Here is a 288,358-nt window from a genome sequence, read left to right on the forward strand (position 1 = left end):
ATAAAAAAAGAAAGCCTGAATCTTGTCAGACTTCTCAGCAAGGACATTAGTTTGGAGGAAATGATCTAATTAGGTTGCCACCACTTTTTCAGCCTCTCATGTCCAGAAAGATCAGCTGTCAATGTTGCTGAGGACACAATAATGTCTGTGAATGCTAAAATTACCCAGGATTAGTTAACTAAATCTAGCGAGATAACATTTTTTGCTAGATCAGGGTGAGCAAACTACGACCCATGGGCCAGCTCCGCCCATGAGCTGTTTTAAGCTGGCCCTCCCACTGGGCAGTGGGGTCTGGGGCTTGCCCCACTCCGGCGCTCCAGTTGGGGGACTGCACCACGCGGCTCGGCCCCGCTCTGGCGTTTGATTTGGGACGCCAGCTGTACTACGTGGCTCAGCAGCTCTCCTGCCGGGATGCAGGGTTGGGGGCCACACCATGCGGCTCCCAGGAGCTGCAGCATGGCCCCATTCAGGCTCCTATGTGCTCCAATGCCCCCTCTTCCCGCCGGCGCTCCAATGGAGGCTGCAGGGGTCGTGCCTGCAGTAGGGTAGCATGCAGAGCCGTGTGTCCGCGCCTCTGCTTAGGAGCCAGAGGAGGGATATGCCACTGCTTTTGGGAGCTGCTTGAGGTAAGTGCTGCTTGAAGCCTGCACCCCTGAGCCTCTCCCCATGCCCCTGCCCCAGCCCTGATCCCCCTCCCACTCTCCAAACTCCTCAATCCCAGCCCGGAGCACCCTCCTGCACTCCACCTCTCATCCCCAGCCCCACCCCAGAGCCTGCACCCCCAACCAGAGCCCTCACCCACTCCTGCACCCCAACCTCAATTTTGTGAGCATTCATGGCCCACCATACAATTTCTATTCCCACATGTGGCCCTCAGGCCAAAAAGTTTGCCCACCCTTGAGCTAGATGATACACGTTGAAAGTTTTGGTGGCATTAATGTTCAAGTCAGTTATTCAAAGGATTTAGTCATTTGCATACATAGATTCATAGATACTAAGGTCAGAAGGGACCACTCTGATCATCTAGTCCGACCTCCTGCACAGCGCAGGCCACAGAATGTCACCCACCCACTCCTATGAAAAACCTCACCCAGGTCTGAGCTATTGAAGTCCTCAAATCATGGTTCAAAACTTCAAGGAGCAGAGAAGCCTCCCTCCAGTCAACCATGCCCCATGCTACAGAGGAAGGCAAAAAAACCTCCAGGGCCTCTCCAATCTGCCCTGGAGGAAAACTCCCTCCCGACCCCAAACATGGCAATCAGCCAAACCCTGAGCACATGGGCAAGATTCACCAGCCAGATACCCAGGAAAGAGTTTTCTATAGTAAATCAGATCCCATCCATCTAATATCCCATCTCAGGGGATTTGGCCTATTTACCCTGAATATTTAAAGATCAATTACTTACCAAAATCCCATTATCCCATCATACCATCTCCTCCATAAACTTATCGAGTAGAATCTTAAAACCAGATAGATCTTTTGCCCCCACTGCTTCCCTTGGAAGGTTATTCCAAAACTTCACTCCTCTGATGGTTAAAAACCTTCGTCTGATTTCAAGTCTAAAATTTTTCAAGTCTACATAGGCTACTCTGATGTTTTCTGAGAACTTCTACTGGAGTACATAACAAAGAGAATGTGGCCCTTTGTAGACTCCGTTGCTGTACACGGCTATGCAAGGGACAGAGGGATTTTGCCTCATTCCTGTTCCGACACTAGATGACATACCCTTAATGGTATTCCCCCTATATGCTGTCAGCCTCAAACCACAGGACACATCTATGTCATCTTGACCAGAAGGCTGCTGGTTGTTAGAGCCTCTTCATAGCAAGGACATGCATGTTAGGTAGTGTAGGCAGAGTTTCTGGGTGTGCATTAGTCCTATTGTCTGTCAGAACAGGTAACGATGTGTGGGTACACAATAAATACTTTTTATTGCAGTAGTGTCAGTTGGACCAAATCCCGATTGGGGCCCTATTGTGCTATGCACTGTACAAACACACAGTTAGACATGGACTCTGCTCTGAAGAGTTTACAGTCTAAATTCAGACAAGATGTATGTGAGTTCAGTAAGCAACAAGGGAGAGCAGGGCAAGGGAAGCAATAAAACATGCAGTTCCATAGGTTGGTTATTTGCGTAACTTGATTTCAAATCATTTAAATTATTTATATATAAGCAAAATGATGATCCTGTGAGTTCAATAACCAAATAGCGATTCATGTACCCTATCAAAGCAGTCCAGGCTAAACTGAGAAGTAACAGCGATAATTACTTGCCTCTTGATAAAAGACTATCACAAGTGATTGTAATAAAGCCAGTCTAGGGAGAGCTTTAAATAGCAAGTCAGAGACTTGGACATCGAGACATGGAGTCTATATTCACAGGGGAGCCAGTGCAGAGACTGGATGCTGGGCTGATGTGTTACAAGGGCTCACTGGGCACAGGCTGCTGTGCTTTGTACCAGTTGGAATATTTTCCAGGGTGTGTGACTTCATTCCTACACATGAGTTGCAATATTCAAGTCTAGAGGTCCCACATGGATCACAGTGGCCAGGTGTGTTTGATAAGATGTGATGCAATCTTCTGGCCAGATGGAAGTAGAGTCTGGACATGTGTCAGAGTGTTTGTGCAGCCCGTCTAAACTTTCAATTCCCATTTGTAAATCTGTAAGATTAGCTTCTAACACAAAAGTTCCAGCCATTCATATAGTTGCTTTGGTGGCTTCCCATCTTTGCTGGCCACTGTGGGTATGGCTACACTGCAGTTAACAACCTGTGGCTGGCCTGTGCCAGCTGATGCAGGTTAAGGGGCAGTTTAGTCACAGTATAGATGTTCAGGCAGCCCAGGTTCTAGGACCCTGAGCATGGGCCAGCTGCAGGTGTCTAATTGCAGTGTAGACATACCCTGAGGGTGAGGTAAAATAGGTCAGTTTATTTATTAAGAGCATCCTGGACAAACTCCTCACCTGTAAACCAGTCCCCAATTACACTCATGCACTTTGACTTGAAAAATTCCATCACAAAAGCCATGAAACCTGAAGAATCTGATGTCACGACAGCAGAGGTGTTGAAAAATGGTTTCTCATGCAAACTTGCCCCACTGCCGTTGTATTCTCTATGGCTTGAGCTAACAATCAGATACCAAATCTAAGGAGATGATCAAATTGCTAAAGAATAATGGCTTTTTGTCTAGGGACATTACCCAATAACAAAACATGCTGACTCTTCAGAACTAGCTGTGTAGAACGTGAACAATAAGATTGGAATAAGGTTGATAATTATTGTATTTCAGAGTGTAATTAAAAATGTACTTTGTGCTTGGCAACTAACTTTTAAATGTACATTTCTTGGCTAAGATTTTTCAGACGTGACTAGTGATTTTGGGTGCCTCAGTTTCCAGTCCCAACTTGAGACACCTTAAAGGGAGCTGATTTGCAATGGGCTGGTGATCACTAACACTGGAAAAATCTTGTCCCCTGGCTATTTCATTGGTATTTTCTATTTCAAAATATCACAAGTTTACAAAATAGCTAAGTGTGGGGGACGAGGGGAGTCTTGGGCCCAATTTCTCTGACATAGGGTTGGGTGTCCAGGATGAACTTCAGAACTGCCTCAACAGATTCCATTTCTTTTACAGTTCTGCATCCTAAATGTTTGCAGCTTGCTGAAGTTTGAAAGAACTACCCTTAATGCTGGGGATACAATGGAAAAGTCACAGATCACCAATGTACAATGGGACTACTGGAAGTGGAAAATATCCACGGATGATTTGAAACGAGCTTTTTCTAACGTTAGTGTCTTTGCTGCTTTTGAGATGCATGTAAATCTTCATCAGTGTCAAGATCTCAAAGAAAAGGATTATTACTCCCAGAGGATAGATCATGCAGATCAATTTAACAGTTCTCAAGCTAGCCCTGAATTGCAAGGATTGTCTTTAGCCCTGTTTTATAATTACTGATGCAAGAGCATAAGTAATTGTTGCAAACATTGATGAAACCTGTGTGCATGCAAAGCCTAGGTGGCTCTTTATTCTATACCAGCTACCAAAAGAACTGACTTGTGTAACAATGAACTAGAAGGCATCACTGTTTGTTTACTGCTAGCAATCACGTTTCTGTACATTTAATCCTGTGCTGTGTATTTTGTATTAGGTAATTTATACTATTTGGACCATTGAAATGAACAAGGTGTTAAATCAGAAACATACAGTATGTATCCTCTAGGGACTATATTCTGCATTGTCAGAGGATGAACTAGACAACCAAATAGGTCTTTTATATCACTATTGTCTATGTTTAATGTACTAAATACAGATCCATCTTCCATTACACTAATTTCTGCATCTGAGAAATGTCATACACACAGTGGCGATGTTTTCCAAACTAAACAGTGAATGTTTAACATCATACGAAGCTACTGGTTATTCATATTTTTATTTGTAGTTTGAGCTATAATTTATTTATCTAAAAGTAGCAGCTGGAAATTCCCTATAATCTTTATAAAAGTTCATAGTTCTCCAAAGTACGCCACCCCTTATTTCTCTGTATGTCACTTCATTATAATAATTATTTAGGCAATATTTTGCAGATGTTTCCTATCTGAAGTTATCAGTAAGTTTGGAACTGTAAATCCAGGTGTTTATTACCAGAAGATAGGTTACTACCACTGTATTGTTATACTGGCATGTGACACTCAACAGGTTGTTATACTGACAAATCAGATTACACTAATGTAAACAAGAAGTGGTAGCATCAACATTTGTTATGATTATATGGAACGGTAAGTTCTAGGGAGAACAGCTAATCAATATGCAGCAATCTGCATATTATTTTATTATTTTTACAGCACCTAAGATTGTGCTAGTTGCTTTCCAAACAACTAGAACTCAAGATCCCAGCCCCAAAGAATTTACAAACTAATTTCAGGTGACCCACAGTGAATGAGGATGGGCAAGCAAACAGAAGTGGAGAAGTGATATGGAAAGTCAAAGGTTACAATAATAGGATCATGTGATTACACATTTAAGGCATGAACGCATCTTAATGGTTCAGACAGACACACACAGAGAATGTTGAACGAATTCACTCTTTGTATATGACTGAGCCTGCAAAAAAACCAGGCTTTTAGGAAGGATTTGAATGGGGGGATCGAGGTGGTTTGGTGAGCTCTGGAAGGGTGTTCTATCCATAGGAGTGGTGGTAAACCGACACAACTGGAAGTGGGAAAAGGAAACAAAGGGGATGTTTTCCAAAATAAGTGTGTTCATGCATGGAGTTAATCAGGAAATGCTGTATGTGTAGACAAGCCCTAAGCGTTGAAGGCCTTAAAAGAAAGGACAAGAGATTTGAATTGAATATGCAGTGCAATGGGAAGCCAATGGTGGAGTTCAAAGAGGCTTAATATGGTCTGAACTATAAATACTGTATGGTTACTGAAAGCAACTGGGACAACCACACAAGTCAGGTATCCCCATCCTCTGGCTTGCTCAGAGCATTTCATTTTGGCTTGTAATTGATACTATGTGGTTTCATAATGTAACCTGTTAGGGGGCTTATTTCTTCACCCACTTACTTCCCTGGTCCTTCTCGCATGAACAGAGAGCAACAATACCCAAAGTCCAAAGGTGCAAACAATTCGATGTTTATTGGGGTGAACTTCCAGCAAGCATGATTCCAATTTCCTTCCTTAGTGTCCCCCTTCCCAGCTCTGACACCACAGAGCCTTACACCTGTGTCCCTGTTCCCATTCCCCCTCTTAGCCAAACATGATTCCAATTTCCCCACCCCCAGTCCCTGTTCCCATTTCACTCCCTACCCCCGACACTTCCTGATTGACGGCAGACTATATAGTAAAACTTGAGTTGAGCTTAGCTATACCTTAACCAATCATTTTCCTGAAATTTAACTAACCAATCCTAACATGTTGTAATGTGATTATGTAACCAATTATACCCAGTGGTGAGCTGGAGCCGGTTCGCTAGAACCGGTTGTTAAATTTAGAAGCTCTTTTAGAACCGGTTGTTCCGCGAGGGACAATTGGTTCTAAAAGGGCTTCTAAATTTAACCGGCCAAAAATGGCACCTTAGGCGCCGACTCCACAGGTGGTCCAGCCCTGGAGCACCCAAGGGGAAAATTTGGTGGGTGCAAAGCACCCACCGGCAGCTCTCCGGCCCACCCCTGGCCCCAGCTTATCTCCGCCCCACCTCCACCTCTTCCCCCTCTCCTGAACAGGCCGTCCCGCTCTGCTTCTCCGCCCTGCCAGCTTCCCGCAAATCAGCAGTTCGCGCGGGAAGCAGGGGCAGGCTGAGAAGCAAGCGGTTGCCCAGGGAGGCAGAACAGAGGTGAGCTGGGGGGGTGCGAGGAGGGCTGCCCTCGCCAGCAGGTAACTGGGGGTTGCGCGCTCAGGAGAACCGCTCCCCGCCCCAGCTCACCTCCGCCTGAGCGGGAAGCTGCTGCCTGCTTCTCAGCCCTCCCCGGCTTCCCGCCAAACAGCTGATTCGCGGGAAGCTGGGGGCGTGGAGAAGCAGAGGGGGCGGTGGGTTCAGGGGAGGAGGCGGAGTGGAGGTGAGCTGGGGCAAGGCGCAGAGCTGCCGGTGGGGGCTCTGCACCAACCAATTTTCCCCATGGGTGCTCCAGCCCCAGAGCACCCAGGGAAACAGCACCTAAGGAGCCACTTTTGATGTGATCAGTGGGGGGGCGGCCACTCCCCCTGATCCCCCCCTAGTTATGTTCTCCCACCCCAGGAGCCAGAGTTGAGCCAGATGCTTCCTGGGAGCTGCCCCAAGTAAGCCCCGCTGGGACTCCCCACCTCGCCCCCCGGCAGGTCCCTCCGGCTCTTAGGGGTGGGGTGGGCACCCACTACGGTGGCCCACGAGACCCTCCTGCCTGGTTCTGGGGGCAATCGGGACAGGGGAGGGGGGCGGATGGGGCAGGGATCCTGGGGGGCATGGGTGGGCAACGACCCCCTAGTGGGGTGAGGAGGGAACCCGTTAAGATTTTGGCAGCTCATTACTGATTATATCCCACCACCTTAATTAGTTTACACCCAGCAAAATTAATTATACAGCAGACAGGAACAATCACAGAACCAGACAGAGATTATACAGACAAACAATAGCAAAGTGGGAACTATAATGACAAAACAATACAGAAGTGAGGATTTCACATCCCAGCTATTGATAAGTGAGTTCTTGCCAGATAGGATGCTATCAAACTATGAAGTGATGAAGCGAGCTGTAGCTCACGAAAGCTTATGCTCAAATAAATTTGTTAGTCTAAGGTGCCACAAGTCCTCCTTTTCTTTTTGCGAATAAAGACTAACATGGCTGCTACTCTGAAACCTATCAAACTAAGTTTCCTTTTACATTCTCTAGGCTCTTCCCTTTCTCTGGAGGCGATCGGCATTATCAGGACAGGATTGTATCCTAACCGCTCAATAGCACCTTATTTCAATATGACTAGTTTGGAATGTGAGGAGGTGACCGGTCGCTTCCCAGCTTATGGCTGCCTCTGCTGCTTAGCCAAAGGCCTTAGCCTAAGCACAGGGCCTCAGGCTGTCACAGTGAGAGAAGGCCCTTACACCGGCAGACAGCGATTTTGATTCTTTCTTTTATACCTCTAGAACTAGCCAAGTGATAAGAATACACCTAAATTCTTAAAGTATAGGCCTTTATAGACAGGCCTAAATATCTATATCCTAACATAAACCACCAAACTTTGATTACACAAGTACCCACTATAACTCCATTTTACTGCAGGAATAGAGAGTGTGTTCAGTTTGTTTTGACAGCAGAGTTCCCACTTGTGGATAACACACACAATAAATATGCAAATTTGGACAGTCGGGTTGCCCGTGCCCTGAGTTGCTCCTGTTTGGAATAAAAACATCCCAATGTAGTAAAACTGCTCAGACTAAAAAAACAAACAAAAAAACCAACTTTCAGTTTATAAGAAAACAAATTGAGGATTAACTGAGACTCCTCATGAATCTAATCACAATCTTATCATTACAGCAATACAGCAAATACTATGCAAACAAAAATACTAGTATCAAACATACAGATTTCTTCAGTACAAAAGGTCACAGGCCACGAATCCTATGCATTTAAAACATGCACTGCTGATTTGCCATTTATACCACCACTTTGTCCTGAACTGAACAAACAGCAAGTGCCCAGCTCTTTGAATAGGCTGTTAACCACAAAGAGAAGGCTATCTTCTTGCTGCAATAAGTAAAAGTAGGCCTGTGAGCATCAGCCTTCAGGACAGAGATCTTCACCTTCTAGCTGGTACTGCCATCTCCCTTGGAGTCCAACCCGCCCTTTTTTTTTTAAAACTTGGGAGTGGAATTGTTTCCCATCCTTGGAGATGCATGAGCATGCTCTATGGGTTTGTGAACGTTTTTCCCCCCGCTAGTCCCAGACTAGTTGGAGTCAGTGAATACCTGCTCCACTCTTCTGGCAAAAAAATGCCCCCAACTACTGCTCTTTAAAGGAAGCATGGGTTACAATAACACACTTGGAAAATGCTTGTCTGTGATCATTTATCACACCCTTCTCCTAACTCTGAACATATCTCCCGCTCTTACTGAATCTCTCTCTCTCTCTCTCTCTCTTAGTGGGCTTCTCCTTTTCCTTCTGCATTAGTGTGTGCTTATGGTAAGAAAAATGGCTATGCAAAATGGCACTTTCTTACTCAACAGATCTGCTCCCTGTGTATTCCTGTTTCCTGAGGCCTACTTGCTTGCTTTGATGACAAAATAAGGCTTAACTGTGTTTGTTCCTGTTAGTACTACTATCCCTAACACCCTAAGGCAGAGAGCTGGATTTTACTCCTTTTGCACATCATCGTCAGCAATCTATGGGATAAGAGAACAAACCACATGTAAGTCCTGTCTCTTAGTGCACTACTAGCGTGCAGATGCTATAGTGAGGAGCAAGGCATATGACCCTACATAAAATAGAAATAGAAGGTGTATAGCTCCCTTACTCATTAGCTATGTTGAAAAACTGCCTTTGAATAAAGGAGGGCTACAAAGTCTGCCTGCATCTGTTGATGTGCAGCTATGCTTTTCTACCTTTTAAAGTCTTCAGCCTCTTCTGTGAGACTGTTTCTTCTAACTAACAGAAATAAAAGGACAATAGGTAAGGTCACGGTTTTATAAAGGAAAAAACCTGAGACATTTCACTAAGAGCAAGTAACTGAAGTTGTACTGTTTTGTTCAATGTAGCTGCAGACATTATTTATAAGGAGAACTGGGGTTTTCTGTAAATATAGAATTTGTATTAATTAAGTATCTAAAAGACCATATTTGTCCAGGTATTGAAGGGAAGGTTTATGCACCTGCTGCATGGATTGGGCCCTAGTTGTTTCCCTGAAAATAATTTTAAATAAACTATCACCCCACAGTATAGCCAATAGCTCTTAGCTGTCTTTCATTATCCTCTTTCCTGAAAATAATGACCTTAAAATTAAATCAGTAAAAGGCACCAGCATGCACTACAAACTACACAATGCATGAGGTTTATATGCCTATCTGATATGGTAGCAGTGGGGTCAGAGTTTATATACCTGACTAGTTATGGTGAGTATATGTGTGTTATGTACCTGACTTGTATGGTAGTGTGGCTTATACCTAAGTGCTGGGTGGGTCGGTGGGTGTTATACCTGACTAGTACAGTAGCAGTGGAGGAGAGGGGTAATATACCTCACTGGTATCAGTGGGATATTTACGTTAGTACTCCATAAAAACCTGTGATAGGGATTAAGGCCTAATCCTTCAAAGAGATCAGTGTGGGAACAGCCTGGCTCCCACAGTGTCCCATTGGGTAAAGGGAGTGGGTCCTTTCCTGTCTTTGATTGCAAGGTATCAATAATGCACCTCCCACTGTTTGTTGGGGACTGTAGGAGGACTCACTCAGGGATCAGGTTTGCCAGGAGACATGGCATAGATCTCAGAACAGTGTCTCTGCTCAGGCATGTTCAGATGACTAATGCACAGACACTGGATTTGGTCACGCCTCTCCTAGTCACATGATACCTACTCCAATAGGGCATTTCTCCTGGTCTTGACCTTATTGTCTATATATATTTTAACATGACAGTCATCATAGTATCTAGGTGCCAAAATAACAATACTTACGTAGTACTTTAAATGTTCAAAGCTCTCTACAAACATTAATGAAGCCTCATAACATGCTGGGAGATAGGAATACATTTCCCCCATTTTATAGGTAGGAAAACTGTGGCAGAGAGGTGTGGTGAAGTGACATGGCCAAGCCACGTGGTGAGTCATTGGCAGAGTAGGGTTTAGCATCCTGGCTCCCCACCTGTTAGTCCTTTCTCCACATCACAATCGTACTGTGAGGTAGGAACAGCAGTCACCTCTGCACTGGCTAGAGGGAATTGTTGTTGAGCAACACCAGGACCTCCCTGCATCCCGGGGTTCAGCACTAACAACTGGTAATGACAGTCTCTAATGAGATTGCTGAGCAGCCCATTTGACACAAGTGCACTGGCTACTGTGAATCCCATGCCAGATGCTGGTTTGTGTAGGCCTCTAAAGCATCCTCTTGGCTCTAATGTTGTGGACCCTGGGGATTTTCCCTGCCTTGCACAGACTGAGGCTCAGCAACAAAACATTAGCATATTGTGTATTTCTGATGAGTTGCTAAGCCATTTAGAAACCCAAACTTTCTTAGGAAACATCAATGCCTTTTTGCTTGAAAGGACAGTAGAAGTCTTACAGGGATAAGACTTCCCTTTCTAATGGCACCTTCCATCCCAGCATAACAAAATATTTTGCAAATATTAATAAATATCCACAACAATTCTGTGAGAAGTATCCCAATTATTGTTCTTTTGCAGATGACAAAGCTGAGATTCAAAAAAGTTAAGGCCAACATTTTCAAATGTATGCGTTTAAGGTTGGACTCCTAAATCCAAGGTTTGGGCCCCCATTTGCTGAGGTACAGAGTGTCCTCCACTACTACTGAAGGCAACGCAAGTGTTGAGTGCTCAGGACCTTTGCAATTAAGGCCAGTTACAGAGGTTTCTTGAGCCTGATTTAGGCTCCTAGTTTTAGGGGCTCAAGTGGCCTGATTTGTAGGTGGTTGAGCACCCACAACTCTTATGAAAGTCAGTGGAATCTAATGGTGCTCAGCCCGTCTGAAAATCAAGCCACCAAGTTTCTGAAGCCTAGCCTAAGTGACTTACTCAAGGTCTCACAGGAAGTCAGCAGCAATGCTGGGTGTCGAAGTCAACTCTCCTGTCTCTCAGTAACTCTACCTTAGTCATAGGACCATGCTTTCAATACAGTCCAGCACAATGGATAGACTCTTTCATAAGTTGTCCAAAACCACTTTGTGGAGATAAACTATAGGGCCAACGGTTTCAGACTTTGGTATCATAACCCGAGCATCTAAACCCATAGTTAGGCACCTAAATAACTCACTTGATTTTCAAAAGTGCTGAGCAACCCTTAGCTCCCATTGACTTAAATATGGAGGTAGGAGCGTAAACCACAGAGCCTCAGGTTTAGGCATGTGAGTTTGAAAATGCTGGTGAGGAATGTTTGCAGAGGGGTAAAGAAAGGATGAGACCAAGACCCGAATGTTCAGAGCTGAATGTTTACAGTTGGGAGGCCACATCTAAATGGCCTGACTTTCAAAGGTGCAGCTCCCCTTCATTTCAGTGATGTTTGTGGGTGTCCAGCCGTTCTGCAGAGCAGGGTCTTTTATACCTGGGGGCGTTACTTTAGGTAGCCTAGTTACTCTAGCCCCTAGAGCGAAAGAGGCCTTTTCAGCTGAGAGGTGTGCAAGTAGATGCCGAGACACACGCAGGTGTTTACAGATGGCAAGAGTTTTACTGGGGCATCAGAGAACATTAAAGACTAGCCTGGTGTCAGGCCAGGAAAGCAAAGGAAGCTGCTCGGGGAGGCTGCCAGCCAGTGGGAGTGTTTGTGGCAGGAGGCTGCTGGGTGGAGTTTCTTACTCACCTTTCTGAGCTACCTCCAGCTTCGGTGAAACCTGCAGGGCGGGGTGGGCTGGGGGGGGGGGGGAAAGGCGCCTCTGGGAACAGGTTTGTCTTTTCCCTGCTGACGTGTTGCTGCCCCAGATGAGCATTTGAAACAAAACCACCCTGTCCGCGCAACGGCAGCCTGGAAAAACTGGTCGCGTCAGGGGCGAGGGCTGCATTCCTGGCGGCGGCGGCGGCGGCGGCAGGGAGCTGGGCAGGTATATAAGGGGCAGCTCAGCCAGCCTGAGCCCAGAACGGAGCCTGGGGAGTGCGATGGGCGGCGGGGGCAGAGCCCAGGCAGCCCGAGGAGCGGAGGCAAGAGGCGGCGGCACAGGCACAGGCGAGGGGCTGCCCGGCTCCCCGCAGGCAGCTTGGAGCGTGGGGAGAGCTGGGATCCCCGCGCCGCCTCCGGCACCCGCTCTACGGGCCCAGCTGGCTGCCGCCAAGCTGGGAAAGCCCGGTGCAAGGGGGGGGGGAGGAGGGATCCTCCCTGGACCGTGGCACCCGTAAGTGGCCAGCGGCGTGGGGCAGGCCGGGGCGGCGCGGGCGTGTCTCTCTCGTGTTTGTTTTGTCTCGCACGCAGGGTGTGTGCGGCGGAGGCAGCGCAAGCCGCGGCGGGCGGCCCCCTGGGTGCAGTGGTTCTTAACAGTTCAACAGTTCTCTAGCGTAATTGTGAAATGTTTAGGACCACTTGACCCGGGCGGCCCGGGCATCCGGCGAGGAGGCGACAGAGCAGCGGACGGCGGAGCCCTCGGCGGCCCAGGTGGGAGGGCGGCCGCGCCCGGCCAGGGGTTACGCGGCGCCCGGGCTGGGGGGCCCTGGCGCGCAGGACCAGGGATCGCGGCTCCAACGGGGTCGCTGAGAAAGGGCTGCCCATGCCCCGGGCTGGCTCGGAAAGGAGCCGGAGTCGGAGCCCGAGAAGCTGGGCCGGACGCTGACCGGAGCCGGGGCACTGCAGGGTGCGAGTGGGGAAAATCCGGCCCACGCCATCCCGGATCCCAACTGGGAGCCTCTCGAGTCCCCTCCGGCCCCTGGGCCGCTCCAGCCCCGGAGCGGGGAGGGAGGCAGCCCCCCGGCTGAGCAGAGGCGCCCGCTGGCGGCGGTGGGCGTCCGCCCGTTCCCCCCGCCGCGGCGCTGCAGCGGGCGGGTTGGTGCTGCCCAGGGACCCCGGTTGGCTCGGCGGTTCTTTCGCAGCTCGCCTGGACCGTTTCCCAGCGGCGCTATGCACGTTGCTGACAGGTGCTGGGAGGAGGATGCCTGGCACATGCGGAGTGAAACTGTAGGCAGGGGACTAGCTTTGATTGCAGAAAGAAGAGCGCGCCCGCAAAATAGGCTGCGAGACCAGCTTAGCTGCCTATAGCGTCCCCTCTGTACATGCCAGATAGTCCTATATTCTAATGTATAGTTATGGATAATGCCCAGTGCAAATGAGACTGACAAAGAGTAATACCAATGGAAATATTTTGAAAGCGGTGTTGTGCCGGGTGTTGTAAGAACTGAAATGTGGCTAATTGATAAGGAACAATGGGGGTACATGCGGAAACGAAAGGGGTTCTGTTGTCTTTCTGTTCTCTCTTAATTCATATCCATGTTCTGTTTCACAACTGTTGCGTGATTTTTTTTTTTTTTTTTTTAAGTTACATGAATGTACTGCCTGTGGAGGGTCTGTCTTCAGACGTCTGATCTTTACATGCATGTTGGTGTTGGAGATCTGCCAGTCCACCGGTTGGTTCTTTAGCAATCTTTATGTTTTGGACTCTAGCGTCACCTTTATACTGCTGTACTTCATGTGGTCTTATTTTCAATATGTACTGTTTTAGAAATTTAGGGCCCAATCCAACTTTAGTCACAAGTCCGGCAAATGACTTCAGTGGGAGGTTTTTCTTGAATTAAGACTGCAGCGCTGGGGACCTGATCCAAAGCCCATTGAAAACAATGTGTTTCCTTGACCTTGTCTGCCTTTAGATCAGGCCCTGTATCCTTAGAATTTAGCTGCAGAATTGTCTGAGTGGAAAATCTGGCAAAGTTTCAGTTTCTAAGACATCATCATTTTAATTTCAAGACAATTATTTCTGTCATAATTAAATTCTAAGGTCACTCCTCCATATCTCCCACCACCCTCCTTTGTTCATATACATCTAAACAAAACAAAAAGAGGAGGCTTTTATTTAAAATGCAATGTTACCCTTTCTAAATCTTTAATGGGAAAGGATATCTGCCTTTTTAAAACCAAACCAAACCAAACACACACCTACATCTGTGGCACTCTGCTTGCTTAAAAAGTTGCTGCTGTTTTATAGCAAGCGCACTAGGTGTACATGTGCTATTGCTGGGGGTGAAATCCTGGCCCCATTGAAGTCAATTTTCAGAGTAGCAGCCGTGTTAGTCTGTATTCGCAAAAAGAAAAGGAGTACTTGTGGCACCTTAGAGACTAACAAATTTATTAGAGCATAAGCTTTCGTGAGCTACAGCTCACTTCATCGGATGCATTTGACATTGATTTCAATGGGGACAGGATTTCACCCCTGTGTTTCGGTGGGACAACATCCAGGGGAAACCAAAGATATCTGAATGTGGATAGGCAAAAGTGCCACGAATGTGCTGCTCCAGGACAGTTTAGAGCAGTAGGTAAAAATTATACCATCTCTTACTCAGAACAGGTTGGGCAGGGTTAATTATGACATAATGGGGTTTAATATAGCTGGAAGTCAGGGAACGGTGGCTCTCTAGCAGTGTTTCTCAAACTGTGGGGCTGGCCTCCTTAGGCAGGCTTAAACAAGCCCAGGTAAAATGGAAAAACAAATTTTGTACAGGACTTGGCAAAGATTGAGTCCCATGTTCATTAATCAGGATGATTCCTCGTTCACACAGACAAAAATTGAAATGATCTAGCAAGGAAAAGATTAGCAGCCTATCCCATTTAAAGGTCTGATGATTCAATGCTATTCTATCTAGGTTCTAATATATGGCACCCATCATCACAGTCTCCAAGCACCTGCCACATATTGAAAAAGAAACAATAGTATGATTCTGTGCACTCAGTTCTCTTTAACTTCAGTGGGTGTTGTGAATGTTTAAATAGTACAGGGCTGAGCCTTGAAGTGGTGAAATTATACTTGCAAAACATTGTGGGCCAGGTTCCCTGGTTGGTGGAAGTCAGTGTAATTCTGTTCATTTCAGTGGAGCTACACTGATTTACATCAGCTGGGAAATCTGGCCTAGTCTGTTTTCCTCACCACCACAAACAATGGAACTGATTCTGTCATCCTTCTACATCAAACCTGCCCACTGAAGTCAATAGGAGTATTGGGTGCACAAAAATGTGGGATGAGACTGCTTGATATCAATGAAAATGCTTCCCTCTTTTAATATCATTTTAAAAATATTACCATACAGGTCCAGATGAGTATATTTTTTGTGCCTGGGCGCAGAATGCTCTGAGACAGCTTGAAAACCCCCCCTGCTGCCTGGTAGAAAAGTGGGTGTTTTGTTTTAAAAAAAAATCTCTGTAACAATGGCAGAGTGAACCTGGGGGAGTTTGTACACACAGAAAGAAAGAGAAAACGTAATGTCCTGTTTTGCTTTGTCAAACTAATGTCAAGACAAAGCTTTCCTGATTACTCATGGGAACTGATGCTTTATTCTAACCCTTTCAGTGGAATCAGGGAGGGTCACTGCTTTATTGGAATGTCTTTTCCATGCATGTTTTACCATGCATGACATTTTAAATGTTCTGAATTGGATTGATGCTAACCATTGTTCTTCTTTTGTCAGACTCATTGAGCTCCTGATGACAGGCTTGTAGTTTTCATAAACTGGGCAACAAGCCATCTGGATAAACAAACAAACAAAGCTATGCAATGAAATATTAAAATATGCTGGCAACTAGCTCTTCCTTATGATACATTATCTGAGCTAAGTGAAAACTTGAGGGGCATAAGTGAGGGAAATCAGACAGCTACTGCTCTCTTTTGCTAAACTAGTAAAATGTTGCTGCACAGCATGTCTTCGGCTCTAGCCATTAACATCTAATGTTTGAGACTTTAGGGCAAAACATAAGCTCACCCTGCTCTGTAGCCATCATTTTGGCTTCGTATAATGACATCTGATACTAAGCACCTGGCTAAAATGAATAGTGAAGATATTAAAAGGCTGGTTATGGCCAGGATAGAAGTGGTGGCAGAGTAAACCTTTGTGCTACCCTGGGCTCGGACTAAAGATGCATTTCTCCTAGTCTGCTGTGCCAAAGAGCAGGAAGTAAAAAACATTCCTCCTTTCCTCCTCCCCCTTTCAGTGTGCCTTTTGCTACTGGCACCTAATATTTTCAGTATGCACAATAATGCATTGGACAAGGTAGCTAAGCGGTCAGAGATCTAGCTGGCAGCCCATAGCAAAGATCACCAAGCCAAATAAAAATAGAATGCCTGAATGAAGAAATCTATGTATTTTCTTTCTCTCTCTCTCTCTTTCAATTTCTGGATGCTACCCCATGTACGTGGATGACCTAGGCCTTGTCCCACTCTGCTCATTGATTAACATTTTGCTGAATGCAAGGCATCCTTGATAGCATCACACTTAAGTTCTTAACTAAGACATAGTCACACCTCTTCAAGCCCTTGAAGTAATCGCATAAAACCATTTTGTTGTTAAAGCTAATAAAAATATTTTTACTTCAAAGCATTTATGAGCAAAATTTTCAAAGGGGACTCAGCGTGGCTGCTAACTCACACCTGCGGTTTTGTGTATGCAGTCATTTGCAGGAATAGAAAATAAAACTTTCATCGTTTTACTGCCTGTTAGTGGCATGAATTGTTAGGCCCAATCCAGTTCCTGTTTTCTCACTGGCTGCAAGAAGAGCAGGATTTGACCCATGGATGCAAAGTCAGTATGTAGTTATTGATGGCCAGAGGCTCAGCTGGTATAACTTGGCCTGTCTCCTTAGACTTCAGTGTAGCTACATTGATGTACACCAGCTGAGGATCTTGCCCTGAAATTCTTTCTCTATACAAATTATTATGAACACAAAATTATAGATGCAAATGTTCCAAGTGTATTCCATTTAAAATACATGAGAGTGGATGCTGATAAATGAGAACAATGAGGGAACCAAGGCCTGTCAGCATGACGATAATGAGAGAATGCACAGTCAATCTGTGGAACTCTTTGCCAGGGGATGTTGTGAAGGTCAAAACTATAATGAGGTTCAAAAAAGAACTAGATAAATTCATGGAGAATAGGTCCATCAGTGGCTATTAGCCAGGATGGGCAGGGATGCAACACCATGCTCTGAGTGTTCCTAGCATCTGTTCGCCAAATGCTGGGAGTGGACGACGGGATGGATCGCTTGATGATTATCTATTCTGTTCATTCTCTCTGAAGCATCTGGCATAGGCCATTGTTGGAAGACTAGATACTGGTCTGACACAGTATGGCCGTTCTTATGAATGATGTGCTGATGAAGTGGGCTGTAGCCCACAAAAGCTTATGTTCTAATAAATTTGTTCATCTCTAAGGTGCCACAAGTACTCCTGTTCTTTTTGCTGATACAAACAAACACGGCTGCTACTCTGAAACCTGAGGGTTAATATGTTTAGTCAGGAATGTGGCAATTCCCTGCATTGGCATCAAGTCATACAAAAATCCCGCCATTTCAGAATTCATATGAGTCTCATTTCAAATGTGCTTATGATTTTTAGACACTATTAATGGCAGCCAATGTGGTAGTGCCCACATTAAGCATGTCCCCCAATGCTATCTGGCCTGCCTCCCTCCATTCCTGCCTGGCAGTTAGACACCCCTTAGTCACTTCTATCTTCCTGCCATTCTGGTTTCCCTTCATCTGTATAGTCCCACAGGTTGCGGCTTGCTCTTTGATGGTGGGTATCAGAATCTGTGTTGGACAGTTGAGAGCGCCAATAGCTGGTATGTATGCAGCTTAATCCCAAATAATTTGATTCTTCCTTACTCCAGTTTTCAATCTGATTTCTTTTCCCTGTTCTTTAATGTCAGAATAGTGACTCCATCTTTCTGCAAGGTACAGAAAGCTGGAATGGAAATGTTCTGCACACTGTATAGTATGATGTATTTTATTAGACAGCTGGTTAGAGTCCCCATGTGATGACTCTTAACCTGAGATGAGCATATCTGGCCAGAGCTGTAGCTCTTTAGTCTCCTTTATGGTAAACATCACTTGTTCCTCGTGTGCTGGAGTTACTTGAATTACCTTTGTCTTTCTTCCTGGAGTGCAACAGGAAGCAATTTTAAGAACATGGGGCACTAAAATTAGAAATAATTCAATGACATTTTTATGGTAGCCACATGCAGGGAATTCATTTTCCTACCTCGTTTAACCTTCACAATATCATAAAGTAGCTCTAAAGTCTTTCTGATGTCAAGATGAAATATATTTAAAATAATTTTTAGTTCCTGCACTTCATTAATCATGCAGCAAGCTACATTTCCTGTACTTTTATTTCTGAATTCATAAGGAAGCTGAGGGGAAGGAAAAAATGAACCAATACATAGCCCATATACTGTGAGACTTTCAGGAAACGCTGCAGGTAAATGATCTAAGATATCTACTGATACACAGCACTCTACTGTCTCTTATTTCATTCTTTTCCTTTATGCTACTCTGGCAAATGTTTCAACTTTTCCCACTGTGATAGAACAGTAGTTAGAATTACTTCATCAAGCTGGTTAGTGTCCATGGTACATTGTGCTGCCAATTCTTGCAAGTTTATGGTGAGTCTTGTGATAGCAGGTGTTTTTCCTAAAGCCCTGGTTCTTGGATTCCTGTGAATAGTGGAGAATTTCTGCTGTCTTTTTGTCTTAAGTGCACCCTAAAATCTCAGTAACCAGAAGGTAAATAGGAAGAATTCAAATTGCGTTTTATTTTTTTAATCTAATTATTTTTAAATCAATCTCATGATTTGGGGAGGGGTCCTGCCTCATGAATTTTGAATGTTTGGATTTGGCAATACCAAATTATAAAAAATCTGGTAAGATGTAGCTCATTAATGTTAGGAAATCAAGACATTAGGCCAGTTCTTTTCTCATTTACACAGGTGTAATTCCAGAATGATTCTAACGGCTTGTGTGCACTGGTGCGACAGAACCAGAATAGAAAGACATTGACTTTGTAGCAGTGATCCATGTCTTTGTCATCTTCAGACTAGACTATTGCAATGTGCTGTGGGGACATAGCTTAACTCGTTTTAGAAATCTCAAGCTAGTGGAAAATACTGCTGTCCATTTATTAGGTGCTGTTTCATGCAGACAGCATGTCATGCTGGTACTTTGGAGTGTGTACTGGATTCCAGTTTAGTTTCCAAACTGAGTTGATTCATAGATTTTAAGGTCAGATAGGACCATTATGATAATCTAGTCTGACCTCTTTCACGACATAGACAGGCTATAAATTTTCACCCAGTGGTTCCTGCACTGAACCTAATAACTTGTGTTTGAGCTGGAGCATCTCTTTTAGAATGACCGGCAGTCTTGATTGAAAGACTCCAAGTGAGGGGGTTACAAACATTAGGTTTACCATGGAAGTTCCAAATGGTTTGGGATCCAGTTGCCTTAGAGACTCTCTCACTACCAGCCCCAAGTGAGATCAGCAGGAGTAATGGAGCTAACAGAGAACAGGTTTAAAAGAAAGGGAGCTCTTGGTGGGGGTTTTCTCTAAAGAATCTTTCGTCTGGAATTCATGCCCTATGTGGTCCACCAGTGTCAGACTTTGTTGATCTTCAGGTCAAGGTGCCGGGCATATCCATTTGCCCATGCTTTCTGAGTAGGCTTGGTAAGTAGGGGAGGTTACTCCTTTCTGTAGGTTGATTAGAGAGGCAATTTGTATTGACAGGGATGGCTAGGTCTTCTGTGTTGGATATTTAACCTTTTGGTTCCATGTTTTGAATATGTATGAGTACCTACAACTCTGGCTAAACTTACATTGCCTCATCTCTGTAGTAACGGAGCATCTCCCACATATTGATGCATTTATTCACACAACAACCCTGTGAGGAAGGAAATTACGACCTCTCTTTCACAGATGGGGAATAAAGGTAGTGAGAAGATAATACCCAGCATCACACACACAATCTGTGGCAGAGCTGGGAATTGAATCCAGGTGTTCTGAGATCCAGTCCAGTACATTAGCGATATGAGCATTCTTCCTGACTTTTAAACATATATGAGAAATACTGAGAATAGTAGGTTCCTCTAAAATGCTTTAATGAGTTTAATCTTTCTACTAGCCAGAATAATATTAATTATAGATTAGGGATCTGATTCCATGGTCCTTACCAGGTAAAACTCCCATTAATTTTAGTAATGTAACAGGCTAGAATAGAAAAACATTGACCATGAGCCAAATTTAAATGGTTAAATAATTATTATAATTAAAACAATACAGGCTGTCTGATGAGGTCTTTACTATCAATATGTTCTTTTCAGTATCAGTGTGACCCATCTGCATACTCTGTGCTGACAATTCTAGGAGACAATTGGCCACATTCCCCTCTGTCACAGCTTTGCAACACACGTTGAGTTCAGTGGAGTTGTGCAGATGTGACTGAGAGCAGAGGTGACTTGAGTGCACTGAAAATTCACATCCTAGCTTGCTGTGCACTAACTCACCATGTAGACAATCCCTTAGAAACTCTCCAAAATCCCACCCATTGAAACCAAGCTTTTCAAATCTGAGTGCTTAAAATTAGGTTCCTAAACCCATATTTGGATGCCTAAATATAAGTGGCCTGATTTTTTAGAATTACTGAGTACCAAAAATCCAACTGAAGTCAATGAGGTGTTCTTAGAAATATCAGATCATATGAGTGCTGAAATATGGATTTAGGAGCCTCACATTAGGGACACAGATTTAGAAAGTTTTGGCTTGGTCCAGTAGAATCTTCAGGTAAAACTTCAAACTCTACTTTGCATCCTTCCAGACTTACAGGCCAAAACTCTTTCACGCATTCTTTGGAATAACATATTCCTTATATGTTCTGTCTAATCTTGTACACGCTTCTATGTCTCCAGTGTGTGACTGAACCCGTGAATTCTTAACAAATAAAGTCAACATATGAGACCATTAAATAAACGAAAGAATTATATAAGTTCATGGAGGATAAGTCCAATCAATGACTATTAGCCAAGATGGTCAGGGATACAACCCCGTGCTCTCAGTGTTCCTCAACCTCTGATTGCCAGAAGTTGGGACTGGGTGACAGGGGATGGTTCACTCAATAATTGTCCTGTTCTATTCATGCCTTCTGAAACATCTGGCACCCACCGCTTTTAGAAGACAGGATACTAGGCTAGATGAACCATTGGTCTGACCCAAATGGCCATTCTTATGTTTTTACCATATTTTAAAGAGTGTCAGCATTCACTCATATGGCACCTTTATTCACCTTTTGTTCAATAAACAGCACACATCTGGTGTGAGCTTGAGCACTAACACATGACTGTAATTAAATATTGTAGTGCTTAATAAATTTTGTTTTCTATTATGCCAAGTTTATCCTATGAATGTCATTCCAAGACGCCGTAAAGAATTATTCTTCATTACTTGTTGATCCATAAACGTACCACAGAAAGAGTTTGTATCACAGCATATATCTATGGCAAGATATTTCACAGAGAAAATAAGTAATTTGATGAGTTGCTTAACACTCTGCAGTTGAGTAAATTAATAATCTATAGGAGTTCGTTTACATATTAATCCCAGAGATTACATGTAGTAATATGACAATTACAGAGTCTAAATAGTGTCTTCTGAGACACACTTTAAAGCTAAATTTAAAAAAAGTTGTAATCTACATTCCTGTATGAGGTGACTTTGCAGAAATTTTAGATGCTGCATAAAATATGTCCCCATCAGATAGACAGCACAGTGAGAGCCAAACATCCCAAGGCAGAAAGGCCAACATTTTCAGGTATCAGAGTAGCAGCTGTGTTAGTCTGTATTCACAAAAAGAAAAGGAGTACTTGTGGCACCTTAGAGACTAACACTGAATGCATCCGATGAAGTGAGCTGTAGCTCACGAAAGCTTATGCGCAAATAAATTTGTTAGTCTCTTATGGGTATTTGGGTGATAAGTAAAAACCAGGCCATTTATTTATGGCCTATGGAACCTACCAGTAAAGTTCAGTAGGTAATTGTTACTCTCTGTGTCCAGGCCACAGAGGATGTGCGTCATTACACCCCAGGTATGGAGGGTGGCTCTTGAGCTCAGTTTGTGCACACTCATGTCTTTGGTTCCCTGGTTCAATCTCTGGTGTTGGACAAGTCAGTGGCCATCACACCTATGTGTGGATATAAGCGCTTAACTTTAGAAACGCAAATTTGAACAACTGGACTTAGCCTTTTCTACAGTCACCAGTCCTGCCTGGGCCTTAAAGCCAGAGCTCCGTGGACCTTAATCTGGGTGTAAATTTAACCTCTGCACCCTCTGTGTTGCCTGACAACCCATGGCCCTGCAGGAGCTGATGTTGCCTCTCCCTTCCTCGGCTTGTGTAGTGGGGACTAGGTGAAAAAATATCAAGGAGCACAAGTGGTTAAAGCACAAAACACAAGACTAGAGGGGGCAGGGAAAGCTGCCATACACCCACCCCCAGATCAGATCAACTCCCACTGTGCCATGGATTAGGGAAAGTGATGGGTGGTTCCTTTTGCTCCCCTCAGCAGCCAGGGCAATTTCTGGAGTAGCTTGCTGTAGGATCAGCAGAGGATGGGGAGATAACTAACACCCTACCTAGGGACATAGCATATGGTAACAGCAGACTGTTTGGCCCACAACTAGCAGAGGGGTAAATGGGAAGGACCACTGGATATGAGTCTGAGGAGAGGGACTGAACCAAAATTAATGGGTAGTTTGGTTAAGAGGGACATGTTAGGGAATGGGAAGTGGCATAAAGCCCTTATGTGGTGACAGTGTTAAGCTATCATTAATTTAGGGTATGATTCATAAAGGCATTTAAGTGCCTAAGTCCCATTGTTAGGCACTATTGTGATCCACAAAACTCATGCTCAGCTGCCACCTAACCTTGTAGGTGCCTATGTTTCTGCCTCTAGTGCCTAGCTCTGGCCTAAACCCCAGAGTGATTCACAAACTGGTGAAGTCAGGCCTAAGTCATGTGTTGGGGCCCATTCATGGGTGGGCTCAGAGGGTGCCTACTGGATCAGGCCTCTCAGGCAAGTTCATGCAAAGCAGCTGGTGAGGTGAAGCAGGAATAGGGCATTCTTTATAAGCTTTAGCCTAATGGACAGGGTATTCAACCCAGAGGTGAGAGGCCCTCAGTTCAACCCCCATCCTCCTCCTGAGAGGGAGAAGAGATTTGAAGGAGCGCTGACCTCCTCTCAGGTGAGTGATCTAACCATTGGACCATAGGACAGCCTGATATAGGGTTCCCTCAATCCCTTCTGTTGATATTATTCCACTTTAATTAGATGATGGTGTAAATGAATATTAATCAGGCCAGAGAGTGAACTCTATAGACCAATGCTACATCACTCACCTAAGAAGTACCCAAGTACTGTTCAGATCACTTCTTCCTCTCAGGCAGTGTGAGTGTAGGGGGAATGGGGACCTGAGGCTCTATGTGCTGGGTGAGTACCCTATGCACTAGGCTGAAGGTTACAAGGGAAGGTTTTTTTCGCCCTCTGCCCAGCTACTTTGTTTTGGGAACCGCAAGTGACTTAGGTGGCTGAACACCTATCTTCCCTTGAGCTCAGGTACAAATAGGTACCTCCCTGCAGCCTAGACTTAGACATCTCTTATCAGTGGCTCCCATTGGCTAGCTAATGTCCTGGTTTTGTGGTTTGCCATCTACAGTGCCCAGCTCTCCCCATTCATTACTTAGGTGCCTAACTGATACCATCCACTCAGAGTTTGTGGATTGTAGTGTTGTGCTGATGATTGTCTTGGTGCCACAATGCCTTAGTGCCTTGTTGTCATATACAGAGGGGAATCCATTCCCTTCTAGGAACACTGCTGTTTCTGTCCTTTGTTGTTATTTCCTTGTATCCCTTTCTCTATTTCTCTCCCTCTTCCTGTCATTGTCTCTCTCCTTTCTTTCGTATGCATCTTCTTTCCAGCTACAATTTGTAAATCTCACCTGTGAGCTTCACTCCCACCTCTTACTCAAGCCTATCTGGAGCATTAATGAAATAGTTAATGTTGACATTAAAAAAGTAATTGTGAGGCTTTAGAGTTAAAACCTTGCTAAAATGAATAGGGTAGAATTAGGGGGAGCTCACCTCTCTGAGACATGGTTTCAGTCTGTGAGCAGACTTAGGTAGCCATCATTGTATCAGTTCATACTCATTTCCTGTTAAGAAGACTTTTCTTCACAGCCACAGGGGTTTACTTTTATTTTGAATAAAAATTGAAATTCTGATGAATGTGTCATGTATGCCACAAAAATACACCACATGGGTTAGATCTGAAAAGCAAGTAGGTGTTTGACACATCTAGGCTAAAATGTTTTAACTCTCTGCAATAGATGCTAGATGCCCACCAGATTATGTGAATGTCCAGAGGCAGAGGTGCAAGAACATAGGAAGCCATGCTGTTTTCAAGTGCACATGTCTGTAAGCATTGACACAAATAAGCATTTGCAGCCTGAAAATATCTGTGCAAAAGTGGGTGCAGAGCGAGTGGATCTTCCAGTTTAATTGACCATTTGTATGTTTCAATGGCAATATTATGCAAGAAACTCTAATTTATGCTTGTTCATGTCATAGATTCTCTTTATGTGTTTTACCATGCTCCAATGATACCATCATAGAATCATAGAATATCAGGGTTGGAAGGGACCCCAGAAGGTCATCTAGTCCAACCCCCTGCTCAAAGCAGGACCAAGTCCCAGTTAAATCATCCTAGCCAGGGCTTTGTCAAGCCTGACCTTAAAAACCTCTAAGGAAGGAGATTCTACCACCTCCCTAGGTAACGTATTCCAGTGTTTCACCACCCTCTTAGTGAAAAAGTTTTTCCTAATATCCAATCTAAACCTCCCCCATTGCAACTTGAGACCATTACTCCTCGTTCTGTCATCTGCTACCATTGAGAACAGTCTAGAGCCATCCTCTTTGAAACCCCCTTTCAGGTAGTTGAAAGCAGCTATCAAATCCCCCCTCATTCTTCTCTTCTGCAGACTAAACAATCCCAGCTCCCTCAGCCTCTCCTCGTAAGTCATGTGCTCTAGACCCCTAATCATTTTTGTTGCCCTTCGCTGTACTCTTTCCAATTTATCCACATCCTTCTTGTAGTGTGGGGCCCAAAACTGGACACAGTACTCCAGATGAGGCCTCACCAGTGTCGAATAGAGGGGAACGATCACGTCCCTCGATCTGCTCGCTATGCCCCTACTTATACATCCCAAAATGCCATTGGCCTTCTTGGCAACAAGGGCACACTGCTGACTCATATCCAGCTTCTCGTCCACTGTCACCCCTAGGTCCTTTTCCGCAGAACTGCTGCCGAGCCATTCGGTCCCTAGTCTGTAGCGGTGCATTGGATTCTTCCATCCTAAGTGCAGGACCCTGCACTTATCCTTATTGAACCTCATTAGATTTCTTTTGGCCCAATCTTCCAATTTGTCTAGGTCCTTCTGTATCCTATCCCTCCCCTCCAGCGTATCTACCACTCCTCCCAGTTTAGTATCATCCGCAAATTTGCTGAGAGTGCAATCCACACCATCCTCCAGATCATTTATGAAGATATTGAACAAAACGGGCCCCAGGACCGACCCCTGGGGCACTCCACTTGACACCGGCTGCCAACTAGACATGGAGCCATTGATCACTACCCGTTGAGCCCGACAATCTAGCCAGCTTTCTACCCACCTTATAGTGCATTCATCCAGCCCATACTTCCTTAACTTGCTGACAAGAATGCTGTGGGAGACCGTGTCAAAAGCTTTGCTAAAGTCAAGAAACAATACATCCACTGCTTTCCCTTCATCCACAGAACCAGTAATCTCATCATAAAAGGCGATTAGATTAGTCAGGCATGACCTTCCCTTGGTGAATCCATGCTGACTGTTCCTGATCACTTTCCTCTCCTCTAAGTGCTTCAGGATTGATTCTTTGAGGACCTGCTCCATGATTTTTCCAGGGACTGAGGTGAGGCTGACCGGCCTGTAGTTCCCAGGATCCTCCTTCTTCCCTTTTTTAAAGATGGGCACTACATTAGCCTTTTTCCAGTCATCCGGGACTTCCCCCGTTCGCCACGAGTTTTCAAAGATAATGGCCAAGGGCTCTGCAATCACAGCCGCCAATTCCCTCAGCACTCTCGGATGCAATTTGTCCGGCCCCATGGACTTGTGCACGTCCAGCTTTTCTAAATAGTCCCTAACCACCTCTATCTCTACAGAGGGCTGGCCATCTCTTCCCCATTTTGTGATGCCCAGCACAGCAGTCTGGGAGCTGACCTTGTTAGTGAAAACAGAGGCAAAAAAAGCATTGAGTACATTAGCTTTTTCCACATCCTCTGTCACTAGCTTGCCTCCCTCATTCAGTAAGGGGCCCACACTTTCCTTGGCTTTCTTCTTGTTGCCAACATACCTGAAGAAACCCTTCTTGTTACTCTTGACATCTCTTGCTAGCTGCAGCTCCAGGTGCGATTTGGCCCTCCTGATATCTTTCCTACATGCCCGAGCAATATTTTTATACTCTTCCCTGGTCATATGTCCAACCTTCCACTTCTTGTAAGCTTCTTTTTATGTTTAAGATCCGCTAAGATTTCACCATTAAGCCAAGCTGGTCGCCTGCCATATTTACTATTCTTTCGACTCATCGGGATGGTTTGTCCCTGTAACCTCAACAGGGATTCCTTGAAATACAGCCAGCTCTCCTGGACTCCCTTCCCTTTCATGTTAGTCCCCCAGGGGATCCTGGCCATCTGTTCCCTGAGGGAGTCAAAGTCTGCTTTCCTGAAGTCCAGGGTCCGTATCCTGCTGCTTACCTTTCTTCCCTGCGTCAGGATCCTGAACTCAACCAACTCATGGTCACTGCCTCCCAGATTCCCATCCACTTTTGCTTCCCCCACTAATTCTACCCGGTTTGTGAGCAGCAGGTCAAGAAAAGCGCTCCCCCTAGTTGGCTCCCCTAGCACTTGCACCAGGAAATTGTCCCCTACGCTTTCCAAAAACTTCCTGGATTGTCTATGCACCGCTGTATTGCTCTCCCAGCAGATATCAGGAAAATTAAAGTCACCCATGAGAATCAGGGCATGCGATCTAGTAGCTTCCGTGAGTTGCCGGAAGAAAGCCTCATCCACCTCATCCCCCTGGTCCGGTGGTCTATAGCAGACTCCCACCATGACATCACTCTTGTTGCACACACTTCTAAACTTAATCCAGAGACACTCAGGTTTTTCCACAGTTTCGTACCGGAGCTCTGAGCAGTCATACTGCTCCCTTACATATAGTGCTACTCCCCCACCTTTTCTGCCCTGCCTGTCCTTCCTGAACAGTTTATAACCATCCATGACTGTACTCCAGTCATGTGAGTTATCCCACCAAGTCTCTGTTATTCCAATCACGTCATAATTCCTTGACATCACCAGGACCTCCAGTTCTCCCTGCTTGTTTCCAAGGCTTTGTGCATTTGTATATAAGCACTTGAGATAACCTGTTGATCGCCCCTCATTCCCAGTATGAGGCAGGAGCCCTCCCCTCACAGACATTCCTGCCTGTGCTTCCTCCCGGTATCCCGCTTTCCCACTTACCTCAGGGCTTTGGTCTCCTTCCCCCGGTGAACCTAGTTTAAAGCCCTCCTCACTAGGTTAGCCAGCCTGCTGGCAAAGATGTTCTTCCCTCTCTTCGTAAGATGGAGCCCGTCTCTGCCCAGCACTCCTCCTTCATGGAACACCATCCCATGGTCAAAGAATCCAAAGCCTTCTCTCCGACACCACCTGCGTAGCCATTCATTGACCTCCACGATTCGACGGTCCCTACCCAGGCCTTTTCCTTCCACGGGGAGGATGGACGAGAACACCACTTGCGCCTCCAACTCCTTTATCCTTCTTCCCAGAGCCACGTAGTCCGCAGTGATCCGCTCAAGGTCATTCTTGGCAGTATCATTGGTGCCCACGTGGAGAAGCAGGAAGGGGTAGCGATCCGAGGGCTTGATGAGTCTCGGCAGTCTCTCCGTCACATCACGAATCTTAGCCCCTGGCAAGCAGCAGACTTCTCGGTTTTCCCGGTCAGGGCGGCAGATAGATGACTCAGTCCCCCGGAGGAGAGAGTCCCCGACCACCACCACCCGCCTTCTCCTCTTGGGAGTGGTGGTCGTGGAACCCCCAACCTCAGGACATCGCATCTCATGCCTCCCAACCAGCGGAGTCTCCTTCTGCTTTCTCCCCCCAGACATATCATCTGGTCCACTCTCCGCATTGGTACCTGTGGAGAGAACATGAAAGCGGTTAGTTACCTGTGTCTGTGTTACTGGAACCCGGACATTCCGCTTACCTCTTCTGGAGGTCACATGTTGCCAAGCTTCTTCACTGGCCTCTTGGCCCCTCTGTGCAACCTGCTCTAAATCTTTAGAGCTTTGTGCCCCTAGAAGGCTATCCTGAATTTGGTCCAGAAAATCCTCAGTCTCTCGTATACAAGGCAGGGTCGTTACCTGTTGCTCCAGACCTTCAATCTTTTCTTCCAATATGGAGACCAGCTTGCACTTTGTACAGACAAAGTCGCTTCTGTCCTGTGGAAGAAAGACAAACATGGCACATCCAGTGCAGGTCACAACAGCTGAACCCCCCCCCTTCCATATCACCTACCTACTATGAGCTTCCTCAGAGACGTTGGCAAGATGTAAGCCTCACTGGGCTCACTCCAGGCGAACTCCCAGGCAAACTCCTGCTGTGAGCTGCTCTGCTGTCCCCGCTGCTCCGCTGCCGCTCAGCTGGTTCGCGAGGCTCTGGCTATTTTTAAACAGCCAGGCTTCCCTGACGCAAACACACAGACACCCTAATGCCCGCCCCCTGCAGGCTAGCAGCCAATCAGACACTCACTCAGGCTCTCTCCCTGCCCTCCCAGCAAACACATGCTCGGATACTTCCATCACTCCATGAAGAAAAGGAATACTTGTGGTACCTTAGAGACTAACAAATTTATTTGAGCATAAGCTTTCGTGAGCTACTGCTCACTTCATCGGATGCATTCAGTGGAAAATACAGTGGGGAGATTTATATACACACACAGAGAACATGAAACAATGAGTGTTGTCATACACACTGTAAGGAGAGTAATCACTTAAGATGAGCCATCACCAGCGGGGGGGGGGGGGGAAGGGGGAAAACCTTTCATGGTGGCAAGCAAGGTGGGCCATTTCCAGCAGTTAACAAGAACATCTGAGGAACGGTGGGGGGTGGGGTGGGGGGAGAAATAACATGGGGAAATAGTTTTACTTTGTGTAATGACTCATCCACTCTGTCTCTATTCAAGCTTAAGTTAATTGTATCCAGTTTGCAAATTAATTCCAATTCAGCAGTCTCTCGCTGGAGTCTGTTTTTGTTTTTGTCACCATGAAAGGTTTTCCTCCTTTCCCCCCCTCCTGCTGGTGATGGCTCATCTTAAGTGATCACTCTCCTTACAGTGTGTATGATAAAACCCATTGTTTCATGTTCTCTGTGTTTGTATATAAATCTCCCCACTGTATTTTCCACTGAATGCATCCGATGAAGTGAGCTGTAGCTCATGAAAGCTTATGCTCAAATCAATTTGTTAGTCTCTACGGTGCCACAAGTACTCCTTTTCTTTTTGGGGATACAGATTAACACGGCTGCTACTCTGAAACCTATTCTCAGATATTATTTTTAAAAGCTTTTTGCAGCCCTATAGTCTAAATCGTTAATAGTTCCCGTGACAGTAATTGACGTGCAGCGCCATCTGCTGATAAATGCGAAGTGTAAATAGTAACTCAATACAATAGCACCTCAGATTAGCAACTCATGGAGAAACTGAGATTGTTAGCAACTCTGAAATGTTTGTAACTCTGAACAAAACACTATGGTTGTTCTTTTAAAAGTTTACAACTGAACACTGACTTAATACAGCTTTGAAACTTTACCATACAGAAGAAAAAATGCTGCTTTTACCCATCTTCATTTAAATGAAACAAACACAGTTTCCTTACCTTGTCAAATTTTTTTTAACTTTCCCTTTATTTTTTAGTAGTAGTACCTTTAACACAGCACTGTACTGTATTAGTTTCTCTCTCTCTCTCTGAAGCTGCTGCCTAACTGTGTACTTCTGGTTCCAAATGAGGTGAGTGGTTGACCAGTCAGTTGGTAACTCTGGTGTTCCTAAGGCTGAGTTTCTACTGTATATACATTAAACAGAGAGCTGTCATAAAACTATGGTGATTGGATGTTGATCAATAACCTTAGTTCTAAATTGAGATTCAAGGTTCTCTTTCAAAATTAACAACATTGCTGTGATAAAAAGACCAGTCAAAAATCCCTGACCCTTGCTGGGAGTCAAAGCCACTTGTCTCATATAACTGATAGGTTCTTTTCAGAGGGATAATTTGCTGTTAAAAAGTAAGAACCTGCTCTATTCTTTACCTCTTTATGACAAAGCAACATAATTTTAGTGGAATTATACACTTTTCTCATTCCAATCAAGTATGTTTTAAATATTGAATTAAGAAAATGGAATAGTTCTGTTTGTTCAAGGGATTAACAACGTACACAGATATGGACAGAACAGCAAATAATACACGTTCATGTTCAGATGCAGTAAAAAGAATTGGCCAGTCCCTCAAGGGGGACAATGCATCGGTTAAGCAAGACAGACATTTCTTGAGAGGACCGTCTGGGAGATCTTTCTGGGAGGCGTTTGATGACTTAGTCCCGTACAATACAATCTTGATTGTAAAAAGTATGTGGACAAAGTTGTCTGTCTCTCTGAGCCTTCCCAGGATCTCATATTCTGTGTTACGAGGTCACGAAGAATAGGAAATGTTTTCTTTATCGGTGACTGGCAAATCTGCCTCCTTCTGTTGTAACTTTTTAGAGCATCTCATTTGATAAAGACTTTTTTGTGAGATATCTGTAGTAATCGTTTAATAACAGACCCCAGGGAACGCCCTCCGATCTGACCGGTGTTATAGGGAAAAGGGAACTATTTGATTAAGCCCGAGTAAATAACATCATGTCTCATCCCTATGAATACAGTCTACGCTTACCCCATCTGCTACATGTGCAATGCTTTCCTAGTGAGAGGGTCTCATTCAGCTCTCAGTTAAAAAACGGGATCATCCTAGGGCTGTGAATAGGAGTTACTCCTGATTTACACCTTTGTAACTGAAAGCAGAATTTGGCCTCGGTGACATCTGACATCACAGCCCCCCTTTTAGCTCTACCGTTTTAAACAGCAGGCTTCACAAGGCTGTAGGGACCATTCAGAAAGGAAGCAGATTGCAAATCAATTTGCATTTGCCACATCCAATTCCGGACCAAATTGTCCTCTAGTTTAAACTTGGACTCGTTGGCAGAGCAAGAACATCAACACCGCGATCGCCGCCGCACACAGAGGAGAGTTGTGGTTTGGTTCTACTGGCAAAAGAGCTGTTTTAAAATGCCGCATGACCTAAAGCCTCCTGCCAGGCTAGTTAGCAACATCTTAACATTCATTGTGTAATATAGAAGTGATTTTGACGTCAACCATTTTTGTCGTGGATACAGTTATTAAAAAATGAAGGGGGAAGAGCAAAAGCTTCCCCCAAGCTCAATAAGAAGCTGGGTTTATTACCACGTCAAATTAGGAGGAGGTCTCTCTTTGGCCGTTGCTGACTGGATGCATGGGGAACGAAAAGTCCCTCTTTCATAATTATTGTATTATTGGGGCTACGTTGTGCCCTCGGTTACAATCAGACTTGGGTACAGGCATTGTTCACTTCTACAGGCATTGTTCACTGTTCATGGTCACAACTACCCCTCAGAGAAAGTCACCTGGAGAATATTAGAACTGCCAAAATCTCCTCAGCTCGTGAAAGAGGCTCTTTACTGAATAAATCCCACTGAAGTAGGAGGGTGCATTGTCCTGAGCTAATGCTTTTCTACAGGGCATGAAAAAGGGCTACGGAATATCCCAAGAGGGAGACGCCACTTTGCCTAGAATGCAGCTCACTTCATCGGATGCATTTGGTGGAAAAAACAGAGGAGAGATTTATATACACACACAGAGAACATGAAACAATGGGTTTATCATACACACTGTAAGGAGAGTGATCACTTAAGATAAGCCATCACCAGCAGCAGGGGGGGGAAAGGAGGAAAACCTTTCATGGTGACAAGCAAGGTAGGCTAATTCCAGCAGTTAACAAGAATATCAGAGGAACAGTGGGGGGTGGGGTGGGAGGGAGAAATACCATGGGGAAATAGTTTTACTTTGTGTAATGACTCATCCATTCCCAGTCTCTATTCAAGCCTAAGTTAATTGTATCCAGTTTGCAAATTAATTCCAATTCAGCAGTCTCTCGTTGGAGTCTGTTTTTGAAGCTTTTTTGTTGAAGTATAGCCACTCTAAGATCTGTGATCGAGTGACCACACTCGAGAGAGATTGAAGTGTTCTCCAACTGGTTTTTGAATGTTATAATTCTTTACGTCTGATTTATGTCCATTCATTCTTTTACGTAGAGACTGTCCAGTTTGGCCAATGTACATGGCAGAGGGGCATTGCTGGCACATGATGGCATATATCACATTGGTAGATGCGCAGGTGAACGAGCCTCTGATAGTGTGGCTGATGTGATTAGGCCCTATGATGGTATCCCCTGAATAGATATGTGGACAGAGTTGGCAACGGGCTTTGTTGCAAGGATAGGTTCCTGGGTTAGTGGTTCTGTTGTGTGGTGTGTGGTTGCTGGTGAGTATTTGCTTCAGATTGGGGGGCTGTCTGTTAGCAAGGACTGGTCTGTCTCCCAAGATCTGTGAGAGTGATGGGTCGTCCTTCAGGATAGGTTGTAGATCCTTGATGATGCGTTGGAGAGGTTTTAGTTGGGGGCTGAAGGTGATGGCTAGTGGCGTTCTGTTGTTTTCTTTGTTGGGCCTGTCCTGTAGTAGGTGACTTCTGGGTACTCTTCTGGCTCTGTCAATCTGTTTCTTCACTTCAGCAGGTGGGTATTGTAGTTGTAGGAATGCATGATAAACTATTTCCCCATGGTATTTCTCCCTCCCACCCCACCCCCCACTGTTCCTCTGATATTCTTGTTAACTGCTGGAATTAGCCTACCTTGCTTGTCACCATGAAAGGTTTTCCTCCTTTCCCCCCCCCTGCTGCTGGTGATGGCTTATCTTAAGTGATCACTCTCCTTACAGTGTGTATGATAAACCCATTGTTTCATGTTCTCTGTGTGTGTGTATATAAATCTCTCCTCTGTTTTTTCCACCAAATGCATCCGATGAAGTGAGCTGTAGCTCACGAAAGCTTATGCTCTAATAAATTTGTTAGTCTCTAAGGTGCCACCGGTACTCCTTTTCTTTTTGCGAATACAGACTAACACGGCTGCTACTCTGAAACCTTTGCCTAGAATGTATTACATGATCTCTCTCCCTAAGAGGCAGATAAGTACCTGGGATCAAATTAATAGCGTGATTTCCTTTTCTGCCCCGAGGTTAGCTGCCCGTCTATAGCAATACGGAGATAAAAGGCAGATGTTTCTTGCGCCAGGGGACACCTGTTTCCATCCCGGCAACAAGAAAAGGCAACTTCCGGCGGGGCTGTAGGTGCTCTGATGAATTCTCGCCTGGCCAGTCCTGTAAACGCCCATACATGGGAGGTGGGAAGCAGTAATTGATTGTTCGTAATAATTCTGATCTGGTCGGATCGTTCCGGGTTACAGAGCCGAACACAGGGTCATTAAATGCTCCAGCTGACTCAGGGCAGCGGGAATTCCCCCGGGTCCTACAACCAACCGGGACACAGCAGCTGTGGCAGCAGCACTGGGACCTGTGGCGCTGGCCCAGGTGCTGAAAGATCAGCGGGGTTGCTCCCAGCTCCAATTAGAGTAACTCTCTGCCCCCCCGCCCCCGCTCACACGTACGCTCTGGCTCTCTCTTCCACAACAGGCACACGCTCCCACTTCTTTACTCTCCCTTCCTCCCTGAGAAAATGAGATCAGATTAACAGGAACCCTTCCTGGAGATAAATATGAGAATCCTGCCCCATGCTCCTATTTTACATGCTACTTAAATCCTGCAATGATCTGAGCTGCGGATAATCTTTGCTGTTGGAAACTCTTGAGACGTGCGGAACCCAGCCCCAGTACAGACAGCAAGGCAGAGGGCGTATCCAGATGTTTAAGGCACCGCAATAGTTCTGATTAGTGCAGCGTTTAGGTAAACTTATAGAAGTAACACAACTGAAATGAATGGACCTTCGGACAACGCTGGAGAAACCCGCAGGATATTTACCTCTTTTATTCCCCTCCCCGCCTTTTCTATGGGCTGCTGCTCAAAAGCCATTTGGTCAGAGGTCATTTAACTGTTAATAAAACTCAGCCTCTTTAATGGTGGTCGCGGTGAGAGAGAGACTAATACCATTTGAGTAAGTAGCATTTAGCTGCCCAAGCGTGAGAGACATCCAGGCAAGCAAGTGAGGGTTAAACTGGCATGATTAGGGTGACAAGAAATTGAATGGAAGAGCCTGGATTACAAACTGTCTCTCTTTATGACTTGCAAATTAGAATGAAAATTAAAAAGCTCGAACACAGCCATCCCCACGCCTCCCAGACACGGCCAACTGAGCAAAGGATGGCCCGCAACTGTCTTACATTAGGAGATGTCAGTCTTTCCTAACCCTGACCTTCGCCAGTTGTTTACAGTAGGAATTTTAATCGCTTTCCTAGTAGATCAGGGCTGGCGACAACATGGACTGAAGCGAGGACTTGCTTAGGAATCTACTTTGGCAAAACAAGATGTGGTGAGACTGGGGTTCGGGATCAATGCTGGATGCCAGCTTTAAAAAGAGCCCCTTGAAACTGATCATTGAATCAGACTCTCTTTGAAGTCATATGTACTGAAACCCTGAGAGGACGGATGGTCCAGGGGTTAGGGCACTAAAGTGGGATTTGGGCAACCGGGCCACACATTCCCTCTGCGCCCTTGGAAAAATCACCTAGTTTCTCCGTTCCCCATCTGCAAACTGGGGATAACAACACTGCTCTACCTCAAAGGAGGGGGTGTGAGGTGCTCAGAAGGGGTCATAAAGGTATCTAAGATATTCAGAGGGACCAGCTTTCATGATGGGTGTAAACTCTAACACGAGAATTGAATCCCTTTCACAGCCGTGAACGACTGGCTTGCAAACACTAAGATAAGGAGGGGAGCGGGAAAGTGAGGTAACAGCCATATTTCCAAGTGGAAAGGGGAAGTGGGGAGGTTAACAGGCTAACCCCAGAATTAAATGAAAGGATAGAGCAGAATAACAGCATGCTTCTCTCCAGACTCGCTGACGGATAGTGGTGGTGGGTAGTTTACTGTTAATATAATCCCTCACATTTATGTTTATTTTTACATATTTTGTCAGTGCTAGAGATCCTTGGGTGACACCAGAAGAGATTTTTTCCCCTCCTGGGAGGCAGTTACAGAGAACTTCTTCAGGAGCCCCCCCACCCACCCCCAGGAGCTCCGTCCGCCCCTATTGGAGTCAGGGAGAGCTTTGCCTCTAATTTCAACTGGCGCAGAACCCTGAGCCATGTGATTAAATCACCTCTCAGCCGTTTTTGCCCTCACAGACTATCCTCTTACATACAGTCCAGTCATTATCCTTTAACGTCTTATTGCCAAAAAAGTCTGCAGCTTGCAGCTTCAGAGCGTGCATTATTGAAAATTAAAGGCTAGCTAGTTCATCCTCTTACCCGCCTGTCTGCTACTATACAGTAGGCTATTTTAGGTATCTATGTGGAGTGGAGTTTTGGTGCGCTAGGTTCAAACATACCCGGAACAGTTAGGTTTTTGAAGCCCCCAGGAGGAGGAAGATGATATGGCAGGAAGGTTATAGTTGTGTACATACATCTTAATGACTGATACTAACTACAGATCACACTGTTTACCTGCTGCTCTTGAGTGATTTCTGACATAAGGGGTGGCACAAAAGCGCCAAATACCTTCACAATCTTGTAACTTGCTCTGAGAGGAATCCAAGCAACACGTGGTGTGGGAATTTCTAGCTCTAGAAGTTGTGCATTGTCGTCTCAGATATGGTGAGCTTCCCCCGTCCCTTCAGTTTCCCTGCGGGAACTTTATTTCCCTCAGGGCCTAACAATCGCTGAAGGCTTACTTTTTTGTCTCAGCAGTTGTAGAATTACAGGTCAATGTTTTTTTTAAAAAAATCGAGCATAGGCTCGAGGACATGCTAAAAAACGCTGATAGATTGTGTGATTCAGACTGTAAATGCTCTTTTCTTACACTCTAGGAAAGCTGTAGTCCTTCATTATTAAACAAAACTTTTATAAACAGTGGAAACAAACAATGACAACTGGCCCGTTCTAGAGTCCAGCCACTAGGAAAAAAACCCAGCAAACCAGTAGTTTACTGATGAGGAGACATCTGAGACATTACATCCTGGATCAATAGCTCTTGCTCCATTACACGGCGTCTGTGTACTATATAGATGTTTGTGGTGGTGCGTGCATGTTTGGGCTATATTTGATTTTAGAGAGAGAGAGATTAAAATACTGGCGGATAATCTGCTCTAGGAATATATGTTAAATGTTCTGGTTCTGTTGTAGTCCTTAGTAATATTGCCATATGTCACTGATAAATTGAAGCCTATGATTGCTATAGAATTCTATTCGACCACTGAATTTTGGGAACATATTGGTATGCTTAGAAAGAAGAGTTGCCTGCATCCTAAGGCATTGCTTCCAACCTGCTCCACTTTCTGTAATTTCCATTTCAGTATCTATTTTTGCATTTTTCACTCCGTGCATCTGATGAAGTGGGTTCTAGCCCACGAAAGCTTATGCCCAAATAAATCTGTTAGTCTCTAAGGTGCCACAAGGACTCCTCGTTATTTTTAAGGGATTTGTTGAGTTGTTTTCCTAATAGTGCTTTATTTAACTATGCAGGAGCTATAAGTGTCTAGGACTAGTCTTGTTTTGCTTTCCTTTCTTTCCACTTGCTCTGATGTGCTTTTGAATAGCATGCGAACAAGATCAAAGGATACTTTTAGCACCTCCAACCGCCTCATGCAGCATTTACTACAGGGAAAAGGATGATTCATTTTAAAAACTCTGACAGAGAGAGAGAGAGAGAGAGAGAGAGAGAGAGAACATTCCCTCTGATTGAAAAACAAAACAAAACAAAACAAAAAAACCCGCAAACACCCTACGTGAACTTTAAAGTGAGCCCTATTATCACGTTATTTAAAGGTCTGATCGTGTCAGGTATCATACCGGAGAAAAATGTTATGTCTGACAAAATGCTTATATTTTCCTGTGGTATTAATGAGAAGCTTGCCCTGGGCTATTTCCCCATCTCAGAGGGCAGCAGATGCGGAAAGTCCTTAGGGATCAGATCTTTGAAATTTCATCAGCATTCATGGGTGACCTAGCCTTTTGAAGCACAATGATAGACATGATAAATCATCTTTACAACGAATTCTAATTATCCTTTATGTGGCTTGGGTGCCTCTTGAAAAGCAGAAATCTAACACTTTTCCTTCATTGCTTCCAGATTTCTATGTGGGTGTCAAATGTGGTTTGTTCTCCTCCTTTCCCTTTGTGGATTGCATGAGTCCCAAACCGGTAAGTGTGCAGGAGGCAAACTACTCTATTAAGTTACACGATTGCCTGTATTGAACTAAATTTAATTCTCTCCCCACTCCCAATGAAATTACGTGGCGCGGTGTAAAATAAGATTAGAAGTATACCATTATAGCAATTAATACTATAATGCCTCCATGATTAGTGTGCTACATTGAATTTCATGGATTTTTGCTCACTGTTGGCTAGATTTCCCTTGGGTCCTCTAGGCCAAACCATTGTATTCTTAGTAAATTAAATGTGAAATCACAGCGATATACTTTAAAAAATCCACTATAACCTGTATATCATATTAATAAATAAATCCAATATAATCTGTATGGCATAACATTATAGCCCTATATAATCGGGGGGGGGGTGCCTTTTCTATAAGGACCACTGTTAGGGTATGGAAGTCCTGGGTGTCATGGGCCATAAATGGCTTGCTGGGTTTATAAGGAAAGCATGTGCTCTGTCAATGGACCTTACAGCCATTTAGCGAGCGACAGCACTTTTCAAGGCCAGCCTTTCAGAGTCGCCGGTGGTGCAGAGCTGGTGGGGGCTGGCAGGCGCTGCCCGGCTGGGATGGGGGCTGTCTGTGCCCCGAGATTCCGGCGCTGCCCACCCATGTGTGTCGAGCAGAGGAGACCCCAAGGGGGCTGCCCTGACAGGAGCGCGGCTGGATGGGGACGCACAGTGCGGAGAACAGTCAAAGCGCCACGTGCCCAGCGCAGCATTTTGTATCCAGGGGCTGATCCAGATTCTTTCTACCGACCGGCTCTGGCTCCAGCGGGCCTTGGATCGGGCCACGGCTGCCTTGTGTTTTGCCAGAGCTCTCTGGCTCCCCAGTTCTCATAGCAGGGACACGTTGCTGGGGGGTCTTTTTGCACGCGCCCTTCCGGACGGCGCCTCACCGGGCCCAGCAGCGCAGCCCCCGCCTCCCGGGGATGGAGCTGGATTGCAGCCCAGCTACCTAGCCTAGGGGCCGGGGCGGGGGAGCAGAGCCCCAGCCAGCAGCCTTGCCCGCCGAAGCATTACGGGGCCACACAGCGGAGGGAATGGCAAGGATGGGCCAGGCCTGTTCCGGCTCCACACCGGAGTCACGGACTGGGGGCGTGGGGGTCCCGCACATAGGGCCCCATGCTGCTCTCTCCTACTGATCCGGCCACCTCTTAGGTGTCACCTGTGGAACGCGGGCCCCCGCCGCTGGCCCGTGCATCCGCGCGAAGGTGCCGGGGAATGTCACGCCCCCCCCCCCGCCCCCAGCTGGGCGAGTGCTGGGCTTCCCTCGCCGTCCGGACTCTCTTGCGCGTCCCCCGCCGCGCGGCCTTCGATCCAGGACTATTCACAATGCGGGGCCCGCGCACCTGTGGGAAAGGGGGGCTGGGCTTCCGGCCCTATAAACCACACCGTGCTAACTGGGGTCACGTGGGGGTGCGCCCACTCCTCCGTTCCACCGGGACCAGGGGCTTCCCGGGCTCCGGCGCTCTCGCTGACGGAGCGGAGTTTACCCGAGGCTGCAAAACTTGAAAGGCGCCAGCGCGGTGGCAAGGAGCTAATCGGTGGCAAGCAGCGTCTGCGGGGCTCTGCTTTGGCTACAGAGCTGGAGGGGGGAATTCCTCTGTTCTGTTCCCTTCTAACACTTGCCAGCCCGCAGATTCTCCCCCCCCCAGTGCCTTTAAAGAGGAGCCTGCTTGAAGTGGCCCGGCCCCTGATGGAAATGGGGTTATTGCCGAGGTACGGTAATGGCTGTCTGGTTATCTGCAGCCAGGACTCTGTGGCGAGGAGATAAGATGGTTATTAAGAGACCCGTTTTAATGCTCGGGGATCGCTTTCAGAGCGCCCAAGAAAAATGGACTTTATCTAGTCTATTATTATATACAATCGCGCCGCTGATGTTTCACTTCAGTTTACAGCCCATGAATAAAAGCTAATAACTTTCCCTTCTGCCTGTTTATCGCCTGGACACCTGGGGGATTTTTCACTTTGTCAGAGCTTATTAAAGGGAGACTTTTAGGGGTTAGAGCTGGGGGTATTGGGGCTCTCGCCTCCTCGGGGCTCATTTAATACCTGCCATTAATTACTGATGTCGCACACAGGACTTTCGGAGAGCGGCTGGCTAAGCCAAGCCCGGGAGAAGGGCTCGTGGTTACTGCGGGTGTAGAGATGGGGGTGGAATTAATTCCTGCTGGGGCTGAGGTTTTCGCTGGCAAAGGGGGTGAGGCTGAACCCCGGTAGGATTGAAGACATGGGGGACTGGGCAGTGGGAAAGAAGCGCATTGCAGGTGGGACTCAGGACATGGAGGGTGAGTCTACACTGCACTGTTAGCCCATAACTGGAATTTAGGTTCAAGCCTAACCGCCCCGCCCCTTTCTGTCTACACACAGGACCTCACAGGGTGGAGGGTCTGAGCCTGGGTCCCAGGGCTCAAACCCTATCGCTTTGCACTATCTATACTTTGCAGCCCCGCTGGACTCATGTTCTGGGAGTCCCCCAAAAGCATTTCACAATCCCACAGGATGACTTTCTTTGTCCTATGAACAGACAAGTTTTCCCACACTGCACCATGAACAAAGGGCTAGAAGGCCACATTTTGGAAGGGCACTAGGAAGTCTGGGGTACGGGTGGTTGGACTTGGGCCTGAAGAATGCAATATAGATGCTGGAGCTAGATGGTTGTGACCTAGGTTTCAACAATGGCTTGCAAATGAGTGTAGCCTACCTTAACAAACCCAGGCCCTGCTAACTTCAGTTCTAGTAACTCTGGGCTTACATTGCGGTGTAGACATACCTGGAGAGGCTGATGGAAGGAGACCTAGGGTGAAATCCTAGCCCTTTTGAAGTCAACAGCATAACTCCCATTGACTTCAATAGGGCTGGAAATTCATCTCCATTTCCCTGTGGCAGTGAGGACATGGGGATTGTGGTTATGGCAGTAGCCAAGGTACAGGGGCATGACTCTGGATGGAGGGTATGGGGCACTGGAGCAGTAGAACTTTGGAAAATTCACTACCCTGCCCCTGTCCAGCAACATTTGTTACCCTTTCAGGTGGTTTAAACTCCCTCCTTCTGCTCAATTTACTTAGATTGTAAGATCTTTGGGAGCAGGGACTGTCTCTTTATTTGTGTGTACAGTACCTAATACAGTTGGGGCTGGGACCTCTAGGTGCTAAGCAATACCAACAATTATAATGTTTATTTATTTATTTCACTGTTCTGATGAAATTGCTTCTCTCTCTTCCCCCATGGAAAACTAGCAATATTGCCCATGCTCATGTTCCCAACAGGAACCTCATCTTCCTTGGGGAATGGGTCCATGTGTTCCTTCCAGACATTTCCCACCAAAATGGGTCCCTGAAAGCATTTGTAAGGAGAGCCAAGGAACCTTGATTGGTGAGAAGTTTGGAATTTCAGGAGTATTTCACAGGGAGAAGGGACCTGAGGCTGGTGGGACTGAGGACCTGGGGGGATGGGATGGGCTTGGCAGGGGGCTGATTCTGGGTGAGACTGTGGTAGTTGAGAGAGACAGGCTAGACTTGGCCTAAGGGCAAGGGATTGATTCTGGGTGGGAGGACTGAGGATGTGTTCTGGGATGGGGGGGGGCTTGGAATTAATAGTTTCGGAGCCCATTGAACCACCTCGGTGCAACTCTGGACTCAAACGCCATGGTGGGTTTTTCCTTTCCCCAGACACGTTTGACTATTTTGTCCGCGTTCAAATTTCCATCCAGCGCCTGCCTCTGGATCCCAGATTCCATAGCCATTATACAAGCTGCTGCATTCATTGGCTGCTGCTGTCTAAAACAGTGATTTTCAAGCTATGATCTGTGGAGGTCCGCAGACTGTGTCTAAGATTCCCAAAGGCGCCCCCCCCATTCGAAATATTTTAGGGTTCCTCAAATGGAAAAAAAGTTTGAAAACCATTGGTCTAAAATATACGCTTTTTAATCAGCTGGAAGCCTGAAATGGGAGACCCCGTTTATTTTGGGGGTAACCAAGAGCCAGGATGCTTTTTAGTGCCATTTCCTTTGGCAAAACTTTTCTTTATACTAGCAATTGATTAAACCCGGCAGGACGCAAGGTAGATCCGGTGTCCTATGGCTTGGCAGATGTGTGAGCTCTTACACAAGGAATCACTTTAGGCAGGCGCAGCTCAGTGTAAACTGGGCATCACTGGACTGGAGACTGGCTTCTAGCATTCATAGGAAGGTGTCAAGAGTGTAATTTTTCGGGGGGGGGGGAGAGAAAAGCACAGTGGTGACAGTTTGGATCCCTTACTGAACCTCGCCTCTGCAAAGGCGTGAATCTCTTGACTGCGGGGCTGCTCCTAAGCAGTAGAAATTAAGGGCGCGCAGAAAAGGAGGAGCTCGGCGACGGGGCTCCCCCTACAGAGCCGGGCTGCATAGCTTGTTCTGCTCACTGGCGCTGGAGTCACGCCGAAGCGGGGACAGCGCTTTGGCAGTTTGCTTAGGAGGAGAAGTACAGGGAAGGGGATTAATGCGCGGCCCAGCGCCCCTGCCCCCGCTCGCCGCCGCGCGTCGGGGCGCTGTCTGTCCGCCCGTCACCGCAGGCTGATGTCACCGTGGCTGCGAGCCCCGGCGGGATTGGCTCGGGCAAGGCGCGCAGGGGGCGCGGGGCTCCTGCAGCCCCAGGCAGCGGCGGCGGTAGGCAGGGCACCCAGGCAGCGGTGCCAAGGCAGCGCTAGGCCTGCCTCCCTCCCTCCCCTCCCGGCAGGCGACTTTTCAGGAGGAAGCCACCCAATGCAAAAGCTCTGCCTCCAACTTTCCTCCTTAGCAGCAAAGCCGGGGGGTGGCGGTGCGGGGAGCTGCGGGGAGTACAGCCCGGGAGTCTGATTTAGGAGGTGGGGGGGGGGGGAAGCCTGCAGGGTTTCCACGTGTCCTCTGGGTCTGCTGGACGGCGCTTCTGGGAGCCAGAGAGGCCGAGGGGGGATGCATCTGCCACCGCTTGCCACTGAAGTCGCTCTGAAGGCAGCAGGCACGCGTCTGTGGCGGAGGAGAGGCGCTCGCCCCTTCAGCCCAGCCATTAGAGACCCGTTCCTCGCCCCCGATGAGGAGCGGAGCCAGCTGCTTGTGTGTCTCGGGCTCTCTGGTTAATAACAAGCTTTTAGGGGAGCGGTAGCCCCGGCTGGAAAGTATTTCCTCAGGCGTTTCCCTTCATCCCTTGCTAACTGTCATCACAGACTTCCCGGGCAGCCCTGCCTTCCTGGCACTCCCCCGGAGAAATCACCAGTGCATGGGGGAGGCAGGAGAGAGGCGCTCCGGGTCAACGGCAAGGGCATCCTCAGACGAGCCCGATGCGGGCTGGGCGCTGATGGCCGGCAGGAGCGGAGCAGGGGACAGAGGGGAAGAGGCTGCGGCTCTGATGGGACGCTGAGCGGAGCTGCTGCTGCTCGCCCGCGGGAGGAGCCCAGCAGACCAGGTGCGCTAGAGGGGGAAATAAAAAGGAGCGAGAGAAATTGGTGGATTTGCTGCCTGGCTTCTGGCTTCCCTAACCCCCAGCCCTGCGCAGCCTGCCAGTATGAAGGAGTAACTCGCACCCAGCGTGGTTCTTGGCCATCGCTCAGGGAGCCGGATATTTCAGACCAAACGATGGCTTTCCAAAAATCACCCGATCCCTCCAGCGCCGCCAGGAAAAACCCCAGCCTGCTGGAGATAGGCGCTCTCTGCCTGGACTCCGACATCATCTTCGGCTTCACCAGCCACCTGCTGCGGAGGAAAGGCAAGGTAAGAGAGACCACCGCGGCTGGGGGTTGTTGGGACAGGAAAGCGCTCGGGGCCAGGGGCAGCAGTGGGCGAGTTGGGTTTGGCTGAAAGCACCGATTTCCGACCAGTTGTAGACCGAAGCTAAAAGAAAACTTGCTAGGGTTTAAGTGTCTCCTAGTTCCTACGTATAAAGTAAATTCCGAAACGTGCAACGAGCCCACGTGCAGTTTCAGCACCACGAACAGTCCAGGCTGCACAATAAAAGCCCAGCAATTAAATCCGGGAAAGACACCGCTGCTTAGAAACACCCTTCCCAGGGCTCCTCTATATCGGTCTCAATGGTAAACGCGCGGAATACAGCAAAGCCACTTAATTATCCCTTCTGAAAGGGATCCGGGCGGCTCCCGCGGATCACCTTGCGTAAAGCGTGGAGCGGTTGGCTTCAATCTACAGGAAACCTTCGAAATGGGGGTGTCTTAGAAATACTTGTGTCTATCCAAGGTGTTTTTAAAAAAGCGCCTGATTAGTTCTAGCAGCATGACTCGCAGCACAGAACCGGAGCTGGAACCCAGGGCCCACCCACTCTTTCCCGCTGCAATTCAGCCCGACTCTGTGAGTCGAAGGAGGCTTTTGCAGCCATTACTCAGACGCATGAAATATTTAAGCAAGTTACTAAAGACCTGCAGAGCGCATTGAGTAGACACGATAACGAGAGCGGGCACATGACTCAGAATCATGCTTATGTCTCTGTCTCCTCTGCCCCCAGGTTAATGCCAGGGACAAGGTACTAATGCAGCGTTCCCAGCTGGGCACAGTGCAGCGCCCCTGCAGCAGGGCAGCTAAAGGTTCGCAAGGGCGGGCTGCTTGCGGGCCAAACGCATTGAAGTTTGCCATGGGCATCCCTGAGGCGGTGAGTGGCCAGGTGGGCTAGTTACAGTGGAGGGTCTCCGGCCAGGATCTTTAACAGCTGGTGTAAATTAGGCCTGGAGTGTCACATTTTCCGATTTTACCAGCCTCTCCTGATGGCTGCATTGTTTGGCTTGTGCGCGCTTGTGATTTGCGCGCATAAACTCCGCGGGGGACCTCGCCTGCAGCAGCAGGTGATGGGGAATGGCGGTCATCGGAGGCACTTGGAGGGATGCTGGGCTCCCACCGGGAACAAGAGCTTTGCAGAGCTGCCTCGTGCATGCGTGAGCCAGCTGGGGCGCCGGAGCTCGCAGGGGAACCGCTGTCGCCCGAGAGAGTCTGGGGAGGTGGCGCATGAAGCAGAGCGTAAGGGAGCTAGCACGCAGTTGACAGAGTTCAGAGCCAGTAAGTGTGCATTTAATAGCTTTCATTACGGATTAAGCGTCTGGGATAAGTCTGCCTGGCAAAGGCAGTCTCCCTGATGAGGCGACACGCATTATAGCGCACCCTGATCATTGCTTGAGCGCCTAAAAATCCAGGTGCAAATCTTCGGGAGCTAGAGAGCGATTAAAGTTATGCGGCCAAAGAGACTTTCCATTTAAAGACCTTTTATCGACAGCCCGCATTTCGGGCTGTGGATCTTCACTTCACCTGTGTCCAAAGGTGAGCTGCAAGAGGCGCAGCGCGTTATTATTATAACCCATTATGAGTCAAACACAAATCGCGCGAGTGCAATGCTGGTACATATCGTTGTCCCGTATTTAATGGGGATTATGTGTTCGCAGAGGGGAACCAAAACTTTCCAACCTGCCTGCCCAAAGTCAAATGCACGCATGCGAGGCAGTCTAGCGGCTCTGCAATGAGGCATAATAAAGAAACCACTTGTGGCTGTGTGTTTCCGGAGTGAACCCCCTCCGCCCCTTCTAAGTGGTTCTGGGGATCACAGAGTGAGAGCGTGTAGATTGAATTCGCGGGGGACCTGTGCAAGCCCATGGCCAAGTCTCTGCCACCAAAGTGCGGAGTGGCACGGGGCCAGCAGATGGCGCTCCAATCACAGGGACCGCTCTTAGCCTGCGACCAGAGACCAGAGTATATGGCCTCAGCTCTCGTGCTTGCTTCATTCAGGTACTTATGCATTGGCAGGGCTCAGACTACCCGGTGCGAGAGCAGTAGCTGGACAGGGCAAGCAGGTCTCAGATACATACGTAGCAAAGACCCAAGCCACGCAACTACCCTGCCTGCGAGAGTGAAGCGTGAAGCCACTGCCCCTCACGCTCTTGCAGGTGTAAAACGCATCCAGAGCCTCTCCGCGGGTCAGAACCGAACCGAAGGGACCTTTGTTGTCCGGGGGGGGGGGGGGGAAGCGTAGCAATCAGGGGCAAGGAATGGTTTCACCCATCTGTCTGCCCGCAACAGAAGTGCTAAGGACAGGAGGCGGAACGGCAGCCAGAGAGACAATTAGCTGAGGAACGGGGATTTCTCCACCTGTCGGGTCAATTGTCACATGCACATTCCTGAAGAGCTGATGGGAATGGGGGGAGCAGTACACAGAGTCCAGCGTGTGTGTGTGTGTGTGTGGGGGGGGGGGCGAGTCACCTGTGCAAGGTGCGCGAGCCTCTCAAACGCCACCCGAGCACACGTGGCTGCGGCCAGGCACCGAGCTGCATCGGGAGAGATGCCTCGAGCGAGCGAGCTCTCCACGCACAATGTCATAAAACAAACGGCGAGAGTAACTCAAAGGACGAGCTGTGCCTCCTTTCTTGCTAGTTTGAAGTGCAGAGCCCAGGGTTCAACCCCATTTCCTTCGCAGGCACCCTTCCCCCCCTCCCATGATGTAGCAGTTTAAAGGCCTGATCCTGAGCGTTGTTTGGAAAGTTTGGCTCGGGCTGCCCCACGCACACTCCCAACAAGCAACCCCCTTGTCACTGCTCGGGAAGTTTTTATCTGAAGGGCTTCGCCTGGCAGGCAGCCCACTAACGCTCCGGAGAGTTTGGAGCCGAACGGAGCCTGCAGGGTCAATGTGGCAAAGAAATGCTCAGACTCTAGCGGCTCCCACCCCGTTCACCCCACCCCACGCGGAGCCCCTCCTCCCCTCGGAGCAGTTTTTCCTAACGCGCTCCAGTGCGCTCGGTCCCTTTCTGCCCCGAGGTGGGGAGCTCACTCCTCCTCCGCCTTCTCCTCTCGCCTGCTCCGCCCGCTGGCTCAGTCCGGGGCTTCTCTCGCGAACTTGCAACCCAAACTTTACTCCTTTGAGTTCCAACAGCATGGGAGGAAATATTACGTAGCTCCAGGCCGCCGCCCGCCGCAGCAGCCGCCCTTGCAAGTGGAAACCAAGGAGCCGGACTTTGCAGCCCCCGGTCCCGGCAATGGGCAGGAAGGTCTTTCAGGACAGCTCGGGACTGCGCAGCCCAGTGTAGCTGCAAAGAGCTGGGATCTGGGCGCGCGGGTGGGTCAGGGTCCAGGTGACAAAAACCTGCCTGGTCCGGAACCATGATCCGGGCTGCAGAGAACCCAGGTGGGAGAAGGTGTCTGGGCTCTGAACACGGGGCTGCGGGGGTAAGTTGGGGCGGAACTTTTCACGGAAGGTTAATGGAGCCTGGTGCAGAGCGCGAGAGGTTTCCTCCCTGCCCTGCGCGCGCGGATCCCCCGGGTGCTCGGAGTTTGTTGCTCCTGTAGTTGGCCGCGCGCTTGGGAGGCACGAGGGAACTTTGCACCGGAGGCTGTGCGAGCAGCGTGCGCGGGAGCCGGTCAGTGCACCGGGCCGAGGGTTGCAGAGTTGACTTTTTGCACCGGTCCGGCCCGGGGGCTGCTCTTTGCAGGGGCCCCTCTTTGCAGGCTGCCCCAGTTAACGGGAGCTGCTGGCTCCTTGCACCGTCCTGAGTCGTTCTCTCTTTGCAGGTCGCGGAGGGAAGCTCTGGGCGAGAGCCGGCCCCGCTGTCTCTGGAGCTCGCCCCTAGGAAGAGGCTGCCGCCTGCCGCCGATGAGGACCGTTGCGGCAGCCGCCCCGCTCCGGAGGGAGCTGGGGCCGTCTCGCTGGCCGAGCTGGGGCACTTCGAGAGAACCGGGAAAGGAGGATGGTGCAAGAACTGCCAGGTCAAACTGGCCGAACTCAAGAAGCAAGCCGTGAAACTGGCCGCCAGCAGCAGCCCAGCTAACTCCCTGCCGGTAAGCCAGGCCCTTGCCCCCTGCCCGGGCACAGACTCACGCGGAATGGGGTTGCGCAATCACACCTGGAGCACACACAGCTGGAGAGCTGTGGAGCCCTTACCTAGAGCTCTACACTGTGGCCACCCAGTACTTGGCTACAGCTAAATCTTTGCATACTACACAAATCTGGGTGAAGAGGGCTGTCTAACACATAGCGTGTGTAGAGCTGTGCACCCAAGGTTCCTGGTACCTGTCTAGAGCTCAGCATCTGGAACTCAGTGCTACTGCTATCTCGTTTTCTGCATAGTACTTTTCTGGGTCTCTGCGCTGTTTTAGAGTAATAGATCTAGTTGCTATGCTGCAGAACTAGATCTCTGCATAGTAAATAGCTGTGCTTATACATAGTGCAAGTCTAGATCTTTGCATAGTGCTGATCCAGAGGGGAGTAGAGGGGGCAAAAAAAAACTAACTAGTTTTAAGACTGAGCTTGGTAAGTGTATGGAAGGGATGGTATGGTAGGATTGCTTTACATTGGCACATGGCCCATCTGTGACTGCTAGTGGCAAATATCCCTAACAGCTGGAGATGAGACACTAGATGGAGAAGGCTCTGAGTTACTACAATGAATTCTTTCCCAGCTGTCAGGCTGGTGGGTCTAATATATTTGGGGTCAGGAAGGAATTTCCCCTCAGGTCAGATTGGCAGAGACCCTGCAGGTTTTCATCTTCCTCTGCAATGTGGGGCACTGGTCACTTGCTGATTTAAACTAGAGTAATTGGTGGATTCTCTGTAACTTGAAGTCTGTAAATCATGATTTGAGGACTTCAGTAACTCAGCTGGAGATTATGGGTCTATTACAGGAGTGTGTGTGCTGGGGAGGAGGTTCTGTGGTCTGCAATGTGCAGGAGGTCAGACTAGATGATCACGACGTTCCCTACTGGCCTCAAAGTCTATAAGTCTATAAGTACAGATCTAGGGCTCTGTATAGTATACATCTAGATCACTCTGTCTATACTATTTTGCATGTGACTTGATTCTAACATGGGTGATTTCAGTACTAAAAATGGTTAAAAACATTTCAAAGACTTCAGATTTCAGACTCTTCTGTAGTAAAATGAAATTGCAGCCATTGCAAACTCACTCAGTATATACAAATAACTGATTGCCAACATTACTTTTTGCTGACAGTGTGAGCTGGAAAGTAGATTAAACGTTGTGTGGAGTGCAGTCAGGAACACACACTGTGTCAGAGATCAAAGTCAATCCAGACTGTGCAGTCTTTCCTCACACTAAGAACATGAAGTGCCAAAAGTGCCCTTTGTCAAACTTGGTAGAAGTTGGTATAAGTGGCCTGTGTCTCAGAGCCCCAGTCACATAGTTCTGGAGATAGTCTGAGCTGAAACGACAACTGTGCTTTACAGGACGTTAATTTGTTCTATTGCAAGATCACTAACAATTGGCAGTAGCACTAAAGTGGCACTAACAATTGCTCATTTCATGTAGGCCATAAAATGCTACTGAACGTTAAACTGTGATGTTCCCGATGTGCCTACATATTTCAATCACATAATTTGGAAAGAAAATTTATGAAGGACGGTTTTGCTGGGCCCTAAATGTCTGGATGCTTGAATACACATCTCTGCTTGGTGGGTTGACTCCTGTTCTTAATCTCACAAGGGCAAATCTTGGTCACATCATATTCTCTTGCATTTATGCCTTCTACTCGACATTGATGAATATCTGATAATGAATGAGTGTATAATGCATGAGTGTTCTGGGGCTTTCGTTTGCCATAGGCATTGCTTTACCTATAGGTAGTGTGTTTACCTGCACAGTCGTCTTCTTCCTCTGTGTATATGATATGCATTTGTTAGTTGCATTATATTATTAATGTGTTCTCCTAGCACAAGTATGTGAAACATTACTCTTAAAAGCCATTATAGGTAAAAAGTATATTCACAAACATTAGGTAGTGGGACAACATAGAACAGAAAGCCCTAGTAGTTCATTTATAAGGCAGACAAAATGTGTATTACATTTTTGATAGCATTGGAAGTAACATTGTTTTCCAAACAATGCTTATCTGGATGTTTGCAAGAAAGGGGGGGGGAGGTCTGTAGAGGAAGCCAAACCCTCTTGACCTTCATTTTCATTCAAAGAGTTCCTGTATGATCTACAGAATTCCCATTGAATCTAAATATAGTTTTGTTTGGAGGTGCATTGTACTGTAGTGTCAGTATGCAAAGCTCAGATTATAGTACCTTAGGGCTTGATCCAAAGCCCTGTGAAATCAATAGGAGTCTTTCCATTGACTTCAGTGGGCTTTGGATCAAGTCCTTATTTCTTCAGTGTAAAATGTCATGTGCTTTATCTCAGCTGAAGGCAGAACTATTGGACCTCCTGTTGTCTGGATCCCCATGAATGGTGAATAGAAGTTTAATTTTCTATTGTTAAGTGTATGTGATATACTGGCTTTAAACGAAGCATACAATGCCTGAATCCTTATTATTCTTATAGGAGTTTCTGCCTTTATTGGAAAGTAACGGGGTCCTATATTTAGATGGAAAAGTAAATGGATCTTTGTCATGGGAAAAAAATACATATGCTGGAAAGTCAATGGGTCTTGTCCAGGTGTTCAGGTGAAGAGACCTGTCTCCAAAGGCCTGTTTGTGTGGTCTCATTTGTGTAAGTCTCCAGGGAACCTCCCTGATAAGTACTTGATGATGGGTAAATTAATCCCTCTTTTCTTCAGGGTTCAAAGCATGCACAGAAAAGTAATAATTTAATAGCTGTCGCAGTGTTAAAACCTTGACAAACTTGTTCTTAGAGTAATAGATACAAAGAGTGGTTAGTTTATTGAGTAGTGTATGATAATCTCAAAGTGCTGAAGCTGTACAGTTACAGGATATTTAATGGTTGAAACTGTATTTTCAAATGCCCACAATACATTTAGTTCAGCAAATAAATTACTTAGTACAGAGGAAGACAACATATTCAACAGCAAGAGTCCCTATTAACTTACTGTACACCAGTGCACTTTGAAGGCAACAGGAGATAATGGTCAACGGTCCCGATCCTCAGCTGGTGTAATCTGGCATTATTCTGAAGTCGGTGGAGCTATGTTGATTTACAACAGTTGAGGATCTGAACCAGTGTGTTGGCAGGTTGAGCATTTTATAATGTTTGTGCTAGAAAGGCAGCTTTTATTTTGCTTTCTTGTTTAATTACATAACAACATTTGAAAAAGCAGCTTCTCTTCCAGACAGTGGCAAGTCCATACATTGAAAATAAAGATAGAACTAATGACAAGGAACTAACATACTATGGGATGAGTAAACACAAGAAGGCTACTTCTTTGAACTTGCTATGTGCTCAAAGGATTTGTGGCCTTTGCCATGATAATTAAGGAATCTTTCAGCACAGATTCAGAAAGGTCTCTATACCTGGTACAGAGGCTCTTTGGGAAGGTGGGTGGGTGGTTTATAGATGAAAGAAGGACATAATTATTGATGAAAGAGGGAAGTTGCATTCTCATACATGGTGCAGCTGATAAGGGATTGAATTCAAATTAGTGTAAAAAGTCAAAATATTGTTTGCTGTCCAAAGGATGAGTTTCTGTAACCTGCCTTAAAAGATAATAATTGCTTGAGAATAGTCTGATTAATTTAACTTTTGTGCTGCTGCCTTTTGAGTAAAAGATAACTTAAAATGAGGTTTCATTGCTAGAGTGATGTGCAGTGTCTACTGGTACACATTTGTTGTGTTATCTTTTTAAAGTCCTGAAAGTCCACTGACCATATATGGACAACTGATAAGAAAGATATTAATCTTAGCCTAGGTTAAAACTCCACAACAAAGTTCTTAAACAAGAAATTTACTACATTCTTCACTATCAATTCCCTTCTTTCTGTGTTGTCTTTACTATTTACTGTCACAATGATACCTGAAAGTGAACTAAGATGTAGTTTCAATCAAGCATGTGTAGAAGCAAGCAAAGTTTAATGTGGAAGTAACATAGATTAACATTAAATATTGCAGTATCAGTGTCAGTTTACTGGGCCATGTACTGATTCTGTGTAAAAAAATAAAATAAAAAAGAAAGAGTCTTGGTTTATCTCTAATAAAAAGTTTTGTATTTGTCTGGCAGACTGGATGCCTCAGGGGATTGGTAATGGGATACAGTCTTTTACTAATGGCGTTCTGGTTTGAATTCAGACCCGGTTGGTAGTGACTGAAAGTTGTTATAATTTGACAGCTGTTTGGTGACGTATAGGAAAATACTTGGTGGTCACAGTCTCATTCCCATTTGGCAGATATCCTCATCACAAAACCACAGCACAACAATTAGCACTAATTGGCATAGTTGTTGGCAGTCACACAAGAGAGGCCAAAGATTGAATATGCTGTAGATTTAAATAATAATAATAATAATAATAATGCTTAGTGTTTAAGATCTTCACAGTACTTGACAAATGTTAATTAATTAATCCATTCAATGCCTCTGTGAGATGTCAAAGCAGTGTATGGACCTCAGAAAGGAGGGAAACAGGCAGAGAGGTTAGTGTTGGCCTACACACAAAAGTTATACCTCTTTACTTATACTGGTATAGTTAGAGCAGTACAGTCCCCAAGTGTGGATTCAGATATATAGATGTAAATATATATATAGTATAAAGCACCTTTACATCTATATATAGCCATTCCTGTATGGGAAGAGGGATAAGCTATACTGGGTTAAGACACCATAATGCCAGTATAACTATGTTCACAATAGGCACGTAGTTATATTGTTATAGTTAACTCTTCCAGTAAAAAATAACTTCCCTAGCCCAAATAGTTATATTGGTACAAACTATGTGTTTAGACCAAGCTTAAATGAGGCCAAGAGCACAGGAAGTGCCAGTTTCAGAGCTGGCATTGAAACTGAGGCATTCTTAGCTCCTTTAATGGTAAGAGTGAGTCACTGGAGAGAGCTGAGTACCAGCTTCTTGTATTCAGCCTCTTGTATTCTCAAGAGGTATATGTTGCACAAGTTACAGTCTCTGAGTGGCCATGATGTTCTCTCTAGAGGAGGGAAATATCGTAGTCTAGTATTGAGTTGATGAACATTTGTATTGTGGTTGGTAGGTCCTTGTCTGAAAAGAAAGGCTATAGTCTCCTGACCGGCAGGAGGTGAAGCACATTGTCCTGATTACTGTTGATATCTAGTTATCAAGGAACGGTGATGAAACTAAAAATACTCCAAGGCCTCACACTAATTCAGCAAACAGAAGGAGATCCTTTCCACAGAGAGTGTTGTCAGGGTCTTGGCTAGTCCTCAAAGTTTGTTTTACTCTTCCTACTAGTAACTTTTGCTCTTGCCTGAACTGAGCTCCAGCCAGCTGATTTTCATCCAAGTGATTATTTTGTGCAGATATTGTGACACCTTTGTGATAGCATTAGTCATAGAGATGAAGAATACAGTGTCATCAGCATATTGGTGACACTAGATCCTGGGGCATCACATGCCCTTTCCCAGGGGTTTCACATATATGCTAAAAAAATAGAGAGGGTACAGGTTTGAAGCTTGGGGGCTTAGTATGTGAGGGCGCTTGATGACCAGTTGCCCATCATCACTTTGGGTGCTATCAGAGTCTGGTCACAACCACTTATTCAGTCAGTTTGCCAGGGACAGGAAGCTTGGAGATGGGGTAGTCGTTTGTGAGATCTCTGGCTTCTAGTGTTAGTTTCTGAAATATTGGTTGGACTATTGCATGCTTCAGGGATGTAGATTAATAGTCTTCTCTGAAGAAGGTTTAAAGGACGTCATCAGTAGTGGATCCAGTTGAGCTTCCTTGGATTTCACTCATACAGTTGTGCTTACCTGGCTAAGCAAGGATCCAATTCACATGTGAATAACCCTCACAACTTCTAGTGCCTCTGAGTGTGTAAGAGATCTGAACTTCTTAAGGAGGGTGAGGTAGTCCTTGTTCTCTGTTGTGGGTTGGCTTTCTTTCTCTCCATATTCAGTTAATCTTTTGAGCTCTTTAGAATGTGGGGCAGTTGGGTCTGGAATTTGGTGAAGTCAGCTGATTGTTTGGAAAGATTTACCAGGCCTTGTCTAACCTGTGATTCATCTTTATTTTGCTGTGGGACTATTTTAACCCTGCAAACTGTCCCTGCTGTAATAGCGTTACCACACATTGGAAGAATGGTATGGGGGAAGCTTGTGCTAACCCTCTGTACTTATCCGGTGGAGAACAGGGAACTCCAGTTTTGATGTTCCAGTTTTCAGTGCCTTTTGTGAGCACTAAATTCCCTTTAAAATGTTTCATATTTAATTTTTCAAAAGATGCCTCAGTGTAGAAGGTGCATCTTTGTTAGTAAATATGAGCTACAGGGCATTTTTTGGATGCATCTTTAATATTTAATTTCTGCAACATGGAATCTTGCATAGACTCGGCTTTCGAGTGCTTCAGGCTATGAGATCAGATGTGGTTTTCAGGTACATGTGGAGCCTAATAAAGGGGATAGTGACAATGTCAGATCAAATGTACTGAAATGAGCAACCAGGTAAGCTAGTGTGTCCTCATCCCTGCAATAGTCCCCATGCTGTATAAAAGGCTATGAAAGCTCATGTGACTGAAGCAGGGTTGTAATCAGCTTGCCTAAAACATTTTGGATTGTCAGGCATGCCCTTCTAAAACACAGGTGAGCAGGATTATCATGCAGTGCTGATGCCTGAGGCAATTGGTCTTCTCACAGGGGGATCTGAAATGGGGGAAATTATGATTCCACAATTAGCTCCTGAGACTGCAGCCTCCTGGGCTGGTGGAGAGTCATTAGTATTGCTCTTGCTCTTTCTTGAGCTAATTTCTTCAACACCCTGGCCTAGTAGACAGAAAGGGAGGAAACACATAAACCAGTTAAAAATTGCAGGGGGTGTGAAAGAGCATCTGCTTCTAACATCTGAGGTTACTTTGAACCTGTTGAAATATGTAGTATTGTTTTATTGTTTTTGCCAAGAGTTCCACCTACGTGATCCCAACCAACTTCTGACATGTTAATACCAAGACTGTGGGAGGCAGTGCTCATCTCTCCTGCTGCTGCAGATTGTGAGTGATTCTCTTGTCTTGACAGTTCAAGACTCGTGGAATGTGGGCTGATAAAATCACCAACAGATTTTTCTCTACCCAGAGCAGGATCCTCCTCACTTCTTTCTCCATACCCTTGATACATGGATCTCCAACCCCATGGAAATGGCATTGTCTGAGTCCAAATTGCTCTACCTACTGAGAAAACACTGAAACCGGGGAGGGCAAGCTTAAACTGGCCTGTTCTTGAACAGATTTTTTTCTGTGAAGAGACCACTATTTTACACCATCCTTTCTAGAAGGAAGAAACTTTCTACCTGGATTTGTATACATTTCCTGCATGGAATAGTATGTTAGAAAGGCTCTGTTTTCCTTCTTTGAACTGAATTACCTTCATGAGCTAGATCTAGTTGGATGTTACTTAGGTTAAGAGTGAGGGAGATCTGTGTAATTAAAGTTACCAGGCTCTCTTTTTTTAGTATAGGTGAAAATCTGTGGAACCCAACTTATCATACATACTATCCCCATCCTCTGACCTGGAACCCCTAATTCTAGAAGGAGTATTCTCTACTTATATTGCCAATGTAGTCGAGTAAAGAATGTACTGATCAAGAAACTTGAGTTCTGTTCCTGCCTCTGCCACACTCTGTCATCTTTGAGAAGTCACTTAGGTCAGAGTTTTTGTATGTGTCTGCTAATTTTGTGTGTCTGTATTTGTGTGCCCAATGTGAGAAAACTAGGACTTTATTTTCAGAGCTTCTAAGCATCCACAGCTCCCATTGAGTTCAAATGAAGGAAGAATGGTCTATGGTTAAGGCACTGGACTGTGACTCAAGAGATCTGGCCTCAATTCTCAGCTCTGCCACAGACTTCCTGTGTGAACTTGGGCAAGTCATTTAATCTTTCTGTGCTTCCATTTCCCATCTGTAAAATGGGGACAATAGTCTCTTTTCCTTCCCTTTGTCTGTATTGTCTTTGGGGCAGAAACTGTCTCTTACTGTTTTTTGTTTTCAGTGCTTAGCAAAGTGGGTCTGATATTAGTTGGGTATCTAGGTGTATCGTAATACAAATACTAAATAGTAATTAATAATAAAAACTGGGCACTGATGCTGAGAATCGGATGCTGCAATAGGGAATTTCTCACTTGCAACTGGGTTGCCAAGTCTGGTAGTTTTAAACTGGGGGTGAGGGTGGGGGCTGTCTAGTTGGGGTCACTGGTTGCAAGTGGGTCAATATCATTTGAAGAGAAAAAATGCTTTAGGAACCGGAAACAAACCCAGGAACCTTAGGAAATAATCCATTAGAATTGTAAAAATGAGTCTGACCTAAAATAGCTCTGAAACTTGACAGCTAACAAGCAGGGACACAGTGAATCTGTGGAACAGGAAGTATGGGGTGGTGCAGAGTGTGTCAGGGCCAAGTGGAGCGTGTTTAGGGAACAGATAAGAGCTCAGAAGAATGAGAATGGATTAGAGGTTTAATGACGACATGGTAGTACCTAGAAGATGCTTATCTGCATATTGCAGTGGGCTCTTACTGTTGTATCGTTAGACTACTGTATTGATGAACTATGGTGGATCCTTGCCAGATCACAGAAACTATTGTATTGTTGTACTCATCCAGTAGCAAAGTGATGCTGTTATGGAAATGTACTAAAAATGGGTTACCTTGTTTTTTCTTAATAAAAATGTATTATTAAAAACATGAAAAGAGGAAAATGTTTGTAGAGATGTACAAGATATTGTTTTCAAATGAATATTACCAGCAAGGGGTATATGTAACTTTGCATAATAACTGATTTTTCTTCTAAGTAAATTAAAATGAATATAAACCGTTGGTGTAAATGTTATTTTAAAAGATGCTCTGGGTTATGCAGTAGCATAAGTGGCATATTCTGTATTGCAGGGGGTTGTGTTTGAAGGTATAATGCATGCTTTTATTGAACAGCACACACATCAAACTTGTGTAACTTTATGGCTCATACTTAATTATTGTTGACCCAAGACTATAAAACTTTGGATACCATCCTTTCTTTAAAACACATCTATATCTACACACACATACAGACAAGTAGTCCATTTTGACTGACTTTTCCCTAATGTTGAAGTTGCACAAGCTTTAAGGCAGGGGTAGTCAATTATTTTTTGTCAAGATCCAAATTTCTTGGTCAAGGTATACTCAAGGTCCACATTCTAGAGAAAGTAATTAAAACATTACAATAATGATAATAAGTAAATAAAAAGATTTCAGGGTCGGTTTAAAAGCATCTGGTGGTCTGGATTTGGCCCGCAGTCTGCTTATTGACTACCCCTGCTTTAATGTATATAATTAAGAGATGTTCATTTACATGTAGGAAAATATGTTTAAATGATATAAACAAAACCATTCATTTTAAACAGAAACATTTCATGTTCATTTTTGCGTGTTTACTTTTAGCACTTAGAATCAGGCTTTGTTGCTTACATATTGTGCTAATGCAAATTGCATTAATGCTAATGGCAGGATCTGAAGATGTGCCAACACTAAAAGTTAAATATACTGAAATATTCCTCTTCCCATGAATCATGCCTTAAATTCAGGCTTTATTCAGTATTCTTGGAATTTAGTAAACTGATCTGAATTTCTCATTGAAATGGAGGCCAGTATTACCATATGTCAGTACTTGTACAAAATTGATTAGAACACCAGACGGGAGTGGGAAAATGATCAATTTTCATTTAGCTCTTAGCAAATCTTCTGCTAACGTTGTTGGGGGATTTTACACTACTCAGTGACTATGACATGAAAGCATTCTGAACAAAACTGAAACTTGATACCTCTATTTAGGGTGAACATTGAAAGGCTCTCAGCATAAACTGTGGAAGCAAAGCATTAGTTCTAGTTTTCACAGCATTCAAAGGATTATCTTTAAAGTGTATCCTATTTTACCAAAACATACAAATGTTGAAATGTATTTTTTTGCTATCATTAAGGCAGGTAGAAGACTTGTAGAGTTAATATATTGATCAATACTGATCTCACTGATAATGGGCAGATTTTGCTGGAGTGTTTTAATAGGCATATTCAGTTTTTTGCCCTCTCTTTTTAAGCATAGAATCATAGAATTATAGCAATGGAAGAGATCTCTAGAAGTCATCTAGTCCAGACCCTTGTGCTGAGGCAGGACCATGTAAACCTAGACCCTCCATTGCAGGTGTTTGTCCAACCTAATTCTTAAAAACCTCCAGTGAGGGGGATTCCACAACCTCTCTTGGAAGCCCATTCCAGAGCTTAACTATCCTTATAGTTAGAAAGTATTTATTAATATCTAACCTAAATCTCCATTGTTGCACTTTAACCTTGATTTCACCCTTATGCTACTTTCAGTGGACCTGGAGAACAATTGGTCACCATCCTCTTTATAACAGCCCTCAACATATTTGCAGAATGTTATCAGGTTCCCCCCTCAGTCTTCTTTTCTGAAGACTAAACATGTCCAGTTTTTTAAACCTTTCCTCATATGTCAGATTTTCTATATCTTTTATCATTTTTATTGCTGTCCTCTGGACTCTCTTCAATTTGTCCGCATCTTCCTTAAAGTGTGGTGCCTAGAACTGGACGCAGTATACAGGTGAGGCCTTGCTAGTGCAGAGTAGAGTGGGACAATTGCCTCTCATTTCTTACATACAATGCTCCTGTTAATATCCCCCAGAATCATATTAGCAATTTTCTGCAACTATATCACGTTATTGATTGTGATCCACTATAACCCACAGATCCTCTTCTGCAGTACTACAGTCTAACCAGTTATTCCCCATTTTGTAGCTGCACATTTGATTTTTTCTTCCTAAGTGTGGCACTTTGTACTTCTCTTTATTGAATTTCATCTTGTTGATTTCAGACCAATTCTCCAAGTTCTCAAGGATACAGTTTGTCTGATGATGCCCTAGCTTGTGATATTTTATTTACTTATTATTGTTTTTGGGTCTGATGTGAGATGTGAAGCCTCCTAAACTCCCAATGAGAATTTGAGGGCACTCAGCGCTTCTCATTGTAGGAAACAAGGGTGATGTCATGGTAGGGGGTCTACTACAGACTATCCAGGAAGAAGAGGTGGAAGAGTCTTCTTTTTAAACAACTAACAAAATCATCCAAAGCATAGGACTTGGTGGTGGTGGGGGACCTCAACTACTCAGACATCTGTTGGGAAAATAACACAGCAGGGCACATATTATCCAACAAGTTCTTGGAATGCATTGGAAACAATTTTTTATTTCAGAAGGCGGAGAAAGCTAATGGGGAGAGGCTGTTCTAGATTTGATTTTGACAAATAGGGAGGAACTGGTCGAGAATTTGAAAGTGGAAGGCAGCTTGGGTGAAAGTGATCATGAAATGGTAGGAGGGAAAACAGCACAATAAAGATAATGGATTTCAAGAAGTCAGACTAGCATATTCAGGAAGTTGGCTGGTAAGATCCCATGGCAAGCAAGATTAAAGGGAAAAGCAGTTCAAGAGCGCTGGCAGTTTTTTATTAAGACATTATTAAGGGCACAAGAGCAAACTATATCACTGCATAGGAAAGGTAGGAAGTATGGCAAGAGACCACTTTGGCTTAACCTGAAGATCTTCAATGATCTGAAACTCAAAAAAGAGTCCTACAAAAAGTGGAAACTAGGTTAAATTACAAAGGATGACTATAAACAAATAACACAAGTATGTAGGGACAAAATTAGACAGGCCAAGGCACAAATGAGATTAAACTAGCTAGAGGCTTAGGGGTTAGTGCGTCTGGTGAAATCATGCTATACCAACGGGAAAGCATCTCCCGCTGACATAGTGCAGTGTAGACACTGCTTTAAGTCGATGTGACTTATGTTGCTCAAATGGGATGACTTTTACACACCCCTGAGCAACGTAAGTTACATCGACATAAGTAGTACTGGAGACAAGCCCATAAAGGGTAACAAAAAAATATTCTACAAATACATTAGAAACAAGAGGAAGACCAAGGACAGGGCCCATTATTCAATGGGGGTGGAGGGAACAATAATAAAAAATGTGGAAATGGCAGAACTGCCAAATGACTCTTTTGTTTCAGTTTTCACCAAAAAGATAAGTAGCGACTGGACGTCTAACATAGTGAATGCCATTGAAAATGAGGTAGGATCAGAGGCTAAAATAGGGAAAGAACAAGTTCAAAATCACTTACACAAGTTAGATGTCTTCAAGTCACCATGGTCTGATGAATTACCTCCTAGAATATTCAAGGAGCTGACTGAGGAGTCATTAGCGATTATCTTTGAAAAGTCTTAGAAAACAGGAGAGATTTCAGAGGACTGGAAAAGGGTAAATACAGTGCCAATCTATAAAAAGGGAAATAAGGGCAACCCAGGAAATTACAGACCAGTCATCTTAACTTCAGTACCCAGAAAGATAATGGAGCAAATAATTAAGCAATCAATTTGCAAACATCCAGAAGATAATAAGGTGATAAGTAACAGTCAGCTTGGATTTGTCAAGATAAACCTAATAGCTTTCTTTGACAGGGTAACAAGACTTGTGGATGGGGGGAAGCAGTAGATGTGGTATAACCTAGCTTTAGTAAGTCTTTTGATATTGTCTTGCATGACCTTCTCATAAACAAACTGGGGAAATACAGCCTAGATGGAGCTCGTATAAGGTGGGTGCATAAAACTGTTTAGAAAACCATTCCCAGAGAGTAGGTGTCAGTGGTTCACAGTGAAGCTGGAAGAGCATATCAAGTGGGGTCCCACAGGGATCAGTTATGTGTCTGGTTCTGTTCATCATTTTCATCAATGATTTAGATAATGGTGTAGAGAGAACACTTATAAAGTTTGCAGACTATACCAAGCTGGGAGGAGTTGCAAATGCTTTGGAGGATAGGATTATAATTCAAAATGATCTGGACAAACTGGAGAAATGATCTGAAATAAATAGGATGAAATTCAATAAGAACAAATGCAAAGTACTCCACTTAGGAAGGAACAATCAGTTGCATACATACAATATGGGAAATGACTGCCCAGGAAGGAGTACTGGGGAAAGGGATCTGGGGGTCATAGTGGATAACAAGCTAAATAGTAGTCAACAGTGTAACACTGTTGCAAAAAAAGCAAACATCATTCTGGGATGTAATAACAGGAGTGTTGTAAGCAAGACAAGAGAAGTAATTCTTCCGCTCTACTCTGTGCTGATACGACCTCAACTGGAGTATTGTGTCCAGATCTGGGCACCACATTTCAGGAAAGATGTGGACAAGTTTGAAGAAGTCCAGAGGAGAGCAACAAAAATGATTAAAAGTCTAGAAAATAGACCTATGAGAGAAGATTGAAAAAACTGGTTGTTTTGAGAAGAGAAGACTGAGTTTTCAAGTACATAAAAGGTTGTTACAAGGAGGAGGGAGAAAAATTGTTCTTCTTCAACCTCTGAGAATAGGACAATAAGCAATGGGCTTAAATTGCAGCAAAAACTTTTACACTGTTAGGGTAGTTAAGCACTAGGATAAAGTTGCCTAGTGAGGTTGTGGAATCTTCATCATTGCAGATTTTAAGAGCAGGTTAGACAAATATCTGTCAGGGATAGTCTAGATAATACTAAGTCCTGCCATGATTGCAGGGCACTGGACTAGATGACCTCTTAAGGTCCTTTACAGTCCTATGATTCTGTGATTAGGCCCTTTCTGAGTACCTGCTACCAGAGCTTTTAGGTACTATGACAGAACTATCAATGAAAGCATAAAAACTACTACCCATGCTGCAGCTACTGCATAACAGAAGCCAAACTACTATGAACATAAAGCACAACAGCCAGAAAAAAAATAGCCAGGCTAAACCAAATACACGTGCCTGTCGTGATGTTCACATGGGCTTTGGTAGACTTCCAGAGCTAGTTCCAAAGGTGAAGACCTTCTACTGTGAAAGTGCTATTGCTTGTCCTGGGGAATTCACTTACAAATGGAAATCAGAGCATCCCAGATGACCTTAACTGTTATGACGAGGTATAGGCTGAGAGGCAGACACTTGTAGCTGGATTCCCAAATTGGCCTATTAAATACCTTCCAGCCTCTGTCTAAAAAAGTCTCCTTTATAAGGCTTAATGGTGTGGGGTCAGATCCTCAGCTTGTATAAATGGCCATTGAAGTCAACTGAACTTGTCTCATTTATTTGAGAATATTATGTTACTGCCCCTTGTATCCTAACTATAAGAAATTGTTGTATGGAAGCCATTAAGTGAACTATTTCCATGTGGTTCATGGTAATGAATATCTAGTATCTCACACATACTACATTCAAAATTATTTTAAGAAACATACTGACTTCTTCCTGTATTATGCTGTCTTCTATTACTGTTTTTAGAGCATCAGAGCTGAGTTTAGTTTCTAGGCTGAAATTGGGAAGAAGAAATGCTGAGCAACAGAAATATAGGATGCTCCTCAGGATGACTTTATTTTAAAAGTACTAGCAATGCCACAACATTTTTTTGAGCCTTGTGTTAAATGCATACAGGTTGCAGCAGGGTGTTGACTGCTTGGAGTATAAAAACTATGATTCCAATAAAAGAAAAGGGGCTGAAGACAATTTAGCTTCTGATGAGAAAGTCAAGTGATCCAAATTGAAGGCCAAATTCTGCATGCACCGATAAGAGGAGCAAAAGTCCCATACTGTCTTGTAAGCCTGTTCTGCACTGAGCCAACTGGTCCTGAGACTGGTAGGAACTAGTCAGTAGAGTGGAGAGAGGGATTTGCTCCTGATCCATGTTAGGGAGCCACAGCATGGTTTGAAGGATTGGGAGAGAAGATGTCATGCAAATGTGCTTCCTGCCTCTCTGTGCAGGCCCCCACAGATCCTGACCCTATGCCTTCCTTGCTGGGGCCATAGAGGTTACTACTAGGCCTGTATTAACCCATGTGGATCTTGTGCTGGGGGGGAGAAGGTAAGGAAGTATGTCTGGATTAGGATCCTGGCAGTCTCCTTGCATGAGGGCTGGGGGTTCACTGGAGGACTCAATGCTACCCTCCCATCCCATCACCATAGACTGGGAATTTTCAGATCAAAAGATCCATCTTCTGGCTGAAAAATCCAGGTTTAGAATGATCACCTAGGAATTTGCTGTTCGGGGCCAGTAGACCCATTTGGTGTCCAAGATGTATTACTCACTCGTGGAGCAATCCACCTTCATTGGGACATCATGTAAGCACTGCTTCTCCTGATACGACCTCCAGTGCCCCAACTACCATATATGATTGTTGGCAACAGGGAGTAGACTCCACTTCTTGAGACGTGGCGGAGTTGTCTGGCCCCACATGTGCTATACACCCATCTACCTCCAAGGGGAGACCTCTCTCAAGATCCACATTAATCTCTGGTGCAGTGGCACATCCATTGGCTGTGAAGATCTGGAAAACTCCATGCTGCAGATGGACCATGAGCTAGGATTTTGCCCATAACTTGAGATTAAAAGTTGGCCCACAACCTCCAGTTAAAATGTTGAGAAAATGGTGGTGCAGTTTGCATAATTGTGATCCGAGCAAGCAGTTTTTCTGTTTTGTTGCAATAAAGGTTTTGTTGCAAAGAAAGAAGAGTGTATTTGACATTCCTCAAACAAACTTTCAGAAGGGGAATTTTGTGTGTATGACTGAGTAGCACTGAAATGCTGTAAGATATTGTCCTTTTGTGGATTTTGTAAAGAGGAGACATAGTTGGAGTAATTGATAATATGCCCAAGGTCTCACAGTCTGTAGAGAGAGCTTCCTCCAGCAATTATCTCTAAAAATAAAATAAAACCCATTTATTATTGATAACCCATGTTCCACATAAAGAAATACTTCTTTTGATAATGTTAATTTTTTATTTGTAGGCTCAAAAAGAGTCTAGAGTAAGCCAAATATGGAGGATGAAAAGAATATATATGAGTTAATGTATTAAGTTTACATATTTTTGGTTTGATGGATTTATGGCTTTTAATTACATCTTTATGCCTAGTCACTTGAATTGGGATCCCTTGGGGGCCTTTCTGTAGAATTTCATGCTTATGTTCTTACATCTACAAGATTCTTTAACCTATAACCTTGTGTATTCTGACAGCCACTTGAACGGCCTTTGCTGAAGTTGCCTTTATTCATTAGTTTTAGGTTTCAAACGTTAACCAAGAGTAAAATAGGTGGAAAATACTTTTGTGATCTAAAGGTTGCTCAATATCCATGACACTGAAGCAGTTTGATGTACTATAGCTATGAAATATAGGTGGTGAGTATCAGCTCTTCCATCGGGGGGAAGTGAGGGGCTTTTGTTTCCCATATTCTCAGGCTATTCAGGGGGTCTTTGTAAATCGGAGCAGCCCCAGGCTTCTTAGCTTATGCACTGGTTACAATAGCTCCCATTGGCCTTCTGCTTGCAGAGAATAGCCAGAACATGATGTACCACCCCTTGTCTGACATGCCCTTCCTGGGCTGTGAGTGGGACTGGGTAAGAGCCTCTAAGTTTCACAGGTCTATAGTTCTGAATCTTGCAGTGTACATGCTATTACTTCCAGCTGCTGTCAGATTTAGGGCCAGGCCTCATCTCTTGCCAAAGTAAATCAGGAGTGATTCCACTGAAATTGGAGTATAAAACCAAAGTAAAATGTGGAGAAAATCAGGCCCATTGACTTCAGTAGAGTTACTATTGATTTACACCAGTGTAACTGTGACACAGAGGCCCATTGATAGGTCACTATTCTGTGTCAGCAATTCCTATGAGGTTTGACATACTGGTTTCAAGTTAGGTATTTAAAAAGTGGTATGTAATATATCATTTGATATCTGATAACACACTGGTCATTAATGTCACTGTGAAATGTTTGTAACAGGACTGTAGGTGAAGTTATGGATATTCTCCGATATTATGTTTTGGAGACTGAACAGATAAAGGAGGCAAAACAGGGTTTTTCCATATAAAGGGGAAAAAATATGGTGGCAGATGCCCTGCCCAGGAAAGAGGGTTCTGACCTGCTGCCCCCAGGTCAGTCAGTGACTAACCCTCCTGCAGTTTTGTAAGGAGGGCAGTGTGATCCTAAGAGCACCCCTATGCCATCTGGCAAAGGATTCCTGGTATGTTTCAGTGGGCTGACCAGCCCAATGTAACCCAACTCACTGTTGTCTTAATCTGTATCTAAAATGTGTTCATGTAAGGTATCATACGCAAACTGGTGACACACAGGTGAATAGTATCATTGTGAAATATATGTATTAACACTATGTGAGGCATTAAAGGTACTTACTAATATTATGCTTTAAAGTCTGTGACCAAACAAAGGGAGTGAAAAAGATTTATCCCAGACAGGAGAGAAGGCAGCTATCTACTTGTCTTCTCTGTAAATTAATCAATGGGGAATCAAAACAATGGGAGCCCCATTGACATAGAAATCAGCAGGGGGATGGAAAGTCCATATGGACAGAAGAACAGCAAAGGTCACCCTGCCTCTAGAAACAGGGTCAATGATTTGAGATATAAGCAGAGATAGAAAGCCATTTTGGCATCTTTCACATGGAAAGAAAGGGAACCAACACTTTGTACTTCTGTGGAAAGTCCTGACTGAGAGAAAGTCAGCCATGGCTTATAAAGAAGAATGATTGATAAGAAATCTACCTTGAACAATGACTGTAGCTTGGCAAGTTAAATATTACCCATTAGAAAGCGCATTTGTACTTTTTATTTTTGTAACCATTTTGTCTTTATTCCTTTACTTGTGCTCACTTAAAACCTCTCTTTTTAATTCTGTTTGCTTAAATAAACTTGTTTTATTTTTAACCCAAACCAACTCAGGGCTATGTTTGAATTGAAGTGGTAGTTAACTCCAGTTAAAATAGTAAGCTGTGCTTTTGTCTCTTTAAAGGAGCAATGAACCTTATGAACGAAGTTCTCTGAGTGTTCCTGAAGAGGGCTGGACACTTGAGGGGCAGACAGCTTTGTGGAAATTTGGGACTGGGATCATGTTGGGGTCACTCTTCAAGTGGTAACCAAGGCTGGTGGAGACCAGGGGCTGTTGTGTGGTAGGAAGGTTGCTGGGGTCAGAGTGCTGATCCTGGGTGGCACAGCACACAGACCCTCAGGGAACTTCAGGCTTGTTTGCTGGCTGTTGGTGTCCGGGCTGGGAGCCCTAGCAGCAGAGCATTTGAGGCACCTATAGGGCAGGTGGTGACACAACCTCTTACTGGGCTGGGTTGAGCCCCAAAATGTTACCATAACTGTTGGGGAAATCAGACCCATAGAACTGAATCTGTGTCTATATTCCATATTGGTCTCTCCTTATGTGTGTTTGCGTCATCTATATGCCCATTTTGGCTAATCCAGAATGATTTTCATATTAATTTTTTCACTGGATGAGGAGCATGGTAAGTATGATTAGTTATATGAAAAGAATAAAAAATGGAGGGTCTATTAGATGTATAGCTGTGAAACAGCTGATCCAACAGGTGTACAACCAAGAAATGTAAAATGCAAACCTTCTGAAAAAAGTTAACCTTTGGACTGACACTAGGCATATGACGTTTCAGCCCCCGTGAGACATTTTAAAAGAAGCTGGAATGAAAGAATATGGGTTCCTAATGAAAGTGGAATGTCTCTCTTAACCATAGCATCTGTAACTGTGAATGTTATAAAAATTCTCTTTGTCCGTCAACTAGACTGCGTGAATAAGTGATTTTTTTGGTTCAGTGGCTGAATGAAAATATCCGAAAAAAATTGTTTAGGTTGAAACCAAACTGATTTTGGTTTGTTTTTTCTTGATGAAAGTTTATTTTTCACAAACAATTTTTCTTCTGTTTTGTTTCATTTCATTATGGTTTTGGATATTTTTTTACCCTGGAATTTTTTTTTTAAACAATCTAGCGTAATTTTGGGAAACAATGTTGTTTTGAAACAAAGTCAAAATGTTTCATTTTGAAAAAGTTGAAGCAGTTCGACTTTTTGAATTTTTTTCCATTTATTTATTCATCAAAACTATTTGCCGAATTTGACATGAATTTGCGAATAGTTCATTCGACTGAAAAATGTATTTTTGGGTAAATAACTATTCACTGAAAAGATTCACCCAGTTCTACTGTCTACATTCTTATGCAGCACCTATCATTGTGGTATCTGAATACCTCTCAGCGTCTCCCTCTTTCCCTGATTTTAATCACGACTATCCCAAAACACACACACAGCCCATCAGTATTATAGACTTGATTTGTACTGCAAGAATTAGGTTGGCTTGCAGCATTTGTAGCATGTGACACTTCTCTGTGGGAAGACATGGCTTTTCTTACTTGAAAAGTCTTTAGTGAGCCACATGATACTACAAAAAGGCTTGATATCAGTGAGAGTTCTGCCTTGGCAATAAATGCAGAACATGTAGAAGAGTCCCTTAATGTAGAGGCCGAGATAAGTATTTGGTCCTTAAAAAATGAATACAAATCAAAATATCAAAGTGTTGTTTGCAGAGTTGGGGCTTTCAGATATCTATAATTTCCAGTGTTTTTCTGTTATACTGTGATTTCCATTTTAAATTCTTTTGTTGGTCCAAGTTTCATCTGACTTACTTTCTTCTTCACTACTGCAATGATACTCCTATTTGCCAGTGTGGGAAACTAGCCCAGCGCATCTCCTCTACTTATAAAGGCTGCACTCCTGGTTTCTTGATTCTGAGTAGTGAGAGGTGTGGAATAGATGATTATCTCATTAAGTGTAATGGTACAGAAGCAGCTGATCCACATCCACGTGAAGTAAGCTGAAAAATGACTATGACTATGCAGAAAAAAAAATGCAAACCTGCTAACTGGAAAGTCAGCTTCTTTCATCATGGTTAACAAGATCCTTTAAGCCTATGCTAGAACAAGAAAAAGAGGCTGAGTCTGATCTGGACTGGTGTAAGCCAAGAGTGCATTAGCTCATCTGAAGGCAATGGAATTACAGAGGAGTGAAATCAGTGTGTGATCAGATCAGCGTCAACATATTCAAAGCATGATGCAAGTCTTTAGAAGGTCATGAGGGTTGCCTAATGGGTCAGGAGTTGCTGTGTTTGCAGCCAGGGCTAGAGAATGACCTCAGGCAGCAGAAAGTTGTTAGCATTAAGGAGATCATCAGTGGTTTCAGGTGGAGTATTGTATACATTTTTCAGTGTGATTCTCTGTCAGTTACACTCTTTGGGCCAGATCAAACCCCTTGCTTTTATGCATATAGGGTACAGAAACAGCAGAGGATATGCAGAAATTGTCTATATGATTTTGGAGGGAAAGGACTGACCTAAGCAGCATCATTCTCTTCTCTTGCCAACTTTGAAGAAGCCATTGCATCACTTTATGCTTCTGTTCAGCATTATCTTGTGTCCTGCCTGGCACTTTCAGCCCCTGAGGGTGAGAAGGAAGTACTTGCCAGGTGAACAGGCAGGCGACCAAAGGAAGCATGACTTCTGAGGGAGACATATTGCCATGGGGGATGGCACCTCAGGAAGTAGCGTGAAGGTGAATACCCTGATACCACAAAATTTTCTTGTTGCTCTTGGATATTCATTCCATACATTAGCAATGCCACTCCCTGACAGAATGAAGCCTCATGCCTATGAAGTTTTCTGTCTCCATTTTGTGCTTCCAAGTTTTTTTACCTCAGAGGACATAAATTTAGCCCTAAATTCCTGATAATTTTCAGGGGAGCTATTCATGAGGGTAGCTCATGCTACTGAAAATATATCCCTAAAGCTTATGTCCTCTAGTGGGTGATTCAACACAATGACATAGATATAAAGGAAGAATGAAACTGGGCATCCTACTTTTCTGGCTATCTGGTTAGTACTGCAGGGCTGGGCAGAGTATAAAGTATGGTCCTCAGATGTGTGACAGGAGAAGAGAGACTTGTCACCATATGCTCCATCTCCACTATGAGGTAGATGCTTGAGGGGGAAGAGTCAATGCTCATGTCCGAAATTTAATGGGTGATGAGAACCCAGGAATCCAGGTTCTTGAAGTCCACTCCTACTTACAGATCTTGGGACAGTATCATTTATATTTTCCTACCTTTTAAAAAACTTGGTTTGATAAATTTCAAATGTGCTCAATCACAGGCAAGTTAGGTGGGTTTAAAAATCACAGGATAAGTGAATACTATCCATACCAAAATGTTGTAGCTATCACCCTCTGTTGGAAGACCCTATAACATAGATTGGACTGTCAAGAGCTCCTCATATAGGTCTTGTATTCTTCTGTCACTTTTAAATCTATGGAGTACTTGTTGCACCTTAGAGACTAATAAATTTATTTGAGCATAGCTTTCGTGAGCTACAGCTCACTTCATCGGATGCATTCAGTAGAAAATACAGTGGGGAGAATTTGTGTACATAGAGAACATGAACATGGGTATTACCATATACACTGTAAGGAGAGTGATCACTTAAGATGAGCTAGTACCAGCAGGAGAGGCGGGCTGTAGACAATGGATCGTGTGGTGTGGTCTGGGTGAAAGCTGGAGGCATGTAGGTAGGAATAGTGGTCAGTAGGTTTCCAGTATAGGGTGGTATTTATGTGACCATCACTTATTAGCACCATAGTATCCAGGAAGTGGATCTCTTGTTTGGACTGGTCCAGGCTGTGGTTGATGGTGGGATGGAAATTGTTGAAATCATGGTGGAATTCCTCAAAGGGCTTCTTTTCCATGGGTCCAGATGATGAAGATATCATCAATGTAGCACAAGTAGAGTAGGGGCATTAGGGGACGAGAGCTGAGGAAGCGTGTTCTAAGTGAGCCATAAAAATGTTGGCATACTGTGGGGCCATGCGGGTACCCATAGCAGTGCCGGCTGATTTGAAGGTATACACAGATCTTGGGAGATAGGCCAGTCCTTGCTTCCATCAGCCTCCCAACCTGAAGCAAATACCAGCAACCACATACCACACAACAGAACCATTAACCCAGGAACCTATCCTTGCAACAAAGCCTGTTGCCAACTGTGTCCACATATCTATTCAGGAGACACCATCATAGGGCCTAATCACATCAGCCACACTATCAGAGGCTCGTTCACCTGCACATCTACCAATGTGATATATGCCATCATGTGCCAGCAATGCCCCTCTGCCGCGTACATTGGTCAAACTGGACATTCTCTACGTAAAAGAATAAATGGACACAAATCAGATGTCAAGATTATAACATTCAAAAACCATTGGGAGAACACGTCAGTCTCTCCTGGTCACTCAATTACAGACCTAAAGTGGCATATCTTCAACAAAAAAAAACTTTAAAACAGACTCCAACGAGAGACTGCTGAATTGGAATTAATTTGCAAACTGGATACAATTAATTTAGACTTGAATAGAGACTGGGAGTGGATGGGTCATTACACAAGTAAAACTATTTCCTCATGTTTATTCCGCCCGCCCAGCACTGTTCCTCAAGGTTGTTCTTGTCAACTGCTGGAAATGGCCTTCCTTGATTATCACTACAAAAGGTTTTCTTCCCCTCCCCCTCCCTCGCTCTCCTGCTGGTAATAGCTCATCTTAAGTGATCACTTTCCTTACAGTGTATATGGTAACACCATTGTTTCATGTTATCTGTGTATATAAATCTCCCCACTGTAGTTTCCACGCATGCATCCGATGAAGTGAGCTGTAGCTCACGAAAGCTACGCTCAAATAAATTTTTAGTGGTCTAAGGTGCCACAAGTACTCCCTTTTCTTTTTGCGAATACAGATTAACATGGCTGGCTACTCTGAAACCTTTTAAATCTATGTAATTCTATTTGACACAGTGGAATTACTCCTGAGTGACACCAGTTTTGAAATGAGAGGCGAATCAGTGTATAAATGCTGTGTAAAAGACTCGTGAATTTAAATGTAAATCTGTCACAGTCTAAAAACACAGCTACAAGAAAATGGATAGTTCTTCGATTTTACTTACTTCTGTAAAAATACTCTTGAAAGCAATTTATGTCTCCTCAGCACTTTTGTTTAAAGACAGGGAATAGAGATATGGATTTCCAGACAGACATATTTTGTTACGGGTTGTTTTTGAGCACTCATTTGATGTAGAGTCTTTGTTCAGATCCGTGCTTTGTCATTAATGACTGTAGAGTAACTAGATATGCAGAGCTAGAGGAAATCCTGTCTTATATGTTCCTATTCTAAGGGGAGCCCTTAGAAAGGATAACAATAATGCCACTTAGGTTTACTTAGTGAGGTAATGTGTAAACATCGTTACAAATAAAAACTTGCATGATCTCTACAGAAATAGAAAAATAGCTTATAAGCATAATGTTGCCCCTGCTACATGTAGAATTAATCAGGCCTGTTAGGCATGTGGAATAAAATACAAGCTAAAGGAGCTGAAACAATTTATTGCAAGTTACCTGTCTCTGTGGGTGTAGAATTTAGGAAGTTGGCAGCAAATGTTAATGTCAACTGAAAAGGTGCAGGGGCCATGACCTAAAGCCCATTGAAGTCAATGGAAAGACTTCAGTGGGCAAGCTCATTGCTGTTTGGATTGTCCTAGGCTCCTGTAGCATGCTGTCAGATTCAGCCAGCTCACCAGATCCTGTGAAAGGGATAGCACATTGGAAAGTGTTGTTGGGGCGCTCTAGATTCAGGCCCATCCTCAGTCAGAATCCTCATTGAGTCCCTCCCAAGATTCTCTGGGAAAGGAAAATAGAACTGTCTCCTGCTCACTTTCACTTGCTTGAAAGAGTGGATTTAGTAATAACTTTTAAAGGAGAGGAAGAACCTAATTAATTGTTAAAGGACTGTGGTATTCAGAAAAGGGTCAAAACCTGAAGTTTCTTACTCAGCTCTTTACTGGAGTCGATGAGATTGTTGACTGAATAATGGCTTTAGGTCCTGGCCAATAGATGGGCCAACTGACAGGGTGGAAAAAGAGGATGAATTTTTTGCAACAATTTTTGCAACAAATTTGTCCTTGTTATTCATCAAACATTTTTGAAATTTGAATTGTTTTGACCAGCCTCAATCAGCAGCATTGTCGAGAGGAGTTAGTGGGGCATGAGAGTTAAAACTCCAGTGTGTTAGTACCAGCTCTGCCACAGATTTCTTGGGGGACCTTGGTCAGGGTAAAATAGCTCACATTTTAGAAGCATCCACTTACTTTTGCATGTGCACACTACTCAGTGCACACATGCAAGTCAGTGATTGCATGTGCACATACCTGAGCTCACATGTAGCCCCTATGTACATGTGCTCATTGGCTTTTGTGTGCTCAGCTTGGATGTGTGCTCTTAAAAACTGGGGCATTTATTTCTCTGTGCCTCAGTATCCTTGATGGTAAAATGGGAATGATAAACTACTGTAGCAGAGATGTTGTGAAGATCATGTGTTAAAAGTATTGAAGATATAACCCTCTGTATAATGCTTATTATTTATCTTGTTTATTTTACCTCGCATCCCTAAATGGCACTTTAAACTGTCTCCCTAAGGATTGTGCCTTTCCTTTGGGAGGGAGACCGATGGAGTGACTTATCTGATTTTCTTCCTGGGTCCAGGATTTGTAAAGAGACAGTCCATCAAAACAGATCACTTAAATCAGTACATTAAAAAGAATATAAAAGAAGTTATTAAATTGCTCTTGCTACATGCAAACTTTGGATCTGTTTACCCGGTGCTGAAAGCATCACTCACTTAAGAATTTGTTTGTAGCAATTTGACTGGGAATCGAGTGTGTGGCAAAAGTTGCGCTTAGTTTTCTTTTGCACATTAGCTTGCCACCAGTGCTCTGTCAGTTAGAGAGTGACGAAGCTCTGATATGCTTTTCAGAGAGAAATAGTAGCAGTTCGGAGGAGGGTGGAGAAGTGTCATTTGTGCAGGGTAGACGACCCAGGAATGAGGGAGATTCCATGTGCATGATGGGCTAGTGAGGCATCAGTAGAACAGTTGTTAGACCTGTGTACTATCTTGATCCAATTGAATTTTTCCATCTGTGTGTGCCCAGTATTATCAATCAGTCCACTGAAGAGAGGGCTGGGCTGGAGAAGCTTTTGAAAGAAGATCTGTGTAGAAGACTGCACTCACTGCTATCTCCCTTCTGTGTTTGTGTGTGGTATGTGTGAAGATCAGGCTCTGATAAGCCCCACTTCTCTTTTCCCTTTCTCTTGTGAGGATGGAGTAACCCCATTTCTTTCCTTCATTGCGTTGTGGGAAGGGGGTCTGGCCTGGGGAAGGTTATCCCACAAGGGCAGGAAGAATGATGGGTGTGAGGTTGTCCGGATGGAGTGAACATGGGGAATTGGGTGTAACATGGATGGGAGGCAGCCTAGGAAAGAAGTTTGTATGGGTTTTTTGGAGTGTGGGGGAGTGCTCATGCTGGGATATGTCTAGAGAGACCAGGCATATGAGGGGTGAGCATGTGTCTGTATGCCAAGTACATGAGTGCATGGGGTTGAGTGCAAAGGGAAGACATAATTTTGCATTAGTATAGGATATCAGCTTCTTCTCCGATCTGCTATATTTATGCTGTTTCCAGTTATGTGAGGAGAGGGAAGCTGTCCATCAACAGCCACCTTTCAAAAAGCCCTCAGATAGGCCCTATTGTGTATAGCACCTTTTGTATATCTTGTTCATTTCATGTTATGTATGATAGAAATCCTGATTATTTATCTTTAATATTTTCAAGAGCATGATGTCTGTAGGTGTACCTACTGCACTCTGAGGTTTGTCATCAAGATTAGAGATGTGTTAGGAAATTTGTAATGAGAGACAAATGCTTAATTAAAAATTTCACTTTGGAAGGTAATCCATCTTCAGTTAGTTTGCTGGAAATTGAAAGGAGTCTTACACAATGGCAAGTGGTGGGAAAATATACTTGGCTTTCTACATTTTAAACAGGAAGGAACTTTTTAAATGCTAGACTCACAATAGTAATCAGGGCAGTTATTTGGGAACATTATATTGCATATTGTAGTTGCAGAGTGTTGGGGGTGTATGCTTAGTCTATATAAGTGGTATTCTGCTTTCTTAACTAATATTTTTAAAACAAAAGAAGAGGCTTAGTTGTGACTTTTTGGATCTACAGCAAAAAATTGATTTCTTTTACACTGAACAAGACTTCCAAATGTAACAGCTAATATAGTCTGAGGTCATGACAGTCACACAGTTAACAAATTTTTCGTTTCCTGAGAGCACAGCTTTATGGTGAAAAGTCTTAAATTCAGAGTCTGCAATAGAATTTTAGCTCTTCATACCCCAATGACCATTATAAAATTGCCATATGCCTAAAAAATATGCTCAGCACAACTGTGATTGTTCAAACTCTGAATTCACTCTCATTGTATGACTGATCCTTAGTTTAAAATAAAATTATTCTTCTCAATAGAGGATGAAAGCCATTTGGTTATATATGGTTCATTATAAAATGCCGGTAACTGTAAGTATTTCGTACAGTACACATGCTTTATTTGAGTTTTTATACCACTTTTGGTGAACAGTAAACTATAACGTTGTCATTTTGTCATGATCAGTCCATAAAATCATTTATCTTTCTCTTTGGTTCCAACTTATAAACATATAAAACTGAAGCAGATGTCAGAGCAATAACCAGTGTACATTGTAGGCTTTGCAAAGTTTTAATTGCAGCATGCATGTTAACATGTTTAATGGTTTTTGGTTAGTAAGTGTTTCTGGTCAGGTGTGTCTTGTACAGGTTGGTTTAATTATACTCAATATTTTTCAGACTGAATCTTATTATTTCATTCAGACAGTCTCTGAATAAAGTTTTCTCTCTGTGAAGTATTTTTTTTGTCATCATGCGTACAGCACTGTGGACTTCAGAGTTGCTGTAGCTCTATATGGTACATTGGGGTGAAATCAAAATGTTTTAGATTGTAAATCCTCTGGGGCAGAGATTGTCTCTTTCTAGGTTTGTACAGTTCCCAGCACAATGAAGCTCCACTCCCAGTTGGGGCCTATGGACAGTACCATATTATAAATATTTACTATTATTGCCAGGTTAGTATAAGTCCCAGCATAGACAGTGTGCTGCTGCCCCTGTGTGGTAGGGAGCAGAACCAAAGTGCTGGTGGAGCCCTGGAGGAAACAGAAGCTCATGCCCCTCCATTGGGCCTCTGGTGATCCTGGCCCTTGTCTCTCCCCTTGTAGGGACGTGGAGGCAACTGTTGCATGGGAGAAAGGAGGCTCTGAGGGGAATGTGTGTCTGGAGAGGGGTCTGGGATTTGAGAGGGGCTCAGTCACAGAACTCAAAAACATTACAGTTGGGTGGGGTGGGGAGCTCTTTGGGATAATGAAGCTGCTGACAGTATGATACCTCCATTTCAGAGCTGTCAGCCAGCTGCAGCTTAAACTGCACTGAGTGGGGGCACTCACAGCTTCCATGTTGTCTCTTAGGTTTTCACTTTTGCTGGAGACCCAGCCTCCAATGCTTAATTTGTAAGGGGAAGCGTGCCAGGGCTCAAGAAATTAGGTGCCAGTGCTCAAGCCATTTTTTAACATTCATAACTGATGCAGCAAGCCCAGAGGTGCCGGGACTATGAATTGCCAAGCCCAGAGGTGCTGGAGCTATGAACTGCTAAGTCCAGAGGTGCTGGGGCTCAGCCCTGGCAAGCTCTGGCACAAAATAAGCCTCTGTGGCCAGTCCCTGGAGACCCCACTGCCACACACAGCATTGGAGAGACAGATTTATGGACTCTGCCTCTAAAGGCAGGTGGCCTGGCTGTGAGGTCTCCAAGTGGCTCTGTGACCACTGCCCAGAATAGTGATATGGCAAGGAGCGGGGAGCCCATACCTCAGGATCTCATGACTGTGCCTCGCTTTTCTACCAAACACACCATGTGTTGTAGAAATGCCTGTTTGCCTCTGTTCCCTGCACTTACAGTAACTGCATTAATTTTTAAGGTTTTTGTAAGTCAGTGGAAAACTGCATATCAATCTGTCTGTATGTGCTCAATTGTATTTAACTCTTTATAAGCCCAGTACCCAGAAATGGTGTTTTGGTGCTTTCAGTGAAGCCATTACAACAGCAGTTAGCATACAGCACAGATCTGGATTTTATATAGTGGGGCCTTTGTTAGTTAAATAAAATAAAATAAATAATGGATAAACATCCAGCCTGTCTTTTCTACCAGTACATTTTCTCACCATACAGGTGCCCAAAAATACTGCTTAGCTGCTTTCTGGAGCTCTGAGATGTGAGTGCCTGTGACTGATTGGGTTGTGATTAAAAAGCAGTGACTTTTAATATGCGATGCTTCAGGGTGAAAAGGAGTCACTTTCATTAATGGTTTCTGGTGTGGGAGAGCAGAAGAGCATTAAAGCAGGGTTTTCAAGGACAGTGAATTGGCTGAGGTGTTAGTGCATAAGATGTTTTGATCCACTTGTAACTAGTAGCTGCTAGTTCCTGTTGTAGTTTCTGTTTTGATCAAGAGCCACTTTGTGTGTGGCAGGGGTAGGAGGTGAAGGCAAGGAAAGGAAGTAACTGTTCAAAGTGCATCTCCTGTGGGAAGACAAAAACATGAGTAGCGTGGTGGAATCAAGGTTAAAAAAATTATTATTTTCCTTTGGTCTGCATAGTGCATCCATCATGTGCAGTTTTCCACATGTTGGGTAATGGAAAGTTGGGCCCCAAAGGAAGTTCTCTTTGTAAGTCAAGATGGGATCATAAAATCAATCATTGTTGGGTCACTAATTGGTATGCAAGATAGGAATTTCCTAAACTGTATGATAAGTTCATTGGCTTTTTGGCAGGGAACTCTTTAGCGAATGATATTCTTTCCTGGTTCTGTTGTTAACACAGGAAAAGCATCAGGTCATTTATAGTTACACCCAGATCACCGCTTGTTTTTAAATAGAAGAGAGAAAAAAAAAGTTGTCTGTCAAAGAGAATCAAAATGTTTCTGACGAAGTTTGTTTTCATGTCTCTGTGGCATAGTAGTAAAGCTTGGCAGCCACATGATAATAGTGAAGATTGATTGCTCTCTCTCTGTTAAGCATCTCACATCTCTGAATTTATGTTAACACAAGCATTATTCCAGCAGCAGCATCTGGCTCATTGGCAGGTTCCACAGATAGTTGTTCTGATGGCTCTGGAGATGCCTTTGGGCTGTCATGTAGTTAGGTGGCTGAATGGGCTAGCTGTGCTGCTTTGTCATTCTTTTTTTTTATTTATTTGACTTGCGTTTGTTTGTGATGAATGGCTCTTCAGAATATGGGCTTTCGCCAATCTTGCCTAACCTTTACATGCAGGAGCTTTTATGAAATACCCAGGTTAATTTATACCCATGCTTCTTTGCTGATCAGAGCTGGAGCTACAACGTCCCCAGTCCATAGCTTCCATGCAAGTTTTCCCCGTGAATCATGGCCTCAGTCTTGTGCAATAAAATGCACATTTTTGAGCATACTGCTGTATAATGAGTTTCTCTGAGAACAGAACTACAAGGATAAATCAAATATTACTGTTATACAGTCAGTGTCCTGAGGGGGCTATGTTGGGAGTTGGGAATTCAGGAAGTCATTCAGATTTCTCAAGACGACAGTTTTTGTGTCTTAGGTAGTAAAGTTTTGGGGTCAGAGCCACAGCTAATGTAAATTGGCCTGGGACTAATGACTCCAGTGGAGCTATGACAATTTACACCAGCCGCGGATCTACCCAGACATGTTTTTATTGTACAGTATTCACATTTGCTGTACGTAAAAATACCACTCCTTTAAATGCACTTTGTTTTTTGAGGGTATGCAGGTGTGAATACAAGTGCAATTTTAAGAGATAGTGAAGTGTCCTTTTTATTAAGTAGGGTCATTGGGGTCACTGGTTCTTCTGGATGAAGGTTTTTGGCCAGAATAAATGATCATAATGGTTCCTTCTGGCCTTAAACTCTGTGGATCCATGGAACAGCTACACCATAGCCACAACTGGAGCTGTCTTAGTGATGTCTACATGGCAGCTGAATGGCATAATTCCCATCTTGGGTAGACATCCACTCACTAGCTCTGCTTGAGCTAGCATGCTAAAAATAGAAGTGTGAATGCAGTGGCATGGATGGTGGCTTGAGCTGGCTGCTTGAGTACAGACGCTCCCCAAGTTACACAAACCTGACTTATGCAAACCCGACCTTACGGAAAAACTTCCGTAAGATAGAAATAGGAGTGTTTTGGGTTTTTTTTTTGGCGTAATGGCTGGAGATACATTTCTGACTTATAAAAATTTCAACTTACAAAAGGCGTTCCGAAACGGAACGCTTGCTTAAGTAAGGGAGCATCTGTATATACCCAGGAGTTGGGTAGGATTGTACTTGGGCAGGTAGTAGAGTTGCCACCTTTCTAATTACTGATAATCAGGCCTCCACGGCGATGCTTCTGCTCTGCCTTTTCTGCTCCGGGCTCCTGTTACTCCTCCTCTCCCCTCCTGTCACTTGCTGGATAGTCTCAAGGAGCCTGCCTGCAGGTAGGAGGTGGCCCCGCCTGAGCAGGGGCTATCGCGAGTTAGTGACCTGGCGCCTCCCTCCGCCTTGTGGGACCTGGACTTTTAGTTTGAGTGCCATTTAGAGTTACCAGATTCCCTTTTTGACTGGACTTTCGAAAACTGGGCACCTAGCAACCCTAAATGGCAGCTGGACACAGACACCAAAAACTGGATTTTCGGGGTAAAACCTGGATGGGTGGCAACCCTTGCTGGTAGCCTGACCTGCTGCATTTGCTGCTGTGGTCACACTGCTATTTTTAGCACGCTAGCTTGAGGAGAGCTAGCATATGTCAGTCGATCTGCACTGGGAAGTATGCCTCCTAGCTCCTGTGTAGACGCACCCCTACTGGCTTTCAAGTTTTATCATAACCATATAGCAAGACATATATACACAGATTTTCTTTTTTCAATGTGTATCTCCTTTTTATAATTGCAATAAAACATAGATCATTGAGTTTTTTATTGAAAAATTGAGACAATAAAATCTAGTGCCATAGTATTTCAGTTTTAAAGTGGGAGGAATTTTCCATATTAATTCAACTCATCATCCAAAAACTCTGCATACATTTGTTGCATGAACCTCCACCAAAATAAATAGACAGCTCAATGAAATAAAAATGTTCATAGCTGATTTTGGGTTAGGCTAGGGATGCTTGTCTCCTTTGTAGTCGAAGGAGTTTTGTCGTTGTCTTCAGTGGGACCAGGATTTCACTCTGAGGCTGTAATTTCTCTTCTTAAAGAAACCCTCCATTCACTAATACCTACTATTTCTTCCTAACATGTGTTGAGTTAGGTTTCTTTCTTCCAGAAGGGCTAGAAAACAAATGACAATAAAAACATTCCACTATAATTCAGGGGTTCCCAAACCTGGTTTGCGGCTTGTTCAGGGGAAGCTACTGGGGGGCCGCGCCACTTCCCACAGCTCCCATTGGCCAGGAACGGCAAACCGCGGCCACTGACAGCTGCGAGCAGCCGTACCTGTGGATGCTCAGGTAAACAAAGCATCTTGTGGCCCGCCAGGGGATTACCCTGGACAAGCCGCGAACCAAGTTTGGGAACTCCTGAACTATATGATAAATTCAGGCTTTGAGTAACACAATTCTGCGCTATGATATCAGGCTATAAGGTCTCCGTGCACCATCCTATGTATTTATTTTGTGTAACGTCTATAGAGGCTACATTAGATAACAGAATTGTTTAAAAATCCTGTAAGGGTGACTAGATGGCTCAGGAGAATGGTAATTCTCATTCTCTGGTTTTAATATGACCCGGGTCAGTTTGGATTGAAAGTAGTTACCAGTTGTTTGGTTGCCTATGTGAAATGTTGTTGGAAGTCTCCATGGGATTCTTTGTGATCAAGTGTCCATGTCACAGTAGACACACCATTTCAACAATACACATCCTGAAGTAGCCTATATTACTTTATTCTTTTCCCTCTCTAGCTTACTTTATTGTTGGTTTAAGCAGTCACTGTCACATTTAGTTGTGGCCATCTTTTCTTTTTCAGGAAGGCTCTCAACAATGGGTTAAATGTTAGTTCCAATAAAGATTGGGTAGCAGCCCTCAGTAGTATACACTTTGTCTCAGTTCCTTTTTGGAGTTGTTTATCCCTAAACGCTGTGGGGTATTTTAGAGCAGCTAACAAAGAAATCACAGAAATGTAGGGCTGGAAGGGATCTCAAGTGGTCAACTAGTTTACCCCCTACGCTGGATAGGATTAAGTATTCCTAAAACAATCCCTGATATGTTGCTTCCATTGGAAGAACTCCTGTGCCTGGTAATTCTTTCTGGTTCTGAAAGACTTGATGGATCAGCTTTTGAGCCTCAGAGAGGTTCTTATTTTAAAGCCAATGGGTGAGAGCCTCAGCTGGTGTAAACTGCATAGCTCCTTTATTCCAGCAGAGGATCTGGCTCTGTGCTGTGCATGGATTCTTCCTTTGTGAGAAGTGTAAGGGAGTTGTATGGGATCCTTATTTCACTTTTCATGAAGACCAAGTCTTATCTCGGGCGCTTCCTTTTTTCTCCCTAGAACGCCCAAAGATGCTGAGTGCCCACAACTGCTCCCATTAAAGTCAGTGGGAGTTGTGGGTGCTCAGTTCCTCTCAGGACCACATCCTCTGTATGGCAGTCCTGAAAAGATCCTGGTGGAGTTGTAAAGGATGCTCTACTGTCGGCTCATGTGTGGCATCAGGGAGACTTTGCAAAGGGGAGGAAAGGAGTACCTGTGGCACCTTAGAGACTAACGAATTTATTTGAGCATAAGTTTTCGTTAGCTTCAGCTCACTCTGCTTTGTGTGGGACTAGATTCCATTCCACATAGACTGTGCAGGGTAAGAACTTGAGCTTCTCTACAAACTTTGAATAAGCATTAGCAATAGCTGTTATCCACAAAGGTATTGCAGGTTACCACTCCATGATAATCCCACCTATATATCTTTGATTTACTTCGGCTGGCATAGGAGAACAGCCAATAAGGTAATTTTTTGTCTCTTAGGTAGGTAGGTTCCTTAAAATACCAGGCAGCCCAGACACCCCAGTCAGTAATTTGAAGGAGTTAAAGCTGAAGTTTGGTTTATTGCTCATAGTTATTGTAGTTAGTATAATTGCCCCTAGACTGTTCAACTGGAGATTAGCAGCCAATAAGCTTCTTATGTAAGGATAGTGGTTTTTTTTTTCTGCCTTCACCTGCTGGAAGGGAGAAGCAAACAGCCTGTCTGACCTGGCATCGGATAGAAGTACTAGAAACAACTTTATTTAATAGGTAAGAAATTATCCTGTGCTGTTCAGTTAAGTGCAGATATGTAAATAAACAATGATAATAATTTGTTATTATTTTATTACCATAGCACCTGGGATCCCTAGTCATGGGTCAGGACCCCGTTATGCTAGGAACTGTACAAACACAGAAAAAAAAAGTTAACAATCTAAGTAAATAGTAATATAACAATCTGGGATTTTTTGATTTTTTGGGGGGCAATCCTAAAATGATAATGAGTCCCATTATCCCTTGTTTTCATCCTAAATGAGAGATCTTCTGATATCTCTGTCTACCCATCCTGTATGTATGATGGAAAACTTACTTTTGTTACATGGTATCTGTTCCTCCTGACAAGGTGGAAGAAATATCTCTGGGTCTGCTGAGCAATGTGTTTACATAGTAAATTTTTCATGAAGATGTGATAAAATCCACAGTAGGGAGATAAGCCTGCAGATGGGTGTCATGCCACCCTATTGTCACTATAACTGGTGCTTCATCAGCTCTCTTGTGGATATCTTTCCATTTATAATCAAATACTGCTGGTTTACTTTCTCTCACAGAGCATCTTACTTGGCTTTTTAATGAGCCCCCTACAATTAGCTATTCTAGCTGAAGGTTCTGAAGTTGGCGCACTTTTATCAATTCTGGTGCCTGGGTATTTGAAACTTGGAACATTGTGTTCGGTTCCAGTTAGTTCCAGACAAACTGGAGAGAATGAAGAGAAGAGCAACAGATTTGAATAGGTGGCTGGAAGGATTCATTTGTCTACATGTGTACATCTTGGCTAGGCAACTGCTGAGGAGTGTGGGGGATTGTGATAATAGACTATGTAAATATGTAGGAGATGAGGAATTATTTAGGGTGTACAACTAGGAGTAAAGGCAGAAACTTAAGGCAAGAAAAATGCAGGCTGAAAAACTTGCTGACATTGAATTGCATGGGTTGTGAATAGCCTCCAAAGGGAAGTAGGGCATTTAAAATCTATCCTGTTGGTGCCTCTATCATCCCACCCATGGCATCTGAGCACAAATAGCAAGTCAGTCTGCAAGACTATAGTCTTCCCCTTGCATGGTGCTGTGCAGAGAAAGTATGTGTGGTCAGTATCCTGCTTAACGAAACTGTAGAGAACTGTCCTGCTCTGAGAGGGGAGAAACTGGGTTGTTTAATAAGTCTTTTTCAACTCCCATTTGTGTGACTGAGATCATTATCTCATGGCCAAGGGATTTTCTTGGAAAGGTTCTTTGATTCTTTGGGGGATGGTCCTGCAGGATCTACTTGCATATTTTCCCTTTGCCACACGGGAGGGGAAGTCAGCTACCTGTATGGCACCAGAGGCATCTGGAGAAGGATTTGGCCCTGGCAGTGTGACTGTAATGCCTCTCCACATGACTCAAGACCCCCCCGTGGGGCTGTGATGGGAAGGGGTAGGTGGAGTGGCTGCAAAAGGGGTGTCTGAACCACCTCTGAAAAGTGCAGAACTGTCTTCAGGGGGCGGGCAAGTGGAAAGGCCATCGGATCTATTCTTATGCAGTGGCTCAAAGGAGGAGTGGAGAGGTAGGGTATGTCTACACTGGAAATGTCAAAGCACTGCTACAGGAACCCTGTGCCAGTCAAGGGACTGGGAGAGATGGTCCTGAAGCCACACATGGGTTGTCTGTAGGTTTGGAAAAAGAAAAGGAGTACTTGTGGCACCTTAGAGACTAACAAATTTATTTGAGCATAAGCTTTCGTGAGCTACAGCTCACTTCATCGGATGCATTGGGTTTGGGGAGGTTTGGGGAGTTAGGATTCCATCTCCTCCTCTTTTGCCCCCCTCCCGTCCTGCTTAGTTTTCAGAACAAAGTCCAAGTGGGAGGGAGGGGGAAAAGTCTCACCCTACAGAGAGGATGTGATCTCCACCATTGTAAATTTAAAGTCAAGTCAAGCCAGCAAGTCCGTTTTTGCTGAAGCAGTGACACTTTAATTATCATGTGAGATGCATTGTTTCTGGAGATAGACCTCCTGCTGTGCTAACTAGCCATCTGGATATGGCAATTTGTAGCTTCTAGGAGAAATACACAATAGGCAGCCCTGGCTGTTCTGAAAGCTTGAACCATTACCTTATATTCCTCAAGTGTTCATTCACTAAAAAAGTAATTAATAAAATGAGCAAGTGAAAGATACATTAAATGGGTATGATGTTATGCCATGTGCTGGCCTTTTAAGGTGAAATTAAATATATGAGGAGTTGTTTTATGAAAAAATTAGGAAAAATGTCAACTTTCTAACTTTTGGTGTTAAGCATCCATTTAGTTGGATTGAGGTGGCTTGACTGGAACAACACAAGAGTCTGTATACTGCTGTCCTGTGTACTCCAAGCATTTTTTCCAGAGAGTCATGTCCAGATTTTCCAAGTTGACATTATTTTCACTGAGGTAGGAATCCAAAAGCTTTGAGCTGTACAATAGAAAAGTCCAGATGTCCAGCCGATATAAATGAACATAGCTCTGTTGAAATATACAGAACTGCATCCTTTATACCAGCCGAAGATCTGTCCCAAATCGTTGTTCATCGCCTACCCCTCCAGTGCCTGTATGAAATGGGATGTTGGTCTCAATCCTGTTTCTTGTCAGAGATGACAAGAAAAACTTCTCAAAACTGACCATCACAATCATCGCTTTCAGCAGAGTCCAAGGACTGAATGGGTAGAGACTAAAATATCCTTTTCTCCCTGCCAAGTTGGTTCCTCTGAAGCACATTTTGACAGAGCAGTGTACACTGTACAGATTCTAGATCCCTTACTTGCATTCAGTAGTACCTTATTACTCAAACAGTCCCACTGAAATCATGGAGACTACTCATGGATTAAGGCATTACTTTGCCATGTGTAAGGGCATCAGACTCTGGACTTCTGTGGTTCATAGAGGACAGTCTTTAGAGATGTCAATCTAGCACGTTTCACAAGTACTACGTTTGCTTTAAGCAAAAAGAAAAGTTTTGCTCTTCCATGCAATTCAGTAGATGATCAAAGTTAAAGTGCTAATACACCACTCCCAATTCACTCCCCAGCCTCAAAGAAGAAAATAATTAAAAATAGAAAGCCGATCAAGTTTCATTTAAAATATCCAATTTCTCACAAAGGTTTTTGTCTAAACATTTTTTTTAAAATTAAGATTCAAGGGAGAGCTTTTGAAACATAGCGGGTTAGCTATAAGTGCAGTGATGGCTTTATAACTATTTTCCAAAACGTTTATATTATAAAAGATGATACTATGATTGAGGAAAAAGTAGCAAATGGATGTTGCAAGCGCACATTTTCATCTGAACAAAATCAGTGCTGAATTTGCATTGTGAAGTTACAGTAAGTCACAGAATAGAGAGAGAGAAAAAAATTAAAGGATTACTTAAAATCAACAATAAATGTACAAATTAAAAGTCATCATTTTAAAATGAAGTTATACTCTATTAAAATAAGCATAATATAGCATACTTGTTTGGATGTGTAGTTTATAGAATACACAGAATACTAACATTGACTCAAATTGCAAGTAAAATATCTGTTTAATTAGATCGTAAAGAAAGGAGATTAAAAGTAATATTTTGTAAGATAGTAATTACTGTTTCCAAAGTAGTCTGGTTCCTGTGTATTGACTTAAATTTAATTCTGATAGGGTATCTCTTTGGGGTTTTCTACATTTTGTTTGTGTCTTTTAATTACTTTAAATCACAACCATTACCTTTATTTTGTTTTCTTTCAACTAAATACACTGCAGGGCTTTTTGCTTCAATAGTCTGCCTGTTCACAAACACAGATCTCTGAGCGATCAGCCTCTACCTTTTCATTGTGAGCGGTTACAAGTCAAATCATTGCAGGGGCCTATGCAACAGGATAACAGGAAAGGACCTTGTAACCAATGGGGAGTAGGTTGAGGTGCTGATGGGTGTCTGAGATGTAAATAAACCAGATTGCTCTCATTTCCTGTTTCCACTGTATTATGCATTCCAATAGCACAATTCATCTTTATGACACACACCTATGGCTTTAACTTTACTGCAGGCCACTAAAGTACATTAAAGTGGGCAGGAAATGGAATTAAAAAGAGCTCATTTGAGGGTTTAGAATAACTAAACACATTGCAATAGTTTTTAGTGTAAGGTGACAGCTCTTTTCAAGAAGATTTAACATAGCGCTTCACTTTGCTTATACAAATGAATGTTATTGTAAAGGAATGCAATATATTTATAAATTGAATTAAATTCAAATATGCTCAAATCAATTTTCAAAATTCTCTGGGTTAGCTACAGTTAAAACACAAGATCAAGGGCCAGACCTTCAGGTGTCTGAAGTCAGCGGAGCTATGCTGAGGTACATCAGCTGGGGATTTGGCCCCCACACTGAATATGAAATGAATGTTTAAATAAAATTTGCAGACTTTTACCACTGACAGAGGGTAAAAGCTGCAGAGGGAGGACCAAATTCTCCTGCCTTAAATTAATAGTCCCATTAAAGGTAGTGGGGTACTCATGTGGGGAGGGCGGGCAAGATTTGGCCTTAAAAAGGCATGTAGTTGTTTTCAAACTTAGGCACATTTTAGTAGCTCTGAAGATATGGCGCACAAGCCTCCCTATTCAGAGAGAGATTTTCAAGTACATTTACAATTTTCAGATACATTTAGCTTTTTTTAAAAAATGGTGACATCTAGTCAATACTTTTCTTGTGAGGGGATTTGCAAGTTTTTTTCTTTACTGCATATATACTAGGAAGATATATGGCAGGAGGATTGTGAGTTTACAGCATGGGTTACTTGAAGAAACATAACTCATATTCTCCCTTCCATAGGATAATTAGTGCCTGCCCTATGATTTCACTTACATGATACATGTGGTTTCAGAGTAGCAGCCATGTTAGTCTGTATTCGCAAAAAAGAAAAGGAGTACTTGTGGCACCTTAGAGACTAACAAATTTATTTGAGCATAAGCTTTTGTGAGCTACAGCTCACTTCATCGGATGCATTCGGTGGAAAATACAGTGGGGAGATTTATATATACGCACAGAGAACATGAAACAATGGGTTTTATCACACACTCGGTAAGGAGAGTGATCACTTAAGATGAGCTATTACCAGCAGGAAGGAGGGGGGGAAGAAGGAAAACCTTTTGTGGTGATAATCAAGGTGGACCATTTCCAGCAGTTAACAAGAACGTCTGAGGAACAGTGGGGGGTGGGGTCGGGGGAGAAATAACATGGGGAAATAGTTTTACTTTATGTAATGACCCATCCACTCCCAGTCTCGATTCAAGCCTAAGTTAATTGTATCCAGTTTGCAAATTAATTCCAATTCAGCAGTCTCTCGTTGGAGTCTGTTTTTGAAGTTTTTTTGTTTAAGGATATCCACTCTCAGGTCTGTAATCCTGTGACCGGAGAGATTGAAGCATTCTCCCACTGGTTTTTGAAAGTTACAATTCTTGACGTCTGATTTGTGTCCATTTATTCTTTTACATAGAGACTGTCCAGTTTGACCAATGTACATGGCAGAGGTCCTGTCTGTAAGCAAGGACTGGCCTGTCTCCCAAGATCTGTGAGAGTGATGGGTCGTCCTTCAGGATAGGTTGTAGATCCTTGATGGTGCATTGGAGAGGTTTTAGTTGGGGGCTGAAGGTGATGGCTGGTGGCGTTCTGTTATTTTCTTTGTTGGGCCTGTCCTGTAGTAGGTGACTTCTGGGTACTCTTCTGGCTCTGTCAATCTGTTTCTTCACTTCAGCAGGGTATTATAGTTGTAAGAATGCTTGATAGCGATCTTGTAGATATTTGTCTCTGTCTGAGGGGTTGGAGCAAATGTGGTTATATCATAGAGCTTGGCTGTAGACAATGGATCGTGTTGTATGATCTGGATGAAAGCTAGAGGCATGTAGGTAGGAATAGCGGTCGGTAGGTTTCCGATATAGGGTGGTGTTTAGTGACCATCGCTTATTAGCATCATAGTGGACACTACGGAGACAGGCCAGTCCTTGCTTACAGACATCCCCCCAACCTGAAGCAAATACTCACCCGCAACCACACATCACACAACAGAACCACTAACCCAGGAACCTATCCTTGCAACAAAGCTCGTTGCCAACTCTGTCCACATATCTATTCAGGAGACACCATCATAGGGCCTAATTACATCAGCCACACTATCAGAGGCTCGTTCACCTGTGCATCTACCAATGTGATATATGCCATCATGTGCCAGCAATGCCCCTCTGCCATGTACATTGGTCAAACTGGATAGTCTCTATGTAAAAGAATAAATGGACACAAATCAGATGTCAAGAATTATAACATTCAAAAACCAGTGGGAGAACACTTCAATCTCTCTGGTCACAGGATTACAGACCTGAGAGTGGCTATCCTTCAACAAAAAAACTTCAGAAACAGACTCCAATGAGAGACTGCTGAATTGGAATTAATTTGCAAACTGGATACAATTAACTTAGGCTTGAATAGAGACTGGGAGCAGATGGGTCATTACATAAAGTAAAACTATTTCCCCATGTTATTTCTCCCCCCCCCCCCCCCCCCCCGACCTCACCCCCCACTGTTCCTCAGAAGTTCTTGTTTACTGCTGGAAATGGCCCACCTTGATTATCACCACAAAAGGTTTTCCTCCTCCCCCCCCCCTTCCTGCTGGTAATAGCTCATCTTAAGTGATCACTCTCCTTACAGTGTGTATGATAAAACCCATTGTTTCATGTTCTCTGTGTGTGTATATAAATCTCCCCACTGTATTTTCCACTGAATGCATCTGATGAAGTGAGCTGTAGCTCACGAAAGCTTATGCTCAAATAAATTTGTTAGTCTCTAAGGTGCCACAAGTACTCCTTTTCTTTTTTATGATACATGTGGTTGAGGTTTTTCAAAATGAATCATTCATCCTGCTCTTTCTCTGATTACACTGAACGGCCTCTGGTTTTGCTGAGCACTGTGTTCTTTTCTTCTATCAGTGAATAGATAATTGAACACAAGCTTCAACCTTCAAACTGTTTATCAATATAGAGATATTAGTGGATATTGCACAATGTCATGTAAGGTAAAAACTAATTTGTAAGCAACACAGCAGAAAGCTGGAAAGGCAATTAAGTTAAAAAGTCATTAACATTGATCCTTTTTCACTGAGAAAGTACATTCACATTCCTTTCTCAGAAAGCATCTTTGAAAAATGTCGTGCACCTCGGTCTATCTTTAAGGTAATACTTTAATATGACATTTAGTTTTCTTCAAATATTTTGCTTTTAAAAGGAAGAATTTAGTTCAATGCAGCCTATTGTTCAAGATTCACTTGAATTATATGAACAAGGCGAAACCTGTAGGTAATTAGTAAGGATGGTTGCTGGCCGTTTCTTTCATCATTTGTTCACACTACAGGTATAAATGCTCACTGAAAGGATAAGGTTACAAGATGGGTGGGTTTTACTTCAACGATTGCAGCTTCTTAAGTGAGAATCCAGATGCTTTTCTTCTTTCTCTCCTGTTGGTTAGCGTGGGCATATGAAGTAAATAGCTGAAGGTAAGGTTTAAAGATTAAACATTTTCTGTTTTGCATTGGCAGAATAGCCAGTACTGCTTCTTGTGGTTTCCTAGACAAAAGAACCCATCTGTAGACTTTAAGTAAGTGAATGCACATATGGGGCCAAAATTTCAAAAGAATTCAGAGCCAGATTTTCAAGGGCTCAGCACCCACAAGTGGGGTCAGATTTTCAAAAGAGCTCTGCTCCTATCAAGGCATGTAGGGTACTGACCTTTTTTACAATTGGCCACTTATTTTGATGCCTAGATGGAAGTTTTGGTTCTTCTGAAAATTCTGGACTTAGGGCCTGATCCAATTACCATTACAGTGGATAGGAATATTCCTATCAGCTTCAGTGGGAATTGATTCAGCCCTTTGCATTTTACAGTTGTGAGGTATGCTTTGAAACCTTTATTTAAAAAATATTAACTAAAGAAAACCCATGCTTTCTTTTTTGTGGCAAATGGAATATATTGTAGCCTTATAGTCTGCAAATTCATTGGTTCTTGTCAAATTTGATTAGGTAGAAATGCAATAGCTGAGACAGAAATCAGAGAAGTGTGAATTAAAATTACTGATCTCTCCTCTCTCTCTCTCTTTAAGCTACTTTTTCATTACTTGTGCTTGTTGTGAGATTATGTTTATTACTGTCATCAAAGATTAAAACCTTAAGGCAAACTTTGGGTCCAGTCCTGCTCATGTTGAAGTAGATGAGAGAGTTACCCATAGATTTACTGGGAACAGAATCAGGGTATTTAAAATCTACCTCGTTACTTTTAAATCCTGCACTGTTGCTTGTGTGAGTAATCCTCACTCAGGTGAATAGTCCCACTGAAGTGAGCGAGACTACTCCTGTGAGTAGGGACATCTCACTTAAAGGTTGGCAGGACCAGCCCATGGATCTTATTCATGTGAATAGTGCTTACTTCCTGGGACTTTATGGAGCATTCATTGGATTGAGCTCTCTCTCAGTGCAATTGGCTCTAATAGGACCACCTGTGTTATTCTCATGAGTAAAAGTTTGCTGGATTGTGCCTTTACTAGTGGTTGATTATGCCCTTCCAGATTTCACATACAGTAGCAAACAAGCTTAAAAGTGAAATTAGGTTTTCAGAAACAGGGGAAACTATCAGTGTAAGCTGCACCGTACCATTCAACTCATTCAAGCATTCTGCAGATAATTACTAATGATGTACACAAAGTAGCTATAGAGAGGCAGCATGATAGGTGTGACAAGTACTGTGTGGTTTGTTAATGTGCTTTGAGTGAAAGATCAACATATCAGTCTACAGCGTAAAAGACAACTGCTCCATCCTTTGTAGTGTAACAGACTGAAATGTTGTTGGAGCACTGCTTAGTCTTAAATGTTGAGGTCCTTATCATACGACATAACCTTCCTTGTCTGGCTCTTTTCCTTCTGTCTGTGAGGCAGTAATGGAGGTTGGAATTCTCATTCCCCTTCCCCCCCTCTTGCTTGCAGTGCACAGAGCACATTTGGTCACTCTAATTTCTTCCCTCTGTAAAACATGTGAGTGTAACTTCCCCATAAGGCTTATTAGAGCTGAGGCTATTGAAGTGGAGATTCACGAGGACTCAGGATTGTCACAGGGTAGTGAAATCCCTTTCATTGGGCTGGCTTAACTTTTAAGTTACGTTTAATGTTTTTAACAGTAACTTGTGTTTCCTTTACCCTTCACACCCATCCGTGAGCCAGGTGTTTTTGTCACATTGAGTGGAAAAATAGAAGTAATCTAACTGCACAGCTGGTACAGCTTCAGTGAGAAGCTGGAGGAGGATGGGCTGAGCTACAAGAAGTGATTAGAGAAACTGCTTAAGTAGTTTAAATGGCCTCCTGCAACTGCTTGATAAAATCCAACCACTGGAAATGGGAGACTGTTTTTATAGTGAATTAGGATATTTAAATCTACACTACAATACACTTATATGAGCTGTGTAGTGTAATTTCCTAAAGAAGTTGTTTTCTCAAAACATTTTTGTATCACCTTGATTTTGTAACTTTGCACATTTGATTGAATGTGTGTTACTCACTTCAGATATCCATGCGTGATGGGCTTCATTCTGTTCTCTCTTACACTGGTTTAAATCAGAAATAAGTCTATTGAGGTCAATAGTTACCCTGCTGGAAACTAGGTGTAAGGAGGAACAGAATTAGGCTTACTGATTTCTTTACATCAGAAGCACATTTTTGATCAGAAAACATTTTCATGTAGTAATTTGCTTATTTTAAATATCTAATAGCATTTTAGCATTGCCCTGTTAGTCACATAATGCCAGAGCTTGGAAACACTTATTCTTGGGCTTAACTTTAGTCACATGATTAGTCCCATTGATGTAAGAGAACTAAATAGCACTATACCTTTAAAGTATGTGTTTCTTGTGGGACGACTCAAGTGAGTAAAGCTAATCAGGTGTGTCATTGTTCGTGGGGTTTGGCCTAGAGAGTTCTATCCTGGAAACACTTGCTACTGAGTTTAGTACCATTTAGTTTTCGCAGTAGACAGTGAGAGTATGTTCAGTATTATTTACAGTGCTCAGTAATGTGTGCAGGATTCCCCCTAGAAAGAAAATGAAAAGTCTAGTTTATTTGTCAGGGTTCATTTCTGCTTAGGGGTGGGTTAGAAGATCCTAAAATATTAATTGCTCCTTCCTGCCTGATCTGGGGTTCTTTATTTATATGTTATACTCTCTCAGTAGATTGGGGAGGGGAAGGGCTTCCTCTGTTATGACTGTGAGCAACTCCTGTAACTTCAAAGATAGTTTTACTAGGGTCAAGCTTCATAAATGGAGCAAAGCCAAAGTAAAATCAGCACCTTTATTTGAATCCATAAATCAGTTTACTAATACAATGTACTGAGGACATAATTGTTAAAGCAGTAACAACAGAACTTCTTTTTCATTCTAATGGTGTAGTGCTGTAGGCACTAATACTTTATAAATTCCCAAGGCTTAGAAATATCTGGGTTTAGATATTAATTTAAGGGACAATAATTTAGGAGCATAATGAAAAGAAGTACAACAGTAGAAAAGAAGTACAATAATATTAGCTAATGAATGGTGTGATGCTAAATACTCTCTTAACAGCTTCTATCAACAGCAGTGTTGTATTTTGTGAGATACGTTTAAGAAAACATTGCAAGAGTACTCCAGCAGATGATAATGAAATCAAGTCCAAGATTCTGCCTGAGTTGTTAAATAGTGTTTTTGGACTTTTTACATTCAAACTGCAGGGAAATAGCTCCCTTGGAAGAGAATAAGCAAAGCAAAAATATCAATGCCAGGATTTTTAAAAACAATTTTTACTGTTTTACTGTTTTTTACTGTATACTATAATTAAAAATCAGATACATTGGTCTTCCAGCAAGCTGTTCATTTCCTTGAGAGCAATCACAGCTTAGCATAAAGTAGCACTTTTTTTTTTTTAAAAAGGGTACTAATCTGGTTATACTCTAAGTACACACGATATGGCTATGTCACTAGCTTTGTCTGCCCTCATCATTAACAAGCAAATTAAACATTTTTTTGCTTTTTTTTTTTTTAATTAAACAAATAAACCTTGGGCTGCTCTGTGATCTTTCTTCCATTAAACCCTTAATTGTCTGGAGAACTCAACATGCGTGCTTGAAGTTGGTCAGTTTTGTTGCACAGCATTAGGTATTTGGTAGCAGATTAACAACAGAGCTGGATTTAGTCTCTTCCCTAATCCTTAGAATAGTCTGTTGGGGAGGAGCGGCAGTTGTGTGTTTTAGGAGATAGGTTACTGTATCTCTGAACTGGAAGCACAGCGATGGGTTTTAAAGTGTCTGGACAGGCATGGAATGATTTTGAAAGAGAAAAGCTTATTTAGTGGAAACAAAATAGGTGTTGCTTTCAAATCAGCTTCTTGGCATGCCCACCTCTGAAGGTTGCGGTAGGCTCCAAATGAATTTTTCATCAAAGCAGTTGTAGCGTAAGGAAATATTGCCATCGCCTAGATCACAATTTTCAGAAATGTAGTTCCCAACTAACAGAGGAGCCAACTGCGGTCAGTATCTGGTAAACTAATTCTGATGCTACTTGATTATTCAACACTGAGGGCAAGGACCACAAAATATTTACCAGGTTACGCTTTAATCTGTTTAGTACTCTGCGGTCTAATTTTCATGGATTTAAGATGATTGCATGCCTTTGAAATGCATTATGATATTAGTTGGGTCTGCACCATAACAACATTGTTGCAGAGCCTGAAAAACATGGGCACATTTCAAAAGGAGAGTTAATTAGAAGGGTAAGTAGATGAGTAGTTTTCAAGTGCACCACGAGTTCCACTGTTAAACTCTGATAATAATTTTCATGCTGGGTGTTATACAAATGAAGCTCCTTAACACTGATTAATCAGTTACGGGCTGCGAGTCTGCCAGGATACTCAGCTGAAGCCTAAGAGTTAGCAAGATACCTTCACTACAAGTACCACTAAGGATGAAGAGTGAGTTGTAGACTGTATTTCCTTTTTTCTGTGCTTGTCTTGGACTGATTTTCTTTTTTCTCCTTTTTTTTTTTTCTTTAGGACCCAAGATTATCAGCTTTAATTTTTGATAAGCTTCAAGTGCCTGACTATTTACAGAAAAACAGGAATGAAGGAGAGAGCAGATGTGAAATTTGCGCCACCCACCTGAATCAGCTGAAGCAGGAAGCCATTCAAATGATCCATACCCTTAATCAAGCCAGCTATCAAGAAGTACCTGGCCTCCCTCAAAGTTCTGGAGCATTGACCAGTGTCTTACCAAGGATGGTGACTGTGTCATCCCAAAGGGATTTGCCGCTTGTTTCTGGGCAGGTGGGTAGACAGTCCGGAAAATCAACAAATCTTTTCTCTGGGACAGAGAGAAAGAAGGGACTTGGATGGCCTCAAGGCACAAGCAGTTTTCCAAACTCCAGTGTTCAAGTAACTGTGGCTCCCAGCGGCCTCAGTGGTGCTTTGAGCTCCGTGACTATCCAGGCTCAGCAATACCTTGAGGGGATGTGGAGTATCTCCAGGGTGAACAGCTTTCTTCCCCAAGCTTGTCTAGTAAGTACTGGCAACTCGGATAAAAAGATTATTAGTTTTTTAGGGAATCAGCTCAAATTGCTATGAACCATGTCTTGAAAAATTAAGAGTTGAAAGGAGCTTTAAAATGATGGTTTTTTCCAGCATATATAACAGTTAATTTGCTTCTGATCTCAGGTGATAGAACAACCTTTTTGCAAATCTCTTTGCACACATTTCAGCTTTGCCTATAACAGATGGTGATCTTAACTTTCACACACAAGGTGTCTGGGTTTAAAAGCACCAATGGCTAAATTCATCCATGGCGTAACTCCATAAACATCAGGGGAGTTATACCAAGGATGAATTTGACTCATCATTCTGAGTATGATGCTGAACTTCTGGAGCCCTGTTGACTGTAGTAGAAGTTATTCATATACAGTAGTGGAGAAATAGGAACTCTGAAGTTTAATTTATTGTAGGACAGTTACTACTACAGAAGAAGGCTGTTCAGAATGTTCATATATTGCTCTGTGCTCATTAAGATCATATTTTTGACTCTGAATTCCTGTGATGTCTGTTTTTAAACAACTCCTGTATTATATGCATCTCTCTATAACATGGAAAATCTGTCTTTGGAAAAAAGCCGTATAGAGAAGTTTGTTACCTTGAAAAGAGTGTCCATTACCAATTTTGTATGATCTGTATTGGTCATTAAAAGACCTTCAAGAAAACAGACCAAAAGTTGTTTGCTATGTAGGTGACACTCTTTTAAAGTAAAATTTTCATACTGACCTAATACCCCATCATTCTGCAGCTGGAGGTGCCCCCATTCAGATGAGATCTATACAAATTGAAGTTTACTGGTGGCCATTTAAATATCCTGCAGCAGATTTTGCAAGACTGGAGCTGTTGACTCTGGACAGATTTCAGATTGGCATACTACTGTATATCAGTCTACATCCTTGTACATAATCACTGCCCAAGATTGTTTGGTAGATTCAGCTGATTGAGCTCCAAGTTCAGCAGAACACTGCCTTCTAAAAACACTGCTGTGTAATATTGCAGTTACAGAAGGACTACTATGTTTGCATCCTAGAGGGGGCTGACTTTCAGTGATGAGTGCGCGCGCGCGCGCACACACACACCTGATCTCAGTTATCCTGATGTAAATCTGCAGTATCGCCATGGAAGTCAGATGGATTTACCCAGTGATGAGCTGCCAAAATCTTAACAACTGGTTCCTGCCCCATCCATCCCCCCTCCTGTCCCCTGACTGACCCCGGAACCAGGCTGGAGGGTCTCTTGGGCCACCATAGTGGGTGCCTACCCTGCCCTGTCCCTAAGAGCCACAGGGACCTGTGTACAGAGGGGTAACCCTTCAAGGTTACAGATAAAAGAGGCTCAGAGTGTATGTTCATAGAGTATGATGAGATCCATTATGTACGAACATGTTTTCCGTATTTTAATATTTTTCACGCATGACCAATTTCAAGGACAATATAGTAAAAATATTGTCTGGGAGACAGAACAATTATGAATATTTTACAATAATCTTCAAATCAAAGTGTTCCTTCCTAAATACCCCTCTCAAACTCAAAGTATTGCACAATAATGCCCACCTATGAGATGCAGTGTTTAGTGTAATTGCTGCAGTTCTTATATGGGTTTGGAACTCGGATTGTAAACTTTTGGGACAGTGATGCATCTTTAAAGCATCTAGCAGACTTTGGGTGCTGTATAAATTATAATGTTATGTGTTGCAGGATCAACTATTGGGGGGGAAAAACAGTTTGGGAACCAGGACAGAATAAAATAAGGTTCAAAAGATGCAGATACAATTCAGTTGTGAGATAGGGTCTTGTGATCAGTTGCTTCAACTGATTGCTCTCTGGTCAACAGTTTAAAAAAAAAAAAAAACTACTGACTAACTAGAGATGATCAGTAGTTTGGACAGCTGGTGAACAACTTTTGGGGTGATATAAGTCTAAGACAATTGATTTGTGTCTGGCTGTTGAAGAGTGTGAATATTATTTTTAATAGTCCTTTTTATCTCAAAGCTAACAAATTGAATACAATTTCACCTCTGGGGTGAAACGTGACAAAAGTCCATCAATGCATAGCATCACTACACAAAAGTTTAGAATAGGAATGAAGAACTGCACGGGGAAGTTCAGGTATGCCAAATGTGATTTACCTATGCTGGAATTTGGTCAGGATGCTAATAAATCAATGTAAATATATATATAAACCTTTTAGAAATGTGCAAATATATTGACTCATGAAAAGTTATGTCTTTCTGTACATTTTCAGGTAAATGTATTTATATACTACATTAACCAGTTTAATGTAGCTATCCCCAGTGCAGTAAAAACATTACAGCAAATTGTTTTCCCTTGCATTTTATGCCAAAACATAAACAACGTGACATGGGATTTGAATAGAAACAAATGGTACTGGTTATATTGCAAAAATATTGCAGCTTCTTAAATCTTTAGCAGCTTCTAGTTCAGGGGTTCTCAGCCTTTTTCTCTCTGAGGCCCCTCTCGTTATGCTATAAAACTCCAGGGCCTAGTGGGAGTGAGGAGGCCTCAGGGCAGGGAGGAGGTAGCTGGGGCTGTGTGCAGACAGGGGTAGCTCAGGGAGGAGGGGTAGCTGGGGTGGTGTGCTGGCAGAGGACAGCTCAGGGTGCAGGGAGGGGGTACTACCCTGCGGTCCCTGTTTCCGGAGGGGTCTGCCAGCCACAGAGCTGGGCTTCCCCACTCGGGGGGCTCTTACCGGCTGCCGCTGCAGGAACAAAAGGGGCTGGGAGCTGAGGAGCAGCTTCAACCTGGGGTATGAGCTGGAGACAAGGGAATGCTGCCGTTGCCTGCTCCATGGCAGCAGCTGCCCTGCACTGCCCAGCTCCGGCTTCCTGCCTCCAACCTGGCCAGGCGGTGGGAAGGGGGTGGAGGAGAGGTGTGGAGCTGCCCCCAGGACTGCCAAGCTCTTGTGCTGCAGTTTGGAAGGTGGGGATTGCCCTCCATGTTGCCAACTCTGCTCACTATGGGCACAGGGTTTCTGCTCCACAGGGAGCACCAGGGCTCGGGGCTCTGGCCTTCATCCCGACGCCTCCTGGCTTCAACCCTGCTGGGGTGGGGTGCCTGGGATCGGGGCTTGAGTCACCGGGGCTCGCGGCCCCCTTGAAATGGCTCGTGGATCCCCCGGTTCTCGTTTGCTTTAAAAAATTCAGTGGGAGAACTGGAAAATTGGACTATTAGAAAAATAGAAGTAACATGCAAAATAAGATGACCAAATATACGCCCCTGTTCAGCAAGATGCTTAAGCACACACCTATCAGTAAACACAGGATTAGTCCAGTTGAAGTCTGTGGAATTATTCATATGTCTTAAATTATGCATGTGTTTAAGTACCTTGCTAGATCAGCCAGACACGGCCAGATCCTCAGCTGGTTGTAAATCAGTATAGGTCTATTGAAGTCAAAGAAATTATGCTGAATTACTGCATCTGAGAATTTGGCCCGGTTATTTTAATCACAATTCAAGTCTGTCCTTGAATTCTCAGGCAAGAGTCTCCTATTTACTTGAATGGGATTTAGGTGAATACATATGAAGGCAGAATTTCTCACTCAACAAGTGTATCATAACATATACATCCCGATGGAGAATCTTCCTCTTCTCACCCAAGAGGTTTTAACCATGTAGTTCCTTTGCTGAACTGATTTGGCAGGGACCTTCCCTGTTCCTATTCATCCAGCCAGTTTCCATTTCTTCTGCTTTGTCATAAGCCACTTGCACTACTTATGTGCTCCTTTATGATCCCCGGATCAACTAATCATTGGATTTGATCAGAACACCCCACTCCCTTTTTTACAATCTTCCCCATGAGAAAGAAATCCAGCTTCAGAGTCTGGACCTCAGAACGGTCATCAAATATCACATTTTTTAGATCAGAATCTGTCTAAAACCCAAAACTTTTTTCATCCCATAAGGTGTGAAGGTCACTGTTTCACATGACTTAATTTGCATATGAAGGAGTTTTACACTGGCTCTAACAGAGTGACGCCTCAAAGCATTTAAGCCCATTCCACTAAGACGGTAGTGGTATTTCCAGTAGGACTATATAACAGTATTGTCAGAAATAGAATTTCTTATTGAAATTTGCAAAGCTGTTACTTTGTTCATATTTTGGTTATTCACCAAGCATTACAACAACATTTCATTGTCTGAATATTCTACTTTTGGATACTGTGTACTGCAGGCTACCAGTGTTAGCTTTTTGTTCTCTTAATTTTGGTTTACTTACCTATTTTTGTTCCTACCACTCATGTCCCAGTGGTAGTAAGGCTTTTGATAGGTGGATATGTGGACCTTACAAATAGGACAGTTTTATCTTGGCTGTTTATTGGTCTTTTATGTCTAGCTCATCCACCAGTTTAGAGGCCTCTTCACCTCTCTTCTCCTTTGTCCTCTCCCTCTAATTGGTGCACTTGTAACTATTTATATACTTACTATTTATATGCTTTATGGATATTTGGAAGTTGTCTCCTAGGGTCAGTCTCCAATAGGCACCCTTCTTCAGAGGTGGGTGCAGTATAATAATCGACTTGACTTGACAGGGTCATCTGGAACTCATCAGCTTCTATCTGAGCGCTTGGTGCAAATGTAACTCACACACCTGGGTATGGTGTTCTGTCCCATTTAGTGGCTCTGAGACCACTTAGAGAGAGAGATTAATGAGTTTGCTCTACAACTTTAGGTAAGAGCTGTATGGCGTTTAGCTTGTGCAGAAGAGCAGAGGTGGGCAAACGTCTTGGCCTGAGGGCCACATCGAAGTTCCGAAGCTGTATGGAGGGCCAGGTAGGGAAGGCTGTGTCTCTCCAAACAGCCTGGCCCCCGACCCCTATCCAACCCTCCTTGCTCCCTGTCCCCTGACTGCCCACTCTCATCCACATCCTGGCCCCCTGACAGGGCTCCCAGGACTCCCACGCTTATGCAACCGCTCCCTGTCCCATGACTGCCCCCTTGCCCTTTATCCAACCCCCCCCACTCTCACTCCCTTCCCATGCCACTCAGAGCACCAGGACTGGCAGCTGTGCTGCCTGGCTGGAGCCAGCCATGCCGCCACGCAGTCTAGAGCACCGGGGCAGGCTGGCGGCTCTTGCAGCTGCGCTGCCCGGCAGGAGCTCGCAGCCCCACCGCCCAGAGCGCTGGCCGCATGGCGAGCTAAGGCTGCGGGGGATGGGGACAACAGGGGATGGGCCGGGGGGGGCTAGCCTTTCCGGCCGGGAGCTCAAGGGCAGGAAGGACAGTCCTATAGGGGGGAGGGATAGCTCAGTGGTTTGAGCATTGGCCTACTAAACCCAGGGTTGTGAGTTCAGTCCTTGTGGGGGCCATTTAGAGATCTGGGGCAACAATAAGGGATGGTATTTGGTCCTGCTGTGAAGGCAGGGGACTGGACTCAATGACCTTTCAAGGTCCCTTCCAGTTCTGTGAGATAGGTATATCTCCATATTAAAAGTTTGCCCACCTCTGCAGTAGAGGCTCATGCACCAAGTTCCAGAGGTACCAGGTTCAGTCCCCCACTATGACAACTGGGGTCTGTCAGTGTTACACAAGAAAAAATCTTTCAGACCTGTGAGGACTTGACACAAGTAGTCTTGGGTCTGGACTGGTGGATGCGCTTGATGGGAGAAAAATAATTTTATAGATGGAACAACATTTTCTCACTTGTCTAATCATAGAACTGGAAGGGACCTCGAGAGGTCATCTAGTCCAGTCCCCTGCACTCAGGGCAGGACTAAGTATTATCTAGACTATCCCTGACAGGCGTTTGTCCAACCTGCTCTTAAAAATACACAATGATGGAGATTCCACAACCTCCTTAAGCAATTTATTCCAGTGCTCAACCACCCTGACAGTTTAGGAAATTTTTCCTAATGTCCAACCTAAACCACCCTTGCTGCAATTTAAGCCCGTTGCTTTTTATCCTATCCTCAGAGGTTAAGAAGAACAATTTTTCTCCCTCCTCCTTGTAACAACCTTTGATGTACTTGAAAATTGTTATCAATTTTCCTCTGTCTTCTCTTCTCCAGACTAAACAAACCCAGTTTTTTCAGTCTTCCTCATAGGTCATATTTTCTAGACCTTATATCATTTTTGTTGCTCTTCTCTGGACTTTCTCCAATTTGTCCACATCTTTCCTGAAATGTGGCATCCAGAACTGGACACACTACTCCAGTTGAGGGGCTTGAATCCTCAACATACTCTTTAAAAGGCCTGTGAAACACACCATTGCCCCAGCATCTAAGCACCAGAATCATGGCATTCCTGAGTGGTGGAATGCTATGATACATATCAGGGCTATGTAACATGGACAGAAACACCATGGTAGTAGACACTTTTTTTGGTTTAGTTATTGAAACTCGGATATAAAAAGCCATTACAAAATGACAGTTCCATTGAATTTAAAAAAATAGAGAGAATTTACAGTATGTAGCTAGAATGCCTAAATTTCTCATGCATTTCATATATGTATATTTAATGGAATTTATTGCTGGTCTACAGAACATGGCGTCAAACCAACTATGTTAATTGAAAAAGATTTATTGTATTGTTAATGTTGTAGCATGGTTCTAGATGGTGTATATAATAATGCTAGTTGAAATGGCATTAATGTATTCATTTAAGTTCCTTTTTCATTTATGTGCATTATTGATCTTATTTCATTGTTGGGGAGGTAATGGATATATATTTAAAATACACTCACAGTAATCAATGATGAGATTATTTGGCGCTTAAATAGAATTTTAAGACTAAGATGAGGTAATTTCCCAGCGTAACTAAATCAATAATTAGAGGCTTGCCTTGAATCTTAAAGTAGTACTTGTAAGATTAAAAATATAACACTTTTAGAGAAGTAAATCTATGTATATTTCTTAACTGTGTTACACAAAGATATGGTTTATACAGAGTTTATATTTAGTTCTTCTCCAAAGTTAGCCCTTCTTTTAAGTTTGACTCTCTAAGGCTCTCCCCAGCTGTGCAGCCATGAAGGCTGGCTGCCCAAATTTGACCATGTTCTAGGGGATGGAGTCATCCTGCCTTGCCCAGTTGCCATATGTTTGCAATCAGACTTGAGGGAATGACATCAGAAGATTCACTGAGCAAATCCCTTGTCCTAACACAGGGCAGTAGGTTCTTTCCTGTCTGACTTCATGCTCTTATTTCAGAGCAGAATTTGAAAGAGGCCACATGATGACTGGGAAGGCTACTGACTGACAGCTCAGTGCTGTTGGACAAAGAGAGGCTCAGCACCCATTCTGTCACATCTCTCAAACTAAAAGTGATGTATCAGAGTAGGAACTCAGATGGGATGGTGGTGAGGGCCATGTAAATAGTTGGATGGATAGATAGGGGAAGGGACTCTCTTCTTCTGATGACTGGGTGGGGAAGGGACAGTTTGTCCATCCATGCATTGGCCATGATCCCTTGCATCACTTTTGATACCCTCCCCTTCTGACCCTCTCCGGTGATTGGAGGAGGCATGTGCGAGTTTCCGCACCGCCTGCTAACATACCAAGGTTAGAAAGACTCTGGTCTGGTTTTAAAAAGAACCAACACAACCCCAATCAAGAACTGTTAAGTCGCTGTGTATCTGTGTTAATCGAGCTCTTGGGCTGTAATAAATTCCACAAGCTGCTTGGCTCTAGAGGGCTAAATAAGGAGGGCACTGATGATAAAGGAGTTGCACTGCACGCATATGAACTGTCCATCCCCTGCCTTGGAACTCCAGTGTTCTTTCTCTTTGATGGCTTTGCCTACTGACCAAACTCTCTTGGGGTGGGCTGATTTAGTGAGGAATCAGCATGCATGTAGCCCTGAGGGCAGCATAAATTTTAGGCCTGTCACAGAGCCTTGTTTAGTAGCTTTGTGTGTGTGCTAAGGGCCCAATTCTCCCCTCAGATGACCAGAGCTTGTACATTTTTAAGCAAGATATTAGCTGCACAGTGACATGTACTCTGGTACCTGACATGAAGGTTGGTCCCTAAAATTGTTTTCTTTAAAGTAGTTACATTTTAACACACAGGCCCAAGCATGATCAAAATAGAAATTAGGAATGAGTGTCTCCCATTTTTGCCTTTTATTTTCTTTATTGGGATTTCTGTGCCGCTCATGATCAGAATATCTGAGCGCCTCACAATATTAATGAGGATGTTCTCGAGTAGGAAAGTATTGTGGTCTCCAATTTACAGATGGAGTGAGGCACTGTGAGATTAAGTGACTTGCCTAGAATCACATGGGAAATCTGTGGCAGAGCCAGGGGCAAACCACCCCAGGTCTCGTGATTCAAAGTCCTGTGCCTTGCATACATGATCATCTTTCTTCCCTTCCCTTCCCTTTAAGAAATATCAGGCTACTGGAAGTTTACACTAATGGAAAGGCCTTTGCTCTGATTTGTCTTATGTGAGGAAAACAAATCCTAAGCTGATGTAAATGTATATTATTTCAAGCATGTAAATGCCTCCCTTTGCTTTCAACTACCGACTTCTGTCAGTGTAGGCAGGGGAGTCAGCCAAGAAACCGTGGGCTGCAGATTTGGGCAAACAGTCCATTTTTAATTGAGACCATAGTGATAGTTTAAAACATAGTGCGCAGTGAAGCAGCCACATTTTGGCTTTGGGAAGCTGCATTAATTTCTAATGTGTGTTGATAAAATATGTCAGGTGAGGTTTTCTTGTGGCAGACAGGTCCCAGTTATTCAAGCATAGGCTTTGTTTACTCTACTGAGAACTGTTTGGAATCCATCCCCCACAAAGCAGTGATTTGAAAATGAGGAAGATCCAGCAGGGGACTCCTTTCATTTGGGGCTACCTTTTCCTCTGTGATTCTAAATCTGAGGGTGCCAGGTTTATACAGGGCATCTAGGAGGGCACACAGATTTCTCAGAGTTTATTCAACAATGTGTTAATCAGCTGGTAGAGGTAAAAAAGAGCTCCTGCTGGATACTGAGTGGCACAGAGCTGATTTACCTCAGTGTGAAGTGGCTGTAGAATGCTGCTAAATGAGAGTGCTGGCGTTTTACACCCACTTTGCATAAGTGCAAATGACCACACAAATGGCTAGATTTCTCAATGCCTGATAGTCTGTTTGTGCTAGCTTCAGTGCTGTAGAACAGGCATAGCCATTCCTCCCCAGGGAATGCCCTGGAGGGGAGCCTCTGCAGCAGCTCTGGCCTCAGCGGCATTCCAAAGCAAGGACGTGGGCAGCCTAGAGGAGAAGCAGACATTTCAGGGGGTGAACGAGAAGTAGTGACTGTGGTGGCCCCACACCCCTGCCATAGGCATAGTTTGACCTCTATATTGGTGGGGAGGGGGGGAAGTGGGCATACACATGTGGACACACCCATGTGCATGCTGATACTCCTGGGGGAATTCTGCACCACTGCGCAATGCAGAATTTTGCAGAAATTAATGGTTTTTGCATATAATTTCCTTTCCCACACAGAAATGGGCTGTAGTGCTGCTGGCTGCCACTACTGGCTGCTGAACCTGGCAGAGACTAGTGTGCAGATAGAATACACTGCAGGGGGTAGGAGTGGGGGAGAGACTAGAGTTCCTAGCAGCTGCAGCGCCCAGCATGCCCTGAGGGAAGGAGACGATGGTGCAAACGAAACTCCACACAAGCCTGGGGCCCAGTAACAGGCTGTTTCTCCCTTTGAATCCTGGGTGGCAGGGAGAGGGTGTCTGGGGTGGGAGTGGGGGACAGCTGGGCTCTGGGCAATAGGGGGAGGGGTATGGCTGGGCTCTGGGCAGTAGGGGGAGGGTGTCTGAGCTGGGGGGGCATGGCTGGGTTCAGGGGGGAGGGAGTTCAGGTGTAATGGATGGGGGTATGGCCTCCTGGCTGGACTCTGGGGGGTGGGGAGGGAAACAGGAACTGGGTTGTCCATAGAGGTTTCTTTAATGCTTTATTCCTGGGGGAATTTTTGTGTGTGTTTGTATTGTTACAGGCATACTTGCTGACAGGTATTTTGAAAGAAGGCATGATTATGTAGTATTATTTTGACAAATAAAATTTGCAGAATTTAAAAATATTGTGTGCAGAATTTTTAATTTTTTGGTGCAGAATTCCCCCAGGAGTAATACTGAAGCCAGTTTCCTTGGCTCACTGGCTCTCTCCCCTGCCTAGAGTGGTACCTGAGTTGCTGGTGCTCAGATGGGGAGGGAATTTTCTGACTTAACAGAGGAGCCCCAGCTGCTGCCGGTGGCCAACCCAGCACCGGGCTGCTGCAGCCATGTCACTGCTGTGGTACAGCTGTGGCCACCTCCCTGCTGGGGCTGCTGCTACTGCTAAGGGGCCTCCACATGGCCAGCTTCTGCTTCCCCCCCCCATTCCTGTATTCCCCTTCTCTTCCCCATCCTCTCCCTACTTTCCCCTGCCCCATTCCATCTCCTATCCCACCTGCTTCCCCACTCTTTCTTCCCCCTGCAGGCATTCACCTTTGTACAGTAGAGAGGCGGGCACTAGGACCCAGGAGGTGGCATCCAGCTGCCGAGACAGGGACCCAGAGCACAGGAGAACAGATGCTCCGTCCCAGCCCCTCTGCTCCCTGCCAGCCAAAACATGCTGGGGCAGGAGGAGGGGCAGCATGGGAAGCACAGAGCCCCTCTCCCTCACCTATCCCACTCGGGTAGAGCAGAGCAGGCCCTCCAGGGCAGCTCAGCTAGGGTTGCCAGGCACTGATTTTCAACCGTAATGCCCGGTTGAAAAGGGACTCTTATGGCTGTGGTCAGCAATGCTGGCCAGGCTGCTAAAAGTCCAGTTAGTGGCACATGGCTGCCAGAAGTGGCTGTCATGTTCAGCTCCTAGGGATAGAGGTGGCCACAGGGGCTCTATGCAGTGCCGCCGCCCTGAGCACCGGCTCTGCATTGCTCATTGGCTGGGAACTGTGGCTGATGGGGGCGGCGCCTGTGGGCGCGGGTAGTGTGCAGAGCCCCTCTGCCTAGGAACTGGACATGCTGGCCGCTTTGGGAGCTGCGCAGAACCAGGGTAGGCAGGTAGGCACTGACTGGGAGCTGCCTGAAGTAAGCGCCGCCTGGCTGGAGCCTGTGCCATGACCACCCCCCATAGCCCAACCCCCTGTCCCACCCCCTCCTGGACCCTAACTCCCTCCTGGAGCCTGCAGCCTTCACCCTCTCCTGCACTCCAACCCTCTGCCCCAGCCCTGAGCCCGCTCCTGCACCCCAAATCCCTGCCCCAGCCCTGAACCTGTTCCTGCACTCTGAACCCCTCATTTCTGGCCCCACCCCAGAGCCTGCAGCTCCAGCTGGAGCTCTCACCCCAACCTCCTGTCCCAGCCCAATGAAAGTGAGTGAGGGTGGGGGAGAGTGAGCGACGGTGGGAGTGGGGATGGAGTGAGTGGGGGGGGTGGGGCCTCGGAGAAGGGGTGGGGCAGGGACTGACCTTGGGGAAGGGGCAGGGCAAGGGTGTTAGATTTCGTGCAATTAGAAAGTTGGCAACCCTAAGATCTGCACTCACAGAAATGGGGGGGAGGGAATGGAATGTGACCCCCCCTACGCCTTTCCTCTTTTTGGGGGAGCAATGCCCCCCTGCACCCCCCAAAAACTACACCTATGACCTCATTGGGATCCCTGAAGCAGAGGCACAAGCCCTAATAGCTGCCCTAGCCTGTGCTGGGCAGGAATAGCCCCCGTAGACCCTAAGCAAAGGCAGACACAAGCTGTCTCCTCTCCATCCCTACACCGGCACGGGCATATGAATCTGGCCCAAAGTGCATGACCGTGAAGAATCAGGCCCCACTTCTGTGCTCTCAGCATCTGATCCTGCACATATTGAATTCAGTTACAACATTCCCAGTGACTTCAGTGGGTGCAAGGACTGAGCCCTCAATCACTAACATTAATCCAAATTCTGAGGGCCCTGAGTTTGCTCACGATTTTGAATCTCGTATGAGGTAGCTTGCTGCACTGCTGTGTGAGATTGTGGAGAGACCCTCCTATTTCTACTAAATTCTACCTCTGCTTTTTTTTTTTTCTGATGTAATTTTCAAGATGAAACAATAGCGAGGTGTGTTAAACTCCTATTTGTAGCTGGCAGTGGTGCCTTTTTTGGGATAACTCTGTATTTGATTCTCAGAGAACGTGTGATGCACATAAAAGGTTGACACTGCAGGTTTAGGCACAAATTACGGGAGATGGTATTCTTGTTAGCACAGCACAGCTGCAGGTTGTAAAACAGCTACAGTAGTGTATTTTAGTTATAAACTGCCCTACTAGTTTATAACAAGTCCCAGTGGAAACACATTAGTAAAAAGTTTATCCCAAACATGTTTCAGTTCAAATGGGCATTTACTTCGTGATACCTTTACATCAGTCTGAAAGGGAGAAATTTCACTTCCAAACTATGTGCACCCTTTCATCCATGCTTGGGGGAAAGGAAGGTTTACAGTCTGAGAATTACCCAGATAGCAATTTACATCACATTTGTTCCAGTTAATGGTGGTAGGTCATAGAGTTTTAGCATGAATTGCTTTTGGGTAAAACTATTTATCATTATTTCATGTACAAACAGTAGCTTATGTAAGAGGCAAACTTGTTAGGCCAAGCAATTTCGACAATTTAATTAGCTGTCGCCACTGTAGTTTTAAAGTGGAACTTATTGGATTAAAGGGATCCCTCCCCCCCCAACTCCAATGCAAAACCACAGGCCCAATCCTGCAAGAGCTCCACATACAAAATCCGCATTGTCTTCTGTTGGAATTCCGCATGCAGAATTCTTGCAAGATTGGCCCAGTGTTTGGAAAGGAAACTGTGTCCAATTCTCATCTCACTTATGCTGGTGTAAATCAGGAATAACTCCATTAATGTGAGTAGAGTTACATGTATGTAAAACTGCATTAAGTGAGAGGACAATTGTGTCCTTTTTTTATATTCTCTCCTAAATGAAGCTACCTTTGGTTTTTATGTTTAGAAATCGTATCTGTTTCCTTTCTCTTATACCTCCATCCATTTTTCTTGGGATTTTCCTTTCTGGTTTTCTTCAAATTTATTCATCTGTGTAAGCTTTTATATCTCAACTTTTGTTTCTTCTCTGTCCCCAGTGCCAGTTTATGCACATGATTTTACAATTACTATTCCACTGGAGCACAGCAACAACAGGCTGGCTTTTTGGGTATTTCTGGGAAATTCTGTGGCCTGTGTTATCCTGGAGGTCAGACTGAATGATCTCAATGTTCCTTCTGGCCTTGGCATCTATAAAACAATGGACAAAGGTCAGGTCCAGAGACTGGAAACATTCTGGATGAATTTTTGGCTTTGGACCTCAAACTTTTATTAATAAGTTAAGAGCTTGTTAGAGCTGTAATTGTTACTTACTTTGGTTATAGGTAGACAAAATCTTATGAACCTGCATATCTGATATACTGTATTGTGAAATTATCTACAATGTAATTTTGGAAAAGTCTGATGTATTTGAAACTAGGCAGATGTTTCCTGAGCTCCTGCCATACAGTCGCAATAGAGAGCACTGATCCATGTATTAGTATACAGAGAAAGGGCTCCATTCCCTGGTGCTCCAGAACCCTAGTGAATGTACCTGCAGAGTGAGGGGTGGGAACATGTGACACCATCTTTGGCTTGTTCTGCCCCTTGAAGCAAATTGGATCAGCCGCTCCCTCCCTACCCCCTTGCTTGCTAATCCCTCCCCACTTGATTCTGGTTGACTCCCTGCCTGCCCATTTAGACATCTCCTTGCTAGTTCTTTCCCCATCTATGTTGGATGGATTTAGGCTCCTGCCTGCCCCATCTTCCACCTGCTTCAACAGACCTGCTGCAAAACCTTTACCTCTGCCACAATGGAACTGCCTGTTATGTTCTTAAACCAGCCTGCTCCCTGTTGTTGTGTAAAGAATTAGAAGGACTTTTTTCAAGCATATTAAAGAAGACAAGTAGCTGGAGTTTGAGCCATCAATTCTGAATTCGTCTTTTTTAAACCTCCTTATGGTAGTGATTGATATCTGGCTATTACTATGATTGGCACCCTATGAATACCTAAGATAGAAACCCTCACAGCAGCTCCATCCCAACTCTCCTCTGCTGCTAACTGGGGTGAGAGTTGGGGTGGGTTGTATAGGAATATATCAGCCGAACACTGAGAGGCTATGCAAGAATTGCTAGGGTGCCTCAGTTTCTTCACTTCCCCAGGTTCCTGGTGCTCACCCTATACTCTCTTTAAGACTCCCATCGCTATCGTATTTCAATCTTCTAATTTAAAAAACAAAATGTATGGCTGCTATTTGCAGCTCAGAAAATTTGACTTCCAACAGGAGCACCACGGCCAAAGAGCACTGCTTGTGACTTTGCTGTGTGCATGTCCTCATGACTGGCCCTGGGATCCAGCAGGTCTTGCACAGGCCAAGGGAGGTTCCTCACAGCGAGAGGGCAGATCAGGAGTCCCGACCTGGTTGCTCCAGCCACTGGCCAGCTTTCTCCCCTGCCACAGCACCTTCTAGAGACGCCTACAAAATCCCAGGCAGCCAGTCCTGAAGTGTAAAACACATGAGGTAATATTTTCAGACGTGTCGGCCTACTTCTGCTTTCATTAAAGTCAATGGGTGTGTGACTTATAGAGGGAGTGGAGTTAAATCCAATGCTGAGCAGTTGTGGAAATCTCTCCCTTGAGGATTATTCCGTTTCCAAAGGGTTAAGATTTTTATTTTATTTTTATAAGGAACCATTAATCTTGTGGAGCAGAAGCCTATGGCAGTTAAAATATTCAGTGCAGTCAGTAACACAAAATGACAAGGTTGCGATTTCTGCACTTGATCATGAATGATTTATGAAAATGTAGTAAACAGTGAAGGCACAGTTCCGTTTCAGCAGCCTATTGAAGTCATCTCCTTGTGCAGACTTGTGTAATTTAAAAAAAGGCCCCAACAATCAACAAACCTGCTCCCATTCCCCTGGAAAATGGTATTTTCAAAATACATCCTTCAGAAGAGCACTGTGGATGAGGTAATTCTCACGATTTAAAAGCAACACCTCCTTTCATTATCTTGCTTTAATCCTTCAGGGCCCATAGTTGATATTATCCTGAAATTGTTATTTGTGACAAATTGCAGTGAATGGGAGGTTCCCCAAGTTTTTTGTTTTTAGTTTTCCTACCTTAGGGCAAGTGACTCGGACCTGCTCAATTTCCTAATGCCTGAACTGTCATTTCTTGAATCAGCAATACTTCTTTTCTCTGATGGCTGGCACTGGCAGAACTTACTTGTGCATTAGTCCACCTTTCCTTGTGCTTTCTGTTTCTTTTCTGCTTTTCTCTCCTTCCTCTTTCATCTCTGGCTTCTCTCTCCTCCCACACTCCGTTTTTGCCTCTCAACTTGCTTATCAGAGAATGGTCTAGAGAATTTCTTTGCTAGCAGGACCAGTAGACACTATACACACTCTTGTTCTCTGCCTTCCCTAACCCCTCCTCCCCCCCTTACCCCCCCCTCTCTTTCTCCCAATCATATTGCCACCATCCCTTTCTGTACCTTCCCTCCCCTCCCTCTTTGCTTCACACTTAGTTAGAAGACATTCTCTCTAACAGGCTTCCTGGGCTGGTTGTGAGTGTCCATCTTTGGGAGCATTCCCTGCTGTGTGGATGCTGAGCCTGCCCCTGTGTGAAGCACTTATTACAATCAGTTCTGGTCTCCTGTGACCCATCAGCAGAGCCAAGGAATGGGAAGTCAGTCCCTGATTAGAATCAACGTTTCAGGAGCAGACCACTTCTAGTGCCAAACACTAGTAGTGCTTACTGTTCTCTAACACTAATAATACTTTTAGGGCCTGGTCCAATGCCTGTTAATTTAGGTGGGAGTTTTTTCATAGATATCAATGAGCAGTGAATCTGGCCCTTAAGGCAACATTTTAAAAAGAGCCCAAGGCCCAAATTTCTAAAGGTATTTAGGCATTGTTGTGCTCAGCGTCACAATGTCTAAGTATCATTTTTCAAAAGGGATTTAGGCACTTAGGCTGGGATTTAGACTCAAACTGACTTAGCTCCTAAGTCTAATGAAGTCAATGGAATTTAAGCTCCTAAGTCACTTAGGGCATGTCTATACTGCAGTTAAAAACCTGTAGCTGGTCTGTCTCAGCTGACTTGCACTTGGGCTATGGGGCGGTAAAACTGCAGTGTAGACGTTCTGACTTGGGCTGGAGCCTGAGTTCTGGGACCCCACAAGGGGGCATGCTGACTCAGGATGGTGCAAACACTATTTGAAATGAATCCTAAGCTTTAAAATACATTATTTCACTAATTAATTTATCGTGCATGCCTCGTTCTAATTTTTTTTCCTTTCCAAGAATCAGTGCACTCTCCTTTGAATCCCACCTGTCGTTCGTTGATATAAATCTCTCTCTAAGAGCAAAGAGTAAAATCATTTCACTAACTAGGCACCTGCAGGCTAAATTTTCAAAGCGACCTTTTGGGCACTGCAACTTTTGTGTGCTGAACTGGAGACCTCTTGGGGGGGACTGATGTTCAGCAAGTATAGAGCATCTGCTGTCTGAAAATCAGGCCCCATTAAGGCCTCTCAAGTTGGGGACTCAAAAAATTGAAGTGTCCAAAATCACTAGGCAGGTTTGGAAGTTTAGGCCTGTGGATTTTGAAAAGGGTAAAAGCTGGTGGGTATATATCTGCATTGTTATCCATTATCTGTATAGGGCCACATGCTATAATAGCTTCAAAAAAGGTGTGATAAATCCACTTTCATTATATGCATACTAGACATAAAATATCTCATTCAGCAATAGAGCTGTATTAAATGAATAGCTGTTAAGAGATGCGACCTACTGTAAGACTAGAAAGGTGGTGCAAAAAAAGGTTATCCAGTCAACAGATTCTACTGAGTCATCATAAATCTCTGGTTTCAGAGTAGCAGCCGTGTTAGTCTGTATTCGCAAAAAGAAAAGGCGTACTTGTGGCACCTTAGAGAAATTTGTTAGTCTCTAAGGTGCCACAAGTACTCCTTTTCTTTTTATCATAAATCTCTGTTATCTGTTGCCTTGAAATTCCATGAAGTATCATGTTAACTGTGCACATTTCACTTTTAGCTTTAGATTAAGAAGTGTCTGCCCAGAAAATCCAGTAGTTCATAAATCTTTGCTTCTTCTGTAATAATTTGCAACTTAAATGTATGATTCTCCTGCTAGCCACAAAACACTGTTGCGTAAATTCCAGTGCTATAGAACTCCATGAAGAAATTTCTGTGAAATTCAATGGGGACCAGGCTTTGGCCCTATAGTTTTAATTTGTAGTAACAAAAGGTCTACATGGAATTTATGGATTGCCTTCTGGAAGATTCTTTCTTGGAGTCAAGTTTCCTAAATCAGTCTATAAAAATGTTTTTAGTGAATTGCTATGGGGAAAAGCATCAACCACTTAACAAACCCCACTACCCAAACTCTGTAAGTGTCCGATCCTTAGACTTCAATGGGAATAGCGGGTGCCCAGAACCTGCCAAGATGCACTTAGCACTTTTGAAAATTGGGCCTGCAATGAAACTCCATGCAGCACTTCTGGTGTGAAGTGACTGACTGGAAAGGAGTTGCTTGACATCTGAAGAATTTTGCCACTCCCACTTTGATGAGAGAAGCTCAGTTTGGATTTTTCAGAGTGTGACAAAGCTGAGGTATCAGAGTAGCAGTCGTGTTAGTCTGTATTCGCAAAAAGAAAAGGAGTACTTGTGGCACCTTAGAGACTAACAAATTTATTTGAGCATAAGCTTTTGTGAGCTACAGCTCACTTCATCGGATGCAAACCTGAGGTATTTACTGTAAGTGTGGACGCACTATGATTTCTGTGTAGCAGATAGTTCTAAAACTTGATCTGTGGTGGCCTAGAACTTAACATTTGGTGGCATCCCAGGGAGTATTTAATTGCATTTGTGCTGCATTACAAGGCTGTCTCCTTGTCCTGAATTTATTTTAGTTAATTAGTTTGTAAATGTCAGAGTAGTATTTCAAATGACAGAAACATCCTATATTATCATACATGAAGCAATTAACTCTTCTAACAAATATTTATTGTGGTGTCTTCTTTAATTAAGCCTTTTATACTCTTGGAAATACAGCGTGTTCTCCCCAAAAGAACACTTTTCCAGCTCTGTGGTTGTGTATTTTTGCAGACTGTCATGGACATCACAACTAACTTAATGAAACTTGGCAATGGAAGAGTTAATAGGCCAATGTATCAGGATACTTACATGACACTGTTTCAGAATACAGATTTCTATGATATTTTGGCCAAAAAACCAACCAAACAAAACTCCAAACAAATCAAAACCTCCCCCAAACACCACTGATTTGGGACATTACACTGAAAATTATTAATCCCCAGGCACTCTTGTTCTTTGCAGAGATACCATTTGCAGGAGACAGAAATGTAACATACTTGTGCCATTGAGACGGATGATGTTGGAAAAACAGCAGAGCAGAGGCTTTAGGTTTTTTATTTAAAAAATTGATGTTTTTACTTGTTTCTCATGGCTGCTCATATGGAAGCAAGTTACAAATACGACTGTTTGTTTGTTTAGCTCATTTTAAACAGATAGGTCTCGTAGTTGATGTGCCACTGAGAAATAATTCCTGACAGTTATAACTGAACCAGATAAACAGTTCTGCCAGCCGCAAAATAACACAGTAAAACAAAAGGGTTCTGCTTATCGTTTTCCATTTCTTCATGCTTGTCAAACTGTTTAACTGTGCATTACCCAGAAGAAAGGGTCTTCGTATTACTCTGCTTGTCTGCTGTGGTCATGGTTTTAACCTTCTCCACTGCAGGGTCCTTTATGGCATGCTTGTCCACCTTCATTACTTTTTCCTTGCTGTTGCTATGTTTTAAGCACAGGCTGTCATACATTTAATCTATGTTCATATGTATACATCCGCATATGTATCTTTAAAATTTTTCTTCAGGCAGAAACGGCAACAGAGGGTGGACGGGAAGGTCCTAACGTTCACGTCGCCTCAGGGCAGAACAACTGTGACCAAACTGGAACAGGTGGCTCACTGACCTCGCAGAGTTTGGTTGCTCCTGCTGGGGCCTGTGCTGGTACTTCAGCTGCGGCTTCATTCTTCATAAGGTAGTGTTCACCTTTACAATTTACATAATTGCTAATGGATGTTCCATGGTTATAAATTGAAGGTTCCACTATGAATAACAAAAAGAAAAGGAGTACTTGTGGCACCTTAGAGACTAACAAATTTATTAGAGCATAAGCTTTCGTGAGCTACAGCTCACTTCATCGGATGCATTTGGTGGAAAAAACAGAGGAGAGATTTATATACACACACACAGAGAACATGAAACAATGGGTTTATCATACACACTGTAAGGAGAGTGATCACTTAAGATAAGCCATCACCAGGGGGGGAAAGGAGGAAAACCTTTCATGGTGACAAGCAAGGTAGGCTAATTCCAGCAGTTAACAAGAATATCAGAGGAACAGTGGGGGGTGGGGTGGGAGGGAGAAATACCATGGGGAAATAGAAAAGGAGTACTTGTGGCACCTTAGAGACTAACAAATTTATTAGAGCATAAGCTTTCGTGAGCTACAGCTCACTTAAATAGTTTTACTTCGTGTAATGACTCATCCATTCCCAGTCTCTATTCAAGCCTAAGTTAATTGTATCCAGTTTGCAAATTAATTCCAATTCAGCAGTCTCTCATTGGAGTCTGTTTTTGAAGCTTTTTTGTTGAAGGATAGCCACTCTTAGGTCTGTGATCGAGTGACCAGAGAGATTGAAGTGTTCTCTAACTGGTTTTTGAATGTTATAATACTTGACGTCTGATTTGTGTCCATTCATTCTTTTACGTAGAGACTGTCCAGTTTGGCCAATGTACATTGAATAACAGTTCATGTTAGTGTGTGGTGGCAATTGCTGAGAAGGGAGGTAACCATCCTCTCCGGACACTGGTCTTGCACCATTGCTGAGGTCATGTTTTTATTTCTGGAGACCTAATGGGTATAGTTACATATAACAAATCCACCACATGATAGGCTTCCTTTGAGCAGGGGTTTTGCTGCTTTGTACTGGCAGAACTGAGAAGAGAAGCTTGAACATCATCTACCTCTATTATAATTTGTTCAGTCATCAATGTTATGTGTGCACACAATTGACATACATTTTCAGAAACTCCTCAAAAGAAGTACTAAAACTTTGTGGATTATTAATGAGACTGAAGCCAAGGCTGTCCCTCTTTATGCCAATCCAGCTTTTGTATGAGTACATGAAGAACTCAGTTGTGTTATCCAAAATGCTGACATGTACCATAGTATAACTTGTAAAACCAGACATTGTTCTTGTTCATGCATGTCCAGTAGCTGATCTAAGAATTATTTTGGGATAGTTCTCTGGCCTGTGCCATACAGGGAGTCAAACTAGATGATCATATTGGTCCCTTCTGGCCTTACACACTACATATCTACAAGATGATATGTGTGTGTATAACCAAAGGAGCAAACCCTTCATTCCACATGTGAATATTGCTTATGAAAACTTTGCTCATAGTGGTACCATATTAACATGCATCCATATTTGAGCTATTTTTTCTTCCCATCTACCCCAAAGGGTAAGTCTAAATTTTGACATTTGGAATTATTTGGGAAAAATGAAAAACACTTTTTATTTAGGTTGTTGTACAGTAACACAGGGTTTCTCAAACTTCATTGCACCACGACCCCCTTCTGACAACGAAAATTACCACATTACCCTGGAAAGGGGGATTGAAGAATGGCAGAGGGGCCGAACGGGGTCCAAACCTGAAGCTTGAGGGCTTCAGCCCTGGGACGGGGGGGGGCTGTAACCTGAGCCTTGCTGCCCATGGCTGAAGCCAAAGCCTGAGCCCTGCCACCTAGGGCTGAAGCCCTCGGGCTTCAGCTTCATCCCTGGACGGCAGGGCTCAGACTTTGGCTTCAGCCCCGGGCCCCAGCATGTCTAACGCCAGCCCTGGTGACCCCATTAAAACAGGGTTGTGACCCACTTTAGGGTCCCGACCCACAGTTTGAGAACTGCTGCAGTAACATAACATATGCCTGTAAATAGCATTCCCCTCCCCCGTAAATGGTAACAAAAATAGGCTCTCAGGCTAAAAGCTTGAATTTCAAGGTATAGCCTGTAATAAAATTGTTAGGACCAACTGGCAGAGTTTTCACAGTAGGGGTTCATTATGAAAATGATTACTGAACTATATTGGTGAAAATGCTGGTGCTATAATTGCTAATGTTGGTTAAATGGAAAACTGTTGAGCAGATAGTAAGTTCAAAAAACAAACAAACCCAAAACAAACTTTCAGGGACTCCTTTGTGCTTTTCAATTTCTTTTCTATACAAAATTCAATTTGTAACATTCTGTTGGGAAAGTTCAGTGTGTTTAAATGTTCAAGTTTTCAAATAGTATTAAGAAATTTTCATGCTGGGAAAACTCGCTAATATAATGCACACAGAACATCCTTTCTTTTCTCCTTTCGATATCTTTTTGCCAGATTTTCTGATGTATTTGAGTTTAAATGAAGCCTTTGCTTCTTCCAGGCCAACTTCTTGTGACGTTACGCCTCAGATTCTTCATAGAAATATATCGCTATGATAGGAAAAAGGAATAACTAAGATATGTTTTATGGAAGATGGGTCATGTGAGATATCATTGGAAAAGTCATGATTTTCTGAATGTGATGATCCTATTTGTATGCATATATCACTCCACCCGCAATTCAGTGGTGGAATGGGCGGGCTCAGTGGGACCCCAGTACATCATGTGGCATTCCGGAGTAGGCGAGCAACTCGTCACACTTCTCTTCTTCCATGATCCTATTTAAAGACAAATACTAGTCTGAATTTGTGTCCTGTTATGACTACAGATAACATACTGCTCTACACACAAAATAACTATATTCGAGGGTAATTCACACCCTTCGTTGTGCAAATTCTGTGTGTGGGCACTCTTACTTTGATTTAGTTCAAGTTGTTTTGGATTTATTTCAGTGCAAGTTTGTATGTACACAATCTTATGCAAGTACAATGTGATAACTTCACTGCAAACTCCAGAAGACAGAGAAGTAGGACTTGATGGAGAAAATTTTTTTTACTCAGTCTCGGATATCTGAAATCATGGGGGGGGGGGGGAGGCAACTGTCCAGATAAATTCCCTTCTCTTTAAGAATGTTGTTTTGGTTTGTTTTTTTTTAACCCTGGTTTCTTCTTTAATGATTTTTATTGGCATGATGCAAAATATGTTGAAGTCAATGGAAAAACTCCCATTGACCTCACTGGGTTTTGGATCAAGCTCTAAATGCTTTCTATGAATCCATCTTTGTTTCCACTGAATCAAAATGTTACCAATTTAGCACTTAAATTCTGGCTAAAACATTTGAAAATCCATTAGTTATGCTGCTTGTTCCCTATCATTATTCCTTGGGAGAATGTCTTTTGTTCAATTGTTAACTAAATAACAGACCGAGTTTAAATTTTTTTGCAGAATTTTCTTTTTTAATGACTTTTTTTTATCAAAAATGAAACTTCTTGAAAAATGATCAGTTATCAAAATTTGCAATGAAGTTTTATTGAAATTATTTTAGGATTTTTTCATATACAAAAACTTTTCATTCTCTTACTGAAAACCAGGTTTTCAGCAAACAAAAATGTTTAAAAACAACTTGAAATATAATTTTAATAAAAATTTAGGTTAAAATATTTCAGAAAATTTCCCCAAAATGGAAAATAGGTTAATTTCTAACGCTGTGAATCAGAAACAACTTCAGAAGCAGTTAAAGCAGGTAGTGCTGCCCAGGGCCACCCCTTCCTTCCAGCATTCCTTGGTCCCAGAACTGGGTAAGGAGATCCCCCTTTTGGGGGCTAGGACTCATGCAGAACCAACCTCAAATCCCCCAGCCATGTAATATTTAGGAAATAAAGCCAGACAGAGATTGAAGCTGACCTGAGCACCTGCTTAATCAGGGACTACTGGCTATTGATGTCATTGGAGTATTTTTTTATACTTTTGGTCAGACACCTGGTGCTGATGGGCTGTTTGCTCTAATCGCCACCCGCCTCCTCCCTCAATCTTTTTGCCTCATTCTATTCTTGCCTTTCATACCCTCCAGTTTCCTCCCCTTCCTCTTCTTCCCTGCCGTATTCCCTTCACTCCCTTCCTTTTATGTCCCCTCTTCCTTCTGTTGTCTTTGTGTTTAGCTAATCCCCCTCACAACTAAACACCATTCTCCCCTCAATAAAACAGAGAGGAATAATGGCACCAATATGTTGTTTGCTGCCATCGCATTGTTCGCTCTGCTTGTATGTTCTACTTCTTTTGCCTATCTTGTCTGTCTTGCCTATTTAGATTGTAAGCATCTTAGGGCAGGGACTGTCTACTACCCTGTGTTTGTATGGTGCCTCATGCAATTGGGCCCTGTTCATGGTTGGTTCCTAGAAATGACTGTAATAAATATGATTATTAATAATAATTTGTGGGTTTGTGCAAAATCATTTTCCTTCTTTTTGACCAGCTCTCCTGGCAGTTGGAATTCTTCACTCAAGTCTTTCTTGTTTAGTTTTGGGAAAAAGACCTATTCTATTAGTCATAGAAATAAAGTAGATCAATAAAAGTATGCCTATAAGCTAAATTTTAGCATATTGCAGATGTAGTTTAAATTGCTTTGAAATACAATAAATCCCAAATAATGAGTCTACCTTTACCGAGGTGAGTAGTATCATTCCCTTATTGGGATTTCTCACATGAACAAATATTTCCAGGATCAGGCTCAGTATTATTGTTCTTAGGGAAACAACATTTATCTCAGTCAGGAAGGCCAGCTAGAGGTATGCAGGCATGTTTGGGCAGCCTCTGGTTGGTTCATGGATTTACAGCCCGCTCCAACCTTCTGGAATCTCTGGTGACATTAAAATCTGCATCTTTACTGAGTGTTGCTCTCTCCCCTTTTCATTATTGTATGCTTTACCATGCCTGGGGAGAGGGGAGAGTCATCTATACTGTGTTTTTTTGCTTATGTTTGTTCCTTACTCCAAATTGTAACCCTATATTTGTAAGTTCACAATTAGTTGCTCTGAAGATAGTGAACAGGAGAACATGGCTTCAGGTGGGGGAAAATAATTAGGTTCTGCAGCAAAATATTTTTCTGGGTATACAATATATGCATGATTCCAAATAAAGATAATTTAAATAGCCCTTGTATCAGAATGCATTTCTTTGGTTAATAAATATGCAATCTGAATCTGCATATTGAGTAAAGAGCTCTTTTTCATTTTACCTGCTTGCTCAACTTCTTCAAGCTTAATTATGTGTTTTGCTTTTGTATTTATTTTGACATTTTATTCATCAGCTTGAAATACAAAAATCTCTGAAGTGGAGGTGCTGAGTATCCAAAATCAAAACCAAATATTAAAAAACGTGGATGCAAGTGTGTTCGCAGAATAAAGTCAGTTTTAATATTCCCTCATCCCTTGCTGTATTACAAGAAAAACATTTTGACCAATATTGGACTCTTGTCACATTCAGACCTGAAGAAGAGGCTCTGTGTAAGCTCGAAAGCTTCTCTCTTGAATCTGGTCCAAAAAAAGATACTACCTCCCCCACCTTGTCTTTCTAATATAAGCAAACTGTCAGAACCTGCAGTCTGTAATCAATGGGAGTGTTACCTAAGTAAGGACTACAAGGTTTGGCAGAAATAACAGATTTCCAGCAAGAAACTGGCAGTGTAAGAAGGCTTTCCTTTAATAAAACAAAATAAAAAGGAGAGATACAGAGCCAACTTCTGTTCTCACTTCAGAGAAGAGGCTCCTAGTATAAGAGGAGTATAATTGTGTCCATATTGATCAGATTTAAGAAAAGTACAGTGGAACAGATCTGAAGTCTAGTATTTGTAGAACTGTCAGGGAATGAAGTCTGCCTAGCTTTAGCAGTCTGACCATTTATAATCATTGCCTGGCTGGCTGTTTTTTTTTCTAAAGAAAGCGATATGAAAAGTTTTGTTCTTACTGAATGAAACTCTTTATAGTTACAGTACTACTAAGTGGGCCCAGTCCTGTTGACACTGTTTCTTATGGGGGTACCATATAAGGCTGTTATAAGATGTAAAACTTTTGTTGACTGAACACCTCAGGGAGAGGGAGCACCATAAGTAATTTCCAAGAGCAGGAAGGAGAAAGGGAGAGAGAAGAGGTTAGGAATTAGAGTGCACTGCGGGAGAGGTTAATTGCCTAGTTACCAAAACGGAAAACACCACTCCCCTGAGAGAGAAAAATCAAGCCCCCTAAAAACTGAAGCAATCACCATTAATCTGTGACTTCAGCCTGTTTGTGACTTGTGACAGTTGTGGTGATTTCTGTGTTCCTCGATAGGAATTCTACTTCAATGAAGCCATCTGTGGCTGGCCCTGACACAGAAAGACAAGACTGAAGTAAGATTTGAGCAGTGGCAGGATGTTTGTTTAAGAATCAGTGGGATTTAAACCCTTAGTGTAAGAGGCTGGATCACATGATGGGAGAGGAACAACAATATATTAAAGTAATCCTTCCTAAATCTTTATCGTAGTAGATTTTTGGAATAGCCCATCTTCTTTTCTTCCTCCCAAATTAGCTTATGAGAGATGTTATTTCTTGCATACTATATGTCTCTTAAACTGCTAAGAGCTTTTGCAAGGTAATTGTGTATGTGCCAATTAATCACAGTTGCATTTTCAAAATGACTTCCATCAAAAGTAGGATAATTAACTATAGTTGCAGCGTCTTAATACCCATGCTTCCATTTTTGTTTTATCAAATATCTTTTTAATTACTATGTTTACTTGGATTATTGAATCACTCCATTTTGATATAGGGTAAAATTCTAGGCTCCTAAATAATTTATGCACTTTTTGAGAGTTTTGCCTATAGGGCCCAATTCACCAATATATTCTAATTTTATTCTGGGGTAACTCCATTTAAGTTAATAAAAATGGAGTAAGACAGCATTGAATAGACTCATTATTTTTCTGTTGCCTGCCTACTCTTGAGTGTGCAAGAAAACTCTCTATTTATATGCATAGTGTTTTTTGCTATTTACCAGGAAAAATTCTATTCATCAGTCCATTTGCTTATCAAGGTCACAAAATATCCAGACAGTGAATAGTATTATTTAGAAACTTAGTAGGTTTTTTGTAGATTCAGGATACTCAATCATATTTTAATTCATGTGAGTAGTGGATTGAAGAATCTGATTATTCACTAATGAGCAGTAATGGTACATATAAATGAAGGGTCACTATCCTATTACAGGCACCTGATGGTTCACTGATAACCATTTGGTCGTTAGATTGACCATAAAATACAGTCAATAATTGAGGTTACTCATAGAGCAGACACCTTATCAGCTTTAGGGATGGTGGGACAGCTTGTCAGTACTCAGTATACTGATTGTGCTGTGACTGAGCATATGATTAGGGTATTGAAGCAGTGTGTATCTAATGAAACTTCAGGAAAGGCATAGCAATATTACCACAACCACTAAATGACTAATGTGTTATTGTTCCAAGCCTCAGATGCTTCAATTAGTTCCAATAAACTGTATCTTGAATATTTATTTTAATGTGATCTAGTGTAGCGGTAGGCTCAGGACTTCAAAAATTGTGTGTACAGGCTTTACACTAGTCCAAATTTGGAATGTTTGGGGGATAGATACAATGTTATGAAATCTGTATGGCTTTGAATGAAAATCTAATGGAAGGAATAAAGGCTATCATGCTGGTTCCACATTTTGCTGTTTATTTTTGCATTTTTATATTTAAAATACTTTCTGAAAAAATCAGGCACCACCTATTGCATAAGATAAAGCTATCTGTGGCAAAATTTTATAGCCCTATATTCTGCTCTTAGATTCATCCATGCAGCTCCCATAGACTTGCATGTGTGGATCTGAAGTCAGAATTTTTTCCTTAGTATATTTTGCCATATGAACAGTCAAAATGTTCTAATTCATGAAGCCTTCTAGGGAGACTTCATACTGTATCACACTGCTTTATACTATCTATGAGAAATCAGACCTAAGACCCATTTTTTTTTACTATTATATTTTTTCCATGACAATACCTTAACTTTCATAAATTATTTAATACAGCGAAGGATGCAAACTGCCTTTTGTCTTTCTGAACTGCTATTCAAACTTCTGTGATGTGACCTTGGAAAGTAACCATAGAAATGTGTTAAAAGTGTTAACCTAAAATCTGTAGTTCACTATGACAGTGATGCAAATTCCGTGAAAGAAGATTATGATGTATTAAGAATATTAGTGGTAGATATTACCTGTAACCTATTAAACCTGATTATTCCATGACTATCCGTACTTTCAGAATTTAATGGAGGGGAAAAAAGCACAAAAATCTAACATTTTTAAAGTTGCTATATTAAAAAACTGTAGCTAAATCATTCTAATTTGTCAATCTAACTTGCCGTCCTATTAAATACAGGCATTATTTTTCTACTGAGTTCATAATACAGTTCACAAGTTCTCTATATTTAATAGCTGTAAACTTTTACTCTCTACCTGGCTGGGGTTGACTGGCATCATAGCTTTGTGCATAGTTGGTATAATTTAAATCTTCTTGACAGATAAAGTGGATAACTGGGTTAAGAGTTATGTAGTTCACTAGAAGGTAAAGGGAATTTTTGACTCATCAGATACTGAATTAGACCTTTTAGTGCTGGCTTGCTGGGTGAAGACTAGTTTGTAAGTCTGAAACAGAAGTCTAGGGTAGTCCTTGATATTGCTAAGAATAACAGGAATGGAAGACCAGCTGAATGAGGGGGAGAATGAAACTAAGTCACTTATTATTAATTTCCTCATTAAGCACAATCCACACCCAAGAAATCCTAAGCTTTCTCTTGGTATGATAGAAAAAAAAATAAAATTAGCTAGAAAAGCCCAGTACCAGCACATCCCAATTAGAGCTACCCTACAGATAAATATATCCCTATCCCCATGTATATTTCATCTTCAGATTGCTATTAAATGGCAATAATGAGCTAGGTACGGGGCCATTCCTGGGGAGCAGTGACTGACTGACTAGTATTAATGGTCCTTGATTACTACTTGGAACATTAACCCTTTCTCTTTAATCCCCCTGCAATGGCCCGGTCTCTATTGTTGCTGTTTTTAATTATTGTTTGGAAGGACATCTTCTTCCTTAAGTTTAATAAACCACGACATTTACACCTGCACTGGAAACTGTAGCACATACACCAATTTGGCTGTGTGTGTGTATTTTCAGCCACATCCCTGTGGTGTTTAGCACAGTGTTATGCCGTCATGGAGAAGTGACAATAGGAAGAGCAGGGACTATAGAATTGTACGATATCTTGTAACATTTTAGGGCAATTTATGAGTTCCTATTTGCAGTGGCAGCATATTACTGTCTATAAATAAGAGCAATAATGGATGTGTTAGTTGCATCCTGTTTCATGTTAACACAAGGGGGATTCTGTGACAAATCTGAACTAGAAAGTCATGTTTGAATCAAGCAGACTTTGCTCTTTAAGGCAGAAATGACTCTCAGAACACAAGACCAAAGAGGGAGGGAAAATCAGAAGCACATTACTGATAATATTACTAATATAGCACCATACATTAACACAGTAAGCCAGGTTTCCTGCCATGAAGAGCTTGCAGTCTGAGTTTAACAAGGCAAACAAAGACAATACACAGAGCAATAGTTCAGGAAAGGGAGAGTGTAGAGGAGTTGCAGCAGTCAGGGGAAGAGGTAAGGTAGATTCCAAGGCATCAACAGACTGAAGCTGAGACAAAGAGAGCAGCAGAAAAGTCAGAGAGGTTAATAGACTAGAGATAAGAAAAGGACAGTGATTAGACAGGGGTGGGGGAGAGCAAATGGTGATCAGAGGGGGGGCTTTAGAGAGACGAGAAAGAGAACAATCAAGAGAGTGACTGTCATGGAGAATGGGGGAATCAGTGCTCAGCTGCAGATCAGGGTTAACAAGAGGCATATAGAGCCAGGGGGATTAGAAGGGTCATCAGCATAGAAAATGAAGTCAGTGAGGATGAGGGAAGGGGATCATGGCAAGAGCCAGGGAGAGAGCGTGTCAGGCATCCAAATCAGGGAAATAGGAAGGAAGAGAAGTTAGGATGGAGATAGGGGAGAGGGGTAGCTAGCCAGAAAGCATGGACCGCAAACAAGAAGAAGTGGGATGGGAAGGAGGGAGAGGCTGGAAATGGGAAAATGGAGAGAAAGAGGAGGCCAGTGCAGCAAGAGAAGGAGGGGGCACTCAAAGAAAGGGAAACAGCAGAAACTACGTTGGAGGGAAAGAGCCAGGTTTTGGTGAGGTGAAGTAGGTGGAGGTCAAGAAACCATGGAGGAGGTGACCAGATTCTCCAAACAAAAAAAATGGGGCACCTTTCACACTGGGGCTGGGTGAGAGAAGGGGGGCATATGGATGGAAACAGGCCCCACTTCTGGTGGTGATGCAGGTGCCACCTATCTGTCCCTCATTTTTTGGTGAATGTGGGGGGTGGCCCCTCAGTGTCTCTAGCCTGGAAACATTGCGATGTCTGTGCCCCTGGGTGACATGACTGGGTGGGCGGGGGGAATGGTTTCCCAGACTCTCCTGCATGCCCCCAACTGGGAGGGAAGAGTCAGAGGGAGTTGCTAATTATAAAATGAGACACTTAGATGTCCTGTTGTAAGGCTCCAAATTTCTGGGATTGACTGTTTACCAGTCCTGTCCTGGGTTGGGGGTGGGAGGGAAGAAATGAGACATTGGTCACTTTAATCATTCATAGGGATGGAGTAGGGACTCCAAAGGGAGCAGGAGGCAGAAAGGGAAAGGGCAGAGGAAGAAGAAGAACCAGGCTGGTAAATATTAGAGTCATTATACCTGGTAGAATGCTTTAAAAACCATTTGCAAAGTGTACAGCTCACCCATCCAGGTTGGATAAATACCTTCGAATTCGATCGCAGCACACTTGCTAGTAGCTCCTAGTAACAATAAATGTCCTGTTTCTTTTTATTCAGTTTTGTGATACAATAAATACAGAATTAGTACTCAACAAAACACATCCAGTCTCTACAGCTGTCCAGTTACCTTATAGATCCTTGTACCTTAAGGCTAATCCCTCAGGAGATGAGGGCTGTCTCTCATCAGCTACTAAACACAGAGCAGCCCTCACTAAACAAAAATGAGATTCTGGAGTGCAGGGTGCAGGCTCCGGGGCTTGCTGAGCTGGTTCAGCCTAACGCCTATTACCTATAGGAGCTGTTGCTGGCATTGGTGCTGGGTATACATTTTAAACCACTTGTGACGTGTGGGAGAGCTAGATAAAATCAGCTGAAACCAAATATCTCATAAATTTGTGGAAGGGGAAAATCTAGTATCAGAACTCCACGAATTTGACCTTCCAGAGAATGACAGAACAGGCCAGAACAGGGTGGGTGTAGTGGAGTCAGTGGAAGGAATTAGAAGTGTTGCAGAGAGGGTGGCGCTTATGGCTTTTTAATTGGGCAGAGCCTGATATATTCATGAGGAATCTTGAGTCCTATCCTGTGGATATTTGCCTTTATTCGCTTTCTGTTCCCTTAACACTAGATTTATTTATCTAAGTATATTTCCCTTTCCCTCTGTTCCTATATTTCTCCCCTTCCTAACTTCTTTCTTTTTCCCTTTTTTTCCTGCATTTTTGGTCTTTCCAATCTGCCTTTGCTTTTTTTTATTGTGTTGTTTTTTTAACTCCCAAACTTCAGCCCTCGTTTTGTTTCCTGTATTTAGGTTTCCCCACTCTTGGCTCAGCAGCAGCGGCAGCTGCACTGATGATTTTGCTTCAGTAGGGATGAAGCATTCCATAGTAAAATGATAATCGTGACTTTCCAGCAGGGCTGTAATTTGACAGTTTGCACCTGTTTCTTTTAACTTTATTGGTGACTTTTTACATTCTTGTACGCAATATATATTTTAACTAATGTAATGCTTCGTTATAACTGACAGACTCGACAGTCATAATGATAAAAGCTGCCTGCTGCTTACTAGAATATTTGATTCTCATTGTTGAGTTGTAGAATGCATTACTGGATAGCTTATCATGTACACTATGCAATCTTCAAGGCAGACTTTTAAGTAATGTGGATTGTATTCTAGAATGCTTTGCCCCTGTTAATGTTTTCAAAAAGGATGCAGTGTATTTTTTCAAATATCTTTATTCACAACATAGTTGATAGATGTCACATATAAGTGACAATGTAACCGTACCCAAAAGGAATTCTCCAGCGGTATCATTTCAGTTCTGTTTACTTGATATGCGAGCTGTTCGTCCTATAGAATTATCTTAACTTCAGTGGGAATTCTGTACCAGGAACATCCCTGAATTTTTGGGCCCTACAGCTCTTGCCTGTGTTTATCTAAAGCTGTGAGGAAGTCTAAGACAAACTCATTGGAGGGAAACAACAAAATGAAAGTTCTTGTGAAAGCAACTTGAGTAGCATTAAATCAACCCAGTTTCAATGCTATTAATGAATCTAGCTACCAGAGATTGTCCAAGTCCCAAAATGTTTTTGTAATGTAGAACATGCAGTGTCTCTTTAGAAGATTTTCCTTGTGAAAGGAATTGGTGAGTTCTTTTGCAGTAGTAGTCCATACTGCAGAAGCAAATAAATCTCTTTAATTGGTTAAGTGCTTTTTCAGTGGGAAAGTTATCTGTCTTTGCTGAAATTTGAACCTAGGATCCTTGGATCCAAAAAGCTTCAATGCCTCTCAGCCATAATAATAAAGATACACACTTCTCAGGCCTATATATAATCACACGAAGGGAAGGCTATTGCATTTCTCTGCTAAGTAATATTTTAAATTTGAGTGATACAATTTCAGTCCATTACATGTCCAAGAAGATCCGTTTTAGAACTACTTTGAATTAAGTAAATCACAGCAATTTCATATCCTAAGAAGGATCCAAGTCCCTTGTCCATTTAAAAATAGTTCATTGTGTGGGCCGGGAGCTCCTGCCTTTCTGTGATTTCCATTGAATCATTTAATGCTGTCGGAGCCTATTAAACCTGATCAAACTAGGGATAACAAATGTTCCCCTAAGTAAGTTGTTTTGCTTGGCAGTATAGATAGTGTCAATGACCTGACTAAACTTTGCTCATGCTAGGAAGGGCCCATCATTGTGTTCTCAGATGTGAAGTAATCATGGATCTGGTACAACTAATGGAGAAGAGAAATACAAAGGGTTTAAGGATAAATATCACTGGGTTTTGTATGTTAAAATAGGCTCTGCATTAATACATGTTGACTTGTATCCATACTATGGGTGACTTAGGATCATGGAAACACTGGATCAGACTGGTCCATCAAGTCCATTTTCCTAACTGACAGTGGCCAGTAGCAGATGCTTCAGATGCACCCATCTTAGCCGTATCTTACTCTTCACCTCCTATCACTTCCCCTGCAACAAATCCTCTGCTCCTCTCCCTGGTCAGGGTGAGTCAACATCAGCCAGTCAGAATGCCTTTGCCCTATACACCTGATGTGTGTTTGATAAATATCATAGAACACAATACACTATAACAAGTAATTTATTGCCTGAAAAGTCATTTTAGTATTGGCTCTTTTTTTGTTTGTTTACTACAACTGGTATTGCAGGGCAAAATGCTAAGTGCTCTGTATATATAATTACTTTAATAATGAATGGTTAGTTAATACAGTTGTTTCTGTTTCATTACTTTCAAGCTTTAAAATGGCTTTATTGCTTTTCCTGATTGAATAAAAATGAAGCTAAAGTTCTATTTTCTGAACCATACCATCTGTGCAGGAGGCTACATTTAAAGGCTGGGAAATAAAGTCCAACTTTTTGTCTAGGAAGAATGCTGGGATTGGATTGATGTAGTTCTGCCTGCCTTAGCTTGGTTTGTTTATGAAATAGGGAGATATGAAAACATTGTTGGCTTTGAGGTAGCTAAATTTTCTATATGTAGTTATGTGCTCTACACAAGTTACGAATTGACATATATTTTTATATTCGATGTTGACAGTTTTGCTTACATAAAGACTAACCTACACAGGTTTCAACAGTTTGTCATATGGAGCAGTAGTAAATAGTGAGTATAGAAGTACTGCCATGTGTACATCTGTGCTTATTTCATTTTACAGCATTTGTGAGCAGAGCTACACTAGGTAGAAGCAGGGCATAGTTACTGGCTGCTACCATGGAGTATAAATTAGACAGCCAGTTTCTCAGTCTTGGCTCTGGCTGTGGAGGCAATGCACAGCAGCCAGAAAGCTGCCTTGAGGATTCTACATGAGGAGACTCTTGGGTAGCATAGAACCAGCGTCACAACAGCCTAAGTGGGCTGTTTTGACCCTAGCTGGAAGCAAGGGAGCAGAAAAATTGCTTGGATCCTACACTCAGTGCAGTTGAGTATCTGGCCCATAATTTTTGATGTGGAAAAAGTATAGATCCTAAGAATAATACTGTGATGATTCCTTAGGTCACAATTATCAATGAGAATTTTGCTGTTCACTTCACTGTGAGCAGAATTGGGCCTTTACTGTGTTAACTTAGTTGATTTCTCTGCCATTCTGATTTTAGTAGATGATAGCCCCAGCTCCAAGTGAGAGAGCTAAATTTAAACTTGGAAGGCAGGGTTATCCTACCTCATGGAGCAATTGTAAGAGGCAGGGCAGGAACTTAACCTTAAACTGACATCTTATAAATCTCTATCAAACTGCATTAAAGGCAGCCCTTATAAAAAAGCCACTCTTTGATGCCTTACATTGTGATCCAAATACAGAATTGTCCCCTGAGCAAGGTGACCCATGGAAATAGCTGGCACTAATGACTTGTTCATGGCTTGACTGACTGGCTAAATAAACAAATGTTTGGTAGCCATGCCTGCCGGAAGATTCTAATATGAGAAAAGTGATTATTGCCCGTGATTGACTGTGTAAACAAGCAGTCATATTAAGCATGTTTTAGTGGGCAGAGCATAAAACCATAATCCAGGAACTGTGTATCCCTATGTACCAGTGACTCATTGTTCATCTGTAGACCACATTGCTCTTAGATTAAGCCTTCTATATGAACTCTAGTTCACAGCAAGCTAGGGTGTAAATCTATGACACAATCTTGCCACACACTAAGGGTATGTTTACAATGCCGCTATAACCTCTCTGCTGGCCCTTGCAAGCTGACTTGGGCTTGGGCTAAGGGGCTGTGTAATTGCAGTGTAGACATTCAGGCTTGGCTGGAGCCTAGGCTGTAGGCCCTGTGAGGTGGGAGGGTCTCAGAGTTCAGGCTGCAGCCTGGGTCTGAACATCTACTCTGCAATTAAACAGCCACTTAGCTTGAGCGTGAGTCAGTTGGCATGGGCCAGTCGTGGGTTTTTAATTGCAGCGTAGAGATACTATAAATAGGGTTGCCAGGCAACTAGTTTTCAACCGGAATGCCCAGTCGAAAAGGGACTCTGGTGGCTCCGGTCAGCACCGCTGACTGGGCAGTTAAAAGTCCGGTTGGCTGCCTGTATTGGGGCAGGCAGGGTGCCTGCCTGGCTCCGTGCAATTCCAGGGAAGCTGCCAGCATCTCCCTCTGGCTCTTAGGAATAGGGGCAGCCATGGGGGCTTCACACGCTGCCCCGCTCTGAGTGTCGGCTCCGCAGCTTCCAGTGGCTGGGAGCTGCGGGGGTGGTACCTGCAGGCTGGGGCAGTGCATGGAACCACCTGGCCGCACCTCCACCGCGCCAGAGAGACATGCCACTGCTTCCCGGGAGCTGCCTGAGGTAAGTGCTGGCTGCAGCCTGTACATCCAACTCCCACGCGCGCCCCAACTGCTTGCCCCAACACTAAGCCCCCTCCCGCACCTGAACTCCCTCCTAGGGCCCATACCCCCTCCCACACCCTAACCTTCTGACCCACCCCAGAGGCCCCTCCCTGCACTTTGTACCCCTCATTTCTGGCCCCACTTCAGAGCCCACACCCCCAGCCCAGAGCCCATACTCTCTCCACACCCCAACCTCCTATCCCAGCCTGGAGCTCCCTCCCACACTCCGAAGCTCTTGATCCCAATCCCCAACCCGGAACCTCCTCCTGCACCCCAGGTCCTTCATCTCCGGCCCACCCCAGAGCCCGCACCTCCAGCCCCATGAAAGTGAGCAAGGGTGGGGGAGAGCTAGCGATGGATTGAGAGGGGATGGAGTGAGCGGGAGCAGGGCCTCGGAGAAGTGGTGGGGCAGGGCAAGGGTGTTCGGTTTTCTGCAGATAGAGAGTTGGCAATCCTAATGGTAAGTGTCCATGTGACCCTGCTGTCATACGCTAAAAGTTCCATAGTGTGCTTTGATCTGCCTTGCTTTGAGCTAGGAGTAGATCAAAGTGCACTAAGGAACTCTTACTACATGGCAACGGTTCACTTTGTGCACAGCAGCCTAGTGCAGGTATATTTACACCCCAGCTTGCTGTGAACTAAGTGTTTGTAGAGACAAACCTACTGAATACTTGTCAGGATTAACTCATGAATGTTCATACTGTACTTTGAATATGTAAAATGCTATATAAGTGCTAAGTAGTGAGCATTATCATTATTATTAAGCTAAGATCATTTGGATTCAGGCCCCCCAGCTAGAGGGAATTGGGATGGAGTAGCGAGTACAAGCCCTAATGCTTGTATGATTGCTAATGGCCAGCTGGCTGGAATGCACGGTCTCATTAGGGGAGCAATATCCTAGGGGTAAAACGCAGAGGTCCATTGAAATAAATACAGCTCTGCTGATTTTTTTTCTCCATCTGAGAATTTGGCTCAGAGATTGTGGAAAAAATCAATTGTTCATGGAAAGGATGAGAAAAGAGGTTGGGAGGACAGGAAGAGCAAGATCCTGAAGCTTTTTTTGGAGGATCCAAGTCTAATTGAGCTCTAACATGCAGTATCCCTTAATCTTAATATATCTCATTTATCCTTAATCTAGTCTTGTGTAGACACAGCCTGCTGTCAGCCAAGAAATGAACTGAATATAGAAATCTATGCTACTTAAGGGGTCATTGTGGACAGTTCTCTGAAAACATCCACTCAATGTGCAATGCCAGTCAAAAAAGCTAACAATGTTAGGAACCATTAGGAAAGGGATAGATAGTATGACAATATATATCATAAGGCCACTATATAAATCCATGAAAAGAAAAGGAGTACTTGTGGCACCTTAGAGACTAACAAATTTATTTAAGCATAAGCTTTCATGAGCTACAGCTCACTTCATTGGATGCAGCGAGCTGTAGCTCACGAAAGCTTATGCTCAAATAACTGCTGCACAAACCATGTGGAGTTTCCAACCCCAGGGCACATCTCCAAATTCGCACACTCACAACACAGTCCCTTATGAGGGAATGTCTCCATATCACAATCTTTCATAAACATGTCTCTACATCTTAGAGAAAAAATAATTAACTCTTATATACATATATAAAAGCAGTTAACTATCTAATAACACATACATTAAATTCTCAACCCATCTAGTACATTTCTACAAATCCAATGTGTCAACTACCTAGAGAGGAGAGGTTACCAGCATATCTTTCTGGAGTGAGTATTTACCACTCACTTTCCTCAAATACCTCTTCTCCAGGCAGGTTAGCAAATCTCTGAGTCTTTCAGGATGTTTAATTTCCCGCTCTGATCCTCTCAGTATCTGTCTTTCATTAGAGTCTGAGTTGTTCTCTTATTCCTTGACAGTTTCTCCTTTGTGTGTTGATGATAAAGGATCAGTCATATGGGAAATGCCAGACTCCACATCAGCTGTCAATGTGTTGGATCTTTCTGGGATTACTTGTAGATCCCTTTGATTACGTCGAAATGTCTTCCCACTTCCCCCTCCTTCCCCCCCCCCCCCGGTCTACATAAAACCTTGGATGCAGCTGTTCTTTAATGGTACTCCTTTGGCCCCAAGTATTAGAGGTGTGAGTCCTCAGGCACACGCTATCACCTGTGTTAAGAGATGGGATATCACACGCCCTTTTGTCAAAATAATATTTCTGCTTCCACTTCTGATTTTCTTTCATCTTCTGTATGGTTTCATTGTTATGAGATTTCAGCAAGTTCTCAGTAATTGGTAAATTAGATCTGATCCTTCTTCCCATTAACAGCTGAGGTGGGGAAAAGCCATTCTCCAGAGGTGTACTTCCGTAAATCAATAAAGCTTTATACAAACCATACCCACTGTCAAAAGTTTTTTGCATAAGATTCTTTACTGTCTGTAGACCTTTCCACAAGTCCATTTGATTGTGGGTAATTTGGACTCAATGTTTTGTGATAAAAATCCCAATCTATGGCAAATTGCCTAAAATCTGCACTGGAAAATTGTGTCCCATTATCGCTAAAGACTTTATCTGGAATTCCCTGTCTGGAGAAGATTCCCTTCATGCCAACGATCACTGACTTACTGTTCGTACTGTGCAGTGTGCATGATTCTTCCTCTTCTGCACCCGATACCATTCATTTTTCTTCCCTAGCAGTTTTCTCAAAGCTGCTGCTTTGTGGATAGATTAGGTATGAATTTCCTGAGGTAATTAACCATTCCCAGGAACCGTTGGACAACTTTCTTTGACTGGGGATGTGGCATCATTTCAATGGCTGAAATCTTCATCTTATCAGGTTTTACATCTTTGTTGGAAATAATGTCCACAACAAAAGTCAATGCTGTAACCCCTAAAACACATTTCTCTCTATTTAGTTTGAGGTTTGCAGCTCTAGTTGCATCCAGGACTTTCCAAAGTATACGATCATGCTCCTCTTTCGTTGAGCCCCAGACGATGATGTCATTAATATGTCCATAAATCATATGTCTGGTTTTGTGGTACACTTCTGGTGCTGAAGCTATACCAAAGGGTAAGTGTGGGAATCTGTATCTTACAAATGTGCATAATTTTGAACTTTCTTCAGTTAATTGTAGCTGCCAAAGTGTGGGGGCGCATCCAATGTATTGAAAAACTGAGCATTTGAAAATTGAGCCATAATCTCTTCTCTGCTTGGTAGTTTGGCATGTTCCCTTTTTATAGCCTTGTTGAAGTCTTGGGGATCTAAGCATATATGTAGCTGGCTGTTACCTTCTTCCACAGTGACAAGGGAGCTCTCCCATTCTGTTGGCTCCTCAATTTTTTGTATTACTTGCATTGCTTCCATGCTTGCAAGCTCAGCCTTGAGTTTATCATGAAGTGCGAATGGCACCTTTCTATATGGATAGATAACTGAAGGCACCTGCCAGATAGTATGTTCACCTTGCAAGCAACCCAAAACTTGAAACAGATAATGATATTCCTGAAAAGAGTGCCTCATAGCAAAGTTCAGTATGATCTTGTAGTGAGAGCACGCATTTTACCAGATTGCGTTTCTCACATGCGTCCAGGCCTAAATTTGGTGTCACCCCTTTGGCACTACAATGAAAGGGAGCCTATACATGGTATCTTTATGGTTGGTGCTAACGACACACCTTCCCTTCGCTGGCATATTTGTTCCAGAATAACCAGTTACTTCTATTTCTGTTGGTCCCATTTTTGGTGTTGTTTTCAGTCAGAATATTAACCTGAGCTCCTGTGTCCAATTTCAGTAGAATAATTGTTCCATTCACTGTTACAGGCATATCCAGTTCCTCTTGTCAGGCTTGCTAGATCCCCGTAAGTCTATGAAAAACTCCTCAACCAGATTGTCTTTACTGAATACACTTGATTTTTCTGCATTTGGGATCTGCAGCCTTTTGCATAATGGTTATTTTCCCCACATTTATGACAGTTTCCCAAAGCCAACACACTGTTTGGGGTCAGGCTATGATCCACACCTTCCACATGACCATCTGTACCCGGTCTTCCCCCAGCAGTGGTTTTCATAGCGAGTGGTTCCACTCTTTGGTTTGACCTATTCTGGCTATATTCTTTTGTAGTTAGTACACTGATAACCCCTTCTGGTGAATTCAGCTCTTTGGCTTGTGCTTTCACAGTTTCTGCTGCCCTGCATATTTGGGGAGCTTTTTCTAAAGTTAAGTCTTCTTCACGGAGCAGTCTCTAATGTGCCACAAGTATTCCTTTTCTTTTTTCTCTTAACATGTTGTCTTTAATGCCACAAATGATTCTATCTCTGACCAGAGACTCTGCCAGCTCACTAAAATCACAAATTTTATGGAGTTTCCTTAGTTCTGTGACACATTGCTCTGTGGTGTCATAAGTTTTTTGCATGCAATTAAAAAATGTATGTCTCAAAGGTTTCATTCCTTTTTGGCATTCTCAAATTTAGTCAGCATTTTACTTAACTTCATGCTTTCATCTTCTTCAAACTGAAAGTTGTAAATATCCAGTGCTTCCTCCCCAAGAACATGCAAAAAGATTGATGTTTTCACTATATCATTTTTCTCCTCTGCCTCATGACTGCTAAATACAATTCAAATCTCTGAATTTTTCCAGTTCTCTGCAATGTTGCTTGACAATTGCAGACTGGAAGGAGATTGCAACACATCCATTTTTGGCTTTTTCCCCTTCGTAAACTAGCCAAGCTATTGCGCTCCCAAATACATGCAAAAATCTCTGTGCCTGGTGCTCCATGTGCTTCTCTGGCACCTCCCTTTGTCTCTGCTTTCAGTTGCAAACACAGGAGTTAACTTCAAAATGACTGCAGTTTCCTTCTCATTCAGCACTTCTGATGCCATGTAACGATCTTGGGGTTCATTAAATAACAAACCAGTGAATGAGAGAGAAATAAAATGTTAATAAAACAAACTGGAGAGCATGTCTGGTGAACTGCTGCACACAGCCAGGTGGTGTTCCCAATCCTCGCCTCCAGGGCACATCTCCAAATTCCCAAACTCAGAACACAGTCCCTTATGAGGGAGCGTCTCCAAATCAATCTTTCATAAACAGTCTCTACACATAGTACGCCCACACCTTGAATACTGCATGCGATTCTGGTCACCCCTTCTCAAAAAAGATATATTAAAACTAGAAGAGGTACACAGAAGGGCAACAAAAATGACTAGCGTATGGAACGGCTGCTGTATGAGGAGAGATTAAAAAAGACTGAGACCGTTTATCTTAGAAAAGAGCCAATAAAGGGGGATATGATAGAGGTCTATACAATCATAAATGGTGAGAAGAAAGTGAATAAGGAAGTGTTTTTTACCCCTTCACGTAAGACAAGAACAAGGAGTTACCCAATGAAATTGATAGGCAGTGGATTTAAAACAAACAAAAGGAAGTACTTTTCACATAACTCACAGTTAATCTTTGGAACTAGTTGCCAGAGAATGTTGTGAAGGCCAAAAGTGTAACTGGGTTTAGAAAAAGAATTTAGATAAATTCATGGAATTTGATAAATTCATCAATGGCTATTAGCCAAAATGGCCAGAGCTGCAACCCCATACTGTGGGTGTCCCTAAGCCTCTGACTGCCAGATGCTGGGACTGGGTGACAGGGTGGATCACTTGACGATTGCCTTGTTCTGTTGACTTCCTCTGAAGCGTCTGGCATTGGCCACTGTCAGAAGACAGGATACTGAGCTAGATGGACCATTTGGTCTGACCCAGTATGGCCACTCTTATATTCTTATGGATGTCTGGGATTGCAAATCTTTCATTTAACTTGTAGACATTCTCAGAGTTTTGTTAAAATTATTCTAGGAAGACCAGGCCAATGTTGTTTGGGATTTTTTTTTAGCAAGTTTTCTGTGCTACATTTCCAATTTTAGAAGCACAGATCAAATACGAATAGCAATAATATTAGTAATAATGCCAACAAAGTTTTATCTGTGTGCTGCGGAAGGCTCAGGATAGACTGCTAGAGGGTGTACTGTAAGGACATCCGTCTATTTATTGTCAGTATTGACGAGTAATTAAGGAAACAATAACTGGAACTGCAGATACAAAGACGGGCTCTGTGACTTTTCCTGGTGCTTCCTTTCAAGTTGCTTTGAAGTGGAAAGCAGGTAAAAGAATAGCTATTAAACAACACAGTAGTAATTGCTAAATTTATTCTGGCATTGTTAGATGGGAATTGGGGAAGAACAAATGAATATGTTTTTTGAATAGAGAGTAGAAATAGTAAAGAGTAACCCAGATCCAAAACTCCAAAATCTTTTTTTTTGTGAGGGGGATTGAGGGGGTTTCAGAATCCAGATTAAAAATTTCTCTATAAATATCTGTAATGGGCCAAACTGAAACACTGCATGTGAACACTTCAAAATTAAGGATGTTTAGTATATGGACCGAAATTTTATGGCTCCAGCTCCTCCTTACCCTTGATCCCCCATTGAAGCCTCCAGGAACCACTGCTACGCAAATAATAAACAAAAATGATCTCTGAGAGATATGGATAAATAATATAGATTTGAAAACAGAATGCTAAAGCTCTGTTAAAAATATAAGACATTTCAGTACCAGTAATTAATCTCCTGTAGTTTATTTTTGACAGTGTGGTTTAAGAGCTAGAATCAGGACTCCTGGGTTCTATTCCTGACTGCCAGCGGTTTGCTCTGTTTCCATGGGCATTACTTAAACTGTCTATACCTCAATTAACCCATCTACATAATGTATAAAATGGTAAGTTTAAGAATACTGCTGTGAGGAAATGTTTGTAAAATGCTTTGGAATCTTCTAATGAAAGGCATTACATACGCACATAGTTTTAAAAAAGCCTCTATTCTAGCTTTTTTTTTTTATGGTATAGATATGCATTACAAGGGAGTGCAATTATGGCACTTACTCTCACAGCTATAATGTCCATAGCTTGTCTAGTGAACTTAAGCTTTAAGAATCAGTATAGAGCAGGGATTGGCAACCTTTGGCACGCGGTCCGTCAGGGAAATCCGCGGGCGGGCTGGGATGATTTGTTTACCTGCAGCGTCCGCGGGTTCAGCCGATCGCAGCTCCCACTGGCCGCGGTTCACCATTCCAGACCAATTGGGGCTGCGGGAAGCGGCGCGGGCCAAGGGATATGCTGGCCGCTGCTTCCCGCAGCCCCCATTGGCCTAGAATGGCGAACCACAGCCAGTGGGAGTCGCGATCGGCCTAGCCTGCGGAAGCTGCAGCTAAACAAACCGTCCTGGCCTGCCAGCGGATTTACCTGATGGGCCACGTGCCAAAGGTTGCTGATCCCTGGTATAGAGCCTTTACTGTACAATTAAATGTCTGAAATGTCACATTAACTTTTAAAAATGTGTATTTCTTTTAGTGGGTAGGGTTTGTAGCTGTGTTTATTGTACAGCCTTACTCCCCAGGTGCTAAGCATTACCTAATTGATCTTCTCATCCTTTGCCTTGTTGCCTCATCCATGCACAGCGGAAAACCTAATATTCTGTAAATTGTGTGGAGGAAAGAGTAGGTTAGAGACTGTCCCTTGTCACTTGATATTTGAGTGCTCCTTCATGTGCCATATATTAGTTTTATTTTCCTCCATGACACATAGCTATGAGGAAAGAACTCTCCAGAGTGTCTTAAAAGACAACTTCTATTAAAGATGAAAAGAGTTAAGCAAAATGCAGCCAGTAGATCTCACCGCTAGAAGGAAAAATAATATACACCAGTGTCTCAGTAGCTTTAATTGGAAAGGGAGAGAGGCATGAGTGTGTGGAGTCCAAGGCTTGGTTCCAGTGCAAGGATTTTTGATGGAAGATTAGATAAACAACATAAGTTAGATGGGGAAAAGGAAAAGGGGCTGCGGTGGGAGAAGGAAGCGTGAGAGTATGTGTTTGTAGTAAAGCTCCTCAAGACTTGGAAAACCATCATAGATGATAATATTACTTAACTTTTATGTAATGATTTTCTCCATAGATCTCAAAGTGCTTTATAAAGAAGGGTAAGTATTGTTAGCCCCATTTTCTAGGTTGGTAAATTGAGGTTCAGAGAGGCTCAGTGGGTCACCAAAGGTCATCCAACAATGTGGTGGTAGAACTGAGAACAGAATTCAGCTCTCCTAATGCCCGCCCCTTTGCTTTAACCAGTCGACTGTGCTGCCTTCCAAGATACAAAAGGACAGAATTTTCAAAAGCTAAATTTTCCCTTTTGCAGGAGCAATTTTGTGGGCACAAATTAGACCTGCAAAAAGGAATGCTTGGCTAGGGTTTGGCTGAAACTTTAAGCTAGATGTTCAGTACTGGTCTGTTGGGTACAAGTTATGGAAAATCCAGCATTTTTAAACATTTCAAAAGTAGTTTCTTATGAATATATAAGCTATTATGAATTTTCCTCAAGAAGAAGTGTTGGTGAAGTCTGGGGTTTTGCTATTTATCCAGGCCTACAGCCATACCTGACTAGGCTGTATTTTGGACTAGTTAGGATTTGGATGGGAGACCACCAAGCAGAATGCTGGTGCTGCAAGAAGTGATGTTGGGGACTCAGTATGTGGCACTGCTCCCTCAGGTTTGTTGTTGAAGTCCAAGTATGGTATTAAGTGTACTGCACTGCTGGCTTTGGACTGAGATATAAATTACTAAGATTTTGACCACTTGTGCTCTTTAATGGACAGATGGCATTCATTGCAAGAGCTAAGGATAAAGAAAAGCTCACTCTCTTATCGAAATTCCAAACACTGATAATTACATTTCATTTATCTAAATCCCTCATGCCTTTTTAGCTGGATCCATTACTTTCATCTTCTGAAAACACTGATGTGACTGCTGCAGAATGTCTGTGATGGTTCCATCCCATAAGTGACTGCATTTCAGCATTGGGCATGAATGTGTGTGCAGGTGTAACACACTAAACTTTGCTTATAGTACACAAGCACTTCAGGGTGCTTTTTGGGTAGAAAAGATGCTCTATAAACATAAGCCTCATAAAAATATCTAGTACGACAAGTGCCCTGGTCCTTGTTATATTGCTGATTATTCTCTAGGACAGCTATTCCACTTCCTCTCCTTTTCTTGTTTTCTGACTCCCTATGTGGACATGAAGTCCCTGTGCCAAATAAGTATTATAATCCAAATTCTTAGGAAGAGAATATATCAGTACTAAAACACTTAATTGCTTGATCTAACGTAAGGCACTATGCCTGTTTAGATTACACAAAGGGTGGAGATATACAGAGTGTGTACTATACAAGGGAACAGTCTGAACTTTGTTCTTTCTCCATATGATAACTTAAAAGGTTAGGCCCAGTGGTGTTGTCTTTCACTTGCCTTTTTAAATGGACAGCCTTCTATAAGCTGGCTCTATTGGGAGATATCACACCTCAGTACAGCTGACCTGGTTTTTTTAACTTGGTCTTTTTTGTGCACCTTAAATTATCTATTGGCACTTGATCTGGGTGCCTGAATAAATATGGGATGTGTAAATCCATTCTTTATATCCCATTCTCTTTCACATATGGTTCTCAAGGGGATTCCTGCCGCAGACTTTATGGAAACAATAATTATTTCATCAGGACTTCATGTATATCTTGATTATACTTTGAAGACAATCTCTAGAGCTGTTTTTATAATTTCTGCAGTGGATCATAGTGTGAAAACAAGGAAATAAACATTATCTTTCATATCAATCAGCAGTATGATTAAATAATTACGAGAGCTGATTGCTGCTTGGCTATAGAAAGTAATGCCAAGTGTGGTACCACAGTGGACATACCCAACAGATTGAGTCTCTTTGTTATACAGTAAAACCATATATTTATGACACATTTAAGTTTTAAATTTACAGTTGCAACTGTTGTGCTCCTGAGCAATTGGTTTAATCTCAAATCCTGCTTCAGAATTTAGATATGCATTTTCAGAATTGACTGGGATTTTAGCGTCATAACTCCCATGATGGGATTTGTGCAACTAACTCAGGCTGCACTGCTACTGAAAACTTAAGGGTTCATTATCACTGCTTAGAAAGTCCAGTGGGAATATAGATTGTTCATTGGCATTTATGATTCCCTGGAGTTTGCTGCTTTTATGTTATGAAGAAATGCAACTGGTCATTGTGCTGATCTCTGTAAGAGAACACAATCTATTGTTTAGAGCGAGGAGATCTGCATGCCAATTCCTGGCTCTGCTACTGACTAGCTGTATAACTTTGTGCCATATTCCAGAGATAATCCTGGGACAGGGCAGTTATGTGCCACCCCCTTTGGCACAATCTGTTTCATAACCTCTCTCTGCTTCAGTTTCTCCATTTGTACAAGTATAATAATTATTGCTTAATAGGTGTGTTGCCAGACCTAATATTTGTAAAGTACTTTTGAGATCCTTGGATGAAAGGTATGATACAAGTGTAAATTATATGACAGGGTCGGGCCAGATGGCTACAGGAGAGAGACAGAAGGCAGATATATTAGCCTCAGGTTAAGTAGGTCCCTTTTCCCTGAGTAAGGTAACAGGGAAGGTTTTAGAACAATCAGGAACTTTTTGGAAACAATTAAGGCAGACAGGCTGATTAGAACACCTGCAGCCAGTCAAGAAGCTGCTAGAATCAATTAAGGCAGGCTAATCAGGGCACCTGAGTTTAAAAAGGAGCTCACTTCAGTTTGTGGTGTGTGTGCGAGGAGCAGGGAGCAAGAGGCGCAAGAAGCTGAGAGTGAGAAGGTGTACTACTGGAAGACTGAGAAGTACAAGCATTATCAGACATCAGGAGAAAGGTCCTGTGGTGAGAATAAAGAAGGTGTTGGGAGAAGGCCATGAGGAAGTATCCCAGTAAGTTGTAGCTGTCTTGCAGCTGTTACAGGAGCCACTGTAGACAGCTGCAATCCACAGGACCTTGGGCTGGAACCCGGAGTAGAGGGCGAGCCCGGGTTCCCTCCATCCCCCCAACTCCCTACTTGATACTGGAGGAGTTGACCTGGACTCTGGGTTCCACCAGAGGGGAAGGTCTCTGGCCTGTTCCCCGATCCACTAGGTGGATCAGCAGAGACTGCAGGGATCGTTCTTCTTCCTTTCCCCATGCTGGCCAGTGATGAGGCTAACTGAGTGAACGGCAGATTTGGGCAACGAAAGTGGCCAAACTGAAGGCTGCCATGAACCTCTGAGGCGAGCAAATCCGCCAATAAGCGCAGGACCCACCAAGGCAGAGGAGGAACTTTGTCACAACTATTAACAATAAAATGATTAATACTAGTCTCGTACTCATAAAATAATGAATTTAGAGTGACAGGCTTTTGTATAATGGGCCCAATCCAGTGAATGATCCATCTTCAGAACTGGAATGTTGGAATGTTTGTAAGGTTGGGCCCAAAGGTGTCAGAACTATAACTTATTGCGTCTTTACTTATTTTAATCTTAATAGGGGTACAGACATTAAATTGAGCATCTCTTGGCACTGTTGCAGAATGTGTCTCTGTGTGCTCTCCACTGTCTCTGGGTCAGATCCACACTCCTTATTCAGGAAATCTGGCCAGTGAAGTTGGGAGATTTACTCATATAAAAGTGTTCAGATCTGCAGCCCGTGGATATACTGGAAAACTGGTGAGCAGAATGGGTAAAATCCTAGTGCCACTGAAGTCAGTGGCAAAACTCCCAGTGACTTCAGTGGAACTAGGATTTCACTCCCTAGGCATGTGGAACATGCACATGAATGTATCTCTTGTGTTAAGTTCACAGGCTGATTTTTAGAACATATGGGTTTTACTCCAGAGCCTAAGTTTTATTTTGGTTCCTTGATATCCTGCTTGGTGCCATCATTAAGGATTAGCAGAAACCTTGATTCTAATCCCATTCTTACTCACAAAGAACAGAGTTACAATTTTAATTGTACGTTTTAAATGTTTTCCTTCATCTTTTGTTTTGAAATTCTGCATTTCAAAAGTAGGATCATTGTTTGGCACATTAAAGCATGTCTCTTTAACGGATTTTCCTTTTAATGAGGAAGAATGGAATTAAAGGGGGAAAAAATCTGTCTTGAAGGGATTCTCTTTTATCTAATAGTTTTCAATGCAGCCAATGGTAGAGAGACTTGCACTCATCTGATTTGCAGTCTATTTGAATGTCATTTTTCTGTATCGGGTAACTTGTTAGCACACAAAACATCACTTTCATAAATGTTATCACCAGCAAAGGCCATCTGGTCCTGCTAGTGACAAGGGGATGATTTTAGGTTTTTATGATGTCAGTGAGATTTCAGCAGTCTTGGACTCATCTGCCAAGCTGTTGGGGAAAAAAAGTTAAGACTATAATTGTAACTCTGTTGGGGGAGAAATTAAATGAATATCTTGCCAACCATATTTCTGCCCATATTTCCTTCAATTAGTCTCCTGATGGTGTGTCCTTATGAAATCTGATTAGAATGAAATGACTTGATTTGTTAAACAGGCAGTGATGACAATGAACATCTGTTTTACTGCTCTAAATTGCATTAAGCTCAGAGTAACATTGTCCTTTCTTGATATTACTTTATACAGAGCAGCACAGAAGCTTAACCTGTCCTCGAAGAGAAAGAAGTACCATCCGCCCCTGCCACGCTCTCACGACTTCTCTGTCTATGCCACCAACTTTAGTGGCATACTGCAGTTATGCTCTCCCCCAGCACCGCCATGCCTTTTGAGAGCAGTGTCAAAAATCAAGGACAACCCTGGCGTTGGAAAGGTAATTCGAGATCTCAGTCTCTTTACAATTTCCTACCTAATTTTAAGGAGCCATACATTTTAAAGCATAGAGGCAGAGATTAGGTGGCTCAGGGGAATGGTGCTGGGATACAGAATCTTGCACATCTGTTTAGATGTGACTGTGAGTAGACTCTTGGATGGCCTATAAAAATGAGTTGGTAGTCTCTGTCCAGATTCCAGTGGACAAGTATCAACTTCATAAAAGTGAAACAAAAGGAATAAGTGAGAGGAGAAACAGGCCTTCCGCCTCCAGCCATGGAAATCTGGCATCTTTTAAAAGTGCTAAATTGTCAATTTTGCACTAATTTTACTTAAACAAAATCAGGTAAAACGTAAGACAATTATTTAGAGTTTTATGTATATTTCTGACATGTTAAAAGCACAAGCTACAGTGTCCGAATGCTTATTTACATAAGTTACAAGAGATAAATATTTCAAGGTGGACCTAAAGTACCTAACCTGCAGAGGAGAGTTAAAAATGCACCTCAAGTAACCATACAACTCAACATTAACATAAATAAATTGTCTGCCTAAGTACTTTTAAATGATACTCTGTTGTATTGTATTCTGTTAAATCAGTGAGTTGAAGGAGATAAAGGTTTTTGCCAGTGTATTTTTGCTAAATGGAAGTGAAATGTCTGTAGCTTTACCATTCTATGAGACAGGTTTTTTAAGAGGCTGGACATTTACAAATGAGAATATGATTTCTTCCCCTGATTTTTTTTTTCATATATTTGATAAGAAGCTGGAAGATGAATTTTTGAATGCAATAAATTAGCCAGTAGTTTAGTACCTCTTAGCTGGGAGTCAGTGCTGTGGGAAGGGAGAATTTAAGAGACTGTTTCTACATGCAACATTTGCAGCATATGCCATTTACCCTGTCTGCCTCTTCTCCTGCAGACTTAGGGCTAAGTTGTGGCATTAAGCCACATCCTTGTGTTAGGGATAGCACAGAGTTATGTTGCCTTTGGGGGAGCTCTGCAAGATATTGTGTTTTATAAAAATACGGTGTCCCTAGAGCTCACAAATGCTTGCAGGAGCCGTTTCTGTTCACCTTACAGGGCTTCAGACTGTGCACCCTTCCATAGCTGGCCAACTCTGACAATGGCCCTGCCTTCTTCCCATCCCTTTTGGTGGAGCTGGTAGTATTAACTAGGACCACTCATTTTGCTGATGGGAATTCTGTTTTGTCCAGTATCCTCAAATAGATAATCCAAATATAACTCATGATCACTTACAGGATTCCAGATCAGTAAAATATCAGGGGAATCCTGCATCTAAGATAATCTTGTACAGATCACTTTTCTGTCCATAAGCAGAATGGAGCAGAGCAGGGGGCAACTAAACAAAGAGGAAAAACCCTGATAGAAAACAGCAGATCCTGCTAGAAAGCTGGACCATTCTGCATAGAACTAGACTGAGCTCTAATATTTAGGATCTTGGGCTTCTTCTAACAAGGGAAGTATGTAACACACTGGTAAAGTGTGTCATATTCCCCTGTAGTAACTGGTACTGTAGACTCTAAAAGATAACATTCTGCTACAGCTACCTACTCATGGAATTACACCTTTAGCTGAATGGAAGGGTCCCATGGTATGAGGTTGAAGGCCTGGGTTTAGAAACCTTGGTCATGCAGAAGGCAATTATACCAGTCTCTCTGGCCCTTGATTTTTAGTCAGTGTCCCTTTAAGCCAGTGGTCTCCAACCTTTTTACGTGCAAGGTCACTTTTAAAATTTAAGTGCAACCCAGGATCTATGCTGCCCATTCCATGAAGCCCCGCCCCACTCACACCATCCCCCCTCCATTGCTCGCTCTCCCCCACTCTCACTCACTTTCAACGGGCTGGGGCAGGGGGTTGGGCTGTGGGATGGGGTGCGGGCTCTGGGATGGGGATGGGTAGGGCCGAGGGGTTCGGAGTGTGGGAGGGGGCTTTGGGCTGAGCCTGGGGCAGGGGTTGGGGTGCAGGAGGGGTGAGGGGTGCAAGCTCTGGGAGGGAGTTTGGGTGCAGGCTGGGGCAGAGTTTTGGGGGGCAGGAGAGGGTCCGGGCTCTGGGAAGGCGTTTGGATGCAGGAGGGGGCTTCAGGCTGGGACAGAGTGTTGGGGTACAGGTGCTGGCCCTGGGAGGGGGCTCAGAGATGGGGCAGGGGGTTTGGGGTGCAGGAAGGGTTTGGGGTGCAAGACGGGGCATGGGGTGCTGGCTCCGGGCTGGGCATTGGGGTGAGGAAGGGGTGTAGACTCCTGCTGGGTGGCACTTACTTCGGGCGGCTCCTCGTCAGCGCTCCCTGCCTGCCACGGCCCCATGCTGTTTCCGGAAGCGGCCAGCATGCCTCTGTGGCCCCTGGGGGGGCATGTGGCTCTGTGTGCTGCCCCTTTCTGCAGGCACTGCCCCCGCAGCTCCCATTGGCTGCAGTTCCCCCATTCCTGGCCAATGGTAGCTGCAGCAGTGCTGCTTGCAGGCAAGAGCAACGCGCAAAGACCCTTGCCTCTCCTCACCACCACAGGGACCTCGGGGGTGCTGGCCAGGGCAGGCAGGGAGCCGGCCTTAGCCCCGCTGCACCACTGGACTTTTAGTGGCCGGAGATTGCGATCAACTGTCAGAGGCTCCAGGATCGACCAGTCGATTGTGATCGACCAGTTGGTGACCACTGCTTTAAGCGTTGCTGTAAAGCAGTCCTTCACTGGGAAAACTACTTTTTAAAAAAAAATAAAACAAAAATACCTTAGCTGCTTGTAAAAATCATGATTCTGCATAAAGGATGCCTCATTTAACTTAATGATAATAGTCATTGGGCAGAGGAAAAGAATCAGCCCATGTATGTGCTATAACACTTGATGTTTATATCTCCACCCTTCCATATCAAAATGATAATGAGCCAAGTAGTCTTTAGTGGCATTTATCCCATTGCGCTGTAACTCTTCCTTTATATTTTCCCCTTTCACCTGCTACCTCTTTGTGGATGGCAGATACAGCCTCAGGCTGATAGAGTTTTCTGGTGATGATGACAGCAATGGGAATAAATAACCATTTGTTTCTCTCTCATTTTACTTTAAATATCAATGCAGTTAACAAACAACGAAAGTTGGCAGATGCCTATAACTTCACTGCTAACTGAAGAATCCTGTCTCCTCTTGCCATCATTGTACTTAATACTCTTCCTGCTCAACATTGACTTCTGCTTTTTCTTGTGGTCTGGAGAATAATACCAGATGGCTCGCTCACACAGAGGATATGCTTTGCAGAAGCTGGACTCTGGCATGTATTTTTCTTACTGGAACATCCAACATCTGTGTTTGTGGCAGGCTCCCTACTTTCTTTGATGGTTCCAGAGTCAGCTGTGTGCCTGGCCTCATTGCTGGCTGTGGTTCTGTATATGTGGCTACCTTGGGTTAGGCAGCTGCTGGAGCAGCACTTTCCTTCCTCACTCCCAATTTGGTGCTATTTTGTTTCATACGCTTAGTCTTGACTGAGTTGCCTTTAACTCCTTTAACTTCAATGGTTGTTGAGGGTGCTGAGTACCTTCCAGGAGGTGCTCCATACATTGCAAGATCCCACCTACAGTGGATAAGATGCATCTGTAAGTTGAAAACCAAATGTTTGCATTTGAGACTGGATAATTTAAACACAAGCCAGACGTGTACAGAAAAGGCCAACTCTCTGCCCTGGGGAGTGTCATATAACAGACCAATGTGAATTTTCACTAGGGAAAGTAATGTGCAAAACCTGTGTTTCCCTTACAAACAAAAAAAACAGCACTATTAGAAACCCTATAATACTATGATCAGAATGTTAGCAACGTAGTATTAAATTGTAATATCTGTATTGTGGTCTTTGATGGAAAGCTAATAGGAATTCTATGTGGAAGGGGCTTTCAAGATTGGACCCTTTATTTACATGATTCAATGAAAACAGCATGGCTAAAACTTTTGATTTTAGATCGACTCACAAAAATTAGAGATGGAAAACAGACCTACAAGCTCATCTAGTCCACGTTCCGTGACTGCCCCCAGGTTCCAGTGCAATATTCTGCCATACAGCACATTTTCCAATGCTTTGATATTAAGTCGTGTAATAGTATAGACAAATCATATTCAGCACTGACCTCAGTGGGAGTTCTGTGTTCAGAATGTGCAGTAGGAATCTGCATATGTGGGTCAAAGGGGAGAGGCAAATATTGCTGTGAATATAGAACGCTAATTCAACTAGCATAAAAATTACAGCTACTTGTAGGGCGGAACATGGCTGCCATTTGGCACTTCTGATATTAACCAGTGATTTTTAGGAGGCAAAGTGATTCTTAGTTTCTCCAGCTGTAACCACAGGAGGACATTTTAAGGTAGGGAAAATGGGGCAGATCATCCATTATGAAGTCACTGTGGCTAAACCAGAGATAAATTTGACCCATTGTAATTACCTAATTTGTCCAGGCCAAACCATCCCTGCCCTTCAGTGACCTCAAGTAGCCAGGGCTTTGGTTTTATGTCTCATCCAAAACACATCAACATAGGTTCCTCTATCACCATTCCAGAATATTTTTAATTCTGATTTGCCCACATCAGTTGTGCAGCACCTGTGTTTTTCTTTATAGGCATGTCATCCCACTGTGGACCATGCCTGACCTTGCTATAGCTAATGAGGTCAGGCGTGACCACAGTTCAAGGTGTTGCTACTGTGATGCCCTGTTAGCAGTCACCACGAGAGCTGCAGTGTAAGAAATGGTGTTGACTATAATTTATGAAGAAACACTTTAATAATTACAAAACATATCTGCTTCTTTGCTGCAGACACTCAGAAGAATCAGCTGGTTTGGTCTTATGAACAGCACGGAATCTAAACATATGTTCTTTGTGAATCAAGCATATAATAATTAAATGACAGTCATCCATTGTATTTTTTTCTTAGTATTCTTTTCCTTGCGAGATACTTCTGATAAAGGACAGAAAGAACTAAAGAAACATATTACAAGTTGCAAAAATTTCTGCCCCCCTCCCCCTCAAAGTGTATGTATCTCTAAATGATCTTGTCAGATGAAATTTAGCTCTGTGATTGAGCTAGGAGAAAGGTTAGCTTTTCAAATTTCAGAACTGTTGAGGGTTGCAGGAGTCCTGGAAAGGTAGTTATGGTTCATAGTATTATCAACATATTTACCACTGTTACAGCAAAATGTACTGTACCCCAATATGGCTAAATATTTTTTAAAATAGATAATTTAATTTCAACATCTGGACTCTAAAACCCTTGTTTGATTGTGTATTTCCAAAACTGACCCATGTTTTATGTCATGCCTAGCATGGAAAATCCCTGGTGGATGAGGCCTTAATTCAGCAAAGTGCTTAAGCATGTACTTATCTTTAAGTAGGTGCTAAGTCCCATTCATTGGCTTCATGGTTAAGCTTGTGTTTATGTGTAATCCTGAATAGGGGTGCTTCCTGAATTGAGGCTTCAGTCAGTGGGACTTAAGCAGCGACTTAAATTAAGCACATGCTTAAGTGATTTGCTTAATGGAAGCTTGAATGTCGGCCTTAGGTTTTTCTCTACTCACTGTCATTACATCGTAGAATCTAATTGCTTGGTCCCATCATTCATGGGCCAGCAGGGTCCTTTTGCTGGTTGGCTTGATGGAGTTTCAGGAGGTGGGGAGAGGTTCCCCAAACCCTGGGAGCTCAGCAAAAACCACTGATCTTATGTGAGCATATGTGTATGGAGAATTAGGGGAGAAGCCCAGAGTGCTGAGTAAGCTGTGTTAGCTCAGTTTAGGTGCAGAATGAGAGGCTGCTGTTGAGAATTTGGCCTAAAGGTTGAAATTTGCTTTCAGCCCAACTGCATTGCTCCTATTCACATGAGTGGGAGTTCTGCTATGGGCTGATGGCAACATGTGGGCTATATATGGATTGAATATAGTACTTCTTGTAAATTATTTATTAAAGCAAATTTCAAATACTTTAAAAAGCATTTTAATTTCTATTTTGTCTTCTTCATTGTTTCCAGTGTTCTCTAAGGGGAAACCAGCCCAGATACAACGACATGCTAGCTCTGCTCAACCTAGCCCACTATTAATAGCCGTGTGGACGTTGTGGCACAGGCAGTGACTTGGGCCAGCTGCCTGAGTATAAGCCCAACCCACTGGCAGCTAGCCTGAACTGCTGTCCATGCCGCAACATCCACACTGCTATTTTTAAAGCGCTATGTCGAGCAGAGAGTGCGCATGTCTGTCTACCCAGTCTAGAGGGCACGCCCCCAGCTGCAGCATAGACATTGCCTTAGGAATATCTTTTGTTCCATTCCAAAACCACGTATTCTCCCTGTTCATCAAAGTTTCAGCTGGAGCATGTGAATCTGCCCCAGAATGCAAATCCCTGATTTTACATCTAAGCCTTTGTTTAGAGATAGATGGCCCAATATGTTTCTGTACCTATAGTGTAAAATTTTAAACAATGCCATAGGTGCTAACAAGTGGCTTGAATTTTTAATAATGTCAGTTGGAGGAAAAGTTTAACCTTTCTTAAGTTATAATGGAAAGGTTTCCTTGGGACCTGTTGCAGAGTAGCAGCCGTGTTAGTCTGTATTCACAAAAAGAAAAGGAGTACTTGTGGCACCTTGGAGACTAACAAATTTATTTGAGCATAAGCTTTCATTAGCTACAGCTCACTTCATTGGATGCATTCAGTGGAAAATACAGTGGGAAGATTTATATACATAGAGAACATGAAACAATGGGTGTTAACATACACACTGTAAGGAGAGTGATCACTTAAGGTGAGATATTACCAGCAGGAGAGCGGGGAGTGGTGGGGTGTGGGGGAGGGGAGAAAACCTTTTGTAGTGATAATCAAGGTGGGCCATTTCCAGCAGTTGACAAGAACGCCTGAGGAACAGTGGGAGCTGGGGGGGTGGAATAAACATGGGGAAATAGTTTTACTTTGTGTAATGACCCATCCACTCCCAGTCTCTATTCAAGCCTAAGTTAATTGTATCCAGTTTGCAAATTAATTCCAATTCAGCAGTCTCTTGTTGGAGTCTGTTTTTTGAAGTTTTTTTGTTGAAGAATTGCAACTTTTAGGTCTGTAATCGAGTGACCAAAGAGATTGAAGTGTTCTCCAACTGGTTTTTGAATGTTATAATTCTTGATGTCTGATTTATGTCCATTTATTCTTTTACATAGAGACTGTCCAGTTTGACCAATGTAGATGGCAGAGGGGCATTGCTGGCACATGATGGCATATATCACATTGGTAGATGCGCAAGTGAACGAGCCTCTGATAGTGTGGCTGATGTGATTAGGCCCTATGATGGTGTCCCCTGAATAGATATGCGAACACAGTTGGCAACGGACTTTGTCGCAAGGATAGTGCTTGGGACCTGTGTTTAGTATAATAAGCAATATCTACCCCTGCCAGGCACAAAAAATCCCATTGCAAATGGCATACTGTATTCTGAACAAAACTTCACTCACTACTGAAAAATGTTATGTCGCAAATTATATCTCTTACCCATAAATCTGCCGAAAATACCAGAGTCCAAATCATTTAGTTGAATCCTGCTTAAAAGGCAATGATCCTATGCAGTATGATTCTTTTAACTGAATCATTTTTGTGGTCTCATTGGGTGTTGTTAAATTTAATGTCAGAATAGTGGGAAAGATGTCTGAAAGCCATTTAATATTGTCACTGGAAAAAAGTTAGATTATACTCAATTTCTGACACTAATGTGCTACTTAAGATAATTTATCATGTTGTGGTATTAAAAAGACATCCTTTTTACAGTGGCTGCTGCATAGCATTCTAATTTGCTATTTTTCTTTAGTGTGGTAGGAAGCCTTTTTCATGCAAAATGTTTTTTCCCGGGTTCTGTTCAACACACTCTTTATAATATTGCATCACTTACGAGAGCAACTTTAAGTGCTTGTCTCTTCCAAAGATCTTGTCAATTTTTTTATGTTAGAATGACAGAATCCTTCACATGAGACAATTGATATGGAGCATTAAGAGGGAGAATTTGAGTTCCTAAACTGGTGTCTTGGAAAGGCATATTCATATTTTCCTTCACTTTTTATTTGCTTTAGACATTTACTTTCATTTATATTTTTTTCCCAGCCTATAGTCAAGGTACCTCTAACATGATTTACAGATGATGCAGACTTTTAAGTGTACTGTATACAGCACTCACTTGTTCTTACAATAATTTGATGATGAATAACAAATAGGTACTTAATTTTGCCATCTTTATTGCTGCTTGTTCCTAATGACTAAAGTATTATTTCCAATATACATCATATGTCTTACTAAAAAGTCTTCAGTTTACGTATGCAATTTTGTAGAACCCATGACACACAGATCCCTGCTGAAGGAACATATTAAACACAATGCAGAAAATTATATAAAAATACACTTCTTTCTTTTTTCCCGTGTTTAAAAAGGGAATAGTTTTGTGTGGTATCATCTGGGAATATAGAATCAATTCTTGCTTAATAGAGGCTATTTTCTAAAGAGTACAATATAGAAGTGCTTTTTTAGGTTCTCCCAAGGGAGCTAAATAGTTTATGCTAGCATAGCAGTTTTGCATATAAATTTGCTATATAATGGTAGTGGCAGTATGTGAAAGGCTTGTAAAAACTATCCACAGTAAACCAATTTTGTAAGGGTTGTATATCTGTCAGTTACAATTAAATCCATGAAAAATATTGGCTCTGAACTAAGACTTTTGTAATTTGATTTACACAGTAGTTGAGAAATAAGCAATTTTTATTGGAAAACGGCTAGTAATGAAAATGAATTTTGTGTAATTTCTCGGTGAGAAATCTTAATTCAGAATGGTGTATATATAAATAACTTTATTCTATTAATTTGCTATAACCCACCATTCTGAAAACATTGAACAAAATTAACTTCCCTGTCTGGGCAGTGCCTGTTATGAATGCAAGTTCCCAGGGAATTTATATTGACTGTTCAAATATGCTACAATAATGTTTATTGCTAAAGACCAAATTGCTTGTTCATTTTAAGGATTATGATACCGTGATCATGCTGCGCATCACCAAAATTTCTAGAATAGATTCCAGTATATAATGCCAGTATAATTCCTGAAATATAGACTAATAAAATGTTCAAAGCTCATTTTAATAGCAAGGACTGGACCTGCAAGCTCATATGCCAAAATATTATAATTCTTCTTTAGCAAATACTTCCTTGTTTTTTCTTCTTGTTCTGTTTAATTTTAACCTCAACATCTCTGTAGGCTCCAGTCCAACAAAGCACTGAAGCACATGCATAACTTTAAATATGTCAATATGGTAGATCCATTGACTTCAAAGGGATTATGCACATGTGTAAAGTTATGCATGTGTGTAAATATTTTGCTGAATCAGTCTTAATTCCCTTAGTATTCACATTACTAATGAGCAAACTGGTTATTCAGAGAATTAACGTTGTCTTTCCTTGTACATCTCCCTAAGGTTAAACATGTAAAATATTTGGTACCTCTTATTGGTCATCTGGAAAAATAATGGCGTCATTCTCTCCTGACTTGTATATTTTGTAGTCATTGCCTAAGGACACACTTGAAGTCTGTGGCAGACCTGGAAATGGAGTCCAGCATTCCTAGTTCTGTGTCTTAGCCACAAGGCCATCTTTCGTACCTCTTTGATTTCAATCAGCCTTGCCATCTTGCTTGATCATGTGGCACAATTCAGTGGAGTCATGGATATCTTCCTCCTTTGCGCTTTCCTATCTGTCTAAAGATCCATTTTCATGACTGGCAGTAGGTAATTCTCTTCTATTAGATCTATCTGTTATAATGCTCCTTAGGGGAGTGTGTTGTTGGTTTTGTCATCTTTTCCCCAGTTGGCACCTTTCTTCCTGAATTCACCTTTGGAAATCACTTCTATTGGGATGAAAATGCCTGCATTGATGCATCTTCATCTTCGATTTCTACCAGCTTCATATCTCATCAGCTTGTGGCTTTGAACTATCTTCCTTCAACTTAGAACATCCAAAATATATACCCTACTGATTGCAAAGATGAGCAGCCTAAGACAAAACTCCATCTCCATCTTGACCCAGGGCACCAATCTCATATTTACTTGTACTTTCAGAAACCCTAGAGATTTGACTTGACTTTTTCTTTCTTCATGCCTGTTAATCTGTAGAAATATTTCCCATGTTCAACACCATCTTGACCACTCTTACCCACCATTCCTTTGTCTCAGTTGCTATAATTCCTTCCTTTGTATCCTGCCTAACTTCCAGCTCCAGTCTGTTTCAAACACAAAGGAAAGCCTTGAAGTCAGAACACTGCCTTAGAGTTCTTTCTTGGATCCCTGTGCATTCTGGAATCAAGGACAGACTCTCCCTGATAGGCTTCAGGACACTTCATTGAATTGTCCCACTGTTCAACCTCATTGCTTCTATTTTCCAGCCCATTTTTTGGGTTTATTGAATGTGGGGCTTCTTTCTGCTTTTCTTCCCTGTTTCACCTCAAGCAGGTGGCAGATTCCTTTTCCTTTACACTTGAAACAACCAACCTGGCTTTCTTTGGAAACTGCCTCAAGACTCCGTTTTGCAATTTGGTCTAAGACTCATAACTCTCCTACCTGCCATAAAACAAACAAACCACACTCCCAGAGCCTCCCTAATTCCTCATGTGTAACTGTTCGCTACATAATGTGACCTTGGTATCCTATTTCACACTGTGGGTTCAGTCATGCCATTGAGGCACAGACCTGTACTGAGAATTATGCATAGCTACACAAAGTTCACTTAGGCACTCCTCAGCACAGAGTGGGAACAGAGGAGTAGATGGGACCCTACCTGGCCCTGTATCTGTGGATCTGATTAACATGTGGATATAACCTACTCTTTTGAAATTGGCCCATACTGCAAAATTCAGATCCAGTTCCAGACTTCCCCCCAAAACTCAGGGATGTTTTGGTTCAGAACTGTAAAATATGAGTCCGGTTCTGATCCACCCAAAGTTCAAGAATGTTCAAACCTAGAATTTTGGTTCATGCCTATCTCTCCCAAAAGCATGAGCAACATTTGGGTGTACTGTCTATAACCATTCAAATGTTCTGTAATATGTTTTCATATGAAAGGCTGTATATCGGGCTTTATGGGAGCTAGCATTGTCATCTACACAGGTGGGTTGTTTCTCTCTGACTCTGTGGAGCCTGAATTTTGAGCAGCCATTAGCCTTTGTCTGCTTACAAGTCTCCCTTAAATCTGTTCTGCACATGCATAAAATAGCCTTTTAAACTTTTTTTTTTTGCACACTTCAGCATCCTTCCACTTCATTTGCCATTAGATGGTAGAAGTGAGTGAATTTCAGCTTGCAGATGTTTGCTTTGATAACCTTTCTTTTCCCTGACTCCTACTGTTGGCTGACAAATAGATAAATGTTAAAGGAAAAAAACAAATTCCTGATTACTGTGAATCTTTCTCCTATCCTAACCACTGACATTTACAGTCCTGTTCATTGTTGTACATGGGGCAGGCACACCCTGACCTCATGCCACCCATTTCCAGGGCTTTCCAAATTATTTATTTATTTGTTTGTTAAATTCTTCATCTCCTGTGGCATATTCAGGATATATTTATCATCTTCTTTTCCCAAACACTTTTGATTTTAATAGGATTTCCTTCAGCGATTCTGCTGACCTCCTGATTCCTGCAGAAACATGAATTTGGAAAGTTCAGCAGTTTAATATTAACCCATGGTGTTCAAAACCCACGAGATCACAGAGTCAGTTAATTAACAAGATACTTGATTTGCATGATACAGAAGGCTTCATGCTTAAAGAAAAATATGAGTTATGTGAATGTATAGTGTTTTATGTGTGTATTTTGTTTTAGTTTTGTTTGTAGAAATCAAATGGAGGTACAACCCGCCCCCCCATTCTTCTTCCTCCTCCCAATCATTGCCAATACTGAAACCATCTCTCTCTAGATATATATTTATATCCAACTTATAACATTTTTTCCTACTCAGTGACTTATAGTGACACTGAAGAGAACAACTTTATAAAAAGTGACAAGAGAAAGAAAGGAAGCCACTAGAAACGTTCAAACCTCAGCAGTATTACTATATGAGTGAAAATGTCAACATATGCTTCTTTTAAAGGAATATAAAGTTGGCAAAATCAGATTTTCTATGCATTCCTATAGGGTTGGCTCTGAAATTCTGCAGCAACCTTTGTGTGCTGTTTGTGTGGTCATTGTGAGTACTGCAAGGGAGTGGGGTGTAAAATAGTTTTTTATGGGAATAAATTAGCATCCCTTCATTATTTTTATTGTCCTCATCTTTGCTCAGGGGCTTGGCTCTCTCTTCTTGTTTAATCCACTTTCTGAGGCCTGAAATGAGTATTCTGGAGCTAATATATCTTGTCTTTCTTGTCTTGTGTTTGTCTCTTCTGCTTTTTTCTCTGTCTGCTGTTATCTCTCCTTTTGTCTCCCTTTTCTCTTTCAGGCCAACTTTCTTCCCTTCCTACTTGTTCCCTCTATCCCACTTCTAGACTCACTGACTCTCTCATATTTTTACTACTCCATCCAGTGTGCCATTGGTAGTTAATATCCTTAACTGCCTCATTATAGCCTCTATAGTGTACATCTGGGATGTAATTCCAGAACCTGAAATGGACGCTGGTGCACTTGACTCTAGTTAATTTTAAATTAACCTACCTACTTTTAAATTAACCCAGTTGTTACTTGTTTGGTATGCAAGTCACTGCTGCACCAAGGTTGCGTTAAATCACTGCTCTTGTGAAAATATTTAATTTTGTAAGTGAATAAATGCATTTGACTGTATTGCAGGTATGATTGCTCCAATTCTACATTTGCTCAGCCATCTGTGTGCATAACCAAGATGGGACTAAGGGATTAATGAATTCTGAAATATGTATCTCGTGCTGAAAGATGCATTTGCTTTACTTTTCTGGGTGGTGATGGCCTCAGGTACTGAAACGTGGGTTTCTCCTTCACTCCAATTGATTGGGCAGGCTATATCCTCATGATGTCTTGTTTAGCTCTGAGGCAATGAACTTGGGTTGTTGGGGTATCATCCACTCTCCTAGTTATGGCTCAATGTTTTTTGTGACCTCCAAGCTCCTTCTTCCTGTGTTATTTTCTTTAATCTTCTCCACCCCATGTCCTCACATCTAGATGACTCTCTTTCCACTGGGAGTGGCTCTCTCCAGAGCACAGCATGCTGTTCCCAGGAGAGTCAGATGGGGTCACACATGAGAGATTCAATGGACTTAATCCTTACAGCAAGGAATATGCTGCCTTTCTAGTGCTCCTAGATCTTGCCTGTCATAAACTCGTATTCCTACACAATAAAGAATTGTACTTTTGGTAGACCAGTAATTGTGAACCTCACAGGTCTCTAGGTGAGTTGACATAAACCTGCTCCTGACCTTCAGTCTCTTGAATCTGGGCCTCAGATGTTATATGAAACCATGTAACATTGTGCTGATTCTCATTGTGCCTCCTGTTATTCTACATGCCCTTATCACTGCAGTATCTGAGCTCCAGGAAGATGGGCACAAAGAACACTGGAGTGGAATCTCAGGAGGAACAATCTATAAAGAAGTAGAATGTGGGGTTGCTGGAGGACTCCTGTACTAGGCAGTCAGGATAGCATTATTTTCCTTTGTTTCTAATACCGTATTCCTCTTCCTTCTTAAGCTGCATCTGTATCATAGCACAACCCTTGCAGCTGAGAATATGGACCTTGTCAAACAGGCGGGTTCTAAACTAGAGGACATGGAGAAAGATACATGTAGCAACAAAGTGTTCTGTCATGCTCCCAGAAACACATGCCCGCATCCAAGATTAGCCATGAATCCCTTCCTCCCATGTGGCTGGTCCGTTACTATTGCAGTCCTTGCTCATGCTGGCGAGTGTTTACACAAGCAGTTCTCTTCTACTCCCCAGTGAAGTTAATGGGCCCACCCATATGAGTAAGAGTTACACAGTCTAGCCGTACATTTTCAGGTGTATGGCCTTTCAACAGTGATGGGTAAGGCGTAACTGGAGTAAGGCACAGCTGAAGTAAACAATCACATTGGCTGTCATTTGGATTCAGATGTACCTGGGAATGGGAAAATGTGGTTAATCTGAAGTCAGTAGTTTTCTGCACATACACAAAACCAATTGTTACAGACAAAACACTAAAAAAGAAGGCACCTTCCTCCTCCATTTCTCTTGAAAGCTTACTTTCACTTTAAAAATGAACATAACCCCGGAGACCAGATAGATGTAGAATCTGATCCATTATGCTGAGAGATTTCAGTATCCTCTGGCTCCAGAGAGATGGACTTGAAAGGCTGACTTGATGCATGTAGCTTTCTGAGGGTGAAACCCGGTTTGCTTAGGGACTAGCATGCTGCTACTGGAGGTAACTTGCTGCTGAGGTCATGAGCAAACCAATTTTCCTTTTATACTGGCCCCTCCTGCGATAATAATAGGTCTAAGAGAGAAAGGAAAATACAGTTTATAGATGCATTTTGAAAACAGCATACATTTTAAAGTTCATTTTAATCAAGTAATTTTGAAGTGTGGTGGTTTTGGTTTTTTTTTTTTTTTCATCAAGAAGGTTATTTACTGAACATCCTGGTGATATGTCAAGGTTGAGGGAAGCACTCTAGCACACAAAGCTAGCTTCATGCAGCTTTTACGGGGAATCAGCCTTGAAGCTGTCACCTGTAATGCACTTTCCCTTTTGAAGCAGCTGTTTCATTTATTTTAAGGTTCGCTTATTTTCTAGGACTGTCTTTTCATATTCAGATCAGTACCAAAGAGAGAAGAAAGCAAAGCTTTGAGATCAGGAGCCCACTTACCAGGGTTAACATGTTTGTAGGCTGCAATATTCCCCTCCATGAAGCCTTGTGTAAAGTTTACTTGAAGGGCCTATAAATAGTGAGTTGGGGTTTGTTTGTTTGTTTTTTTTTTAACCTCTTCATTCCTTTGGAGAAATAGAGGAAAGTTTTCAGGGCTAACTTTTGAAAAATAATTCCTGTGATGCCAAAAATGGGTATTAACACCCCTGTTTGAGTATACAGGTGTGCCACATGCAATTTAGTGTTCTGAACTGATTGTGCTATGCAAAATAGAACTGCAGGGCATCTAAACAACCTCCAAAATACCTTAGCCTCAACAGTTAATAAGGACACAGGCCCCAATTCAGCAGGATACTTAGGTATGTGTCTAACCAAGTCTGTCATTAATCCCATGGGCTTTGATTACCCGTCTTCACCTCATAGGGGACAAGGCTCTATCCTTCCTCCCTCCTGTCCTTGCACTGCAATCCTAATAATGGCACAACCTGCTCAGTTCTCCTGCATATTGGACTGCTTGGGTGCCTTTCTGAGCTGCAATCCATACTGAAGCTCTGCACTGCCCTCAGCACAAATGAGTGTCTTAGCCCTGGTCTACACTGGAGTGCGGGGGGAGGGAGGATCGATCTAAGTTACACAACTTCAGCAATGTGAATAATGTAGCTGAAGTCGACGTATTTAGATTGACTTATCATGGGGTCTTTACCTCAGTGAGTCGACTGCTGCCGCTCCCCCATCGACTCCACTGCACCTCTTGCAGTGGTGGAGTACAGGAGTCGACAGGAGAGCACTCGGGGGTCGATTTAACGCGTCAAGACTAGAAGCGATAAATCGATCCCTGCTTGATCGATCACTGCCCGCCAATCCGGCGGGTAGTGTAGACGTACCCTTAAAGGCATAATCTGGCCCTTTACGTTTTGTTTCAGCATCAATTTAAATAACCTTGGAATGGCAGTTCATTTTCTTTTTGGCTGTTCTTTCTTTGAATGAAAGGAGAAATGGCTGGGGTTAACTGCTGTTTACACAGAACAAATGTAATAAAAAGAGCCAAAATCTTTAAAAAAAAAAAAAAAAAAAAAAAAAGACATAAAGAACCTATGCTAATGTTGTAAATAGACATAATTTGTTAACAACATTATTAGAACACTGTAATAAACTAGTGTTGGAAAGCCTGGAAACGCAAAGCTAAGGTCAAAGTCAACAAACAATTGTCGAACATTAGCAATATCCCCAGTCAGAGTTCCACAAGTTTGACTTTCTTTTCCCATCCATCATTCAAAGCTGTCCTGGTGTTATATCTGAGTCAAATCTGCAGATTACAAGTGTGTGGTATATTTGGCTTGGTATGTATTTTGGATGGTTGATCAGGTAGATATTTAGGCTCTTTGATTCATAGTGGAATGGTTGCTAGCAGACTGTTACACCTGGATTATGTATGGATAATTAAAAGGAGGAATGTTTGGTTTTTATTTACTGTCAATGGGTCTTTTGAAGTGGAGCAGGCTCAGGATTGACGCCCATTGTACAACTGGGCACCTGGGGACAGATGCTCAGATGGTGTAAATTGCCCCAGCTCCATTGGCTTCAATAGCATTATGACAATTTACACCAGTTCAGGATCTGTTCCATAGGGTAGAATTAAACGCTGACCAGCAGTGGTATCTCATACATGGCAGGATTTTCCTGTACTTGGATTAGAACATAACTCTACCATTCTGCTTATAATTTAAACATGTCACACAATATACATAGAGTCCCACTGGTGGAGCATGTCACTTCTCTAAGTTTGAATCTGCTAGACAGTGGGGCACTGAAAATCTAGGGCCTGCTGTCCTGCATCTTGTGTAGTCATTTGTACCTGTGCAAAGAGTATGTAAAAGACAATAATGCTTCCGGTCTCCAATGAAGACCCTAGCAATGAGTTATAGCTGCGAAAGGCATCTGACCATGTGGGTTACAGCAACAGCACTTTTGTATTGGAGGAATTGGACTTAAGATATGTCAGTAGTTAGGAGGAGAGAAAGTGAGAACTCCCAGGACTTGTTTCGTAGAACATCTTGTTTCATTCTCGGTTTATTCAAACAGCTGTTCAGGAAGGATTTGTCAATACAATAGGTCAAAAAGTCTGAACATTAAAGTCCTGATTTACAAAAGGATCTTGCCACATTCTCCTTTTCTGTGGACACAATTTTTCATTGAGCGTTGATTGTGCCTGCAAATCAGATGTGTGTGTGTGTGGGGCGGGGGGTGGTGGTGTAGTCCGTTGGTTCAATGATGACATTTTCATGCTCTCTCTCTTTGTGGATTCTGGAATGACTCTGAAGTTCAAAGCATGACACGCATGCTCGTGAGCGGATTGGGCAGACAAAGTAATTGGTGAGCGTCTTGGTCATTATAGCAGTAATATGATGCTTTTCCCTTGCAGCTAATGATCGATATTTCTGTCCTTTTCAAAGGCTTGAAAAGCTCTGAGTGCTGTGTGTTGCCATGCTGATCTATTTAATTCAGCCTTCTCAAGATAATCTGGTTTTATTGCACCAAAGTGTGTGGTGTCTTTGATGCTGTCCTTGTAGTGCTTCCTGTCCTTGCAGTGCTTTTCCTTGTAGACACTTGATTTCGGTGTCCTTGTGCCAATTCTCCATAGAATTTTTCTCTCAGGAGTTGATATTCAGGCATCCTAATGATGTGTCCAACCCAGTGTAGTTGGGCTTTTATCAGCATGGCCTTGATGATTATGGCATTTGACTTTTGGAGAACCTCCAGGTTAGTAATTTTGTCCTGCCAGCGGATCCCCATAATGGCACGCAGAGACCGCATATGGAAGGCCTCTAGCTGTTTGATGTGCCATTTGTATGGTGTCCAGGTCTCACAGCCGTAGAGGAGAGATGTGAGCACAAAAGCATTGAAAAGTTTTATTTTTGTTGAGAGGGTTATGTTGTGGGATTTCAGGACTTTATGTAGCTTTCCTAATGACTGAGAAGCTTTCAGTATCCTGTTCGTGATCTCTTTGTAAAGACATCAGACATCTAAATGGTAAAGTGAAAGTGCACCCTTTTATAATTAATTCATTGCAGGCACAAGAGTGGAAGCCAGTGCTGAAAATCTGGCTGTAAGTATATGGAGAAGTCATTCTGAGTCACAGAACTGTTAAAAATGTACAAAGTTTTGGGAGCAAGGAATAGTTTGGGGGGTGGGATACTACACAATTATTTATATTAGCTGTAAGTAGGAACTAAAGCTGTCACTGTCCTTGTAACTACTTGCAGGTGAAGGTGATGGTGAGAATTTGTCCTTCTCAAGGACCACATGACACGTCCGAATCCATGTCTTTTCTAAAGGTAGATCCACGAAAAAAGCAAATCACTCTTTATGATCCATCTGCAAGTGGACCATCCAACTTAGGTCACAGGAGAGGAACTGTTGCTGTCCCAAAGATGTTTGCCTTTGATGCAGTATTCCCTCAGGATGCTTCTCAGGTACTGGAGATAAGCATTTAACTCTTAACAACTCTTCCTGTGGGCACATCATTTAAATTCATATAAGAGTTCCTTGTTGCTTCTGGGAAATTTTGTTTGAATGAGTAAGTATAATTCCTGGGAAAACATGGTAATTAATGGACAGTAGATAAACTCTCACACTGTTTCAGTTTAGCCCAGAAGTGAAGCTACATCCCTGGAGATAAATTTGCTGAATGAATACTTTCCCTGTATTTTTAGTGCTGCTTAAAGTCACAGTCAACTTGAAATTTACATTTTTAACTGAATATGTTGTAACCCCTTTTAAATCAATAGGAATAGTCAAAACCATTGACTTCAGTGCTTTGCTACCTAGGGACAGATTTAAGCATGTGCCTAAACTTTAGTGCTTTGCTGAGTCGGGACAATGGTTACAACTAACCCCATAAAATTACTATAATTGAAAGAGGGCAGGGAAGATTTTTATTTTTCTCTCCTTTTTAAGGTTTACATTTCACATTTCACATCACTTCCTGAATAGTCGGTTTCACTGTTTTGTTGACCATACATGCCCTTCTCCAGGCCCTGCCAGGTGTGTGCTTATGCACGATAACAGCAGTAGAGCTGAAACTGAACGGGCAGCAGGCAGACATGTGCACAGAAGGAAAGGGGATATTTTTGGTGAGGTTGTAGTCAAGACCACCCAATGGGAGCAGAAAAAAACTTATAGTAGATTTAAAACAAAGGATTTTTAAAATAAATCTGGACATAGACCAACCTTTACATAGTTCTCTATCAGAACATTCAATTTTATGAAACTCCAAATAATTCATGTTGAGAATGTCACTTTGCAGCTTGAATGAACAAGACAAATTTTGGATAAAAAACATTTTTCATCCTTTTTATCTCTGGTATTGGAGCAGTGAATAAGCATATTGCGGTCTTAATGTCTGGCAAGTGCATAGAAAAAGGCGTAACTATGCACTCAGATAGATGCACAGGGCAATTGCAAATGCACCAGTAGTGCAGCCCTCGTGACCAGTATAGTCTATTTGTACTGAAAGTTGCAATAATCTGTGTGGGTGGTTGTGCACAGCAGCTGCTGATGGTTTGGGTGCTGCACATGTAGTACAAAAAGGAGATGAGGTAAAATTTTGGCCTGATTGAAGTCAATGGCAAAACTCCCATTGTCTTCAGCTGGGACAGGATTTCACTCTGGTCCCTGGGCCAGACTCTTCAACACTCTCTTGGAGGGCCTTTGAGGTAGCATTTCTCTGCTGTTTCAAGGTGACTAGAATCAGAGTGGCCAACTTCCACCTGCATCACCATTGCTATAGGCAGGCTTGCTGGCATGTAACTATGCTCATTGTTATTGGTGTATGGCCTTATATGTTTATGCCATCAATTGCTATATTTAATAAATCATGGTATATATATTTCAAACCCTTATATACACTGATAAATTGTTTTTAGTACACTTAGGGAATTTAGCGAATTCCCTTTATATTATTCCCAATTATATTATTGTTTTCATAGTAAATGAAAATCAGATACTTAGAAATTCTTATTGAGGGATCTTCAATGCATTTTCTCTGTATGAATGCCTTTTTAATTTCTACAAGCACTCTTTGGCTAGCTTCATTGCACTGAAGCTGTTACTGTTACTGAAAACCCTTGGCTAAGCTATTATACCAGCAGCAAGCTTGGTTGGATAGTGTTCAATTGCTACATTAGTCATAGAATCGATATTCCAAGGGAATTGGTATAATAGAGTTGAAAACTATTTTAGGCTGTTATAGCAGCTTTTATTTTTTTAAAATGGAACATAGTTGCTAAAATAGTAGAAATAATGCCATAAAAATGGGCAAAAGTGTTATGCTTCAGAAATATTGAATCATTCTTTTCATGTAGGAGAGAAGTAAAGAGTGAATTGTGTAACTTATTTGTCTCCAATTGTTCTTTCAGGCTGAGGTATGCTCTGGAACAGTAGCAGAAGTAATCCAGTCTGTTGTGAATGGTGCAGATGGTTGCATATTTTGCTTTGGTCATGTCAAGCTTGGTGAGCTCCCAAATTCGTTACAGTTAATTACTATGTCAGTCTGGTAATTACATACTGTCAGCTTCTGGAACAATAAATCTGGAGTATACGAATAGATTAGAATTTCTTTTTAATTAGCTTTGCAAACTTATCATGGTTTATTTCTACACTGGGATCTTAAATTCTAATTTGAAAAGGTAAAATGTAACATCAGATTAGCTTATGTAGGAACAAGCTTTTAGAGGCATGTTATGTTGAAAATCAAAGATCAGAGATACTTTAAAAATTAATTTGCTTTGGGTCTGAGTTACAAAATTGGCAAAATTAATTGAATAAATACTAACTGATTAATAATTAAATACATACAAATCATTTTTGCATTTGTTATCCCGAGCTATCTGTACAGCACATGGCATATAATGTAAATTGGCAGCTGCATAAGAAGAAACTGTTTTATTCTTGAAAGATAAGGTTTTTTTTATATTTTTCTTTCCTTTCCAGGTAAATCTTATACCATGATCGGCAAAGATAACTCCACACAAAGCCTTGGTATTATCCCCTGTGCAATTTCTTGGCTCTTCAAGTTAATCAATGAACGCAAAGAAAAAACTGGGACTCGTTTCTCTATTAGAGTATCTGCTGTGGAGATCAGTGGCAAAGATGAAAACCTTAAGGATTTGTTAGCTGAAGTAGCCACTGGCAGCCTTCAGGATGGTCAGTCTCCAGGGGTTTATTTGAGAGAGGATCCGATATGTGGAACCCAGGTATAATGGCTATCGCAACATAGGCTTTTGAGCCTGACTTTCCTCTGTTTTTTATTTCCTTTTATCTGACAATGATGATGACAATTTTTAAGATGGTAAAATTTTTTATTGTCTTTAATATATAATCCCCACTCCCATGGTGTACATATTTGTTTCTCTTATCACCCTAGAGATTTAGTATGATCAGCAAAAAACATTCCCCCCTGGCTTAATTAGTCATTTTCTTGTTTATATTCAAGCTTCAAAACCAAAGTGAGCTTAGGGCCCCGACAGCAGAGAAAGCTGCCTTTTTCCTTGATGCTGCAATTGCTGCCAGAAGTACCAGTAAACCCGAGTGCGATGAAGAAGACAGGAGGAATTCACACATGCTCTTCACTCTTCACATTTATCAGTATCGCATGGAGAAGAGTGGCAAAGGAGGAAGTAAGATCAGTCACTCCAAATTCGATGTATTTATTTAGTTTGAAATTAATATTTTTACATTTAGATTAAAAATAATATGCAGTATACTAAAAAAGAACCCCACCAAGCCCCCCAAGCAGTTGAGAATGGACACAAACTGTGGTAGATGTGGCTAATATCTTCTTTGTTCAATTCATATGTACCCCCATTAATATTTAATTCAGGCATTACCCCACACTGCATTAATTATTTCTGTCATTTGAATAAATTCTGCATAGATAATCTGGTGTGAGTCCTTTTGCTCAGGTGAATGTGTGTATAAACGTTGTTTTGTTTTAGTGTCCGGAGGACGGAGCCGTTTGCATCTGATTGATCTAGGAAGCTGTGAAAAAGTGCTGAGCAAGAGCCGAGATGGGGGAGGTTCCCTGTGCCTGTCTCTGTCTGCCCTGGGCAATGTAATTTTGGCCTTAATTAATGGTACTAAACATGTACCATACAAGTAAGTAAATTACTGTGTACATTGCCTTAAATATAGCTAATTTTATCTTGCAAAAAAATTATATCAAGGGCCTGCTAATCTATTGCACTATGTCAATGGAAGTTTTGCCAGTCACATATATGACAACATATCTGGCCTCCAGTACAGTTTTTATGACATTTATGACAGGTTTCAGAGTAGCAGCCATGTTAGTCTGTATTCGCAAAAAGAAGCGGAGTACTTGTGGCACCTTAGAGATTAACAAATTTATTAGAGCATAAACTTTCGTGAGCTACAGCTCACTTCATCGGATGCATCCGATGAAGTGAGCTGTAGCTCACGAAAGCTTATGCTCTAATAAATTTGTTAGTATCTAAGGTGCCACAAGTACTCCTCTTCTTTTTATGACATTTATGTTCATGTAGTATATGATAAACCCTTACTGGGATGATTTAGTTGGGGATTAGGTCCTGCTTTGTGCAGGGGGTTGGACTAGATGACCTCCTGAGATCTTCCAACCCTGATATTCTATGATTCTATGATTTTAGAGTCCCATAATGTGGTGTTGGTATGCACAGTGGCCTGAAAAATCATATGCATTGTGGCATATACCTATGTTCGATGAAGGGTGCGTGCCCACTTTGAAAAAATTGCAGAAATGTTTTTCTTTTTTTGTGAAATGTTGAAACTTTGAAAAATTTTGGCCAGCTTGTTGAAAACCAGGGGACATTTTATTTTCCTGGTTTTTTTTTTTCAAATTTAGAAGTCTTGTTGAAATTTCAAGAAACATCAATCAGCTTTACTGTACATGTAACAGAATGGTGAGGATCGTATCAGTAGCGCTATAAATAATATGCCCCGTTCAGCAGGTTGCACATATGTATGTTTCCAAAAAAACCTGTGCATTTAAATAAATTTAGGACCATATTCTGTTCCTGTGTGGAAAAGGGAATGGTAACTTGACCAAAGTGAGCATCGATGTGTGCTTTATAGAGTGTGCCTGGCGGTACTGTCATGGTGAGGGAATACATTCACATCTGCAGGAGACTCAGTCTAAAGAGGACATCCCTGCCACAGACATCACTGGTAGAATTTGGTCTTTCGTATCAGAGTTTAATTGCTGCTTGCTATGATGAGTTGTAAGTTAGTGTCTCATTTATTTGTCATGTCATTTCACATATTTATCCAGTGCAGAATATTAAGCAGGTGCTCTTTCATTTTGTATTAGGTGAAAGCAGGTGTTTTCCTTAGGCCGGTTGCCAGCTGAGTGAACGGACTAGAATAGTGAATGGCCAGATCCTCAGGACCAAGCCCTTTGCCACCAAGCCCAGCTCAGTGAGCAAAGACGTAAATATGACTTCCTGACACAGGCCACTGGGTGCTGGGCCAATTCTGAGGAGCAACTTATAGCAGCCTCAGGAGTATTCTAAGTTGTGCCAGTTGCATACAGCCCCAAGTAGCTTTTCTGGCATCTGTGGCATTCCAGAGCATAATGACTCCTCAGCTGCACTGGCTATGGCTGAAGACCATGTTTGCCATGTACCATCTGGTGATTCCCCCAGGGAAATCCTCGGACAGCCGGTTAAACTAATTTCCCACCGGATTTGTGCTGCCAGAGCAGAGTGGGCAGAATGGAAGCCAGGATCTGGCCCTAAATCTGCACCTAAGCCACACAGAAGAACTATAGCAAATGTCATAATTACTTCAGTGCATGAGCATTGTGATATAGCTGCATCCACCCAAAAAGATGTGCACGTTATGGTATATGTGAGCTTATAGCGACATCCATAGCCATAGATCGGGCTATAAAACATGTATGAGTGTTTGAGTAATCAGACTTTTCAAATAGGTGGGCATTTAAGGCATCTCTTTTCTCCGCTGGAATAGTGGAACTTTCAGTGCACTGCTGCATCAAGCAGTACAACGTCCAATGGATGGCTGTATTGTCACTTACTAAGGGGAAGCTTTGTGGAATTCTTTCTTCTCCATGCTTCAAGGTGTGGAACTGGTGTATGGGCTCCCTCCTCTGTGAAGACTAGGAGGACAGGAAGATTTCTTTGCATCATGCTCTGGGTCAGAATGCCCAGGTCATGGTCTCTTTTAAAATGGCAGAAAAAAATCAGGTGGGGCAGGGCTTAAACATATCTTTGATGCCTAATAATGTATTTGTTAGGGTATTCTTGACTGTGTCTGTTCAGTAATATAAAGTTATTTTATTTCTTGTTACATGAACTGTTCATCTGTAGGTCATGTAGGTTAGGTAACATGGTGATGATGCATTCAAAGTACCAGAGATTAGCTCTAATGAGATAAAAAGATAGTACTTGTAAGCTGTTTGGGTAATACTAAGTATCATGATGAACTCCAGTAAAGTAAATAGTTCTTGGATTTGCCCAAATTAACAAAGAATTTACGCATCTAAAAATATGCAGGTAGAGGAATAAATTTGGTATCTCTGTGTATATATGCTTAGACATGTATTAAATATGTACAGATCATGTATATTTCAGATCTACCTATACCATACATACATGTACACTATAAAAATGAAACCATAATACTTGGTATTTTAGAAAAGTCTGCAAAAGGAACTAGAATTCTTTTAAACCATCTAAGTATTATTATTTATTACATAGGGACAACAAGTTGACTATGTTGCTGAGAGAATCATTTGGGAACATCAACTGTAGAACAACCATGATTGCTCATATTTCTGACTCCCCAGCAAATTATGCAGAAACTCTCATGACAATTCAGCTTGCATCACGAATCCACCGAATGAGAAAGAAGAAATCCAAGGTTGGTGTACAAGCAAACTGCAATTAATTTAATTGAAAATTTATTCTCTGAACCCCTTGGTGGGGGAATGTGGGACTTCTAAATAATGAGGACTAATACAAAATGCATCAAAGCTTGGTAGAGAAATTGACAAACGTGTTGGCTCTAAGCTGTTGTTATTCCACTTGATTATTAGTCCTGAAACATTTGTGTTTTAATTTTATGCAAACACATATTCACATACATATACACACACACGCACATAGATATTCCTTTGATTTTATGTGGGATATTTGCAAAAATTCCTTTGATATTATGTGGGGCTACTGCTAAAGGTTCAATTTGTTTTAAACTTAAAACAATAAGGAAAGAATGTAAGATGCTAAGATTGAAAGACAACATAATATTTTGATGTTATGAAACTTATCTGTGGTAAACCTATTAATATAATAATTGTATCGTGTTTAAAATGTATATAGATAAGTTTTGTTATTTAACTTCATATTGTAAAGGTTTTGCACTAGACACAATTGCGGTTGATGGTGAAAGCAAAGCAGAGTACATAATGACCCCAAGATTTCCTCTCTTACTATAAATACATTTAATATTAATAAATATTTTCTTTTTTTATAATTAATAGTATGCATCCAGCTCATCTGGAGGAGAAAGTTCATGTGAAGAAGGCCATGTACGAAGACCACCTCACTTGAGACCCTTTCACCCAAGAACTGTAGCACTTGACCCTGATCTTCCTGTACCGAGTATTTCTAGTGATCCTGATTATTCCTCCAGCAGTGAACAATCTTGTGACACTGTCATCTATGTTGGTCCAAATGGTGCAGCTTTGTCTGACAGGGAACTAACAGATAATGAAGGGCCTCCAGAGTTTGTTCCCATAATTCCTTCCCTTAACAAAAAGAGAAGCAAGGACAACTTTGCTATTGCTAGAAGTTCTGACAAGGACCATTTTAAGTGCAACACTTTTGCTGAATTGCAAGAAAGGTTAGAATTCATTGATGGAAGTGAGGAACCTATAAAGTTTGCTTGTGGAGAAACACCTGTTGCATCAAATTGTAGTCCTGTGACAGTGACAGAAAATGTGCAGTCTAAACTGATAAATGAAAAACCATCTTCTCCATCTGGAGCGTATAAAAAATCTGTTCCACAGGAAACAGTGTCTCCAAAAAAAGGACATAATCTTTATTTCCAGGCTGCTGTGCAAAGGGGTGGCAGCTGTCATGAAAAGAATGCCCCTCATGTCAAAGCGGAACATTCCAAACTGCAAACCAAAGCTGAAGGCAAAAAACTGGGCTCAGCCTCGGATGGCGAGAAAGAGAGAGACACAATCACAGATTCGCTGAAATCATCGAAATATAACCCTACTAGGAGTCGAGAGCAGAGTAAGGCCACAGCTGAACCTGTAGTGAAAGAAAAGTCCTCATATGTGAAGAGACCTTTACCAAGCCCTGCACCCCCACCTCCACAACAGAGAGATCAGACCCTCAAGTCCAAAGAAGCATGTTCAGAGTTGGACAATAGCAGTGCAATCCGGACTCCTCCTGTGGGAATGAGTAAGCAAATGGCTAGCAAACCTGAGCACAACTTGGTAGGAAGCACATTTCTAGTTGGCAGTAACACCCAGAATCAATCTGGCGCTATCGAGGTACATAGTTTCCACTCAGCATTCAAAGGTAAATGTTTTGACCGGGATATACTGACCACCACAGTGACTTTGCAGCAGCCTGTGGAGCTGAATGGAGAGGACGAGCTTGTTTTTACAGTGGTAGAGGAACTATCCATCAGTGGAATTTTAGATAATGGAAGGCCTTCCAGTATCATTAGCTTTAACAGCGACTGCTCCCTTCAGGCTCTTGCATCAGGTTCTAGGCCGGTTAGTATTATTAGCAGTATAAATGATGAGTTTGATGCTTATACCTCACAGGCAAGCTCTACTGGTGTAAATATTGATATTGTTTTGCCCTTTGCTGAGGATCCGTTTTCCAGCAGCAGACGTTCCTCCATCAGTTCTTGGCTTAGTGAAGTTAGCATTTGTACAATTGAAAGTGATGGAGCCCAGTCCAGTGACAGTTTTGTTGCCCAGTCATCTTACAGCTGTAATAAGACCAAGGAACCTTTTAATTTGGATTTGCCCAATGTAGCCACCCCATTGAAAAGCTCCCTGAATGACAGTGGATTTTGTTTCTCAGAGCTGGAAACTGAGAGTATAAGTTCTAGCAAAATGTCTTCAGGCATCAACAAAAGCCCCCAAACCTCTGAATTAACCAAAGCATCTCAGATGAAAAGTGCTTTTTGTGTAGCTGATCAGCCTATAAAAGTTAAATCTAGCAACTCTCGAGGTACACCGATGATAGAAACAATACATTCTAGTCTTCCTAGGAAAACAAAAACTACCTCATCTCCGACTCACAATAATGTCACTGTAAGCTACAGGGAACAGCAGAATCCACACAGTATTTTTGAAGATCCGTGGCTGGTGCGCATGGATAGTCACTTGGAAGCAAAAGCTGCAGAATCTCGGCTGTCTCCAAAATCTCACACATTTGGTACTGATAAGCAGCCAACAAAAGCTGCCCAATACTTCAGCAGTGCAACCAAGCCAACTAAGTCGCAGACTATGCTTGCATGCTCTCAGAGGGTTGTAGATGGTTGTGAAATGGCTTGCAAATCTTCCAATGAAGCCACTAAAAAATCTGAAGCAGCAATGAAAATGCCACAGCTTAAGAGAGGAGCTACCACGCTGGGTGTGATGCCAGTAGCACACAGTAATAGTGCTCCATCAGAAGGTGTGAGTAGGGGAAGTTCTGAAGCTTCCTTTGCTGTTGGCAGCCTGAAAACATCCCTGGGAAAGAAGACTCTGCCACAAAAGTCAAGCTTGCTACCTAGGCCAAATGGGACCATACCTCCAACACCTCCTGTACGTAAATCAAGCCTAGAGCAGAAAAATGTGGTGGTCACAAATAGTGGAGGCAAAGCTGCAGGCCTAGACTGTCCTAGAGTTGTAACAGCAAAAGCTGAGGAAGAGGCAGAATTGCGATCAAAAGCTGGATCTTGGGTTAGTGAAAGTACCAGCAGTAAAACAAGCCTCAAGGGGGACCATTCTTTGCCTAAAATGACTTCAAGTTTAAAGACTAAGGCATCTAAAAATGAAGCTGTTCATCGATATGAGAGTCACGTGTCTCTGGAAAGGTGTGATAGTCTGACATCGGTTGGATCCAAAACAAACACAACTAGGGAAAATGGCAACGCTAGCATCAACAACAGTAGAATGGGACGATCGGTCCCACGGCTGGGAGTTCCCCCTGTAGCTTCTACTGTGACTTCACCACCATCACATACTGCACCTTTACCCTGTAAAAACAGCCAGGGAAAAAGTACCACTAACCAGAAGGCTCAAGCAAGTGGAAACAAAAACCGCAGCCTTTCTACCAATGGGTCAAAGTCGCTTAGCTCCTCTGTAAAATCACTGACTCAGTCTATTGGAAAAAGCTCTAGTATTCCTCCAAGTGGGAAAACAATCCCTCGATCTATGCAGGGCATCAACAACAAACCTGGCAGAGGAACTATTATGGGGACAAAGCAAGCAATTAGGGCAGCCAACAGTCGGGTTAATGAACTGGTATCTGGCAGTTCTGTCAAAATGGGGCATTTCAGAGGCTCCACAGACTCTGATAGCGGGAATGACAGTGGTATTAATCTCAGCGATGAAAAATCACAAATTCCAGTGTTGCCATCTCCTTACAGCAAGATAACTGCGCCCCGGAGGCCTCAGCGGTACAGCAGTGGGCACGGCAGTGATAATAGCAGTGTTTTAAGTGGAGAACTGCCACCAGCAATGGGAAGGACAGCTCTTTTTTACCACAGTGGTGGCAGCAGTGGCTACGAAAGCATGATTCGTGATAGTGAAGCAACAGGCAGTGCCTCTTCCGCACATGACTCAATGAGTGAAAGCGGAATGTCATCACCAGGACGCATGAGGAGTTTGAAGTCCCCTAAGAAAAGATCGACAGGTAAAAAATTAATATGACTCAGGCTCGCATTTTCAGCCATCTTAGAAATTAATTGATATTCTCCTCATATTTTAGGATGTTGAGTTTTTATTGTGGTTCTTAAGTAAACTGGTAGGCCACTTAGTTTGAATTTAGATGCCTAGCCACGTTAAAGATATACATATGGATAAAAGATGCACTAAACTGTAGATGAATGCTGTTAATTCATTACAAAATTATAAGCTTTGTAGTTTTTAAAGCAAGTTTTAAAGCTAAATTCTGAAAGAGATAGAAGCCTGAGGCCTGGTCTACACTGCGGGGTGGGGGGTGGGGGGTGGATCAATTTTAGTTACGCGACTTCAACTACGTGAATAACACAGCTGAAGTCGACGTACTTAGATTGACTTACCGTGGTGTCTTCACTGTGGTAGGTCGACTGCTACCGCTCCCCTGTCGACTCTCGCGGCACTGGAGTACAGGAGTTGATGGGAGAGTGCTTGGGGATTGACTGATCGCATCTAGACTAGATGCGATAAATCGAACCCCTCTGGATCAATCGCTGCCCGCCGATCCAGCGGGTAGTATAGATATATCCTAAGTAGTGTAATTGTTTTTGTTCAGAGAGGTGTGACTTACGTTTGTCCTAATTCTTCTAAATCCACCACAAAACCAGAGTGATTGGCTGTTTAACAAGGGCTAAATTCTGCCACCTTTATTGACCTTCAATGGCATTTACTTGTTGGTTTCATTGATTCTGCTTGTGTGGGTAAGTGCTACTGAATGAGAGTAACGGCTTCAGAATCAGGGTTCTAATGTCCAAGTTTTGGAAATAGTTTTTACTATTCCAGCCAGAAATACCATGTTCATTATTGGGGATTCACTGCAATTCATGCAATGATAGCTCCTGACTGAAAGGCTGCTCCTGCAACCTTTAACTTCTAGTAGCACCATGTGTGTGAGTAGGGTAAGAACTACTCCCCTGAGCGTGGGCTTGCTGAATCTGACACTTCAATTGGAAAGGTTTAATTATTGTAGTCTCTGTAGGTGCACATGATACTCACTTGGGCCAGCACAACTAAATGAGTTAAACTGATGTATATGTTGTTGTGCTTTCTGGTCAAAGCAACTGAATTGCTTTGATAGGCAATAAATCAGTTCAGAGACCTTGTGCAACACTTGCAGCAGTTCTTTTTTCATAGCACATGAACCTCTCCTACAAATCAGTATTAACAGCTGTGTAAAGTTGCACACGTATTGAGAAGGCATTACTCACTAATGGATTTGTATTTGTTTTTGCCCCAGGAAATGCTTAGAAGGTCTTTCAAAATGACAAATTATTTCTTTTTCAGCTGAAATTGTCTTCGTTGGTAATTTATACCTTACTTTTTGAATGTTCCATACTCTGACCCACTACTATATTTTATACATGAAGAAGTGAGACTTCATAGGAGTTTTATTCAATATTGGACAAACAAGAAAGGTTTGATAGACCCATTATTGGCCTAAGTATTCAATAGGAAATGTTAGCCATGTTCCCAGAGTAACTTAATACTAACCTGTCAAAGTGGATTTGAGACTTGCTTCTGCTGGATTTTAGCTCTTAGGAAAGCAGTGCTAGAGAAACTCATCCTGGGAACTGATCCTACTCCCATCAAAGCCAATGAAAGCATAGTCCTTAATCCTTCAACCCCTTCCATGTAAGTAGCCCCCTATGTCCACATGGAGCTCTAATGACTTCACGTTGGGACCAGTAGGTACCATGAAGTTCATCTGCTTGTATGCGATTGACTGCATCTGTTTATTGACTTCAGAGGGGTTCCAGCTACCGGAAGGCAGTTGCAGGATTGGGGTTGTAGCTCATGGGGAGGATCAGGCCTGTAGTTGTGACACAGTCAGACTGAATAACTTGAGGTTGTGGAAAGGATACCCTGTTGATTACATACCCAAAATAGACTAAATTGATGTGGCCCATCTGCCTGGAGGTCCCTTATTTGCAAGGATTCGTTTATTAAGAATATTTATACCAGGTAACTCCTTAAGCACATACAGCAAATATCTCACTTTCAATGAGGCCTGGTGAGCTTTTACCTCTGTTATTGACCATTCGTAAAGTTTATAAAGTAACTGACCTGATCTCATGGCACTTGACTCCCATGTAGGAGACCCAGGTTTGGAGATGGCCTCAGTCATACTCTTCTAAGCAGCAGTGCAGTGTTGCCCTCCTGATGCACTCAGCTGTGGTCTCAAGAAGAGAGGCAATAATTATAAGATGCCATGCCTCTGGTTTTCTCCCATGAGACTCCAGACACTGAGGATAATTTTACTTCACTTCTCCTTCAAAGATTCCGTCCTGTGATGGGAAAATTTTGGAAGCAACTCCTTTCAAGGAGTGCAGTGTTCCTCTGAACAGCCATTAAAAGGGAGTCACTAGAGGGTAATGTACATTTCTCCCACTGAGCTCTGAGTCAGCAAGCATGAAGCTGCTCACACTCCCCATCACAAAGCGACAAAGAGCACAAGCCGTAATATCACTCTTACACTTCAACTTGTTTTTGGTGTCATTGGCTCCGGTGATCTCGGGATCAATGCCACTGGCTTCGGTTTTGCCTGAACACAGCCTGTACACTTGTTGGTTAATGACAGATGCATCACTAAGAACTAGTCTTTCAAAAAGTAGAGGGTGACATATGACTGAAAAAAATGTCTGCATCAATGCACTCAGCTTTGTATGGGAAAATACCTGCACATGCCTAGCTGCCCATTTTTTTATGTGTACAAGACAGTCTCTGCCTTGTGAAACTTTTGCCCTGATGCATCTTGGTAACAGTAAAAAGAACAGGAAGACTTGTGGCACCTTATAGACTAACAGATTTATTAGATCATAAGCTTTCATGGGCTACAGCCCACTTTATCGGATGCATAGAATGGAACATATAGTAAGAAGATATATATCTATAGGTATAGATATATATACACACACAGATAAGTTGGAAGTTGCCATACAAACTGTGAGAGGCTAATTAGTTAAGATGAGCTATTATCAGCAGGAGAAAAAAACTTTTTTAGTGATAATCAAGATGGTCCATTTAGACAGTTGACAAGAAGGTGGGAGGATTCTTAATTTAGGGAATCTTAGACTGGGAGGGAATCTTAGATTCCCTAAGTTAAGTATCCTCACACCTTCTTGTCAACTGTCTAAATGGGCCATCTTGATTATCACTACAAAAGTTTTTTTTTCTCCTGCTGATAATAGCTCATCTTAACTAATTAGCCTCTCACAGTTTGTATGGCAACTTCCAACTTATCTGTATGCATATATATATCTTCTTACTTGGTAACATTGTTGTTCTTAAATCTGGGAGACCCTTGTTAAGTGGCAAGTGAATTGCCTGGTTCCCTGGCCTTTGCAGCTCTGTTGCATTGTGGAAGTGATGTGCTTGGACATGAAAGAGGAGAATTACGGTTGTAGCATAGCTAGTTGCTGCCCTAAATGCCAGAAGCCTTCAACTCCCATAATCCCACATCGTCTTGCAGCTTGGATGCTGAGTTTAGAGGAGGCCATGTGCCAGTCCAGTTGGCCAACAGGCTGTTGTTATGGTAGAAAAAAAAGGGGGGTTGGTTATGCAATGGGGTAGAGTGAGGGTGGTTCTGTAGAATGAAATGGAGAACCTCATCTGAACAAATCTTGCTTAGAATTAATTTAGGCATAGAACAAATAGCCTGTCAGAATCATCAAACGTTATCAGCCTCGTCACATTACCTAGTTGACTACTTTTGCCAGAGTGAAAAAATGAATGAGATCATACTTGCTCACAAAAAAGAAATGTACTCATTCATGAAAGTGGGCAAACAAAATTTAGGAAGGCTGGCATAAGGAACTGATGCTTAGATGGCCCTTGGGAGAACTACTACTGCTGTTTACCACCACTAAACAAACAAGAACCATGCCAAAGCCCGTCAAAACAGTAAGGCCCAGATCCTTAAAGCTATTTAGATGCCTAACTCCCATTGATTTCAGATTGCAGTTAGGTCCCTAATAACTTCAAAGATCTGGCCTAACTGCCTTACATTATTAAAAGAAAAGGATTAAAAAAAAGCATTTTCCCCCAAAGTATCCTGAAAACCTATATATTTTCTTCGTGTTGTCATATTTTGCAATACACTAGTACTCCTAGGTTTTGGATGCATAATGTCCCATGTGATGCAAATACTTTAAAAAAAATTATTTAAGGTCTCCAGCGTCGTAGACTGATTCCTGCTCCATTGCCTGATGCTACATCCCTAGGAAGAAAGCCCAGTGTCACTGGCCAGTGGGTTGATCTACCACCTTTGCCAGGCACTTTAAAAGAGCCATTTGAAATTAAAGTTTATGAGATTGATGATGTGGAACGATTACAGCGACACAGACAAGAGGAAACTGAGGTCAGTACATATTTTACAAGAACTACAGACAACTTAAATTACAATATACAGGCAGAATCACTGCTTGGATGTTAGTTTGGCATTCAGGAAATTGATTGCAATTAAAGCACTATAATTATTAATTTTACAATTCATATGTTGGGGTGCCCTTAACGTAGAAATTGAAAATAATTACTGTCTACAATTAATTGTGTTCAACATGACTGATGGCATGAACGGAGAATACCAATGAATACATTATGAGAAGACTTTATAATCTTAGCCTGCCTGATGAAACTTTACAGCCTCTCTCTACTACAGGGTCGTTAACTCTTTATGTAAATGACATAAAGTATCCTGGTTAGAATTCTATTAAATCAGGGATATTGAAAGTTTAATTTACTTGTAATTGGAAAACAATTCAGTTAATTCTATTTTGGAGACCAGAGTTCTGTATTCTACTGATGCCTTTTTTTCCCCCATTTTTTCCAAAATAGCCTTTCCAGGATGTTGAAAAGGTAAGAATGCTTTTATGTAACTACAAATTCCTATGTCTTAATGTTCTTAAAGAGTTCAGTTTCATTTAACATGATTAGACTGTGTTTATTATTTGCACTAGTGGAGAAAATAATTTCTCTACAAACAGTAGCAATTTCAGAATATATTAGAGATGTATGTTAATTTAGAAAAGTGCAATAAATGCTTAACTGATTGCGGCATGCTGTTTCTGTAGATTAGAATCCATTCATGCATACTTCAAGTACAGGGGAAAAAAAACCCTGTTAAATGTTACAATGTAATGAGGTGGGTAGGATTTGGGTGGTGCTGACAAAGGACAGGCTAGACAGATTCATGAAGTGCTCTTTCTGTGCCTTTAAAGGGTCTGATGTATTTCAATACCAAGCTGAAGATTTTAGAAAGGCGCCATCAGCAGATTAGAGAAGTGAAGGCAAAACATGAATGTCTGAAGGAAGAGTTGGAAGAGACAAAGTGCAGATTGATGATGGATCCAAATAAGTGGAAAGAAGAGTGTAAGTATTTCGCCAAAGTCACTGTGAAGTCCAGATTCAGCAAGGAACTTTTGCACATGCTTAACTTTAAGTAATGAGTAACTTTAACTTATTTAACTTTAAGCATGTGCTTAATTTGCTAGCTGAATTGGGGCCTTAAAGAACTTTGCACAGCAATGAAGTTTGGTATAGTATGGGATTGCTTTGCAATACTGGGGTACTGTAAGTAGAATTCAGAAACTAGCAAAGCAGTCCAATCAAAAGAGAGGCAAAACTATACGAAGACTGAAATAATAATAATAATAATAATAATAATAATTAATAATAAGTATTTTATATAGTGCTTTATAGCCATAGAGGTATTTTATACCAGGGAATAAGTATTATTAACCTCATTTTGCAGATGGGAAACTAAGATGTTGAAATCAGAGCCTTATTCCAGCAAAGCACTTAAATATATGCTTACATTCTTCGCTAGATTGGAGCCTAGGGCTGGAATTCTGACTCAAGTGAAGCTAATGGCAAAACTCACTTGAGCTGAATGAGGACAGGATTTTACCCTAGGACTTTGTTTCTTACGTGATAACACCAATTACTGCTGACTGAAGGTGTTAAATTCTGCATCTGAAATAATTTTTTATTGTAGACAGTTTCTCATATAAACATTTTGGTTTTTCGCTAACAGTTGAGGTGGACCCTCACCTTGATAAGGAGTCTCAGGAGTATCTGGAGGCACTGGAACAAGTGACAGAGGAACTAGAGCAGTGTGTTAATCTGTGCAAGTCACATGTCATGATAGTGACCTGTTTTGATATTGGAATGATATCCGATGTGCAAGATGGAGTTCGAGAAGTGGAAGTTTGAAGGCGGTTTTTCAAGGGACTTTAGGAAGTGGAGCCAAACTGTCCAACACGAAGAAGAAAAAGGATTAGGAAGTGAAAGTGGACATGTGAAGACTTAAAGTCACAATGAATGTTGTAGAGACTGATACAGATGAGGAATTGGAATGTTTATAAATCATTATGGTGCCTCTACGTGACCTGAACTGTACAAAGATAAAAATAGAAATAATAAACATTGTTTCTAACGGAGAAAAGCAGAAAAATCTAGTATAAACCAAGACTTTATAAAACAAACAGAAAACAGTGAAAGTGCCTTTAAAATTCATTTGATTTTCATTTTTGTATTTGGTGCTAGAATTAAAGCCAGCAAACCTAAGCAGACCACAAAATGTATTCCTATGAAATATTTTATACTGTATAGTGTATTTATGACTATATGTAAAAAAACCAACATTGTAGCACAAGCAATAAGTAAATTATGTTTTCATACCTGAACTTGCCTTCTTGTTTAATAGAAAAGCTGTTTTATGTAGCAAAACTAAAATTGTATTATAATTGTTTTCTTGGTTAGGATTCAAGATATTTTTATGAACATTTATCTATTGAAGAAGTGTATTATGGAATTTCAAGATGATTGTTTTATGTTCTGTTTTTGTATTATTCCTTTTTCAGGTCAAAATAAATGTTTGTGTTCCATTTATATATAAATATATATATAAAACTGCTTAACTACTTCCTTGGTTACTAACCCCTGTTTTCATGGATCCGATCTTTTTGTTGTTAACCGAACTCGAGGAAGTCTAGAAGGGCATTGTGGTTTGTTTTTCTCTGACTACAGGAACTGAAAATTATGTTTATTACCAAAACCATAAAACAAACAAGCAAAAAAAAAAAAGAAAGTTTTTGTAAATTTTAAGTTAGGTCCATATTTTTATATAGTTTTGACTATAAATAAAGGTTTTTGCATTATGAACTTTTAAGACAAATAGTATATCTTTTTACAGTTTTTCTAAGGAAGGCAAACCCTCAGGATCAAGTTTATACATGCTGCATGAGATTTGTGCTTTTTTGAAGGAGACCACCTAAGCGTGGAAAGTATTGATAAATTTGTTGCCAAGCGAATACTTTTGAAAAGGTTTAATAGTGTATGTAATATCACATTTCATAATGAATCATATTTTCTGATCATTTTGCTTTTTATGGGTTTTTTCAAATCCTTTGTACAAATGTGTATAACAGCTTGCTTCAGCTTTTATCTGTGAATAAAAGATGCATCTATTGTTAAGACTGCTTCTTATTATTTCCATGATTTTCTCTATGATGCAATACAGTGTTAGGAGTGCAAGGCACAATTATATAGGCATTAGGTACTTTAAATACATCTTAAAAATCTAATGATGCATGGCTTTCCCCGGTCATTCAGGAAATCTGTGGCTATGCTGGGAATTGAACTCAGTTCTCTGAATCCAAGTTTAGTTTTGTTAAATATTATTTAAAACACTATGACTTCAGTGGAGCCAGGATTTCATGCAATGGGAAGATTCCCACCCAAGGTGATTTATGGTTTATTGGGCCAGATTCATCTCCACATGGGAGGTGGGTTCCGTTGTCTCCATGGCACCTGAGTCTCCATGTCTCCTGAGTCGGTGCATTGTCTTACTGCTCCCTCCCTCCAACTAATTAGCAGGGAATTTGCAAGAAAGTTAACATACACTCCTCCTCCTCATTAAAGGCAGAGCTTCTTCAGGGGTAAAAAGAAAAGCAGTACTTGTGGCACCTTAGAGACTAACAAATTTATTAGAGCATAAGCTTTCGTGAGCTACAGCTCACTTCATCGGGTGCATCCGATGAAGTGAGCTGTAGCTCACGAAAGCTTATGCTCTAATAAATTTGTTAGTCTCTAAGGTGCCACAAGTACTGCTTTTCTTTTTGCGAATACAGACTAACACGGCTGCTACTCTTCAGGGGTAGGAAGCTCTGGCAATGTGACCTGGAGAAAAGTCACAGATAGTCCAGAGCCTCCAGCAAATTGAAGGGGATCTGGGAGGTTTGGATATCTGGGTGGGATTCCTTATCTGCAGATAGCAAAGTTTGCAAGAAATTCTACAAAGGGGAACCAGGGTGTTCCTTCCCTCTTTCCCCTTGATTTTCCCAAGGAAATGGTACAGTCCAGCTCATTTTTATTTATTGCACATTGAATCATATTTGGTGGTGCACAAAATATAGATGGAATGTGGGGGCCCAGTTTCTGTGTTCCTCTATTGCTGTGTTAGCTCTTTTTCCAGGCGGTGGAGCAGGTCTGCCTGGATTCTGGTGTAAAGCTATGGCAAAATGGGACTGTATCCCGTGCCTCATGCAGACAATGTTCTAAATAGCCAATGCAAGTTAGATGTATAGAGCCCTGGACTGTGAGAAGAGAGATTGATCTAGAAGTGGCAGTGTTATAACAAAATGTTCCACCTGATCCAGCGCTTGTTGATTTCAGTGGATGCAGGATGGGGCTATACATTCAAATTATTTTTACAATTCTTTTGAAACAATTATAGGAGTAGCAGTTATTCAAAAGATTAATAGCTTGGATTACAGAATCATTACACACCATCCTATTTATCAATTAAATAAATCGATCCCTGCTATGAAAAATCCACAAAAAAGATAGCATAGAGTCAGTAAGGTCAAAAATCTCTTAGCAAAAATGGAAAAACACATAATTGCATAGGTGCTGGAACTAGGGGTGCAGCTGCACCCCTTTGCTTGAAGTGGTTTCCATCATATACAGGGTTTACAGTTTGGTTCAATGACTCTCAGCTTCTCAACTATGAAAATTGTTCCAGCATTCCTGTATACTTGGCCAGACAGCAGTGCAACCTGGGATTCTTGTTATATGAAGTGAAAAGGCCAAGGAAAGATGGGCTCATATTTTGAAAAGGAAACAATGTTGTTTTTGGTGGATTAATGTTGATAGACTCCATGGTGCTGACTTTGCCAGTATGACTATCCAATGAAGATACATGGCCATATCCCACCACTGATGACAAACTCCTGCTGAAGTGAGTTGTATGCAGAAACCGATCACAGGATAAGACCCATACACACAACTGGGCCAGGTTTCAATCTCCATTACAAATCCAGAGTGATTCCTAGAACTGCAATCACTTATTCATGAAACGGAATGAAACCCCAAGAATCTAACTAGTACATAAACTAACACAGTCTCGACTGGGTACGAACTTCTTTGTTACGCACTCCACGCTAATCCTCAAAAGATTTATTTTTTTCAGCTATTACAAATCTTTAAACAACAAAAGCTCCCCCAAATTATATAACATAATTGGAAAAATACAGCAAAATAATTTGGTTAAATACACAACCGTATATTGTTTGTAGATTACCTCACCCTTTTATAATTACCTCCATTGCATCTAACTATGCTTATGTTTACCACACAGTAACTACAGAAGGAACATTTCAGGGTTCCTTGGTTCTGTGTCTACGTGCCAATAGTGCCTTTCTGCTCCAGCAGCAGCTAAGATCCATCCTCAGTTTCATTTAGCCTCTGGCTCAGTGACACAAACAATACACGGATGCAAAATGAGGTGAGGCACCATGAATGAAAGTACAAGCTTGTCTTCATGCAAATCCTGCCCTTTGTAATTGTGGATAGTAAATTATCTCCCAATTTTTTTTCAATTATCCTTTAGTTTATCACAGTCCTTCCTTTCTAGTTACTTTTGCAGTTCTGGCCAGTTAAAATTGATACAAATATATTCTATGGATATGATTCAAGACTTTTTTTTGTGGAAGACTTCATTATATAAGGTCACAAGTAGTAATTGCAAAATGAAGCTGGATGGTTTATTTCATTAATTTTCCATGGCGATTTAATGATCTAAGAGGGCCATTAAATGGCATACTTAAGGAAGTGATCTTGTTGAATTTGTTATGGTATAAAATGAAACCTTGGTAATCTACGATGCAAGAAAAATCATGCAAGTTACTTCTGGCAGGGCTAATTCTTTCTAGACTGACTCTTCTCTGTGCCCAACAGGGCTGCTTTGTTCTGTGAACTGCAATTTTGAATTCCTAGCCTCTTCCACATGCTTAATTTCTATCTAAAAGGATTGCCTGAGACTCTGAAGCTGATGATAATGATTCTATGTAGCTAATAGGAGATTCCATGGTACTGGAAAAGCTCTCTCTTCTAGTGGTGTCCCTAAGGGTATTCCACATCAGGTGTGCATGCACCTCTTAAGCCCTTGAATAGAGATTTTAATTAGTGTCTATTTGGTCCACGCATGAACCTTATGCCTCGTGCTGGATACTGAGGCTGAATAGGTGTGTGCAGGCAAACCACCCTGAGCTCCTTCTCAATTGCCTCAACCTGAGATGGCGCCATTGCGAGTCTATTTTTCTAAAACAGTTGTTGTTGTAGTTATAGTTAGTTAAATAGTGAGAGGATTATTTTCTTTCGCTTCCCTCTGGTGGAATTTGTTTTCCAGGCAGGGCATATCTGGTTCTCTAGGCTTGAAACGCTGCCTCTCGTGCTGAGATGCGATACCTGTGAACGATGGCCACGCTAAGTGTGTCTGTTGTTTGGGGGGAGTCCCACGTCTCCCAGCAGTGCAACTTCTGCCTGGCCCTCAAGTCCTGGGCAAGGAAGAACAGGGAGATTAAATTCAGACTGTTAATGATGAAACACTCCCTTGAGTCAGACAGGAGCCCCCCCACCATGTATGGAGACAGCATACATCTGTCTCCAGAGAGATTTAGCACCCCATCAACCTTAGTGCATGTGTCCCCTAAGAAAGGGAAGACTTTGGAAACATCAGGGAAAGCTTCCAAAATTCCACTTGTAGGGGTCAATTCACAGTACAAACTGTTGGATATCTTGCAGTAAGCAACACCCTCCAGCATGGTCTTACCTCTGTCAATGAGGTGCTCCTAGATCCAGCTAAGACAGTGTGGGAGACTCCTTCCACTATCCTGCCCACAGATAAACAGGCAGATAAGAAGTATTATCTCCCACCTAAAGAGTCTGACTTTTTGTTCTCCCACCCTACACTTAACTCACTGATGGTGGATGTGGTAAATGAGCAGGGTAGACAGCACTTCTCTAAGTCTACCCTGTATGACAACGACCAGAAAAGATTCTGATGAAAGGCTGATTCATCAACAATCCTACAATTAGGATAGTGAACTATCAGATGGTCATGCCAAATATAATTTTACAAATTATAACCAATTCAGAGCTTTGAACAATTGAACACCCAGCACAAGAATATAGGGAGCAACTCCACTCCATCATCTCTGAGGCCAATTATTGGCCAGAACGGCTCTTCAAGCATCCTGAGATGCTGCAGACATTGCTGCCAGGTCCATCTCCACATTGGTAGCAATGCACAGGGCATCATGGCTCCAACTCTAGGAGTTTCTGAGAGAAGTACAGAACATAGTGGAGGATCTACCCTTTGATGGTCAAAAACGTTTCCTGGAAACCACATGTGGGTCTTAGCATGCTCTAAAGGACTCTGGGGTACGTTATGGTCCCTGGGCATATATACACCTACACATAAGAAAAGGTTTAGTAGGTCACAGATAGCCCAGAGATTGTATCCTGCTCAGTTTCCACTGAACCCTGCTAAATAGAGACATAGATTTCAAAGAAAGAGGGCTGCCCAACTGCCCTCCACATCCACCCAGTCATCTTCAAGGCAACAGTTTTGATGGATTCATCGAGGATTCGAATCCTCCATTGGTCCTCTCCTCCCCTCACTTTGGAGTCTGCTTTGCCTAGTTCCAGCATGCGTGGAGGAGGATCACTACTCGTCATCATGGGCAAATCAATAAGGGTCATGATGGAAAATGTATCCTGCATATTCTATATCAACAAGCAGGGAGGAGCAAGATGCCCCCCTCCCCCCTATGTGCTGAAGCCATGAAATTATGAAACTGGTGAATAGCTCATCAGATCCAAATTTCAATAGCCTTCCTCCCTGGTATTCAGAATACCAGAACCAAGGTCCTCAGCAGGCACTCCCCCAAGAAGGGGACTGCCAGAGGTGGATCTGTGCCCTCTCTTCTGCTCACAAGAGGGTCTGAACCACCAATCTTTGGGAGACACTTTTCTTCTATTCTGGAAGGACCTGTTGTGAGCATTTCCTCAGTGCTGCTCATACTAAGGGTGTTGAACAGGACCAGATGGGACAAGGCCAAAGTTATTCTTATAGTGCTAACCTGGCGAAGTCAAACTTGGTACCCTTAACTGCTTCACATATGTGTCCAACCATTGCTCAAGCTCCTGACTATTTCCCATCTCCTGTCACAGGATGTTGGTCATGTGCTTCATCCCAAACTAGTGGTTCTCCAACTCAGGGCATGGCTCCTCAATGGTTCATGAGGTTAGAAGCCTCCTGCTGTACAGAAGTACAACAGGTGTTACTGAATTATCGAAAAAGGCCAACCTGCGCAACTTACCAGCAGAAATGGAAGAGATTCTTCCACTGGTGGTGTTGTCACTGCTTCCTGCCTGATTTGGTGCCGCTTTCAGTTATCCTGGATTATCTGTTGGATCTGAAGAAATTGGGGTTAGCAATTAGATTGATTAAGGTCCATTTGGAAACAAGATCATGCTCTTGTAGGAGGATTCTCTATATTTGCTTACCCAGTGTCATCTAAATTCATTAAGGGGTTGGGGCATTTCTACCTGCAGATTAGAGACCCCACCCCAACCTGGGACCTCAACCTGGTACTCAATTACCTTATAAGACCTCCATTTGACTGAATGACAATTTGCTTTCTGCTCCATTTATCTATGAAGATGGCCAACATGTTGTCTTATAGGCTTGGGGAGATTGGAGCACGAATGGCAGATCCCCCTTTACAGTATTCTTCAAGGACAAGGTCTCTTTACATCCCCCACATAAATTCTTATCACAGGTTCTATCAGAATTCCACTTTAACCAATCCATTCATCTACTAGTGTTTTTTCTGAAGCTGCATACTTCTCTACTTGGAATCCTGTTTCCATACTCTGGATATTAGAAGGCTTCAAAACATATTTTTGAAACGTTACACCCTGATCCATGCCAACAGATCCAATGCGGCACTTGGTTCTGCAATACTGTTTTCAATGCTGGACTCTATTCTGAAGCTTCCTCCTCCATCTGGGGATTCTGTTTGGAAGACACCTGAAGTGGAGCCAGCCAAAGGGACACCACTCAAAGGTGAAGAAGAAGTTTCTCACTTTGTGCAGTAACTATGGTTTTTCAAGATGTGTGTATAACACCCACAGACCTCATCGGCAGCGCGCAAGATTGAACCTGGGACTTCTGGAGCTAAATGCACGAGCCTCTACTGCATGAGCCAAAAACCACAAGGCCCTTAGCAAAGACTGTAGAGCAGAGTTATTAATATCTAAATGGTGTCAGTGCCACTGGAGGGGACATGTGCTCCACTATCTGCCCTCCTTCCCCTCTGCTTCAAACTGGAGACGTTTGGGTCAAGTAGGAACCGAGGACAGCTTGCCCATGCACCCCTATATAGCCTCAGTGTCTGGCACAAGCAGAGCTAGGGCACATATGCAGTCCTAACGGACATGCTACCTGAAAATCTCTGATCAACGGCTCGAGAGGTGCATGCACACCTGAAGTGGCGCAGCCATAGGGACACACATCTCGAAGAACTGTACAAATTGAGTAACCCCTTCTTTATCCCCTCTTCTTCCTAGAGCCTTCCACCAAGTTTAGGAATAAGTGAACCAGGTTACTCCAAAACACGTAACTTTTGCAGCACAGCTCTGCTGCAATGCTAGGGATTGCTGTACTAGATCTCACTGTCAGAAGGTGAAATTCAGCTCTCCACAATGGACCAGGCACAAAATGGCAATGCACTACTCCAGCCCTATTGTGAGGCCTCAAGTGGAACTTGAGTGGTGCATAGTTCTCGGCTGGCCATCTGCACAGGCGTAAATTTCACCCAGAGTGAGGGGACTGGGTGATAGTTTGGATCCATGGCCAGACAGTGAGCTTCAAGCAGAGATGGCACATTCAGCAAGGGAAACATTGCACCAGCCCATGTTTTGCAAGCCTGGATGAACAACCAAGTAGTCAGTGACACTAGTTGTGCTGAAGGCTGGTTTAAGCAGCACCCATCTATGGAACTACTGATATGTGAGCTTTGGAGATAGAGATTAAAATATACTTCTCAATAGATGGATTTTCTTCCATCTCTTTGCACAGTGCAGGTAAAACATATTTTACATATTTGTGAAATCTTTCTATTTACAGTACTGCCCATCTAATCTTATCCATCTAACGGCATTTCTAGGCCACTCATCACTGTCGTATCTAAGCGCCAATACTAATGCAGAATGGAATATAAATATGAAATTATCTGTTCTTTTCTCAGCATGAGAAAGACTTTTCAATTATCTCTATCTCATGGCTCTAGGTATTTTGATTCTAGTTTATAAACCCTTGTTTTCCAGACACTTCTATTTTATTTTTAACATGATGTGTGAAACATAATTCCACAGACAACTGTTCTGTGTTGTGGCTATATGCAGCATATTTAGCAAAAATGCCAATCACAGGGTGGGCTCCAGATCAAATGTGAAAGCTCACATAACTGGATACAAATTAAAAATGCCGATGCATTAAGGCCCTCATTCAGCAAAGCACTCAAATTAATGCTTAAAGTTAAGCATGTGAGTAATCCTAGCCATATTCACCAATGCACCTAAACATGTGCTTAAATCTCCTTGACTTTGCTGAATTGAGACCTAAGTTATGCATGAATAAAATAATAATAAATAATATGCTTTATAGAGATTATTCTACTTTTAATACAATCAAATAAACATTTTATTATCCCCCTCTTGAATGCATAATGTGTGTGTGTGTGTATTGGGCCACATCCTCAGCTGGTGCAATTCAATTTAGCAGCATTGATTCCAATGGAGCTACGTTGATTTACACTAGCTGAGGAACTGGCCCATGATTTTCTTGTTAACAATAGCCTATAAGACAACAGAAACATTTCTTTTTCTGTTGCTATGGAAATTAACAGACAGAAACTTACTCTAAGACTTTTCCTGATACATCTAATCTAATCCTATCTATCTAGCTAATGTATGAAAGAAACTGCTTTATGAAGAATATGACTTGTAAGATCTGTTGTTTGTGAAATACGTAGAGTAAGACATCACCCTTGACAAGGTATGTGTTTGTTTGGATTTATGACTATACTTTAGGGGGAACTGCCTGATAGAAGTGTGTGTATTGCACCATATGTCTTTAAGACAGCTCACTTTAGACTACATCAGTTCACTTATTATTTCCCTTCCTCAGATCATTCCAACAGGTCAAAGAGATGTTGGGGGAACTTTTAGAAGCACAGGGAGAGCCACATACAGGCTCTGTGCAAAGTGCACTTATTCCATGGCCCCTGATATACTTCCCTTCCAGATTCTTGACTTCCACCACCCACTGCTTCATTTAACTTTAGAAAGGATTTACCAGTGGTTACTAAGCATGGTGCATGAGCCCCTGGCTGAGGTTCTACCCCAATGTTTTTTCACTTATTGCAAATGTGTCCAGAAATATGAGAGGTGCATATTTGATATAAAAAATGAATGTAGCCCCTTGCAACACACTGCTCACATAAACTGGCATGTTATAGACACTCTTGGCAGGTCAACATAGCATGGGAAAAGCCAGACTTTCCCCTAAAGATTAAATTATATACCCAAAAAGAAAAGGAGTACTTGTGGCACCTTAGAGACTAACAAATTTATTAGAGCATAAGCTTTCGTGAGCTACAGCTCACTTCATAATAAATTTGTTAGTCTCTAAGGTGCCACAAGTACTCCTTTTCTTTTTGCGAATACAGACTAACACGGCTGCTACTCTGAAACCTGTGATTATATACCCAGTTACACTGGTGTAAGTCCAGAGCAACTCTGTTGAGGATCACTAGACTTATCCTGGGTTTACATCAGACTAAGTGAGAGCAGAATTTAACCTTACAAGTTTACAATTGGTGTCCCTAATTATCAAAGAACTAACCGTGCAACTCGGGGAGAGTTTTGCCATTGACTTCAATGGGAAAGGGACCAGGCTATTACCTAGCTTTTGACACCATAAGTAGCGTATCACCAGCAAGAACAGAGCTTTCAGTCCCAGTGACATACAGGAGTGTGTGATGGGGTATCCACCTCACACATTGTTTGAAAGGGTTAAAGTGGCCAGTTAGACCAATTAACTCCCTAGGCTGCACCTGGAGCAGGGAGCAGGGAATTGATTGGAAGCAGGCTCAGCTGGACGGGTCTATATAAGTCAGGAAACTGGCAAAGAAGAGGCTGCAGGGAAGGTGGTTGTAGTTGTTCCCTGGGAGATGTGTTAGGGGCTAGAGGGTCATTCCCTAAGAGGAGGGAGTAGGGAGGCTGGTGAAACTAGAAAGGGGGAAAGCCAGGAAGGTAGGAGAAGGCTCAGGGGAATAGCAGCAAGGAATAGCAGGGTAGGCCCTGAGTTGGAATTTGGAGTAGAAGGCAGACCCAGGTTTCCTTACTAGTCATGGGGACATAGCAGCAGACAGATGCATAGGACAGTAGACAGCTTGAGATGCTTTACTGGGGAAAGACTTTGTAACATCATCCCTGGAAGGGGACATGTATGGTGATCTTGCCAGACAGCTGAGTCATGAAAAGGAGGCTGTAGGTCCTGGAGTGAGAAGGGTCTGCAGGGTGAGAAGATGGCCAGGAGGTGGCCCCACTTGTGGTGAGTGCACCCCATCATAAAGCAGAATGGATGACTCATTGTAATTTGGCTTCTACCACCCTATGTTGTTGGATTGCCCAGTCTTCTGCCCTTCAGAATGGCATGGGCTTAATCCCTTTTGCAGAGTTCTTGGCACAGCTCCTGTGATTTGATCTGAAATGCATTTTAATTGATCTGACCTTGTACTGGTAATTCTTTTAGAATTACAATGTGGCTGTGAGGTGCTCTTGACACTAGTGAATAGGCATCATATAAACAAGAGGATATTTTAGAACTTGGAAAAACTGGCTTTAATTTACAATGCTGGCTTTTCTAGATTTTTTTCATTTATTTCTATGGCAACATCAGTCAATTTGCCAGCACATTCAGTACAGACAGGCCTTACAATGATACCTCACCTTGAGGGGTGTCACTCATTTTATTCTTTGTATTATATTTTGTATTGTTTACAAAGGTTCAGGTCATTCTCTTCCTTGGTGCAAACATCAGGCACTGTACTTCCAGAAGGATTTGGTATTGCATCATTGTAACGGTGAGTGGTACTCTTGGATATTTCTGCCCTGCAGCAATGAGTCTCAGAGCCTGGATTAGTTGACTCTGGCTCATGGGGCTCAGGCTGTGGGGCTAAAAATAGCTGTGTAGACACTTGAGTTTCCACTGGAGCCTTAGCTCTGAGACCTCCATGCTGTAGGTCTTTTATTGCACTATAGATATATCCTAATGATCAGAACCTCACCCCCATATAATTTATTGCACCTTCTGGCTTGGTGTCTCACTATCCAGAGTCCCACTCGAATCGCCTTGCCTTTGTTCTGCCATGATAGCTCTCATGGGGGGGGGGAGAATAGAGGGTTGTTTCCCATTCTCTTCCCTCTGAGAGAGCACCCCTAGCCTGTGTCCCTGTCCCCTAGGTTCCCTGCCTGGCTGAGGGGAAGTGGAGGGTATGTGATTCTGCTTTGGGGAGGCAGGGACGCAGGCCAGGAGGTGCTCAGGCCCCCTCACCACAGGCAGATGGTGGGTTCTCTTATCTTGGCCAGGCTGCGGTTCCTGGGCCACCCCCTTTTCCCTCCCACCGGCCTGAGCTGTTTTGGGGAGAGCCGCATGGGGAGCCTGGGTCCCTATACCCACTCTAGTGGGGAGCCTAGGACATGGGCAGTGGGCTGCTTTCAGCTCTGGCTTCTGGCTTGGCCTGGGGCATAGCCTTGGGGAGCGGGGGCCCTTGGCCTTGCTCATTTTGGGGAGGGCTCTGGAACCCTTGGCTCTGGGCTGTAGCTGCCATTAGTTAAACTTTGGCTTAACTCTTCTCCATTTTGATGGCATTTCCTCCATCGGGGATCAAGCTACCCTCCCCGGCCACTCACCCATCCAAAGCCGTTAACGCTTCCTGAGACATCAGCCAGTCACAGGGGGGTAAAGTCGACTGCCATTATGGCAACAGGCTACAATACAGCCCGACTTGACCTTGCGTTATGTTAGTACCTACAGGGTTCAACAGACATTGACACCCCACTGTGCTAGGTACACTACAAACAGGTAGTAAAAGACAGTCCCTGCCCTAAAGAGCTTACCGGCTAAATAGATAAGAGAGAAAAAAGGGTGGGGAGGGAAATAGAGGCACAGAGAGGGAAAGTGACTTGCTGAAGTCACACAGCACGTCAGCAGCAGAGCTAAAAATTGGAACCCTGACTTCCAGTCCAATGCCCTACCCAGTAAATCCAGTCTAGACCCAAACATAATAATCTACACAAATCTGATGAACCTTTTTTTACATTCAAAAGACAGTTTTGTGAAGCTGAGGATATAGAAATGATTAGTTACACAAAAGGAATGACTCTCACAGCATATTGAGTTTCCTGCGTGAATAATTATTTTCTCTCTCATTTTGGATCTCTGTCACCTATTGAGTCTCACCTTTGGATTTTGGCAGGTAAGTGCAGAGCTCAAGTCAGGAAAGGATATATCTTGAGCCCGGATCAGAATTAACATTCTGAAGCCTGTGCATTTAGATTCTCACAGTACAAAAAGAGGAAACCAAACTCTTCACACATTTTTTACCAGTGCCAAAAAGCTTGCACAGCTGCAGCTGAATTAGGACAGGGAAGATCTGAGCTGGGATCACCAAGAACATGTAAGCACTGCATAGGAGCCACGGTGGGAAACAATTTCTTGCATTATGCTAAGTATCTTTAAGGGTGGAGGTTGTGCAGGATCACAGTAGGGCAGGGTTATCTTTTGGCATCTCAAGTAAGTTATTGTTGCTACTGCTGTTCCAAAATTTGGGTGGAAAGAATTACTTACTGTAGGTAACCATTTTTATAAACATACCTTAGTCACATACTTCAATGTTTGCGGAGCAATACCTCTACATATGGGATGCTGAAAAGTTCAAAGAAGGCTTTGAATTGTGAGTCCTTCTTTGAAATAATTAATTTTCAAAGAGCAAGACATTGTCTTCATTTAAGACAGGAAATGAGGGAAAAGCAGAATTTTCCCTGCAGCTCTTTGGGACAGAAACAAAGGGGAGGGGGGAAACTGCAATAACATAGACAAATAAACATATAAAAAGATGCCAAAGCCTGGTGCATGCAGATTTCCTTGCAAAAGCTGTGTGCAGTGATTCTTATAAAGTGCTGTTGACAGCTCTAGGCCTCCCTGATCCTTCCCTCTTCTGATTACTCCTGCTCAGCTGGGCCTCTTCTGTTCTCGCTGCTGTGGCCTCTTAGGCTGTGTTGCTAGGTCTCTGCCCTGCACCTTGGTGTCTAAAGCATCTCCTGCATTCTTGCTAATTGTTCCTTATTTGTATTATGGTGGTGCCCTTGTGACCCCATTGGGCTAGGAGTGATACGGGTCCATAGTAAGAGACAGCCCCAACCCTGCCAAGATAGACAAAGAATGGGAGGGGAACGTTAAACAGCAGGTGAGTGGTAAAACTGGGGATGGAATCCAGGTGTCCTGATTCTCAGGCCCACACCCTGTTCCCTCAACCATGCTGCCTTAGTAGTTATCTTTAAACTGATGCTGCCAGTGTTGATATGCCTAACAGACCTATTTAATGGTGATCATTATGTATCACAGGTCAGAACCTCAGCTGAGTGAAGTCAACAGAGCTATGTGATTTACACCAGCTGAGGATTTAGCCCCATATTTTCATATTAACATGTAAGGCCAGTGCATTAGCTTGTTAAATCCAAGTGAATTAATGTTTAAACTTGTTTCATTTTTTTCCTAAAACACAAATATTGAAAAGGTGCATTCCCTTTCACATACCATATCCTCTGGAAAGATACAGCCAGACAGCAACTTATTTGTATATGGTTTATCTATCTGGTAAATATTTGATGGGTTTTGATCCTGGAAACCAAATGTTTTTCTTGGCTTACTAATTCAAGACCTGATAAAGTTGCTTTATTAATAAACTGTGTCCAAGAAAACAAAAAAGGTAAAACATAATGAATCAGCAAACTTCATTCAGTTGTGTTCAGGAGCACCCGGTTCCCTTCAAAATTCGTGGAAAAAACTCCCCTTTTTAATGTGTGCTGAATCTACTAGAGGAATTAATACCAACAAGTAACTGGTTATGTAGCAATATCCCAGGGAACATGAGGCTTCCACTATAAGCTTTGTTTTTGTTTTGTTTTTTTTTTTTTAAAAAGCCCCTATAGTTTTTCCTTCTTTTTTTGTAAAGAATTTTCTACTTTAAATAAAATCTGTAGAAACTGTTCTGATTAATCCTACTGAAATGGGCTTCCAAACCATACCATGTGATGTCATTGGAAAAGTTATGGTTTGCTGAATGTGATTTTTTTTTTCCTATTTGTATGCAGGTATCATTTCTGTATCTAAAGTTAGTCAATATTCCTATGTATCTGTATTTCAATTGTGCTTACTCTGGGTGACACTCGCAACTAGCCTTTTTGTACAACAATGAAGAAACCAGACAGTGCCCATCAGCAAAGACAATGGACCCTGGAAGGAAGAACATAACCTTCCTGTGAATGTTCCAGATAGCAGCCATTACTTACAGGCTATGACTCAGCAAAGTATGCAAAGGCCTGTAACCAGGCCACATGACTCTGGACTCCCTCTTGGGATGTCAGTGTTTTTCTACAAACTGAGGTATGGGACAAAGGGTTCCTGCCATATGCTAAAGCTGTATAAGGCAGGGGGTGACATTATCTCTTCTTCACTCCCACACAAGAAGACTCCTGGAAACACCTGAGGAACAAGGACTGAACTGGGGGAAGTGCTGGACCCAGGCTAAAGAGATTTCTAGCCTGTGTATGAAAACCTGGGGATTCCAAGCTGCAAAGCAAGTGTAGCTTGTACTTTAAGAATCTTCAGCCTGCTTGTATGTTCAGACAGGGTGAGAATTTGCTAATTCATATCCATCTTTCTAGTATCTTAGGCTTAGTCTGCATTTTTGTTTATTTGCAAGGTGATCTGTTTGCTATTATAATAATTTAAAATCTATCTTCTGTAGTTAATAAACTTGTATTTTGCTTTATCTAAACCAGTGAGTTTGCATGAAATGCATGGGGAAATTGTAAGCGCAAGGGGTCAAGGCTGTTGCATATTCCTCTCCACATGGGGGGAGGGGAACTCTATGATCTTACACTCTACAAATCCCTGTGCAGTGCAAGATGGTATAATTTGGGTTTGCTCAGGGAGCTGAGAGTTATGTTGGCTGAAGCCTTTCTACTGTTGCTTCATGCAGTGGCTGGTCAGAGAACTTGCATGTAACTGCAGCTGGATATGTTCCCTATCTGTGTGTGTGCTGTTAGAAGTGTAAGACTGGGAGTGGGTCTGCAGCTTGTCACAGCAGTACAGTGAGAGAGGGAGCCCAGCCTAATGGGTCAGAAGACCCAGTGGTACCCCAGTTCCAGGTGGCACCCTGGGTGGAACCCATGAGATTCCTTTAACAAGTTTTAACTCTCGCCTTCCTTCCTCTTTCTATAAACCTTTAGATATTAGATTCTAAAGGATTGGCAACAGCATGATCGTTGGGTAAGTTCTAAGTTAGCTATTATCCTGGGTATGTGGCTGGTCCTTTGGGACCAGAAGAACCCTTTGATACAATTGGTTTTAAATAGCCAATCATCACTAAGTCTAGTGGTGATACAAGGACTGAAATATCTAAGGAGATGACTTTTCTGACTTCTTAGCCTGTGTGGTGAGACAGAAGTTTCCTTTTGTTGCTGGTCTGGTACATCTTATGGAAGAATAACCACCAGTTTTGGGGTGTCTGCCTATTTCTCAGCAGTTTGCACTGAATTTGGTATCCTCAGTTGTGACCCACTGAGGCACGGTGACAGCTCCATCCTGCTTCCACTGATATCAGCCATTGACTTCAACAGCCACATGATAGGGCACTGTAGATGACATGGTGCTTCAGGAACTAGGTGGATTTTTGTTGTTAATTTCAGATGGTTTATTTGTAACTGTCAAATTAATACCCATCATGCCATACAATTATTATTAATATGGATAGATTGCAGCCAGGAAGATATGGTCTAGGAACACAAATTCCAGCATGCACTTGTTCAAACAGTGGGAAATCTGTAATTGTGTGCAGCGTTTCTCTACTAAAGACAAGACTAGTCACAGACCACCCTTTCTCTGAGCTCATTAGGTTAGGGCCTGTCTCTCTGTGTTCATGCAGTGCCTGGCACAATAGGGCCTTCATTTCTACTGGGACCTCCAATTGCTACCATATTAAAAGGGGAGGTTCAAGCTCGTCCTGAAATTTCTGGGCTAGCAAAGGCTGGGAACACCTGTGTCTATCTTGAGTGACTCTTCCTAGCTGAAGCCAGAAGGCACTGGTAGGTTTGGACAAGGACAAAGGCATGATCCCTGTGACACTAGGCCTTGAAAAGAGAGGGGAAAGAACATGAGGCTTGCCAGAAAACCTCCTCCCAAATACACAAAGGCCATTGCTTTTCATCTTGTAAAGATTTTATGGCCAGTCTTTCAAGTGATGTAAATCAGCAAAACTCCACTGGCTTCAGTGAAGCAAGACTAATTTTTTTGCATCAGCTGAGGCTCTGACCTGCTATGTGACCAGAGTAGTTTTAATAGCTAAAAAAACTTTGCTTTCTCTTTGTCGATACTTCGTAAAGAATGGATAGGTTAACTAGTAATAAAATTTGATACTGATCTCATCCATCTTTCTCAAAGTGCTTTACAAATATTAATGAAGCATCAATAAACCAGTGTTTGGGGGGCCTGGGGATTTGGGGAGGGTATTTGAAGGTGCTGAGAATAAGGGAATATAAAGGGAACACTTCACTCCCCACTGAAATGCAACCATATATGAGGTAAACCATGGCAGTTACTTAACAATTCACATAAACACTTCATGACCTATTAGAACAGGATGTGCTGGAGAATATGGCAAGTAGTTGACAAATCAGAGGGGAATTTAGGTCAACTCAAAAAAAAACAAAAAACCAAGGAGTACTTGTGGCACCTTAGAGTCTCTTCAAATAGGTCAATTCAGATTCCCTGAGTTTGGAATGCAAATAGGACAACGGGGCTTTATTAACTCTTGTAAAATGTGCAATGGGGTGCTAATTAGAGCTGGCCAAAACTTGGAATTTCCAATTCACAGCAAATTTCAACATTCTGAAATTTGGCTTAGTTCTAATTCGGAACAAAACCACTTTTCCCCCCAAGATTTCTCTGAAACCAGAAATTCTGTTAAGTTTTTGTTTTGGAAAGCCTGACAGAGTCAAAAGTTCATTGTGTTTCTGGGAAACATTTTGGGTTTGACAAATTGGCATTTTCTCATGAAACCATATTTAAATGGAAAACTCCCAACCCGTTCTAATCTTAATGACTATCAGCAACCAGGATGCTGATTATAGATATCATGTATCGTACAGCACCTCTAGCAGCACCCTAACACTAAAATAGAGAATTCGGTCAGAACAAAATATGATTAATTTCAACAGCAGCAAGATGTACTTTGGGGGTCTCCCATCCAAGTATTGAGCACACATAACCCTGCTTCGCTTATAAACTCAGACATCACAAGAATATTTGGCCATGGATAATTGCTAGGAAATGTTGTATGATTTAGGGAATTTGCCTATGTGCACTTTATGAATTCTGGCTGATGTTATGAAACTGCTGTATTTTGAATACCACTCTATGTGGTATTTGCTGATGGGGCTGTATCAAGTACCTACCAGACTAGGTACAATGGTTGGTTGGTTGGTTGGTAGACCTAAAATGGTCACCTATTCAGGTGGAAACACCTTGGGATAATGGATTGGCTGAAACCTGTGGAAACCAGTTCAACCAAGTTTCTCTGCAGGGAGCTGGAGAAGTGTAGAACCAGGTGTTAGCGGCAGAACATATGAAGTCTAGGGACTCGCTGGAATTTGGACAGGTGAAAAGGGCATGCTTTTGTAGTGGGGGGGGGCTGTTTAACTGCAGGACCAGGCAAGAAAAAAGGAAGCTGCCTGGGAGGAGGGAGAGAGAGACTCCATGATTTGGAAGAGAAGCCACATGCATGATAGGAAACCTGGATGGCCCCAGAGGATACTGCCCTAAGCCCAAGAACCCTCCAGCATGGTAAGGAAACTGAGGCAGGGAAATACACAGAAGTGTGTTTATTATTTTGTTGAGCTCTATGTATTGCTTATGCTACCTAAGCAAAGAGTGAGGGCTTTTAGAATCCTATACCATCTGTGTATTGGTTTGCTTCACTTATTGTGTTCCCCTGAAGAGTTAAACAGGTGGGATTCTGAGAGAGGGTGTATTTAAACTATGGGAAGCCTGAGGGGTCAGCACACCGAGGCAGTTGGACTGTGGAGTCTCAGCTCTCGGAAAAAGTTGCTAGACGGAGGATCTGCACCCCAGAGTGTGACTAGAGACCCCAGCTGGAGCAGTGCCTTGACTCCATTCAGACACCAGAAGCTTAAATAGCACAGCGGGCCCAGTGAGGCGGGTGCCAAACACAACAGCCTAGTGAGAGGCCAGCCAGGGGGAGCTCTAGCAGGGATGTGTATATATAACAGATTAAAAAAATGCAGTTAGATACAGCAATATCCTGGCCTGATTCTCTTCTCACTTATGCCAACTTTATACCCATGCAAGCCCGTTTCCCTCAATGGAGTTACCCGTGACTTACACCAGTGCCCGGTTCATAGTAGCTATACTTTCTCTCTAATGTTATCTCCTTCTGTCTATGTCTTATAGAATCCTATTTTGAAATCTGCAGTGTTTTTATACAAATGAGGCCCAGAGTATGGAAACTGATGCAGCAGACAGTGAAAGGTATATGGAAAAGTATGAATATGGTGAAGTATTAATTTTAATCCTTCACTTTCAATACTCGGTGCTTAGGATGTTAATAAATCAGAAATATGTAATAAAACAGACTTGAATGTGAGAATGATTCAGGGAACTTCTGATTTAAAATGTGAGGCTGTTTTGCTTCTCTTGAGGAAAGTTGGTAAATAACTCTCTCTCAAGCTGGTAGGAATAATCAGTAATGGAGAAAGTAGGATGTTACTGTAGCTGATAAATCAATGTTTGTTGGAGGTTACAATCACCCAAAGTAGCCCAGTCATGGTATTTTCTTATCATGACCCCATTTATTCCAGATTCTGACCTTTATAACAACAGTGTACATGTGAAACAATTACGCAGAAGTTAATGCAGTTAGTCCAAACTGGTACTGGTGAGAACAGACTTTGGCCCTTAGACCCCAGTTCAGGAAAACATACCTATTTAAGAAGGGTACTTGAACACCTGCTTAATATATTTAACATGAGAGTCAGTGCTTTGCTGAATCAGGGCCTTAGTATGGACTTGTAGAATGGCAGAGAAACAGCCAGCAATGGATAAGGCCCACTCAACATTTCAGGCCAAATCCTCAGCTGGTGTAAATTAATGTAGTTCCATTGACTTTAAAAGGGTTAAGCTAATTTACACCAGTTAAGGATCTGAGTAAGGGCCTGTTGTGTTGCTTTAGGAATAGACAAAGGGCCGTATTGTGTCTGAGTCACAGTGTGGTCCCTGGCTCCAGGGGCAGTAATGTGCACCAGCTCCACACTTGGCACAGATTATTCCTCCTTTGCACTGACCAGAGCGTTAGAAGGGCAGATCCAAGGCTCCCCTCCCTCCCTGCTTCTGCCCACTTGCACAGGTGAGGGAGTAGCACCTCTGTGGATGATGTTCTTCTACTAGTGCTTAATTTGTAGTGAAAGAGGTGCCAGGGCTCAAACAATTATTTTACTTTCATAACTGATGCACCAAGCCTAGAGGTGCCGGGGCTCAGCCCTCACAAGCCCCGGCACAAATTAAGCACTGTCTTCTGCATCTCCCATGCTGTTGCTCACCATATGGGTAGGCCACACGGGGAGATAAGTGGGTGCCTTATTTCCTGTTACTCCCCTGAACCGATGTGTAGGACAAATGAGAGTTTTCCTCTTTATGACCAGTCCTAAAGTGAGTGGAAAATTACAGTGGTCTAAGGTTCATTAAAGTTTTCCATACTGGTTTGAGTGTTCATGGTAACTGTGACCAACCACATCCTAGCTTCAGATGAGTGGTAGTTACAATCATTATTATTTTTTTTTTTAAAAAGTCACTAATTGTGCAGGCCATCTGCTGTGGGGTGGGGGGGAAATCCTAGGTATTGTCTTAAGTGTGCATAATCCAATTTTTTGTGTGAAGGCAGACTTTAATCGCTAGACTAGCAAAACAAGGCATCTGTTTCTAAATTTAAATAGCTGAGACTAATCAGAGTAATTCAAGTTTTTCTGCAGTAGACTTAATTGATCATCTAATTTCTCTGCAGAAAGGGGCTAATTGTTTGTTTACCTATTTAGTTATTTACAGAAAGAAGAGTTTTAGTAATTTTGCAGAGTAATCTTCATTTGAAAGTTGATTTACAAGACTTGTATAGAAACCTACAAAATGCAACTAAGTTTTGATTGACAAACCCAAAGTCTGAAGTCATGCTAAATGTAGAAAAAATAGTGCTGATGATGATATCACCAGAGGGTCTGAGCATCCATCAGAGTGTACTTTTGTATAAAGCTATGTTCAAATACAATTTAGCTTGAAGTGGCTATTAATTCTTCCAATATAAATTAGATTAAGAGTTTTACAGTAAACGGTTTCTCAAGTTTGGTTGGCACTCTTGAGCAGCTTTCAGTTCTCAAAAATGAAAATCGGAGTCCTAGAAATGCAGGGCTGGAAGTCATCAAGTCCAGATCCCTGCACCAAGGCATAACCAAGTAAATCTAGACCATGTGTGACTGGTGTCTGTCCAACCTTCTCCTTAACCTCCACTGAGGGGGATTCCACAACCTCCTTTGAAAGTGTGTTCCAGAGCTTACCTATCCTCATAGTTAGAAAGTTTTTACTAATTTCTAACATAAATCTTCCTTGCTGCAGATGAACCCAATTACATCTTGTGCTACTTTCAGTGGACTTGGAGAACAATTGGCCACTGTCCTCTTTTTAACAACCCTTAACATATTTGCAGGCTGTTATCAGGTCCCCTCTCAGTCTTCTTTTCTCAAGACTAAACATGCCCCATTTTTTTTTTAACCTTTCCTCATAGACCAGGTTTTTCTAAACCTTTTATCATTCTTGTTGCTCTCCTTTGACTTCTCACCAGTTTGTCCACATCTTTCTTAAAATGGGGCACCCAGAATTGAATACAGTACTCCAGCTGAGACCTCACCAGGTCTGAGTAGCGGGGGACAATTCTCTCATGTCTTACATACAACACTCCTGTTAATACGCCCCAGAATATTAGCCTTCTTTCGAAATTGCATCACATTGTTGATTCATATTCAATTGGTCATCCACTGTAACTCCTAGATTGCTTTCAGGAGTACTACTGCCTAGCCAGTTATTCTCCATTTTGTAGTTGTGCACTTGATTTTTTTTTTCCTTCCTAAGTGAAGTACTTTGTACTTGTCTTTACTGAATTTCATCTTGTCAAGGTCATTTTGAATTCTAATCCTGTCCTCCAAAGTGCTTGCAACCTCTCTCAGCTTGGTGTCATCTGCAAATTTTATAAACATACTCTCCACTCCAAAGTTATTAATGAAAATATTGACTAGTACCGGACCCAAGACTGACCCTCGTGGCACCTCACAATATACATCATCCCAGTTTGACAGTGAACCCATTACAGAATGATAATTATGGTGATGCTTTGCTCATATACTATGTAGCATCTTTCATCTCGGATTATTTTACGAAGATCAGTTCAATAAGGGTACACCTTCGCTACCCGCTGGATCGGCGGGTAGTGATCGATCTATTGGGGATCGATTTATTGTGTCTCATTTAGATGCGATAAATTGATCCCTGAATCGACACCTGTATTCCACCTCGGCAGCTACCAAATAGCGTAGCTGAAGTTGCGTATCTTAGTTTGGACCCACCTCCCCCGGTGTAGCCCAGGCCTTTGTCTCACAAAACCCTGTGAGCTAGGAAAGTACTATTAAATCCGTTTTATGGATGAATAAACTGAGGCAAATGATTTGCCAGTGAGTCAGTGGTACGACATAATAGAAGTCAGAAGTCCTGGCTCCCCCTTCATTGCTCTAACTACTGGAAAACATTCCACAGTCTAAAGGCAAACTGCTGATTTGGCATTGGAGAGTTGCAAAAAACCCTACAAACTTTTTTGTAAATACTAGTCGTGCGTTTGACACCAGGCAAAATGTTGATATTTCTGTAATTAGCAAGCCAAGCATTTCATTATAAAACTGGTGAAGTCCACCGAATCCATCAGTTTCACAGTTGAATGTTGCCACTTTCACAACAAAATCTGATTTCAGTTTTCAGCCTGCCAAAACTGCTTGTTTTCACACACACAAATCAAGGGAAGAACATGGGTTTGAAAATCAAGTCCCTCACAAAAATTGGCATTTGTGACTTGCCTGCTAGTAAGCAGCCAATTGCTGAAAAGTAATAGTGTTTGTGACATTGGAAATATGGGAATTCAGTGTGCTTAGAGACCATAATAAAGTCTCCATCATATTTAAGTACTGGTTTAATAATCTTTCAAGGCACAGTTCTGATCTCTAACTTGGAAAAGCATAGCTCCAAAGATTGAAATAGTCAAGGTGTTTGAGAGACTAGAAGCAGCTTTCCACTTAAAATGATTGGTTTTTCAAGATTTGACACCCTTTCACAAAGCAAGTTCAGTCTGCTATGTGTGTCTAACACACCTGTGCTCAAACAGAATGAAAATGAGGCATGGTATGAGCAAACGTAGAACAGTAAGGCTACAACTTTCCAGCCTGATTCACCTGTACTTGCCTGAAACTGCTTAATTGATCAATTTATAAAGTAAGCCTGATATGAAACTGTAGGCATGTCAACCACCTGAATTTAAGAACAAATGATTATTGTTAGGGCTGTCAAGCAATTAAAAAAATTAATCATGATTAACTGTGTGATTAAAAATATTAATCGTGATTAATTGCACTCAATAAGAATACCATTTATTCAAATATTTTGGATGCTTTCTACATTTTGAAATATACTGATTTCAGTTATAACACAGTGTACAGTGCTCACTTTATATTTTTATTACAAATATTTGCATTGTAAAAACCAAAAGCAATAGTATTTTTCAATTCACCTAATACAAGTACTGTAGTGCAATCTTTTTCATGAAAGTTGAACTTACAAATGTAGAATTATGTACAAAAAATAACTGCATTCAAAAACAAAACATAAACTTTAGAGCCTCCAAGTCCACTCAGTCCTATCTTTTGTTCAGCCAATTGCTCTGTGTAGCAGGGTGGTCACCCAGCTCTGGCCCTGAGGGGGTTAGAACAGCCCTGTGGAACCAATAGTAAAAGCAACCCTGGAGAGGGCTGTGGCTGGGAAAAGGAGTGAAAGCACTGGAGTAGCTGACCCCAGCTGTCGCCAGCTCAATTAGGGCTCAGCTGGCCCTGATAAGAGGGCTGGGGGCCAGGAGCTGAAAGGAGTCTCACTCTAGCCCTGGAGTGAAAGGGCTAGCTGTCTGGGAACAAGGTATCTGAAGTGGAGCAGTGCTGGGGAAGGGCAAAGGGAGCTGGGGAGCTCCAGCCTGGTAAACCCCCAGGCTGCATGCCTTGTTGAAGACCTGTGAAAGGTACTGGGGCTGCAGAGGGGTAGCCTGGGAATAAGCAAAGGCAGCAGGTCCTACCCCCTTGCCAATGATGAGTGGCCTTTACAGACTGCAGTTTGCCCCAGTGAGCGGGGACTAGAGGATGACTGGCATTAGCCACTGAGGAAAGATAGGTTTAGAGGGTTGGGGGTTCCCCTGGGAGGGGAGACCCAGAGTGAGGGGGTACTTCTGGGGCAGAACCCAAGGTAGAGAGGCACCGGGGTCCGGGAGGGACATGGGGCCAGTGGCAGGTGAGGCACCGGCCTGCAGAGGGCGCTCCATATGCTGGAAAAGAGCTAATTCCCAGATGACCAGCAGGGGGTGCCACGCTGGTGAGTCTCACTTCGCTACACTCTGACAAATGAGTTTGTTTACATTTGCAGGAGATAATGGTGCCCACTTCTTGTTCACAATGTCACCTGAAAGTGAGAACAGGTGTTCTCATGGCACTGTTGTAGCCGGCATCGCAAGATATTTATATGCTAGATGCGCTAAAGATTCATATGTCCCTTCATGCTTCAACCTCCATTCCAGAGGGCATGCATCCATGCTGATGACAGGTTCTGCTGGATAACTATCCAAAGCAGTGTGGACTGACACGCATTCAATTTCATCATCTGAGTCAGATGCCACCAGCAGAAAGTCAATTTTCCTTTTTGGTAGTTTGGGTTCTGTAGTTTCCACATTGGAGTGTTGCTCTTTTAAGACTTCTGAAAGCATGCTCCACTCTTCGTCCCTCTCCGATGTTGGAAGGCACTTCAGGTTCTTAAACCTTGGGTCAAGTGCTGTAGCTATTTTTAGAAATCTCACATTGGTACCTGCTTAGTCAAATCCGCTGTAAAAGTGTTCTTAAAATGAACATGTGCCGAGTCATCATTCAAGACGGCTATAACAGGAAATATGTGGCAGAATGCAGGTAAAATAGAGCCGGAGACGTACAATTCTCCCCCAAGGAGTTCAGTCAAATTTAATTAACACACTTTTTTTTTTAACAAGTATCATCAGCATGGAAACATACCCTCTGGAATGTTGGCCAAAGCATGAAGGGACATATGAATGTTTAGCATATCTGGCACATAAACCCCTTGCAAAAGTGGCATGCAAACGCCTGTTCTCACTTTCTGGTGACATTGTAAATAAGAAGTGGGCAGCATTCTCTCCCTTAATATAAACAAACTTGTTTTAGCGATTGGCTGAATGAGAAGTAGGACTGAGTGGATTTGTAGGCTCAAAAGTTTTTTGCATTGTTTTTTGTTTTTGCGTGAAGTTATGTAACAAATGTAGATATTTTTTAAGTTGCACTTTCATGATAAAGAGATTGCACTACAGTACTTAAAAAATACTCATGTTTATAACTTTTACAGTGGAAATATTTGTAATAAAAATGTGAGCAGTGTACACTTTGTATTCTGTGTTTGTAATTGAAAAACAAGATTTGAAAATGTAAAAAAAAAAAATCCAAAAATAAATTTAATTGGTAGACTATTGTTTAACAATGTGATTAAACTTCAATTAATTATGATTTTTTTGAGTTAATCATGTGAGTTAACTGCAATTAATCAACAGCCCTAATGACTATTATTTCTATTATTAGAATAGAACCAAAGGGACTCACCTGAGAATAGAGTACCATTGTACGAGGCCCTTGCAAACATGTAGCAAGAGGCAGCTAAAGTTAACAAGCAAAACTGGCAAAGAGTGGTGGTGGGGATTAGAGTGAATTGACTTACCGAAGGGCCACTACAGCGCTGGGAATACAACCAGATCTCCTGACTTCCTGTCAAGGGTCCTCTCCACTAGACTATACTGCCTCTGCCTACAGCAGCTACTGCTAAAATAAGACTAAAATACTTAATGCTTAAATACTACCAAATTGGTGGTATTGTAATTAGCATCAGCTATTACTGAGTCACTTATGGGGTTAACTATGTAACCCAACCACAAGAGAATTCCTAGATTTAAACCGTGGCTTTGAATTATAGCTGGAAATGAGCTGAGCCTGTGATCCACAACTTGGCAGCTAACGGGAGTTTCCAAGTTGCCTTCAAATTTAGCTCCACGAAGAGCATGTTGCAGCCTGGAGGCAGGACTGGCTCTAGGCACCAGCAAAGCGAGCAAGCGCTTGGGGCGGCACAATTCCAGGGGCAGCATTATGGCCACCTTTGTTTTTTATTTGGGCAGTTGCGCTCTTGGAGCTTGGGGCGGCAAATTCTTTGCTTGGGGCTGCAAAAAACCTAGAGCCGGCCCTGCCTGGCGGTCACCATGGATTATATTGCTGTGGGAAGGCCCAAAAGGAGAGGTTTCAGTCATTGATGGAAAATAGCACCACTCTTGCTCAGTGCTGGTGCCTTGACATCTGGAAGCAGCTGAGAGTCCGACAGGACCCCTCGATTGTGAACTTTAATAACACAAGGCACCACTGAAGGAGCAGATGTTTCTCCTCCCTCCTCTTGTTACTTCCCTCAGCTAGCTCGTATCCCCTCTTCTCTGGACTGAATTGGAACTGGCTCTCATCTAAATACCAGTCCTAATCAGATGCTGCTGTATTAGCCAAATACAATATCAGCAAATCATTTCACAAGCACAGGTTGTTACATGTGTTTGAAATAAACAAGAATCCTGAGCCGCCTCCTCCCTATGTAATCCCCAAAAGCTGTCTTCCTACATGTCACTGTGTGCATCTGTCAGATCCAAACATGAAATCTAGCCTGTAGAGATGTTGTAGTGCCTAGAATAGGGTGCACTAGAAATGCAGATAGGAATACGTGCATTCATGACATTCTCTGGAGGAGTTGGGATCTATAAATCAATGACTGTTTTATGTTAATCTATGCTGCCTGTAATTATCTTTACCAGGAACAGAATCAAGCCTGGAATAGACTTTTTGATATTAAATGGAACTATTGGACCAAGTCTTTGAAAAGTCAATGGTACACATGGCTGGAAAAGTGAGAGCTCACTCATGCATCCACATTTACATGTAGACACCCACACAGAACTTGTCATCAACAGGGGTTGAGCAAAATGGGACACAGTTCTCGTTTGATATTTGTTCAAATTAAAAAAAATTAAGTTTGATTAGACTGTTCAAAATCCTATTGTGTTCACTTGCACACAGATCTGTGTGGTTTAACTTTACTAGTGAAAATTTAACTTTAAAGTCAAATGCTCAGATATCTGACTTATGGGGAGAGGGAATGCAAAGGTGGCTTTAAGTCAACATGCCAGTCCCTTAGGGTGACCAGATGTCCTGATTTTTATAGGGACAGTCCCAATATTTGGGGATTTTTCCTATATAAGCTCCTATTACCCTCTCACCCGCTGTCCTGATTTTTCACACTTGCTATCTGGTCACCCTACAGTCCCCTGGCATATATTAGAGCAGTCGAACTTGCATCAACTGTGGATGGCTCCAAAGAACAGCTGTCAGGGATTGCTGAGGTGCAGGGACACCCCAAACCTGCCCCCTCCACTGGGACACTGGCTCAACACCAGAGGATCTCCTTGTGGTTGGAATACTCTGGGCTACCTCCTCAGCTGGTATAAACCACCATAGCTCTATTGAAGTCAGCGGAGTTGCAATGATTTACCCCCACTGAGGATTTGCCCCTTCAACTTTAAGGCTGCTTTTTTTTGCCAGTTGGGAAGCCCAAAGCAGCCTCAACACAGTCATGCACTGGGGTCAGCACTTGCATACACTGATTCTTACCTCATCAATTATCAGATCATGTAGGTGAGCAAAATAGGTGCAGTTTCCCTTTAAAGGAATTATTTTCCCATGAGATGCCAATGCTGAGCACAGAAAAATCCATCCTTCTCCAACTTAAATAAATAAGATTTCTATGGAGGACATTAATAATTTAGCTTCCACAAACACTTCCATTTCTTGAAAAGATCTTAATACATCCTTGATGGAATCAGAACACCTTTTCCCAGAGAGTGTAGTGGATGGATGTAGATGTCATGGGGTCTTTAATTTTCACTTCTTAGATTTATGGAAATTGAGAACCAGGGCTACTCTTTTTCCTTCTGATTGACTTCTCTACAGGGGTCTGCCTTTTACATCATGCCAAATGGAGTGCTTGGGGAGACAGACATAATGTTCTATTAGCAGCCTCTGTTCAGTGCAACTTTGCTGGTCCTGTGGACTAAATATATTAAGAAATGTAATTCCCTTATGATGAACTGATTACTAGTGCTTGCTTGCTTGGAGAGATGTAGTGGAACATGCAGACTATGGGAAGAGGCTTGAAAAGCCAAACACTCCTGGTTTTCTTTCTCTGTCTAATGCTTGACCCAAGGATCTTTCCTATTAGTTCCAGGATTTTGCTTTCAAAATAGGGAGGGAAAGGGAACTTCCAGCACACATGGCGAGCCTCCGATAACTGACTGTATGAAAAGGTTTAATATAACTCTCTGTACGATTTGTACTTTAATAGTCCTGAGAATTTCAGAGCAAGACAGATCAACAGGCTGTACTATGGGGAATGAGGTAAGATACAGAGAATCAAGTCATGCTGAGTAAGATAATACAATAGAATTCTAATGGAGCATGACATGATGGAGCTACAGGGAGTGTAATAAAAAGGCCAGTGTTTGTATGGTAGGTCCCTCGCTTTTCTTGGCAGAGAGGCTACAATGCCGTCCCTGCTCGTGAGGCACCAAGGGCCCCACTAGTGGCCCAGGAAGGTGGTAGAGGAGGGAAGTGGGGACGGGGTCTGGGTTTGCTCCTCACTCTGAGCCCCAGCCCCACCTAACCCCTGCGGGTTTCTTCCCCCTGGGTAGGGTTACCCTTGGACCTTGATGCCGGGGGAGGGAATCTCCCTACTCTGCTTCCTCCAGTTCTCTGGTCTTTCAATTCTGAGCCACACACCTCCAAACTCCAGTCCTCTCTGCCTGAAGCAAGTTTTTTTTTTAATTAGGTTCCTGACAGGGCCTTAATTGGCGACAGGTGCTCCAATTAACCTGTAGTAACCTTCCCTTGTCTACAGGAAACCACACCTTAATTAGCCTAGGGCTTATATATGTCCCCTCGACCACTCTCCCACTGCTCCCTGGAATATCACAGGAGTATGAGACTAAAAGCAATTTCAGTCCATTCCAGGCCATCCTTAAGGTGTCAAATTATCTAAAATCCAAGTCCAAAAAGCTCATTGTAGAACCATGGAGGGATGCATCTTCCCCCACTGAATCTAAGAGATGAGATAGTGTAAGGAATTGTGAAAATGTGCCATACTTTGTTCCTTTCTCCCCTCGCCCCCTTTATTCTGTGTTTGTGTGTATCATGTCTCGGTGTCCTCTCATGTGAACACTACCCTACAAAACTGCACAATGGGCATTTGTGATGGTGCAATTGATCTGTTGCAGATTGCGATGGTGCAGGGTATCCACACTAGCTATCCTGTTCTAGTTGCACACAAGACAACATGTCCATACCCCAAACTCATTTGCTGATGATGCTGTGTTTGGCTGAACAGAACATCTTCCTCAAAGGACATTGCTTGAAACATGAATCCCACCCAGTTTACCTCAATAACTATAGATTGTTCTCTCACATATCTTAACCACCTGAAGAAAACAGCAGCAAGGTGAGCATGCATAACAACCCTCTAAGCAAATTGGCTGGCACTTCGTGGGGAGTAAACACTCAGACTTTCCGATTGTCCCGTTTAGCCCTCTGTTACTGTGCAGCAGAATCCAGTGCTCTGATCTGGCTCTATTCATCTCACGCCAAGTTGGCTGGCACAAAATGACACTCAACCATGCGCATAGTAATTGGGATGATTTGATCCACACCGGTGCCGTGGCTTCCTGTGTGAAGCATGACCGCTCCCTCACACTTTTGTCGTGAGGAGCCTATAGCAAGATTGATGGAGAAGATCAGGGCAAACCTGAGCCTACCACTATACACAAACCTCTTTGTACACCCGAGAGAACACTTGTTGTCGAGCAGCCCATTGTGGCCTCACCTACCCTCCCCAGGTTTCTCTGCAATGTTGATGTGGCATGAAGAAAGGTCTGCAGCTGACATCGGAAACCAGTCTCTTATAACTGACTGGACCATATGTGTACCTGGCTTTGATTTGTATTACTGCTAATGGGCCCTTCTGAACCAGTTTTGAATGGGCCAGGGTCAATATGCAGCCAACCTTCCTATCTGGGCCAATGAAAGGATCCCACATTAGGCTCTGGCCAAAGACAACAATATCACGCATCACTGACAACTGCCTTTTCATCCGATTTGATGGTGGTCTGAGGGCTCTGCATTTCACTGATGAGGATGCTGCAAATTGACGTGGCAAGTTCTGCATCCAATAAGGAGCAAGAAGACTGCACTCATTGTAACTAATGCAGTAGCATTGCAGTTCCCATCCACAGGAATTAATAGAGATACACCAGTGTGAGAAGGGAATTGGACTCTATATGCATAAAATATATGTGCTTATATTTGACAAGTGAAGTATCCTGTCTGCTATGGAGTACAGAGCTTTAATCAGAGTGGTCACTAGAAGCATATCAGGGGCATTGTGGGACTATGCTTTGAGGAACAATTGCAGCTGTGAAGGTGAAACACCAATCTGTTCTCAGAGTAGTAGCCGTATTAGTCTGTATTCGCAAAAAGAAAAGGAGTACTTGTGGCACCTTAGAGACTAACAAATTTATTTGAGCATAAGCTTTCGTGAGCTACAGCTCACAATGCATCTGATGAAGTGAGCTGTAGCTCACGAAAGCTTATGCTCAAATCAATTTGTTAGTCTCTAAGGTGCCACAAGTACTCCTTTTCTTTTTTACCAATCTGTTCTATCCATCTAGGTATTGCAACAATACAGTCACCTGACCCAGGCTGCAGAAGTAGTGAACCTTGCTGACAGCAAGCACAAGTGCACCCATACTGGCAATACTTGTGTGTAAAGCTGGTCAGGAATTTTATGACAAAGCAGAACTTTGCTGCAAAGTGCGGATTCATAGTACCTGCAATATTTTGTGGCAGCATCTCGGGTTTGATGAACTTTCAGCAAATCAAAGGCAGGGTTACTCAATGAGAGTAAGGGGATCAGAATCTCTGGCCCTAAATAGTAAGTACAATAACTTCTTCTGAAATTAAACTCGTCTCCTAGACTTTTGGAGGTTTACGGCTTGCTCTTGCAGGCTGTAAAGAGATAAAGAAATAATTTCTGAGATTTTCCTTCAGGCTTTTGAAATTCCACAGGACTGACTAAGGTGTGGTAGTGCTACAGAGATTCCAGGCTGTAAATGCTGATGCTGCAGAGCTTTTCTGTGCCATGAGTTCACCCTGGAAAATTGGCCTATTTTTTCATTGTTGTCCACAAATCCCTTGAAGGGTTTCAACTGGTTTAAATCTCAAAGCATTAACTTTCATCACCACACAAAATTCTCAGCAGTTAGCCCAGCATTTCTCACTCACCAATATTTAGTGAGATTGTGGGAAAGGGCGTTACCATATGATCAGAGTCAGGGGGACAAAGGATGGTACAAACTGGCTCATCTCTGTTTATTTCCAATGCAGTTTTGCCCACTTACACAAGCAGAGAATTTGTCCTGTTCAGATCAATTATATTCTATCAGTTCTTAGAGATCCCAGCTGTAACCAAGGCCTTCTTGTGGTAGGTGCTGTACATACACATAGTAATAGACAGACAGTCCCTGCTCTGATGATAGTAGTCTAAAATAGACAAGGCAGATGAAGACTTAGAGAGAGAAGGTATTATTTAGTCCATCTCTACATATGAGGAACTGACAGACTGAGATTAAGTGACTTGCCCGTGTTCCCAAAGGACTCCATGGCTGAGCCAGGAAATGAATTGAGATCACCCGAGTAACTAGTCTGGTGCTTTAACTGCAAACCATCCTTTCTCTTCATTATTACTTCCAAAATCTGCTACCGTCTTTGTATGGAACCTTGGGGGAGCTTAACTTGTCAGCTTCAGTCTACCTACCTGGGAAACAGTGCAGTAATACTTACCGTACAGGAATGTCCTGAGGCTTTGTTAATATTTGTGAACATTGTTGACATCACTGAGTGAAGGGTGGTATATAAAATGTAATGCAATAATGGTGTTGTAATATCAAAACCAGAGGTCAATATCTAAGGACAGAGGTTAATAGTAACATTCCTATTGATCAAAAATGATCATTGAGATGCTATATCTTTTCCTCCTTAAGGCTGAGTAATAGTAATAACCCACCAATCATAGTCCATTCAACTGCCAGTTGCTTATGGGCCTTAAAAGATTTTCAGTTAGATATGTCAAACCATGGTATTGTATTTAGGAATTTTCTACCCAGTACAGAATAGACAGGCTGTTGCATAATTCCACTTTTATGAAGTCACATTGGCAAATGTAGGCCAAGATTATTATTATTTTTTTTTTTAAAAAAGGGTGTTGAAAGTTAGACCTAAATCCAAGTTTAGGCACCTATATAATGTGGCCTGATTTCTTTTAAAAGCACTTTTGTGAATCTGGCCACTCATTTTTTGAAAATCTTCACCTTGGCCTATGCAGGAACTGGGTAGTGGCAGGAACAACAACAAATCTTATGTGTTTAAAATTAGAATTTCAATCAGAAATTTTGGTTCTGAAGTAGAAATGTGCATGTGCTCTCTGAGCTGATCCTGTAAGCTCTCCCTGCAGAACCTTCCTTCATGTAACATGCATTATTGTACTTTGTGAATCTCTGTGAACTGTGTTACCATAAAAGTTTTGCAATGTCCAAATGTTAAGGCTCGGTTCCTAATTCTTGATCCACTATCAGCATGTCTCCCATTAGCTGTTGCAGTTCCTGATCACTCAGCCATGGTATCATCCATCACCTGTGATGAAGACTGTACCTTCCTTAGTAAATGTTCCTTAGGAACAGATTTGTACTGGAGATAGTAAAGGTGCTTGTTTCTTTGGACAGCTTTTGAGGGACATTAAGAATAACAGTCTACTTTTACAGATGATCTGTCAATGCAGAGGATATTGTAACATTGCTGAGTTATTTATATTGATTAGTTTTCAGAGTAGCAGCCGTGTTTGTATTCGCAAAAAGAAAAGGAGTACTTGTGGCACCTTTTAGAGACTAACAAATTTATTTGAGCATAAGCTTTCATGAGCTACTGCTCACTTCATTGGATCATATTGATTAGGCACTCAAGCTCAAAGACAATATAAACCTACAGTCATTGCTTCTAACCATCCCCCCATTGTAGTTTATCCAGTTTTTCTTTATTGGAATTATTTCCTATATATTTCACATTTTCCAGTCTTTAAAACTAAAATCTATGGGAAAACTTTCCAGGTTTCACCATTCTGCTTTCTAAAATGCCAGAATGGCTTAAGCCAGTAGTTCTCAACCTTTTCCATCCCCCACCCCTCTATTTAGCCAAGAACCCCTGTCCTCATTAGCAATACAGTTGGCCCAGGCTCCTGACACCTGTTTGCAACCTCCATGTGGAGAACCTGTAGCTTAAACAACTCCCAAATACTCAAATTCTTCCAATCGGATTACTATGACACAGCAACATAGAGGGACTGATTCTCTGTCACTTCCACCTTTAAAGGTGCCTGCATAGCAGACAAAATTCATTTCTGCTGTAAACTCCCATTGCTATCAATGGAAGTTGCTTCTATCAGTCTGAATTGGTCCCTGGAGTTCTCCCACATCAGTCCCCAAAGTCATGTAAACCAAATACCCAATTTAACTCTCCTGATGCACCAAGGGAACAAATCGGTTAAACTTTTATTTAAATGACACATTCCCAGATCAGAGGCTGCTGTAAAATAGGTGAGCCTATTTGTGTGTCTATATGTGTGTCCTATGTGTGTCTATAACTAAGGGTGGTTTTATGAGCATACTTTTGTTAACTAACTGCTCTGATCTTGCCTATTAATGTGTAAAAGATGCCCATGAGCAACCCGCAACTGAACTGACTATGATTAGGGGGATTATTACTATTACTCACCCCAACAAGTTGCTATCTGTTTCATATGCTCCAGAAAATGTTGTAATGCATGCAAGTGGAATAATATCCATGTGGGTTGATGTTAAAAATCCCCATACAAATATACTGGGACTAGAGAGAGAATATGGACTCATGCGTACAAGTGAATTGCCTGTGTTAGGAAATCAGATGCTCACTGGTAATCGGATATAAACTTGGACCCTCTCACTGTGACTATTAAGCTTCAAACACTTACTTGTTGTTTACTTCCAGTGTTAGGAAACAGGAACTGATTTATCAGAGCACCATGCTGATTAAGAAGAGCTTATCTGTTGTAGGAGTTTGTTTGAAGTGTTCCAGGCATTCCATCAAATGCATTCGATGAAGTGAGCTGTAGCTCACGAAAGCTTATGCTCTAATAAATTTGTTAGTCTCTAAGGTGCCACAAGTACTCCTTTTCTTTTTGCGAATACAGACTAACACGGCTGCTACTCTGAAACCTCTGAATTACTGTGTGCTGTGCCGAATCCTTTCTAGTAATTAAATATTCAATGTGTATAGTTTTAAAACCTTTTAAATTTTTTTTATCTCTTAACTTCTCCTCGGGATTTGAACCTATGTAGCCCTTGGTGCATATACATCCCAGAAAGCCAGATAAACCTCTCTGGAGTTAAAGTAACCTTCTTGTGTATCCAGCCAGGCAGGATGGAGAACTGAGAGAGACCAAAAATAAGTTTGAAAACCACAATTTTCTCTTGTGAATAAGAAGAGGGGGAGTTGATTGGGAACTATCTTGTCCACCTCTATCTACTTCCGTCTGCCACAGTGATCCTGGAGATCCCATGTCCCATAAACTTCTGGGCCCAGAACTGGGCTCCAGTGGTATCATGCAGTATGGTACATGTTTTGATAACTGACTTAAGTTTCAGGACACAATTTATCACTGACTGTCTGGGAGAAAATGGATCCATTTATAAACGTTCATACTGTAAAGACTAGGAGTACTTGTGGCACTTTAGAGACTAACAAATTTATTAGAGCATAAGCTTTCATGAGCTACAGCTCACTTCATCGGATGCATTTGAGCTGTAGCTCACGAAAGCTTATGCTCTAATAAATTTGTTAGTCTCTAAGGTGCCACAAGTACTCCTTTTCTTTTTGCGAATATAGACTAACACGGCTACTACTCTGAAAACTGTAAAGACTGTTTAGCTAACAAGACAAATCCTTTTTAATCCATTATTTCCACTGTTTTTAGGAGCAGTTCTAAACTACAAAACCCAGTTTGTCAGAGTGTAAACAAGCCAAACTTGCAGCTGCATAGACCTTTAGGTATGGAGAAAAGTAGAAAACCAGCCTTCTCTGATTCTACAATAGAGAGGAGAGCTGGAAGGCAGCTGCATTCAAAGCTGTGGGAAAGGCTAGGGGACTATATATTTGCTGATGGCAATGGCTAACCCTTTGGCATGTGATGGCTGGGGAGCCAGCCATTGGTGTTGGAAGCAGGCATAAATTAAGATAAGATAATGAGAGAAATGCTAAAATGCAGCAACCTCATGCAGCACATGCCTTCTGGGTAATTTGGCTGGATGGTACCCCATATGAACCAGCTTCCATTATTTAGTCATGGATGTCACTGTAAAATGCTTCCCTCACCCAGTTATACCTGTTGTGGTCTCCGTGTTGCCCAATTTATGTCTATGTGCAATGTTGCCTGTTTGTGCGGTGAAGCTCACAGCTAATTGCATGAAAGGGACTGATATGCTGCGTGGCCACAGAATGGTTCTGGAGACTCAGCCATCACATGGGCACTATGATCCTCTGGTTACAGAGGGTGTTTTGACCTGTATCTGATTATACTAATCCATTTTGACCTGGTACGTGGGTACTGATCTGTGCAGTACCTTATATCTCAGTTGATTGCTTGGATCTTTTTGCTTAGGTCTGGGCATCTGGGTAGTTTCTGGGTTGCACATGCCCATATCTCCTGGGAGAGCTATGGAGGGCTTCTGTGTGCTTCCTGTACTTGGATCTGGGTAGGTGTATCTTCTGGCTCCTGCTGCTCCGTCTCCGCTGGATGTTGGTGGGTACGATGTATAGAGAAGCAGATTAAGGGATATGATAGGCAATCCCTTCCTGCCCGTTGTGTGGGGATGAACACATGTCAACATGTGGGGGGAGAGGGGGTGTGTGCGCGTGCAGTGGCTGATTCCTGGTCTTGCTGTGAATGTGACGTTGACTTTCTGTGCTGCCATCATTTAGCAGAATAACCAGAAACACTACAACAGTGACCATAATTGCCGTGTATCGCAGTACTGAATTAAGTTGCTGAGTCTCTTTGTTGAGCGAATACATAACATAAATAAATGAGACTGAATTACTGTGGGGGCTTTGCTTATTGACATAAGCTAGTGAGTAAAGCATTTTGGACGAGAGCCAAATGTTAGCTTGCAGCAAACACTGGAGGTTTATGTGAATCCCAGTTAAAGGCCTTGTAATTAACTTTTGTGCATTTTCTGTGCATGCTGCACCTAACGTCATTTCTCCAATAATTATATTAATACCCAAAACAATGTAACTGATGTTAAGGTTGGGACTGAAGAAAACAAAAGGCTTTACACATGTTGACAATTTTAATACTGACAATGCCGAGACTGGCACTGAAGCACAAAGTGTGTAACATGGTCAGAGCACCTAATGAAAAGATTTCAAGTTGGAATGGAGTACCAAAGCTTTTTGGTACTGACCCTGAATCTAGATCTGCTACTCAGCCCCTCTGGCCATGTGCAGTCCCAGCTGTAAATTAAATACCCAGAGAAACAGGGTTTCTTCTGGAGATGCTGACAGTCTTAATGATATAGTGCAACTATAACAGAATATCTTCTTGTCGAGACAGTGTGGTGTGTATATGTTGTTGTGTGTGTTTAACAGTAGTGCCTAGAGGCCCCATCAAAGATCAGGCCCCATTGTATTATCCCCTGTATCAATGCATAGCAAGAAATGGTCCCTGTAGCAAAGAGTTCACAATCTAAGTAGACAAGCCTGACAAAAGGCGGGTGAGGAAACAAGTTAGAAATGGCATATCCAAAGTCCCCCCACACGTCAGCAATAGAACCCATGTCTCCTGCCTCCTGGTCCCCACTGTCTTATCCACTCGATTACACCACCTTCCAGGGTTCTGGGCTACCCATTTGCCAAGTTCTTTCACATTTGAATCTCAATCTTGAAATAGGAGCTATAATTCTTATGACATTCCAATCAGACATTCCACTGAATGTTGCATAGTCGTGAAACAAAAATTGAAGGTCAAAGATTGGGATTTAGAGGCATTGAAGATACTCTGGCTGACTGAAAGAGGATTCCTTCATGCTTGGATTTTTGTCCTCTTTGAACACATTACAGAACATGGCTTGACATGATGATAAAGCTGTTGAGCTGAAACAAAGACGACAACAAAATGGCACTTAAACAGCCGGAAGAATAATCATTCAGTGCATAAAACCCAACTAATGAAGTGTGTGAATCTAATGTCTGAGTTAATTTTCAATCATATTTGTTTTAAACCAGCTGGTCAATATATTTTAATCATGTTGTACACTATCAAACAGTCAAAAATCAAAATAAACTGGCTTTTTAAAAGATGGATTCACTTCATTTGCAAAAATGTACTTAGTGTACAGGAATTTTGATTTTTGTGAGAACTCTGAACTTTCATTTAAATAAGATTTCCATTTGTATTACATTAGAATTGACAGAGGGGAAAAATGAATAGCCATCTGCTAATCAGTTTATTTCTTATAATGAGAACAAATCTGCAATTTCGCTAATCTAAAGGGCACAGAGAAGTAACTTTGGGGGGAACGAGTTTCTTGCAGTTCAGAGAGCTCAAGTCCAATTTGCAGGAAATAACAGTTTGCAAAGGTCCTAAACTGTAAGGCGATGATGCTGGTTGAGTGGACTAACCCTGCTCTCATTGAAGTCAATGTCAGCATTCTCCTTGATTTCAGTGTGTCAGCATTGAGCCTGATGTATGAGCAAGAGCTTCTCATATTCTAGTTTTAGCTTGGGCTAAATGTTACAGGCCAGATTCTTGTTTATACTAGGATATTGCTACACTGCTCTGGCCTTAAAATGGGAGTCAATTATATTGAAGCTACCTGAGTAGCGTAAACAAATATTAGTGTAAAGCAAGATCGCTGCCCTACTAGTCCAGGTAATACTCATTTCAGGCTCTTAAAGAATTTTACAAAAGTTAAAACTTGCATTGCCCTTGTAATGTTGTTGTATCAATTTACAGATGGGTAAGTTTCAGAGTAGCAGCTGTGTTAGTCTGTATTCACAAAAAGAAAAGGAGTACTTGTGGCACCTTTAGAGACTAACAAATTTATTTGAGCATAAGCTTTCGTGAGCTACAGCTCACTTCATCGGAAGCATTCAGTGGAAAATACAGTGGGGAGATTTATATACACACACACAGAGAACATGAAACAATGGGTTTTATCATACACACTGTAAGGAGAGTGATCACTTAAGATGAGCTATTACCAGCAGGAAGCAGTGGTGGGGAAGGAAGAAAACCTTTTGTGGTGATAATCAAGGTGGGCCATTTCCAGCAGTTGACAAGAACGTCTGAGGAACAGTGGGGGTGGGGATGGGGGTGGGGGGGGGGAATAACATGGGGAAATAATTTTACTTTGTGTAATGACCCATCCACTCCCAGTCTCTATTCAAGCCTAAGTTAATTGTATCCAGTTTGCAAATTAATTCCAATTCAGCAGTCTCTCATTGGAGTCTGTTTTTGAAGTTTTTTTGTTGAAGAATAGCCACTCTCAGGTCTGTAATCGAGTGACCAGAGAGATTGAAGTGTTCTCCGAATGGTTTTTGAATGTTATAATTCTTGACGTCTGATTGTGTCCATTTATTTATTTACATAGAGACTGTCCAGTTTGACCAAGGTACATGGCAGAGGGGCATTGCTGGCACATGATGGCATATATCACATTGGTAGATGCGCAGGTAAACGAGCCTCTGATAGTGTGGCTGATATGAGTAGGCCCTATGATGGTGTCCCCTGAATAGATATGTGGACAGAGTTGGCAACGATGGGTTAGTGGTTCTGTTGTGAGGTGTGTGTGATTGCTGGTGAGTATTTGCTTCAGGTTGGGGGGCTGTCTGTAAGCAAGGATCTTGTAGGTGTTTGTCTCTCTCTGAGGCGTTGGAGCAAATGCGGTTATATCGTAGAGGTTGGCTGTAGACAATGGATCGTGTGGTGTGATCTGGGTGAAAGCTGGAGGCATGTAGGTAGGAATAGCAGTCAGTAGGTTTCCGGTATAGGGTGGTGTTTGTGTGACCATTACTTATTAGCACCATAGTGTCCAGGAAGTGGATCTCTTGTGTGGATTGGTCCAGGCTGAGGTTGATGGTGGGATGGAAATTGTTGAAATCATGGTGGAATTCCTCAAGGGCTTCTTTTTCATGGGTCCAGAAGATGAAGATGTCATCAATGTAGCACAAGTAGAGTAGGGGCATTAGGGGATGAGAGCTGAGGAAGCGTTGTTCTAAGTCAGTCATAAAAAGGTTGGCATACTGTGGGGCCATGCGGGTACCCATCGCAGTGCCGCTGATTTGAAGGTATACATTGTCCCCAAATGTGAAATAGTTATGGATAGTTGAGGATAAAGCCACAAAGTTCAGCCAGCAGGTTAGCCGTGACATTATCGGGGATACTGTTCCTGACGGCTTATAGTCCATCTTTGTGTGGAATGTTGGTATAGAGGGCTTCTACATCCATAGTGGCCAGGATGGTGTTTTTAGGAAGATCACAGATGGATTGTAGTTTCCTCAGGAAGTCAGTGGTGTCTCGAAGATCAGTCTGGACCAGTCCACACAAGAGATCTATTTCCTGGACACTACTGTGCTAATCGATGGTCACATAAACACCACCCTATACCAGAAACCTACTGATCGCTATTCCTACCTACATGCCTTCAGCTTTCACCCAGATCACACCACACGATCCATTGTCTACAGCCAAGCTCTATGATACAACCGCATTTGCTCCAACCCCTCACAGAGACAAACACCTACAAGATCTCTATCAAGCATTCTTACAACTACAATACCCACCTGCTGAAGTGAAGAAACAGATTGACAGAGCCAGAAGAGTACCGAGAAGTCACCTACTACAGGACAGGCCCAACAAAGAAAATAACAGAACGCCACTAGCCATCACCTTCAGCCCTCAACTAAAACCTCTCCAACTCGTCATCAAGGATCTAGAACCTATCCTGAAGGACGACCCATCACTCTCGCAGATCTTGGGAGACAGGCCTGTCCTTGCTTACAGACAGCCCCCCAACCTGAAGCAAATACTCACCAGCAACCACACACCACACCACAGAACCACTAACCCAGGAACTTATCCTTGCAACAAAGCCCGTTGCCAACTGTGCCCACATATCTATTCAGGGGACACCATCATAGGGCTTAATCACATCAGCTGCATTATCAGAGGCTCGTTCACCTGTGCATCTACCAATGTGATATATTCCATCATGTGCCAGCAATGCCCCTCTGCCATGTACATTGGTCAAACTGGACAGTCTGTATGTAAAAAATAAATAGACACAAATCAGACGTCAAGATTATAACATTCAAAAACCAGTCGGAGAACACTTCAATTTCTCTGGTCACTCGATTTACAGACCTGAGAGTCTTCAACAAAAAAACTTCAAAAACAGACTCCAAGGAGAGACTGCTGAATTGGAATTAATTTGCAAACTGGATACAATTAATTTAGGCTTGAATAGAGACTGGGAGTGGATGGGTCATTACACAAAGTAAAACTATTTCCTCATGTTTATTCCCCCCCCAGCACTGTTCCTCAGACGTTGTTCTTGTCAACTGCTGGAAATGGCCCTCCTTGATTATCACTACAAAAGGTTTTCTTCCCCTTCCCCCTCCCTCGCTCTCCTGCTGGTAATAGCTCATCTTAAGTGATCACTCTCCTTACAGTGTGTATGATAAAACCCATTGTTTCATGTTCTGTGTGTGTGTGTGTGTGTGTGTGTGTGTGTGTGTATATAAATCTCCCCACTGTATTTTCCACTGAATGCATCCAATGAAGTGAGCTGTAGCTCACGAAAGCTTATGCTCAGATGGGTAAGGGTGATGTAGGGGTCATTTTGTTTTGTTCTAGCATCCCATAGGGAATTGGAGAGAATGTCATCTCTGCCTAGTTAAGATTACAATAAATTGTAACAGAGAGCTGGCCTATAAATATAGGCATGTCCTGCTACTGGTATATAGCCTCTTAAGCTTGAGGATTGCTGGGGGTTGTAGTCTTCATACATGCTGGAGAGGGGTCAGCTGACTAAGTGTCATGGGACCACAGATTGGTGACTATATAAAGGAAAGCGCTGGCCTAATCTTGAGAAGGTGAGGGCAGAGGCAAGACTTTGAGGGCAGGAGAGAAAGATTCTTAAGAGACTGTCAGGAAAGGCTACCTCGGGGGAAAATTGTGTCCTTTGAACTCCTGGCTGCTGAAAGCTGGAAAGGCCTCTGGTGGCGGGGATGAAGTGCTTTCTGTTGCTCTGCATCTCTTTTTGTAATAACAGAGCTGGCTCTGAGGAAACGGCCAAAATGTAGAGTGAACTTTAGTCTACCTTTCCTGGCTGGTGTACCTGCCCACTGGCTTACAGGAGCCCTCAGCGATAGTCACTTGTGTCCAGTGTTGGAGGTAAAATAGTGCACCTTGGTTCTATTATAGGTCTTATTGTTCTCTAAATTAGAACAAGAAAAGGTAGTTGAGAGACAGAATGGTCCAGTGGCTGGGGCACCAGACTGGCACATAGGATACATGGCTTCTATTCATGGCTCTGCCACTGACCGATGCTTCACCCCATTTCCCCTCCCACCCTCTCTCTGTCTTGCCTATTAGGACTGTAAACTCTTCTGGACAAGGAATGTCTCAGTATGTTTATACAGTGCCCTCCCCAATAGGGTAGTGATCTTGTTGGCTGCTACAGTAATATAAATAAGTTTTTGATTGCTGTCTGGCTGGAGTAGACATTTTTCCTTGTAAATTTCAAGTAACCGATTAAATGGATTTGAAGTTTCCATTTGTTAGAAATTAGTCCATTGGCACATCTGAAAAACACACTTTCAGTCATCTCGCTTTACATTGGAATGCTTCATGCACTTAAAGACTTTCCAAATGTAGCAATAAGCACACAGTCATAAGTAAGGCAAAGGAGGAGAAGAACAATTAAACATATATTACTCAGCTCTAATGTCTCTATCCCAATCTGCAAAGCTGGTGCTGAAAGTTTGCACTGGCACTGAAAAATTTCAACTTTCAAATGCTGCAAAGCACCTGCCAACATGCTGGTGCAAGGAACCTTCCAGCTTAAAAGCTCTAGTGGTTAAAATTTTCCTGCCAGCAAGTTGGTAGAAGCCACCACTTTTCTTGCCAGCACACTGTGCAGGGAATTGCTTTCTAGCTCAACTCCTACAAACGTTACACTTATAGCAGTGAAAAGTGTATGTGCTGAACAGTTACCATAGTGACCTTGCACAGGACTGCTGCCATTACCGTCCTCAGACAGAATCAAATGTGGGTTACTGGACAGGTCCCCTCTCAGATGAACCAGTCCATGTGATATGCTTCAGATTCTGAAGGACAACTGCAAAATGCAGAAGCTCATAGAAACCAATGCTTGCAAGATCAGCTTCGGTCCTGGATCAATTTCCAAGCATCACATGGCCTAGAGCAGATGGGAAGAAGTGTGGGCCCAGGATTTCACACTTGCTGTTGGATGGAGGGAGGATGGTGGCATCTAGGACCACACACAACTCAGTCCATGAAGTCTTGGGTGCAGATGTCATTATGACCTGCTGTTTAATTGCATGTAATGCCATTTCATATGAATATTTCTGCACAGAAAACAAATCAACTCATAGTTTTCTGCCTATGACATTTTGCATGATGATGTGCAAGTCACCCTAGCACATGAATACTTTGGGGGAAAGACGAAACCTCATGATCTGAACAGTGCTCGGTTTTTTCTTACACTTAGCTGCCACTGATCTCTGTGCTAGAAATAAAGTCTGGGGTGCTGGTGCTGTAACTCTTACCAAAGACAGAAGCTGATGAGCCTCCAAGTCCAATTGTCTGTCTGCATCTTATCAGCACCAGCTGGACAGGGGCTGCTGTCAGACACTGTAGACAAGAGAAGCCTTTCTTATTTTCATCTGGAATGGAGAGATGACCAGAGAAATAATCAAGATTCACAGAGTCCAGGGCGAGGAGGGACCACTGTGATTGTCTAGTCTGATCTCCCAGATTACATAGGTCATAGAACTTCCCCAGAATAACATCTACATCCAGATTTGGTGCTTCAAGCACATCTTCAAAAGCATTCTTTGGAGAGATCTGCAGCTTTGCAAGACAGGGCCAGATTTTCAAAGAAGCTCAGAGCCCGGTTTTCAATTGCCCAGTACCCAGCCACTGCCATGTGAACGGATCAGATTTTCAGCACCCTACCCACTGAGCACTTGGAAAATCTGGTCCCAACTGAGCACTACTGAAAACCTGGAGAGAGAGAACAAGCTGCCCATGTCAGCTAGCTGCTCTCCATCACACTGTGCTGTGGAACTGGAGAACTCCCTGGAAGAACTGACAAAGGTTTCTTGGATAGTTGTACTGCCCTTAAGGCTAGGGAGGAGCATCTAAAGAGTTAAATACCGTACCCCACAAATTGTTAAGCTAGAAGTCTCCTGTGGGTATTTACATAAGAATCTGCTGTGAGTGGGCTAGGAGACTTGTTTTCTTGCTGAAACTGAGAGCATGGAGGTGTTCTCACAGGTACTTGTTAAGGAAAATTCACTGCTAAGCAAAAAGCTGAAGACTTTGGAGAATAATTTTACAGACAACAGCTTTTGAGTATTGAGAATCAAAGAAACTGCTGAGTTCATGTAAGGTGTGTGGAATTTATTAATAGCCTTGCTAGAAAGGCTATATTCTGCCACCTAGTTTTATTCAGGTCTTTCCCATTGGCTTCAATGGAGATTTACATACACAGATCAGTGACACGACATGACCTTAAAATCATGGAGGATTTAACTGTGGATATTGCAAAAGAAGAGTCTCTTCAGATGTTTGTTGTTGCCTTTTGATCATCAGTAGGTAATTTTCCCTCTGATTCTGTAATTCCAACAGGACTTTTTTTTTTATTCCCAGCAAAATTTTAGTAGATTAGGGGAGGCAAAGATGGTTATCAGTAAGAGAAGATGAGCCATATAATCTATTTAAAATATTCTAGTTCGTGTTTCATCTCAAGTGTCAACATTTTTATTTGTCAGCTATCTCTCCTCAACTGTTAAATGATGTATAAGCAAAAATATATTTACTTTGGTTTTGGTACAAAATGTCCCAGTCAATTCTGTAACTGTAAGTTGACGTAACACAATGTGACACAATTTCCTGCTTTGCCCTGTCTGGACTGGAACACTTTCTTTTCCCTCTCCTTTGCGACCCAATTTTAACTGTTTGTGGCTATTGTTCATGCAATTTGAATGCAGCCATTTTTATGATCCCTGTAAGAGAACCTAGCAGCAATCCGTTTCAAAAAGAAGGAAACTTACCCATTTAGTTATCAATTAAGGTTTGGATTTTCTAGTGTGGACTGACTTCTTCACTGCAGAAGTCTTTCTCTTTCACCTCCACACTTTTATTGGCTACATATTTTTACTATGTTCTTAGAAAAAGAATTGGTCGAATGAATTCCAGGGAAAAGAGATGTTCATTTAAACAGTCGCTAGAGATGGATCCAAATCAATCCTCCTTGACCTAGTTCTGAACAGTCCTTGAACTTTAGGAAAGATCCAGTCATGATTATGTGTGGCTTGACCCTCTTTTGGTAATGGAATGAACCAAAGTACCAAATACAAACAGCCATGAACTCGGAAAGTTTGGATCTAGTTCTTGAACTGAACTCAGTCACTGAGGCCCATATTGAGGCTAGTATTTATTCCATTCACATGCATTCTTACCCTGCAAGGTAAATATGTGATCTTGTCTGGAGTCACTCTAGTGTCCCACCACTGGGCTGTCAACAGGTAAGGAGATGGGAATCAGGGATACATTCAATGGAAAAGATCAACCTGCAAGTCACACAGCAGTTCTGCCAAGTCATCCACATAGAATCTATACTCAAATATGCATCAAACCATGAGGTTTGGCAGGACTGCTACCTCTAACTGCTCAAGTGTATTTTCTGCATATTTGAGTAGACATTGGATTTTTGCACTATTCTTTTGGCATATTCTTGTCATCCATGTTTAGCATAATCTACTTGGTGAAATTTGGAAGTCTTTGAATTGAAGCTCTGAGAGGATTCATTGCCACACCAATTAAGATTCAGTAATATATTAGATAGTCCTCTCCTTACAAGCTTCCATTTTACTATCAGTTTAATGTGCATGTGGTAATTATCTATTTTGGGGTGACATTTAATAGACTGCAGTTCATTGCTGCTCATTTCATCCTTTTGTATAGGGACTGCTGGGAAAGAACCTGCATTTAACATTTTGGGATCTGACAAAAGAGGAGAAAATTATACCCCTTGGCTATACCCTTTTGATCTTGTATTTTTACCAAGGTGAAAACAAAATGTATGTTAGACATAGGACACAGAGTGTATTTGGGGTCATTGCCTCGTTTGTTTTACAGTTCCCTTTGTGTTCATTTTGTGTTTTGGACTGTATTAAAAGAAATGATCCTAATCCTTAAAATTCAGATCAGAGAAGCATTTCTTTCATGCAGGAGGATTTTTGTGTGTGTGTGTGTGTGTGGGGGGGGGGGGGTACCTAGCCAAATTCTTTTCTGGACCATTTTGCTTAGACTCCGTAGTTAGAGTTTTGTGGCAGCTGGCAATGCAGTTCAGTGTTTTGGGCTTATTGGAAGTAGATCTGAAAGGCTCGGTGTACATTAAATCCAATTATATATCTGGATTTAAAATCTGTAGGCGAATTAAAGGATTTGGGGGTTTTCCATTTCATTTTTTTATTTCACATAAAGAGTATATTAACACAATGGTACTGGTGATTTTTAAATGAGTGTAATTAGTAAATATCTAAAAAATTTATCTAATAAGAAAATTAGGGGCCTGATTGTCCTCTAATTTACTCTGGTATAACTTGGGAGTAGTTGAATCTGGTCTACTTTTGTGGCTGTCCTCAACTATCACATATGAAGAGCATGTTACGGGAATGAGCTTAGCTGTATAACACCTGTGGGAGGTGGAGGTGTATTACCATAGACAGGGCAGTGAGGAGCAAAGAGATAAAGTAACTTGCTCAAGATCATGGAAAAAGCCCCTGATAGAGCCAGGAATTGAACCAAGGTCTCTTAAATCACAGGCTAATAGCTGAGCCACAAGACCAGCCCCTTTCAGCCTGGAGTTATGTTGGTGTCAATGAGAGGAGAAGCAGGCCTATTGGATTTAAACATGGTGTAAAATACCTTTTCTGGTCTTACAAATTGCATTGTGTCTCAGAGGCTGCATACCCTCCTGCAGTGCAGGTAGCTTACACAGTCCTGTGGAGCAAGAAAGCCCTTCCTGATGAAATATACATAATAAAAAGGTGAGCATAAAAGAGGAAAGTGCAGCTCCCATATTTGCAATAAGAAGGCTTGAAAGGGACAAATTACAGCAAGCCTTTTCTCTGTCTGGGAACAAGCTATGCAGCAACAGGAAGCTCTTGCAAGGGATTTTCTTTTGCCTGGTGTTTGCTGAGAGGAGCTTGGAATTGGGTTTCCACACACAGAATCAGACAAGTGCCTCGGAGAGCACTGACGAGAAATACAGCTTTAATATTTTTTAGGCTAGCACAACATCGTTAAAAAGATGTGGTTGCCTAATATGATCAAACTATCCAAAAATGCATGTTACAAAAAACTGGCCTCTGAGAATGAATCCTAGGTCCAGATTTATGTGGAAGAAAACCTCAGGCCAGATCCTCAGCTGGTTTGCATCAGCGGGGCTCCACTGGCGTTGGTAGGGCTATAATGATTTACATTAGCTGCGGATCTGGCCCCTTGATGTTTCACTGGCACTGTCTGAAGCCTTAAGATATATTTTTATGGGCCAGATTCAAAGCTAATGTGACTTGATTTAGCTTGGTTGATGTCAATGGAGCTACACCCGTTTCAACCATTTGAGGTTCTGGCCCTGTTTTCTTAAACTAATACTGTGTTCTCTTCTCCAGGATTGTTTTTAATGGTTCACAGCCAGTGAACCACACTGTTGAAATAAGGTTAGAGGCTCAGCCGGTGTAAATCAGCATAGGTTGACTGATGCCAGTGGAGCTATGTGGATTTACATCATTGTAGAATCTGTCTCTAAGTTTTCATCTGCTGATCGTCTATTTTAATAACCTAGTAAGTGAATAAAACATGAAGCTATTAAAACAGTCGATTGCAGTAGACGTCGCACATAGGAGCTTTACTTCCACTAGGGTGAGCAGATAGCAAGTGTGACAAATTAGGACGGGGGTGGGAGGTAATAGAAGCCTATATAAGAGAGAGACCCAAAAATTGGGACTTTCCCTATAAAATCGGGACATCTGGTCACCCTAGCACAAATATATCCGCCCTGAATACTGTCCAGAAAGAACTGTACCCAATTCTGTTGACTTTGAGAAGGCAAACTATAGATGACAATAATCCATGCTGATTTAAAAAACATGACTGGGTAGATCTAGTGCAGAGTGCCCTGCACCCAGTTCAGCTGAAATGGACATAAATAAAAGTAATTTTTATAGCCTACCCTAGATTTGCTTTAGTGATGGAGGTTTTTGGTAAGTAAGCAGTGTCTGGTTTGGAGTAAACCTCTGTACTGTAGATGGAAGATCAAACACTTTTCTCCTCCAGTAAGAAACTTGATTATTAAAACGTTTCTTCAGTAACTTGTCCCTGTCAGAAATCGAAGGTCATAAAGGAAGAAGTCAGAGTTTATTTACTTCCACCCTACTGCTCTAATTAAAGGGCTGAAGCCTGGTATCTCCATTTGATTCTCTCAATAAGCCCCTACAATTTATCCTGAAGAAGGAAGGAGGAGGGAAAGTAGCCATATCCTCCTGATAGTGATCAAAGACTTTAAAGATCTCAGCAATCTGCTTAGTTTTTATCTGCTTCACTCAGGAAAGAGCAGTTCACAATTAAACAGATGCATTTAAACAGTAACCCCACCTCTGACTCAAACAGAAGGAAAGGTAGGAAGGAATAATGGTAATGACATGAGTTACAGAAAGAACTGACATTAAGTGTGTGTGTTTTTGGTACTGAATGTCCTTGTCTCTTTTTAACAGGAAAAAAAATCAATCCGGGAATTTTTGGAAATGTGCATTATTGACCACTGCAGCCGCAGTACATGATAGCTGCTCAATGCATTTTTAGTTGACTAAAATGGTGCTTTGGAGGGGAAAGGGATACAGTATACAAGTATAGGGTCCAGGCCGCAACATTCTGATGTTATAGGGCAGGATCCTGCAAAATATTAAGGTCTCTTTGTGCTGCCGGATTGGCACAAAGTTTCTATGCCTCCATGTTGCAGGGGTCCCACAAGAGCAGGAGGTGGTGATTACAGGCCAGATTGGGCAAGGAGAGAGTGCATGATCTTCACCAGTGCAGTGGTGCTGGGGGTGATTGCAGGCTGGCAGAAGTTAGGTCAGCTCTAAGGCTATTCTAACATGTACTAGGACCCCCTCTCCTCAGCTGCACTGGGCTTTTCTCCAAAGTAGTTTAGGACTGAGTCCTTTTCTTCCTAACAGCACAATTGCATAGCCAGGAAAGACTGAATGCATGTGATAGGAAATGAATTAAAGTGATACTTTTTTTTTTACACAGTATACCATTCACCTGTGGCACTCATTGCCACAAGATATCACTGAGGCTAAGTTCTTCGTAGGCTTCATAAAAGGATTAGACGTTTATGTGGACTATGAGAACAACCTTAGCTACATTCGATAGCATCAAAATGTTGTATTCCCTGGAAAAATGAAGTGCTAAGGCAACCTTTAATAGGTGGAGGTTAGAAAGAAACTTCTCCTTTGGGCATTTTATTCCATAACACTCCATTATTAGGTGCCAGCGTTGGAAATTTTGGCTGTCCCTGTGCAGCGGGCCAGCACAAAACAGGGTGAAATTCTCTCGATCGGAGTCAGAGTAGGAATTAAAACTCAGATCTCTGGCTCCTACTTATGTGCTCAGGCCATTAGACCACAACCATAGCTAGAAACTTGCAGAAAAAGATCTTAAGAGTCTAGATTGAAAGTCCGACAACATGGGCCAGGTCCTCAACTTGTGCAGCTCCATTAACATCAGTGGAGCTATCAGCATTCCCAGCTACTGTGATTTTAAGCACAAATCTTGCGATGCTTAATGTTTTCTTAAGATCACAGCTCCTGAAGTCAAGAGAATCTCCGCTTGCTTTTTTTTTTTTTTTTTAAATGAGAGTTTCTAACCCTCATGGTTGTGAGGAAAAGGTTAGACATGTGACTGCGTACTATAGAGACTTTATTATTTACTTTACTTATTTTCACAAATTCAGAAGATTTTTAAACCAGTCTCCTAATTCTTGGAAAGCTGACTCATGGTTTTTGAATGCTTGGAGTAGACAGCACTGAGCTACGCCAATTTATACCAACTGAGGGTCTGGCCGTTCTGGTTTCCTCATTTGTGAAGCTCAAAACTTGCCCTGTTTCAACCTTTTATTCCCCGTTCACAGGCCTGGCTCCAGGCACCAGTGTTCCAAGCAGGTCCTTGGGGCGGCAGTTTGAAAGGGGTGGCAGCTCCTCCTCCTGCTGCGGCGGCAATTCGGTGGCAGCTTCTCTGTTCCGCCAGCCGCGGTGGCAAATCATCATCAGCTTCTTCCTTTTGCCGTCTGCGATGACAGTTTATTTATTTGTTTGTTTTTTTCACTGCTTGGGACGGCAAAAACTGTAGAGCCCAGCCCTGCCAATTCAAAATATCAAAAATTAGTTATGTTGTGCACTGTTTGCATGCCAGCTTCCACTATTTAAATTAAAGCCAGGTTTGAGAAGATCAAAATTGCACCATAGAATTAAACTTGCTACACTTCTTACAACTGCCAAACGTTCAAATCCATTATTATTTTTTAAATTGGTAAGAAAAACGTGTGTCAAATCTGAGCTCAGGGAATTTTAATGAATGACTTAAAACCCTGAAAACAGGGGTGTATAACAAAGACCATTTAACTATGGAGTCATGATCCATGATGCTATATAATACCTTTTAAAAATATTTAGAGTCAGGCTGTTGGATAGCAACAGACTTTTTAAGACATTCAAAGATTTGCCTTTTATTTTGCTTTAGTGGAATCTTTTAAGTCAAAATTGCTCAGAGGGAACGTGGAAGAAAGCACGGTGGAAGTAAGTAGAGCCCAATCAGTACATATCTAGGTAACTATGATGGGTATTGCAGCATCTCACCTATTTTAATTTGGGTGAAAGTACAAAGCATGCGAGGATCCCCAAGCAGCACTGCCAAGCAATGTCTTTCTCACATGTGGCGTGGAGAAAGGAACACTCCTACAATAAACAAGCATATTGCAGCAAGGTAAAGGCAAGTTGTCTTCTAGGCAGTGCCTATCAACCTTGTTAAATGCTGATGTTCTGTCCTTTTAATTAAAACAAGCTGGCATTTATGGTCTCATGTAATCAAGAAATGGAAGATTTTATAACCTCTTTTTATCTTTTGACGTATGGTGAAGGAAAATATTACTCTGCTTTTACCCAAGCACGTCATCTGGAGGAAGGAAAAGTTTGTCCAGTTTTTACATGCATGTGGCTTTTCATTGTTTGCCTTCTTTGCAGGAACTCCAGCATTACCTGACTGTATCCACTTTTGAAGTGAGCCTAATCATATGCTGTTAGGTGATGAGTACCAATCTTCCACCGGTCTGTGTGTAATAAACCAACTGTGCATGCATTGTAATGGCATGTTTAGCTGAGTGGTCTTACTCATTTTGTTGTGCTTCCTTCGCTGCTGGTAGTTACAGGCTGCTGTTACAGGATGCATTAGCTAGTACATGAATCATTCTCTTTCCCATGCCCCCATCCATAATCCGGGCTTCGCACTGGGATGAAATGACAGTCTGCAATGCTTTCATGTGCATGCTTTCTTACTATAAACAATATTTCCCATTCCAGGGTAACCTCTGTTTTAAATGGTTTTTCTTTCTAACATTCAGTGCAGTGTTATATTCATACATCTTATTCATGTTCTTTTTTAGCTTTTATGCCCACAGTTATGTTCTTTTTAAGAGATCCACAGTCACTACTCGAACAATGCTTCAGGCTCAGCATTGCTCATTGGACTAAAGAGTTGCAAGTTCAAAAATGGATTCTTGATCTTTGGGCTGGCAGAGATTGCAGATGTCACACAAGTGGCATGTTCTGTCTCAAGGGAAGCAGTTGTCCTGTATTGTATGGGGATTTCCAGTGATGGTTATGAATGAAGGGAGAGTAGCAGGTCTGCTCTTCAGCAAAAATCACAAATAAATGTATATGGGAGGGGAAAAACCAGTTATTAAAAGCACACAGCAGGTAAAATGTGATCCTTGTGACTGGTGTTTTTAATGTATATGGTAGCCATTCAGTCCAGGGGAATTTGTGTTCCTTGTGACATAAGGATAAAGCAGAACTAAATGAAGTGATGTTGTGATTCAAAATATAGGGCCTCATTTTCCCTGTACTCACAGCAATTTTATGCTGGTACAATTCCACTGATTTCAGTGTAGATACTCCTGATTTATATCCCTGTAAATTAAAGGAGAATTGGGTTCATAGATCTTTATTTGATCCTGAAGTTAGATTTTTTTAAAACCATTCCTTAGAGATATGCTAAAAGGTAAATACTCCAAACCTCCAATGTCAGCAGTGTTTTATTTTTACCATCATGAGCAAACTGCTGTCTACATTCTTTATGGCCTGGGATTGAAGAATGCAGTGAACTGCATGGAATTACTAGTTGCTGCTATCAAAGTAGAAGAAGTTTTTTCATTAAGTCCTGAAGGTTGTTTAAAAATACATCTTTCTGTAAGACAGGAAACTGGAAAGGCTTTTTTAAACAAGTAACAAAATAAATAAGCAAACCAATCAACCCCTGCTCTCCTCCGCCACCCACTTCAGTGGTTCTGACAACTGTCTCTCTTCTCAAGGGTTCTTTGCTATAAAAGTGACACAGTCTATAGTTATTGTGAGGGTTTATCTTTACACTGTTATTCCTCTTAAGAGCTGGGGTTGGGGATGATTGGGCTTTTCCTTGAGCTAAGATGCAGAGTTCTCTTCCCACCCCCTGATTACAAGTGTGGAAAGGCCAACTCTGTGGTCTCCAACACCTTGGCTGAGTTCTAAGATGGAGTTAGGGAGACACTGTGTCAGGCTGTGGGTCCACATGAAAAGTGACCTGCAAAGAATTAAAAACACCATCATCCTGGACTAGTGCTCTTTGTTGCTTCTTTATAGTGGATGAAGAAGGCTGGAAGGAGGGTGGGGTAGCCTGAGTAACATGAGTAATATCATGTCTAGACTTGCTGGTTTTGGTGAAGGAGCTCTACAAGGTCTCAGGGATGTTTATTGTGAGCTCTTAACATCACACAACTCTCTCTTGGGTGACGGTGAGAGAAACAGGGAGACCCTTCCTTCCTGTTCCTCTAGGGTGTTGAGAGTAGGCCCCGGTCATGGAATCCTAAGTGACAGGTATGATCTAGTGGATTGAAAACAAAGCTGGGCGTCAGCAACTTGGGTTCTGTTACCAACCCTGACACTCTGTGATCTTGGGCAAGTCATTTAATCTCAGCTTCCTCATTTTGAAAAATGAGGAAAATAATGCCCCCACTTCTGTAAAGCGCCTACTCTCCTGCACAGCCATTTTAGGCAACTCACAATCTCCTCCCAATCCCCTCCCCATCCCTTCCTTAAGCCCTGTGCTATTCTCACGCAGGGTTTTTAAATGTGTTTTAGGTTGAAATGAACTGTGTACATTTACTTTGCTACAGAGTTGGAGCCTTAGACATTAGAACAGTTTATAGTATCCCACACATCAAGTCTGTACATAGAAACTTTCTGCAGTGCTTGCCAGAAAAGAACCCTTTAAAAGTAACATACTGGATACAAGCTTAAAGGATCATAACTATTTGTAGACTAATGGAACTGGTCTAAACTGGAGGAAAGAGAAATTTCCCATCAAGGGGAGATTGAAATATTGACCACCTCTAGTTGCTGTTCCTTTCCCATATCCAGAAGAACGTATCATTCATTCTAGGTGCACTCCACAGTTAATTGTACCTGTTTATGTGGCTATAATGAAATGCTGTTAAACTAGCTGACATATCATTCATTGGAGCATCTTACTTGGTGGCTAACATACATCTTAACTGCCCCAAATTTCACTGAAATAGTACTTCATATTCTCCCAGACACAAGTCTGAAACCAAATTTCTTATTGCTCCATTGGTCCTGTTATAGGAGTGTCGTCTGTGCTACATGGCTACATCTATGGATCATGGCTACATCTATGAATCATATCAGTGGAGCAGATTGAGTATTGAAAACACATTTGGTTGAATTCCGAATGGTTTGATCATCTTCATGCCCCTTTTTATTTGCTGTTTGCAAACATTTTTGTTCCTATGGATTTTGATCCCATGAATGTTTGGTATTTGGGGAATAGTTATTCTTTGTGGGTGAAATTTACTTCTGGGCAAGAGGGCCAACAAAGGCCTAGAAACAATTTAAATCCTCAAATTGTTATTCTCCTGTTTTTTAAAAAGCTTCAGTCATCCCAGTGATTTAGGTGACCAATCACACACCACAAAGTCAAAATGAGTGGTAACAACCCATAGGTTGGGAATAATTTACGCAAACTATTCAGCTGCCATAACTGACTGAGTCACAGAAATCAGGACTGATTTGCAATTGGAAAAATGGAATGAAGTCACTGAACAACTTCTTCACAACAAATAATTTGACTAGCTTTACATATCAGGAAAGATTTCTCTCTCTCAGTGTGCCTTGGAGGTCTGCTGCCTTGGAGGTCTGTATCAACTAAAATCAAAAGAGAGATTTACTTGCTTTGTAGAGGTGTATTGTTTAAATGAGATGGTCTAGTTGTTGGAGGACTTTGCTTCTGTTTGCTTGGAGGTTGCGTGATATGTTTTATTTTGTTCAAGTTTAAATGGCTCTTTTATCCTCTGAACAGAAATAAGAAAGGAAACTATTTAAAAAGCCAGAGCCTCAGAGGGTGCAAATTGGTGTAGCTCCTTTTACTGTGCTGATTTACATCAGCTCATCTGGCTCAAAAATTTCAGAGCTAGTCCAAAAATGAACAAAAGTCAATAGAGAGACTCCTCATGTTCCTCAACTCCAAACCTCATTTTCTAAAAGAAGGAAATCAGCTGCTGTCCTGTGCATTCACAGCTCATATTGGCTGATTATGGCTCAGTAACTGACATTGGCTGTGAAGGCAGCCACTTGGCTGCTCCCTTGGCTAGTGGAGAGGAAATATTGGCTGCCAGATTGCCTGAAAGAGAAGAGCGATAAAATGAGGAAATAATTAAAAAATGATAATGCTGCAAGGGTCACAAAATATTGCAAATAGGAACATATTGAGCTTTTTGGTATGTTTAAAGTGCCTGGTGAGTTGGTTGGCTAGCCAGCTCTGTGCGTGTGTGTGTAACTGGGTTTGCATGTTTGAGGGACAGGTAAAGGAAAATGGAAATTATTTGTGCCCTTTTAATGTATATAAGGACATGAAACATGTTTTTTCTTTAAAACTTTTTTTTCCAGCAATTTTTACAAAGAAATTAGTTTTGTCCCTCCCATTTTTCCTGGAAGACTCTGTAGATGACTGGAGAACTAGCAGGATTATGACTTAGAATGTAAACTCTTTGGGGGTAGGGGCGGGGATCAGGACCATTGGTTTTTATGTTTGTACAGTTTTATGTTTTATGTTTTTATGTTTGAACAGTGGGGCCCTGGTCTGTGACTGGGGCTCTCAGGTGCTACCACAATGCAAGTGATGATCCTGCCTGAGTAATTTAAATCTTGTTCAGCGGGAAAAACTGATTATTTCCTTTTCTTGGGCAGATGCAAATTTAAAGATTGCACTACGTCTTTAGTCTGGCTCTGGAACACAATAGTTTTATGAGCCTTGTGATACTTCGTTATGTTTAATTCCATGTAATATTTCCCCCAGGTCTTTGGCCTCACACATGGTCCTAACAATACAAATGATTAATAATAATACTATGACATATTAGAAGTTGCTGTGCCATGAAAGTGAAACCTGAGCAAATGACAATGGAAGATTGTCTAAAACTTTTGGCCAAGATTTTCAAGAATGGGTGCATAAAGCCAGGCTTGTCAGTCCATATGTATAGGCACTTCTGTAACAAGCTTAGTGTTAACATTGCTGAGCATTCAGCAGATCCCACTAGCTTTAGATCCCATCTGAACATCGGGCTACTTGGTTAGGTGCCTTAACATAGACTGAAGAGCTATTAGGCTCCATTTTTTGAAATCTTGGCCTTTGTTTTGGTTAGCACCTATTTAACTAAGTTACTAACAAATGGATTAAAAAAAATCTTTTTGGGAGAGAGTCAACCCACTTATGCTTTTAGTTGGAGACTTGTGCTCCATTTCTCTGATGCTCAAAGGACTCTTATAGGAAAAGCTGGGAAGACAAAACTTGATATTCCTGATATTTTCAAGGTAAGAAATGCCACACAAAAAGTGGGCACAGAGCTGTTTTGTTCAGACCACCTGCTATTGCACTAGCAAGTAGATGAGTAACAGGCACAGACTGAACCTAAGACCCATGGAGTGAAATGCATGAGCCGCGATTGCTTTTGTGAATGGCCCAGCTCCATATATAGTTTGCAGTGATGTTGTCGCGGTGTTGGTCCCAAGATATCGGAGAGGCACGAGGTGGGTGAGGTAAAATTTTATACAGGACCAACTTCTGGGGAGAGAGACCAACTTTCACTAATACAAGTTGGTCCAATAGAAGATATTACTTCAGCCAACCTTGTCACTCTTAAATCCATAGATAGTCTTCAATAAATGTGGTTGAGCCATGGTCTCAAAACAAAAATATATGCTCTATTCATCACATTGGATATGTACAGCTGGTTGGCTACCATGAAGTCTGTGTAACTGCCATAAATTGTTACATGTAGATAATCTGATTATTCAATGTCACCTCAAAGGCAGTGGAGCTAGTAGCAGACACACAAACTCTTATGTGATTTACACACTAAAAGGGACCAAAAACCCACAGGAGATTGCACACATTATTATTTATATCACTGTAGCACCTCAGAGCTTCAGCCGTTGACTAGGACCCCATTGTGCTAGGCGCTGTACAAACACAAACCAAAAAGACAGGTAGATGGGCACCAGCCTGCCACAACTGTGTGTGCTAATGGCTGCTGGCAGCCACAAAACAGGTGGGCACCCACTTTTGCCATCTGTTAAGCACCCAAAAGTGGGTATCCAAAACTGGAATCTGGCATGAGCTGAATGTTCAGCCCTTAACTTAAAAACATAGTTAACAAACGCACACAATTCTCTAGATGCAAATAGTTGTCAGTACCAAAATGGGCACCCAGGAATGGAAGTTAAATTGAAAATTTGACACCTCATGCCTCAATTTCCCAAAGAAATACCGTAGTTTCTAGCATAGGCAAAACAATTAGACTGTACAATGCTTAATTCTGTTCAATGGAGTTTATAGGAATTGCCTTGGAATATGAATGGGAACTTGAAAGGGGGTCCCCCCCACAAGTCCTCAGGATCAGTATCTCAGCTTTCAAATGCTTTTTTAGAGCTGGGTATTGTTTTCTCTTTCTGATCTTTTACAGACTGATCTTTGTCATTCTTGGGTAAGGGAAAATGTTGGTTGTGTTTTATTTTTCTCTCCTCCTTTTTGCTCCTTCCTGTGGGGAATTGCCGGAGAAGGCTTGTAAAATATAGACGTGCAAGGAAACAACTGGAGGGCACAGCAGTTTGAGACAAACCCAGAAACATTTGGTATTTCTGCCTGCAGCAAAGATTGGCTTGAGGATGAGCCCAGGGGCTCTTGTGGTTATCTGCCTAAATAAGTAATTTTGTCTTGTTTGGGGAGGGAAAAATAATTGTTTCCTTTTCTTGGGCGGATGAAAATGTAAGGAGCTCATCACAGAAAACTTCATTAATCTCGCTCTGGAACACAATAGTTTTATAGGCCTTGAGATACGTTGTTGTATTTACTCCCACCTAGTCACCTCCACTAGTATGCAATTCCACCAGGTCTGTGGCCTAGCAGATGGTCCTAACTAATGAAAAGAGCCCTTTTAATTAGTCCGTCTGAAGACATTTATTCACGTTGGTGGGCGCTCCCAATAAAGTTTCAATGACAAAGATCAGTGTAGCTGGCTTCCAACAGTTGCCATCTGCTTGGTGGCAGAAACTGGCTATGGGATCACTGTTTGTATTTCCCACTTCACTGAGCTGGAAACAGGTTTAAGGCTTGGGGAAGAGAGGAAAAAAAATCTCCCGGTTACCGCCTACAGCAGTTTGAAAGCTCTGGTATCCCTGCTTCCAGAACTAGGATTACAACAGTTTATCCTGCTATCTCCAACAACAATTTCAGAAAGTGGATTTAGAAACCATGTTCATTTCCTCTGGCAGCAGATTTTTAATATTTGAGAATATCTTCAGTTTATTTGCTAAGGCTGTTACGTAGATTGTTGTTGGCCTGCTTCTTAATCTGAGCAATTTTTAAAAAAAATCTCTACTTTACTTTTAATGACTACTACAAAATAATCTAAAAGGATTTAAAAATGCAGCACAGCATCTCGATAAGGCCTGTCCTAGGAGCCTAGGAGTTTGCATGCTAAAGGAGACTGACTGCATATTAAAATGGCACCAATTAATAGCGACCTTGAATAAAACTGGGAAGGCACATGGAATAATAGAGGATTTGCAGGACTTTCTGCTCTAAAATTATCCCTCATTTTATTTGCTATGAACTGAGGAAGATGTCCATTGCATATTGACAAAGAGAGGGGTGACATGGTTAAAGTGATGGGACAAGAATGTGATCTTTGGAGCTGTAGTACATCAGCAGGGCAAGGTTGCATTTCTCAAGGCCAAGAAAAGGATGTTGCGGTATTCGAGACATGAGATGATGAGACATGGATGAAAGTTTTTATTATGTGGATGGAGAAGGCTGTATCTTAGAGATGTTATGCAGAAAGAATCTGCAAGACTTAGACATTGCCTGGATGTGAGGACCTAGAGAGAAATCCAAGTCAAAGACGACACCCAGGTTACGGGTCTGACAGGCAGAATGGTGGTGTTATCCACAATGATTGATAAAAAAGATAGCTTGGAGTGCTTGGGGGTGAGTTGGATGGGGGGGAGATTTGGAGCTCTGTTTTAGATACATTTAGCTTGAGCTGATAGATAGACATTCATGAGCAAATGTACGAGAAGCAGGCCAAGATACTAGTTTGGACTGGAGACAGGTATGGAGTGCAGAGTTAGATCTGTGAATCATCCACATTAAGATGGTAGTTGAATTTTTTTGCTGATATTGCTGAGTTAAGATATAGCAGGATAACAGAAGAGGAGCAAAGAGTGAGCACTGAGGAACCCAGTTATGGAATACATAAACTCCACATGGGGATAGAATGGGTTAAGGAGCAGCTCTGGACCCTGGGGCTCCACCTCACTACACCTGCAGAGGAGGAGCTTAAAGACAGAGCTGGGCAGCACAAAAGGGTGGCGGACAGGACAGGAGGACAAACCTATACTGATAGCTCCCAAGTAAGGGCAGAGCAGAAGTCCTTAATGTAAGGGAGGAGCCTGCAAGCAGCAGCTACCACAGGCCCTAGAGAATAGGTTCTCAAACTGGGGGGGGTGCACCCCCCTGGGAAGCACGGAATGTATTCTGGAGTGGGGCCTGAGAAGCTTTAAGGAAAAAAAATACTGCATGTATTCAGAGCTGGGCATTCAGAGAGCTGGGCTGCTGGCCAGGCCCCCAGCTCTGAAGGCAGCAGTGGAGAAGTAAGGTGGCATGGTAAGGTAATGAGATCCTGACTTCTGCGCTGTTGCTGGCGGTGGCATTGCCTTCAGAGCTAGGCACCTGCCAGCAGCTGCTGCACTCTGCTCTGCCTTCAGAACTGGGTGGCCAGAGAGCATTGGCTGTTGGCCGGTTGCCTGAGGTGTGGGACCATAAACCACTACAGACAAAAAGAAGCAGGGCATGATCAAATACATTTGAGACCCTCGAGGAGGGTCCAGGAAGGAAAACCAGGTGAGAGGTCTGCCTGAAACTACAGGTTGATTGAGACTGTGAGAGCCCCTGCACAGTGGGAATTAAACCAAGGAACTTGGGTCAGTTTAAAGGTGGGGTTAGCATACAAAGAAGGCTACCAGCTCGGCTGAAGATTCGGTTGTTTTTGCTATTTTCTGTTGGACTTTAAGTGAAGGACTTCAAGGCCTCGTAGGCAAGTGAGTGGTGGGAGGTGGCCCAGGGAGGCAGGCTTGAAGCAAAGCCTTGATATCTCTGTTTCTCACAGAACCCTGGGTTGGAGCCTAGGCGAGAGGGAGGGCCCAGGCTCCCCTACCAATCCTGTCTCACGAAGGGGACACAAACCTCTTCCCCCTGGCAATAAGAGAGAGAGACATTTGTAAGTCCAGAGGTAAGGGAATGCAGCCATAGAAGCCTAGACTTGGCTGAAGACACTCTTTTGTGAGACATTGGACTTATGTTACTCCCCTCATCCTCTGCTTTGGAAGGGGGTGGGCTCAGCTGGTAACCTGGCTAGGGGGCCAAGTCACCCTCTCCTGGAAAGGAGAACACCACTGTGCCAAAGTGACCCAGCAACAGGGGATGCTATAGACAGGGACGGAGTTATGACCAAAGTACCTAACTTCTATGCAGTACCATAGGTAAGTACCCCATCATAAACCCCCACAGAAAGTTGATGGGGGGGCATGAGGAAGATCCTCTAAAGGACATGCTAAAGGTGATTAGAGAGGTAGGAGAAGAACCAGCAGAAGATAGAGCAATGGAAGCCAAAGCAGAACAAGATTTCAAGATGGAGCATGGCTGACTGTGTCAAAGGCAACTAACAGGTCAAGGAGGATGGGAATGGAGATATGGCTAGGAAGAGATCATTATTGACTTAGATGAGAGTGATGTCCGTGGAGTGCAAGGGATGGAAGCTGAGAAGATCTAGGCTGGAACTGGAGGAGAGGAACTCCAAACAGCCATTGTGAATGATGTGTTCAGTGAAGTTAGAAACTAAAAGAAGAGGTGACAGTAGCTGGAGAGGCAAAGTTGGGATATTTTTAAGAGGAGAGAGACTAAAACATGTCTGTATTGTGAGGAGAGAGAGCCAGAGGAGAGGCAGAGGTTAAGGAGATGAATAAGGGAGGGGATGAGATGAGGAGTCGGTTTGGGATGGGGTCACTGGGGCAAGTGGAGGGTTAGAGGAGGAGAACAGATGAGAAACTCCTGTGTCTGTGACTGGAAAGTAGGAGGGGAAGGAGAAGATTGTTTTGTATTTGGTCAATTTTCTCTTGCTAGAAATTGTTGAGACCCTGTGCAGAGACAAATGGAGGCGGGCAAAAGGGAGGGTGTAGCGGGGTGATTACCCGCTCCAGACCTGCCAGGACTGGGGCTGTGGGGGAAAAGCTCTGTCTGATTAAGGGAGCAGGCACGGCTGTGGCCAGTTCAATCAGGCACAGCTGTGGCCTATAAGAAGCAGTGAGCCAGGAGCCCTGTCAGTCTCCTTCTGCCTGTAGAGGGTGAAGGGCCTGGCTGCAAGGTGCCGAGCAGGACACCCAGATTGCAGCAGGGCTGGGGAAGGGCTAGAGGAGCTGGGAGCTCTGGCCTGGAAAACCTCAGGCTGCAGGCCTGACTACAGGCCAAATAGGTGCAGGGTTGCAGAGGGGCAGCCCATGGGTAGGTGGTGGCAGCAGGTCCAAAACCCCCTTGCCTGTGATGAGTAGTGTATAAACTGCAGTCTGTCCCCGATACAAGGGGCTAAGTGGGGACTGGCAGTGGCCCAGACCGAGGTGAGGTAAGGTTAGAGGGTGGGGGTTCACCTGGGTGGGGAGACCCAGAACCTGAGAGTGTGGTGTTACTGCCAGGGGGGTAGCACCCCAGAGAAAGGAGCATCGGGTCATGGGAGGGACATGGGGGCTGGCGGTAAGGCGGATCACTGGCCTGCAGAGGGCGCTCTGGTGGCTGGATGCGCTTATTCTCAACAACTACCAGCAGGAGTCGCCTCTGGGTGGGTCTGAACGCTTACAGAGGGTTTGTGCCCGGTGCTGCAGAAATGCAAAGGAAGGCTTTATAGTCTAAAGGCTTGATCCACAGCCCATGGAAGTTGCTAAGCATTTTTCAGTAGGCTTTGGAACAGGACCTACTTCTGTTATGCTGTCATCTGAAATGGCAATTCTATGGAAAATTAATAGAATTTAGAGACCCCAGCAGTTACTTTTCATGATACTGAAATGGTTAACATTTTCCTAATGTCACTAAGTTTTTATTACATTTAGGGGGCCATCTGGGCTCACTGTGGTGCCTAATTTACAAGAACATGACTGGCTTTTCTCAATAATCATCGCCTACAGCACTTTGACTCAGAAGTCCATGAGTTCAGGTTAGGCTGGGTGTGTGTGTTTCATGATCAGATTTACTAATATAGTTTTTTCTCTTTGCATGAGATGTAGAATGGCCATATTAAATAATACAAGCCAGCTCGTCTCCCTCCCTAGAGTATGTAAAAGCACACACAGGAATCCCTTTTGAGGGGAGAATGTATTCCTCACTTTTTGCATACCCAACACGTTTAAATACTGATCCCTTGTCTTTTACAGCATTGTGTGTAATTTAAGCGTCAGTGGCAGCCAACAACCCCAGAAGCTGAAGCATTCAATTTACTCAAAGAACAAGATGTGACAGGTCAATCTTTCCCACATGACTCCACCAATATCCTGTATGTGAAGGGACCGTTTAGAAGTCTCTGTCCTAGAGTAAGCCATTGTTTCTACTGTTAGTGTAGACGTGGTGCTGGTAGCTACACAAAGTGAGTTGGGATGATACACTTTAATATTCCAGTGGATGCATGTGTTGGCTGTACTAAAATTCTCGCTACTACCAGTAGAGCTGGACAAATGGTAGCAATATTGGGAAACTGTAAGGAAAAGTATCTAGTGTCATACAAACCTAAAGATAAAAGGGTAATTCATTCATTTGGCCAGATCCTCAGCTGGTGTGTGTTGGTAGAAATCATGGAGGTACACCAATGTACACCAGCTGAGGATCTGACCCTTCGTATCCATGACGTCCTTAAACTCCTTGCTGAGACTGCTTAATGCCATATGAAGCAATCTGTGATGTTAGCTGTCAAGGTTCCTTCCCCACTCTCAACTCTAGGGTACAGATGTGGGGACCTGCATGAAAGACCCCATAAACTTATTTTTACCAGCTTAGGTTAAAACTTCCCAAGGTACAAACTTTGCCTTGTCCTTGAACCATATGCTGCCACCACCAAGTGTTTTAAGCAAAGAACCGGGAAAGAGTCCACTTGGAGATGTCTTCCCCCAAAATATCCCCCCAAGCCCTACACCCCCTTTCCTGGGGAAGGCTTGATAAAAATCCTCACCAGTTTATACAGGTGAACACAGACCCAAACCCTTTGATCTTAAGAACAATGGAAAAATCAATCGGGTTCTTAAAAGAATTATTTTAATTAAAGAAAAGGTAAAAGAATCACCTCTGTAAAATCAGGATAGTAAATGCCTTACAGGGTAATCAGATTAAAAACATAGAGAATCCCTCTAGGCAAAACCTTAAGTTACAAAAAGACACAAAAACAGGAATATACATTCCATTCAGCACAACTTATTTTACCAGCCATTAAACAAAAGGAAATCTAATGCATTTCTAGCTAGATTACTTACTAACTTTACAAGAGTTGTAAGGCTGCATTCCTGATCTGTTCCTGGCAAACGCATCACACAGACAGACCCTTTGTTCCCCACCCCCCAATCCAGATTTGAAAGTATCTTGTCTCCTCATTGGTCATTTTGGGTTAGGTGCCAGCGAGGTTACCTTAGCTTCTTAACTCTTTACAGGTGAAAGGGTTTTGCCTCTGGCCAGGAGGGATTTTATAGCATTGTATACAGAAAGATGGTTACCCTTCCCTTTATATTTATGACATTAGCTAATGTAACACACCTGCACCCTGAGTAACTCATGTCAGGCTGCTGAGCAACCATCAGAGGATAACAACTTTTGGCCACTACCAGAGCTGGCCAGAGAACAACAATTCTGTTTGTGTTTCAGAGTAGCACCCGTATTATTTGTTAGTCTCTAAGGTGCCACAAGTACTCCTTTTCTTTTTGCGAATACAGACTAACAAATTTATTTGAGCATAAGCTTTCGTGAGCTTCAGCTCACTTCAGGTATGCATCCGATGAAGTGAGCTGTAGCTCACGAAAGCTTATGCTCAAATAAATTTGTTAGTCTCTAAGGTGCCACAAGTACTCCTTTTCTTTTTGCGAATTCTGTTTGACAACTTTTGAGGTTTTGAAACTTGTTTTCATTCTGCATTGGAACAAAACCAAAAGCTTTCAAATGTTTTTGTGAAACTGAATTGTGTCGAAACAGCTATTTTGGATCAGAAAGGTCAGTGTTGTGATTTGTGATTTGGGTCTGTCTCTCTGGAAGTGAGCAGAATTCATCCCATGAAATGTTTCAGCTTTGACGAAACAACATTTTTCGATGGAAGAACATTTAGTTGAAAACGTTCTAACCAGCTCTAGTCACTACAACCTGGCTGAGATTGGAACTGCCAACCTCAGGACAAACAGCTCTAGAGTCTATTATGAGTTGCCTAAGCTATCTACTTCCACAATCATTTATCAGTTACTTTTTAATAGTTTTTCAGATGAAAAAACTGCAACCATAGGACAAAAGAAATCCTGGCAACATACAAAACACCAAAAGGAAAAGGAAGATCAAGAAGGTGGTATTGCTAAGAACAGTACAAAAGAATCCGAGGTTACGTCTACGCTTGGAGGAGGGGGTGTGATTCCCAGCTTGCATAGACATACTCGCTCTACTTCTCATCTAGCTAGCACATTAAAAATAGTAGTGGAGCTGTGGTAGCCCAGGCAGTGCTGGCATGGACTAGCTGCCCCAAGTACAAACCCTGGGAGAACCTGTGTGTATGTGCTTGGGGTGGCTAGCCCATGCCACTGCTCATGCTTTCACAGCTGCACTACGATTTTTAGGGCATGTCTAGGCTTACCGATTGACGCTGAGGCGATCAATGCACCGGGGGTCGATTTAGAGGATCTAATGAAGATTGCTCTCCTGTCGACTTCGGTACTCTACCGGAACAAGATGTGTAAGGTAAGTCGACGGGAAAGTGTCTCTCATTGACCCAGCACGGTGTAGACACTGCCGTAAGTCAGCCTAATCTACAATGACTCCAACTATGTTATTCATGTAGCTGGAATTGCGTAACTTAAGTCGACTTACCCCCAAAGTGTAGACAAGGCCTTAGTCTGCTATCAAGATGAGATTTATCATGCATATGTCTACGTGAGCTGGGAATCCTGCCACTAGCTCCAAGCATAGCCATAGTTGCAACACAAATAAATCGCCAATGCTAGGAAATCTTTTCTCTTTCTATAGATATCTCTGTCTGGGTTATCTTTTCCTTTTCTCTCTCTTCTATTTTGTACATTAAGTATTTTTTTAATGTGATGCACATGCAGAAACTGGCTAAGAATGTAATTTTGGCTTTTGTGACTTATGTTCACATTTCATTTTTCTTCAGATGCACAGCAGGACAGGCAAGTTGGAGCCATGGGGTTCTGCCCACAGAACATTACTAATATGCAGCTGGGCACTAGCATCTGGATAGTTTGGCTGAAAGCAGTTTGAATATGAGCATGTTAATTCCTTTTTAACCATGCATGGGGTGGAAAATAGCATGCAATGTGTTCCATGGGCCACTGGCTATATCCTGTGCATGCAAAGAATGGACTCAATGCTCTAGTGGGTCTTTTATATCTGTATGATCATTTACTAACCTCTTCCAGTGTGGGTAGTGCACATGGACAGCTTGGATTCACGGAGCGGGGGAGGGGGGCGGAGTACAGCTAGAGCTTTTCTGCATCCCCTGCTCAGAGCAAGGCTGACCAATAGTATACTACTACTCAATAACCTGATGATGATGTGCTAAAATTATGACTGAAATATTAAATTGGAATCTAATGTGAAGTTAAAGAAATTCAATTTCCCTCAGTACAGTGACACTAGTGGCACATACAATAGTTTTCAGAGGGTGAGTGTTTATCATCATACATCTTCTAGCTTGTGACCACCCTGCCTTCTCCTTGTCTTACACTGTTTCCTTTTCTCCACCACCATCTCCTTTTCCCTTCTCTATTAGCAGTAGGCAGGTGAAGCTACTAGGTTTTCGGCAGCTCTCATAAATTGAACACTTTGGCTCCTGTGGTTGATCTTTATGAGGCTGAACACTCGAGCCAGACTTTCTGAGACATTTGCTGATATAGAGTTCTTGGCTGGTGGCCTGGAGCACTGGTGGAGACACTCTAACTCGAGGTGCTCTCAAGCTAGGGTAGGTGGTGGGTTTTTTCCCCCCCAAGAGCTGTTTAGGAGGAAGATGTGCCAGCAACTCTTTGTAGGCAGGTGATGATCATTCTAAACCCTCAGGCCTAGATCCTAATTGGACATCTTTCCTTGCAGATGTGATGGCTTTCTTTCTCTTATAGGGCTTGAACCAACTCCTGCTGACCGCAGTGAGAGCAGGATGGGGCCTTTATGCACAAGACTGTATCACAGGTAATAAAGTTATTCATACAGTGGCCTGTGGAAACATGGTTTAATGCCACCCCATTGGATAACTACACATTTCCATGTTTGATTTGAGATTGTTGTAGCTACAGGGATCCCATAGTTAGACCTATGGCCACATCGTCATCTTAGCATATGTGCAATATGCCTCAGGTGGCACATGACCAGGATTCATCACCAAATGTGGTCCGCTGATTGGATCATTCGCTTCCTTGGCCCATGCTCGGTATGGACGGGAGTGTGACATGAACGATGATCCATGCCCCTTGATCCTCCCGTAGTGATACTGTGGTATGGCATCCTTTATCTTTTTCTTTCTTCTCTCTCCTCACCTGTTTTCAGTTGAACCTAAATCTTTAATCTACTCTTATTTACACAGTTCATGCTTGTCTGGTGGGTAAGGGTGTGTTTTTTGTTTTTTTTTACAACATATTATAGTGCAGTGTTGTATTTCAGTCTGCTAAAATTATTGTTACCTCACAGTATCTGAATGGACTCCATGGGAAATGCTCTGTGCCTATAAACTAGAACTATCTAGGATCACTGAAAGGGGAACCAGTTCATCCCCTTGCACCAGTATTTTCATTGCAGGTTGCTTTGTCTAGAGAGACAACTGCTCTGAGAGCTGTGGAGAAGAGCTTTGTGGCTATTAGATTGCTGTTTTGATCTTTCTTGGAAACTTGCTTCTTGGAAACTTTAGTTGAGGAAATCTGAGTTGGTGACATGTTTGTCAATTTCATAAAAATATTTTCCTGGAAATTATTAGTAATTACAGAGTAATTTTTAATAAAGCTCTAAATGTTTTATAACTATGCGTCTAGGTAGTGTGAATGCAACTTCTCATGAAATCAACTCCAATAAGACTACAAGTGAAGAAATCTCAGTCCATCCACGGCTGGATCATAGCACAGTAACTGTTTACTTATGACTAATAAGACTGCAGTTCCAGAGTTAGTTTTGTTGAATCTCTGGATAGTGTTTACTACTGTTGTCTATAGGAGCTTGTTTAATCACCTTGGATGTTACTGTGGCCATTTGGGACATTCATACTTTGGTTGTTTTAGTGCTTGGTTAGTTTGGGTCTACATTGAGCTGTATAAATGATCCTTCAGGTTTGGGCCTTGTCCCTTTGTTTACCCTTTCAAACACATACAGTACTTTTTCCTGAGACTGTAGAAATGCACCAAGGAGTGGCTGTTCAGATCCAGATCCTGTTAGGTTTAGGTTAGTGTTTTGAGCTTGACTTCAAAGCCAGTGCTAGGTTTAGTGTTTGGTCTCGAGTGCACCAAAATTTTGTGAAATAATCTTATGAGATTCCTGCCTCAAATGGTGAAAATCCCAGGAGGTTATCTGAGTTACTGAGATTCCTACCACATTTGACTGTTGGAAAGTTCAGCTCTTCTGGCAGGATTCCCATAATTTTGGTCAGTATCGGAACAATTTTTTTTGTCTTTTCCCATCAGTCAGGGCTGATTGATGTCTCCACGCGTTCTTGTCCAAGTGCATCTTCCAAGATGACACCAATTTGTTTCATGTCCTCCTTCAGCATCTCGAACCATCTTTTTTTAGGTCTTCCTCATGGCCTTTGTCCCATGACTACTATTTCCTATACAGTCTGACCAACATATCTGACATCTTGTTGTCTCGCATGACCCAGCCATCCCATATTCCTTAAGCTTTACTATGATGGGGGCTACCTGCATCGTGGCTCATATAGTTTCACTACCTGCATTATGGATCATACCATGTGTGACAGGTTGGATCACAGAAACCCTCTTGGGACTGCCACCTGATGTGCCAAGACTACTTCTCCTCCTGCTTTCCTGCCCTGTCAGCTTAGGACTTCAGAGCCCTGCCTGGTTTGAGACAGACCCGGTAGCCTGCTGCAAACCTAGACCGAGGTATGAATCATGTCCTACAAACTGCAAGCTTAACTGAGAGCAGCTTACAGAAGTGTTCCTTCCTTTAACACTCGGATGCCCAACTCCTAATGGGGTCCAAACCCTAAATAAATCTGTTTTACCCTGTATAAAGCTTATACAGGATAAACTCATAAATTGTTTGCCCTTTATAACACTGATGGAGAGATGCACAGCTGTTTGCCCCAATTATTAATATATATATTCTGGGTTAATTAATAAGTAAAAAGTGATTTTATTAAATACAGAAAGTAAGATTTAAGTGGTTCCAAGTAGTAACAGTCAGAACAAAGTGAATTACCAAGCAAAATAAAATAAAACATGCAAGTCTAAGTCTAGTACAGTAGTAAAAACTGAATACAGATAAAATCTCACCCTTAGAGATGTTTCAATAAGTTTCTTTCACAGACTGGACACCTTTCTAGTCTGGGCACAATTCTTTTCCCTGGTACAGCCCTTGTTCCAGCTCAGGTGGTAGCTAGGGGATTTTTCATAATGGCTGCCTCTCTTTGTTCTGTTTCACCCACTTATATATATTTTTGCATAAGGCGGGAATCCTTTGTCCCCCTCTGGGTTCCCACCCACTCCTTCTCAATGGAAAGCATCAGGTTAAAGATAGATTCTAGTTCAGGTGACATGATCACATGTCACTGTAAGACTTCATTACCCACTTGCCAGCACGCACATATACAGGAAGACTTACAAGTGAAACACACACCACACAACAGAACCACTAACCCAGGAACCTATCCTTGCAACAAAGCCCGTTGCCAACTGTGTCCACATATCTATTCAGGGGACACCATCATAGGGCCTAATCACATCAGCCACACTGTCAGAGGCTCGTTCACCTGCACATCTACCAATGTGATATATGCCATCATGTGCCAGCAATGCCCCTCTGCCATGTACATTGGTCAAACTGGACAGTCTCTCCATAAAAGAATAAATGGACACATATCAGATGTCAAGAATTATAACATTCAAAAACCAGTCGGAGAACGCTTCAATCTCTCTGGTCACTCGATTTACAGACCTGAGAGTGGCTATTCAACAAAAAAAACTTCAAAAACAGACTCCAATGAGAGACTGCTGAATTGGAATTAATTTGCAAACTGGATACAATTAATTTAGGCTTGAATAGAGACTGGGAGGGGATGGGTCATTACACAAAGTAAAACTATTTCCCCATGTTATTTCCTCCCCCCTTTACCCCCCACTGTTCCTTAGACGTTCTTGTCAACTGCTGGAAATGGCCCACCTTGATTATCACCACAAAAGGTTTTCTTCCTTCCCCACCACTGCTTCCTGCTGGTAATAGCTAATCTTAAGTGATCACTCTCCTTACAGTGTGTATGATAAAACCCATTGTTTCATGGTGTGTGTGTGTGTGTGTGTGTGTGTAAATCTCCCCACTGTATTTTCCACTGAATGCATCCGATGAAGTGAGCTGTAGCTCATGAAAGCTTATGCTCAAATAAATTTTAGTCTCTAAGGTGCCACAAGTACTTCTTTTCTTTTTGCGAATATAGACGAACAGGGCTGCTACTCTGAAACCTGTCAAGTGAAACAGAGCCATCTACAGACAATTGTCCTGGTTAATGGGAGCCATCAAGATTCCAAACCACCATTAATGGCCTACACTTTGCATAATTACAATAGGCCCTCAGTTATATTTTATATTTTTAGTTTTAGACACAAGAGTGATGTATTTATAAAAATAGGATGACCACACTCAGTAGATTATAAGATTTGTAATGATACCTTACAAGAGACCTTTTGCATGAAGCATATTCCATAGAGCGTGTCACACCATGTCATTACTATCAGAATAACTAGATATGAAGAATTGCTCTCCCCTCAGGTATTGGGTCTGAGCTGGAATGAAAACCAAAGGTTAGGTAAGGTTCAGATCCAGAGATTAGAATCCAAATTTTGGGGGCAAGGGTTGGAAGAGTATAATCTGAGTATAACCCAGTATTTCGACTTTATCTCCAGTTACGGCAAAGATTTTCTGCTGCTTTTCAGCTGGCTGTTAGTTACAGTATATATTTATTTTGTACAGTAACAGTCCCTAGTGAGGCAGGTTTGTATTTGCAGGATTATAAATTTGCAAAGGTTCATGGCTAGATGAGCTTTATTTGGCTAAAGGGATTTGATTCTTGGCAATAAAAATCGCACAACCAAAAATCAACTCCATGAGCTCTTTGGGACAAAGTACTGTAGCCCATATCTGTCAATAATTTGGGAGTTACTCTGGACTCAACTGACAGGTTTCAGAGTAGCAGCTGTGATAGTCTGTATTCGCAAAAAGAAAAGGAGTACTTGTGGCACTTTAGAGACTAACAAATTTATTTGTGCATCATCGGATGTGAGCTGTAGCTCACGAAAGCTTAAGTGAGCTGTAGCTCACGAAAGCTTATGCTCAAATAAATTTGTTAGGCTCTAAGGTGCCACAAGTACTCCTTTTCTTTTTGGACTCAACGGGCCACTTTAGACATAAACACTCAAAGGCTGTTACTCCTTTTTTCTATCTTGTTAATGTAGCAAGGATTTAATCCTCCTTGACCCTTGGAAACTTGAAAATAGTTTTACATGTGTTAGTGACACACTAATCCAATCTGGATAATTCCTTGTTTGTAGCTCTGCCAGCATCATTGTTTTAGAAGCTGCAGCTTCGAAATCAGCAGCAAGAATGATCTCTGGCACCACAGAAAGGAGCATATTAAACAATCCAGACATCTCTTGTGTGGCTTCCAGATTTAACAAAATTGGCTTGAACGTTTGTCTTCTGTTTTACAAAGTCTAATGATTTGGTCCTTAATTGTTTGACTGAATGCTTGTGCACACACAAACCCAGCCATTTTTGATTTAATGCTGGGCTTCTGACAGTTTAAAGACAGTATCGAATGCATATAATGTAATGAATTTGCACAAAGCTCTTTTTTCAACAAAATTCCTTTGAGGAATTTTGTGGCAGAGTTTGTTAAATTGGCTGCTTCTTTGTTGTACTAGTTCAGAATATCTTTTCTTTTAAGATAGTCTATCATAGAATCTAGAATTTGATATTCTAGCTATATTTGGGAACTGTTTTTAGGATGTTGCAATACTGCTTTTGTGAAATTTTGGAGCTATTTGAGAAGCAAAGGCCCTATATACAAGAAGGACATGCACATGCATTCCTTACTCAGGCAGGACTTCCACTGAATTTAAGTTAAACTGCTGGAAGTGGCCTATCTTGCTTGTCACCATGAAAGGTTTTCCTCCTTTCCCCGCCCTGCTGCTGGTGATGGCTCATCTTAAGTGATCACTCTCCTTACAGTGTGTATGATAAAACCCATTCTTTCATGTTCTCTGTGTGTGTATATAAATCTCCCCACTGTATTTTCCACCAAATGCATCCAATGAAGTGAGCTGTAGCTCACGAAAGCTTACGCTCTAATAAATTTGTTAGTCTCTAAGGTGCCACAAGTACTCCTTTTCTTTTTGCGAATACAGACTAACACGGCTGCTACTCTGAAAAGAATGTAGGACATCCTTACAGGATGGGGGATTCTATCCTGGAAAGCAGTGACTCTGAAAAAGATTGGGGGTCATGCTGGATAATTAGCTGAACATGAACTTCCAGTGTGATACTATGGTCTAAAGACCTAATGCAGGGGTCTCAAACACGCAGGCTGCATGCAGTCCGTGGGGTTATGTTATGCGGCCTGCCAGCTCCCCGTGCCCCCCCCTTAACGCCCCCAGCATTTACTTAGAGCGGCTCTGGCCCAGCACGCACCAGGGGCAAGGCAGGCAGGCAGCCTGCCCTGCCTCCGGTGCACGCAGGGCCGGACCTGCCCCCTGAACCCCTCCTCTAGCCGACCCCCCTGCCCTGAGCCCCCTGCTGCATCCCACACCCTTCCTGCACCCGATCCCCTGGCCTAAGCCCCCTGCCACAGCCCTTCTGCACCCCTGTGAGCAGGGAGGGGGCAGAGTTGGGGTGGGGATTTCAGGGAAGGGGTGGGAAGAGGCGGGGCAGGAATAGGGCCTCACTGAAGGGGTGCAGTGGGGGTGGGGTTGGGGCAGCGGAGGGTGGTGGGTCAGTGGTGCGGCCCTCGGGCCAATGCACCAGTCCTCATGTGGCCCTCGTGGTCATTTGAGTTTGAGACCCCTGACCTGATGTGATCCTGGGGTGGATAAACAGGAGAATTTTGGTTAGGAGTAGAGAGGTTATTTCCCCTCTATATTTGACACTGGTGTGACTGCTGTTGGAATACTGGTGTTCACAATGCAATAAAGATGTTGATAAATTGGAGGGGGTTCAGAGAAGAGCCATAAGATTAATTAAGGGATATGAAATCAGTGACGGACTCACAATGCTCAATCTCTTTAGCTTAAAGAGAATGTTAAGAGGGAACTTGATTACAGTCTGTAAGTACCTTCATGGGGAAAAGTGTTGTAGCTGAGTTGGTCCCAGGATATCAGAGTCAAGATGGGTGAGGTAATATCTTTTACTGGACCAACTTCTGTTGGTAAGAGACAAGCTTTCGAGCTTACACAGAGCTCTTTAGGTCTGAAGAAGTCTCAAGAGGAGCTCTGTTTAAGCTCAAAATCTCTCACCAACAGAAATTAGTCCAATAAAAGATATTACCTCACCCACCTTGTCTCTCGACATAGGGAAGTAGTACTTAATAATGAGCTCTTCCATTTAGCAGAGAAAGGCATAACATGATCCAATGGCTGTAAATTGAAGCTACTCAAATTCAGACTGGAAATAAAGTATAAATTTTTAATAGTGAGAGTAATTAACCATTGGAACAATTTACCAAGGGTTGTGGTGGATTCCCCATCATGGACAATTTTAAATCAAAATTGGATGTTTTTCTAAAAACTATTCTAGGAATTATTTTGCGGAAGTTCTATGACCTGTACTATGCAAGAGGTTAGATGGGATGATCACAGTGGTCCCTTCTGTCCTTAGAATCTATGTATTTGAGAAAGATGGGCTATCAGAACAGAGGAACATGTCACAATATGTCTCTTGATTATAGCATATTGCTATCAATGTCATGTTAGATGTGAATGTACTTCTATTCTACCGAGACTGACTGTTCTATTAAATTATTGACACCAGAATGTGAGATCATGAAAGTGTGGTTATAGAAAACTTGATCCATCTGTATCATTTCTGATTTCCTCCACTCATATATTTGTACTGTATATCTTATTTTGAATCTGTCATACAATATGAAGACCAGTGAATCATAGGGATTTGATTTTTGTGAGCCATGGGTCACCGTTATTTTAAGCCCATTTAATGTGCCTAGTTTGGTATTTGACAAGGAGGCAGCTAACAGATATACAACCCACGCCTTTCCAACAAACAGACCTTAAGTCCAGCTTACTCAGGATGAATTATGTCTACCTGTGGTTGCATTTCCTGGAGTGTGTCACTACAAGGTTTCTTAAAGGCACAGTCTACTCCATATTTCCTAAAATGCTGTTCAACTGCGTGGCTAAGTTTCGTCCATATAAGTGAAGATAGTTAAGAAACCTATTCCATTGCTTTTCTATGTGTGGACAGTGTATGTTGACATTTGTTTGGTGTCAAGTTTTTTTACATGGTGATTATTTTCTCATAATGCAACAGCAATTTTCCCAGAAGTGGAAGTTACAGATGCTTTGAAATGTGTGTGTAGAAAATGCAAGGACATGCTTATTTCAACCACTAACAAACCAAGAGTTGCCTAATGCTGTGGGTATCACGTTGCTCTTAATCCTCCATGATAGATTGGTAGTTTTAAAAAAAAGACTTAAATATTTCTGAAAAATGGGTGGGTATTATATCTAGCCGCAGATGGAGTTTTGCTCAAGTTTTAGGTGCTTAGTCATTCTTTTCTCAGCATATTTATGGAAGGAGGCCCATTATGTCAATGAAGACATTAATTTGAATTCACTTCTTGGGGGAGAGTGTATATTGACTGGACTGTCAGATGACCTCCTTTTTTAAAACAGTCATATAAGGAGGAGATAAGTCAGCTTACTCCTGATCATTTACAGAGGAAACTCCACTTTGGACAATACTCCGCCCCAGTAATGAAAGACAAGGAATTTTATTAACAGACAAACAAACGTACCACAAGATGCCAAAGCTGCTACAAATGGGAGAGGCAAAAAAGCAGGGGCTGCTATTGTCGAATTCTGTTAAAGTGCTAGTGGGCCAAATTTTACCCTTCGTAACAGGCGAACATGAATCACTGGCTTCAATGGAGGTTGTTTAAATCTGAACAAGCACACTGTTTTGTCTTGTACCCGGTACTCGGAAATGATAGTGAAAGGTGCCCTGGAAGTACCTAAGATTGTTGGATAGGTAGTATGATGTCCATGCATCAGTGAAAATTGACATAAGAATATGTGGGTGACTTATCAACTCCCACAGGGGGCCAGATTGCCCCTCGCACCAGCATGGGTGCATAGTAGCGGGTGAGGGAGGTGAAAGGAGTTAAGTGATGACACAGCCTGAAAAGGTCTCCTGTGTACTGGGGAGGAAAGATGCTTCCTAAAACACAGTCCCTCTATGATTTCCCTGTGGGGTGGTCCAGTTGCATGCTATCGCCGATGTAGAGTAGTGCCTAAATGACACCATTTAGTTTAATATGTATAAAATGAAGGTTAAGAAAAAATTGTGTACATCATACCCCCCCGACTTTAATGTATAGATTTTATAGCACATTTTTAAACACATGATCTATATTGCAGCCCTTCACTAAAAATTCCATTCCCCAAAATGACTTTAAAATGTTGCAATAATTCAGTTGGGAAATGTACAGTAAAATTTCTTTCCTTTTAAGGGTTGAAAGGTCCTTATCTAATGTTTCTAACAGTTCATCTGTTAGGTTCTTACCAGCGCAGATTGTGCCTTTTATTTCAAGAGAAATTGCTACAGATTTAATGAAGGGAACATTTTTGAAACCAATTTTCAGTATTCTTTTCCTAAAGGGATTAAACTGCTAATGTAAATGTTCACAATAAAGCAATACTCACACATATGATAAAATTCGAGATCCAATCACTCTCTGGCATTCACACACTTGGAAAGAGTTGATTGAAATTAGTGCACCCTTCATGTGCCCCTGCCTTCTATCTCAATTTGTCACACCGTTGGGAGCATCAAATAGAAATGTCATTGGATTTTAACTGACAACCCCTTTAGCAGCCATTGACTAGTTCACAGAAATTGTAATGAACCCCCAATTCATGGGGGTAAAAATGAAGCTTTGTAAATTGTAGCAGATTTAAAAAGAGGCACAAATTTTGGGGGCAAGAGATTTTTCATGGTCTTTATCAGTAGAAACAAAAAAAAATTTTAAATGAAACTGGGGGGAGAGGGAATCCCATCTTTGGTCAGGGGTCCAGTGTAGTTTGTACATGTTCATAATAGATTTCATTTTGATGTTTGTTAATTTTAAATCAGCTGACAAATTCCCCACTGTTGGCTGGAGTCAGATCACGATCATAGATTTTTTTTTTCCAGGGAAATTTCTTTTTCAATTTTTTCTCAAAACTAAATTTTTCTCCTTCAACTATTGTAAATGTTAGAGAGAGAGCATCAAGCACACGGCTGACTTTTATAAAGTTACTTGCACTTCACATATGCAGGTTATCCACAAGTGGAATTTGCCTGGGTATTGGTAAAAAGCATCACTATTCTGTAATAGGATATCACTCATTTCTATTTCTAAGTGAGTAAATGTTACCTGGGATGAGGAAGATAATTTGTATAACCAACCAAGAAAATATCTGAGATTTTAAAATGTCAGGACACAAAGCAGACTAGGATAGCAGGCAATATTGCTGAGGGATGATATTGGGTCTCCCAAGAGAAATGTATTGTGGCTTACAAAGCAGGGACATTATGGAGAGAAGCTGATGATGAAAAAGGAGGTGGTGGTTGTTACAGACATTAGGACTGTTAGGGAAAAAAATAGTTTCTGAAATGTTTGTACAGATAAGAGGCACCTGAAAGAAGGCCTGGGAGATTGATTGTAGGGGATTTAAATCACTCAGATGTTGACTGGAATAATAACCATACAAAAGCTAAGGAAGGCTGTTAAAGGTTCACTAGGATAGAAGTGTTTTATAATGCAGTTTGTTGAATGGTCAGTATAGCCTGAGGACATTTTGGATCTATTTCTTGGAAATGAACCAAGTACTTTGATTGAATAAGGTTGGAAAATGGGAATATCTCTGATCTAGTAAACCCTCAGGTGCTATCATCCAATTTGAAACACTTGTTAGGTGGAGTGCTAGATGAAGCAACACAAAAGTGACTTTGAGAGATTGTGAAATGCCCCGAGGTGCTTTGATTAGAATTCATTAATTTGTAGGCCAGCAGTAGGAGGGATTGCCACTGACATTCTGCCCGGTGGTACAGAAAAAAGTACATGGGCAAAAGAGTCGCAGATACCACTGTGGGAAACTGGGAAAACAATCTGAAGGCAGGATGGAAGCAACAAGTGAAAGGCTTTAAAAATAAACCTACAATTTACTGTGTAAACAAATCAATAATTGTAACAATAATTAAGAGCAAAAATAAATTCTGAACATGGGGAATGGTGCAGCATATTTCAGTCTAGGGTCAAGGGATTTTCAAATACATTTACAGTATCCAGGAGACATGTGAGAGAATTAATTCATTGGGGGAATGTAGACAGAGAATGAGGAAACAGTGGATTTTTTCTTAACCACTTACTTTGTTTCAGTCCTTAGAGAGAAGGGAAGTCAGGAGTTGTGCAGGAGAGGAGTATGTTAATCTCCTCAGATGAGTGAGGGCAAGTTAAGACAAGTGTGGACTGAATAGAGTGGCAATGGTTATCAAAAGACTGGATCCTCCTCATCAGTGGAAGAGGAACAAAAGCAGAAAATAAAACCCCTCAATTGATCGGGTATAAAAACAATAGCTAATTGGAATCCACAGAAAGAATTACTGATGAAGTTTAAAAAAAAAATAAAATAAAAAGGCCTGTGAAAATGGAGGTTGGATTTGAAACACTTATTTACAATACAGATCAATGTTTGGGGTAACAGCATCAAAAGTCTGATTTTAAAGCTTTAATTTTACCACAATTGGAAGTATGTGCAATAGTGAAAACCAGCACAACTGGATTCTGAAGGATTTAGATGGCTGGTTAAGTTCCTAGAAAATACAGTTTAACTTTGATAAATGTAAAGTAACACAAAGCAGGATTAGACTCCTGTAAACAACAGGACACTCCAAACCCTAAAGGCCTTTTTGATCATGATTTTCATAGAAATTATATAAAAGCAAGACAATAGATAATGCAGAAGGCAAAATTCTCTCCTATTTCAGTCTGTTTGTGCAACTCAAATGGCTGAGCTCTGCTGCTAAGTGGTCAGCTAAAAATTCCCTTGGTGTGGGGAGCTCTCAGCTGTTATAAAGCTGGCAGAAGTGGCACCAATGCCAACTGCCTCCTGCACCTGACTCTAATGTAAAGATTGCATCGGGCATGTCAGGGGTGGGGCGGAGCCTGCTGGAACTCCATTATTTCTCAGCTGGCATAATGTGCCAGGGCTGGGGCAGCTCCCTGCCTCTGCCCTTCTGCCGCTACCTACTGCTGCACTGAATAGATGTCCGCACAGAAAATAATCAGATCCAAAGATTTTAAATTCAGACACCCTCTGGTTTCAGTCTGGAAGATAATGCTGTTTGTTCATAGCCTGCAGCTTCTCGAATTCTTATTAGGAATTTTTCCAGCCCACTGTTCCCTGGACCATCTTCAATTTGCTCACACTAACCCCTTTACATTTTATGTATACATTAGAGAAGCTATATCTTTTATTTGTTGAACATAAAAGGCTGGTTATGTAGAAGCTTATTTTTCTAGTAAACGTCATGCCTCCTATCTGATTTTTATCTCAGGCAGGTGGAAAATTGTGCTTTATTGTGGTAATGGACCAAATTAAGGAGTATGTATTGAATGGAATAGTCATGCTGGTGTGACCAGGAAAAGTATTTGGGGAGTTGTTGTAGAAACCCTGAAGCCATCAGCCTGGTTTATGACTGCAGTTAAAATAAAAAAAAGCAAACAGGATATTGGCATGAATCTAGAGGGCCAGAACATGAATAAAAATGCAATACTGTTGCTGTACAAAGTGCCGCTTACACTCCATTTAGAATACTGTTTAAGCTTGTGTAATCGGGGGAATAGTCCCGCAATTGTGGGGAACTTTCCTGGTTTCTGCACTACCCCGGGGAAGTGGGCTAGCGAAAGGATCTGAGTCCTCGCTCCCACTTCCTTTACCCAGTGGCCTCCCTGCCCTTGAGGACTCTCCTTCCACTTTGCTGTCCGGCAGAGTCCTCGTAACCCCAACAAGGCTGGGCCCAGGATTCCTGGGGGGCTCGACCCCCAACCGTGCTATGATCACTTAGGACAGGGGCTAAGGTGTCCCCACTCCGGGGTACTCTCTCTGCACGGGGTACTTCTCTGACCCACTGACCATTACATACAAGTTAAAGTAAATGCAAGTTATTTAATCAACAATTAATTTTAATAAGAATAAGGAAAAATGGGAAAGGTTAAAGGAAACACATCAACCCACTCTGTGGCAGGGATCACCACAAACAGTGTCTCTGGAATGTCAGGGCAGTTCACAGTCTGCTCCTTGTCAGCCCCAGGCCTTCTTCTCCAGCCCTGGCTGTTTCAGGGATGCTGTGGGTTGGACACTTGCTCTGGTGGTGGCCACACGCTCTCGGGCTCTAAGTGGTAGGACCCTTCTTCCCAGTGTCGCCCCCGCCCTGTCGGGGTTACGATCCAAGCCTGGCCTGCAGAGCCTCTTGGCCGAGGTGTCTCCCTGTGTTGGGCCTGCTGCCCAGGGACCCCCTCGCTCTCCTCAGCTGCTGACCACCCCCAGCTCCAGACTGCTCCAGCCCCAGCTCCACCACTCTGTCTCAGCACTGCTGCTGCTCTGCCTCCAGCTCCCTGGGCTGTTTCTTTGGCCCCTCTGCCTCTGGTTGCTGCAGCTCTGCTCCCAGGACAGGGTCTGCTCTCTCTGGATCTGGCCCATCTCTGCTCCCCAGCTTAGCTCAGGCCCCTGCTTTCTCCTTAGTTTGGCCCTACTCTGTCTGACCCAGGCAAATCCAGCTCACACAGAGGATGGGACCTCCCTGGCCTCCTGACTCCCTGATTAGCCTGCCCGCCCTGTCATTCAGGCTGACCTGGAGCATTGGCCTCTCCCCATTGTTCCTGGGGGCTGTCAGTCTCAGGGTCTTGATTCCCCGTCGACCCTTCCCCCTTTTAGTACTGGGAGCCAGCAACTGAAACACCCCCACTGAATGTTAGTAAGGGGGCAACAGTCCCCTTACACTTGGTCACATTTTTCTGTGGAGAACTATGATGCTTTTGAGAGGGGATAACAAAGGGCAGTCAGGATGATTCCAGGTCTTAAGAGTCTTTCCTGTGAGGAAAGGCTATCGTGGAGACTCGATTTATTCTTATTAGTGAAGAGGATTTGAGTCATTAACCATGTATGGCACAATAGCCTTCATGTAATTTGTTAATTAAATGACTGTAAACAATAATAAACATTTCATTTTTTTAAAGGGGCCTTTTTGTCCCCTGCACAACTGTTTACCTGTGACCAAAATTCTACTTATTTGGGGAGCATTTACTTAAGGCTCTGTGCAGCAGTTCACCGTGTGCAATTAAGTGTTTGATCATGGCCCTGATAAACAATGCCTTGCTTTGCCAACATGTCTGTTGCTTCGTCAGCAGCTTACTTAAAATGATGAGCCTTGCTGTGTGCCCTGAAAATCAATTGGGCTATTTCAAATATTGAACAGCGTGGCTGGTGCTGTATGGATGAATTCAAAGTGTAGAACCACTTGGAGGTGTTTACAGTCTAAACAGACAATGAAAACAATACATAGAGATAACATTGTCTTTATTTACAATAATCAGCACTTTGCTAAATTCTCATCCATATTTGTGACTGGTTTGGTCACTTGTGTGATATTGCAGCAACAGGCTTAGACAATCGTACGGAGATGTGAGGATCAAATAATAAATTTGATAATTGCAGTCATGTGAGGGTCCTTATAAAGCAGTCCCAGAAAAACTGCTCCTAATGAGAGCTGAGTGAATAACTGATGTTTGTTTGTTGGCAATTCTGAAAAATTGAATTTTTTTTCTGATTTGACCTGAAATGGAACTGAAAATTCCAAATAATTTCAGCAAATCAAAACAACTGACAAACATTTCATTTTGGGTTGAATAAAACATTTTGTTCAATACAGTAGAAGCTCAGAGTTACGAACATTAGAGTTACAAACTGACTGGTCAACTACACACCTCATTTGTAACTAAGGACTCTCAGGAACGCAATCAGGCAGCAGAAGAGACACACATAGACAGAAAAAGGCAAATACAGTACAGTGCTGTTTAATGTAAATTACTAAAAATATAAAGAGAAAGGTGGGGTTTTTTTTACCTTTGAGACGGTAAGGAAATTGTTTCGGTGCTTGTTTCATTTTATTAAGATGGTTAAAAGCAGCATTTTTCTTCTGCATAGTAAAGATTCAAAGCTGCATTAAGTCAATGTTCAGTTGTAAACTTTTGAAAGAACAACCATAATGTTTTGTTCAGCATTACAAACATTTCAGAGTTACAAACAACCTCCATTGCCGAGTAGTTTCATAGATTCATAGATACTAAGGTCAGAAGGGACCATTCTGATCATCTAGTCTGACCTCCTGCACAGTGCAGGCCACAGAATCTCACCCACCCACTCCTATGAAAAACCTCACCTATGTCTGAGCTATTGAAGTCCTTAAATCATGGTTTAAAGACTTCAAGGAGCAGAGAAGCCTCCCTCAAGTCAACCATGCCCCATGCTAGAGAGGAAGGCAAAAAAACCTCCAACCTCTCCAATTTGCCCTGGAGGAAAATTCCTTCCCGACCCCAAATATGGCAATCAGCTAAACCCTGAGCATATGGGCAAAATTCACCAGCCAGAAACTACAGAAAATTCTTTCCTGGGTAACTCAGATCCCATCCATCTAATATCCCATCTAAGGGGATTTGGCCTATTTACCCTGAATATTTAAAGATCAATTACTTACCAAAATCCCATTATCCCATCATACCATCTCCTCCATAAACTTATCAAGTAGAATCTTAAAACCAGATAGATCTTTTGCCCCCACTGCTTCCCTTGGAAGGCTATTCCAAAACTTCACTCCTCTGATGGTTAAAAACCTTCGTCTGATTTCAAGTCTAAACTTCCTGGTGGCCAGTTTATACCCATTTGTTCTTGTGTCCACATTGGTGCTGAGCTGAAATAATTCCTCTCCCTCTCCTGTATTTATCCCTCTGATATATTTATAGAGAGCAATCATATCTCCCCTCAACCTTCTTTTAGTTAGGCTAAACAAGCCAAGCTCCTTAAGTCTCCTTTCATAAGACAAGTTTTCCATTCCTCGGATCATCCTAGTAGCCCTTCTCTGTACCTGCTCCAGCTTGAATTCATCCTTTTTAAACATGGGAGACCAGAACTGCACACAGTATTCTAGGTGAGGTCTCACCAGTGCCTTATAGAACGGTACTAAAACTTCCTTATCTCTACTGGAAATGCCTCTCCTGATGCATCCCAAAACCGCATTAGCTTTTTTCACAGCCATATCACATTGGCAGCTCATAGTCATCCTATGATCAACCAATAGTCCAAGGTCCTTCTCCTCTTCCGTTACTTCTAATTGATGCGTCCCCAATTTATAACTAAAATTCTTGTTATTAATCCCTAAATGCATAACCTTACACTTCTCACTATTAAATTTCATCCTATTAGTATTACTCCAGTTTACAAGGTCATCCAGATCCTCCTGTATAATATCCCGATCCTTCTCCGAATTGGCAATACCTCCCAGCTTTGTATCGTCTGCAAACTTTATTAGCACACTCCCACTTTTTGTGCCAAGGTCAGTAATAAAAAGATTAAATAAGATTGGTCCCAAAACCGATCCCTGAGGAACTCCACTGGTAACCTCCCTCCAACCTGACAGTTCGCCTTTCAGTAGGACCCGTTGCAGTCTCCCCTTTAACCAATTCCTTATCCACCTTTTGATGTTCATATTGATCCCCGTCTTCTCCAATTTAACTAATTCCCCATGTGGCACGGTATCAAATGGGGAATTATACCATTTGTAACGCTAAAGTTTTACTGTATTTAACTTTTGCGTCTAGACATTTTTTAAATAAAAGCAAAGGAAATGAAAAGCTAGAGTCACAAAATGGCTGGCACAACAGCTGCTTCCCTTATAACCTTTTGCCCAGTGGTTAGGGCACTTACTTGACATGTGGGAGATCTGGGCCTGAATTCCCCTCCTCCCCCATGTGATGTGAAGCAGATTTTTAAAATTGGGTCTCATCTCCCACATGAGTGCCCTAGTCACCAGTTTGCATTTTGGGATGTGTATCTCTCAATTTATCCTGTTGCAGCTGTTCCACTTTGTATAAAATACTAGAATAGTATAAAATACTTATATTGTCATTGGGCCAGAGAGAGAGAGAGATTCTGTTACTCCTGGAGGAATTCTGTGTAAAAAAATTAAAAATTCTGCACATATTTTAAAATTCTGCATATTTTATTTGGTGAAATAACAATATAATCATGCCAGTTTTCAATTATTTTGGTAATTTATTTCAAAATACCAGTTATTGAGTATGTTTGTAACAATACAGACAACAAAAAAGATTCAGGAAATGTTTTTTGATAAATAGATTCCTTACTAGGCATATTAATATAGAACTCTGAGTAATAATTCATTTAAATTACAATGCAGAAATGTATTTCCCGCATCCCTCAGAAGCAGTGCAAAGGCTTGGAGGAGTCAGGAGTAATGGAGTTTAGGGAAAGGGAAGTTATTGCTGGGAAGGAATCTAGGAGCGAATCTGGAGGGTTGTTGCGTGTGAGTGGGAGAAGGATGCAACCATTTTTTGGGAGGGGAAGGGATTTTTAGGGAGTTGGGGAGCCTCCCCCATGCAGACCCAGGCTGACCCGTAGCCTTTCCCATTCAATCAGACACATCTGCCCTGTCTCTGCACCACCAATTATCCACCCCGCACCCCCATCTGGCCCTGCAATCCCCCACCCACATGTGGCCTTGCACCCCCACTCCCATTCAGCCCCTGGCTCAATGTTGTCACTCCACTAGCTCCTGTGCCCTCACCCCAGTTTGTGCCTTCCATTAGCCCTTCTGAACCCCAATCTGTGATGCCTCCAGCAACCCTGTGTGCCCTGCTCTGTCCGTCCCCTCCATATCCTGTTCCTCCACACCTGGCCCCATGGGCAAGGCATTGTGAGGAAAGCAGTCTCTTTCCCCCCTCTCTCCCCTTTCCACAGCTGGCTGCTTCAGCCTGGAGCCAGCTGTCCTCTCTTCTGATGCCAAAGGTGGTGATGGTGGGTGATGGGTGAAATTGCAGAACCTCCCTATGAGAATGTATTTTCTGTGGGGGTGAAGGAAATCTGTAGGGGACATGAATTCTGCGCATGTGCAGTGGCACAGAATTCCCCCAAGAGTAATGTGTAGCCTGGTGATGAGAGCACTCAGGGGTCTTGAGTCCTGAAAGCCAGATGAATTTTAACCTGACAGATTATTTCTCTGAAAATTTATATCAAAAAAATAAATTTTAAAAAAATTATTCACTGTTCATCAAGTGGCATTTCTTATACTTCTATTTAAAATCTTTCAGTCGTCATCTAGTCGGGGAGCAGAAAGAACACCATGTGACTTTAGTGATCAATCACATAGTCAAAGTTATTGTGACCCATAACCTAACCACTATTTGCCTAACAATTCACTGAATACTTACTAATATCAGGATCAGTTTATGAATGATTTGCAAACGGAAGAAAAAGCTAAATTTGCAATTTTATTTGTTACAAATAATTTTACTATCTCTAATCTTGAGCAAGTAGATAATTCAGACAGCATTATTTCACACTAAGAAGACTGAATGTTATACATATTGTTACCAAGCTGTTTCTTTCAATGCCTTGCATGAATGCACTTGGCTCAACATTCTTTTGGAAAGAGCACAATAAGAAATCAAACAGGTTGGTATACTATTAACATAGATGTGGCGTCTTTTTGAGACAAGTGGCCTTTTACTGTCCTACAATTATTTGTACTCTTATTACCACTCCTGTAAATGAGATCTCTAGCACAAAAGTGTTCTTGAATGCAGTGCAAAAAGGCCTCCTCTAATTAAAAGTTTCCATAAACAACTCAATGTAGGATACATGTGTATGTGAGAGAGAGAGACAGACATATCAACTTTCAAGTAAAGCCATTGTCATTGCTTCTCACTAGGTGAAACATAAATTTGAGCTGCAACTGTGACATTGGCAGACCAGGTTCATGCCAAGGCTCAGGGCCTCAGTGAATACTGACAAAGACATAGTTGGAAACCAGTCTGGCTTACTTGGATTAGTATAGTTAAACTAGCTATTAAGAATGTATTTAGTGTGTAGACTTTATGGAATGCTTGTAGGATGCTGCATGTATTTAGCCTACTTATCATATCTGTATTCCATGGTATAAAGTTATACTGCGTGTTTGTATTATAAATCTCTGTAATTTGTGTAAGTCACTAAACGGGGAAAAAGCATTCATTATCGTAAAGTGCTTGTCCTGCACACAAGATGGCCCATTGCTATACAATACCTGATTTGCCTTCATCAAAGGACAGAGACCTTGTTGACTGCATTCCTAACTCCCTCCAGGAAGGGGAGGCCTGCATAGGAATCCACCCCATCAACGTGGAATCTGGAGTGAAGGGTATAAAAAATCCCTGACAAGGAGAAACTGGATTTGTTTGCTGTCTGGATTCTGACATAAGCAGAGATCTCCATGCCGCTTCTCATGGGTCTGTCCTGAAGGACATGTAGAGCTGCTTATTATAGAATCTTATATTACCTTTTAAAATCTAAGACTGTAACTAATTTGTGTGTGTATGTTTCCTGTTTTAGTCTTATAATTCTCATTCCTTTCTTAGTTAATAAATCTTTAGCTAGTTCATTACAGGATTGGCTACAGGCATTGTCTTTGGTTTGAGATCTGAGTACAAATGACCTGGGGTGATTGGTCCTCTGGGACTGGGAGTAACCTGAACATTATTGTGATTTTGGGTGTAAAGTGACCATCTATCACATAATCCATCTTGCCTGGTGTCATGGAGTGGCTCACAACCAACTGCGAGTACCAACCTGAGGTCAGACTGTCAAGAAGCAGGGAAGAGATCCCAAACTGGTTGTATGTTCTGTAATAAGATTTCACCAATCCAGTAACATACTCTTCGCTGTATCGCACTATATCAAATTCAAAATATTTTTTCCTGGAGTTTCCAGGCCTTGTCCTACATTGAGGAACAAAGAAACATAGTGAAGATAGAAATTGCCATATTGGATAAGATCAGTGCCCATGTATTCTAGGATCCTGTTTCTGACTGTGGCCAGTACAGATGCTTCAGAGAAAAGCATGATAAACCCCATCATGTAACCTGCCCATAGAGGAATTCTCAGAATAATCCTTGTCAGTTAGCAGTTGGTTTATGCTTTGGAGTAGGAGGCATTCTATTCATTATCAGTTATTTTTATGCTTTCTAATGTAATTGTAGATATATCCATTAGCCATAGATATATATAAATTTCTAAGCCTTTAAAAATCCCACACCGTTTTGGGGCTTTGATATCTTGCTTCAGTGAATTCCACAGATTGATTATGCATTGTGTCGAAAAGCATCTCCTAGTGTCTCCTCTCATATTCCCTCTCTCAACATTCCACCCTGTTTAACTGCACCCTTTGCCCATGCCTATGTCCATATTACTTTTGATGTCACCCTTTATGCGTGGAGTAACCTCCCCAATAAGATATGCCAAGCTCCCTCAGTCTCCACCTTCAAGGAGCTATTCAAAATCAGCCTTTCCCATGAAGTGTTTGACTCTAATGGCTGCTCTTCACTCTGTGTGCTCTAGTTTTATTACCCTTCTCTCTCCGTCTGAAGAGTCTAGGGACCTATTTTATGTTTGGCATTGGTTTTCCACGGTACAGCCCCATAAGCATTTATTGCAGCCTTAGATGATGATGATGATAATAAATGCTGACTTGTTCCTTTATCATTTGCATTTTTTTTAACAAGGGAATGGTTTGTATCCACTTTAAAACTCGGTTACTGTACTGGTCTTCCACAGACTTTGCACACTTAATGGCCAAAGTCTGCCTTCCTTTTACCTGAATACATAATGGCAGCAGGGTACAGATGCAAGGAGCTTCCTTGCTCCCTATTTTGTAGCCCAAGTAAAGGCGAGGTGGAACCACAGGTTCTGTGCTCAGGGGTACATGGGCTGCTCTCTCTACTCCCTCAGAAGTATGCTGAGGAGTTCAGGGATGTTTTCTGTGAGGCAGGACACCTCTCCATGCTCCCTCTGGGGGCACGTAACTCCACACTGCCCTTTACTCTTGGCAGTGCCTTGGTGGAGTTGTCTAATACATAAGCATTTGTTGATGAACATTAAGTTTTAAAGCTAATATTTAGCTCAGACATCATGGTGATGGGTGAGGGTATAAAAATCTAGATAAGCAACTAGGGATAGACAAATAACTCACTAGTTTGGTCAGTATCTGTACTCATCTGTGGATACCTGGAATTTTTAAGGGGTAAGCCACATAACTGATGAAAGGCAGTATAGCAGTGTTGGCTCTTGAAAAGTAAAATATCTGGGAAAAATTGAAGCAATGAAGTGTGTTTAGTGATTTACTTAATGGTGAGATAGGCAGTTGGAGTCTGATCTTGCAAGATGCTTAGTGCCCTCTACTAGAAGTTGTGCATGCAGAGGGCACTGAGAACCTTGTATGACTGGGCTTCTACTTATTTTTATTTCTGGGTTTTTCATCTTTACTGGAAAGATGATTGGTGCCATTTGGCACCTACAACTATATTGTATGTATAAACTACTCATTCAATTTGGCCTCGGTTTGTAAAAGTCATCTCAGCACCTCCTGTACATCAGGAAGGTTTGTGAGGAGCATTTGAGAACTGTAAGAGGAAAAATGCAGAAAAGTTATTTTGCAGCTATAAAAATAATCATTGTATTCATTAGCCTTCTTATCCATTTTTCTCTTTCCAAGGTCTCAAAGTGCTTAATGTCAACTAGGACATAAAATAACATATTGCTAGAATAAAACAAATACACCAGTCTTAACAAAAACAATTTAAATAGTCACTCAGCAGATCTAGAACCTGATTGTACCACCTTATTCCAGGTAAGTAGTACTTACTTTGAGAAAGATCAAGCTTTCAGACTGAATATGCAATCGCATGTAGAAGGAAGAGCACTCGGCAGGAATTGTGAATCAGAGTCACAAGTCCTTCTTTGCTCTGGTGAGTGAATATATTATTTCACCACTTTTTGGAATGCAATTTAATCCCTTCCTTGCACCTGATCACTTCTGCTTGCTGATGCATAGGAGGAGCAGAGCAGAGCAGTGGCCCCACCCACTTCCTATCCACTTCATTGGAGGAGTATCCAGCTCTCCTTCCATTCTCTGTTCTTCATCTGTAGCCTGAATGTGGCTGCACAGGTGGGTTGGGTGGTTTTACTTCCTCCGTATTCTTGCCATGTTAGTAAAAATCTAGCACTCTGTGAATAGGAAATGGGACTAGTCATGGAGTAAGGCACTACTCAACATGAGTTGAAATGGCGAGTCATGGAGTAAGGTATTATTTAACATGAGTAGAGGCGGAAAGACCGGGCCCACAGACAGGTGTTCAATAATCAATAAGAGAGGTTATCAGCCAAATTTATATTTCCAAATTCAAATAAATTAATATTAATGACCAAGATAAAATACAATAAATGTTAACTATTAATGAGGCACTAGTCAGCAACCAAGTGCAGAATTGGTGAATAACAGAGAAGCACAGAGGCTATAAGGAACTAAAAATAATGCAGATGAATTGAAAGAGCAGCAATTTAAATAATCAAATTACTCCTCAGGATTAACTGTATGTAACTGAGATTTAAATGGTACAACAGAATTTGTGTCATGAACCAACAAAAATAATCTACATTATAGGGTCAGAAAACTCTATCACATAGGCCCTGTGCAATGATATAGTTGAAGGGATTATTAATTATTATTATTCTAATATTATAGGAGAGATGGTAATGATCCCTATAGTATCACTTTTCATTATAAATTTTTTTGCAGGATCCCCCCCCCCTTTTTTGTTGTTGTTGTTGTTGATTAAGCTTCAGCACTTCCTTTGAAATCTGCAGTGGGAAAGCCCTTGGCCTAGAGAAGTTCCTTTCCTTTGACATAGGCATTTTCATTCAGGTTTGGCTGAATTAAAACCAGTTAAAAATCACCATTTCTCATTTGTGTACTTCCCAGGAAAATTTTGATGGAGAGAGCGAGAGCGTGCGCCAGGGTGGGCTCCCACTGAACACTCATGAATCAAGCACATGGCACCAGTAGCCCATCCCCTCTTTGTAGTAACAAACTTTTCATGCTGAAAGCTAATGCAGTTTGTCCCCCAGATCAAGTGGGAGAAGTCATTGATGGAGGGTAAGCGTCCAAATCCTGATGATGAGGGGGTTGTTACAATTGTACATAGTGGAATTTGTTTTTACCTGTTTTCTTAAAACAAAGCACCCCTCCCTCCTAAGAAATATAACTATTTCTTAAAAACAATATTTAGGTGGCAAAGTCCGGTATTTGAAGGTTAGGAAACGTGAGATTTACAGTTGCCTGTTCAATGTGACTTCTGTCGCTTGTGCATATATCCTATGACACAATCTTTAATTAAATGATTGCATTCTATTTTTTCCATAGGACCCTGCCTCATTCAGTGCACAGATGGACTCACAATGGGCAGAATTAAGGTTGAAAGTTAAGGATTTCCTAACTTGAAAATGCTTGACTTTGCAACTTAAATAATTTTTTAACATAGTTTTTTTTTTAAATGTAGCATTTTATATTGTGCTAGCACTCAGGGGCATTAACCATATTGGGGACCCCTTGTGCCAGATGCTGTAGAAATATATAGGACTTAATTTGGTAGGTGCTGAATATTCTAGCAGTGATCCAGCAAATCACTTAAGCACGTTCTTATCTTTAAGCTTGCAAGTAGTCCCAATAACTTAAGCATCTGTTTAAGTGCTTTGCTGAATTGGGGCCAGAGAACTCAGTACTTTGCAGGATTGGGGCCAGAGTGAATGACATTCTCTGCACCAAAGAGCTTACAGCCTAAAAAGGAGGGGCGTTAGAAACACATTTCTCCACTGTCCACCATGTGTGGCTGAGCAGGGACCACTTACGATAGCAATTTCTGTGCTCCTTGTGCCCGGCACAACAGCAAGACTGCTTGTTCCTGTTCCCTTGGGGAAGCAAGGCCAAAAGAAAGGGGAAGGGATAAGGCAGAGTTGTCATCCAACCCCTCATTCAGGGCTGTGGCTTATTAGCCACAACTGAGCTCACAAGGTTTTGTTTCTAGAACTGATACCAACAAGCAATTTGCAATGGATTGTAGTATTCAGTTGTGGGATACTTGGCTATCAAACTGATTAAAATAAACCTGGGTCTGACAAAAAGAAAAGGAGTACTTGTGGCACCTTAGAGACTAACAAATTTATTGGAGCATAAGCTTTCGTGAGCTACAGCTCACTTCATCGGATGCATGAGCTGTAGCTCACGAAAGCTTATGCTCTAATAAATTTGTTAGTCTCTAAGGTGCCACAAGTACTCCTTTTCTTTTTGCGAATACAGACTAACACGGCTGCTACTCTGAAACCTGTCATTATGCTGGGTCTGACAGTGATGCTGTTGCTGATATTTTAGAGGTGTTCTCTTGCCATATTCAGTTGAGGGGGCCTGTTACAGGGTGATCTGCCCCTTCAAGGCCTGGGCCCGGCAAGTCAGCTCACCCTGTGTGATAATTAGACCCTGCTGGGAGGGGAGCAGGTGTTGCCTCTAAAGGGCTGAGAGCGCTCAGTCGGAGGGGAGTTGCAGGAGGGCAGTTGGTTTCTATGACTGGCTCTGGAGCAGAGAGTGGGGCACAGTGAAAGGCCTCTAGGTCTCTGTAGCCTGTGTTGGTTGGGGGATAGTTTTGATATTTCAAACAAAAAACTCCAACTAACACCGTGTTCCCTGAGGGAAGGGCCTAGAAGAGAGTTGGATGGCTTGTTAGTCTTTCCTGGACAGGTGGAGGCAGGCCAGGAGTCCTACATGGTCATATCCTGCCATGGAGTTTTATACGAGTCCCTCCCTTGACTTCAGTGGGAGTTCCACGTGGGGGGAGAAGGCCAGCATAGCTGGTCTGATTGGTAGCGGGTTAGTCAGGAAAGAAAAAATGGCAGCAGCCACTGAAGGTTAAAAGTTAGAAGGTTTCTGTTGTTTTTGTAAATCCTGCTTTGTGACGAGCCTAAACCTGGAGCGGAGTGCTCCTGTGGCTTTGCTTGTGGAAGGGGACTGTTGCCCCCTTACTAACAGTCAGTGGGGGTGTTTCAGTTGCTAGCTCCCAGTACTAAAAGGGGGAAGGGTCGACGGGGAATCAGGACCCTGAGACTGACAGCCCCCAGGAACAATGGGGAGAGGCCAATGCTCCAGGTTAGCCTGAATGACAGGGCGGGCAGGCTAATCAGGGAGTCAGGAGGCCAAGACGGTCCCATCCTCTTCGTGAGCTGGATTTGCCTGGGTCAGACAGAGTGGGGCCAAACTAAGGAGAAAGCAGGGGCCTGAGCTAAGCTGGGGAGCAGAGCTGGGCCAGATCTAGAGGGGCCAGAAAAGCAGCCCACGAAGCAGGTCGGTGCTGGGAGCAGAGTCACAGAAGCAGCCTGCAGAGCAGATCTGTCCTGGGAGCAGAGCTGCAGCAACCAGAGGCAGAGGGGCCAAAGAAGCAGCCCAGGGAGCTGGAGGCAGAGCAGCAGCAGTGCTGAGACAGAGTGGTGGAGCTGGGGCTGGAGCAGTCTGGAGCTGGGGGTGGTCAGCAGCTGAGGAGAGCGAGGGGGTCCCTGGGCAGCAGGCCCAACACAGGGAGACACCTCGGCCAAGAGGCTCTGCAGGCCAGGCTTGGATCGTAACCCCGACAGGGCGGGGGCGACACTGGGAAGAAGGGTCCTACCACTTAGAGCCCGAGAGCGTGTGGCCACCACCAGAGCAAGTGTCCAACCCACAGCATCCCTGAAACAGCCAGGGCTGGAGAAGAAGGCCTGGGGCTGACAAGGAGCAGACTGTGAACTGCCCTGACATTCCAGAGACACTGTTTGTGGTGAACCCTGCCACAGAGTGGGTTGATGTGTTTCCTTTAACCTTTCCCATTTTTCCTTATTCTTATTAAAATTAATTGTTGATTAAATAACTTGCATTTACTTTAACTTGTATGTAATGGTCAGTGGGTCAGAGAAGTACCCCATGCAGAGAGAGTACCCCGGAGTGGGGACACCTTAGCCCCTGTCCTAAGTGATCATAGCACGGTTGGGGGTCGAGCCCCCCAGGAATCCTGGGCCCAGCCTTGTTGGGGTTACAAGGATTCTGCCAGACAGCAGAGTGGAAGGAGAGTCCTCAAGGGTAGGGAGGCCACTGGTTAAAGGAAGTGGGAGCGAGGACTCAGATCCTTTCGCTAGCCCACTTCCCCGGGGTAGTGCAGAAGCTAGGAAAGTTCCTCACAATAGTGGGACTATTCCCCCGCTTACACTTGTAAGATTTATGAGCTGAGTTTTGGTCTGCTAGACCCTGCAGTACTTACAGTCTGATCTGGAAGGCCTGCCAACAAAGAACTACACTGATACAATGGAGATACAAAAGCATATATGTAACAACACCTCTGAATCATAGTCCAGAGTGACTTGCGGTTTCCCTGCTGTTAGGTGAACAATTTTAAGTTCTTCCTATATATTATTCTGAAGTTGAGCTCAGATCCAAATGCACCTAAATGGCCAACTTTTCTCACAAGGAAAAGCACCAGCTGGTGGAAATTGTCTTACTGTGATGAGATCAGTGAGAGTTGATGGCACTCAGCACCTCCCACGATTAGGCCTAAAAGCAGCTGGGCTTGCTGCTAACATTCCTTTTAGTTCACTTTTGTGGCTGAGTTTAACTAAAGGAAGCTTTTATTTCTTGATAAATGAGTCTTTGTAGTATGATGAGTGGATCTGGAGAAAGAGGTTCAGGTTTCAGGAGTGATCTGGTTCAATGTAGCACCTGAGAGCTCAGCAATTCAATCTGAATCCACGCTGCCACCCCTTAAACTCCAGAATCCCAGCATGTTACACCAGCCACGCAGCATTGTTAATAAATATCTTTCCTACTACAATTTTTCCTCCCTGCTATGTCCCTTGTTGTTAATGGAACAGTCTTGAGCAGAAACAGATGAATCATCAAAGTAACTAACAGGTAAATGTAGTTATCCCAGCATAAGCAAAACGTAGCTCTGTGGAGACACATACACACTGAAAAGCAGGGAGCCCAGGTACATGTCCTTGTGGAACATCATGATTTTTATCTACAGTGACAACTGGCTAAATTAACAAAGTGCCACCTGCCAGAAAAAAAATAGAAGCACAGAAATACTGTACAGTGTTTGGCAATTTCATTTCTCCTATCATGTATAGGGAGACTGAACGATCCTTTGGGCCAGATGCAAAAATACAGAATGAAGGTCCAACATAAGGTGAACCTGGGAGCACAATCTGCAATGAATAATTTATTAATTGAATATAGCCCTACTTCCTGTTCACTAACATTTTTCATAAAAGTAAGTGTGTGTGTTTGTTCATAATCAAATCTGTTTTATGCAGACACTTTTCAGACTTGGTTATTTGCTGCAAGAACTGCTTTGAATTTTCAATATTTGTAATTCGGAATGTACAGTGTTGCCAACGCTCAGAGCTTCATAGATTCATAGCTTCCAAGGTCAGAAGAAGAATCTAGTCTAACCTCCTGTATAATATGGGCCATAGAACCAATTGTTTTGTGAGTTTCACAATAACTGGTATTTTTCTAAAAGTCATGTGAACACTGAAAAATCTAGACTTTTCAATTTTTTTAAAAAGTAAGTTTCTAGCCCTCATGATTGCAAACAAAAGCATGAAAATGTGACCCTTAGCGCATTCCAGAAGCTCAAAAACAGAAGGCAGGCTTATTAACCCAACTGGTCCCTCCCCATAAAAAAAATCTTTTAAACAAACTTCTGGCTTTAAAAAAATCTTAGACATTTTGAAGCCTGATTGATTTTTTTTTTTAAATCTCTTTTTGGTTTAGCAATATATTTCTTTTCATTGGGCCCCCCCAGATTACATAGTATGGCTGTCTCCCTGATTGGGCAAACATAACACAATCAGGTGTTCAGGGTGAATATGTGCATTCAAAATTTTTGTTCTGTTTTGTTTAAATATTTTGCAATATTTAGTGCTTTGAACATTCCTGCCAGTGAAGCTTTTTGGCAGACAGTAGATTATTTGTAGGTGAACAAAATAGTCAGAGAAAGATTAGATAAAAAAAATTAATGAAATAATATTTTTGGAACAATTGCTAAACAAAACCAAGATGAAAGGCAGAATGGAGTGGGCTGTAGGAAGAAAGTCTTTGAGTGCTCTGTTAAGTGTTACTTCAGTAGTGACACAGGTTGATTTCATATCTACCAAAACAGCTTCTTGCAATGGGCATAGCGTGTCACTACAGCCATAAGAAATTATTTCTACTGGGGCAGGAATAATAGCCCACAGTAAATCAGCTTGGTTACAAGATCTCACAGGATATAATTTACATGAGTTCTTATGACAGACAGAAAAGGAACCCCAGTTGACACCGTACTTGTGGAAGCTGAGATTGATTGGAGTTTTTTGTAGCGTGAGACCACTCAGATGATATGGAAGGCAGATTTTCCAGTGTAGTATGTCTGCTCTGTATTGCACTGCTGTCACAATCTGGTCCCTACTGGCATTTTATAACTAGTCTATCTAATCATCCCTATGTAAGAATGATCTTTCAATAGCATAGAGCCAAAGTAGGGATTCTTATGTTATTTCCCCACAATGACTGCCAACATACCAGTGAAAAAGCAGGTTTGTCTGGGACACTGCTGTGACCTGCTGTTCATTGGCTATGTCCTCCAGGATCCTTGCAATACACTGTGAGTTAGAACAGCCCCGAGGTTGCTCTAAAATGGTGCAGCAGAACCAGCCTTGCACAGAGATGCAACAGGATCAGAAGAGTGTGAATGTGGGAATTGACTTGTATTCTGCACACTTCAGCTATAGCCACAAGTCTGGCCTACAGCCTTTCGCTACCAGGCTGCTAGTGCAAATCTGTGCCAAGGCTAGTAGTGACTGAAAGTTGATGATCTACCCATGGTGAAATAAAAGTGGTGGTCAGTTTTTTCCCCATTCATTCCTAATGTTTTAAAAAATACTAAGAGACGTAGAGGTGAAAGAAGATGACAGCGAATTATGTATGAGTTAGTTGTGCAATATGACAGCAAGAAAGGCCATTGCAGTCCTGGGCTACCTATTCAAAAGTACTATCCCACAGAGCAACAAATGCATTAAGGGCTGGTCTACACTACCACTTAAGTCGATGTGACTTACGTTGCTCAGAGGTGTGAAAAAGTTACCCCCCTGAGCGACTGTCCACACTGTGCTATGTCGGGGGGAGATGCTCTCTAAGAGTTAGACTCTAGACACCTGATCCAATGCCCATTGAAGGCAATGGGAGTATTTCCACTGAATTCAGTTTGGATCAGGATCTCTGTGAGTGAAGAATCATAACTGCATTCAGTTCTGGGCATTTCATTACCAGAATGGTGTAGACAAACGGCAGTCAGAGGTGAGCAACCAAAATGATTAAAAGGCTGGAAGGAGTGACTTATTTGTAAAGATTTAAAGAGCAAAGTCTTTGTCTTAGCAGAGGATGGAAAAAGGGGCGAGGGTGAAATGGTGGGAAGTAGGATAATTGGCTATAGAGATTTAATTGTTGAAAATACCAAGAAGGGAGATTATTCATCATGGCACAGAGGAGTATATGGTAACAATGAATAATTAAGAACAGGAAAACTTAGGCTAAATATTGGAGGGAAATATCCTGACAGTGAGACACAGTGCCCAAATATTACATTGATGAGCATGGTATAGTAATAGATTTTATACAGCTGTGGACAGTCTTCCATGAGAAGTGTTGGAAGACTAATCACTGGAAATATTTAGAACTAAAGTGGAAAGAGCAGTAGAAATATATTGAAGAGAACATGCCTGCACTGACAGGCCTGGGCTTAATGGCTAACTAGGTCATTTCCATTTTCCTGAAAGAAATGCCCCAAGCACTAAAAGAACCCCGCTTGATTTCTAGGTCCCAAGCTGAGTTTGCAGGGCCAGCAGCTGCAGAGCTAATTTAATCTGGAGTCTTTGTGGGACAATAAGCATGGAACCCCATGATACTATATTTAAAGTGGTCTCTTTATAGTGGGACTAGTCCCATTGAGGAAAAAATGGTTGAAGTACTGAGAGACCTATGACAGGTTTGAAGGATGTGCCTCAGACTGAAACCACAGAGAGAGATTCTAGCTCTATAGTTGGAATTTTTATTTGGGGTACCACAGTGTTGGATGTGAGCATATAACAAAACCAATTTCACTTTTGGCTGTTGTAATTACAGCAAACCTCAGTGCCAGAAGCTCAGATTCCAATGTGGTTCCAGTATATCCATGGTTATGTTATCTAATAGTTTATTATTCAAAGACTATTTGAAACTTAATGGCAACAGAAATGTGCAAAATGCAGCATTTGAAAATCCAATGGGGAACCAGATTTTAATAGTCATGTCACAAGTTTCTGGCAAGAAGTGTGTTTGTTATTTTTGTAAAAGGGGAACTGTTTTTAATCCCCTCACACACAATTCAAAGGAAAAAATGAGGAGCTGACAATCCACAGTATATAATTAAACTAGCAAATGCAGAATTTAATTAAATTCTGCTTCAGTTATAAAATGCTGGACTTCCTAAAACCTCAGAAATCATTATTGATCAAATACTCCACCACTTCTGGGTTTGTCATCAGCCTAAAGTAGTGAATTATTCATAAATTCGAGCTTAATAGAGTAATTGTTCTTTCTGATGATCAGTATCTGTGTGAAATGTCTAGACATGAGTTGCTTTTATTTTTTGGTGATTGCACACCAGCACTGACTTGATAACGCTATATGCTTGTCACTTTAACAGGCCAAATTCTGCAGTCCTTGCTCAGGCAAAACTCCCAATTACTTTTATGGAAATAGTGCCTGAGGAAAAAGGAGTGTGGATTGCAGGGTTAGGCCCAATGTGGAATCTATGTAGCCACTCCCCATGTTATACATTTCAAATTAAGAAGCAAACCACTCACAATTAGGCTTCATCTAAAACAGGGGTCGGCAACCTTTCAGAAGTGGTGTGCCGAATCTTCATTTATTCACTCTAATTTAAGGTTTCGTGTGCCAGTAATACATTTTAACGTTTTTAGAAGATCTCTTTCTATAAGTCTAGAATATGTAACTAAATTATTGTTGTTTGTAAAGTAAATAAGGTTTTTAAAATGTTTAAGAAGCTTCATTTAAAATTAAATTAAAATGCAGAGCCCCCTGGACCGGTGTCCAGGACCTGGGCAGTGTGAGTGCCACTGAAAATCAGCTCACATGCTGCCTTTGGCACGCATGCTATAGGTTGCCTACCCCTGATCTAAGAAAAACCCCAAACCCCTCCAAAACGCAATAAAAAACATTTTCATTTACCACAATATTTACATATTTTGCATTATGCTAATGCAAACCGAAGAGATTTAGTCCTGCCTGTGGCATATTTTAAAAAATGCAATTTGTTAATCGCCTTCCAGCAAAAATAAAAATCAACAAAAAATATGGCCCTTAGTAGGCACATAAAATTTATCACCTCTGCTCCAGTCACACAGAGTTTATGAATCAATACACCCTGAGATTATTTGGTAGCAGATCTAGTCATTTCAAAATAGTCTAAATTTAAAGTTCTCCCTTTTATTTTATTCTCTGTTTTATTTGGCAGTTTGTTTGCTATCCGTGCCAGTGGGCATAAATGATTTGTGTGTTAGAGATGAACTGCCAGTTGGAGCATGACCAAAACAACGGCAGCTGCCAGTGTCCCAGGAGTCACAGTGGGTAATTCAAGATTAACTGCAAAAACTATTTGTCAAGTTTACTTCGAAAAGTTTCACCTCGGAGTGTGAGATCTCCCTGCAAAGGACAGGTCCTGATGTGTCCCTCTAATACTATGATTTTGCAACAGTGGCTGTTGCAAAACAGTAAAGCATTTATTCGGGTATATGATAATAGCCCTGCTGCTTGTTTAGAGTTGGCCAAAGAACCATGGTACTGCAACAGAATAAGGATCTTCATGCTCTCTCATTGCATTCCTAATTGCTATGGTACCTCCTTAATAGTGATGTAACTTTTATACACTAAGCACCAGTAATAATACTGTTGTTCTTGTCAAGCAAACCCTTTGCTTTCTTTGTAACCTTGTGCAGCCTGCTGATGCTTTATGTAGATGTTAAATAAACGCAATACTCCCAAAGACAGGTTTCAGAGTAGCAGCCATGTTAGTCTGTATTCGCAAAAAGAAAAGGAGTACGTGTGGCACCTTAGAGACTAACAAATTTATTTGAGCATAAGCTTTCGTGAGCTACAGCATCCGATGAAGTGAGCTGTAGCTCACGAAAGCTTATGCTCAAATAAATTTGTTAGTCTCTAAGGTGCCACAAGTACTCCTTTTCTTTTTGCGAATACAGCCAAAGGGCTCTATGTATCTTTTTATTGGAAGTTTTGTATCCCTCTCCTTCAATCTTTCCTGGTTTTCCATTCTCTCTCCTAAGGATGCTGCACTCCCAGTAATGATGGAGTTTCAATTAAACTTTTAATTTAACCCATTACGTTCAGAATTAGGCATGACATATGAGACTGTTTCCCATTCATCATTGACTTTGATGCCTGAGCATAAGAAAAATTGTGGTAGCTTCTCCCTCCTTTTCTGGTATAATTCTTCATTGTTTGCCTGTCCAAAATGCCAACTCCAAGTAATTAGGGAAGGAATATAGAACTGGGTCTCTAAGCTAGAGGTTCAGATGGAGCAGTGGGCAGGGTACTTATTATATTCACAAGGAAACTATGTGAGGAGTCCTCCTCCTCCTTAGGCTGCAGAGCTCCTCCACAGAGATCACGTCAGCTTTGTGACCTTGGTGTATCTAACAGGAGGTGGTGGCAGAGGATCTGTGTAGCAAGCAAATGCTTTGGCCCCACTGTTCCCCCAGCCCTCCTCTGCCTAGGTTCCTGAATGGCATCATCACAGCTGGCTCTCTCTATGCACAATGGAATCAGATAGATAGATCCCTCTGCCAAGGGTTACTCTGCAGCTGTGATGGAAGGAGCTAGATTTCTCCTTCACTAAAAATTGTGTATAGATTTTGTTTGCTCTGTCAATGACATACACACTGATATATGGAGAATATAGGTCGCTATAAGTTGTGTGGGCTGGGAAGGATGAAAGGTTGGAGCCCTGGTATGTGCGGAAGCCTGCAGCAGCAAGAAGCTCAACTAGCAGTTGGTGCAATACAAAGGATAAAATACAGCCTTGGGCTATCATAAGTCTGTCACGCTGTCCCAGAATCTCTATGGTATATTGTCAGAGCAGGTTTTTCATGGACAAATCCTTCTCACCACTCCCACTTCAGAGACTCGGGTTAGAACAAAGCTTCTTGCAAGATTTTGCAAATTGAGTAGTACTATCATTTAGTCATTTTCAAAATAAATTCTCCACACAGATGTCTTTTTTTAGATACCTTTTGCTATGTTTCTTGAACAGTGTTATCCAGGAAAACTTGCTACAATTTCACGTCTAGTTGTGGCATTGCACTTCAAAGTAGATCTCCTCAAAATGGGTAACCTTCTAGCTTCTCTTTCTGTAAAAACACAGACAGGAAAATAAGATTTAAAATATAGAATGGAGGAGAAATGCTTTAAACATAGCAGTAGTTCAAAGTGGCTTGTTGGTTCGTCTTGGGGAGAACTTTGTAGCTTGTTTACTATGCAGAAATCTGTCTCTCTCTTCACCAACTGCTTTGCAAGATGTCTGCTTTGCCTAAGCATTTCCTCTTGGTTCTTTAATAAGATTTTACTTCTCTTCCAAGATCGAGGAGTTTTGTTTCCGTGTTTGTGATAAGCCACCTCCATTTTTTACAGCACTGTTTTTGCTCCTACCTTTTATGTCATGTAGTAACCTTTCAGAGTAAGCAGGCCTTGCATTGACTTCTGCATCCCTTCTGCAATATGTAGACTGAAATTCTTCAGCATGGGTTGGGTAAGAGGAAAACACTGGTGGGAAAATTCACAGAACCCATCTGTGCTGTAACACTTCACAGTTCAAAATATCAGTTATAAATCTTGATTGGTGCCTTAGAACTGAAGTATCCACAGCTGGGATAAGTACTTTGTTGATGCAGATGCAGTGGAGTCATGCAATACACGGGTAAAGCATTGTACCTGTAAAGCACCAAAACAATTTACACCTCTTGACAACAGCAAGCCTTTGTCAGGGGTCGAAAAGTTTCTGTTGCTTTCTAGTCATTATTTCCCACATGGTTTGTGAAGTGTTATGAGCTGGGTGTTTAGAACCAGTAATGACTGAAAAAAAAATAGGTTTGTTTAGTCTGGAGAAAAGAAGACTGAGAGGGGACACAATCACTGTTTTCAAGTACATAAAAGGTTGTTACAAGAAGGAGGATTAAAAAATTGTTCTCGTTAACTTCCGAGGATAGGACAAGAAGCAATGGGTTTAAATTGCACCAGGGGAGGTTTAGGTTGGAATTTAGGGAAAACTTCCTGTCAGGGTGGTTAAGCACTAGAACAAATTGCCTAGGGAGGTTGTAGAATCTTCTTCACTGGAGGTTTTTAAGAATAGGTTAGACAAACGCTTGCCAGGAATGGTCTAGTTATTACTTAGTCCTGCCTTGAGTGCAGGGGACTGGACTAGATAACCTATTGAGGTCCCTTCCAGTCCTACACTTCTGATTCTATGTCATTCTTACACTAAATATAAAGCCAGCAATCAGGTTTGCGACTAAGTAGGAATCAAATTAATTCTGTTTACTTTGGTGTTTTGTTTTTTCTCCAAACCCATCTACCCTGGGTGTGATATTTATAGAATCACAGGATTAAAAGGGACCGCAAGGGTCATCTAGTCTAACCCCTGCCAAAATGCAGGATTTGTTTTGTCTAAACCATCCAAGACAGATGGCTATCCAGACTCCTTTTGAAAACCTCCGGCAAAAGAGCTTCCATGACCTCCCTAGGCAGTCTGTCCCATTGTCCTACTGTTCTTACAGTTAGGAAGTTTTTCCTGAGGTTTAATCTAAATCTGAAATGTCATAGTTTGAATCTATTGCCTCTTGTCTTGCCCTCTGTGGCAAGAGAGAATAACTTTTCTCCATCTTTTTTATGTTAGCCTTTCAAGTATTTGAAAACTGCTATCATGTCCTCCCTCAATCTCCTCTTTTCCAAAACATACCCAAATTCTCAGCCTTTACTTGTATGGCTTGCAGTCCATCCCTTTGATCATCTTTGTCACTGTCCTCTGGATCCTTTCCAGTTTCTCCACATCCTTTCATACATTGGTGACCAAAATTAGACACAGTACTCCAGCTGAGGCCTAACAAGCACCCAGTAGAGTGGTACTATCACCTCCCATGACTTGCATGCTAGGCCTCAGTTAATGCAACCTAAAATTGCATTTGCTTTTTTTGCAACAGCATCACATTGTTGACTCATGCTGAGGTTGTGACCCATCACAATTCCCACATCCTTCTCAGCAGTACTGCTGTCAAGCTAGTTATCTCCCATTCTGAATTTGTGCATTTGGTTTTTCTTCCCTAAGTATCAGTATAGTGATGATGATCTTACATGAGCTTCCAGATGGGCCCCAAAGCAATTTCTAACTGATTGTGCAAACTTAATATACACTAGGTTTCAGAGTAGCAGCCGTGTTAGTCTGTATTCGCAAAAAGAAAAGGAGTACTTGTGGCACCTTAGAGACTAACAAATTTATTAGAGCATAAGCTTTCGTGAGCTACAGCTCACTTCATCGGATGCATTTGCATCCGATGAAGTGAGCTGTAGCTCACGAAAGCTTATGCTCTAATAAATTTGTTAGTCTCTAAGGTGCCACAAATACTCCTTTTCTTTTTAATATACACTAGTAATTGAAGTGTAGCCACTGTTGGGCTGAATTGCAGCAATGATTACAGCATAAGAAATGTTAGGTGACAGGACATGACGTGGCATGAGGACTACCATATCCAACTGAAATTACAAAGGGAAGTTAGATAGAATGTAAATTGCCCATGTTTGAATGTTTTCTGCAAAATCAAAATTTTTGATGGAAAAATTTTGTTTGCAGAATTATATTTATTTTTCTGTCAGGAAAATGAAAACAAAATATTTTATGTCGGGTCAACTAGAATAAAAACATTTTGTTTTATCAGATAATATTGGAATGTATCACCTCAGTTCAGTGTCAATCTGTCTCCCCCTGACTGGCCATGGTGCCTCATGGGAATTGTACTCTGGATGCCTCGTGACTGTGTTATCTCCTATGGGCGTCACTCCTTAGTTGGGCTACACCTCCCATAATATACCAGGGTCTCCCTCTGGCTCAGCTGCAATTGTGCTTCACTGGAGGGATAGTCCAACCAGGAAGCGTGGCCCATAGAGGAGAATGAGGGCATGAGGCATCCAAATTACAACTCTGATAAAGCATCAAGGTGCTCAATATGGACACAGGTTTCAGAGTAGCAGCTGTGTTAGTCTGTATCTGCAAAAAGAAAAGGAGTACTTGTGGCACCTTAGAGACTAACAAATTTATTTGAGCATAAGCTTTTGTGAGCTACAGCTCACTTCATCGGATATGTTCATTCCGATGAAGTGAGCTGTAGCTCATGAAAGCTTATGCTCAAATAAATTTGTTAGTCTCTAAGGTGCCACAAGTACTCCTTTTCTTTTTGAGGTTTCAGAATGGTAGCCGTTCTGTGTTGAACTGAACTGAAATGTTTAAAGAGAGAAGGTGAGTGAGGTTGGACCAACTTCTGTTGATAGGAGGGACAAGCTTTCAAGCTTCACAATGCTTTTCCTTAGGACTGGGGAAGGTACCCAGAGTGAATCCGTTATGCTTCTCAATCTGTCCCACCTTGTATTTACCTTCCCCAGACCTGAGGAAGAGCTCTGTGAAGCTTGAAAGCTTGTTCCTTCCACCAGCAGAATAAATAAAAGATAAATTAAATAATAAAAGATATTACCTCACCCACCTTGTCTCTCTCCTATCTCTCTCCTGCACAGCTACAACAATAATGCAAACATGAAATGTTTAGAAGTTTATGAATCAAAATTTTTCAAAAACACTAATTTTGTGGAAAAAAAATGATATTTTGGCTTCTCACCCTAATCTGGGACCTAAACAAGTGCTGAAACATTGGAATTTTCCAAGGAACAGAAATCTTGATTTTTTTGGATCAGTGCTACTGCTTCGCTCTGCTTAGCCTGTAAAATCTAGTGAGCTCATTGTTCCAGGTACCATGGCTTACTTTAATTAGCATCCTATTTATTAAAAATTCAACCTTGAAATACATCTTCCCTCTTGGATATGAAGAGATATATAGGAGAGGCAAGTGATTCTCATTGCAATTTTTAATTGGAGAATACAATTCATGATTCTAGGCTCACCCACTGATTTGATAGTTAGAGGTCTGTCTGGGCTTTATTTATAAGATTTTCTTTTTTAAGGATTTAAATTGTGATTATACAAATTTGCTGGAGGTGAAAACTTGGTATATGTAGACTCAGCCTGGGAGCAATGATTTACCAAATATGGTTTAAATTGCTTTAGATGTTTCAAATGTTTAGGATTTCATTATGCAGTTCATTCTTTTGTGTGATTTCAATGCTTTTCTGCACCTCCATTTTTGGACAAGTAAAATTTACTGGACTTTAATTCATAGCTTGCTTTAATGCCTTAGATCTTTTTTTATAAAGACAAAATGTTGCCAAGATACTAGTGTATACATGATAGCAATGTGTTGTGAGGAAGTTTACTACAGTTAATTACTGCAGTTGAGCGTATGGACTATGCAAGTTACACAGATGGACTGTATGATACCCAGATACTTTAAGTATGCAAATTCCCATTGAAGTGACAGAGCTTAATGACTCTCTTGGATTGAAGCAGCTACAATCTATTGTATCAATAATCCAGGGATTAAGGAAGCTCTAATTGTAAATATGATGCACAGAAGAGCGATTTATATTTGGGACAAGTTTAGCACAGTTCCTCGCAATCTAACTTGCTGCTCTCCCCAGGGTCCAAATTTGAATCTCAGCTGTGATTATGTTCATGTCACACATGGGGTGTGATTTCTCCACCTCCCCCCTTACTCACACTAGTGTAAACTAGGAATAATTCCATCAGTGTAAAGTGAGCAGAGAACCAGTTCCAGTCTTTTCAGCAATGAAAAGTCTTAACTGCTTATCAGCCTACCTTGTTTAGTGTCTTATATTGTATGTTGCCACACTCATCAGCGTTACATGCTTTTTTACTCTGACCTACAATGATTAGGGACTATAGGAAAATCACATCTAGGGCTCTTTGTTTTCCTCTTTAAACCCTGCATGTAAACATGCCCAGAAAAAATCTGGGTTTGAAGCTCAAATGGGGTTAGAGTTAAGGCCTCTGTTTTTATCCTTTACCAGCCCTGTCATGTTAAGGTATTGCAGCATGTGCTGTATCTGATGTGTAACCTCACCTGCCAATTGCTCTTCCAGACCTAGACATACGGTAATAGGGTGAATGAATGGCATGTTAACCTTCGCTGGGAATTTGCTTAGGTTGGTTATGTCAGAGCATTAGCACACTTGCAATAATTAGTTTGTACTCTATATGGAAGAGCTGGATTCTGCAGGACGTGCAGTGCATATATTGTAGAGGGAGGTGCTGGGGAAGGGGGATATCAGGAGTTTTCCTTCACTTGTTGGCCCATATAAGGGACAGGCAGAATTGCAGTCTGTGAACGTAGGTGAGCACAGGGACTGCTTCACCTCCACCTCTGTGGGCTTATACCATCCTAAAGGAGATAGTAAGGTGGCTCCACACTACAAGGGGACAGGATGCTTTCTGTCTCCTGTTGCCCCACACTGCCTCTTACCCAAGTGCTCCTAATGGGCACAGGGGTGAAAGTAACTTAAAGGATTTACCGGTACTCTGGAGTCCTGAGCAAGGGACATGGCCTTGATTGGAAGAGGCATGGCCACAACTGGAAGAAGCAGCACCTTTAAATACCCGGGCCCTTTAAATCAAGATTTAAAGGCCCCAGGGCTCCGGCTGAGGCGGGGAGCCCTTGACCTTTAAATTACCCCCAGAGCTACCAACTGCAGGGGCAGCTGAGAGCTCCGGGGCTCGGGGCGATTTAAAGGGCCCCGGGCTCTGGCCGCTGCTACCGCAGCGGAGCTCTAGGCTCTTTAAATCACCGCTGGAGCCCTGCCGCTGCTACTCTGGGGCTCTGGCAGCGGGGCTCGGGTGGCGCTTTAAAGGGTCTGGGGCTCCCCGCAGTGGCTGGAGCCCCTGGCTGTTTAAAGTGTTGCCGGAGCTCTGCCACTGCTGCCCCAGGGGAACCCTGGGCCCTTTAAAGCACCAGCCTGGGGAAGCCGGTTTGGCGCGGCATACTGGCTCTTGCTGGTATGCCGTACTTGCTGGTATGCCGTACTGGACCGGCTTACTTTCACCTCTGAACAGGCATAATCTAAAGAAACAATGCCTGCTGCTGTGTCTATTGCAGTCAGACTTTGGTATCAGATTAGCATTCCTGGTAAGTATTTTGTAATACTTGGGAGACACTGAAGTTAGCCCTGTGTGAGTGACTACACAGTGGTATTACCTAATTCTTAAAGTATTAAGATAATTAGGAAATGTGATACTCCACAAAAATAGCTAGTTGTGTTTAAGGTATCAAAGATGTTCTGTCTCCCATATCAGTTTGAACAGTGCTCTTGGCTACTACATTACAGTAATCAGCTTAGCTAAATTTGTTTTGCATGTCTGATGTTAATGAGCGATTGGTTGTTATTCTTTTAGGGTGAAATCCACTGAATCTGCATAAAACAGGAGCCCTTGAGCTCTAGGCAGGTGGAAGGCAGAGGGCCCAGTGTCAGGCAGCAGGGCTGCTTTGCAGCACCCCTAGAGAACAGAGTGTTAAGCTGGAACAGTAGGCATATACCCTCTGTGGCAGTTGCATGGGGTGGATTTGAATAAACATGGATTCTCTGACCTTCCAGTAGGCCCATCATAGATTTCCTTTCTTGACTAAGCAGGGTGCATAGGTGACTGCTCCACTCCTGGTCCCTGTATGCAGTTGTTAATGGTGTGCAGGGTCTCAGCTCTGGTGCTTTCTATGAATGATGAAGAAACAATACATAAAATGATGAAGAAACAAAGTCTCCCTATTTAAACACATTTCAACCAGATTTATGCAACACCATGCAAGATGGAATTTCAGAAAAGCTTCTTTCGGATGCTTTAATAGATGATTCAAATTATAACCCATCCCTGCAAACATGCCATTTCTAATTGATTCCATATGCTTCCCCCCCACCCCCCGGATCATTCTGTTCAGCCTGGAATATGCCATTCAGCAGCTTATCTAGGCCTGGCTAATGTTACATTGCATAAACAGGAAAGGGTCTAGGACTGGATGCCATGTTTAAAATGTAGTGTGAATAATCTGTGGCTTTGCAGCTCTTCATTCAAAGTAAAGCCTTGCTTCAGTCTGACACTGTTGTGGCTGCCAGAAACCTGTTGGAATGGCTCTGATCATGCAACACAGTTAATTCCTCATGGAGAAATCACAGGTACAGTTCTTGTATAGCAGCAGAAAGTCTGAGAGCTAATAGGATAGTACCAGAGAGGCTGCTTGAGAAGCGGCAAAGGTGCCCACCCATCAGGACTACTCTAGTGCTTGATAAACCGTAACTCATTGCTTTCCTCATTCATCATTAAAATTAGATTTTTATGCTAGGTCTGTAAAATGCTGTCATGGTGAGTTATTTCAGCCAGGTTACTGAGAACAATGGCCACCTTTTATGGCACGGGAGTCCAGGAAAGACTTCTAAAGATTATTGCTAGTTTATGACCCACACATTTTCTCCGCCCCGCCCTCTCTTTCTGTCCCTCCTCCCACATATTAATCCTCATTTAGCATCATGAGGAGCTGATGAAGGATGCCAAGGTCATTTCTATGCCAGCAAGATTGCTCATATATGGCCAGTCACCTCTCCATGCTGAGCGCGCCAATATTGTATTGTGTATCCCACCAGAAGATTCACAGACGTGGTACAACTTTCACATAATGGTTCTACTGGAGCAACTGCAGTCTGCAAGGTCAGGTGCAGTGGCCAAGGCAAAATCCTCCTCCTCTTCTCATATTCAAGGTGTGTAATTGAAGATTTCCTAGTGAACTGTCCTTTCAGTTCCAAATTAACACAATTAGAATGTAAGGCAACATGGTGCCAAGAAATGAGCACAAAGATGGGAGTCAGGAACTACCTTTGCCACAACCCTCCTGTATGATCTGGGGCAAGTCACTTCATCTTTCTGCCTCTTTCCTCATCTGAAAGCATAGAAAAATAATACTTAGTTGTGGTCCAGTGAGGTTAATATTCATATGACACTTAAAATAATAGTTAATATGTTCTTCATTTGTATTCACATTAGCTGCTCCGGGCCCCAAATATGATCAAGATCCTAGTGTGCTAGGCACTTCACACACATATAGTGAATGACAATCCTGGCCAACAAAGAGTTTGCAATCTAAAGAGACAAGGCAGAATTACCCCCATTTTGCATTGGGGAGCTAAGGCACTGAGAGATTTAATCACTTAACCAGCCTCACCCAGGAAATCCATGTAAGTGAACCCCTATCTAAGTAGTGAACCCATATCTCCTGCGTCCCTGTTCAATGTCTTAATCACAAGACCAACCTTCCTCTATAAAATGCTGCATAAGCACTAAAGTACAGTAGGCCTGTTTTAAGGAACCACTGAGGGAATCAACCATTTGGTTGCTCAGTGGAGGCAATTCTTTTAATAAAGATGGAGCAGTGTTGTACTCAATAGGTCAGATACTCCACCACATTACTCCAGCTTTATACTGGTGTCGTTCTGTTCAAAAAGATGGAGTCACACCAGTGTAAACCAGTTGTAACACCAGGGTGCATCAGGCTCAATATATAAAGAGACTTAAGGGGCTTTCTCTTAAGAAAGAAGGCTGTCTAATAAGTGTGGTTTCTTGTATATTTGTTTGTTATTGAGAAGTGGAAACAGACCATTTAAAACACTCTTACCCACCCATATCCACACCAACCTTTGAATGAGGTCTGATTTGGTTTGGGTGAGATGCTACCCATGGTCATTTAGGGTCAAATGAGTCACAAAAGTGTTCTATCTACAGGTATGATGCCACGCCTCTTGCTCTTCCTAAATCCTGATTTAAATCAATCAGGAATTTATTGGACTGCTTTGCCAGATTACAGAAACTAGCTTGTTAATGGACCAAGGGGAGCGGATGGGTAAAGACATAGGAGATTGAAACCATGTTATGTGCAGCATGGCTCATTTATGAATGGGGGAAAGTGATTACTGGGGTAAGAAAAGAAAAATATCATGTGCATTAATGAAAATGTGTTTTTTGTCATTCTGCTGGAGTTATTTGAGGCTCTAGTAAAAATCCTGCTTAGTGAGGAGATCCATGTTTATAAATTCCCACATATATAATGTCCATTTAGTATCGAAGAGGACATGGGTGGGCACTGGAATAGAATCCATTAAAATTTGCCTGATCATCACTAATGAGGACTGACCTTTGCAGCAATATATACAGTCAGTTTATTAAAGCAGGGGCAGAACAATCTCCAGGCCCTTGGTCAATGTAGGTTGCTCGGGGCTGAGGAATTTCTATTTAAAATCTCTCTTCAGGTGATAAAGACTGATTCAATAGAGATCAGCTAATAAAGAAAGTGCTGGAAGCTACTATTAAATTCTAGCTTCTGTCAGCTTAACAGCAAAAACTTTTAATGAGGAAACCATTAAAGTTGACCTAATGAATCAGAAATGCTTTTCCTTGCTGGCTAATTATAGAGTGCCTGGAATATCTTCCGACATATGTAATTTAGAAAATACTGATCTATTGAGTCTCCTTGCTCTCAAAGGAAACCTGTTGCATGGCAGTAGGTGAAAAATGCACTTTATAGCTTTCCTGTGAGGATGTGGGCCTTGACCCAGATTCACAAAGAAACCTCTGTGGAACAGGTGGGATGAATACAGGGGAGGCGGGAATTCCTAATGCTGGGCTGTCTATCAATAGCGTTTCACATAAAGCATTCCAGTTACAGAGAAACACGGCTGCTTGCAGCAGAAGGATTCAGCTGCCTGGCAGGGAAAGATTTGTGCATGTGTTTGGTCTAAAATAGAGGCCCTTATATAAATGGCTCAGTCAGTGTGCTGGAAAACATAAGAAAATATCCTTTTGGCAATGAGAAGATGAGATAACTAAAAGGAAATTCAGAGACATTAAATGTCATTGAGGGAAGTTGATCACTGCTTGCTTGAACTTTTCTGACACTGGCAGCAATATTTTCTCTCCCCATCTCCCACACAGTGTAATATTACACTTTTGAAAATATAGTAGTATGCAGAGTGGGCCCATCATGCTAGGCACTGTACAAACCCATCAAAGAGTCAGTCTTGTCCCCAGAAGCTTACAAGGCAGACAACAGAAGGGGCTGTTATCCTCATTTAACCAATGGGAAACTGAGGCACAGAGCAATTAAAGCAGTTTATCCAAGTTTACACAGGAACTCTGTGGCAGAACCAAGAAGTGAATCAAGTTCTCCTAAATCATAGTTCTGTAGTTAGACAATATGAGCATCTTCCCCTTGTGTTACTCTGGGTGTTGCACAGAGAGAGAGGATTTTTTTTGAATACCCTCTTTATAATTTGTTTACTGTTTAATTTGGGGCTCTTTGCACCCCAAGCTGAGTCTAGAATTTTTCCCTTCAACTCTTCTTCCATGAAACTTTGAAGCATGGCTACTAACATATGGCTAGGGGAGCCTGTATAGAACTCCCTTTGGGGAATCATCAATGCCAGCCCTAAATCAGGCAGTTTCCTCTTCAGAAAAATTAGCCTTACCCTCTGCTTGCGGCCGATGTGGTGCCCTGGGTACTAGACCACGTTCTCCTGAGCTACTTCTAGCTTATTAGTAAAAAGGTATTATTATGTCAGCTAGTACCTTCTTTTCTCTGCAGCCATGTGTTCTGCGGAAAGGGTCTCCACACCAGCCCTTCATGGGCACTGGGGACAGATGCAGTTAAAGAGAGGTGGTATGTGGCATGAGAGGATCAAGGTGACCAAATTTACACAAATCCAGTGACCAACACCGCACAACTGGTGTGTAGTCACTGTGACGGCTATTCAAGGGATTTGGCTGGAATAGTGGTGATGGTGGGGCTGCATTGTAGTTCCAATATTGCCAGCCTGTAGTATTTGAAAATCATGAATCAGGCTCCCTAAATCATGAGATTTAAAATAAATAAAATATTGGGGTTTTTTTCTTTGATGTATGGTTTTTGAGCCATTGGGATAGACATAGATCATGTTTTTCAAGCTTGTCTCTGCAACCATGGTGTGTAGAAATTTACTTTTTTAAAAATCAAAACTGAGAATCTCACATAATAACATGACTCTGGGAACTTGGACTTTAATAAAAACAAAAAATGTTGAGAGACTCATAATAAAATCCCAAGAGGTGGCAACATTGAGTTCTACATGCAACATTCCCCACCAATCTTGTACTCTAGTCATTTAGAGGCCTGTTCCTCAGGTTTATTCAAGTGTAGTGATTTATCAAGTCCATTCTTAATCTTCTAAGGAGATTTATTTGCCCTGTGTAGTTCATGTGTATATAACTTCCCAGAATTTCTTGCTAAGCCTTCTGGTATTGTTTATTTATGTAGGACTGGTTTCAGGCTATGGGCATTAATAATTTGATGACTGAGCTTTCCTAAGAGATGGCTTTGTGGTCTGTATCAGTCACAAACAGTTGTATGCAGGTCATAGAAATCTCTCCTTTTATTGAATGTTCATCCACATAAGGGAATAGAAAGCTCATCTGAGAGGGGAACCAAAGGAAACCTTCTGAACAACATCTACTGTGCCTTCAATCTATGCTATAGTGCCTTACATAGTTATATAATTAGTACCATCCAAAGGAACCATCCAGTTGTGTGGCTTACTAAAAAGCTTGATAGATCAATGGCTTATGTGATACCAGTGTGTGTGTTTTCAGACAGTACGTGCTCTACTCCTCAAGAAAACATCAGCCCACTAATATTGCAGATTTAGTGGACTTGTGCAAAGAAATAATGAAAAACACCTGATTAAAGAAGTGGTCTGATCCAGTGGCCATTGAAGTCAGTGGAAAGACTCCCATTGACTTTGGGGGGCATTGGCTTGGGCACTATGGAGCCCCCTTTTGTTTCATTACTGGAGAAAAACAGGGATTGCTGTAAATGATATAAGGGATCCTGTGATGTAGGGACCTCACACAAGCCCTGAGTGAGTTAATGTGTATTAGAAGGGGCCAGTTAACCATATATGCTGCACCTGGAGGGAAACCAGGGATTGATAAAACATAATGGCAGATGAAGCCCAGCTGAGGGAGGAGCTGGGCTAGGATTATAAAACAGGAAGTGAGAGCAGGGAGGGGAGCTGCATTCACTCCCTAGAGGAAAAGGGAGTTGGTCAGGGACAAGGAGGAGATGCAAGGAGAAACTAAGCCCTGGGGGCCTACCTTGGAGTATGGAGCCTGGCAAGAGGCTGAGAATGGGGAAGTAACCACAGGGAGCAGAAGACTCACCAGTAGTAAACCCAGATATAGCCAAGGAGATAGAGAGGTGGGGTAGGAAGGGGTCCAGGGAACAGCAACAGGGTCTGAGACTGAGCAAACCTGGATTGCTAGTCATATGGTCCCTGGGCTGGAACAGTGAGAAGGCCCTTGTTCCCCTCCTAGCCATAGGGAAAATGGTTGGAAATGCAGACGCTCTGAGAGATTGTTCACACGGTTTATCTGGTGGGACTCCATTTCCCTGAAAGTGGGGGTATGATATAATGAACTGGCTGGAGGGCCGAGTCACGAAAAGGGAGCACCCTGAGTCACCGAGAGCGAGACTGGCCATAGTGCAAGCCATAGATGGAAGGGGGCACCAGATGGGGTGATAGCTAATTCCCAGCCACAAGGAGGTGCACCTGTAGTGAATGGACCCAATCTCAGAGCTGCTTTTAATTTCATTATCTTCTAGCACAAGAGAGAATCCAGCTCTTTAGACAGTAGAAGGTATTCAGGACAGAAGTACTAATGCTATCAAAGCAGTGTAGATTAAATTAATCTTGTCTAATAATCATATATGAAAGAAAAACAGATGCAATAGTGCTATGTAGGATCCCTCAAGTCTAAACTTGGTGAACTGGTTTATAAACCATGCACTGACGATAACATAATGGTTATAAAAATGCTATGCAGTGTGTTTATAAACAAAATAAATGCCCATCATAAAATCTGTTAATCTATTAAGAATAAAGGATTTCCATGGTAAAATCAAGTTGCATATATGGTCTTTTCTCCTAGTTAATCATTTGGAAATACCATGGGTCTGATCCTCCTCACTTATGCTTGACTGGCATAATCAGTTGCTTGACTGGAAATCAGGAGTAACTCCTGTTAATGCAGTACACTTATATTTGTTGTAGCAGAGAGGAGACTTTGCTTCCTATTGTCCAGTACATGCTATCTGAGAAGAATGATGCAGTACTTGAGCTGCTTATGATGTAAGAAAAGATATTTGAAGAAAAAACAGAAATCTCTCCATTTTTTCCCTTTAAGTTGCATATAAAGTTATGCACAATTAGTGGATTTCAATGAGTGTGGGAATGTGCAGCAAGGTGTGTGGATATATGCTTTCCCTGCACCTGCTTCATTTAGCTTTTCATATGTCACTACCACTGTCACCAGATCATGGTGAGTTCTCCATTATCTGATGGCTTGCCTTATTTTGAACCATTTAAAAAAAAAAACAACCACCAAAACCTCTTCCATAAAATGGACCAGTTTTAAAATGACAGTCATTAGGAAAATCCACTCAAATAAGTAGATGGTAGCTTGAATGGTAGCGACACTATAGTCTGCAGTATTGCTCCGAAAAATTCAAGTACTGATTAAATCAGAGTGCTGGAAGCTGATTTCTATGCAGGTGTCCGCAAAAGCCCAATCAGAGCCCTACAACAGAAGCCAAAAAACATGTATGGTTTCAGTCAAAAGTATTTTCAGTGGCTCAGAACTGGAGGAAGTACTAGAAAGAAGTTTGACTGTGTCCTAATGCTGATACCAAGAAGAAAAATACTGCCTAGTAAACATAAATTCAGATAAAGAGGTTGGTGAAAATGAAGACCTGTTGTTGTGCTCAGAGGCTTGCAGATGTGTAAA

General features: G+C 42.5%; 1 protein-coding gene across 3 annotated transcripts; it reads left to right on the top strand.

Moving 5' to 3' along the window:
- Positions 1-42,394: 42,394 nt before the first annotated feature.
- On the top strand, positions 42,395-177,198 carry KIF26A (kinesin family member 26A). 3 transcript variants are annotated; one of them, XM_043516716.1, is made up of 16 exons: positions 42,395-43,514; positions 47,298-47,564; positions 92,894-93,394; positions 112,329-112,495; positions 140,726-140,909; positions 159,022-159,231; positions 161,176-161,269; positions 161,750-162,012; positions 162,252-162,435; positions 162,754-162,913; positions 165,529-165,691; positions 166,311-169,698; positions 173,909-174,099; positions 174,576-174,596; positions 174,959-175,109; positions 175,774-177,198. In XM_043516716.1, exons 1-16 carry the CDS (start codon positions 43,380-43,382, stop codon positions 175,950-175,952), a joined length of 6,258 nt encoding a protein of 2,085 aa, XP_043372651.1. In that variant the 5' UTR covers positions 42,395-43,379; the 3' UTR covers positions 175,953-177,198. The 3 variants fall into 3 exon arrangements, with proteins under 3 accessions (XP_043372651.1, XP_038263456.1, XP_038263458.1); XM_038407528.2 differs by lacking the exon at positions 42,395-43,514 and adding an exon at positions 46,549-46,955; XM_038407530.2 differs by lacking the exons at positions 42,395-43,514; positions 47,298-47,564 and adding an exon at positions 88,220-88,329.
- Positions 177,199-288,358: the final 111,160 nt, after the last annotated feature.

The sequence above is a fragment of the Dermochelys coriacea genome, chromosome 6 (assembly GCF_009764565.3).
Source record: "Dermochelys coriacea isolate rDerCor1 chromosome 6, rDerCor1.pri.v4, whole genome shotgun sequence".
Lineage (NCBI taxonomy): Eukaryota > Metazoa > Chordata > Testudines > Dermochelyidae > Dermochelys > Dermochelys coriacea.

Excerpts from the sequence above, each read along its gene's own strand:
- KIF26A (XM_043516716.1), top strand. The coding sequence starts at position 43,380 with ATGGCTTTCCAAAAATCACCCGATCCCTCCAGCGCCGCCAGGAAAAAC. Across the intron at positions 47,565-92,893 it reads GCCCAGCTAACTCCCTGCCG|GACCCAAGATTATCAGCTTT; the intron begins GTAAGCCAGGCC and ends TTTTTTCTTTAG. Across the intron at positions 140,910-159,021 it reads ACAACCCTGGCGTTGGAAAG|GTGAAGGTGATGGTGAGAAT; the intron begins GTAATTCGAGAT and ends AACTACTTGCAG.